We start from the raw sequence: 227,952 nt of genomic DNA on the forward strand, positions 1-227,952 counted from the left end.
TATCAACGGGTCGATGGTTGAAAGGGTCAAGAGCTTCAAATTCCTGGGCGTGCACATCTCTGAAGATCTTTCCTGGTCCGAGAACACTAATGCAATTATCAAGAAAGCTCATCAGCGCCTCTACTTCCTGAGAAGATTACGGAGAGTCGGTTTGTCAAGGAAGACTCTCTCTAACTTCTACAGGTGCACAGTAGAGAGCATGCTGACCGGTTGCATCGTGGCTTGGTTCGGCAATTTGAGCGCCCTGGAGAGGAAAAGACTACAAAAAGTAGTAAACACTGCCCAGTCTATCATCGGCTCTGACCTTCCTTCCATCGAGGGGATTTATCGCAGTCGCTGCCTCAAAAAGGCTGGCACTATCATCAAAGACCCACACCACCCTGGCCACACTCTCATCTCCCTGCTACCTTCAGGTAGAAGGTACAGGAGCCTGAAGACTGCAACAACCAGGTTCAGGAATAGCTACTTCCCCACAGCCATCAGGCTATTAAACCTGGCTCGGACAAAACTCTGATTATTAATAACCCATTTTCTGTTATTTGCACTTTATCCGTTTATTTATTCATGTGTGTATATATTTATATTATGGTATATGGACACACTTATCTGTTTTGTAATAAATGCCTACTATGTTCTGTGTGCTGTAGCAAAGCAAGAATTTCATTGTCCTATACAGGGACACATGACAATAAATTAACTTGAACTTGAACTTGAAGCCCGCGGTCTCTGGTAAGAAGAGGCCAACTCAGGTGCTCAAAGCCGCGGAGAGTTTCAACCGCTCTGACGCGGGGGTTTCGATCACCCCAACGGGGGCTTAGGGTCGCCGGCTGCGGGGGCTTTGATGGCCCCGACTGCGGACGGTTTGACTGCCCCGACCGTGGGAGAAAAAGAGGAAGAAGTTTGAACTTTATTGCCTTCCATCACAGTGAGGAATGTGGAATCCACTGTGATGTATGTTTATGTTAACTTTTATGTGGTTGTGTGTCGTGTTGCTTTTCACTTTGTATGGCTGTAGGGTAACTCAAATTTTACTGTACCTTAATTGGTACATGTGACAGTAAACTGACCTTGAAACCTTGTATTTAAAAGAGAAAGTGAATTGCCTTAAGGCCATCAATTACATTAGTGAAGTTTCAACTACAGACGCCACTGGTGTTACCATCTTTTGAATGGCAAAGTGTAATGACAAACGTCCACTCTAACCAGACAGTATTCCAAAGTCATCTGACAAATGACAGATCAATACCAAGCCCGTATTCTAACAAACCCCATTTGAAAGTAGGTCCATTGAGATCTTTAACTGCATTCATTCAAGTAGGGGCACCTATGCTGCTAGGTCTCCATGATTCAACCATTGGTCCTTCATCACCCACCACCACAACTTTCCCATTCTTCATTCGAGCTCAGCGATTCACTTGGTTCTCCTCATTCTCAGTCTTTATGCCTCCACCCAGTGGTGTTTGTGTGTTGCTGACTGCTTCATCTGGGATTGTTTATAATTGATATTTGTTGCTCTTCCCCGGACAGAAAATGCAATTCATTGTGATCTCTTTATACTTAGAAGAAAGAAGATGATGCATTATGACTACTGGAATGCTACACCACCACTTATAATAAATCTGGCTGCACACAATGGAAAAAGTTATGTTAAATTAAGATTCTATACAATGTTTTTTAATTGCTAATGTTTCTTGAAATTGTACCATTGTCCACAGGTTGATGATCTTCACGACTCTTTTCCCAACATAACTATTATATCATTTTCAAATTATCTCAATATTTTGACAACTGGGGATCACTATCTGTTCTCTGGTAAGCAAGTTTTCCTGTAAAAAAAATATTAATCTAAGACAATAATATTATCTAGGCAACTGCAATGCTTTGGTACATTAATAATACAGGAAGAACTGGCAATTGACCCCATGTGTGTGTTCTGACATTCAATGAAGACTGAAAAAGTCAAAAAAGTCACCTGTCAAAAGACTAAAGGTCAATGATTAGTGTGATTCAGTAGCTACCTTTCATACAAAGGAAATTAAAGCATGCAAATACACTCTCAGGCTGGATGCTCTGTTTTAAATGTGTGATTTTAGTCAATTTACAAATGAATTCCAATTATTAATAATGGGATTTTTTTTAAATAAACATTCAATTCAATTCAATTCAACTTTAATGTCATTGCACAAATACTGAGTATGGGTACAACGAAATGCAGTTTTGCGTCAGTCCGTAGTAGTGCAATATAGAAATTTAAAAAAAAAGAGGATACAGAATAATAAAAAATACAGAATAATTAAACAATGGGGACGGAGGGACCGGAGGAATCTATCGGCGGGACTCCGAGTTCAGCAATGCGACGGTATGATTGTAGAAGCTGTTCCTCATCCTACTGGTACGAGACCTGAGGCTCTTGTACCGCCTCCCTGATGGGAGGAGGGCAAACAGTCCATGGTTGGGGTGGGAGGGGTCTTTAATGATCTTCCCAGCTCGTTTCAGACACCGTTTTCGGTGGAGGGCATCCATGGCAGGGAGCGGGGCGCCGATGATGTGCTGCGCGGTTTTCACCACCCAACATAGGAGTACACAGCAACTTTGGGCAAAATAAATGTGCATTATGCCAAGCCTACACATATTGAAAAGGTAATCAAATTGCCCCATTTACTTTTCAGCTTCCTAGGGAATACATCATCTTATTCTTGTGGCACCCTCCACATATTGTCAGAGGAAACTCTCCAGAATAAATTTCATAAAATCCACCCCATCTATGACATTCCCAGTCAATATTGGGAGAGTTAAAATATTCTATTACTACAACCTTCCAATTCATGTTGTAGTACACCACCAACAAGGTGATAATTCCCTTTCTTCTTCCTCAGCTCCACCCATGTAGCCTCACTAGGTGAACCTTCTATTATGTCACCTCTGACCACTGTCGGTCTCTGGGCGTTGTAGCCAATGCTCCAACCTGCCAAGCTATAGGGGGGTACACAAAAATGCTGGAGAAACTCAGCGGGTGCAGCAGCATCTATAGAGCGAAGGAAATAGGTAACGTTTCGGGCCGAAACCCTTCTTCAGACTGATAGGGGGTGGCGGGGAAAAGGAAGGAAAAAAGAGGAGGAGGAGCCCGAGGGCTGGGGGATGGGAGGAGACAGCCCGAGGGCTGAGGAAGGGGAGGAGACAAGGGCTAACAAAATTGGGAGAATTCAATGTTCATGCCCGCAGGATGCAGATTCCCCAAGCCGCTCAATTCATCTGGAAGACATCCGTCAATTCCGGTATAGGGGGGTTGCACTGAAGGTCACTGGGTCATAGAGCTCGACGCACGGAGCCGCTAAATCCAACTGGAAGACATCCGTCACTTCCGGTATATGTTATTAATGCTAGAAACGCGTACATTCCTACCTGTTAAAAACCGCCAAAATGTTGAATTTTTGTGCTGAAAAAAATTGTGGGAGTCGGGGTAAGTGTGAGAGACATGTACCCAACTTTAGAATTCCAAAAGTGAAGTGAAAAGAAGGTATAGAGAAGCGAGAACTGAAGGGACTACAGAAGCTAAAGTGCTTGGTAAACATTGAAAATATTGGGAGTTATCGCGTTTGCTCACTGCATTTCATCAAGTAAGGCATTATTTGTGTTTTTTCTTGATTCCTTTGGTATCTAAAAATTCTCAGAAGTGATAAATCTGGCTGTAAAGTTTTCTTCAGATGCGTTTTCATTTTGTATGTAAAAACCCACGAGAACCATGGGCGATTAAAAAAAATTACAGCCAGATTTATCACTTCTGAAACTTTTTAGATGCCAAAGGAATCAAGAAGAAACACAAATAATGCCTTACTTGATGAAATGCAGTGATCAAACGGCCAATGTTCGCCAAGCACTCTGGCTGTTGTTGTCCCTTCAGCTCTCGTTTCTATCTACCGTCATTTCTCCTCACTTTTGGAATTCTGAAGTATGCTAAATGTCTCTCACGCTTATCCCGATTTCCATAATTATTTACAGCGCAAAAAATGACAATTTCAGCGGCTTTTAACGGGCCCGCTACGCTGGAAACACTGGTAAGTGCCTACCTGCAGTACATCGCGTGTAATCCATTTGGAGTAGCGTAGCAACAGTACGGGTCATGGGTCGTGACCCGACTGCCGTGAAACCTCCCTATATGTTATTAATGCTAGAAACGCGTACATTCCTACCTGTTAAAAACCGCCAAAATGTTGAATTTTTACGCTGAAAAAAATTGTGGAAGTCGGGGTAAGTGTGAGAGACATGTACCCAACTTTAGAATTCCAAACGTGAAGCGAATTGAAGGTAAAGAGAAGCGAGAGCTGAAGGGACTACAGCAGCTAAAGTGCTTGGTAAACATTGGCCGTGCAGATATCGTAATTGAAAATATTGGGAATTATCGCGTTTGCTCACTGCATTTCAACAACAGTAATGCATTATTTGTGTTTTTTCTTGATTCCTTTGGTATCTAAAAAGTCTCAGAAGTGATAAATCTGGCTGTAAATTTTTCTTCAGATGCGTTTTCATTTTGTATAAAAACCCACTTGAGAACCATGGGCGATTTAAAAAATTTACAGCCAGATTTATCACTTCTGAAACTTTTTAGATGCCAAAGAAATCAAGAAAAAACACAAATAATGCCTTGGTTGATGAAATGCAGTTGGCAAACGGCCAATGTTCGCCAAGCACTGGCTGTTGTTGTCCCTTCAGCTCTCGTTTCTATCTACCGTCATTTCTCCTCACTTTTGGAATTCTGAAGTAGGCTAAATGTCTCACACGCTTATCCCGATTTCCATAATTATTTACAGGCAAAAATTGACATTTTCGGCGGGTTTTAACGGGCCCGCTACATTGGAAACAATAAAAGGTACACAAAATTGCTGGAGAAACTCAGCGGGTGCAGCAGCATCTATGGAGCGAAGGAAATAGGCGACGTTTCGGGCCGAAACCCTTCTTCAGACTGATGGGGGGTGGGGGGGAGAAGGAAGGAAAAAGGGGAGGAGGAGGAGCCCGAGGGCGGGCGGATGGGAGGGTGGGAGGAGACAGCTAGAGGGTTAAGGAAGGGGAGGAGACAGCAAGGGCTAGCAAAATTGGGAGAATTGAATGTTAATGCCCGCCGGACGCAAGGTCCCCAGGCGGAATATGAGGTGCTGTTCCTCCAATTTCCGCTGTTGCTCACTCTGGCAATGGAGGAGACCCAGGACAGAGAGGTCGGATTGGGAATGGGAGGGGGAGTTGAAGTGCTGAGCCACCGGGAGGTCAGGTTGGTTATTGCGGACTGAGCGGAGGTGTTCGGCGAAACGATCGCCCAACCTCCGCTTAGTCTCCCCGATGTAAATCAGCTGACATCTAGAGCAGCGGATGCAGTAGATGAGGTTGGAGGAGATACAGGTGAACCTTTGTCGCACCTGGAACGACTGCTTGGGTCCTTGAATGGAGTCGAGGGGGGAGGTGAAGGGACAGGTGTTGCATTTCTTGCGGTTGCAACGGAAAGTGCCCGGGGAGGGGGTGGTGCGGGAGGGAAGGGAAGAATTGACGAGGGAGTTGCGGAGGGAGCGGTCTTTGCGGAAGGCAGACATGGGGGGAGATGGGAAGATGTGGCGAGTGGTGGGGTCACGTTGGAGGTGGCGGAAATGGCGGAGGATTATGTGTTGTATTTGCCGGCTGGTGGGGTGAAAGGTGAGGACCAGAGGGACTCTGCCCTTGTTGCGTGTGCGGGGATGGGGAGAGAGAGCAGTGTTACGGGGTATGGATGAGACCCTGGTGTGAGCCTCATCTATGGTGGCGGAGGGGAATCCCCGTTCCCTGAAGAACGAGGACATTTCCGATGCCCTGGTATGAAATGTCTCATCCTGGGAACAGATGCAGCGTAGGTGGAGGAATTGGGAGTAGGGGATGGAGTCTTTACAGGGGGCAGGGTGGGAAGACGTGTAGTCCAGATAGCCATGTGAGTCAGTGGGTTTGTAATTCTACTCCAGTGCAGACCAGGTGTTGTCTTCCTGCCTCCATCCCACACCATTCCGAGCTGCACGATGGGCACTACATATTGCCGAAGGAAACTCATTAACCCATTTGACAAAATCTACCCCATCTAAACATTTTACACTTTAACATTCCTAGTCAATATTGGGTTGACTCTGAGCGAGCAGCAAAGTGTTGTAGCCCACACTCCACTGACCATTCTAAGCTGCTCGATGGACACTACAGTTGTGTAGGAAGGAACTGCAAATGCTGGATTACACTGAAAATAGACAGAAAATGCTGGAGTCAGCGGGACTGGCAGCATCAATGGAGAGAAGGAATAGGTGACGTTTAGGGTCGAGACCCTTCTTCAGGCAGTCAGGGGAGAGGGAAGCTAGAAATATGGGTGGGCTAAGCAGTGAAAATGACTGATACGATACGAAAAATTGAGAAAGCTTCATTGTTAGCTGAGGGGAAGGTGACAAGGGGGCATACAAACAGTCACATTCAGAACGACAGTGAAACTAGTCACAGAGTTAGGGTGGGGAGTGAGGGAAAGCAGTGGTTACTTGAAGTTAGAGAAATCAATATTGATACCGCTGGGGTTTAAGCTGCTCAAAGTGAAATATGAGGTGCTGTTTGGGTTGATTCGGAGCTGCCAGCGTGGTGCAGGCCTGGTGTTGTATTCCTGCCTCCACCCAGCAGCGTTCCAAGCTGCACGATGGGGACCACATATTGCCGAAGGACAATCTCCTGAACATATTTGACAGGATCCACCCCATCTTTAACTAGTCAATATTGTGTTGACTGTGAGCGGGCAGCGCGGTGTATGCCGGGTGTTGTAGTCCCACTTCCTATTGGCGCCGTTCTAAGTTGCACAAGCGACACAATAGCGCGTCACTCAGAGCGACCAGCGCGATGCAGGCCGGATATTGTAGTCCTACCACCATCCAGCACCATTCTAAGTGACATGATGCGCACTACAACCACCAGAATGCCTTTCGCCATTGGCCGACACTGGCGAAGCTCGGCGCGACGCTGCGCTGCCTGGAGACGGCTGTGTGGAGGCGGGCGGGCGTCAGGTAACTTACCTGAGGTAAACCCGGGTAAATGTACATTATCCTGATCACAAACACTCGCTGACAGCCCCCTCCCCCCCCCCCCCCCGAGACAAAAGCAACACAGGTCGCTGGCGAGTGAATTAATGCCCAGTGACGGGGGAGGCGATGGCACCCTGAAGCTGCCCATGGCACCCTGAAGCTGCCCGCATCGTGCTGTCTGCCGTCGCCGTGCGGCTCTTCAGAACCAGTGTGTGAGGGTAAAGTATACGTGCCGTGTGCGCCGGCCGGCCTCGGCTCTCCGGGCGCGGGCAAACTTGTTCTGGATACTCACAACATGCTGGTGAGCGGGTCAGGCAGCATCTCTGGAGAACATGGACAAGTGACTGAAGTCAGTCTGCAGAAGGGTTCCGACACGATACATCACCTATTCCTTTCGTCCAGAGATGTTGTCTGACCCCCCTGAGATACTCCAGCACTTTGTGCCCATCTTCAGTATAAACCAGCATTTGTAGTTCCTTCCTACAAACTTTTTCTGGATCTGGTTATTTGATGTATTTACTTACCTGGCTTTCTAAGTTGTTGGGTAGTTTTTTTATCAATGTGAAAATGGCTTTCTACCCAAAACGTCGCCCCACCACGTTCTCCATATATGCTGCCTGAACTTTATGTTGGTTTGGGGGTAGTTTTTAACCGTTAGCTGTTGTGTCTAGTCTGCTTGTGACAAGTAGATTTTGCGTTGATAGATCTTCCCTTTTCTCCCAACTGATGAAACAAACTCTGAACCATTTTCATCTGATGTGCTGGCGCTTCCAATCAAAGATCAAAATCAAAGCTCCGCTCTATGATCAATGTCCACGGGACGGCATTTCTTATTCTTATCATATATTAGTTTCCTCTTCATTATGCCGTGTGTTTGCCTTTGGATGTTTTTTTGGCGCCGGTAAGGCCGCTATTATCAGCACAAAAGCCACACAGTTTAACCCATTGAGTCCTGGTTCAATTCAACCTATACCACTAGATCCCGTGTACGAAAGAAACCGAATATTAAAAGTTTGTATTGTTTGGGTGGGATAGAGAGAGACTGGGGCGTATCCAGGAAAGGTTAAATATACTAAAGGGGTTAACAATTTCTATTTTGACGATTGAAGTAGCAATTGTCAGGCTGTTTTTTTGTGTGTCCTTAACTGGAGTAAACATTTCATCGTTTCATCGCCTCTGGTGCCTCCATACGTCCTATCCGCCGATCCGACCCTTTCCCAAGCAACGGAACTCGATTGCTAATACATTTGTTGTTACGTTTCATAAATAAATTAATTTTAGAGATCACATCCACAACATAACGAAGTGCACCTCTTCCAACATTTTGATCACTATTGTTACTATCAAACATCATAGAGCGGATCTTTGGTTACAATGCCAACGGATATGTTAGCTCCTGATTAAACAACGCCTTGATTTATACATTTTCAACCTAGTCTTGATGTTCTCGTGTGCTCTCTCTTCCTTTCACTGTATGCACTTCCTTTCTCTGTAATTTTCTCTAACCCGAGGATTATCTGTGTGATCCTCCAATTAAACACTCCTCCTGCAAAGCACCTTGGTATAATTTTAATACATGAAAGGTACTAGATAACACAGTGTATATGTTCAAAATATTCCTCACTAGGGCCAGTAACGTGTCTTTACAAGTAGATTGGCTTCCCAATTACTTGCTAAACCAATGAACTAAATGATTTATGTATAAGAACAGCCACATTTCTCTGACTGCTCACCCCTTTCAACCTCTGATCACTTAAAACTTATGGTGCCATTTTTTTCTAAAGTGGATAATCTGACAATTCTATGCACATTATATTCTACCCACCATGCCAGCCCCCATAGTAACCCATTAATAGTAACCCATTTATTTTGTTTCCTACATATTACCCAATCCCCAATCAACTCCACTTTATTACCTATAATTGTTTTTGTAATTTTGATTCATAAGATCATGTGGCACCTTATTTGAAGGCATCCTGGAAGTCCAAACATAACTATGCACTGTTTCCCTCCTGTGTTCTGCTTGTTACAACCTTAAACAAACTCTAACAGATTGATCAAAAATAATAAAATATTAAAAATAAAATGATTCTGCACATTCTTAATGCTTTGGAAGATCACCATCACTGCTTCCTATATAATACATTCTGGCATTGGTACCTAAAAAGTAAGAAGATGATTAAGGAAAAAGTACATATGTGGAGGCTTAGGATATCATGAAGATTATTAACATTTAGTGACAGTTTCCACAGAAGAAAAGGATGCTACCAGTACTGCCATTCCCTGCATAACGTTCCTGAGAATTCTCCAGAAACTTTTTTTCCATAAATCAGAAACAAACTATTTCAATCGTGTCAGACTAACATGAACATTTATTTATTGTATAGAACACGTGCTGGAGTAAGTCAGTGGGTCAGGCAGCATCTCTGGAGAACATGGATAGGTGGCATTTTGGTTCGGAGCACTTCTCCAGACCTGAGACGTTGCCTATTCATGTCCTGCAGAGACCTGCTGAGTTACTCCAGCGCTGTGTTCTACGCAAGATTCCAGCATCTGCAATTATTTGTGTCAACACTTATTTATTGTCTTCCCCTGTAGTTACAACAGTGCAGAATCAGAAATTCCCACATTCAGTGGGTAGTTTCAATAACCTTAAAGTATCAATGAATGTTAATTGATTGATAAAGTATTTTACAAGTCAAAGTAGAAGAAATTGCGTTGTCAGTTGACAAAGCAAATCTCTTAAGTGGCCTTCCAATGTGAACTAGATGCTGTGTTCTTAAAGGCAATGGTGTCTGTCTGATTACTGTGGGAAGGTTAACAGTTTTATTTTTAAAGACTGGTTGTTTTTTGAATTAACCAGCTGCTACCCCATTCCATAATTGCTGAAGATATTTGTATTTCTGTAACAAATTTTCCCATTTTGAAAAATTCTTTAAACATTTAGAGGGGAATTTGCGTAAGGAATATTGAAGAAGCTCTTCTGTGTGGAAGTTCTGTTACCAGCAGAGTTCCATAAGGTGTTATTTGATCTCTTGATTTATTTAAAATATGATTTAGACTAAAATGTAGGAATGTGATATAGAGGTTTTGAGGTGTTACAATGCATTGAAGAGGAAAGCCTTTGATTACAGGAGGCTGCAGAATGGTCACTTGGACGGAAAAAATGGCAATAAAATCTTAATTCAGAGAAATGAAGTAATGTACTTGGGAATGCAATAGAACAAGGCAATAAATGGATGAAGGTACACAAAATTGCTGGGGAAACTCAGCGGGTGCAGCAGCATCTATGGAGCGAAGGAAATAGGCGACGTTTCGGGCCGAAACCCTTCTTCAGACCATAGATGCTGCTGCACCCGCTGAGTTTCCCCAGCAATTTTGTGTACCTTCGATATTCCAGCATCTGCAGTTCCCTTTTGAACAATAAATGGATGAATGTTGATTGTGTTTAAAAATAAGAGAAGTCTTTCTGCATGTTGAATGCAGCTACACCTTGTTGAATGATCATTCTATCCATAAAGCCTATCAATAAAGTTTGTTCATTTGGATATTTTCTGCCTTTAATGAAATCCAGCAGTTATTTATAAACCAGTTTGTCTACAAATTTTGAACAATTGCACATGCATGATCTGACCCATGAGGCAAATGGTCAGATTCTACAGCACAAGTAGTTGGACAGAAATATGTGGTGGCATTTTTGCTATTCCAAAGACCTACAGGTCTGTAGGTTAATTGGTTTGGTTAACTTGTCCCTAGTGTCTGTAGGGTAGTGTTGATGTGCGGGGATTGCTGGTTGGTTCGGACTCAGTGTGCCGAAGGGCCTGTTTCCGACGCTGTATATGTAAACTAAGCTAAACTATAACACAGCAATGTGCAAGGCATGTGATTATTATTTTACCCAGACTATTTAGAATTTTTGGTTCTATCCTCTTGTGCTAAGAATTGTTTAATTTTCCCCTTAACTTGCATTGATGAAAAATCTGCATGAGATGGAACTAATTCTAGTCATCTCAATCTATCCTACTGATAACATTCTTGTATTGTTTGTCTTTGTTTACAGAAGAATGTTATATTGAAGAAGCAATTTCCACTGACAGATTTCCATGATGGAAGATTTCAAGAAAACTTATCTTCGCCTCTGTAAAGAGTATTGTATTGAACCCCTGGACTGCATTTTGAATCAGTTGACCGAAACCTGTGATGGAAACCTAAAAAAAAGGCTGGATCTTTCGACACAGTCTCTCTCTGTTGACACATGTGCAGTACTGGGAAAGGTTTTAATGAATGACATTGTGTTTGCAGAAATAATGCTTTGTGACTGCATGCTGAATGAAGAAGGTATGACGTATAACTAACCAAATTGGGTAGGGCAGAGCAAGATTATATATATTTTCTAATGTGAAAATTCATTCAAAATATAGTAATATTGAAATCTAGTTTATCAATAACAAATTTGTTTCATTAAAGTTAAGGTGTTACAATATTTGGGTTATTTCTTTAATCTCGTATGTTATTAATTTGTCCAGAAGTGACTTGCATTCTTCTTGTGTGCCTGATTTATTTGGCACATTCTTTCTACCAAAAAGGTACAGGAATTCAAATAGTTCCTTATCAAACCTATGAATAACACCGCGGTGCTTCAAACCATTTCCTGGGAGCAGTGAGTTGACTATGTAAGATGTGCATTTGCCTGAGGAGGACCCTCTTGCAGCAACTTCCAGAGTGAATGTGGTTGACAGGCCCTTTTACATGACATGGCGTCCCTGTCATTAATTGTGTGGCGGAGATATACTTGCACATCACAAATGTCTTTGACAACTGGCAAGCCGGATTTTACCTCTCACAGCCATTCGTCCTTGTAGAAATGAATGGAATCTGAACCTACATCAAATACAGCAGACAGATTCAACTAAACTTTTTAAAAATGTAAATAATTACTATGTAGAAATGCAATAACCTTATGCATAGAACAAATTTACAAATAATAAAATGTGTAGAGACATAAACAGAGTTAACTTGTCGGATCAAGTTCTAATGAAAAGACTTAGACTCGAAATGTTCATTTTGTTTCGGTCACCAACAGATGCTGCCTGAAATTCCAGTATTTAATATTGAAATGCAGATCTGTTATAATCTGAAGGGATGATGGAACAAACTGTGTACTCTGGTTGCTTATTTGCTATATGGTAGGACTATTAGCCTGAGAGCCCTTTCCCAGCAACTATATGCAATCAAGGCTACCATTAACATTGTATGGTGGTATCCTGCCCCTTGCTGCTTTTAACATTAATTCTGCACTGATGTTATAGAGCAGTGTTTCCTAAAGTAGGGTACGCGTACCCCCAGGGATATGCGAAAGGTCTTCAGGGGGTACGCGGCAATTTTCAGCTATGTACTACTGAAACATAGATTCATTATTAGAAAAAAATACTGTGGTTACGAATTATTTTATTCATACGTATTTGCAAATAAATTATATTTCATATGAATTCTCCTACTCCAGTTGTGATAGCTGCTGTTTTTGAGTAGTTTTCAGACTCCCGCACGATAACTCAGGAATGCAGTGCTACCGGAGCTCACCGGAGCACCACTCCGGCACCTCTGGGAAAAAAAGCCAAAAAAAACCCCGGGAATTTTAATTAGCGGGTGTGTGGTCGGGGTAACCTGGTGGAAAGAGGGGTAAGGGGAAGACCCATCACTACTGAGGTTCCCTGTAAGGGGTGGGTGGTGGGGGTAGGAGCAATAGGACCCAGCAGAGTCGGACCACGTGCTGTCTGCATCGTGGAGGTTGTGGGCTTGGTGCTGAGTCTGGAACTCTGGTGAGGTGACGGCTCTGGCCCGCTGGTGGCCGGTGGAGAGGCGGGGGTCGGTGGAATCGCTGGTGGAGGCCCATGGGGGGGCTGGAGTGGAGTTGTGGGTCGGTGGCCCCGGGAAGACAGTGAGGGTCGTCGACAGCGCTGGTGGCCCCAGGGAGGCGGTGAGAGTCGGCAGACGCGGCAGTTTCGGTGGTCCGGGCCTGGGTTTGGCTGGGAAGGCGGTGAGGGTCGGAGAGGCGGTGGATGTTGTTGCTGCTCCTCGTGGTGGCCATCTCGGCCTCATGGTGGTCGGGCAGGCACCGCTGCAGTCCAGTGGTCGAGTCGAGGAGTGCCGGTGGAGGGACCGGTCTGAAGGCAGGCAAGCTTGTGATCCTGGTATGATCCAGATAGGCGAGGAAGCGTTTGTTGAGGATGTGGATCTGGCTTCGAATGAAGTAGAGTTGTGGTCCATTGCAGGTGTGAGTGAGTGGGTGGGTGAGTGAGTGGGTGGGTATTCCAAGCTCATACCTGTGTGAAGTTGGATTTTTGGCCCTTGCGGACATTAAGACGAAGAAGAGGAACTGCATATTAGATGTCGAACCGCAACTGAGGTTGAAATTAACAACTACAGACCCAAATGTTGCCGAAATATTTTTCCAACATAAGCAATTTCATCCATCACATTGATGATATTTTAATTAAAAATGTATTTAATGGATACTTTATTAATTGTATTCTAGTAATTATACATTATATAATAGAAAGATTTTGTTTACATGCATACCTTAATCTAAGATAAAAATGTATGCAATTTTTGTCGACTTTTACAATGAAATACGATTGTTTTTAACGAGGGGTACAAGATGCTTATGAAAATTTCCAAAGGGGCACACGGGTATCAAAACTTTGGGAATCACTGTATAGAGGATTGATGGTTATGTATATGGTCATTCAATAAAGATGACCATCAAAAACTATTTTAATATTTAGTATGCTGTATAAGTGGAATAATAATTAAAAAAGTAAATATTGGAAAATTATTTGATGAACCGTAAAACCATCTCAACTTTTCATTATTTGCAAAGAGTGAAATCACTGTTAATTAACTTTTTGGAATCTGACTTTTTATGCTTGGATATTGTACTCCCAGCTTTCTGATTCACAGAAGTGGCTAAATGCATTAAAATAATTATCTTTTTCCCTTACTTGGTAATATTTTCCATCTGCATGTGAAATACCTAGTGGAATGTCATAACTGAAGGGAAGCAGAAGAAAGTTTTCCTCCCGATGTATTTAAGTATTGTACTAGCAGTGACTTTGTCTACTTGCTCCCATTAGTTACAGGAGGTACATTACCTATGAAAGTATGAGGAGGAATGGCACATTTTCTTATTTTGAAAAGTTGCAACTTTCCACAATCATTAGAGACGTATGGTAAATGGGCAATTTATATGAATAGATATATTCACCAAGAGAACGGTCACATGTTTTTCTTTTGTAGACATGTAATAGTGATACTCAGCATCTCGAGAGAGATTTTTAATAATCTTTGTTTTCTCAGGTGCCAGGTATCTGTTGTGTGGACTATCTACGAACACCGTAATTCAAACCTTAGACCTTAAGGTAGAATAATAGACATTGAAGTTCACGCTTAGTCAATTCAAAAGTGAAATATAGATACTTTTTGAACAAAAATACATTTAATTCATTGTGTTTAATGATGCATTCATCGTATTATCTTTTTCTTAATCCCCAGAATAGTAAATGTTCAGTGATAAATTTCAACAAATTTCATTGCCCTATTTCACCTTCTGATTTTGTTTAATTATTTCTTTGTAACAAAAAAGATGATTATTATGATACAGTTTTGATGTGAGCAGCTAAATGGAACAAAATGAAGAAGGATTTAATAAAGCAATAAACTTTTAAATTCTGTAAATTTGGTGAATTCTTTAAGTATTTGTAGAGGCAAGACTAGCTTCTCCTCTAGGTTATTGTTAACTGCATGCTTGGTTATATCCATTTTCCAAGATTCAGTTCTGCTGAAATTTATATTCCTTTTGTCATGTCATTCATGAAATTTAAATCTCAGTTATTCTAATTAACAACAGTTTATTTAAAAACGAAAAAGTAGTCATATAGTCTATCAGATTTCTATTAGTTCAAAGAACATTGTTAACCTGAATCAGTCTTTCGGCCCGAAACGTTGCCTATTTCCTTCGCTCCATAGATGCTGCTGCACCCGCTGAGTTTCTCCAGCATTTTTGTGTAACTTCGATTTTCCAGCAGCTGCAGTTCCTTCTTAAAAACATTGTTAACCTGCTCTGAACGCAAGTTGTAAAATTTCAATTTCTATCAAATACATTATATGTACTTTGATGTTGAACTCTTCAAAATATGTCCCAGAATTTGGATCAAAGTAGAATTTTTAATATAAAGCAGTGCCTGCAATTTTGCACATGTTCATTCTTAAAATTCATTGCTGTAACACTACAACACATGTCTGCATGCCATGCCTGTTGTGTCTTGGTTTGCTTGGTTCTTGTTGCCTATAATTCAGTTGAGAGCTTTATTCTACATTTTATCTCCAAGGGTAATAATCTGCGAGCAGCTGCAGCTGAAGCACTGGGAAAGCTGCTGCGACAAAACAAGTCTCTCAAGAGGTAAGAATGGCTCTTCAGATCAGCAGCAAACAGGTGGTTTCCAAATCAAATGCTTGTATGAAAGCCTTGGGTATTAATCAGTGTTCTGTAGTTATTGCAAGTCCAATCTAGTCTTAATGAAGAATTTCCCCTCCCCCACTGCAAGTACTGAGTGCGCATCCTAATCAACCAAGGCCAGGTTTTGTTTCATCAAAATGAGGTACAGGACCAGATGAATAATACGATACGATATGACAGAACTTTATTCACCTCCGGAGGGAAATTGGTCTGCCAACAGTCACAACACACAACTAGGTACACGAAAACTTGAAATTAAATGTGAAAACAAAAAGAAAAAGACAAGCGACTGTTGGCCGGCAGCCGTGTGCACAGCGCCTTAACCCGAACAAACAAACAACAAATGCAGGCTTATCCCCAGGGCTGAGGATTCCAAAACTAGAGTGCCCCTCCCCCTCACCGGGTCCCCCGTTGTTTTCCCACCGTCCCGCACGGCGGTCCCCCCACGCCAGGTGCTCCACTGTTCTTCACGGCGGTCCTCCCACACCAGGTCCCCATTGATGCTTTTTCTTTCAACTCTCATTTCTTGACACGTGCAGATTATGCGGGGAAATTGTGGTACGGCCTGTTTTCTAGGAACGTGAACCCTTCCCCCCATCCCACGTGTTTTCTAATAGAATATGGTTGCACAAGTGTTAACAAAAGCAATTGTTTGTTATTTGCAACAGCCACCCACTGTGAAACTGACAACTATTGTCTAATGGGACAGTGGTGGCTGATCATCGCAGGAAGGTTACACAGAAACAATATTTTTTTCCCTAGACTTTTTTACATCACAGATTTTTTTTATGCATGACAATTTCTACAGTAGCCATGAAGTGATTTTCCAATCAAAATCCCATTATAACCAATTTGGCCACGTAATAAAAATGGTGTTCCTTAATTCACCAATTGTATTATATTGCGGTATGAAAACACGTATATGCGGTATGAAAACATATATATATATATATAGCAGAACTACCATACTTGGGGCGGGGGATATAATTACCTCCATGTGTCAGGTGTAAGGTCTTTTCAAGTCCAATTGCTATTTTAAAGACTTCTTTCATATATATGGTATTCCTGTTAGGTTGATATTGGAATGGAATGCTATTGGAATGTGGGAAGAAGGATTTGGCATCTTCTGTGAAGGAGTGAAAGCCAGCAAGCACCTTAAACATCTAGACTTACGCAATAATCAGATCAACCACCAGGGTGTGGGAGAGTTGGCACTGGCCTTAAGACACAATGATACATTGGAGGAGCTGGGTGAGTAAGGGAATACTTGACAAAATAATGTTAACTAGTTAAAACATTTAGATTAAATATGATGTGTTGAAAAACATTAACCTACATGTTTACCAATTCATAACTTAGTTCTCCAATACTTGGACTACTTTCTCTGGGGTGTTGAAGGCTGAGGGGAGACTAGATAGAAGTTTATAACATTATGAGAGGCATAGATAGGGTAGACAACCTGTTTCGCAGAATAGAAATGTCAAATACTAGAGATCGCTACATGGTCAGAGGGAGAAGGTTTAAAGGAGTTGTGCGGGCTGTACACAGACAGTGGTGGGTGCAGGGAAAGCTTTGCCTGGGGTGGTGGTGGAAGCCTACTAGATAGTGGCATTTTCAAACCTTTTAGATTGACATTTGGATTTGCAGGGAATGGAAGGTTAGGGAGCACATACAGGCAGAATGGATTCATTTAAATCTAACATGTTCATCTTTGACATTGTGGGCGGTAGGGTGTGTTCCTGTGCTGCACTGTTGCGTATTCTTTGTTCTGCTAGCCCCCTTCCCAGAAACATGAATAAACTCAACAAGCTGCAGGTAGCCCTCACACTGATGTCATTATCCGATTAAATGTTGGGGCCTCTAAAGTTTACCAATTATTTATGTATTACTTCTCTGCAGATCTTCGGTGGAATAATGTTGGCCTAATAGGTGGGCGAGCATTACTCAATGCATTACAACAAAACAAGTCCTTGGTGCGGCTAGAGCTCGCTGGAAACAATATTCCCAGTGACATCTTGAAAGCCATAGGTAAAATGAAATTATATTTTACTGCTGAAATATATGAATCCTGGAGAGTTGTAAATCACTTGAGGTCGAAATAAGTGATTTAACGCATTAATCATTAGGTGGTCAGCTCATTAGTGTGGTAAATTGGCATGTGCTTGATACCAAGCATAAAGTGAAGAAATAATTAAAATTCAGCAAGAGCTTTAGATCATTTTAACCTCATTCTCTCTTGCACGAAATTGAAGATGCTGTGTTCAATTTTAAAACTTCAATTTTAATGCTTCATTTGTAAAATTGTCAGGCTTTTTCAAGCTAAAGCATTGTGTGCCCAGGAAATAGGTTATCTTTGGAATCATCTTGTTCTATTTGTGTAAATTAGCCATGCATTAGTACAGTTACTTTTGAGCTTGTCAAAAAATGACACATGATGTATATCAGAACATTATTTAGAGCAGGAGTAAGGTTGGGCTCTTGAGCTTGTTTTGTTATTCAGTATTTCTTCACATTTGCTAATCATGGTGGATGTGAGATACTCTGCAGCATCTGCCATTCCTTTCTGACTACTTTTTAATATGTTTCGTATATATTGATCAGGGATAAATACATGAGCACATGCGTAATCCTTTCTAATTGTGTATTCACATAGAGATCAATGAGAAGGAAAATTGGACACTGCGTATATTGGGTTGATCCATTGTAAGCTGATTCACACCTCCAGTTAACTTCTAAATATCCTACACAATATTACATTTGTATTGCAAAAGGAAAAATTGATATTCCTTTGTGTCGTGCATTTCATAACTTTGGAATATCCCAAATGTAGTGTAGTTTAGTTAAGTTGTCACATGTACCAGGTACAGTGAAAAGCTTTTTTTATTTGTGCTATCCAATTAGCGAAAAAACTCTACATGATTACAGACTATACAAGATTACATTCGAGCCATTCACAGTGTACAGATGCAATAATTCTGAAATGTTAAACTATACCTGATGTGGTCTGTTTGAATTTGCTGCCTAATGATGTTTGTGTGAACTTACAGAGCAAGCAATAGATCACACCTCGGAATGCAAAACAACTAAGAAGGAAAACAGAGTTCGGTCAAAAGTCCTCAGCAATGAGATCCAGTGCCTGAAATCAGAAAAAAATAAACAGGTATATCTATCAAACTGCACTACTTTATCTATATTAATGGCACAATATGAATTTAAATGCAGGTGGACGTCTAATTTTAGATTTGCCATATGCCAGAGCTTCCTGCACTTCAAACAACTGTAAATTGGAGTGAAAGTGAGAGATACAGTTGGATGTTATGGTTGAACAGAACAAGTAGCCTTTGTTGCATCCTTAAGCATCAACAACTAGCGTTCTGTGACTAATGAATTTTACTTATTGCAACAAAAGTAATTTGTGATTGTTAGGTTTTAAATATTTAATAGCTGTTATGTATGTGTGTATCATTGGCCTTGTTCCTTGAAACTTAAATGTTCTCAGGGGTTGAATGAAGTACCCGTATAATCTAATTTATTTTGTGAGTTTGACATAGCTCTTGTACATTAATATTTGAATAGCAGAAAGTTAGCATTTTATGATTTCATGCTTTTTAAAACAAATAATGTGACTTATTTTGGTAAGAGAAAGTCCATGTAACAGCCTCAACTAGCTACAAATCATTTAAATACATTTTGGGTATAAAAGTAATCCAAATTGGAACATTAATGTCTATAAAATAGAATGTTTTCATCAGACAATTGGCAAGCTACCCAAAGCACATGTACCTGTGGGCTTCAGCGTTGTAAGGCGAAGAATTGTTTGTCTTTGAAAATCAAACTGATATGTCAGTCTTTCACATTTGAGCAAATCTTGTTGGGGTGGCACAGTAGCACTGTAAGTGGTACAGCTGTCACACAGCTCCAGTGATCCAGGTTTGATTCTGATCTCCGGTGCTGTCAGTATGAAGTTTGCGTATTCTCCCTGTGAGCCTGGTTCCCGATACTAACCAAGCTCCTGCCAGAAAGTCAGGCTCACATTTCCCACCAGATGTCAAATGGTTCTGAAATGGATTCAACTTATTTTTAATTCCAAAGATTTTTCTTTTTCAGCATTGTTCTTGATCAAGGTTATGTCTTATCTTTTGTGTTTTAGTTTGAATCTTTGAGTAAATCTATCCAAAACCTTTATGTAAGATTTACTGTTTCTTTCATTGAACTGAGAATTTCATTGAAATTTCCACGTTTATTTGAATTATAGAATGTGAAAATGTTCCTTCAGCCAATTAAAATACATTTGTTCAAAGACTATATGAACAAATGTGCGCTGTGTTTGAAGGATTGTTGGAAGCTTCTGATAAGTTTTGCTTGATTGGAAATTAATCTTGATGACTCGACCGTGAATTCAAGATGTCAAGTGCATTCTTATTAGTTTGTGAGTAATAAATGTAATCAAAGTGAAATTCGCTTTCCATTGACCCAGATCCTCTGTTATTAACATGTTATTGGTTGGATCCTACCGTGTTAATAAAGATGTATTTCTATTTTGGGGCTTTCAAAGCACTGGGTTGAACTTTCTTTTTATAATGTTGGCATGTATTTATGTTGGTATACAAGAATTGGCAGTTATACAAATTAAGCTGCCCTAATAATCTTGTGACATTGGGATTTCTGAATAGCTGTATTTAAATTTACAGATGATTTTACATTTAACAGTGACAGATAAGTAAATAACATAGTATCTAATTAATTATTCGCAATATCCCTCTGAAAATTTCGGAAAATAAAGGAAATGTTATAGACTTATAATACACAACTTAACATATAAAGAAAATCACATTGATTGTATTTGGAATGTGTTTCGAGTAATTTTCTGCTTCCAGCAGCTTTTCAGAACCAGCCACTGTTGAAAAATAAAACTATCAAGTCAGTCTATCAAAACAGCTCTAGAAATATTAGTAGTAATTTTAATACTCGCTGGTAACAGCTTGTGGGGGTCTGTGGTCTTATTTATAGAGTTAAAGCAAAACTTGGAAACCTATGATTTCATTTGGTATTTGTATTTTTGAAGAATTGGGGTTGACTGTCATTGTTTAATTATTGCTGCTGGTCAATTAAATTAATTGTGCAATTTAGAGGATTAAATTCATCAATCTTATGATTTTATTTTGTGCATACCTGACAGTGCATACGGATATATAATCAATCAGCTCTGGCTAATCATTATTCAATATATTTTGGCAGAACCATGGAGAAGGACTCGCAATAACAGTATCCACCTGTCTTATATGATTCCAATGTTTTTTCTGTCACCAAAATACCCAGCAGTCTATTTCAGTTCATTAAGAAGATTATGAACCTTGTTATCTCTAACATAAATTTGTCCTTTTACTAGTCCGCCTGAATCATTGGAGCTGTGTGACTGCTACCTTGTGGACTTGTCCTTCTAAGATTTATTTTCTTTTGTAATTCCAATCTACCTTCTCAGCACGGCACCACCATATTTATCTCTGTAAAGTTGCCTTTTTTCCAAGTATTTCTTCAAAATGCATTGTATTGATGCTTGCAAGGCTTGACATATTTCTGAACTGTGTAAAGAGCTTTGTGCGTGAAAGAGTTTTTAAAGCTGCAAAGTTGCTTTGTTAAGATTTGTATGCGTCAGGGTTTACAAAATTTAGTTTTTAAATGTTTGTTGATCTTCATTTTGTTCTCTAATTTGTTTGTAGTATCTCAACCTGATGGGTGTAATTGATCAACAAAAGGATGAATTGTGCCAAACCAACAGGTTAGTGAGATCTTCTTGGTGTCAAATATTATTAAAGTATTCTTCATATTTGGGTTTTCACTTGTTGTCTTTCCATATGGGCATAATTATATCAGAGAATTCTCATTTCGTGCAGTAGTGGGGAGAAAATGAAGTACAAAAAAAGGTTGTCTTTTGTGTTAGTTAGCTTTAATAAAAACTCAAAAGATTTAACATTTCTTTCGATGTGCAACTTTCTGTACTCACCAATGCTTTTTAAAAAAGATAATTAAAGTTGATACGGGAATATGGGTTAATACTAAGCACATACCTATTAATAAAATAGAAAGCAATGATTTGTTATTATTTTGACGAGAAAGGCATGGCAATTATCATTTTTTTGCATAGTATATGTTTTTTTTAAATAATAGCTTTGCATTCCTTATCACATTCTGAAATTCCACAGGGTAGGGGAAAAATGATCAGGCATGGTTTTAAGGTGAGAGGGGAAAGATTTAATAAAAATCTGAGGGGCAACTTTTTGACACAGAAGGTGGTGGGTATATGAAACAGGCTGCCAGAGGTAGTTGAGTCAGGTACAATAACAACATTTAAAATACATTGGAACAGGTACGTGGATTGGGAAGGTTTAGAGGGATATGAGCTAAACGTGGGAAAATAGAACTAGCTTAAATGGGCCACCTTGATTGGCATGGATAGGTTGGGCCTTTTCCATGCTGCATGGCTCCATGTCTCTGAAATAACATCTAAACTACACAGGCTTTTATAAATATTCATTAGGGGATGAAGTGATGTTCACTAAATCTCAATTAATATATTTCAGTAATCTTACTATAAAGTTTGGTCACCGCTTAAATCTGCAGCTGATGTTTAGATTCAGAATTTTTTGGGTGTTCATTTTGTAATTTTTTTAAATAACTTTCTCTTCAGGACTTCCACTGTACAAGTTGGACATTTACAAGAAGCATTAAACGAGAGGAGTTCTATCGTCAATTCTTTGCGGGCAAAGTAAAAATTGCTTTTTATTTATTTCTGGAAGCCCATGCAGTTGAGATTTTAAGTTTTCCAAATTTACATTGTAACCCATCAGTGTAAAATGCAATTGCATTTTATGAATTTATTCATTATTGGACATGTTGTTCCTGATCAGCCTTTCCCTGGAACTCGGTGTGTTGCCTTTGATGTAAAAAGGACCAAATATAGATACGGGCCTTCTCCATTCTGTCTAAAAGTGTATGTTTGGGTTATCCCGCTCCATTTGCACAACCTGTTTAACAAGTAGTTGGTTTCAATCATTGCAATAGAATTCCTTTATTAAATTTAAGTTTTAATATTTTTGTAATTAAAAAATAATATTCTCTCTCTTTACTTCCCTTTTTGGATTAGTTCACTATGTCGTTGCATATGTCTTTCAGACTTCTACATTAGCCATTCAGTTAGGTTAATGACATTTTCAGTTATCCAATCTAATTTTTGTTTTGACTAATAATTAGCAAACTCTGAAAGGAAAATCAAATATTGCTTTAAAATACAAAGACCGAGAATGAGAAAGGCCATTCTAGCATGGAATATATTTCCGTACATTACTTTTCACACCACAACACTTGAGGAGAATTTGAGTAACGTAACTGTTTTGTTTTGGCTGTCTTACTTGGGTGATTGCATTCCTCCAATAAGATATTTTCAGATTTATTCCCTACATTTATTTGCCATTGATTTTCTCTCTTACTTTCAATTCCTAATTTGTTAAACATTCATGATAGAAACTGGAATTCACTTTTACATAATTTTGTAACTTTGAGGCCACTTCCTTCCCCATCTCCATTACTTAGTCAGTCTTGCTTGTAAAACTTAAGCTGTGAATCTTTTAAAATCTTATTTTATTACCCTTGGGATTAGTTCTGTTGCGACTTTATTTACCCTTTGTCGTGCATGTGATGAAATCTGAACATGTTTTTGTGCAGAGTGATAGCTGCGATGTGCTGAATCTACATCAGCGATGTTGCTGTCCTGGCTACAAGCTCCCATATAAAATTCCCATTGTGTTTATAGTGTATCACATTTCCACCATGATGTCCCAAGGTGCATTTGAAGTATTATTGATGTAATGTATGTGTTCATTTACTCATAACATCTACCACAATGGCCGATTAATCTGCTTTTGTGACTTGGTGAAGGATGAATATTGTAAAATACTTGATATGGTGACATGAGATGTTTTATGTCTAAATTGCCAATGAGGTCTTGATTTAAAATTCAATCCAAAAGAATTTTAATTTGGATCGTATTTTAAACTGTGATCCCACGTACCCTAAGAGTATCCAAAATATACAATGCCACCATATAAAGTTTCCAAAAGAAACTCTTGAAGTACATCAGTCCTCCTATACTGTATTTTTATGCACCTGTTTCGTGACTAGATAGAGAACCCGTAAACTTCTGATTCCAAGATTGCACAACGCCAATTGAGCGACATCTATCAATTATCTGTAGCATTCCCACAGCTTTTGCAATTGATATGCTCCATTGTTGGGACATGGAAAGGAATTTGTCTACAATTGCTGCTAGAATATTTTTTACATAACAAGTTGTGTTCCAAACATATTCTTCAATTATCATTTGCCTTGTGCCTGTCGGCTGCTAACTAATTGCATTAATTTTACCATCCCCTCTTTTGTTTCTGTTTCCATAAGGATTTTGTTTTTTTCTGTTTTAGAGTACAAATGTCAGAAGCTGCCTTAACATTGTCAGAACAAAAGACAAATAACCTGAAAGAACTCTTGGAGAAGGCAAGATTGGAAAATTTTGAGTTGAAAGAAAAGCATACAAAGGAGCTTAAAAATGAGCAAGAGGTAAAAATGGATTTTGTTATCACAAAAATCATTCAATGATGCGCATTGCCTCACTGGACACCTCCCAAATGCAGGGGTAGTCAGCCCAATGGGTCCTCTGCATCAAGGGTGGGTCAATGCATGCCGCCAGGGGCCCTGGGGAATGTTCTCTGTGGGGTTTTGTGATTTAACTAATATCTGCAGTTCCTTGTTTCTGCAGTCTAAGTATAGGGACGGGCTCCTCGGTGTAATGCTGATGTATCATACAATCCAGTTCTCAGCATCTGTCACTTGGATCCATACAATTCTGGGACTGTTACCTGCGAGCTTCTGAGTGCAAAGATCTCCTTCCTATCTTATGTAGGAAGGAACTGCAGATGCTGGCTTACACAGCCTGAAGAAAAGTCTCGACCTGAAACGTCACCCATTCCTTTTCTCCAGAGATGCTGCCTGTCCCGCTGAGTTACTCCAGTATTTTGTGTCTGTCTTCTTTACATCTTGCATCCTTAATTTAAGATTTGATATTTTGGGTGTCCATTAATGTCATAGTGGTTCTGTCTTGTTGATCTTGTCAAAACTGCTGCATCACTGCAGACATGTTGGTGGAATACTTAACCACCTTGTAGCTGCTACTGTTTAGTTTGGCTTACTTTAGTTTATTATTGTCACGTGTACCAAGGTACAGTGGAAAGCTTTTTCTTGCGTACTGTTCTAGTCTTCTGCATTTTAAATTGCATTGTACTTAGGCAGCTTGAACAAAGCTGAAGACTGCAGCTTGAAAACTACTTTGCATTTGTTGATTAGGAATGTACACTACTTCATTTATCATTGGGCTGTGCGTGTTCTACATGTTCTGTCAATGACACCAGGTGTTGAGTATCCTGACGGTTGCAATGATGACAACTTTTTTTTTAAACTGAATGTATTTGTTTGTGCTTACAGAATTATTCATGTACTGAACAAAAAAATGTTTTTCTCTCATCAGGGATCGAGTAATCGAGAGACAAAGTTAACCAGAGAATTAAATACAACAAACCTTAAAACCATGGAGCTCAAAAACAAGGTAGTTCTGGCATCTTCATTAATTAGGTGCCATCTCCAGGCACGGGCAGTGATTCCACTCACACATTGTCTCCAACTGAAATGTTTAGTTTTTAGAAAAACAGCGTCTTCGGCCCAACAAATCCTCTCTGATCAACGATCACCCATACACGTTCTGTTCTACATACTGGGGGTAATTTGCAGAGAACAATTAACTTGCAAACCTACGCGTCTTTGGAATGCGGGAGGAAACCGAAGCACCTGTTTTAAATTACTTAAACCATTGTAAAATGATGTCCTCATTTGCCTCTAAGTACAGAGCTGTAAGTTCTAACAACAGCATTTGGTAACACTTAATCACTAAAATGCAGATGTATTACCTGCTACACTGCTCAACAAAATGTCCTCTTCAGGATGTAAACTGTGCTATCAATTTGGCCTTGTTGGATTTGTTTAATTTGCCACATATACCGAAGTACAGTGAAAAGCTTTATTTTTGTGCTATCCAGTCAAAGAAATTACTTTACATGATTACAATCAAGCTGTCCGCCATGTACAGATAAAGGGTATATGCGATAAGGTCAATTCAAAGGTCTCCAATGAGGTAGATCGGAGGTCAGGACTGCACTCTAGCTGATGAGAGGACGGTTTAGTTGCATGATAACAGCTGGGAAGAAACTCCCTGAATCTGGAGGTATATATTTACAAACATCTGTACTTCATGCCTGATGGAGAGGGGGGGACTGGGATGAGACTGGTTCTTGATTATGCTGGTAACCATGCCGCGGCAGCATGAATTGTAGATGGAGTCAATGGAAGGGAGGTTGGTTTGCGTGATGGTCTGGGATACATCCACAACTCTGTGCAATTTCTACCGGTCTCAGATGGAGCTATTCCCAAACCAGGCTGTTATGTATCCCAATACTGTATATGTTGGTGAAGGTTGTTGGGGTGGTATGCCGAACCTCTTAAGCCTTCCAAGGAAGTAGAGTTGGTTCTGCTTTCTTTTCTATAGCTACAATGTGGCTGGTCCAGAACAAATTACTGGTGTTAGTTATTCCTGGGAAAGAAGCTTTCGACCATCTCTACTTCGGCACTATCAATGTAGACTGGGGTGTGTGTACTGCATCTCAAGCGTTCCAATGGCTTTCTGCTCTTTGACCTAGCCCTCACAGGTGCTTTGAGTTATTGACCATAATGTTCAACTTTATAAAATCTGGTAACATGGACACTAATTCATGCTTTGCATTTAGTTGCATTTTAATCTTGTCTAATATGAACGTGTGCATGTCATATGAATTGAATGTTGTGTGTAGCATTATAAAATGCTTCCCAGAAATCCAGATTGGTAATATCTACTGCCTCAATCCGTTGCTACAAATTTGTAACCTTCTCAAAGAAGCATGAAGTAGGTTGCTTGTCATGTGGGTAATATTGTGATTAAGAAGGTAATTTGCTAAAACTATATACAGTGGCTTGCAAAAGTTTTCATACCCCTTGAACTTTTCCACATTTTGTCACATAGACCAACACAAAGTGGTGCATAATTGTGAAGTGGAAGGAAAATGATACATGGTTTTCAAATTTTTTTACAAATAAAAAACTGAAAAGTGTGGCGTGCAAAAGTATTCAGCCCCCCTGAGTCAATACTTTGTAGAACCACCTTTCGCTACAATTACAGCTGCAAGTCTTTTGGGGTATGTCTCTACCAGCTTTGCACATCTAGAGACTGAAATTTTTGCCCATTCTTCTATGAAAAATAGCTCAAGCTCAGTCAGATTGGATGGAGAGCGTCTGTGAACAGCAATTTCAAGTCTTGCCAGAGATTCTCAATAGGATTTAGGTCTGGACTTTGACTGGGCCATTCTAACACATGAATATGCTTTGATCTAAACCATTCCATTGTAGCTCTGGCTGTATTTTTAGGGTCGTTGTCCTGCTGGAAGGTGAACCTCCGCCCCAGTCTCAAGTCTTTTGCAGACTCTAACAGGTTTTCTTCCAAGTTTGCCCTGTATTGGCTCCATCCATCTTCCCATCAACTCTGACCAGCTTCCCTGTCCCTGCTGAAGAAAGGCATCCCCACAGCATGATGCTGCCACCACCATGTTTCACAGTGGGGATGGTGTGTTCAGGGTGATGTGCAGTGCACATAGCGTTTTGCATTTAGGCCAAAAACTTCAATTTTGGTCTCATCTGACCAGAGCACCTTCCTCCACATGTTTACTGTGTCCCCCACATGGCTTGTGGCAAACTGCAAACGGGACTTCTTATGGCTTTTTTTCAACAATGGCTTTCTTCTTACCACTCTTCCATAAAGGCCCGATTTGTGGAGTGCACGACGAGTGGACAGATTCTCCCACCTGAGCTGTGGATCTCTGCAGCTCCTCCAGAGTTACCATGGGCCTCTTGGCTGCTTCTCTGATCAATGCTCTCCTTGCCTGGCCTGTCAATTTAGGTGGACGGCCATGTCTTGGTAGGTTTGCAGTTGTGCCATACTCTTTCCATTTTCGGATGATGGATTGAACAGTGCTCCGTGAGATGTTCAAAGCTTGGGATATTTTTTTATAACCTAGCCCTGCTTTAAACTTCTCCACAACTTTATCCCTGACCTGTCTGGTGTGTTCCTTGGGCTTCATGATGCTTTGTTCACTAATGTTCTCTAACAAACCTCTGAGTTCTTCTTCTTCTTCTTCTATGTGGTGTTTTTTGGCGGTTGGCAAACAACTTTTTTGGTGCATTACCGCCACCAACTGGCATGGAGTGTGGATCAAACAACACCATTACATATACTAATAACCTATATCCTTCCGAACAAATTGGTTACCCTAAGAAAATGCAACAGGATTTGATAGCACTTATATGAACTTCCTTGCAAAATATCTACCAAATCAAATTGTATTCTTTCTTTTCTGAACTGCTCACTCATCCGTTCTCTCTCCTCCTCATACCTCTCACAATGTACAATGACATGCTCTATTGTCTCTTCTTGCCCACAGTATTCACATCTACCTGTATTATGCTTGCCTATTATAAAAAGTGTACTGTTCAGACCAGTGTGTCCAAATCTAATTCTTGAGATTACTGTCTCCTCTTTTCTGTTTTTTCCTGCACGTCTCATTTCTCCCACTTTCCTCTGGACTCTGTAGAACCACCGTCCTTTCCGCTCTTCATCCCATTGCTTTTGCCATCTTTCCTTCAGTCTTTGCTTAATAATGTCTTTGATTTCAGTTTTACCTATGTTAATACTTAAATCAATTTTACTTCTTTTTGCTACCTCTTTTGCTACCTTATCTGCCATTTCGTTTCCTCTAATGCCAATGTGTGCTGGTACCCATAAAAATATGACTGTAAGCCCCATCATTTGAATTCTGAATAGTGTTTGTTGTATTTCAATCAAAATGTCTGGTCTACTGTCTGAATGGCTGTGCTGTAAACTCTTTATTGCTAAACCTGAATCTGAGCAAATAACTGTCCTTAAAGGCCTAGTATCCTCGACCCACTGTACCGCTAACAATATTGCAATCATTTCACCTGTGTATACTGAGACCTCATTATTGATCCTCTTCCCTACTTTGATGTGAAATTCTGGTACAATAAATGCTACTCCTACTTTATCTACTGAATCTTTTGATGCATCTGTATAAATTTGGACAAAACTGTAGTATCTGTCAATGTATTCCTGTATGATGACTGAATTATACCTATGTTGTTTATCCTTGTTTTCCTGTTCTAATGTTGTAAAGTCTACTGTTGCATCTGGAAGTATCCAAGGTGGAATTGAAGGTAATGGAACTGTTGGAACCACATTTAATTGTGCTATGCCGATTTGTACTGCTCTCTGGGTCACTGTCCATCCAAAACTTTTTGTTTCCCTTCTCTCCTTTTCCCAGCATGGTTTGACAGTAACTTGTGCTGGGTGTTCTTGACTGTGGCCCTGTAGGTTAATCCAGTAATTTAATGAAAGCTGTATCCTTCTCATCTCTAGAGGCATCTCCCCCATTTCAACCTGTAATGCTGCTGTTGGAGTTGTTTTTATTGCACCTGTACATATTCTCAATGCCTGATATTGAATGTTGTCTATTTTCCCCCTCTGAGGCCTTCGCAGAACAGCTGTATTTATACTGAGATTAGATTACACACAAGTGGACTCTATTTACTAATTAGTTGACTTCTGAAGGCAATTGGTTGCACTGGATTTTATTTAGGGGTATCAGAGTAAAGGGGGCTGAATACCTTTGCACGCCACACTTTTCAGTTTTTTATTTGTAAAAAAATTTGAAAACCATGTATCATTTTCCTTCCACTTCACAATTATGCGCCACTTTGTGTTGGTCTATCACATAAAATCCCAATAAAATACATTTAAATTTGTGGTTGTAACGTGACAAAATGTGGAAAAGTTCAAGGGGTATGAAAACTTTTGCAAGCCACTGTAACTTTCTCGGTTTATAGTTTAGTTTTGGTTATCTAATTTAAGACTAGGTTTTTAATTAAATTTATGAACAATTACAGTATGCAGTGATGGTATGTCAATTGTCTATTTCCTAAACATGTACCAGATGCTATTTTTTGCATGTGTCACATAGGTAGATGAATTGGAACGACGGAGTAAAAGCCAGCACGATCAGATCTGCCATCTGAAGCAAGAATTGATCAGCATGACTGCAGACATGAAACGGAAAGTAGCGCAAACTGAAGGTACTATAATAGTCACTTTTCTTATGAAATAAATAAGAGCAGGTTCTGATGGACCTGATAGGTCATTCGCAGACGGTATTTTGGGATTCCTTCCCTTTCCTCCCATAATGGGGAAGAAGCAGTCAGGGTGCTATTGAGAGCTCGAGCACGTGTCAGGAGCACACCCAGGCAGAAGGGGTGCACACCTCATACACTATCCACATACCCTCCCAATCAGTCACCTGCTCCAATTGAGAAAGAGTGTTTAGTTCTTATATTGACTTCCACTACCATCTCAACCACAAAACCAACATGGAGAAAAGTTATCCTGAATGTCTAAAGAAGAGCATAAGATTGTCAGATGTGATCTGTATTCAGTCCTTGATTTAGTACCCGAATTCTCCACTGCTGGATTGAATGGTGAATCCAGAGGAGATCAGTTCTGCCAGCATCTGACCTCCAGCTTGTGTGACGTGCAGTTCAAAGTGTAGGGCAGAAAGTGTGCACAATTTGGCCCCATATTCACCAATTGCATTTTATTTTATGTAATCTTTACTTGAACAATAACATTAAATTGAATAGCATGGATGGGGGAAATCGTCTCAATGTTTTAGTGATCCCTTGCAGGTTTTGTTGAAGGTTTTGTTGCTCAGTGGTTGCACTTCAATGCAATTACTTATTTGTGGTTTTACAGTGGCATCAATAAATGTAAACTGCTGAACTATGTGCAAGTATTGCAAAACTGGTTCAAGGTAAATAAGTGGTTGAAATCTATGAATAATGCCTTCACAAAAGCCAATTAAATTTGAGTTCTTGAAATCTGCCTGAATATGATTTGAAAGCTAACACTGTGTTTATGAGTATTGGACCATTGTTTTAAGTCCAAGATGAAAATGTAATAATGGAAAAGTAGGATATTTTTACACACATATATTTCTGGAATCTGCTTGAGTTTATTTCTACAACTTTGCTCTCAATCCTTAAAAGTTAGTTACTGATTGCATTTTCAATTCCATTTTGAACTGTCAGAGCGCCTAGAAGCTGAGAAGAAGAGATATAAACAAGTGCTGGATGATACAGATGCAGTACGGCAGAAAGAGGTAATGTGGCTCTGAGCCCTTTAACAAAAAAAAATCCATCGTATCCTCCTTGTATCTTTAGTCCAAACTTTTTGCACTGCTCTCCCAGAACTTGAACATTCATTAATGAAAATGGTTGCTTTGTGTTCTCACATCTAATCCGGTGACAATCTTACCTCTAAAATCCTACATTCAACCTTTGTTGTCTTTTGGAAACAAACTTAATTTCTACAGAAAAGACAATATAATTAATATATTAATTAAATTAGGTTGTTTCTCCATTGACTTTTCTGGCTTAAATCCCTCATCCCCTGTAGAATATATTTTCTGCTCCTTCTCCTGTCTATGATATGATAAACAGAGCAAGTTGGGGCCAAATGAGTATTTTGGATAGTATAGCTTACTCTACATCTTTGGATAGTGTACCTCACTCTACATCTTCTGGAAGCCGAGGGTCACATAACATAACTTACCACTTGCACGGATTTATACACCCCTTCCCCCACCCCCGTTCCAGCACTTGCATCAGAAATGTATATTTAAGGGCCAGTCCCACTGACGCGACCTTTCAGCGACTGTCTTCGACCATCAAGCTCGAGGGCACTCGCCTGGAAAACCTCGAGCTGGATAGACCGTCAGCAATGAAACCGCGAGCTGGATCAACCGACCACACACACACACGCGCGCGCACACACACACACGCACACAGACACACACGCACACACGCACACAGACACACACACAGACAGCGGGGGAGCGCTGTCTGAAACGGCTGCACAGTACGGTAAGTCCTTTAGAGTGGGTGGGGGGAGAAGAAGTGGAGACACTTTTAAGAAGCCAGACAACTTATATTAAAGTTTAGCGGGCATTTTACATTACCGGTCGGTTTTCCTTAGACCTGAAAACTCTAATGAGCCAATTTAAAATGCCCGGTCAGCGAAGGAGATTGCTTACGGCTGCCCTCGACTGCCTATAACTACATAGCGACCCCACTGCACTGCATTACGAGTTTAAAAGAACCATGCCGACCAATTTTCTCGCGGAAAATATTTCAATATGCTGAAAAGTTTTCCTCGACCAAACTGGGGCCGTGAGTAGGCGGGAACTTCCCTCTAGCATGAAGGAGAGTTCCAGTGACTTCATAGGACCTCCTATGACCATGTGTCGACCATGCTGCGAGTTTGAGTCGAGGACAAACTCTTCTAAACTCGCAGATTAGGCCGCCGCAGTGGGACAGCCCCTTTATTGTTTTTTCTTTACCCTTCAGCTAAAGTGTATCACATCACACTGCTCTGTGTATTGCATTTCATGTGTCACTTACCTGCCCATTCTGCCAAACTTATCGATTTTATACTTTCACATTTTTAATATGACATTATTACATATGATTAAAGTAAAAAAATAAAATATATGAATTAAATTAGGTGGTCAGGCCCTTAAACAGCTTACAGGATGGCAATCTGCCATGAACACCAACAGCAAGGAATGATGTGCCTCATGGCACCTTTCTGTTTACAAAAATGCACTGTCTTCCCATATCTAAAAAAATCTCTGGTGTTTGTCTTGACCTTTGGGGGAACATCACTGTATGCTTCCTGCCTTCAGTCCAGTTTGGTCCATGATGTTACTGATCCTTGAATTCCATGGGCTGCAATTTTGCTAATCAGCCTTTAGTCTGGGATTATACCAAAGCCACACAACCTCCTTGAGTACAGCGGAGAGGGGGTGGAAAGTGGAGCAGAATGAGAATTTAGATGATTATCATTTGCATTCAGTTTGGGATAATACGCACTTTATAGAAAAACAAACTTTGCTCCAAATTTAAATGACTCCATTTTATTTCAATTCAATGTGACTAGATTGTTGCATTGTACTAGTCACTTCTGTCAAGGACCAAGCAGTCGAGCATGGTCTCCAATCATATTAGACATTCTTGTCATTGAACTTGGACCATAAGTCCACGTCATGTTGAAATAATTTGTTCAGGTGATCTTGCATTCCTTAGAACGGCATGAAAGAAGAATCATCTTCAATGCTGAAGGACTACCTAAGCGTTTTGTGCGTCAAGTGCTGAGATTGAGTATGGCTTCCAGCAGATGGCAGCAGAAAGCAATTACAAGCTAACTTGTCAATGGATTAAAAATGAAAAGGGAATCGTAAATGTTAAAATTCTAAAACTTCTTATGCACATGAAGAGAAATTAAGAAAGCTTGGGAACATTCTGGGAAATCCAGGTGAAAAATAAGAGTTAGGTAGACAATTATTGACGTATGATGAAAGAATGGGTCAACTGGGCTTCTATTTGCTGGAATTTAGAAGGATGAGAGAGGATCTTATAGAAACATAAAATTCTTAGAGGATTGGACAGGGTAGATGCAGGAAAAATGTTTCCGATGTCGGGAGAGTCCAGAACCAGGGGTCACAGTTTAAGAATAAGGGGTCGGCCATTTAGGACTGAGATGAGGAAAAAATATTTCGACCAGAGAGTTGTGATTCTGTGGAATTCTCTGCCACCGAAGGCAGTGGAAGCCAATTCACTGGATATTTTCAAGAGAGTTAGATTTAGCTCTTGGGGCTGCGGGAATCAACGGATATGGGGTAAAGGTAGGAACCGGATAATTTTGGATGGTCAGCCAAGATCATACTGAATGGCAGTGCTGGCTCGAAGGACCGAATTGCCTACTCCTGAACCTATTTTCTGTGTTTCTATGTAAATCTTGCTCAGAAATCCTTAAAATAGCTAAAAACTCAAGGTAGCCTCTGAAAGTGAACATTCTGGGTCTTTAATTTTCCATGTTATTCTGCCAAAAATTAGCTGCAGTTCATTAATTCCCTGTGTTTGATGTAGTTGTATAACTTTAGACAATATATACATTTGTTATATTAGACATTATTAACAAGGAAATGAAAAATATGCCATTGTGTACACTCTAAATGTTTGAATACTGCAATACTTGAAATATGGAGCAGGGCAGTGGTTTTTGTAGACAATAAAGTACAGGTACACACGATCAATATGTCATGTTGCCAGAAAACAGCATAATGACGTTTAATGTTTTTAAGGTGCCAGTACGCACAGAAAATGGGTTTAAAATTCGTCATTGGTCAGCAGTACGAAACAAATGCTAGATTAGCAACCACCTCTTGCATCCCAATTCTGAGAGGCAGGAACAATGGAAGGAATTGAATGGAATATTGGTAGAGGAGTACAAAGAGCGGCAGATACTGTAGAACCTGTTAAAGATTAGCAACCAAAGACAAATGATGACCCTAAGGTATCTGATCAGGGAACATTTAATTGTGTTTATTTTAATCTGACCAGATGAACCACATGAAACATAACCTGGATGAGACACAGCGGTCACTGCAGGAAAGGATTCACAAACTTGAAGACGTTAAACTTCAGCTGGAAGAAGTGAGTGAGCACACTGGTTGAGTATTAGAGTTGGTACAATTATAACATAGCAATACCTCACCTCATCAACTTTAGACTTTAGGAATACAGTGCGGAAACTGTCCCTTCAACCCACCGAGTCCACACCGACCAGCGATTACCCTGTACACTAGCACTATCCTTTGCTCTAAGGACATTTTAGATTTTTTTTTACTGAAGCCAATTAACCTACAAACCTGTAGGTCTTTGGAGTGTGGGAGGAAATCGGCACATCCGGAAAAAAACCACGCGGTCACAGGGAGAACGTGTGAACTCCGTACTGATAGCACCTGTAGTCACGATCAAATCCAGGTCTGTGGCAGCAACTCCACTGCTGCACCACTGTACCGCCCCAAATAACGGAAATTGTGACGCCATGAAATTTATTATATGGTTGCAAATAATTCACTGGGGTGCAACAGATGTGGCTATCCATAATTATAAGCCTTTCATTCCTTCAGCTTTGTAACTCTGTAAGACATATGTTAGATCTTGTCTGGAAGTTAAACCTAATGTAAAAACTATAGTAGGAACATTTTGGTTGGCATTTTCAAATAAAAAAGATACAAAGTGCTGGTATTTGTATCAAAGCGAAGGAAATAGGCAGCGTTTCAGTCTGAAGAAGGGTTTCGGCCCGAAATGTTGCCTATTTCCTTCACTCCATAGATGCTGCTGCACCCGCTGAGTTTCTCCAGCATTTTTGTGTACCTTCGAATTTTACAGCATCTGCAGTTCCTTCTTAAATACAAAGAGCTGGAGTAACTCAGCGGGTCAGGCAGCATCACTGGAGATCATAGATAGGTGACATTTTGGGTCGGGTCCCTTCTTCAAACTGGTCAGCTACGATCATTAAAAATCACTTCAAAAATAATAATTCTTGAATGCCTAACGTTTTGTATTCTTTGTGGCGACAGGACTTAAGCCGGGCAAAGGCAGCTGCGATAACTGACCGGGCACAAGCTGAAGAGGAGCAGATCAAAATAAGGAATCACGCACGATTGGAAGAGGTAATGAATATGGAAAAAAACTCTTTATTGAAAACTCTGTCGGCAAATAACTTAATTTCAAGTGTTTGTTTCATACTAGGTGTACGACTATAAATGCATTCTATTTGTTCAAAACCAAATCTCTAGGTCTCGGGGCATGTATGTGGGGTTGAATAAGTAACTAGTTAAGAATCAAGAATCTTTAACTCATCTGTACTGCTAACAGAACAATGACATATTTGTTTGCTGAAGCGTAACAGGCCCGTTAATGTAATAACAGACAAAGACATATACAATAATTAGTCGTTAATTCAGCATACCCTAAGTTCCACATTATTGGATTAAGCTTGTTATTTAACTGGCACAGTACATGTAAGACAAGCCATGAAAGTGCCCTGCATCTGGATTTAAACTCCAATACGTCATCCTACAGTAGTATAATTTAGTGCAATGAAACCCAAAGGAAGAAAACAAGGGCACTAGTTCAGAAAAATCAATTTCTGCAGTTAATGCCTTTATTAAGTTATAGGAAAGTGACTAATATTATCTGTCGGTAAAAAAAACCAATTAATTTCTGTGAGGCAACAACAAAGCCCAAGGGCAACAATGGCTATTATTAATTAATATCTAAAAGAAAGATGTATAATGCTATAAGTGTATGTGGATTGGAATTTTTTTTTTATTGCTCATCAATTTTATTTCATTTATTCAGCAACAGAGATTAGTTCACTTGGAAGAGAAGGTACATCACCTTAATCAGTCGCGTGATGAAATCCAGAATCGTTGCACAGTCCAGACACAAACCATCACTGAGCTACAAGGAAAGAACAATAAGCATACATTTGAAAATGAAAGTTTAAAGCGCCGAATCGAAGATCTAAATCAGGTACTTAGGATCCTGATTCAATGGCACATACTGATTCCTTCCGGCAGGTGCCACTGAGGTGTTAATTTAAGGTTATCGTTTCATTTTCACGTAATGATAACTAAACCACGTTTACTCAAGGGGATTATTTAAAGCTGAAGAAATGTCCGTTTCTCATTTAACTTCCTAATATTTTGATGTTAATTTTGTGACTTAATTGCAATCCCACTTCATACACTATGATTTTGTTTTAAATTATGATAAAATATTTCTGATTAAGCTTGCGATGAATGGAAGTGGAAAGGATGTTTCGCCTGGTGGGAGAGTCTAGGACCAGAGGTCATAGCCTCTGAATTAAAGGCGCTCTTTTAGAAAGGAGGTGAGGAGGAACTTATTTAGTCAGAGGGTAGTTAATCAGAGGGTTGTGGAGGCCAAGCCACTGGATATTTTTAAGGCAGAGATAGACAAATTCTTGATTAGACCGGGTGCCAAGGATTAAGGTGGGACGGCTGGAAAATTGGATTAGGAGGCAGAGATCAGCCATAATTGAATGGCGGAGTGGACTTGATGGGCCGAATGGCCTAATTCTACTATAACTTGTGAACTTGTGAAATGCATTTGTCCAGTAACAAATTTCCATTTTCAAGAAATCGATTTAAGCTTTTTTAGCTATTGAAGGATATTGAAGGATTGATGACAACTGCCAAATCTGTAATTACCATATGAATTTCTGTGTCAAGGATAAATTACACAACATTTTGGAGAAAATTAAGTTTACCAATCCAGAAAGAAACAATTGAGGATAATTTGATTCAAATTAAATTAAATTATACTAGAAAAGTTGAAGTTAATTATTATTTCATGCGACAAGGGAAGCAGCAAAATGAAACTGAAATGTGAAAGAACAAAATGATCAAGGTGTTATTGTTGAAGAAAGCTGATTTTTTTGTACTCAAAAGCTATGAGTATGGACCAGTTAGTGGCTAATTGGAGTGCTATTTTTAGCTACTGTGTTTTTTAGCTGAGGGGTCCTCAAAAGATACATTAACACATAAATAATGAAAATTACGGGGTCAAATATTTTGACTAGATAACTGAAACAGGAAACGATTAAAGATTGAAAAAGACCAGAATACGAAATGACAATTCTAGGCCAAATGTTGTTTTTGATGTAAAGACTTAAAATACATAACAAGGTATCATAACTCTCTAGAAGGTGCAGAAAGTGTCAGAGCGGTAGAAGCTGCTGCTATCCAGCTCCATTAATCAGGTTTAATCCTGACCTTGGTTGCTGTCTGTGTAGCATTTACATGTTCTCCTAATGACCTGTTGGATCTCCTCCTATATTCCAAAGAAATTGCCCCTAGTGTAGGTTGGTGGCAGGAAATTCAGGAGGAGTTATAATGTCATACAGCACGGAAACAGCCCTTTTGCCAACATGTTCATGCCAAAATGTCTCATTTACGTTAGTCCCATTTGGCCCATATCCCTCTAAACCTATCATAGAAACATAGAAAATAGGTGCAGGAGTAGGCCATTCGGCCCTTCGAGCCTGCACCGCCATTCAATATGATCATGGCTGATCATCCAACTCAGTATCCTGTACCTGCCTTCTCTCCATACCCCCTGATCTCTTTAGCCACAAGGGCCACATCTAACTCCCTCTTAAATATAGCCAATGAACTGGCCTCAACTACCTTCTGTGGCAGAGAATTCCAGAGATTCACCACTCTCTGTGTAAAAAATGTTTTTCTCATCTCGGTCCTAAAAGATTTCCCCCTTATCCTTAAACTGTGACCCCTTGTTCTGGACTTCCCCAACATCGGGAACAATCTTCCTGCATCTAGCCTGTCCAACCCCTTAAGAATTTTGTAAGTTTCTATAAGATCCCCCCTCAATCTTCTAAATTCTAGCGAGTACAAGCCGAGTCTATCCAGTCTTTCTTCATATGAAAATCCTGACATCCCAGGAATCAGTCTGGTGAACCTTCTCTGTACTCCCTCTATGGCAAGAATGTCTTTCCTCAGATTAGGAGACCAAAACTGTACGCAATACTCCAGGCGTGGTCTCACCAAGACCTTGTACAACTGCAATAGAACCTTTCCTATTCATCTACCTGTCCAAATGCCTTTTACATGTTGTTATTGTACCTGCCTCAACTACTTTATCTGACAATCCATTCCATATACCCACCACCTGTGCAAAATTATTATTTGAAGTGGTGGTGCTGAATTGTTTTAAGTTCTATCTATACATATCTTTGTATGAGATTGAGATGAATGGAGACAACTGTAGGCATTCAGTATGTCTCAAGCTCATCCACCCATCAGTCCATTTGCTGTCTATTTTAATATTATTTTAGTATAGCCTATGAATAACTAACTCTCTGCAGAGAAAGCATATTATGTGTCCAGTATGTGAAAGCTCCTTTCTTTAACTTTATAAAATAGAACTTGAATGTTAAACTTTTAACACTCAAACCCCAATATTCAGGAGCTATCTGGCAAGGATCAAGAGAAGGTTGCAGAGGTAAATAATGTACGAGTGGAGCTCCAAGAACAAATTGGCCATCTACAGGCAGAGAGAGCAGCACAGGAAGGACTCAAGGAGAAAATTTCTGCCTTAGAGAGGCAATTGAAAGGTACGTGAATAGGTATTAACTGAGCAACGTGTCAAACTACTTCCTATTCTTGTAAATTGTCTCCCTAGTAAACAGTTAAGAATGTCTCTTAACATAGAAAAGTACAGGCCAGGAAGAGGCCCTTTGGCCCACGATATCTGTGAACATGATGCCAAGGTAAACTAATCTCATCTATACACAATCCATTTCCTGCATATCCATGTGCCTTTCCAAAAGCATATCTTAATTTAAATCCTAGAATCACTTTTTTGATTAAAGTAGATTATTTTCAGCTACTTGAATGGATTGAGTTTATTTTAGGGTGATAAAATAATTCGTCAACCGTCTGAACACAATGAAGATAAAATAGACTCTGACAATATGCAATAATGGCAACCCTGTACCTTGATCATCGGGTTTCAGCTAAAGGGAGAGGTAGGATAGACTTGGATTGTTTTCTCTGGAATGTCGGAGGTTGAGGAGAGACTTAATAGAATTATATAAAATTATGAGAGGTATAGATAGGGTAGACCAGGGGTCGGCAACCTACGACCGCCAGGCCGAATGTGGCCCGTAACCCGAAATCATCCGGCCCGCAGGTGTATTTTTTTTCCCCCGTAATTATCCGTCCCACAAACTTCCATCATCTCCGGTACCTCCTGGGCCCAAGGCCGCGGCGCCCAGGTGTGGTAACGCAAGGACTCGAGGCCTGTGCTGGCGACGAGCTGCTGAGCTGCGCCGAGCTCTGGCTGTACCGCATCCTGCGCAACTTCTGTGTCTGGGCTTCACTGTCGGGATCGGGGTTGTCTATAGGCCGTCGATGTGGTTCGCCATCCGCTCACAGACATGCGTCCTGGCCCCTATGCAGAACAAGGTTGCCGACCCCTGCGGTAGACAGTCAGAATCTTTTTCCCCAGGCTGGAAATGTCCAACACCAGAGGGCATAGCTATAAGGTGAGAGGGGGAAAGTTTAATAGAGATGTGTGGATCAAGTTTTTTCACTGAGAGTGGTGAGTGTCTGGAATGCAATGCTAAGGGTGGTGGTGGTGGTGGAGGCAGATACAGGAGTGGCATTTAAGTGGCTTTTAGATGGAAGTGCATGGAGAGATAGGGATCATGTGAAGACAGATGAGATCAGTTTAACTATGCATCATGTTTTGCACAAACATTGTGGGCTGATGGGCCTGCTCCTGTACTGTTCTAAATTGATCAACTATTTCAACAGTTGATCTTTTATCTTTTTAAGATGACCGAGTAAATCTCAGAATAGAAACAAAATATGTTAACCTACTATCAATACCAAAACAGGAATGTCTAATACAGGGATGAATATTTTAGTAAATAGCAACCATTATTTTAAACTAGCCCCATAGTATGGCCTTACTTGATGAGTCCAACCCCAGTTTAATTAAACACAGAATTCTCCTGTTTCATTACAGTACAGTCATGTAACCATCGAGAAACCTTGCTGGATAAAGATGGTGAAATTTCCTGCCTATTAGAAAAAATCCGTCTGAAAGACAACGAGATAATTCGGATGAAGGAAGATGAAGCACAACGAGCCAGCTTCCTACACAATGCCATCATCTCCTACGTGCAAGGTTCTCCTCTCGGCAGCCAGTGTACAAAGAAATGAAATGTTACAGCAGGAAAAACAGAAATGTGGGCAACTAGTACAGAGAGACAGATTTTTTTCCTTCAAATTTTGGATTGTAAATTGATGCATAATTGCAAATCCTTTGGAGAAATATTTATATTTTTGGTACAGACTAACTCAATCCACATGTAGAGAGATGGCGGATGATGTTTGCAATGCTGTGTGTCAACAGAAGAAAGGTTCTAAATGAGATGATTTATGATGTAAAACAAATTTTGATGGTAGACAATCAAGTCTGAGAAAAGGTACAAGACTGAAAAATTATAGCCTTTATTTGATTATTGTAATTGTAAATATGTTTGTGGTGATTCATGTACAGATTATCAGAGATTAGTTTGCTTCATGGGAGATTTAAGTAATTGGCTTGGTAAAAATGATGTGCAATTTCTGTTTTGGGGTTCTTTAATGTTTCCGTGGGGAAATCCTGCAGTTTGCTTCTTTCACTAAAATTTTATATTTTATACTTTGACATCTCGAAATCAGAATGTGCAATTCACAGTTCTTAACACTATCTATTAATGTTCAGTGAATCTCTGGTGGATGATGAAATATTCTGTCCAAACATATGGGACTGCACAGAAGCTGTTGAACTTTACAATTTCTGTGCCTTCATCCATAAAAATCTCCTACGGAGATTATTTGCACGGTGGTGTTGAAAACTGGTATATGTACGTGACTGTGAATGTACAAGAGAGTGGATTGGCACCTCACCTTTGAAGTCTCTTGCATCAACTGTTACTCCATAATAATGTAGAACCAGGACATCCCAAATGGTAAAATTAATTTATCCTGTTGAGAGGGGTGGTGAGGTGGAAAACGTTACTGGTGTACTACAACGTATGGACATTTGGGCAAGTGAGAAAGTGGGTACACATTTTGATGAGATATTTTCCAAAGAAAATTATGTAAGATGTTACATCAACATCTGATAACATTGAGTTGTATAGTTTCTCAATGTCTGGACCTTAATCTACATGAGGAAATGCATATAGTCTGTTTTGCTTAGTATCATATGGAAGAGAACAGGGCTCTGGCTAGATGCTTGAAGGTTCCCTCAAGTAATAACAAGGAGTTGGAAAGAAAACCCAAAAGGGAGATGTTCTGAGTGAGTACATCTGGAGAGATAAATAAGAATGGACCCAAGTGAGAGTTTAAAAAATTCAGCAGGTCAAGCAACGTTTGTGAAGGTAAAAGATGCAAGTCAATGTTTTGGGTCAAGTCCCTGCATCAAGGCCAAGACAGAAGAAGAAAGGTCAGCAGACGACACCAACACAAAAGGGGATCGGACAAGGCTGGTAGGTGATTGGTGGAAACTGATGGGGAAAGGATGATGGGTGGAGGGAACGAGATGGAGTGGGACAGAGTCTGGTTGGTAATGGGTAGAATCATAGGGAGGGATGATGGCCAGGTGGAACCAGGTGAGGGGATGGGGGTAGCAAAGGTGAATAAATGGACAGGAAAACTAGATGGACAAGTGAGTGTGTGAGTGGAGGGCACAGGGAGTAACTTGTTGGCTCTGGAGCAATCCATATTCCAAAACTATTCAAGCAACCCCCCACCCCCCCAACATCGGTAGTTACATAAGTAATGCTTCCTGTACTTGTCCCAAACTTGTCGAGTTCATCACGTTTGTCACCAATTTCTACACTCTCAAATTCACCTGGATCATTTCTGATACTTTTTCTATATCTCTCACTCTCCATCTCAAGAGATAGACCTGCCACCAACACGTCCATGAACCCACCGACTCCCAAACCTACTCCAACTATACCTCCTTTCACCCTGCCTCCTGTAAGGATGCTGCCCATATTTTCCTTCAGAGTCTCTATCTCCAGCAATATCTGTCCTCAAGACGAGCCTTCTGCTCAAGAGCTTCTTGAGTGTCTTCCATTCCTCTGTAAGTTTGGCCTCTTCTTGTGTTCCTTGCTTGATAGAGCCCTCAATGCATTACCTCCATTTCTCGTGTCTGCTCACCATTCCCCCCCCCCCCACTTCTCTCCATAGAGAACAGCCATAGTTCCTTCGTTCCTCAGTTTTACCATACCAGCCCATGCATACAGTACATTTTCCTCCACCATAGCTCTAATGTGACCCAACCCCCAGTCACATCTTTCCCTCTTCCTTCCCACCCCACACTATTCTGATTTCCACAGAAACCACTCTCCTCGTGACTCCTCAGTTTCTTAATTCCTCCCTATCTATGCCTCCCCAAGTCCTACCAACCTGTCCTTGTATGCACCACCTGTCCCTTCACCTGCTCCTTCGTTGCCATCCAAACATCCCTTCAAAGTAAGGCAAAGATTCACCTGCACCTCTTGCAACCTGGTCTACTGCATTTGGTGCTCACTATGTAGTCTCCGTAACATTGGTGTAACCAAGCATAGACGGGTTGACATGCACACTGTCTGTAATAGCGATTTTGAGCATTATGTCATTTTAACTCCTTCCCACTCCCACACCAACCTCTCCCTTCTCCATTGAAACAGAGTGACAAAATGCATATTTTAACAACACTATCTCGTATTCCACTTGGGTAACAAGCTGCCAATGATATGAACTTTGAAAAATCTTGAGGGGCAGAGAGAAAATGATTGCTCGCCATCTTTGTTTAACAGGGCAAGGATATCTAAAGCTAAAGGGCATCATTTTAAGGTGAGAGGGGAAAGATTTAAAGGGGACCCAGGGGCAGATTTTTCTTCATATGGTGGTGGGTATATGGAACGAGCTACTAGAAGAAGTGGTAGAGGTGGTTAAAATGACAACGTTTCAAAGGCAATTAAATTTTTTGTGCACCTTTCAAGTTTTTGTGCGTCTCGTGCACGGTCTATACGCTACTTTGCCAATGTTCGGGCTGGCTTTGGGGTTACTGTAAAGAGTGTCAAATCGGTTAGGTGCAACTCTGCATCATCAGGTTTTATTGTTGGAGATGTATTGCGGATACATGTCTATGTCGTAGTGACCCTGATTAACGGTATAAAGTGTACCACGGAAGCTTAATGTTCTCATATGGGTCGAATGCGTCATTGTTCTTAACGCTGCTTGGGTTGTCGACCTGCTCGTGAAAACAGGATACATTTTTTCATATCCATGTTAGACCTTTTGATGGTTTCAGTTGCGGTCCCAACTGACACAAGGTGTTTTTCTGCCAATGGTGTACGGTGCCAAACCTTTGTGCCGCGTCCGATCCCAGGAGGCTGCTACTTGTTTACCCGGTAGCCCCTTCTGCATTACAGCCTATGCCCAGGTTTTTTGAGCCGTTTTACCTTATTGGTCCAGAAAGAGAATATCGATAGTGAGTTCAACCTATTACCTACCCGTCCCATCCCCAACCCACCCCCCCCCCACTGGTTCCATCTATCACTGAATAGCCTCTATTCCACCCTGCTTTATCCTGCTATATTCTGGCACTCGCTCCTCTCTCTTGGTCCTGCAGGATCTCAACCCAAACCGTTCACTTGCACCTTTTGCCTTCACAGCTGCAGCTTGACCTGCTGAGTCCTCCCAGTGTGCTGTCTGTTCCAGATTCCAGCATCTGCAATCTCTTTTGCCTTCAAACCACTGATCGAGCCAGTGATTGAGATGGAAGGCACTGGTATACTCAAGAACATTCAAAGTTGCCTTTAGGTCAAGGAGCATGAGGAAGGATAGTGTATCTTTAATACAATTGCACAGGATTACTTTTTCCCTATATTCGTTCCTCTGGTCTCACACTTCATGCCTCGTCTACCCTTATTTCATGGCTTTGTCCCACCCCACCTCTCTTCCAGCTTTCTCCTACAATCAGTCTGAAGAAGGGTCCCGACCCGAAACATCATCCATCCATGTTCTCCCGAGATGCTGAGCTACTCCAGCATTATATGTCCTGTTTGTAATACCAGACATCGGCAGTTCCTTGTGTCCATAACATTTGTATTTACTGTTCAATCTCTCTTGTGCCAGTGTATGAAAACCGACTGGGAATATTTTTAAATGGCAGAAATGCCGAAAAGGTGCCTATTTCAATCCATTTTAATTTTTGAACAATATTTTGATATTTTAGAAAAACCATAAACGTGTATTCATAGTAAATATATGAGGACATCGAATGAAATCTATCAAATGTCGAACTTCAATTTCGCTGCTGAGGTTCACAGCATCGTTTATTTCCAATTGCTGATTCTGCAGAATTAACAGCTTGCTTAGCAAAATAATTGCACTCTTTCTGTTTGGTTGTGTGTGTGTGTCCATCTGAAGAGAATATAAGTTTATCCTTTCAAGAGCAACTCCAAAAATGAGAAGTATCCAGCCACGTGGACAGTTACATGCTTCCCCATACTCTGACATTTTCCCCTTTCTATCGAAAGGACCAATTGCTGGGTTACGGTCCCACAGATACACAAGACCTTTTGGATAAACCTACCTTTTGAATGCCAATGGATAATTTAACTATGGAAGCAATTACAGTTCTGAATTTTGGGATTTAATCAGAGAAAATCACTTGAGTTGGTCTGGGCTATAAAGTGGCAAATGTGGTTCAAAAGGACTCTGATATTTATAAATATTCCAAAAAAATTAAATCAATTATAATATTATTATCATTAAAGATATTTATGTGAACTTGTAAAAACAAAGAAAACTTGGATTAAACTTGGTTGGGTCAAAAAACCTTTACTTTGTTCTAAACTTGTTCTCTCTCTGCCACTCCCTCTCAGCCTGTTCTCTCCATTCAAATGAATTATATCAACTATTCTATCAACAAAATCACCAAAATAAATTCCCAATAAAAAAAGATGGAGAATTTGTTTTAAATTCACCATGCTGTCGGTCCCTTTTTGAGTCCAATGTCAAAACACAGTCCGTAAATCAGTGGAAAGCTGCAATTAAGTTCATGATCTTTGTATTTGCACGGAAATCTTAAACACAATAGAAAATTGCTGGTGTTTCCATCAGCCCATTGAATTCCTCTTTTTTTTGCCCTGTAAAAACTCATTATGTTTTGAGTTCAGTTTTTAATATTTTAAAGCATAGAAATTATTAATTTAAAAGTCAACAATTCCTTCCCAAGCTGAAATAAGATTCACTCTCGGAAAATACAAGGTACAGCATTTATTTTAATTTAAATGATTCTAATATTCAATAGTTTTTTTCTGCTTGTGTGTTGTAAGCTGTTTAAAACATCTTTGCCCATGGCAGTCAATGACATCTAATGTATGATTATTAATTTCTAATTATACATATTAGCATAAATATAGGTTGTAATGTTATCCTCACTTTTCAAATATCCTTGTATTCAATACAGGATAGAAAATTGTATTTTTAATCGATCCTTTTCATGTCCCCGGACCAACTGGTTTTGCTGTGCATTTTGGTTTTGTTGACCTTTGCAGTTTGAGTACTTGTGTGTTGCAGTTAGTAGTTTATTTCCGCTCGTGGTTGCTCATTTATTACCATCTGAGAAGTACTAATATAAAACTGGCGGATGTGGTATAAAACAAATGAAATAAAGGATGCAATCACCACATTGATGTAAGCCGGCAGTAATGGCATGTGATGGAAAAATGTATTTGTTTTAAATCCCTTTGTTGTTGCAATTTTTATTCGCCTGTAGATTTTGCTGGTAGATGCGTTTGTGAATATTAGGAAATCTCTTCACTATCAATGCTCGTAGAGAGATTTTGAGGCTACTAATGACATTATTTCGATGTGCAGGAATCCATATAACCTGAAAGTGAAGCATGTAACTGATAATTAAGCATTTGCACTAATCTTGATGCATCTCCAGTTTACATCCATAGTCAAACCTCTCCAGATGATGCATCATGGCAAGCAAGGAGAAGCGACAGAGGAGTTACAATTAGCTTTATAGGTGCATACATTTCCTCTATCTTTAATAGGCAGCCTGTGACCGACTTTATGTCCATTTTTCATTTATTTTTAGAACATTTATAGTCTCGCATATATATGTTTTATCACCATGGGACAGAAGCTTTATGTGAAATACAATCAACTCTCCTTGAAAAGATATTAATGCTGAAAGGACTGCTTTGAACTGAATAATCTTTAAGCCAAAAGATAGCTGAACAGAGTAAGATTTTGCTGGAAGTAAATGCTGATTTATTTGACTGGTTGTCTAAAACATTGGACATTTGTTACCCAGTGATCCAGCTGAATCTTGTGTTCACTATTTATTACTCACATCTTTATATACTTCAGACCACAATGGGAACAAATGTTTTCTAAACCAAAGTTTAATCTTATTATTGATTCAGACTTATTGAAATCAAAACTATTGTGATTAGAAAAGTTTTGGATTAGAACTATTGGGTTAGAATAAAGTCGGGCTTAATGACTTTTTCAATTCATCGCCTAATTTCATTTTTAATTAAAGGAATATTAGTAAAAATAAATAAGGCAAGGTTTACAGCATCAAACTAAGTTTTCTATCTACAACCTGGGCCTGAAACATTGGGTGACTTACTCATACCCCTCTGTGAGATTATTTGTGTTCAGCACCATGTACTAAGGCATATTCAGGGTGTAAACTTATTTCAGACCCCAAGTCAATAGTCACTTGTCATTCCAATATTTCATGATGGTAATGAAGCTGTTTTTATATATGAAACTAAATTTACATTGATTTTGTGGTTTTAGTATTTATTTTATGCAATATATTTACTGTGTTTTGTAATTTATTTTGAGGAATAATAAAGTATATTTTTGTTTTGCTTAAAGCAATATGTCTTTTTTTTTAAATGGGACATTTAGCTAAACTTGAAAGTGACCCTTGCTGCTTTACAAAAATCCTAATTCTCTGCTGATGTAAATGGTGAAAAAAATCTCATCACTTTCAAAAGGTTAAGATTAAAGCTGTTTACACAATAGTTTCCTCTTTTAATTAGATAAACTCTTTATCCAGTCCAAAATCTGAACTGGTAGACAGTGTGTCTCCCAATGGAACACACACATATATTTTAATAGAATAAACTATTAGAGGTTTTAGCAGAGCAATCAGCTCTGCATATACTTTATCAAATCTCCACATTTTGTGCAGTGATTTCCCCTTGCAGCATGCTGAATTTGCACATGATTCTAGCAATGTGGCTTTCTGCAAAGTTTTTGCTTAGAACTGCACAAGGCTGAAGACAAAACTGAAGACAAATATACTCTCCATAGTTGAGTTCACAATGACTGGACAGGTAAGGTTTAGAGAGATGTGGGCAAATGGGACTGGCCTAGATGGGGCATCTTGGCTAGCAGGGACCAGTTGGGCCGTTTCTGTGCTCTATGACTCTTTAACTTTTTTTCTGAGTAAACCATTATCACATTTTGGATTATATGAAGGTGGAGTGTCTGAAGAAGGGTCTCGACCCGAAATGTGCACCCATTCCTTCTCTCCAGCGATGCTGCCTGTTCCGCTGAGTTACTCCAGCATTTTGTGTCTATACGGAGGTGGAGGAGAGGTTTTCCTCTTGTTTATTACTTAAACCTATAATGCTATAATCTGAATTATTAGTTGAATCAAAGTGAAAGTTTGTCTGTGAGTGATGGAACAACTGACTTTAATGAACAAAAACACATTGAGTTTAATGTACACATTTCAATTAAATATTCTTTTCCCAAATAGATTCTGCACAAAAACTTGAATCGGTTGGCTGAAATTTTATGTAAGACTGCTGCCAAATTTTCCATATTGAGTGTAACTATTGTTTGCAATGTTGGGCAGCTGCACATTTTTATTATGTTCAAATATTCTGTGTTGATATAAATCAGATCAGTAGTGTGTGTTACAAAGAATTGCAAGTAAATCAAGACTCAAAGATTCTATGTGGAGAAAGCAAAAGCAATAAGGTTGGTGTCTTGTTAAACTCTTGCAAATGTTGTGTATTGTTAAATACATTCCAAAACATGTTTATACAGTAAGAAAATTTGCTACGAGTCACAGTGACAGAGAGTTGGTGACTAAAACCTTGTCACAATGAGATTTTAAAGAGGGCTGGAGGATTCACTACCTCTGCCGAAGGAATCAATAGGTAGACAAACTGAGATTTATGGACTGAATTACAGGATTAAAACTGGTGTTTGGAGTGTAATTATCTAGATTGGGAAGGGGATGGAGATGACAACATTCATTGAATACAAGGATGAGAATTTTGAAATGGTGATGTTACTAAACTGGGAGGAGAGTTGTCATCCTGACTGAAAATGTCATCTATTCATTTCCCTCCACAGTTGCTGCCCGACCCGCTGAGCTACTCCTACACTTGATCTTGTGTCCACAAACACAGGAAATGGATACAAGGGACTTGATGTTAGTTCAAATACAAGCAGCAGAGTTTTGAGTAGCTTCAGTCTATAAAGAACAAAGCTAACTATATTGGAATAGCCAAATCTGGAGGTATCTGGGCATCGATTGGGTTTTCAGCAAAAGATGAGTGAAGTGTAAATGGACAGCCCAGGTGATGGCAGAGATAGGTGATCAGAAGGGGCTGAAATGCAACACAATGCTTACAAACTTGCTCATCCTTGCAGTTGCTGGGGAGAATAATTTGTGTTGTTGATTAAAGACTGAGTTTAATCCTTCCAATGTTCAGTTGGAAGAAATTTCTGCTCATTACTGCCTATAAGACAAGTGGTTTCTGGATGATCAGCGGGTCAAGTATAGAGAGCTGGTTTGGGCATCAGTTTGGTTTGGAAGTAACTCTGGTCTCAGTTATCCAGGTCTGCATGGGCAGGGACATTTTGCAACAATGCAGAGCGTGAACATTCAGATTTGAGTTGAGAAAGGAAAGAAATCTGCAAATATTTCATTGTTTAAGATTTCTTTAAACATTTAAAATGTAGTGAAGTGGAAGTTTGACATAATAGATAAATATTTTAATGAATTGAGAAAAGGAACACCTTTCTATCCAGTTTATAAAACCTGGACACTGAGACGTCGGTACCATAAGATAATATCGACATTGGTGGAAACCCTTCATTAGAAATTCATCATCCCTGTTGTAATAAAAGATATGAAACCTGATATATTCAACAATGACGGAGCAAGAGTTGGCAAACCGCCACCTAGATAACTTCTCAAACCCTGTACTAGTTCAAAAGGAAAATCTGGCAGGTGTTTCCCAGAAGTAGTAAAGTTTAGAGGCAACAAGGTTTAACGTGTAATACCAAACTTGAGTGGTACTTTGATAAGCCCCGCCTGTACCATGAAGTCGTTAATATATTTGCAATGCTGAACATGGGAACATTCCAAGGCACACACAGTGTCTTTGACACCAGGCCATCAGCTGCAATGTTATGGCTCCATCAGCAACACTCACAATCATACTTAACTATACTGCAATACAACTCCTTTGGAATGCTTTTTTTCACCAAAGGAAGGAATAATTTGATATGTTGTAAATATGTTACTTATCCAGTCCCTTTGGTCTGTTGAGCTATTTAATTAGATTGTTGTTGATCAGTGTTTCAACTTCATTTACCTTCAAAGCTTTCTTTAACAAAAGGTTCTTGATAATTTCCATAACCTTTCAGTGCAGAAAACTCCAAACTTTACTCTCCTTTGAGGAAAAAAATGTTTTCCGATTTTATTCCTGAGAGTCCCGCAATTTGTCTTTCTTGGTCTTGTTTACCCAACCAGAGGAAATAACATCACTGTATCTACCCTGCTGAATCTTGCCATGGACAATTAAGTCACTTGCAATTTTCTAGCCGACTCCACCCATTTGCCAATTACCCCTCGTTCCCCCTCATCTGTATCCACCTATCACTTGCCAGACTTTGTCCCACCCCACCTTTCTTTTATAGCTTTTTCTCCCCCCCACTCCATCAGTCTGAAGGGTCCTGACCTGAAACATCGTCTGTCCATTCCCTCCACAGGTGCTGCCTGAACCACTGAGATCCTTCAGTACTTTTTGCTTTCCTCCCGATTCCAACATTTGTAGCCTCTTGCGGTCAATCTGTGCAGTTGGCTCTCTCAGGGACAGTACAACCATTCTTGAGTCACAGTGCCCTTGGATTGTGTTTTAATGTTAAAATGGATTAAAAATTAATTGCATCCGTTCACTACTATCCTCACTCTTCTTTCTCTTTTTTCTTTTCTCTTTTTCTATTATAGGTTAAAGTTTAAAAAAATGTTGTACAAGAAATGTAATATGTTGCATATTATCATTAAGATGTATGTACATTGCTTCTAATAAAATTTAAAAAAATAATAATAATTGCATCCCACCATGCAAGGAATTACAGTATGATCATTGGTTGTGAAATTACAGAAAACCAAGATCCAGCTAACATCCATTAGTGGTCAATGTTGGGGTATTTTCATCTTCATTACTGACCAACAGTTTGTTAATTCAAGGGTTGTGAGCCAGCATTTAATTGCCTCTCAGCTAATGCCTTTGGGAAGGTGATTGTGAGCTGCCTTCTTGAATCACTGCAGTCCTTGTGGTGTGGGTATTACCAACTATGCTGTTAGGGAGGGACTTCCAGGATTTTGACCCAGTGACTGAAGGAATGGTGACATTTCCAAGTCAGGGTGGTGCGTTGCTTGGAGGGCAACATGTTGGTGGTAGTATTCCACACTAGAATGCTGAGAACTATATTCTGCACTCTGTATCTTCCCCTTTGCTCTACCTATTGTACTTGAGTTTGAATTGATTGTATTTATTTATGGTATATCGGCTCAGTTTAGATAGCATGCAAGACAAAGCTTTTCACTGTACCTCGGTGCATGTGACAATAATAAACCTCAACCTTTTGCCTCCCAGTCTAATAGCCAGTAGATATCTACTCTAACCTGAAGACTGTACTCCCCAAATTCCACCAACATGTCTCCTTCCCCACTAGAGTAGACAAGACACTGGACAAAGTCTACACCAACATGGCTGAAGCTTACAAAGCCATCCCCCTCCCCCACCTTGGTCAGTCTGATCACGTCTCATTGTTCCTGCTCCCTAAGTACTCCCCACTCATCAGACGGGTTAAACCAACTGTGAGGACAGTTAAAGTCTGGTCAGAGGAAGCGGACTTCACACTTCAGCAGTGTTTTGGAAACACTGACTGGAAGGCGTTTGCAGCCCAGGCCACCCTTGACCCACACGGACATTGATTCCTACACATCCTCTATTCTGGACTTTATAAACTCCACCATCAATAGTGTCACCTCCCTCAAACAGGTGACCATATTCCCGAATCAGAAGCCATGGATGAACAGCGAGGTCAGGCTACTGCTGAAAGCACGGGACACCGCTTTCAGGTCAGGCGATGCTCGAGCCTACAGCTCATCCAGGGCTAACCTGAAGAGGGGCATCAAGAAGGCCAAGCACTGCCATAAGCTCAGGATTGAGGAGCACTTCAACAACAACTCCGACCCCCGACGCATGTGGCAAGGTATCCAGGCCATCATGGACTATAGACCCTCCAACACCACCCCCACATCCAGCGACGCCTCCTTCCTTGAGGAGCTTAATCACTTCTATGGCCGCTTCGACAGGGACAATCTAGAGACAGCCATCAAGGCTGTGCTCCCTGCCGATCACCAACCCCTCACACTCACCCCCTACGACGTATACGTGGCACTGAGTAGGACTAATGCACGTAAGGCTACTGGCCCTGACGGCATCCCCGGGCGCGTGCTCAGGGCCTGTGCTGCGCAGCTGACAGACGTCTGGACTGACATCTTCAACCTGTTACTTGCCCAAGCAGTTGTCCCCATGTGCCTTAAAACAACCTCCATCGTGCCAGTGCCAAAACACTCCACTGCGGCAAACCTCAACGACTTCCGCCCAGTTGCACTTACCCCCATCATCACCAAGTGCTTTGAGAGGCTGGTCCTGGCACACCTCAAAAGCTGCCTACCCCCCACATTGGATCCCTATCAGTTTGCCTACCGCAAGAACAGGAGTACGGAGGATGCCATCTCAACGGCACTTCACTCCGCCCTCTCCCACCTCGACAACAGAGACACTTACGTAAGAATGCTGTTCATCGATTGCAGCTCAGCATTCAACACCATTATACCCTCTAAACTGATCACCAAACTCGGTAACCTGGGCATCGATCCCTCCCTCTGCAACTGGATACTGGACTTTCTAACCAACAGACCACAGTCTGTTAGGTTAGACAAGCACACCTCTTCAACCCTCACCCTGAACACCGGCGTTCCACAGGGCTGTGTGCTGAGCCCCCTCCTCTACTCCCTCTTCACCTATGACTGCACACCTGTACATGGTACTAACACCATCATCAAGTATGCAGATGATACAACGGTGATTGGCCTCGTCAGCAACAACGATGAGTCGGCCTACAGGGAGGAGGTCCAGCACTTAGCAGCATGGTGCGCTGACAACAACCTGGCCCTTAACTCCAAGAAGACCAAAGAGTTCATTGTAGACTTCAGGAAGTCCAGGGGCGGCACGCACACCCCCATCCACATTAACGGGACGGAGGTGGAACGTGTTTCTAGCTTCAGGTTCCTGGGTGTTAACATCTCCGATGACCTCTCTTGGACCCACAATACCTCAACTCTGATCAAGAAGGCTCACCAGCGTCTCTTCTTCCTGAGGAGACTGAAGAAGGTCCATCTGTCTCCTCAGATCCTGGTGAACTTCTATCGCTGCACCATCGAGAGCATCCTTACCAACTGTATCACAGTATGGTATGGCAACTGCTCTGTCTCCGACCGGAAGGCATTGCAGAGGGTGGTGAAAATTGCCCAACGCATCACTGGTTCCTCGCTCCATTGAGTCTGTCCAAAGCAAGCGTTGTCTGCGGAGGGCGCTCAGCATCGCCAAGGACTGCTCTCACCCCAACCATGGACTGTTTACCCTCCTACCCTCCTACCATCCGGGAGGCGCTACAGGTCTCTCCGTTGCCGGACCAGCAGGTCCAGGAACAGCTTCTTCCCGGCGGCTGTCACTCTACTCAACAACGTACCTCGGTGACTGCCAATCACCCCCCCACCCCCCCCCCCCCCCGGACACTCCTCCCACAGGAAAAACACTATGTCTGTATATATGCTAATGTAAATATTTATTCAAATCATATGCTATGTCGCTCTTCCAGGGAGATGCTAAATGCATTTCGTTGTCTCTGTACTGTACACGGACAATGACAATTAAAGTTGAATCTGAATCTGAATCTAGAGGGTGTACATTTGGATGGTGCTAGCTGAGGAGTCTTGATGAGTTGTTGCAGTAATCCTGTGGAAGGTACAGACTGCAGCATTGTTGGAGATGAGGTGCAGGATTGATGGCTTATCGGGCCGGGACCCTTCTTCAGATTAAATGGGGTAGGGGAAAGAGCTGGGGGGAAAAAAAGGTAGGTCAGGACAAGGCTTGGCAAGTGATAGGTGGATATGGGTGAGGACATGGAGGGACACGGGCCAAACGCAGGCAAAGGGGACCAGCTTTCATAGAGTCATACAGAGTGAAAACACCAGGTCATTCGGCCCAACTTGCCCACAGCATTTTTGGTCAGCAGGGAGTTGAGCCGAAGGGCCTGTTTCTGTGCTGTAGGAACCCGCCCATGGAAGACGTGACCCGGGTCGGCCAATCAAGACGATGCTGAAGACGTTGATGGAAGACACATGTGTAGAGACAAAAGAGGAGCTTGCCAGTTGCATGGAGGACAGATATGTGTGGTGCGTCTGACACCGTGCCCGCTGGAAACCAGCACCACTAATGGTTTTAACGATAATAAAATAAAAAATAAAATAATAGGACTCTGCCCTGGCCCTTGCATCTGTCTCCACATGTGTCCAGGAACCTTGAGACCTCAGACAGTCTGTAAAGCTGCAGCATTCCATGAGTTGCCATTGTTTCTACACAGACGCTGCCTGACCCGCTGAATAATCCCAGCATCTCACTCTTCATCACTTTGTATTTGCAGCGCCTCGGTTTTGCAATTGCAAAGGTCACGATGTAGCCTGGTTTCAGGGAACTCCCTCCGGGGGGGGGGGGGGCGGGTTTGTCCCCGTTCCGCATCTCGGGGGGAGGCGCCGGCCCGCCCACCCGCTCGGTGATTTTCGTAGCTCCGCCGGAGATTGCCGAAGCGGCGCTCGGCAACCTCGCTACATCTCTCTGCAGCAGATACAGTGTAGCCTCGGAGCCTGGTGCAGGGAAAGCTCGCCACCCGCGGCCGTAGACTCCCCATCCCTCGTTTCCTTTCCCCTGAAAAAAAACCTCTCAACTTGATCTACAGGAGAGGCATTCGCTGCAAATCTCTCCCAATGCAAGCCATCAAGTGCGTGGTGGTGGGGGACGGGTAAGTGAAGCCGCCCCGATGGGGCTCAAGTGTCTGAATCAATGCACCGGGAGAATCAGCCCAGCGCCGCGTTTTGTTGTGTAAAAATATTTATTGCAGGGATGGAGGTTCGCTGCATTTGGCTGGAGAGGTGTGATTGAGAAGCGACTGGGTGTATGTTTATTTAATTTCTGCATGAGGTCGTGTATCTCTCAACAGAGAGGGAGTTTCCCTCCGTCCCTCGGGGCGATGGGGGGCTCTCGCCCGGACATCTAACCTCGCTCACTCCTACTCCCTTCCCACTCCCCTCTCCCTCCCCACACACCGCGGTTTATTCATCAGCTCATATAAATGGGGCAAACCTCCCACTGACGACAGCCGAGATATATATATATATATAATATATATGTTAAAGAAGGGAGAGAGGGGGTTAAAATGGGAAAATGGATAAACAGAACGAAAGTTTTATTGTGGAACAGAAAAATGCATTCCTCTCGGCCGCATAATGAACAAGTGAGTGATTGCTGGTGGGTGTAATGGATGCACAATGGGCAGAGCTGGCTGCTGGGAGGCTGGGTACACAAGGCACAGGCAGCAGAGAGCTCTACTGACAAGATGGCTGGTGATATGATACTGGCATACCTCTCTGTGCCGGACCAGCTTATCTGAGAACTCGGGGAGCACCCACTGCCCAGTCGGCCGATGCCAGTGTGATCAAGGTGTTGTGTGTTTCACACTGGATGCTGCACCAGGTTACTCTGCACTGATGAGATGCTGTGGTCATGGGCAGGTCTCTGGGCAGAGTCCTCAATTGTATCCTTGCCTCGTACCGCTGGATGGCAGTTAGAGTATTGTTGGTACATTAAGCACAGCTTGGCTGGTAGATAGTTCAGGAAATTATGGTCAACACGGAGTGAGTGTTCATTATGCAAACAACATCGACAATGATTTTTATTTTTTAAAAGAAGCGAATCATCGGCATAAAATGTACAAAACATTGAAAAATTTCAAAGTTCTTAAGATTTCTGAATATAAATCTTCAGATTTAATTTTCATTTGCTGGGTGGAATGACTGCCATGCTAATCTCATTTCACCAGGCCGTCAACTGGAACGGTTTACGTGGAGACAAGGATACAGGAATTTATTATGCCTTATTTCATTTAAAGTGAATGAACGATGTGTTCATTAAAAAAAATTCAGCAACTTTTGTTCTGTAGCTGAATGTAGCTGGCTGGCATTTGTGCCGGGCAAGGTGTTGTGAACAGCAATGGGAACAAGGGCATCTGATTAGATGGATAAGAAGGAACTAGATGCTGGTTTACACTGAAGATGACAAAAAATGCTGGAGTAACTCAGTGAGCCTGGCAGCATCTCTGGATGCCTCTATTTTCCCTCTCCACTTACTCTCCGTATGAAGAGGAGTCTCAATCCGAAACGTCGCCTATTCCATTTTTACAGACATGCTGCCCGACCCGCTGAGTTACTCCAGCGTTATCTGTCCATCATGCGTTTGATTAGATTGTTCTGTCAGTGTTTGAATACAGCCACTGCCCGCTTCAAACCAAAGCAGTACGATCTCCAACATTAGTCTGGAAAGCCAAAACAGGGATACCTTCCACCAACCAAACCAGACAACAGATGGGGGGAAAAAAAAAACATACAAAGAATTGGGTTTGTGGATGTTGCAGGGAGCCATGGAAATTTCAGGATTCGCCTAGAACAGAGGTGGATGACGAAACCTATGATTATGGGTGATCACTTGCTTGTTCCCGCAGCCTTCAGTCGTTGAGCTTCTGGCAGGGTAATTGTAGCCTGTCGAACCTTGGAGACCAGAGGGCTGGTAAAGACTTCTTGTATTCCGCAAATTATTTGCTGCTAAATGTATGCTGTTGGGTTTTGCTTTGAAAGGAGAATACACAGTGAACAATGACTGGATTTTCAGAAAGTAGGTCATTTTCTTTTATAATATCGCATCATAATGTACAAATGATTCATTTTATGCATTTGGACATCTGCGTTTGTGGTATGAGATCGGACTGAATTCCGGCTTAAGTTGTGTTTGGTTGGAGGCATGTCTTAAGTCTTGGAAAGGATTGTAAAATATCCACACAAAGCACAGTAGTAATTTTTCAGAAACTTCTTGTGTTGAGATCAGTGGTGGTGGCGTAGATGGCTTTCAACGGTATTGGAAGAAAAAGAGACAAAGTGCTGGAGTAACTCAGCAGGTTAGGCAGCATCTCCGGAGAACATGGATAGGTAATGTTTCGGGTGGGGAACCTTTTTCAAACTGTTTATTGAAATTGTGTGCATCTCCCAACAAGTTGTCGCCAAACAAGTTGCCAACACGTGTAATCTGTTGGTCTGGGCAGTACAGGGAAGGACTGACAAACTTGAGTTAAGGTATTGTTTTATTTTATGCACGTTCTGACAGATGTCAGTCCATTTGGTGTTTCAGAAACCGCAAGTTTTATTTTAAGCGTACCTTGCACTATCCAGCAAGGTTGTGCATTTGTTATTATTCCTGTTGCGATACAGTTTGTGAACTAATGTTTTATTGGCCACCAGTTTCTATCACTTCATGTTAGACATTGACTTCAGCTTGCTTGCCCTCTTTCTTGCAATGGGTCAAATATTACTCCTGACATCTCACTCTCGCAACAACCCTCTGCAAGAATGAATAATATTTTAAAAAGTCCAACTTCCTGCAATCCCACTCCTTGTGGAGAGTTTTAGCAACCAATACTTGAAACATGACTGCCATCACTGATGTACATCATGCCCCTCACTTAGTTTAGTTTAGAGATAAAGAGCGGAAACGGGCACTTCGGCCCACCGAGTCCATGCCGACCTGTATACCAGCTCTATCCTACACACTGGGGACAAATTACAGAAGCCAATTAAACTACAAATCGGCACGTTTGTGGAAACCCGTGTCTCTGACACTGTAAAGCATCAACTCTATTGCTGCGCCATTGTGCTGCCCAAACATAGAGAAGTTTGCCGATGTTGGTCGGTACAGCAAGAAATGGATGAATGAGTCATAAGAATGCTTATTGCTGTGGCTGCTGGTTGTAAAACTGTAGCAAAGGAGCAGGTCCTGTAGGGGCCAATGCACGTGCATCTTGGACTTGTTCCAGAAATAGCGTCCAGCTGTGATGACAACTTTGCACTCTCATTGCACAGTTGAGTATTACATATTAGACATCACGACATTGGATATGGTACAAAGAAACAATTTTTTCTAATTTAATTTAGTTTAGAGATACAGGTCCTTCGGCACACCGAGTCTGTGTCGACAAAGAAATCACCCTTTATATTAACACTATTGTACACACTAGGGACAATTTACAATTTTTACCAAAGCCAATTAACCTACAAACCTGCATGTTTTTGGAGTGTGGAAGCAAACTGGAGCACCTGGAGAAACCCCACATAGTCACAGGGAGAACGTACAAACTCCATACAGACACTACCCGTAGCCTATACATTCAAAATAAATTTAAAATATTCTGTTCGATGATATGTCGTTCGTACTCCACATGGTGAAAGTTTGAGGAAGCATTTAATCCAGTGTTGTAAAATGATAAGACTTGTAATCCATTTCAGATCCTTATTTCCTAGTATTGTACATGGTAAGTACATGTGTTCTGTCATGTATAGAATATAATCTCTAATGAGTGTGTTGTACATATTTTCTGCCATGCACTGGAATGCTGTGTTAGTCCAGTGATTCTGATTTAAGCTGCACCCGTGTCATTTTGAGTATCTGACGGGAGGTGACTCCTGTAATGTAACGTGGCATTCTATGTCGACTCCACCCAGAAGCACCACACTGCATTAAACAATATTGCAAACCGACGAGTAATATGTAAATTTTACAAGACAGAAATTGTAAATATCTTGTAAGCATCTTTATGTCGAGATACAAACAGGACATGTTCCACAGTCAGTGAACATTTCCAAATTCCACGGCTCATTGCCCTGTCAGTTAGTAGATCTTTGGGAAGTACACCATGATGGTACAACAACAACCAGCCACTGTACTGAGGCTAGGGCATCACTGGAAGTGCGGGGAGTGTGAAATAGAAGCTGTAATGTGAGCAGTGGGTCTGCCAAATATTGAAGGGAAGTAGGCAAAGGGATGTTTAAGTTAGAAAAGTCATTGGAATTTATCAACTGTATGCATCTCATACATTATTATCAAATACACATCTGCATAAGTGCTGGAGTAACTCAGCAGGTCAGGCAACATCTCTGGGGAATATGGATAGGTGACAATTCGAGTCAGGACCCTTCTTCAGACTGATGGTCACAACTCGAAACGTCACCTATCCATGTTCTCCTGAGATGCTGAGGGACCTGCTAAGTTACCTTTGTACCTTGAGTCTTCTTTTGTAAATAAGCGCTTGCAGTTACTTGTTTCTGCGCAAGTAGGTATTGTGGAAAAATTCTCCTGTTGATGTCAGTAGGATTTCTATGTTCATCGTGCTGAGTGTGTAACCTGCACACCCTGAACGTTTGTGGACGCTTGTTTGATTTGCCAGATTACACAACTGAACTTTGAACTTGGTCAGTCTGAGGCTTTCGCTGTTGGCTGGATGAATGGTCCAACGGGTATGAACAGTTTTGGACAGAAGGTGCTGGCTGTGATTTTGTGGCACTATCAATATTATACCTGCAGGTTCGCTGAAGTCAATGGAAGACACCCACCTTGCTGGAGAATTTATAAACATGTAGAGAATAAGAAGAATTTCCAATCAAATAGCCCGTCATGTTGTAAATACTATTCGACTCAATGAGGTCAGACTGGTTCTTAGAGAAACACCATGGAAACAGACCCTTTGGCCCACCAAGTTCACGCCAACCATTGCTCACCCGTCCACACTAATTTTACGTTCTCCCACTTTCTCATCCACTCCCTACACATTACGGGCAATTTACAGAGGCTAATTAACCTACAAACCCCGCACGGCTTTGGGATGTGGGAGGAAACTAACGAGTATGCCTCTGCCTCTCTCGAAGACTACAGGTGTCTGATATTGCTGCTCATTTCAGGTTCCTATCTGAAGAAGGGTCCCAAACTGAAACATCGCATATCCATGTTCTCCAGGGATGCTGCCCTACCCACTGAGTTTTTTTATTGTAAACCAGCATCTGCAGTTCCGTGTGTCTGGTTTCCAGTAATCACTGCTCATTGCCTTTCTCCCCACAACGCAACCATTACCATTTGGCTATAGCCTTGTATTTTTGTATCATCGGCTAAAGGGAACACTTTCTCTATGCACATTTTATCTAAACCTGCCATACATCTGACCACCTTTATTATTTCTCCCCACAACCTTTTTGAAAACCAAGACAAATCCAGCTTCCTTAATCTAAACCTTTGGTTCCAATCCCTCATTCTGCTGCCTCTGGAACCTCTCGAGAACCATCTTAATGCGTGTTAACGCAAAATGGATGCAGTACTCTCGATGAGACCCAGTGAGAGATTTATATGATGCCTATATCTTCCTTATTATTGTACGCACTTCCTCTAACAAAGAAGCACATGGTCCAAGTGTTTTCCCAATAACATCAAGTCAAGTCAAGTCAATTTTATTTGTCACATACACATACAAGATGTACAGTGAAATGAATGTGGCAATGCTTGCGGGATAGTGCAAAACAACAGAACAGAACGGAGCCAATATTTACATTAAAAAAAGAAGACACAGTATTTATGCCCTGGTGAGATCAGAGTTTTCAGTCTTGATGGCCTGTGGAAAGAAACTCCGCCTCATCCTCTCTGTTTTCGCAGCGTGACAGCGGAGGCGCTTGCCTGACCGTATGTTGTGCCTCTTTCAAAGTGCACTGCACATGAATGCATTTGTGTTCTTCAGAACTGTCATTAAATCCATCCTCCAGCCTTCTATGCCCTTTGTCAAAATACATCACCGTGCACTTCTCAGTACCAAGTTTCATCCGTTACTTGTATGCAGAGTTGTCAGTCTATCTTTTGTCCTTGTTGGTTGGTTTCATCTCATTATTTGCCACCTTTCCACATTTGATGCCACAGTGGTTTCAAAACTTTCCTCTATATTCCAACATAAGTTATTTGCATCAATAAAAGCACATACTAGTTAACCTAACCTTTGGGACCAATCTCCTTCCAGTCTGATGGAACATTTAGAGATACAAGGAACTGCAGTTGCTAGAATCTTGAACAGAACGCCAAGTACTGGAGTAGCTCTCAGCAGGTCAGGCAGCATCTGTGCAGGACATAGAAACATAGAAAATAGGTGCAGGAGTAGGCCATTCGGCCCTTTGAGCCTGCACCGCCATTCAATATGATCATGGCTGATCATCCAACTCAGTATCCTGTACCTGCCTTCTCTCCATACCCCATGATCCCTTTAACCACATCTAACTCCCTCTTAAATATAGCCAATGAACTGGCCTCAACTACCTTCTATGGCAGAGAGTTCCAGAGATTCACCACTCTCTGTGTGACATGGATAGGCAACATTTTGGATCGGAACCCTTCTTCAGACTGATTATAGGGGGGGGAGAAGAAACGAACTGGTTGCAGTCGGGATAGAGATTTCTCTTCACCCCGCTATTACAATCAGTGCAGATAGGTTCTAACCCGAAACGTCGCCTATCCAAGTCCTCCGCCAATGCTGCCTGACCTGTTGAGTTACTCCAGCACTTGATGTTCTACTCTGATGGATCACTGGCCTCTGCTCACTGCCTTGTACCCTAAAGTCTTCCTGTGGCGTTTGTGGAATGTCCGGGCAAGCCTTGTACTGACTCGCAACAAAGGGACGGCATGTGTTGGACCCTGTGTGATGGGGTCTGTCTCCCGCAGATGTCAACATGTCATGTACGTGATTCAAAAATTGAATTTCTATCCAATTTAATTAGTGGCTGCCTTATCTCTGCAGTTCGCTGGCCTGCCATCTGAGTAATCTGAGATCGGAATCACGGTTTCTGCCTTACTGCAATCAGCTCTGTGCTAAATGGAGCTATATTGTACAGTTTGCCTCCTATATCCTTGGCCGGGCCAGGAGGGGTTGTTGTAAACTAAATCCGGCATGGATACAAGCAAACTGGGTTCCTCCACAACCTTAGATAGCAATATTACCCGTGGGTTGCCATGATTTATAGCCGACTTGTTCGTCTAAATCTGCATGTGTGCTTCACCACCCTTCCAGCTATTGCTTGCTTGGTTTATTCCTCATCAAACCATCTGTGCTGTATTCACTGTTGCCACATTTCCTGCAGCAATCGAGAATCGAGCTGAAAAAATGATCTGTTGATTCGCAGCCACCTCACCAATCAGTCGTGCCGACACTACTGGGCAACACACAACTGACCATACCTCTGGGCGGGGAATTGTCCTCGATGTAACTACTGTGTGGGGTTACTCTTCATTGTGTCAGTGTAAACCAGCAATTATATCGGCCACCACTTCACATTGAAGAGAAAAGGATTATGTGGAGACTAAATGACACACAATTTGCATTCCATTTCAATTCATTGAGAGGGTCAATGGTGTAAATAATAGGCGTCCTGAGATATTATGTTTCATGTGCTTAGCAAGGTGAATGGGTAGCTGTTTAAATGATAAACGTGCCTGGGAAGACACGAGGTTAGATGCTGGCAACAAGGGTGGTATAGAATTCAGAGAGAGATTCAGTCAGGATCTGTGCTTCTGATCATCAACTGGTGATGTTGTTTGTGGAGAATTGGTGTCTGAGATGTGATGGCCATTTGATTCAATGCCTTGCTAACGTCAAGTGCCTGGGCTGATGCAGAGAGAATTTCTATGTATGCCTCATACAAAGCCCAGCGTTAGTAAAATAAGAATGTCTCTATAAAATGTTCGAGTTCAAATTGAGAATTATCTGTGCATAATAGCTCGTGAAATATATTTGTGTCACATTAGCTCGATGGAGGAAAATGTCTTGCTTGGGATGTACAGTTTAAAATGATGCCTTGCTAGGAGAACAAATTCAAAGGGAATTTTTATTGCCTACTGCAGTGGGCTTGGCGATGAAGCTGGGAAATGTGTTTTAGTTTTGTCTGCAGGTTTCCTGCTTTGTCATGACATCATCGACAGCCAATGAGCGGTGTGGAGAGATAGCCCCACAGCCGGAGATGTGTCGTCCACACAAACCAGGGCAGCATGCAGCTTCCCGACAAAGAATCAGGGCTTGTGGTTACTAGGCAACGTTTAAGTGGCTGATGTTTCACATTGTTGGGGGTTTGGGTTGTTAAATTCCTATATGACGGGCAGGTTATTTAAGATGTTGTAATTGAGGTCTTTGTAGAATTTTTCTGTGAAATGAATAGAACTGCAGAATGAATTTACAGGACATATCGAAATGTATTGTCTTTCTTACTGGGATATAAAGATGACAGGATCTCTTTGGCAACAATTTTTGTTTAGGAATTTGATGTGAAGATTTGGCCATCTTTACAAAATTACCTGACCACTCAACAACAATAATGAAGCCTGCTTCTTATGTCCACTGTGCCTCCATGCCAAATTCTTAAATTTTATGTTACAGTTATGGGATAGAGCTGTCATTTAAGCAATTCCATCTAGTATGGATTTCTTGCAACATTTAGAAGTAGTAGAGGGGCGATTCCTTTTAAAAATTGCATTTTTATTGTTATTTCCTTTAAATTGCTTGATTTTAATAACAGCAATATACGATCACATTCTGATGGTGTATTACCCATTGATCATTAAAGCAATGATCTGTTTTATGCTTCAAAAGCTATCAACAAATCCCCCATCTCTGGTGACCCGCATGCTGCATTTACCCAGTAATATTCTGAAAGACAAAAGAATATGCAGGAGTTTATTTTTATTCCATCTATTTATGTATATATTTGCGAGCCAATTATCTCACAGAAACAGGAATGATGCAGTGACATTTCATGATACTCTGGTGCTGGAGGGGAGGAAGATCTGTGTGCAGTGGATTCTTGCAGAAATATAAAATCATGGGGCTGGATTGTGGGTGGGGGGGGGAGATCCAATTTGCATTGTTAATTCTGCTGCCAGTTTGCTGGAATTTATGTTCTGTTCCGGACTGAGCTGTACACCTTCCTCCTAACTTGACCAGACCCTACATGAGCTGGTAGCTGTTGTCTACCGTTTATTTTTGCAATAGCATCCTTAGAATGGTAAGAATGCTAATAAACCAGTGGTTGCTGTGTTATCGATATCGGGTGAATATTATTTAATTGCAGGCAGTGTTAGAGGAGTTGCCATTTTACAGAATCTACAACATAGCACCTGCTTCTTAATCAGTCTTTAGTTCTTTTCTTCGAATTGGAATTGAAGTAGAGGAATGGATTGGAATATTGCCCTTTAACCCTGATGATGTGGTGTGAAACCTAGCCAATAGGGTGAGATGAAAGTGTTCTGCATTTATTGATCCATGGGTGGTGTGAGTTTGCAGCAATTCATGCAGTTCCCTTGGTTATTAATCTTGAACATTGTCAGAAATTGAGCACTAATTGATTGTGATCCTCACTGGGCATGAGGGGGATAAGGGCTCGAGTCTCCATGGCTGCTGATTCAGCAGAGGATGGGAACTTGGTGTTGTTCAGTCTCCCTTGAATACAGAGAGGGTGTACATTTGAGCATTGTCCACCAACAGCGGTCGACACCCCAGTCACGTTCCCAACTCGCTGCTACCATCAGGAAGAAGGTACAAGGAGCCTGACCTGCAGGTTCAACACCAGCTTCTTCCCAGCAACCACTGCACAACACTAACCTCAGCAAATATGATCTTCTGTGGTCTGTGGTTGCAGTACAGGCTTCAGTTTTCATTATTATGGTCTGGTTATCTAGTATTACCGATGATTAATCCATAAATGTTTGTATATTTGTTTGTTATTGCATTTATAGGACTATTAAGTTGCTTCAAGTATGAATTTAATTGTTCCATTGCCACCACATATGACAATTGAATACGCTTGACTCTTGATCTCAGTCCTACTTAGCTTCCGTGTACTGACCTAGAGAAATGCACGTGTTGGTCGGGGTGTGTGTGCGTGTGTGTGCGTAGAGCAAGAAGATAGTTTGTGTCTAGATGACACTGATGCTGATGCTCACTGACCAATATTGAGTTTGCCATAACCCTCTTTGGGGGAGAGGGATGAGTGATCAACTCCCATGACCATAACACGTAAATAAAACCTGCCCCTCTGCTGCCCGGCACAAACTAAAGGAACTGAGGCGCTACAATACTGAGAATTTTTTTTCTGCACTCTGTATCTTCCCCTTGGCTCTACCTATTGCACTTGAGTTTAACATGATTGGACTGACCGGTTTGGATAGCATGCAAAACAAAGCTTTTCACTGTACCTCAGTACACGTGACAATTGTAATAAACTTAAAGCTTATGTTAAAGAAGGAACTGCAGATGCTGGAAAATCAAAGGTAGACAAAAATGCTGGAGAAACCCAGCGGGTGAGGCAGCATCTATGGAGCGAAGGAAATAGGCAACGTTTCGGGTCGAAACCCTTCTTCAGAAACCTAATCAAGAAACCTAAACCTTAAACGGGTGCCGTCATGTTTGACAGTTTGGTCATTCCATTCAAGATGTCCCACCAATAGTATTAACTGTTTATGCCAATGAAGATATGGTCAGCATTTTCTGCTTTGATTTCAGATATACAACATCTGCATAGTTTTTATTTTGGTCACCATTTCTAGACCTTCATGTCTGAATGTCCCAAACAATATTTATGAATTCATGGATTCATGGGGCCTTTTATCTTTAGAGTTTGAGCAGGACTAGAATGTAATCTGCTACTGTGGACTGCTCTGGGTCTTGTAAAAACGATCATACAAAGCTTCAACATTGAGAGTCATAGAGCTGTACAGCATGGAAACAAGCCCTTCGGCCCACTTTGTCCATGCCATCCAGATTACTGGGCTAGTCCCTTTTGCATACATTTGGCTCATAGCCCTCTGCTCTTCCTTTCCATATATCTGTCCAAATTTCTTTCAAAAGTCATAATTATAGTGGCTATTTAGCCTTCACTGGTAGCTCATTCCAGAAATCGACTACTCCAAAGGTAGTCCCAGAGGTCTCTCTTACACCTCTCTCCTCTCACCTTTGTTTGCTAGTTTTAGAATCCTCTACACTGGGGGAAAAAACTGTGAGTGTTCACTTTATCCATGTCACTCATGATCTTGTGCACCTCAATAAGGTCACCCCTCAGCCTTCCGCGCTCCAAAGAAATTAGTCCCAATCCATCCAACATCTCCCTATAACTTAGAAATAGAAATAAGGAACTGCAGATGCTGGTTTAGAAAAAAAAGGTGCTGGAGTAACTCAGGCAGCATCTCTGGAGAATGTGGACAGGTGATGTTTCAGGTTGAAACCCTTCTCCAGACTGATCCATATAACTCAAGCCCAGGCAACATCCCAATAAGTCTCTTCTGCATCCATTCCAATATAATGACATCCTTCCTGTAGCTGGGTGACCAGAACTGCATTTAGTACTCCCAAGTGTGGCCTTGTACAGCTGCATCCTGATATCCCACCTTTTGTACTCCACACCCTTCCCAATGAAGGCCAGCGTGCCAAACGCCTTCTTCACCGCCCTGCCATTTCATGCAGTTGATTTGACTGATTACTAATTTCCAAAATGCGTTGACTTGCTTAGGCTTGGAATGCAGTTGATCGTAAATTACATTCAGCTTGATTTTCAATGATCAGACATACTTTTACGGAATTCACAGGTGTTGGAAATCTGAACTCTCAGTGCAACTAATCCTTGCGTCATTGGGATAGTGCAGGGGAAATTCAGGTTGCATATTAATAATAAAGTAAATGATCAACAGAATTATCTGTAGTTTATGTACAAAATGCAAACTGGAAATGTAGCTTTTAAATTTGAGCAGTCAAGCACACAGAACAGGGACAGATGTTCATTTGTACAGGTACATGGATAGGAAAGGTTTAGAGAGCTATGGGCAGGTGGGACATGACTTGAGAATTAAGGGACTGAAATTTAGGGGTAACATGAGGGGGAACTTCTTTACTCAGAGAGTGGTAGCTGTGTGGAATGAGCTTCCAGTGAAGGTGGTGGAGGCAGGTTCGTTTTTATCATTTAAAAATAAATTGGATAGTTATATGGATGGGAAAGGAATGGAGGGTTATGGTCTGAGCGCAGGTATATGGGACTAGGGGAGATTATGTGTTCGGCACGGACTAGAAGGGTCGAGATGGCCTGTTTCCGTGCTGTAATTGTTATATGGTTATATGGGACACTGTTTCCGTGTTATATGACTCTCTAAGCAGCTATCAGAGAGCAGTCTCTGAAGAAACAGAATGAGTTGATGTTGGTCATAGATGTGATGGGTTACTATATGTGGAAGATGACTTATCAGAAGGGTCTCCACCCGAAACATCACCTAATGTTCACCAGAAATACTGCCTGACTCGCTGAGTTACTGCAGCACGTTGTCCTTGTGTAAACCAGCATCTGCAGTTCCTTCTTTCTGAATTATCAGCCTGTATGTTTGATTAGTTGAGTTTATTATCGTCCTGTGTGCCAAGGCACAATGAAAAGCTTTTGTTTGTGTACTATCCAAAGAAGACTATACATGAATACAATCAAGCCGTCCACAGTGTAGAGATAAAGAATAAAGAGTATAGCATATATCGTGCAGGTTAAAGGCCGATTAAAGATAGTTCGAATGAATTTTTAACTGTTTGCAATTATTGGTCCCGGACCAGAGGGATGTTCCTACTATTGGGAGAGTCTAGGACCAGAGGTCAGCCTCCAAATAAAAGGACGTACCTTTAGAAAGGAGATGGGGAATTTCTTTAGTCAGAGAGTGGTGAATCTGTGGAATTCATTGCCACAGAAGGCTGTGGATGCTATCTATGGATATTTTTAAGACAGAGATTGAGAGATTCTTGATTAATACGGGTGTCAGGGGTTATGGGGAGGAGGCAAGGGAATGAGGTTGAGAGGGAAAGATAGATCAGCCAAGATTGAATGGTAGAGTAGACTTTATGGGCTGAATGGCCTAATTCTGCTCCTATAACTTAAGTCTTGAAATGTTGTATCTTTGCTGTTTTGCAGGGCTGTAGGTAAGACATGTCTCCTCATCAGCTACACCACCAATGCATTCCCTGGCGAGTACATCCCAACAGTGTAAGTATCCAGTCCAGTGCTCTGTCTCCGTGGTGCCTACACTGTCCCTGCTTTCAATTCTAATGCTTTAATTTTGTAGATTTGACAACTATTCGGCGAATGTAATGGTCGATGGGAAACCGGTGAATCTGGGACTGTGGGACACAGCAGGTCAGGAGGACTATGATCGACTGCGACCTCTCTCTTATCCACAAACGGTATGCTGGCTTTGTTTGTAACGCACTTTACATTCTATTGCTGAGATTCATTCCTTACGTTGGACTTTATAAATTGCTAATCCTCCTTTACTATCCAAATGAGGGGAAGTGATAGGTTGAACGCACAGCCATTTACCCAGGGTGGGGGAACCAAGAAGCAGTGGACAAGGGTTTAAGGTGAGAGGGTACAAGATGTAATAGGAAGCTGAGGGGCAACTTTTTCACACAGAGAGTGATGGGTATATGGAACGAGCTGTCAGAGGAAGGCACAAAGTGCTGGGTCAGGCAGCATCTCTCTGGAGAAAGTGACGTTATGGGCCAGGGCCCTTCTTCAAACTGATTGTGGGGGGGGGGGGGGAGAGAAAGCTTGAAGAGAGATGGGGCAGGACAAAGCCTGGCAGGTAACAGGTAGCTACAGGTGAGGGGAGTTTTTTTTGATGGTCGGACAAAGGCCAGAGATGAAACGGTGAAGAAGTTGTGAGACAAAACGGTGAGGAGTTGTGAATTGTGAGGCTAGTGGATAGAATGTAGGTGGAATGGGAGGGGGAGGGAGAGACAGGTGTGTCTTGTTGGGGCATACCGGGGAGAGGGGGGGGGGGGGGAGAGAGGGGGGGGGGGGGAGAGAGGGGGGGGGGGGGAGAAAGGGGGGGGGGGGGGGGGGGAGAAAGGGTGGTGGGGAACTGTCAGAGGAGGTAGTTGAGGCATGTACAATAATATATCTTTTAAGACACTTGGGACAGGCATGTGGATAGGAAAAGTTTAGAGGGATATGAGCCACTAGTGGGCAAATGCTTAGATGGAGCATAGGGGCCAGCATAAATGAGTTGGGCCAAAGGGCCTGTTTCCATGCTGTATGATCCAGGGATTCTAAATGACACTGTCTGCTGTCTTTACAAAATGTAGTTTATGAACCCTAATTAGCCATCTCCCTGAAGGAGACGTCAACATCCGCACTTCTCAAATTCTTAAAGACCACTATAAAATGCACTCATTTACAGAATAAAGGACACTCCAGGCCCTTCTTCCCTTCCCTCCCCCCCCCCCCCCCCCGCCCGCAGTAATTCTACACACACATGTAAGCATTTATTGATTTATCACAAATCTTTTGCAGATCCATATATTGTGTGTACGTCATTTCTGTCATTCCAAGAATTTGTGTGTGTGTGTGTGTGTGTGTGTGTCTGTCTGTCTGTCTCTGCATTCGATGGTTCCACAGTCTCTTCTCTTAACTTTAATGTATCTTGCAGTTACCCAATCACATCCTGGGATGGCATAGATGTAATTAGTTTCACACCTGCTTCCGCACCCCTGTCCTTATTTAAAAGAATGTCTTTAATCTGTGATAACCATGTCACCTTGTGTCAATTTCATTAATAACAAGTTGTGTAAACGTCTGGGTCATGGTGACAGGGCCGCAAGTAACCAGTTCCTTCTCTACATTTACACAGGATGTATTTTTGATCTGCTTTTCACTCGTGAGTCCAGCGTCCTTTGAAAACGTCAGAGCAAAGGTAATATTCGCTTTTGGAATTGTTAGGTCTGCACAGTGGTGCAGCGGGTAGAGCTGCTGCCTCACAGCGCCAGAGACCCGGGTTTGATCCAGACCTCGGGTGCTGTCCTTGTGGAGTTTGCACATTCTCCCTGTGTGCACGTGGGTTTCCTCCGGGTGCTCCGGATTCCTTCCACATCCCAAACACGTGTAGGTTTGTAGCTTAGTTGGCTGTTGAAAATTGTCCCGAATGTTTAGGCAGTGGATGCAAAAGTGGGATAACATCAGACTAGTGTGAACGGATGGTAAACGTGGATGGAAGGACCAAAGGTCCTGTTTCCATGCTGTATCTCTAAACTAAACTCAGACAAAGCTAGCACAAGAGATATCTCGTTGTTTTTAAGAAGGAACTGCAGGTGCTGGAAAATCGAAGGTAGACAAAAATGCTGGAGAAACTCAGCGGGTGCAGCAGCATCTATGGAGCGAAGGAAATAGGCAACGTTTCGGCCCGAAACTTTACCTATTTCCTTCGCTCCATAGATGCTGAGTTTCTCCAGCATTTTTGTGTACCCACAAGAGATATCTCTGCTGGTACACGGTCTATTCAGGCTGGCCTGGACTCCAGGGATGTTGCGGGTGGCGGTGGTAGGGAGCTACACAAACCTTGTTCTCTTCACTAATTCTCAACTACACTCTTTGCGGCAGTTTATGGCTGGCAGTGCAGGGTTAATATTTTTAGGTTTTCAACACTTGCGGAGGGAAACTGTTCATGGAGCAAATGGTGTCCGTTTATTGTCGATTGTCCACGATCACCGATAAGGGATTATCATTGTATAAGGGCGGCATGGTGGTGCAGCGGTAGAGTTGCTGCCTTGCAGAGCAGGAGACCTGGGTCTGATCAGGACTGCGGGTGCTGTTTGCACGGAGTTTGTACGTTCTCCCCGTGACCTGTGTGGGTTTTCTCTGAGATCTTCGGTTTCCTCCCACACTCCAAAGACCTACAGGTTTGTAGGTTAATTGGCTTGGTGTATGTTTAAATTGTCCCTAGTGTCTAGGATAGTGTTAATATGCGGGGATCACTGGTCGGCGCGGACTCGGTGGGCCGAAGGGCCTATTTCCGCGCTGCATCTCTAAACTAAACTAAAAGTAGTGGAAACAAACAACTGGAGTTGCTGGTTAATACACAAAAGGACACAAAGAGCTGGAGCAACTCAGCAGGTCAGCCAGCATCTCTCTCTCGAATACGGATAGGTGACGTTTCGGATCACGCATACTTTGGACTCTCAGTCCGATACTGGTCCTTGTTAGTAGACGGCCCAAGCCTGCTGGTGGCCGGGAGAGAGGTGGAGGATTGGCGGCATCAACGGTTGTGGGCCGCGGGCAACCGGAGTGCAGGGAAGTGTCGGTGGTAGCGGCAGCAGGCGTGACCTGGAAGCAGTGTGGGCTGGGTCTGGTGTCAGCAGATGTCGGTAAGTCTGTCCGCTACAACCAAAATCCATTAAAAAAGACTGTTAAAACAAGGGTTCACTGCATCCTCCCAGTGCTTATCCATGATGTCTTGACCAAGATGGTGCTCAGTTGATTGGTAGCACAGATTTCCTCCTCCTTCGGGAAGGGAAAACCTTTTATCCCTACCATTGTAATGTTGGTTGAAGTCTGGAACCGAGATGTTGCCGGTTGAGGGATTGGTCAACCGGTAACCGGTAAAGACCAACTGTCTTGACCTTGACATCTGGCAAAGCACACAGACAGCAGCCGAGGTCAGGGTCGAACCTGGATATCTGGCGCTATGATGCAGCGGCTCTTCCAACGTGCCACCCTGTCAGATCTTGGTGTATTCTCCATGAGTGACTCCATAAAGCACAACGTTGATATTTGCAACAAAATAGTAATTAGATTGAGTTGCTTATGTGAAAGCCCAGAATTGGAAATGTGTTTGAAATGTCTGTCCTTCAAATAATTGGTTTCTGTGAACTTGCCCGCAGTGGTACCCAGAGGTCCGACATCACTGTCCCAACACGCCGATAATCCTGGTGGGAACAAAGCTGGATCTGCGAGATGACAAGGACACCATTGAGCGGCTGCGGGATAAAAAGCTGGCCCCCATTACGTACCCACAGGGGCTGGCCATGGCCAGGGAGATTGGTAAGTGGTGCTGGGGGCCCCAAGAGTTGTGGGTTGCCAGTTCAACACACACCTTGGGATAATGTAGTAACCTCATTATGTCAATACACTGGTCACATTGTGACACTACACTGGCCACACTGACACAATCTAGTGGCCACATTGTGTCAATACACTGGTCACATTGTGACACTACACTGGCCACACTGACACAATCTAGTGGCCACATTGGGTCAATACACTGGTCACATTGTGACACCACACTGGCCACACTGACACAATCTAGTGGCCACATTGTGTCAATACACTGGTCACATTGTGACACTACACTGGCCACACTGACACAATCTAGTGGCCACATTGGGTCAATACACTGGTCACATTGTGACACTACACTGGCCACACTGACACAATCTAGTGGCCACATTGACACAATCTACTGGCCACATTGGGTCAATGCACTGGTCACATTGTGACAATACACTGACCACATTGACACAATCTACTGGCCACATTGGGTCAATGCACTGGCCACATTGTGACAATACACTGGCCACACTGACACAATCTACTGGCCACATTGGGTCAATGCACTGGCCACATTGAAATGGTAATTCTGTTCCCCTGTCAAACAAAATATCTTGAAAGCCTTGACAGGTGGGTGGTATTTGTAATAAACACACCGTTCTTCCACTCAACTGGATCAAAAGATTTGATTAAAAGAAACCCTCTACTCTTCCAGACCTTGGCCAGCTCATGAAGAACAGTGTGTGACCTGCAGTCTCCTGCATCAAAAATTCCAGTTTAATAACAATTTTTAATATTTAGAAATGTAGCCATAATAAAATAATTCAAATTTTTAAAAAATGTTGATAATCTTGAACCCATTTAGTGTTTATTATTGAGGCGAGACCCAGAGGGAATGGTTTGTTGCTGAAGTGTTTCTGTACATTAACGTTCCACTGAGCTGCTGTGCCAATTGCTGTTTTCTCAGCTTGCACATGGGGTTTTGTTTTCCTGCAACGCACTTGGATGCAAGACTGCGGTTCTTTTGTTGCGCGACTGTCCTGCAGCTTAGGCGATCGGATGCAACGCTCTAACTTCCAGCTAAGCAAGAATTAACAAAAGTCAGGAGCTGTACCACTACTGTGGGAGCCACAGTGAAATGGCCTTACGTGTCACAGCTCACAGTAAATGATCTCAATGCAAACGGCAGCATTAAGATGGCCAGATTCTGCCCCATTTACCAAGTAGATGCAGGTGGCAGCCACACAATGGGTGGCACAGTGGTGCAGCGGGTAGAGTTTCTGCCTCACAGCGCCAGAGACCAGGTTCGATCCAGACTCAGTGATGGGAAGGAAATGTATGTGCTGTTCCACCAGGTTCAGATTCAGATTCAACTTTAATTGTCATTGTCCGTGTATAGTACAGAGACAACTAAATGCATTTAGCATCTCCCTGGAAGAGCGACATAGCATATGATTTGAATAAATATTTACATTAGCATATATACAGACATATTGTTTTTCCTGTGGGAGGAGTGTCCGGGGGGGGGGGGTGATTGGCAGTCACCGAGGTACGTTGTTGAGTAGAGTGACAGCCGCCGGGAAGAAGCTGTTCCTGGACCTGCTGGTCCGGCAACGGAGAGACCTGTAGCGCCTCCCGGATGGTAGGAGGGTAAACAGTCCATGGTTGGGGTGAGAGCAGTCCTTGGCGATGCTGAGCGCCCTCCGCAGACAACGCTTGCTTTGGACAGACTCAATGGAGGGGAGCGAGGAACCGGTGATGCATTGGGCAATTTTCACCACCCTCTGCAATGCCTTCCGGTCGGAGACAGAGCAGTTGCCATACCATACTGTGATACAGTTGGTAAGGATGCTCTCGATGGTGCAGCGGTAGAAGTTCACCAGGATCTGAGGAGACAGATGGACCTTCTTCAGTCTCTTCAGGAAGAAGAGACGCTGGTGAGCCTTCTTGATCAGAGTTGAGGTATTGTGGGTCCAAGAGAGGTCATCGGAGATGTTAACACCCAGGAACCTGAAGCTAGAAACACGTTCCACCTCCGTCCCGTTAATGTGGATGGGGGTGTGCGTGCCGCCCCTGGACTTCCTGAAGTCTACAATGAGCTCCTTGGTCTACTTGGAGTTAAGGGCCAGGTTGTTGTCAGCGCACCATGCTGCTAAGTGCTGGACCTCCTCCCTGTAGGCCGACTCATCGTTGTTGCTGATGAGGCCAATCACCGTTTAATCATCTGCATACTTGATGATGGTGTTAGTACCATGTACAGGTGTGCAGTCATCGGTGAAGAGGGAGTAGAGGAGGGGGCTCAGCACACAGCCCTGTGGAACGCCGGTGTTCAGGGTGAGGGTTGAAGAGGTGTGCTTGTCTAACCTAACAGACTGTGGTCTGTTGGTTAGAAAGTCCAGTATCCAGTTGCAGAGGGAGGGATCGATGCCCAGGTTACCGAGTTTGGTGATCAGTTTAGAGGGTATAATGGTGTTGAATGCTGAGCTGTAATCGATGAACAGCATTCTTACGTAAGTGTCTCTGTTGTCGAGGTGGGAGAGGGCGGAGTGAAGTGGCGTTGAGATGGCATCCTCCGTACTCCTGTTCTTGCGGTAGGCAAACTGATAGGGATCCAGTGTGGGGGGTAGGCAGCTTTTGAGGTGTGTCAGGACCAGCCTCTCGAAGCACTTGGTGATGATGGGGGTAAGTGCAACTGGGCGGAAGTCGTTGAGGCTTGCCGCAGTGGAGTGTTTTGGCACTGGCACGATGGAGGTGGCTTTAAGGCACGTGGGGACAACTGCTTGGGCAAGTGACAGGTTGAAGATGTCAGTCCAGACGTCTGTCAGCTGCGCAGCACAGGCCCTGAGCACGCGCCCGGGATGCCGTCAGTGCCAGCAGCCTTACGTGCATTAGTCCTACTCAGTGCCACGTATACGTCGTAGGGTGTGAGTGTGAGGGGTTGGTGATCGGCAGGGAGCACCAGGCTGGCAAGCTGTTGATTTTACCAACAGGGCTGCAATATTGACTGCTGACAGTAATCTGTGACCACATGGTCACAGCAGGATATCCTTGCCCAGTCTAGCACTAAATATTAGTGTTGGCACATTGTACTCTGGCTCAGTCCATTGATTGCAAAGACGATAGTTAAGATTGTCTTGAGTTGGTGCAAAGCCACCTAGCTCCAATATGTACGTCAGATGTCAATACGCAAGTCTGAAGAAGGATCCCGACCTGAAACGTCACCCAGCTTTTTCTCCAGAGATGCTGCCTGAGCCACTGAGTTACTCCAGCACTTTGTGTCTACCTTTGGTATAAAGCAGCTTCTGCAGTTCTTTGTTTGTCCAATACATATGTGACAGACAAAGGTAAGTCAGTAAGGGACTAGAATACCTGGCCACGTGACTGTTGAGTCGAGAAAGAAAAGGTGAGGCAGTGAAATAACCCGCATTCTTATTTGTGTAAACGATCTTTTGCAATTAATTATCAGGGATGTATCGTTGCCTATAATGACTAGTATTGGGTTCCTGCCGTGCGTATAAGGACTGTGCTTTCTGCTGGAGGAGGTCTGTCAGGCTGAAAGAAGCCTTTGTTGCAGCGGCTGGGAGAATGCCGTGCGCCCTCCATTCTGCTCCGTGCAGTGTTGGCTTTTATTGTCAGTTCGTGAGAAAGTGAAGAAATCTTCCACATCCAAACCCCCTGGGAGAGGCTGCCAGAACCCAGCGACTTTGTGTTTCTTGTTAGTGTCAGCTACTGCCCTCATTAAATTCACCCTCCCCCACCTAAACCAAATAATACTCTCACCACCGCCTTTTGAGCATCAGCCTCTGTGTGTGAAAGGCCTTTAGATGAAATGAATCGTTTGACATCACCTGTAAAGACCCAAGCAGTGACGCTACCAGCCGAATCACTTCACCATTGTAGTTTAGTTTATTGTTACGTGTACCGAGGTACAGTAAAAAGCTTTTGTTGTGCACTAACAAATCTGCGGAAAGATTATACATGATTACAATCAAGCCATCCATTGTGTACAGATATATGATAAAGGGAATAAAGTTTACTGCAAGATAAAGTGCAATTAAAAATAGTCTGAGGATCTCCAATGAAGTAGCTAGTAGCTTGGGACTGCTCTCTCGTTGTTGATAGAATAGTGCAGTTGCCTGATAACGGCTGGGAAGAAACTGTCCCTGAATATGGGGCTCTGTGTGTTCACATTTCTGTACATCTTGCCTGATAGGAGAAGGGAGGTTAGAGATTGACCTGGGTGAGACTCGTCATTGATTATGCTGGTGGCCTTGCCAAGGCAGTGTGAAGTGTAGATCAGAGTCAATGGAAAGGGAGGTTGGTCTGTGTGATGGTCTGGGCTGCGTCCACAATTGTCTGCAATTTCCTGCGGTCTTGGACGGAGCTGTTCCTAAACCAAGCTGTGATGCATCCTGATAAAATGCTTTCTGCGGAGCATCTGTGGAAGTTGATGCTGTTGTTTGGGGAGTTATGCTGAACTTCCTAAACCATCTCTGGAAGTAGAGGCGTTGATGTGCTTTATTGGTCATTGCTTCAATAATAAATTCAGCATTTACTCCTGGTGATTTTTGCTCGCACCCCATCTACCGTGTGTCCAAACTTGTTCAGAATTTAAAGTAAACACTTGGCAGAAGTTATCATTTTGGCATTTCAAACATTTATTTATTTATTTATACTCCGTTGAAAAAAGCTTGCAACACTATGAGCATTGAGTTTTCCAACTATAACCCCCCCCCCCCCCCCCGCTCTTCCCTGTGCCCTACCCAGATACATACCTACTTCACCCACTAACCCACACCTCTCCCACCTATATCCCTCCACCCGGCTTCACATTTCCCTTCTCTCCTTATTTGTCTCCTAAGGTGGGTTTCCTCCCAAGTCCCAAAGATGTGCGGGTTTGTAGGTTAATTGACCTCTAAATTGCTGGGAGTGGATGCAAAAGTGGTAAAACAGAACTAATGTCAACTGGTGATCAATGGTCAGCATGAATTCAGTCGGCCGAAGGGCCGATTGCCCTACTGTATTTTTCAATCAATCAAAAGCAAACAAAAAAACAAAACTTTAATAAAATCACTAGTATCTGCTCTGAGGGTTGGAAGGACTGTAATGTATTGTGACTTGTTTGTACATGACCTTCCCACCTGGAAACTGATCAATAGGACTGGTTAACGAATAACTGGCACAGTGAGTTTGGACAGCTGCTAGAGGGCAGCCCGGTGGTGCAGCGGTAGAGTTACTGCCATACAGCGCCAGAGACTCTGGTTCGATCCTGACTACGGCAGCTGTCTGTACGGAGTTTGTATGATCTCCCTGTGACCACGTGGGTTTTCTCCGGGTGCTCTAGTTTCCTCCCTCCCTCATTCCAATGATGTACAGATTTGTAGGTTAATTGGCTTTGGTAACATTGTAAATTGTCCAGGATAGTGCAAGTGTGGGGGGGGGGGGGGGGGGTGATCGCTGGTTGGTATGTTCAGCCGTGTTTCTCGCCTGTAGGTGCTGTGAAGTACCTGGAATGCTCCGCTCTCACGCAGCGGGGTCTAAAGACGGTCTTCGATGAAGCGATTCGTGCCGTGCTGTGTCCACCACCCGTGAAAAAGCGTCGAAAGAAGTGCACCGTCTTCTAGAGAGAGGCTGTTCAAGAACCATACCTTCATGGCAACGCAATCTGCTGGTACTTTATCCAAATCGTGGTCCTGTGTGGAATGAGACTGCAGGAAAGAGTTTTCTTGTCGCCTCTTGTCGGAACAGCTAGCCTTGAGCGTCAAGTCCTGAAGTCAGTAATTACTCTCTTAGCAATGTGTTGGATTTTTATGTGAGGCAATGTGACTGTCTTCATGAGTGGACTCCATTTTGTTTTCAGCTGCAGTATCCCCACTTTTGGTAGTTTTATCCAACTCAGTGCAGTGGTTGCCAAATTTCTTCTTCCATTGTGGAAACAGTATTAATGGGTCATTTCATCTTTGTGAACTTAACTTTCTGATTTGTAATGTGAAGCTGTGGATTGTTTGCAGGGATTTGCTTCAGACTCTGTCTACTCCTTCACTGACAGGCAGTGCGATCCCTCATCAGTTGCTCCTTACATGTTAACTGCCAATGTTGGGACTGTCCAGTACTGTGGGACAGTGATTCTGAGCATTGTTCTCTGCCCCCTCACATCACACTGACAATTATCTATCGATGTCTGCATTGCCATTTATCATGCTGACATTTTAAACAATTTGTTTTGGATAAATATTTAATATTTGAGCCCCTCTGAACACACAGAAGTTCATGAATATTTCAGTGTAAGTGAACATTTTTGCACATATGCTTTGGCTTTTGTTTGTAACTACCCTCTCATTACAGGAAATCAAAACGAGGGATACTGCGGTGTTAATTATTGTGGACATATTTTTGACCTTCCTGTAAGCAGCTCTGGTTAATATGGGATCACTGAATGCAGCATGGGTAAAAAGGGTGGTGGGGGGGGGGGGGTGGGGTAAAAGCTTGTGTATGTGAAAGACTTGTGTGATAAAGGCTTTCTGCTGGTTATGTAAAGTCGGTGTTTAACTGTTGTATTCATTAACTTTATGGCCATGCGAGCAGACTGTGTTATGACCGATACCGAGAAGGGTTTCTCCATTGTACATGGAAAGTGCAGATGCTGTTTCCAGCCACACACGTGGCCACCACTAACAAACCTGTTCTGCCAACATGCATCTTCTCTTCATTTGTGTATTACTGGCCTGCATGATTTCAGCCCCAATATTTTATTCTAATATAACATCCTAGCCTTAACCGCGGGAGAGATCTGAGTCTCCTTGCAATGTCTGTTTTTATTTTTGTCTTGTTTTCTGTGATTTCTTAAATGCATTCATACCAGTCTGAGAATTTCTAATGATACATTCTCAAGGTGCAACCTCTTGAACTAAAATTGTGTTTTAAAATGAATTTCATTAAATATTGTAGTATCCTCATTACCTTGATTGTTTTATTTATGACAAGTGTAACAATTGTGTTTCAATGTTTTAAGAATCACCTAAGCCATCCCTTGATACTTTTGTCTTGGTTCTAAAGGACGCACAATAGATGAACACAGCACAAGACCTAGCTTTGATCCTGGCTACGGGTGCTGTCAGTATGAAGTTTGTGTGTTCTCCCTGTGACTGCATGGGTTTTCTCCAGGTGCTCGAATTTCTCCCACACTCAAAAGAGGTACAGGTTAATTGGCTTCGGTAAAAAAAGTTGTAAATTATCGCTAGTGTGTAGAATAGTGCTAGTGTACAGGGTGATCGCGGGTCGGTGGGCCTGTTTCTGCGCAGTCTGTCTAAACACGGCACAGAATGAATGCCCTTTGCCCCATGTGTATCCTGACTATCAAGTACAGGTTTAAAAAAGGACACAAAGTGCTGGAGTAGATCAGCAGGTCAGGCAGCATCTCTGCAGAACTTGGATAGGAGATGTTTTGGGTGGGAGAGGTCAGGACAAAGCGTAGGAGGTAATAGGTGGATACTGGCGATGGGTTTCTTTTGATAGGCAGGTGGATGGATGAGGGCTAAAGATGATTGAAGTAGTGTGAGACAAAATCATAGAAGAGTTGCACATTTTGAAGCTTTTTAAAAAAAAACTAAGCTAACTAGACCCTGTAGAATTGCCTTTAGTTAGCCAAAGATAAACGCACCAAAGTGCCTTGTATTCTGGTTTGTCCTTCAGTCTCCACTTCTCACTTCTCGCCACACGTATCAATTTCACTAAAATTGGAGAATTAAATGTTCCATCATGACTTTGCCCTGGAGACACAAGGAACTGCAGATGCTGGGTTCTTGAGCAAAACACTAAAGTGCTAGAGTAACCCAGCGGGTCAGTCAGCACCTGCGGAGGGAATGGACATGTGACATTTTGGTTTGGGACCCTTCAGACTTTGACTTTACCATAATGGTGTCGGATAGTACAGTGTGGAACAATGAAAAAAGTCTACCAATCCTTCCTAACATCCCTTGAGGCAGATCACATTGCTTCATAATTTGTGCTTGTACCAGCAATGGAGATTTTTGAAAATATCAATGAATTAAAAAGAAAAAGACAATACTACTTGTCCCGATTAGTGAAAGAAATAGATAACCCAAAAGTCTGGGAAGATTTAGGAAAATAACATTATTATAAATGTAACACTTTCTACTTTCACGTTTTCTGATAACAGCGAGGAAAACTCACATAATAAAGTGATTGGGGCTAGAAGTTTATGAGTCGGGGAAATTAATGAAGACCATTTTGGTGGCCAGAAATGCAAGTCCAGGCAATAAAAATGCAAAGATGAGCTCAGCATTGATAGATGAAAGGGGCGTTAAGTGGATGCAAGGACTGGATTTATGAGAAGTGTGCAGAGAGCAGGGGTTAGTAATCAATGTAAAATGATAGCACAGCAATGAATCAAAGTGTGTGGATGGAAGACTCGGCTAAATTGAAACAAGTGAGAAATGGAGACTGAAGAGCAAACCAGAATACAAGGCATTAATTTAAAAAAGGGATTCATTTGACTCTTGGAACCAATTAGTGTGCTGGAGATGAGGCTTCTACATTAAGGATTTTTAAAAACAAGTGAATCTCATGTAAAACAAAAAACAAAAAGTGCGGGAGTAACATAGCGGGTCAAGCAGCATCGCGGGAGAACATCAGTCCCTAAACGTCACCCATCCATCTTCTCCAGAGATGCTGCCTGGCCAGCTGACTTACTCCAGCACTGTGTGTTTTATTGTAAACCATCTGCAGTTCCTTGTTTCTGAATCTTCTGGAAACTCTTTGTTCCTTACCCTTTAACTGGTGCCTCTGATGTGACACATTTCTGCCACTGCGATAGTTTCTTACCGTTCAGAATTTGTATACCTCTGCTTCAAACTAAAGGGAAGCTGATTCAATCCCCTACATGAAAGATTTTTAACAATGAGTGTACAGCAAAGGTAAGGACAATTGAGATAAATGTAAAATGCAGCAATTCAAGGGCAGAAAGCTACAATTTAAAAAATCTGCTGTGTTCTGGTATAAGTCTGTTCATCATACACGTAGAACATGGAACAGCACAGAAACAGGCCCTTCTGCCCACAATGTCAGTGCCAAACATGATGCCAAGACCACTTATCTACCTGCCATAACCCATACTGCTCCATTCTCTGCATATCCATGAGCCTGTCCAAAAGCCTTTCAAATGCCACAACATATCTGTCTCAACCAGCAGCACATTCCAGGCACCCACCCGCCACCATGTAATAAACATGCCCCATACCTTTAAACTTTGTCCCCTTCACCTTAAAGCCACACCCTCTAGTATTTCATTTTCCATCCTCATAGATTCCTCAGGAAAAATCAGTTGATTGCAGACTCAACTTCATATAACCATATAACCATATAACAATTACAGCACGGAAACAGGCCATCTCAGCCCTACAAGTCCGTGCCGAACAACTTTTTTCCATTAGTCCCACCTGCCTGCACTCATACCATAACCCTCCATTCCCTTCTCACCCATATGCCTATCCAATTTATTTTTAAATGATACCAACGAACCTGCCGCCACCACTTCCACTGGAAGCTCATTCCACACTGCTACCACTCTCTGAGTAAAGAAGTTCCCCCTCATGTCACCCCTAAACTTCTGTCCCTTAATTCTGAAGTCATGTCCTCTTGTTTGAATCTTCCCTATTCTCAAAGGGAAAAGCTTGATCACATCAACTCTGTCTATCCCTCTCATCATTTTAAAGACCTCTATCAAGTCCCCCCTTAACCTTCTGCGCTCCAGAGAATAAAGACCTAACTTATTCAACCTATCTCTGTAACTTAGTTGTTGAAACCCAGGCAACATTCTAGTAAATCTCCTCTGTACTCTCTCTATTTTGTTGACATCCTTCCTATAATTGGGCGACCAAAATTGTACACCATACTCCAGATTTGGTCTCACTAATGCCTTGTACAATTTTAACATTACATCCCAGCTTCTATACTCAATGCTCTGATTTATAAAGGCTAGCATACCAAAAGCTTTCTTTACCACCCTATCTATATGAGATTCCACCTTCAAGGAACTATGCACGGTTATTCCCAGATCCCTCTGTTCAACTGTATTCTTCAATTCCCTACCATTTATCATGTACGTCCTATTTTGATATGTCCTGCCAAGGTGTAACCTCACATTTATCAGCATTAAACTCCATCTGCCATCTTTCAGCCCATTTTTCCAAATGGCCCAAATCACTCTGTAGACTTTGGAAATCCTCTTCATTATCCACTATCTTGGTATCATCTTGGTATCATCTGCATACTTACTAATCCAATTTACCACCCCTTCATCCAGATCATTGATGTACATGACAAACAACAAAGGACCCAACACAGATCCCTGAGGCACCCCACTAGTCACCTGCCTCCAACCCGACAAACAGCCATCCACCATTACCCTCTGGCTTCTCCCATTCAGCCACTGCTGAATCCATCTTGCTATTCCTGCATTTATACCCAACAGTTTAACCTTCTTAACCAACCTTCCATGAGGAACCTTGTCAAAGTCCTTACTAAAGTCCATATAGACAACATCCACTGCTTTACCCTCGTCAATTTCCCTAGTAACCTCTTCAAAAAATTCAAGAAGATTAGTCAAATATGACCTTCCAGGCACAAATCCATGTTGACTGTTCCTAATCAGACCCTGTTTATCCAGATGCTTATATATATTATCTCTAAGTATCTTTTCCATTAATTTTCCCACCACTGAAGTCAAACTAACAGGTCTATAATTGCTAGGTTTAAACAATGGATTGTTTAATAAAGAATATAATTCAAGACTAAATTACAAGCGGCTTTTACAAACCCCTCATTTACTCACAGATGGCCTCAGGAGGCAAGAAACCCGCCATCCACAGGCAGAGCGGTTCCTGTGATCATAGCGCTCTTGTCACTGAGGAGGAAGATGATTGTGTTCACCACATCTTCAACTTCTGCAAATGAGGAGACAACTGAGTGTCAGTCTAGAATCTATGTAGAGCAGCACATATACACTCAACGTGTGCCCATCCAGTGGAGATGGGCTGGGGCAGAGTCTACCGTCTACCTCATTGGAGACCCTGGGACTATATTTAATCAGACTTTATTTTGCACTAAACATTATTCCCTTTATTCTGTATCTAGTGTGGTCCACTCAATTGTAATCATGTATGGTCTTTCCACTGACTGGATAACATGCAACAAAAGAGCTTGTCACTGTATCTCGGTACATGTGCCAATAGACTAAACATTAAAAAAAAGATTCTGCAGGGAAGAACTAAACAATTCAGTGCCATGCCAGTGTAACTGTGCAAAGGGAATGGAGCCATTGTCTGACTCCCCACAGCAGTGAGGATGTTGTGCCCCAAACACAAGGTGGAGATCTCTACCTCACCTCCCAACAAGTTGCATGTTGGTCATAACCAGTGTCTGCACTTTTCCTGCTCATTTCTTTTTGTTGCAAAGTCATTGCAATGTTTCTCCTCATCCTGCTGTCTGTCCTGAGTAGGTTTAGGTTTAGTATTGTCCTGTGTACTGAGGTACAGTGAAGAGCTTTGTTTTACATGCAGTCCAATCAGATCAGATAATACTATACATAAATACAATAGGTAGAGCAGAGGTCTCTGGAATCGGTGCACTAGTGCTGAGCATAATAATTCTCAGCTGTGTAATGGACCAGTTCCAGAGACAAAGTCCAATATCTGCAATGGGATTGAGGTGAATCGGACAGTACAATAGCTTATGGAAGGACCATTCAAAAGCCTGATAACAGAAGGGAAGAAGCTGTTCCTGAGTCTGGTGGTGCACACGCTCACGCTTCTGTATCTACTGCCTGATGGGAGTGGGGTGGGGTGGGGGAATTGGTTTATTATTGTCACATGTACTGATACAGTGAAAAATTGTAGGTTGATTGCCTGCGGTAAAAATATTATAAATAGTCCCTAGTGTATAGGATAGGGTTAGTGCACGGGGTGATCGTTGGTTGGCGCGGACCAAAGGGCGTGTTTCACGCTGTATTTCTAAAGTGTAAAGGTGGGCGGAAGGACCAAGTTCCACGCTCCGCGACTCACCTGCAAACCTGCCAAGTGGGATACGGGACAACATTCCTGACGCCTTTGCCGGGTCACTCCATCCGATCCGGCCCATGGCCGTCATCACCACAGTGGGGTTCACTGTATTCACTCGTATCTGGGCCAAGTACAAACATGCCGCTCCGTTACTACAAACAGCGGGTATTTAGGCAACATCCTCAATGTTAACACTCCGCAAACCTATTTACACCAAGTCAGCACAGACACTAATTGTACTGTCCGAACAAAGCAGAGTCTGAAGTCACAGCTGCGTGGTTCAATAACATTGCTACATCACCCGTTTAGCAGTGCAGCCAATTATTATAAGTAGGCCATGCAAAGTTGTTGTCGTTACTATTAATCCTCCTCATCACTTCAAAGAAAAATCCATTCTAAGACAGATGTAGTCCCACACGCCATCTGGTGGCGAACGCTCGCTGAAGTACATCCCAAACTGGTGCACTAATGCAGCCCAGCGGCACCAACAAGAATGGTGCAATATTTATACTATTGCCTTCATCGCATTTTCATCAGGATCCCAACATAGTACGAAACGCTTTAAAAGTAATTTCGGTGAAACTTAAAATAATAAAGAATTAGATAAAAGGAAGCATTAGATACAAGATACAAAGGTCCCGACCTGAAACGTCGGCTGTCCATTCCCTCCACAGGTGCTTCCTGACCTGCTGAGTTCCTCCAGCATTTGGAGACATAAGGAACTGAAGATGCTGGTTTACAAAAAAAGATACAAAGTGCTGGAGCAATTCAGATGGTCAGGCAGCATCTCTGGAGCACATGGTTTGGTGATGCTTCAGGTCAGACGAAGGTTCCCGACCCCAACTTCGCCTATCCATGTTCTCCAGAGATGCTGCCTGACCCACTGAGTTACTTCAGCACTTGGTGTCTTTTTGTTGTAAGCCAGGGTCTGCAGTTCCTCATGTCTCCAAATGCTGGTCAGGAAGCACTTGTGGAGGGAATGGACGGACCATGTTTCAGGTCGGGACCCTTCTTCTGAAGAAGAATCTCATTCAAACGTTGTCTGTTCATACTGTTAATCAATTCTGGTTAGATTTTACTACATCTTTTGAAGAACTATTGATGGTATCAAAGGGTTCAGTGTGTGTGTGGACATGCAGTGCTTACCTTGTGTGGTCCCAGTTCAAGTGCCATCACTTTAGTCAGCATGTCCACAGCACCTTTTGTGGCACCTGATAAAGCCAAGACAAACAAGAAACATGAGAGGTGACGAGTCTGCAATCAACCCACCAATGAGGAACTGCATTCAGTTTCTGAAAGTTTGGCATTGTTTTATTTTAGTTTAGAGATACACTGTCGAAATAAGGCCTTCGGCCCACCAAGTCCGTGCCAACCAGTGATCACCCATACACTAGTCCTATCCTGCACACTAGGGACAATTTACAGAGGCCATTTAACCTGCAAACCTGCACATCTTTGGAATGCGAGAGAAAACTGGAGAAAATTGGAAGAAACCCACATGGTCACAGGGAGAGCATACAAACAAGCAGCGTAGAGACAGCACCTGTAGTCAGGATCGAACCCAGGTCTCTGGCGGCGAGAGTCAGCAACTCTACTGCTGCCCACTGTGTCACCCTTGAGGGTACCACAACGGACAAACACTATGGCCAAAGTCTGTGGCCAATTGTGTATTGTATGCGACTACGGTCAAGCTTGGAAATATTGAAAGGCCGTTTAATGGAAAAGACTTATCAAAATTCTCATCTGGGTTCACCCATGGAATGTCCACTGGGTCTGAAAGCTGCCTCTATCAAACTGTATTAGGAGATGGCAACACTTCATTGGAAGGTCAAAAACTGATAGAAAGCTTAAGTAATGATTGCTAGCAATAGTTAAATAGATCACTGTAGGTTCCTGAACTGCACTTCGGAAACACTTGGATTTGCGTTAAGTTCACGAGCTAGGTGGAGGTTACAGAAGAATGTTTCTCCTGCACCCAGGGGAAAAAAGGAGCCGATCATATTGTTTAGTTTAATTTACTAACACAGGATGGAAACGGCCCACTAAGTCCATGCCGACCATCGATCACCCATTTACACTAGTTCTGTTATCCTACTTTATCATCCACTCCCAACACACTAGGGGCAATTAACCTACAAGCCTGCACGTCTTTGGAAGGTGGGAGAAAACCAGAGCACACAGAGAAAACCCACGCGGTCACCGTGAGAACGTGCAAACTCTGCACAGACAGCACCCGAGGTCAGGATCGAACCTGGGGTCTCTGGCACTGTAAGGCAGCAGCTGTGCCACAGTGCTGCCCACTTAGTTATTGGGCACATCAGCATAATCATTGAAGGCCAGGGGTCTGTCGTGAAGATGCTCTTCAAATCATTTTAAGAAGCAAAGTGAGAAATCTATTTCCACCCAAGCAAGGTTTATTGACTGGGACACAGATCTCATTGTCATGCTTTGTTACTTATCCTGCCTCATTGCACACTATTTCACATCAACTGACCAACATCTGAGCTACCACATATTACTAATTTCAACAGTTTTTAGAATGCTCATTGTCAACAATGGTGGAGACAAGAAACTGCAGGTACTGGAATTGCACAAAACTCACAGTGCTGGAGGAACTCAGCGGGTCAGGCAGCATCTGTGGAGGAAATTAGACAGATGATGTTTTGTGTTGGGACCCTTCATACTAATGGAGTGGAATGGGAGGGGAAGGAAGCGCCTCTCTCATCCAGCATTCTTCCCCATGTCCATCAGTATGAAGAAGGGTCCCGACCCGAAGTGTTGTCTGCCCGTTCCCTCCACAGATGCTGCCTGACCCACTGAGTTCCTCCAGGAATACCCAAAATAAAAAAATACAGAGAGTGTGAATGTAGAATGGGCAAGAACACAAGGTACTTCACATTGGACTTGTACATCAAACAATCACCCAGAACAAGACCATGAGTAAAAGGTGAACTCACAGTACACGGCGTGGTCTTTCAGCGCACACTGGGAGGCCTGACTGGAGAGATTCACAATGGCCCCGCCGGCCCCACGGCACTTCATCCCTTTTGCAATAATCTTAAAGCATTACAAAATGATTACTAACAAGTAACAAGTAGCCTTTATTAAGAAAAAAAAGGAAATAAACAGAGAAGAAGAGACGGGGGGTTTCTTAAATGTGCATATTTTAATGCTAGGAGCATTGTAAGAAAGGTGGATGAGCTTAGAGTCTGGATAGACACCTGGAAGTATGATGTTCTGGCGATCAGTGAAACATGGTTGCAGGAGGGCTGTGATTGGAAACTAAATATTCCAGGATTTCGTTGCTTCAGGTGTGATAGAATTGGAGGGGCAAGAGGTGGAGGTGTTGCATTGCTAGTCAGGGAAGATATTACAGCAGCTTTGGCAGGATAGATTGGAGGGCTCATCTAGGGAGGCTATTTGGGTGGAACTGAGAAGTGGGAAAGGTGTAGCAACACTTATAGGGGTGTATTATAGACCGCCAAATGGGGAACGAGAATTGGAAGAGCAAATATGTAAGGAGATAGCAGATATTAGTAGTAAGCACAAGGTAGTGATTGTGGGAGATTTCAACTTTCCACACATAGACTGGGAAACACATTCTGTAAATGGGCTGGATGGTTTGGAGTTTGTAAAATGTGTGCAGGATAGTTTTTGCAGCAATACATAGAGGTGCCTACTAGAGGAGGGGCAGTGCTGGACCTCCTGTTAGGAAATGAGACGGGACAGGTGGCGGAGGTATGCGTTGGGGAGCACTTCGGGTCCAGTGATCACAATACCATTAGTTTCAATATAATTATGGAGAAGGTCAGAACTGGACCTAGGGTTGAGATTTTTGATTGGAGAAAGGCTAACTTTGATGAGATGCGAGATGATTTAAAAGGAGTGGACTGGGACATTTTGTTTTATGGGAAAGATGTAGAAGAGAAATGGTGGACATTTAAAGGGGAAATTTTAAGAGTACAGAATCTTTATGTTCCTGTTCAGTTGAAAGGAAACAGTAAAAATTGGAAAGAGCCCTGGTTTTCAAGGGAAATTGGACATCTTGTTCGGAAAAAGAGGGAGATCTACAATAATTATAGGAAGCATGAAGTAAATGAGGTGCTTGTGGAGTATAAGGAATGTAAAAAGAATCTTAAGAAAGAAATTAGAAAAGCTAAAAGAAGATATTAGGTTGCTTTGGCAAGTAAGGTGAAAGTAAATCCAAAGGGTTTCTACAGCTATATTAATAGCAAAAGGATAACGAGGGATCAAATTGGTCCATTGGAGAAACAGAGTGGGCAGCTATCTGCAGAGCCAAAAGTGATGGGGGAGATATTGAACAATTTATTTTCTTCGGTATTCACCAAGGAGAAGGATATTGAATTATGTGAGGTAAGGGAAACGAGTAGAGTAGTTATGGATACTATGAGTTTCAAAGTAAAAGAAGTACTGACACTTTTGAAAAATATAAAAGTGGATAAGTCTCCAGGTCCTGACAGGATATTCCCTAGGACATTGAGGGAAGTTAGTGTAGAAATAGCAGGGGCTATGACAGAAATATTTCAAATGTCATTAGAAACGGGAATAGTCCCCGAGGATTGGTGTACTGCGCATGTTGTTCCATTGTTTAAAAAGGGTTCTAAGAGTAAACCTAGCAATTATAGACCTGTTAGTTTGACTTCAGTGGTGGGCAAATTAATGGAAAAGATACTTAGAGATAATATATATAAGCATCTGGATAAACAGGGTCTGATTAGGAACAGTCAACATGGATTTGTGCCTGGAAGGTCATGTTTGACTAATCTTCTTGAATTTTTGAAGAGGTTACTAGGGAAATTGACGAGGGTAAAGCAGTGGATGTTGTCTATATGGACTTTAGTAAGGCCTTTGACAAGGTTCCTCATGGAAGGTTGGTTAAGAAGGTTAAACTGTTAGGTATAAATGCAGGAATAGCAAGATGGATTCAGCAGTGGCTGAATGGGAGAAGCCAGAGGGTAATGGTGGATGGCTGTTTGTCGGGTTGGACGCAGGTGACTAGTGGGGTGCCTCAGGGATCTGTGTTGGGTCCTTTGTTGTTTGTCATGTACATCAATGATCTGGATGAAGGGGTGGTAAATTGGATTAGTAAGTATGCAGATGATACCAAGATAGGGGGTGTTGTGGATAATGAAGAGGATTTCCAAAGTCTACAGAGTGATTTAGGCCATTTGGAAAAATGGGCTGAAAGATGGCAGATGGAGTTTAATGCTGATAAATGTGAGGTGTTACACCTTGGCAGGACAAATCAAAATAGGACGTACATGATAAATGGTAGGGAATTGAAGAATACAGTTGAACAGAGGGATCTGGGAATAACCGTGCATAGTTCCTTGAAGGTGGAATCTCATATAGATAGGGTGGTAAAAAAAGCTTTTGGTATGCTAGCCTTTATAAATCAGAGCATTGAGTATAGAAGCTGGGATGTAATGTTAAAATTGTACAAGGCATTGGTGAGACCAAATCTGGAGTATGGTGTACAATTTTGGTCGCCCAATTATAGGAAGGATGTCAACAAAATAGAGAGATTACAGAGGAGATTTACTAGAATGTTGCCTGGGTTTCAACAACTAAGTTACAGGGATAGGTTGAATAAGTTAGGTCTTTATTCTCTGGAGCGCAGAAGGTTAAGGGGGGACTTGATAGGTCTTTAAAATGATGAGAGGGATAGACAGAGTTGATGTGATCAAGCTTTTCCCTTTGAGAATAGGGAAGATTCAAACAAGAGGACATGACTTCAGAATTAAGGGACAGAAGTTTAGGGGTAACATGAGGGGGAACTTCTTTACTCAGAGAGTGGTAGCAGTGTGGAATGAGCTTCCAGTGGAAGTGGTGGCGGCAGGTTCGTTGGTATCATTTAAAAATAAATTGGATAGGCATATGGATGAGAAGGGAATGGAGGGTTATGGTATGAGTGCAGGCAGGTGGGACTAAGGGAAAAAAGTTGTTCGGCACGGACTTGTAGGGCCGAGATGGCCTGTTTCCGTGCTGTAATTGTTATATGGTTATATGGTTATTGTCATTCAGACCTTGCGGTCTGAACGAAATGTTGTTGCCTTGCAGTCCTACATATAGTAAAAATGACAAAACACACAATCACTGAACTTATCACTATCACTAAACCTTTGCTTCAATGTAGCAAAGGCTAGCCTGAAGGCAACTTGCTAATAACAATCAGTGATCTGCTAAAACTAAGTGCCCTGACAATACCAATGGTATCAACAGCACAGGATGTAAATGGGATTGGTGTTGGTTTATTATCGGCACGTGTACCAAGACACAGGGAAAAGCTTTTGTTGGTGCGTTATCCAGTCAAATCAGATCATATTGTACCCAAGTACAGTCAAACAAAGAACAGGTACAAGGTGGTGAAAAGACAAAGATACCAGAGTGCAGAATACAGTGTCAACCAACATGCCAACCTGCTGCTGACTCAGACCCACAGGCCGCAAGTCCCTCATGCATCAGAGATAGGTCACTGGCTTTGCAGACAACACTTTAAGATGGCACAGATTATGCATTTAAGCAGTTATCCATGGTGGTAAAACAATTTTCACTTCAAATTAGGCAAAACCAATCATTCAAGATCCAACTTTTACTGGTTCTCAGCTATTCAGTTCCATATCAAATTGCAAATGCCTTTCTTTCATCATTCCCAAACTCCTGCAGGTCTCTGACCATCCCCCAAGGCCAAACCTATAGGGAGAGGGAGGTTGGGCAGAATAGGCGTTTATTCCTTGGAGCACAGGAGGATTAGGGGTGATCTTATAGAGTGACCTTTTTTTTTTTTAACAGAATGGGGAAAATCAAGAACAAGATTGCATAGATTTAAGGTGAGAGGGAAAAGATTTAACTGGAAACTAGATAAACATTTCTCACATGGAGTGTGTTGTGCGTATGGAATGAGCTGCCATAGGAGGTAATTGAGGCAGATACTATAACATTGAAAAGACATTTAAACAGGTACACAGAGAGCTTGAAGGGTTCGAGGGATACGGACCAGGTGTGGGCAAGTAGTGGACCTAGCTTAGATGGGATATCTTGGTTGGTATGGACGAATTGGGCCCAAGGGCCAATGCTGTATAATTCCATGCTGTATCCAAGCTCTATGATTCTAAATTAATGCATGTCCAGTGATATTCTTACCTGTGAAACATGCATCATAGCTTTCACATTAATGTCAAATGATCCGCAAAGTCAATGCAAAACAAAGTCACTAACGAGATAATGAAGCAATCAGCCTGATATTTCACACCGCCTGTGGGCTCCACAGAGCTGCAGGGCCCCTGTTCTACTCTCTCCATGACTATGTCAGTTGTTGCCATATTTGGAAAGAGTTTGTTGTTGAAACGGAGCTCCCAGGAGGGACAGCACTCACGCTAACGACTGCTGCTCGATACTCATCCCGTTTGCAACCCTCGAGCTGGCGGTGAGTGGCCCTGGAGGCTCATGTCCTGCCCCCTGGTGTACGAAGGCTGAACGGGTGGCCGTGTGAGGCAAAGCGTGATGCATTCACAGGCCAAAGTCTCGGAGGCATGGGAGTGGGTTGGAGTTGGTGGGAGTGGGCCGCTGGAGGCCCTGCAGCAGCCTGGAACTCCATTAGGTCGAGCGGCGCTCCAAGTCCGAGCGTGTGCATCGGACGCGGCCTGCAGCGGCACGGAGCAGCACAGCAGCGGTGGAGAACATCAATAACATCACCTGGCCAGGCCGACCACCGCCACTCAGACCCAGTGTCGCCGCCAGGACAATGGGCCTTAAGGCCAAGATAAGTTTCTAATATTTTATTGTTTAGGAAGGAACTGCGGATGCTGGTTTACACCAGATACACACAAAATGCTGGAGTAACTCAGCAGGACAGGCAGCATCTCTGGAGAGAAGTCTGAAGAAGTGTCTTGACCCACAACGTCATCCATTCCTTCTCTCCAGAGATGCTGCCTGTCCTGCTGAGTTACTTCAGCATCTTGTGTCTAACATTTTATTACTCACTTATCAATTGCGCCCTGGGTCATCTCCAGGAACGGCTCCAATAGGGCAACGGCTGCATTGTTCACCAGGAGATCCACACGACCAATGTCCTTCAGTGCCCTCTCTGTGGCCTCCCAGTTACTCAGGTCAGCACAGATTGTCAGTATCTTGGGACACTAAAAGACAAACACCTTTGCTTTATATAAACTGTGATAACATTCTTGATCACAGAACACAGAACAGTACAGCACAGGAACAGGCCCTTCGGCCCACAGCGTCCATGCCGGACACGATGCTAAGATAAACTAATCTCCTCTGTGTTCACATGATCTATACCCCTCCATACCTTGCCTATCTAAAAGCCTCTTAAACGCCACTATTGGATTTACCAGTACTTAAACTCCACTATTTAGTTTAGCTCAACAACAGAAAATGCAGGAATGTTCATGGAAGTTAGGTCAGGTGGAAAGTCAGGGTATAAAGCGAGAAAGATAAAAGGAGTAAGGAGAAAACTAAAATTGCAAGTTAATCACGTGGACCCAAATCTAAACTATGGTTATTAATTGTTCAAGAAGGAACTGCAGATGCTGAAGAAGGGTTTCGGCCCGAAACGTCGCCTATTTCCTTCGCTCCATAGATGCTGCTGCACCCGCTGAGTTTCTCCAGCAATTTTGTGTACCTATGGTTATTAATTTATTGTATTATTGCTTATTCTATGTTATCTATGTATTATTGCATTTACAGGCCTGTAAAGTTGCAGCAATTAAGAATTTCATTGTTCCATTGCTGGTACATATGACAATTAAACTCCATATGTAACAAGGAACAACAGATGTTGGTTTAAACTGAAGATAGTCACAAAAAGCTGGAGCAACACAGCGGGACAGGCAGAATCTCTGGAGAGAAGGAATGGGTGATGTTTCAGGTCAAGACCCTTCTTAAGATCGTTTGAAGAAGAGTCTCAACCCGAAATGTCGCCAATTCCTTCCCTCCAGAGATGTGCCTGTTCCGCTGAGTTACTCCAGCTTTTTGCGTCTATCTTCTGCCAGTTAAACTCTCTCTAATTGAGCTGGCTTTCTGGCTGTGCTGATGTCTCGTGGTTTCCATCAGTGGCCCAGGTGGGCAAACACTTCATGCATGCAGAGGAGGTGGTTAAAAAGTCACTGATAGAGCTGCTGCCTCACTGCCCCAGAGACCTGGGTTCAATCCTGACCTTGGGTGTTGGCCATGTGCAGTTTGCACGTTCTCCCAGGTGCTCCGTTTTCCTCATTTAACCCAAAGACGTGCGGGTTTGTAGATTAATAGTACTTTATATTTCTCCTACTATTCAAGGAATGGATGCAGAAGTGGGATAACATAGTGTGAAAGGGTGATCAATGGTTGACATCAATGGCAAAGGCCCTGTTTCCACCCTGTACTTTTTAATCAATCAAGCATCTTGCCTGTAGTTAAATTCTGTTTTATTCACGCTAATTCACAGCACTATTTTAATAAACAATGAACTGCAAATGCTGGTTTATACCAAAGATAAACACAAAATGCTGTGGTAACTCAGCGGGTCAAGCAGCATCTCTGGAGAAAATGGATAGGTGACATTTTGGTGTGGGACCCTTCTGAAGAAGAAGTGAGATTTTGACCTGCATGACCCGCTGAGTTACTCCAGCACTTTGAGTCCATAATTCACAGCACTATTCAGTTCATCAGGATTCAGAAACTGTTCATAGCAGAAGGCCGGGAGAAACACAGTTTAGGAAGGAACTGCAGATGCTGATTTACACTGAAGATAAACACAGAATGTTGGAGTAACTCAGCGCAGGCCGCATCTCTGGAGAAAAGGAATAGGTGACATTTGAGGTCGAGACCGTTCTTCTGACTGACGTTCTGTAGAAGGGTCTCGACCCGAAATTTCACTCATCCATGTTTTTCTGAGATGCTGCCTGTACTCCAGCATTTTGTGTCTATGTAAGAAGAAACACTGTTGGAATTGACCAACCTCTTGCACAAGGCTGTCCAGGTCAGACTGTGTCCTGGTCACTGCAATCACTTCAGCTCCACACGCCAGCAGGGCTTTGACAGTTGCTCTCCCGATCCCTGTAACAGAAAGATGGACTTTAGCCTCTGTTCCCCACTTCAGGACCCAAAGTCCAGGTGTTCCATCAACCTTACCCACAGAACGAGTTCAATGCAGTCCCTGCTCCACATTCCCAACAGCAGCCCCCCCCCTCCCCCCCCCCTCCCCTCTCGAGGCAACTACCCCCCCTCCCCACAGACCACTAGGTTACCTCCCACCCTCCATTCACCACCCTCTCCCGGCTCCCACTCCTTCCAATTGACACGCTAACCACCCCCCCCCCCCCACCACCCAAAGCACACACTTTCTCCCTCTTCCCCCCCCCCCCCCAAGACTCTTCCTACCCAATGAACCAACCCCTCCCGCACCCTTAGAGCACCCTCTTACCCCTCCAGCACCCAAAAGGCACCCTGTTCCCCTCCCTCACCCAAAACCCACCGTTCTCTCCTCCCCCACATAAAGGATCCTCTCTCCCCACCCAAAAGAACACCTCCACAGACACCAGCCTCTCCCCAACCCCCGGGACTCCGCACCTTTGCCGGCGCCCGTCACCAGGGCCCGTTTGCCGGCCAGACAGATCTCCATCGGGGCCGCCGCTCGCAGCTCCCGGCCCGGAGTCCCGTCCCGTCCCGTCCCCTTGTGGGCGGCGCCACTCACGGCCAACTCCCTCCTCCCCACTAAACTCCCAGACTTCGCATTCAACTGCTTACAAACAAACCTCGGTGTTTACAACATCGAAGTTGTTTTTAAGATTATAAATAAACTTCTTCCAAACTTATCCAACTTTGAGGAGTTGCACGTGATGCCCTGACGTGTTGATTTAATTCATTGTTTATGCCCTCTGACCCGTTGCAAGTAAACTGCCTGGACTGAACTAATTCATGTATTAAATGTACAGAATACATAGATTAGACAGACAATGTCCTTAAGGATGACCAATGGTAAAACAAATACTCTAAACTTTTCTTTCAACGCTGCAGTTCTTTGTATCTACCATGTGTGTATGTGTATATGTTGAAGACAGACACAAAAAGCTGGAGTAACTCAGCTGGTCAGGCAGCATCTCTGGAGAGAAGGAATAGGTGCCGTTTCGGGTCGAGACCCTTCTTCATATGTGTATATATACACACACACACAGAACTTTTTTTTCTCGTTTCTCATACTGAGTACTATGTTTACATATTATTTTGTGCTGCTGCAAGATAGAATGCCGTTGTTTTATCTGAGACATATGACAATGAAACACTCTTGACTTGAGAAGGGTCGCTGTCCTCGCCCACAAACAAACGGTGCAAGACTCAAAATAGTAAGATTAAACAAGAACTTACCAGTTTGAAGTTTGATCTTTATTTTATGAGGAGCTACGATGAGGGATTACGTGAAGAGCCCGTCAGCCCGCATGCGCATCAACCTTCAAAGTAGCGGTGTGGAGTCACAGACCGGAACCGATTGACTGGAGAATAGTAAGGTTCAAGAAACTAGAAATACCAGTTAGCTTTATGAGGAAAGGTTTGGGAGTGGAGGGCACTCGTAACTCCTCATAAAATAAAGATCAAACTTCAAACTGGTAAGCTCGTTTAATCTTACTATTTTACTTCGGAGTCACATGAGTGACTACGTGAAGATTTTAAAGCTCTGTGACTCCATGCCGTGGAAACGAGTCCATGCCTCACACACTGTATAGTTGACAATTGAAGAAATGGAAACTGTTCAGTCATGGTATTCAAACAATAACAATTTAATATAGAAACAAAACAACACAACGGTGGTCACCTCTCTACCCGAGAGGGACTATACAACTGAACTCAAAACTGAACTAGCAAACACGCTCCTTTTCACTAAACGTTTATTATAAAACTCCTGAAACGTGCGTGCTGAGGACCAACCTGCAGCCGACAGAATCTGGTCTAATGGAACATCCATGCTTCTTGCTGCGGACGTCGCTGCAGCCCTGGTGGAATGAGATTTGAATATTTTAGTATCCACACCCGCATGAAGTAAAACTAACTTAAGCCACCTGGAGATAGTCTGAGTAGAAAACCCTTTATGTGGCTTCTTATGGCTAATCAACAACGATAAGTCCGAACCTCTAAGCCCCTTACTAACTTTCATATACTGTCGGAGGTAATGCACTACACACAACTCTGGGTCCACAGGTTATGCCATAAATTGTAATTTCTGTCCCGAGGACCCTGGTCTACTCTGTTTTATGTTGTCATAAATAAAAAAGGTGAACCTAGTATCAGAGGTGAGCATCCTATCCACCCGCAACTTTTGCAAGGACTGGACCCTCTGGGCTGACACTAAAGCCATCAGCATGACCACCTTGTGTGTAAGCCTCAATAGAGACAGGGAAAACGGTGGGGACCACGAGCGAAGTGAATTAAGAACCACCCCTACATCCCAAATTTCAGTGTATCTGGGCCGATGAGGGTTAGAATTGAAAACCCCTTTCATGAATTTACACACTAAAGGATGAGATCCCACCGACTGGTAAATGGAGCTTGGTTGCAAGTATGACAATGCACTCCTGGCACTATTCAGAGCACTGTAACTCAATTTCTCATCATAAAATAATTTAGAAAGAAACTACAGGACATCTGTGATGTGCACTTCGTCATACAATATCTCGGACTGTGCACAGAACAATTCCCACTTCCTGATATACAATGCATATTGTTTCTGTGTACTGCTTCTCCATGCCGCAGTTAACAAATCCACCGTGCGGTCAGCTAGTCCCAGCCCGATGAAAGGTCTTCTCAAAACCTGCAAATTAACAAATTTAGCCGATCATGTGGAGGATGTGCTTTCCCCGAACTGGGGTTAGTCAATAAAGACCTGTGTTTTGGCACCTTCCATACAGGTTGTACCATCATGCCCAGAACGAGAGGGTACCATGGCTGAGTGGGCCAGTCAGGGACTACCAGAATGCCAGAGGCAGAGTCCTGCTGAATCTTTTCCAGACAGCGAGTGACGAGGCAGAATGGGGGGAATGCATAGAAAAACATTCCTCCCCAGTGTAGCGAGAACCCGTCTACAGCTACAGCCCCTGGGTCTGATTCCCACGCAACATACTTTGGTAACTGATGTTTAATCTTGAAGCGAACAAATCCATATCCGGTGTACTATACCTAGAAACAATGTCATTAAATACTCTATGATTCAACACCCATTCTGTGTTGTCATTGAATTTACGTGACCTGGTGTCCACCACCGTGTTGAATCTACCTGGTAGGTAGATAGCTGAAACCCAAATGTTACGAATAATACACCATTGCCAAATGAGGTTAGCCAATTTATCACAGGATACTGCAAATATTCAAATTTGAAGAAGGGTTTCGGCCCGAAACGTCGCCATCAGTCTGAAGAAGGGTTTCGGCCCGAAACGTCGCCTATTTCCTTCACTCCATAGATGCTGCTGCACCCGCTGAGTTTCCCCAGCAATTTTGTGTACCCTATCGCAGGATACTGACTTGATACCACCCATGTGATTTATATATGCAACTGCAGTAGTATTATCTATCTGTAACTGAACATGCAGATGATGCTTGTGTATACAATAAGCTTTCAGCCCATGAAAGGCTGCGAGCAACTCCAAATAGTTAACCCCATGCACCTGTAAAGAAGACAGTTCATGCAAATTCCATCTGCCACCGCAGCTGTCAAAGGTGTCAGTAGCTCCCCACCCCAAAGCACTTGCATCAGATTGTATTACCAATGAAGGGCTTTCAATTGAAATATTGCCCGAACAATGGCCAAGATTGGCTATCCACCACTGGAGCTCATCAAGAGCTTCAACCGACAATTGCATAGCCCTGTCAAAGTGGCCCAAATTGTTTTTAAAAGTGCTTGCACCTTGTCTCTTTGCAATTGTTGATAATAAAGGGGTACATATTTAGATACTGGAAATGCAGCAATCAATTTACCAATTAAACTTGCCACTTGACGAATTGAAGGCAGCTGCTGTGCAATCATATTGCTGCAGGACTCTATTAACTTCAATCTCTTGCCCTCGGGCAAAGTCACAACCAGGTGATTGGAGTTAATAGTAAATCCCAAGTAATCCATGATAGTGGAGGGAGTCAACCTGGATTTTACTGGATGAATGAGAAATCCCAACTTTTGAAACACAAGTTTAGTGGCAGAAACTGCCGAAATTGCTAATTCCATAGTATTGCCTATGATGAGAATGTCATCTAGGTAAGCCATCACAATATGTTTCTGTGCTCGTAAAAGAGCCAGTGCCGGTTTTAATATTTTAGTGAACAGCCTAGGAGCTGAGGACAATCCATTAGGCAGTGCTTTCAATTGTCATAACTGCCCCATCCAGTTAAACTTCAGGTACTTCCTGTGTTCTTTGTGAATAGGGACCGAATAATAAGCATCCTTAAGGTCAATACATGCCATATAACATCCCTTGGAAATTAACTGTTTGGCTGTGACAAAACTTTCCATTTTGAAATGTTTGTACTGCACAAAAGTGTTTAATTGGGTTAAATCCAATTTAATACGGCACCCCCCATCCTTCTTTTCTCTGGTGAAAATATTGGACACAAACCGGTGTGCCTCATGTCTAGTTTTCTCAATTACCTTTTTTTCACACACAGCATCAATTTCAGCCTGAACTTCCAAATCATCCCTTTTTGAACGGAGAAAGGAACGACTTGGAGCATGCTGTGTGGGTGGCAGCGCGCCAGCAAACTCTATTTTAAACCCTTCAACACTGTGCAGTATGAACAAATCAGAAGTTATCCAACGCCACTCATGCAAAAAAAACCGTAACCTACCACCAACATGCAATAAATCTACACCCGGTATGTTACTATGTGAACCAGACCCACCTACCTCCATGTTAGATGGATTTTCCCCAGTTACTTCCTTCCCCGCTGTTTGGGGTTTTGGGGTGCTTGTGGTAGGTATGTTGCAAAGCCTACCTGAAGCGTCGTTGAAGATCTGCCGCTGAGGTTGTGCGCGATTTTGGCGCCGTTTAGAGGGGGCGGGTTTAAAACGCGATTTTCTCTAAGCTGTTCCAATCGAAAATGTTCAGCCTAGTTAATTATTAACGAAAAATCGCTGGAAGACTCCGTCGCAAAAGCTATTATTAGGTTTAAAGGCCTTGAATAATAGTTATAGTAGTTTAAAAATCAATCTTTAAACCCGCGACCGTCAGCAACCGCAGGGTCTCATAAAGAAAATAGCAGAAGGTAGGCTGTATATTTTTACATTCAAAAGGGCTTCTAAAGATCCTTTTATACAAAATTTAATATTGCGAGTAGCTCAATTTGGGCCCATTATATCGCGCAGTATTTTTCTCGGCATTTGAGGCACAAATCTACCGCAATGTGAACGTTCTAAACCAGCGCGTTCCACAGGGACCCACTGGAAAGCTGATTTAAATGGGCATTTATTTACAGCAATTGAACACTGAATTCCTTCCATTTGGCCTATAAATTAATGTAAATGAGATTTAAAAATCATGTTTTATTGTGAATTATTTGTGAATATTATTTGGACATTTAGGCTATTTAAAAATGTTAATCATTTATTAAGAAATGGATAGATGTTTAGATCTAGTAATTGAAGTCTGAAATTAGCTACAATTAGGTAACTAACTAATTATATGCTTTAATTTCAGGTCATCCAAGTAAGATTATTTTATATTTGTTTCAGAATGCTTCAATCTATGATAACTGAAAATTTCATTCAGTTCTCTTAATTTTTAAGAATGTTATGGGCTTTTGACTGTTCACGATCACAACTTTTTTGTTATGTCCATAGAAAATCAATAGGGAACAAGATGCTCATTTCCGAGTATGAAAATGGCCATAACTTTTTAAATACTTGAGATATGAAAGTGAATTAGATGTCAAATTAAACTTATTTTTATGCTTTATCTGATGGGATAAATTACAGACTTGATTTTTAAACTCTCAAAATTTTGTAACATTGCTACTTGTGGTCAATAACTGCCAATCTTCGATGTTGGTCGGGTCGGACCTTGTCCTAAAAAAAACTTCCTTGGAATCGTTCCCGACCTCATTGATTTCAAAATGTGCATTGCACAACAATGCCATTGCGTCCCGCTGCCCATCCGACAATGTGCCGCCGTCCACTGACCTGGCGAAAGCTGTCAGTCCCGACCCCAGCAGGTTCAGAATCCTCTGCAGCTTTAATCTTTGGGTTTTTATCCCCCCCCCCCCACCGATATGGTTCCATATAGAACTGTTTACCACCGGTACCTTCAGGGACGCACAGTTGCTGGGTGCATGGTACCGCATGGTAGTTTCTAATATAACCTGCTCCTGCAGCTGGTGGGAGACCAGGTAATTAATGCTAGCCGCCAACTCCTCATTCAGCGGCTCTCCAACAAGCAACGGCACCGCTAACTTGGATATTAGATTCGGCACCTCCACTTCCCGCGGGTCCCGCATCGAGCGTTCTTCAGCACCGGAGTCGTCTACACTACCATCTTCGGATGGGGAGATGTAATGCAGCCCTGCAACAGGTGCTGCTGCGGGTCCCCGAGACCCACTGTGGTACGGCTCCCGACCACGGAGCGTACTCTGTTGGAGCATCTTCTCGGGACAGGCGTCCAGCCATCCTTCCCGCTCTGGGAGGCGAATCCTCACTGCCAGACTCATCCGAGTCTACTCTTGTGTTGGACTTACACTTTGCTTTCCCCCGCGGGGTATGCAAAGTGTTGTCCATGGGCACCGAGGCCGAAGTCGCTGGCTGAGCTGACAGCGACCGCGCTGGTGAAATCGACTGCCGACCGCTGACCGTATTCCCACGGTTCTCTGAAGCGGTTCTCCCTGCAGTCTTCCACGATTTCACCCTTGCTTTTTCCATAGCTGTAACGACAGAACAAAATATCACCCGCAGACTAAGCTCTCGGACTTACCTTGGGTCTTTTTAAAAGGACCGCCGCTGGAGCTGCGCGCCAGCCAGCCAGTCAGCTCGACATGCGTTTGACGTAATGAAGCGCATGTGGGCTGACGGGCTCTTCACGTAGTCACTCGCGTGACTCCGAAGTAAAATCTGTTCTTCAGATGGATTCGCTCATACTGTGGGATCTCCCTCTGGTGGTAGCTGCCAGAATGGTCTTCAGTATCCAAATGAGAAATTCACAACACAAAACAGAAAAAAAAGACAGAGTAACGGGTCAGGCAGCATCTCTGGAGAGCACGGGTAAGCGATGTTTCACGTCAGGGCCCTTCTTCAGACCAATAGAAGCAAAAAGAGGCACAGGCAACTCTATCATGTCCTGTACATCTGAATCCCACAGTGCTCGTGTATGTAGGTTGACTGGACTCAAGTAGTAGGATTTCACTTGATTGGATAACGTGCAAACAAAGGCACAAGAACACATGTATAAGATCATGTGGGAAATTGATAGGGTAAATGTATAGTCTTTTACCCAGAGTAAGGGGGTGGGGGGGGGGTCATTTAATAGGAACCTGAGAGACAAAATTGTTTTTACACTAAGGATGGTGGGTGTACAGAACTAGCAGGTAGAGAGGTAATTGAAGCAGGTACTATCACAACGTTTAAAATACATTTGGACAGGTACATTGATAAGACAGGGTGAGAGGGATGTGGGCCAAATGCAGGCAGATGGGACTAGTGAAAATGGGACATGTTGGTTGGCATGGGCAAGTTGAGCCAAAGGGCCCATTTCCACTTTGTATGGCTCTGAACACAAAACTGCAGACTAACATCCAATTTTAATCAATCAGTCAGACCCCACAGAAATAAAAGAGATAATGATCAGATATTTTAAGTGATATTTGTTGCCCCCAAGAGAACTTTGCTGCTGTTCTTCAATACAGCCATGGAATCGCACACGTCCAACTGAGAGATCGGCAGCTGTAGTTTAACATTGTTTCTTAAAGTCAGTTCAGTTGTTTTATTTGTCATATGTAGGTTAACACAGGGTCAACGGTACAATGAAATGTTTTTGACAAGACAACGGGTCACCTCAGCAATGATATTACAAGGATAAAATTAAGGTAAAAAAAAAGATAAGATAAAAGTGACATTGGTCGGCAAAAGACAATAATAGAGACAATAATAGAGACAGGAATACCTGTTCACTGCAGCAAACCCAGACTCTAGCATTTGATTATCAGAATAACGTCATCTGAAAGACAGTAATACATCATAGCCCTGGTGATAAATAGATCCAGAGAAGGAGATGGCTGGAGGCCCACACCAGCCTGGGACTTGCCTGGAATAGACACAGCTCATAAGAACTAGAGCATGGACTTTGAAAATGGCACCTAAACAGATGTGGGCTCAGTAGACTTTGTTTACACTTGCTAATCGGAGATATGACAATACTCTACTGGTCTGTTTGTAAGGTAAAGAATTCACTGTTAGCACTTTGCACATGACAATAAAAGCATCACTGAACCACCAGTGAACCTTTGAGTATTATGGGGGCGATTATGCAACCGTAACCCGGGAGTTGTTTAGAGTCATCGCACTATACAGCACTGAATCTGGCCCTTCGGCCCAACTCGTTCATGCCAACTCAGTTGCTAAACAGAGTGACCTCAGCTCCAAGAGGATGATCTCTGATCTTGAAACCCATGTCCTCAGGGTTCTCTAGCTAAGCGAAGGTCACTTTGCAAATATCCTGCCAATCCCTTGTACAAAAGTCAATCAGATGATTTGAACCAAGCGGCCTCAACTCCCGAAGTTGAAAATAACGTTAAAGTTTCAGTAATCTTGGTTTTGTATTGGGTAAATGTCGTCTGTCGGAGTCATTCCTAACATTCATGCTAAAGTATGAAATTATACTAGGCCAATGGAAATAACAGGAGTATAACTAATTATGACAGAAATACCAAAAATGGTTTAATTAAATCATGTATTTATTTTTTTCCTTTAACAAACGGTGTGCATCTTAGACAGCAAGATACCTGGACAAAGTGGAAAAGATATCTGTACATTAAATGGAGACAGAAGAAGGGTCCCGACCCGAAACATCGTTTGTCCATTCCCTCCACAGATGCTGCCTGACCCGCTGAGTTCCTCCAGTATTTCATGTTATGCCCACATTTTCATTAAAGTATGCATTACTGTGAATTTATAAAGTTTAAAAATCTCCAGTTTTTTAATTATTATGATAGTTAAAAATAATTTTGGCCTTTGCAGCTGTAAACATGCACGGTTACATTTAGACAGTAACACTGAGTGTTGGCAAGTATTTCTGAAATCTCACTAAACATTTCCACTTTATACAAAGGGAGTCAAAATGATCAACGGCAATAGACTCCTCAATCCAACGGCCAGAGACATCTTCACCTGTGGGAGCTGTGGGAGGATGTCAAGTGTAGGCCTAGTCTAGGGAATGCACAGATTAAACATTTCCCTCTCCGACAGGACAACATCAAAGTCGCACCATCATCTCTCGCAGATGCATGAATGCTAACCACCTGTACTTCATAAAGGAACAGCACATGTCGAGGTGAACCTTTGCTGAACCTATCTAAGTCAGTGCTTTTCTCCAAAATTGTTTGGTTTACCAGGTTCACCATCTTGGTGAATAAATGTGGATCCAGTTTCACTGTTAATTCTTGTGGTGAGATTGTATCACATTGCTGGCCATCATTAATTACTCCATAACACCTTGCGTATCCCAGTGATTCATTCTGGAGACAGTCCATTGAAATACGCCGATCAATAGACCCGGAGTTTCTCTCGGGCTGGTTCCAGTTAAAGGTTTTCAAACATTGAAAAGTGATGACACTTTTTTTTGTTTTGTTTTTATTCAACTCTGGGGAGACACGGCATTGTGGAAAACTCCCAAACTATTATTTTTCTAATTTATAAACTACAATGATACTTTGATTTGAATAGCTGAACCCAGATCAACATTAAAAATTGCAATCCTAAAAGCAAGCTGCTGATTAAGAAAAGCATGTAGTGTACTTTATATGGATGGGAAAGGAATGGAGGGTTATGGTCTGAGCGCAGGTATATGGGACTAGGGGAGATTATGTGTTCGGCACGGACTAGAAGGGTCGAGATGGCCTGTTTCCGTGCTGTAATTGTTATATGGTTATTATATGATTACTTTGCATTGCAAAATGCACTTTCATTTCTCAAAGCATCTGATTTCTTCACAGTCATTTTAATATTACAAGTATTTATTTACAAAACCAAAGCACTCGGAACTCCTGGGGACCCAATCCTGGTGGCTACGTTGGAGTTATGTTGGTACACAAAAATGTTGGAGAAACTCAGCGGGTGCAGCAGCATCTATGGAGCGAAGGAGATAGGCAACGTTTCGGGCCGAAACCCTTCTTCAGACTTCTTCTTCAACCAAGTTGGAGTTATGTTCCCTGGAGTTATCCAAACCTTCTATGCAGGGAATTGAGAGATGTGAATCAAGTACAGACAGATGAGAAGAATTTAATTTTACATTATATTCAACAAGGATATTATGGGCTGAATGGCCTGTTCCTGTGCTGTACCATTTTATGTTTTGTAAGCTTCAATATTCCTGCCAAGAAGCTCCATCGCTTCACTGTATGTCTCTGTTCCTTAAGAACATCCACCATGGAACATCAGCACCTTTTATTGGCATTTGTCCCATAAGGGGATTTTGATCATTAAACTCAATTCTTTGCAAACGGCACAGAACATCTGGAACAAGATCGCCATCATTTCCTTGGAAAGTCCACCAGGAGACTGAGATTCAGGCCTCCTCCTCAATCCTCCCTTTTATAATTTTCCCCTTTTAATTGAATGTAAACACAGTGCACATTCATTACATCCTCAGCCCTCAAAACTGGAACTGGATATTAGAATCCCTAGTGTCAATCAGACTTTTCAGAATGTACTGCTGTTGGAATTAAACATTAATGTCATAATTGTATGTTAATGACAATCTTTAGTAATTGACAAGTCCACCACATAAATATTTTGGTAGAAGAATCGTGAGGTTGGGAAGACGTAGTGTTTAGGACAGCTCGGAGAGTAAAGTATACGGACTGTTCATTTTTCTCTAATTAACTTCCTGACCGGTAGACCTTGATCGGTCAGAATTGGTCAGAACATTTCCTCTACCCTGACCCATTGGTGTTTCTCAGGCTTGTATGCTCAGTTCCTGCTCTGCTCCCTGTACACCCACAGCTGTGCAGCCAAGTACAACACCAACTCTATCTTTACGCCTGCCGATGACACCACTGTTGTCAACAAGGCTTACAACAGTGGTGTGACAAAGTACAGGAAAGAGATCGAGAACTTAGTGTCATGGTGTCATGAGGATAACCTAGCCCTTAATGTTAGCAAGACGAAAGAGTTGGTTGTTGACCTCAGAAAGCAAAAGTGGTGAACACACCCCTACCCTGAGCAACAGAAGCTGCTGTGGAGATGGTCACAGCTGCATGTTCCTGGGCAACCACGTCACCAGCAAACAAACCTGATCCCTGAGAAGATTTGGCATGTCCAGAAGGATTCTCTCGAAAATCTCCAGCTGCACTTTAGAAAGTATTCTAACGAGAATAAAGAGTACTTTGGATGCTTTAGTGTATCTAAAGCAAAATATACTTTAGAAAGTGTTCTGACAAGATGCATCTCAGCGCTGGTTTGGCAACTGCCCATCTCTTGACCGCCTGAACCTGCAGAGAGTGGTAAACACAGCCCAGCCCATCACAGGCTCGTCGCTTCCTTCCATCCTGTCCATCTTCATGGTGCGGCTCATCAGGAAGGCCAGAAGTATCGTCAATGATGCTGCCATCCCAGCCATTCTCTCTTCTCAGGTCTACCGCCTGGGAGAAGATACAGGAGCTAGGAAACTTGGCCATCCAGGCGCAAGAACAGTCTCTTCCCCACTGCTATCAGACTCCTGAAGCAATCACCTCTTTCACACCCTCTTCCCCGAGGTTCTGCCACATACTCTTACTCTCAACTCCACCTCATTCAGTTATCCATTTATTCCACTTTAATATTCTTTTAAACCACAGATTTTGCACTACAATCTTGCATCATTCTGCTGTTTTGCACTTGTCATAGTATTTATTGTGATATTTATCACTACGGTTTGCTTTGTGTGGTTCATGTGAATGCGGAATTTGATTGCCCCCGAGTGTACATGAGAATAAACTAATGTAACCATGTTTTTTTTGAATCAGTGATATCAATAAAATAACACTGTAATTAACGTACAAAAGATTAAATTGTTTCAAGACACAGTGACCTGTTAAGAGCACAAGTAAACGTGAGATTCAGATGCACAGACACTGAAGGGATTGCACCAGCCTCCAGCTACGTGTGGCATCAGCTTCTCATTTGTGTATTCAATGCAACAATTTCTAGTGCTTCCAGCTGCACTATAATCACATGTATAGGATTACGTAATGCAGGCAAATGCCAGAATATGAAATGTTCCCTTTATTCAAAATGAAGCTGTTTACCACAGCGGCAGCTTTCTCGCCCGAGCTGTGAACTTCAGCCCAGTATTTTACCGAAACAGAGTAGACATTGCAACCCCCAAGGCGTGAAGTCCGTATATTTGTGGGTTACAGCTGGTACTTACCGAAGTTACAGTCTCGCTGCAGGGGTGTAGCATTCAAGGAGAGTCACTGTCAGAGTCACACATAAGTGGACCTACTTGTGGTTGGAAACTGGAAGGTCAATTTTGCTCCATCAAGATGATCTTCGACCCAGAGTTGGAAGTTCTGGTTCGATGATAGTGGACTGATACCAGGAGTGGTGGGATTAATCTACCCACATCGTGAAGGAACAAGGGTGGTCAGATGACAAAACAACTGTGATTGAAGACACAAAAGACTGCATACATCTGGAGCAAAAAAAAATGCTGGAGCAACTTAGTGGATCAGGCAACATCTATGGGAGCAAAGGAGCAAGGGCCCAAATCCAAAATATCACCAATCCATGTTCTCCAGAGATGCTGCCTGACCTGCTGAGTTACTCCATCACTTTACATTTTTCTGATTAACTGAGATGAGAATTTAAAAACTAGAGAACCTCGGGAATATTTAGATAGCTCTGTGCATCATTCCGCATACACAGTCCTTTCTCTTCATCATTTCAAGGTGGAAAGTAAGTACCGGTAATTATTTTACTTGCAATTTCAGAAATCATAGTATATCCAAAAAATAAATTCAGTTTAAACGATTCCACCCTCACTGAGCTGAAGTAATTCCAGAGGGAAATGATTGTTCAGTGTGGATTAGTCATACTTTGTTTTAAACAAATAATTAAAAACAAGGTTTTGTCTTTGGCTCGATAGGCGAAACAGAGAACTAAACAAGTTATTTAGAATTGCAGTGGTACCGTAATACTGTGCTGGTAGTGTCAACACATTTAATTAAGAAGCAAGACTATTTTTTTTCCGGAGTAATCAAATCGCTTTACCTGACCATTCAGTAACTAAAATTGTGTTTGGCTCAGTACAAATTTAGGTCCACATTTGAACTGAATGCTACCTTGTCAGTCTGCTCATTTCAGCGAATCAGTGGCAAATATCCCTCAAATTATGACATTGTTTGGCACCGTGAAGCCACAGTGATATGCACCACTAGGAAACCACCATCTCATGGAGATGTAACTGCTACAACAATGCATCCCTGCAAATGCAGAGTTTGACTGCAAACTGCAGAGTAATGCATAACCGACACAGCAGAGAACTGCATGACCAACACAGCCAACATGAAATCCTTGAACATATTGCACACAGCAAACACACAGAGCGAACAGAGTCTACATTTCCAATGTGACCAGGTTGGCAAAAGTCTTCAACATTTTGCAGCAGATATTTGTGTACCCAGCAAACAGAAATGTGAGGAGTGGTGATCTTCAGTGACTCAAAGTCATTGCATTGAGATCAAATTTCAAGTCATCATCACACACAGAAGAGTAGGTTCGGTTTTGATGCTATATCTCGCACTTTGGCACTCAGCTTTCTCACGGTTCGTTTTAGTCCACAAATCCAATGGACAGAAATGACATTTTGTCTCTGGCGGATCAAGATTTGTTTTGTTGTTTTTAGTTATTTTACAGAACATGTGCAGCTCATCCAGGAATAATCTCTGGTCCAATTCCTGCATCACACCTCCCGCAGCGTCACACTTTTCCTTCCCATTAAAAGGAGGCCCTTCGATTCCCCCTCCCCGGAAGTTTCTCCAAAAGTAAATCAGCTGGTGGAAAAAAAAGAGGCACAACTCGTTCTGCCGATCACTCTCCATCTTCTGGGGGACACCAGACATCGTGATACAGGAGACAATGTATAGATTTGAACCTGGAGCAAAACAAAGTAAATAGTAAAGTGTATTTTACTGTCATATCTACCTAAACGGAACAATGAAATTCTTACTTGCAGGTCCCACTTATAACTGAATTCTAATTTGAGACACACTAAGCAGAAAGACAGTAAAGTTGTGGAGCAGAACACAGTCAGATGGCTTCATATACTGACTGTAATTGGAAAGTTCCCTAATAGAAAGCACACTATTATAATTCTATGATATTAATAGAAAGCAAAGCTGGGTGGCATCACAGCTTGGTTTGGGAACAGCTCTGCCCAAGACCATAAGGAATTGCAGGGAGTTGTAGATGTAGCTCAGTCCATCACACAGACCAGACTCCCCACCACTAACTCCATCCACACCACCCAAAGAAAGCAGCCAACATAATCAAAGACTTGTCCCACCCCAGTCATCCCTTCTTCTCCCTGCTCCTATCAGGCAAAAGCTCACACCACCCGTCTCAGGATATAAGAGGGGTCACGGTACCTTGAAGGGTCCTCGACCTGGCTGAAGGGGCCCTGGACTCTCAGCACGTTCCGCTTCATGTCTGAATTCCCGTAACTCAAGGTAACCTGAAACAGTTATGATTAACAAGTTAGGTATCACGTATAGAAACCTGGGAAAAGGGGATCAAGATTATCTTTGGTCATAAGAAATTATCTTTGGTCATCAGCAACACATACCAGATACCTGGGTTCAATCATATCTCGGGTGCTGTCTGTGTGGAGTCTGCACGTGCTCAGTGACCTTGTGGGTTTCCTCCGTGCTCCGGTGTACTCCCACATCCCAAAGACATGAGGGTTTGTAGGTCAATTGGCCTCTGACTCGAAACGTCACCTATCCATGTTCACCAGGGATGCTGTCTGGTCTGCTGAGTTACTCCAGCAGTTTGTGTCTTTCCATGGTATGATTAGACTTGCTTCTGATTAATTAGTCATTAGTCAAATCATCTGTTGTCATTCACTGCTTGACCTCGTGAGGACTGCCCACGTGGGTGAAATACTGGTGCCACATACATAACCCACTGCATTTTTTGATAAAAGCATCTTTAAGGCTTTGCAGTGCACATATCCTTCCTTGCTGTTGGTGTCCATGCAAATGCTCGTTCAATAAACTGCTTCAGCTGTTTGGGGGCCTGATTGCCCAATTTAATTAACACCTTATTTTTTAAACTTTATTACTCTTTTTGTAACATTAAAAATTTGAAAATCTATTTTTTTACTTTCCAGAGGTGTCAAGTCGGTATGTTATATCGTCACGTGTACTCGGCTATAGTGAAAAGCGTTTGGTTTAGTTTAGAGAAAGGCCCTTTGGCCCACTGAGTCCACGCCGACCAGCAATCCCCGCACACTAACACTATCCTACACACACACACTAGGGACAATTTGCATTTATACCAAGCCAATGAACCTACAAACCTGTAAGTCTTTGGAGTGTGGGAGGAAACCGTAGCACCCGGAGAAAACCCACACAGGTTACGGGGAGAACGTATAAACTCCGTACAGACAGCACCCATTAGTCAGGATCGAAGCCGGCTCTCTAGCACCAAGTCAGCAACTCGACCGCTGCGCCACCGTGCCGCTCTGTCGCGTGCTAACCAGTCACCAGTGGAAAGACAATACATGATTATAAGCTTGGAGGAAAGAGGAAGGTAGGGTGAAGTTCAGGGAACCGACCTGTTTGAGGATGGTGGGAGCAGGGAGCTGCTGCAGGTTTTCCAGGTGGGAGTGGAACAGGTCACTGTGGATCATCTTCACCTCCAGCAGGCCCTCGATGATGTAGCCGATCGTACAGTCGTCTGGCAGACGGATCTTCTCCGCCGTGCTGATAAAGTTCCCAAAACTGTTAAACAAAACGGAAATGTGGTACTTATACCGATTGGGACTCATCCACATTTACAATCGAAACACATTGATTTTTAGAACCAAGAGAATCAGCTCAAATTTAGCTTTGAAGAGTGTATCTCTAATCAGATGACAGTACAGTTATATCTATTATCGTTTCTTATTTCAAAACTCATTATTGGTAATTTGCTTAGACGTTATCCATTTTGAGCAGATCTAATCAGAGTAATGATGGAAGGAGAAAAGATGATAGAACATAGAACAGTACAGCATTGGAATAGGTCCTTCGGCCCACAATGTCTGTGCTGAACGTGATGCCAAGACAAATTTTTATCAGCCAGCACTTAATCCATAACCCTCCACTCCCTTTAAATCCACGTGCCTATCCAAATGCCTCTTAAACGCCACTATATCTTCTCTGAATATGTTAGACGCATAGGCTTTTGAGTTGTACACATTCCCTGTTATGTGGCTTCCTGGATTTGATGTTAATTGCTAATAATGAACGTCCCAATAGTAAATGGTTTGGGTTGGATGTCATGGTGGACCAATCAGCTTCTGATAGTTAAAAAATAACACCATGACTGGCCTGCAGGAAAGAGATGTGAATCAGTCAGCTGCAGAATTCAAGAAGCAGCGTGGTCTAGCAAAATTGAACAAACCAGAGAAAATGCTTGGATATGGTTAACTGGATAGCAAATAATGTGGAAGTGACTGCAGTCAGCAGAAACAAAAATATGTCAGTTTGTTTTTCGGGCTCTAAAGGCCAACAGAAAAAAAGAGAGTGAGCGAGAGTGAGCATGTCATGTTTTTGAGCTGATTTTGAATCAGCATGGAGCCAAGCAATATACAATCAAACTCTGCACCTCAAGACCAAATAGTAAACAGCTTTCATACCTTTCAGTCTGACTGAAATGTATCAATCCATTTATCCAGATGATTTTTTTTTAAATTTAATGTCAATCAGATATAGAAAACATTTAGTGATCATCAACATGCAATTTTCACACAAATGTTCAAGGAGCTGCAGATACAGGAATCCTGAGTAAAACGCAAAGTACTGGAGGAACTTAGCGGGTCAGGCAGCATCTGTGCTGGGAATGGACAGACAACGTTTTGGATCAGTCTGAACAAGATCCTGGCCCAAAATGTTATCTGTATATTCCCTCCACAGATGCTTCCTGACCTGCTGACTTCCTCCAGCATGTTACCACTTTGTTTATGCATTTGCTGAGCTCCCTGAGATAATGATGTATAAATGTTGAAAATCATGGTTATGTGATGAATCTTTGATGTGCTACAAGTAGTTATTTAGTTCAGTTTCAGCTTTGTTTCCTGAGAAAATCTACACTTGAAGCGTGTGTGCAGAATGCACATATGGTGCAATGGAATTAACGGAGTGTGTACTTGAGGGATTCAACATAGTCCATGTTGATATCAGTGAATTTCACTTCCCAGCAAGTTTGCAAATGGTTCAGTAACAAGAGGAATTAACGTTTAATATATAAACTCAACTTACCAATGCCATAAGAAAATACAGTACCAGGTCATTCAGCCTTTTACTCATTCTATCCTGGAGAGATGGTGCAAGCAGTGGGGAATCTGTGGAATTCATTGCCACAGAAGGCTGTGAAGGCCAAGACACTTTTAAGGCAAAATTTGATAGATTCTTGATTCGTAATTTCTTGATTTCGGCACGGACTAGAGGGGTCAAGATGGCCTGTTTCCGTGCTGTAATTGTTATATGTAAGAGTGTCCTACGGGTTATGGGGGAGAAGGCAGGAGAATGGGGTTGAGAGCGAAAGATAGATCAGTCATGATTGAATGGTGGAGTAGACTTGATGGGCTGAATGGCTTAATTTTGCTCCCGTCACACGAGCTTAAGTAGCAGGGTCTTGAGATTTTACATTCCATCTGAAGGATATAACATTAAGCAACAGGACAGCTGTTTTTTTAGCACAGCACAGGAACAGGTGCTTAGAATCTGAAGTCAGCTGGAACCAGGGCATTTAGAAACAGAGCCAGGACCAATATCAATGAGCTTATCTGGCACAGTCACAATTGAGTGTTTCTTCAGCTGCAATCAGATTGACCCAATTAATTATATGAAGATTTACATTTTACATTGTGCGTTTGAGTATCCAGAGTAATTACCAGTGGCATTACGACCATAGAAGTACTTTTGAAGTCAACTAAACAGATAGACACTGGTCTTAAAATTATGATTTTAAACACAAGTAAAGGAAATGGCTACTGGGAATCGAAGGAAAACTTGGCAGATCAAGTAGAATGACTGATGCATGCACCAAACTAAATAGTCAATGGATAAACAGTTAAACACAGTACCTGGCCCAGGGACTCATTTTCAATGCCAGCCCACGGCTGATGCAGAAGCCAGCACCGCCTGTAGCAAACCAAAACTTCACAGAGGTCTAAAGGACACAAAGAGCACAACTCGTCCATACCATTCATAAAAATAACCAAAGAAATGAGCACATTATGTCATATTCTCATGAAAACATCCAGTTACACATGAGGGGATTAGACATGATGGACACAGTTTTTTTTTTTGCCCTGAGTTGGGAAATCAAGAAGCTGAGGGCAAAGGAACCTGAGGGGCAACTTGTTTCACACAGTAAATGCTCGACATGGAATGAGCTGTCAGAGGAAGTGGTTGAAGCAACATTTAGAAGCAATAGCGACATTTAGCAGACATAGGAAAGGATTAGAGAGATATGGGCTAAATGCATATGGGTGAGACTAGTGCAGATGGAGCATCTTGGTCAGCATGTGAAAGTTAGGTCGATGGGCCTGTTTCCATGCTGTACGACCCTATTAGCATTGCCAACTGTCCCGTATTAGCCGGGACATCCCGTATATTGGGCTAAATTAGTTTATCCCATACGGGACCGCTCTTGTCCCGTATTTGACTGCTACTACTCGGGTCGAGGGGACTGTTGGGTCGGAGTGCTGCGTCTGCCCCCATCTCACCCATCCTGACGTAGTGCATCCCATGGAGTGCAGCAGCAGCGCCTCGCCGTGGCCTCATCGGTCGGCAGCCCGGCCAGCTGTCCGACCTTCGCTTACCGCCGACATCACCACCCCCCCTTCTCATGGCTGATCATCGGTTCATGAGTTGGATGGGGTGCCGGATTTTGCGCGCAAAGTCGCGGGCAAAGTCCGGTGCCCAGGCCAAAACTCCTCAGCTGGCCCACCGGCAGGGGTTTGTGTGCAGTCCACCAGCTGGGCCAACTCATCATTCACCCAGCCACAGCCGACTCGGTCAATGTATTGACGTCGGGAATTTGTCCCTTTTTTTGACCTTTTTTCCCTTATTTGGGAATGAGAAAGTTGGCAACCATAGACGTTATGACTCTAAATGGAACCGGCTTACACGAGGCATCTTAGTTGGCATGGGCACGCTGGGCTGAAGTTGTTTCCTTGCTGCATAACTATGACTCGAAATGTGGTTATCACCCGTGCCAGAATCATCAGGACATCCCTGACAATCCAACTTTTCAAAACTTGGAGAAAAAAAATGATAAGATAAGCAGTACTGCTTGAAAACAAAGATATCTGGGCACTGCCCATCCTGGGCAGTGCCCAGATATCTTTGTTTACAAGCAGTACTGCTTATCTTATCATTTTTCCATGAAACATCTTGGGTGTGTGAGCATGTTGGAATGAGAAAAAAGATGCTGGAGGAAATAAATGCCGGTAAATAATGTAGCACTGGAGATATTGGTGAGCAGGACAAGAGATAAATTCCAATGACGGGCCACAATGGCACAGCGGTAGCATTACCACCTTGCAGTGCCAGAGACACAAGTTTGATCCTGACCACGAGTGCTGTATGTACCAAGTTTGCATGTTCTCACTGTAACCGCCTGGGTTTTCTCCGAATGCTTCCGTTTCCTCCCTCATTCCCAAGACCTGCAGGTTTGTAAGTTAATTAGCTTCTGTAAATTGTCCCTAGTGTGTGTCTTCACCCTACCGAGTTCATGCTGACCATTGACCACCCAGACACAGGGGGAAGGGGCAAACTCCGGAGACAGCACCCGAGGTCAGGATCGAACCCTGGTCTCTGGTGTAGCGATGGAGCAGCTCTCCCAGTTGTGCCCCTGTGTCGCCCTTATTTCTTCTGCTGTTTCATTCATTCTTCACGTTGGTGTAAATTAGGAACACTTACCGACCCACCACTCCTTACCCTCTCCAAAGCTTCAACAGGGTGATCAAGGCTTGGTCTGCCAATATAAACATCTTGGGTGTGCGAATATGTGGACAACAGGTGGACCAGACTTCGAATATTTACATAATTATCATCATCAAAGTGGCAAAACCATCTAGAAAACAAATCATATAACAGGAGAAAATTAATATTTTAGTCAACCCCAAACTAAATGGAAATGTTTCGCAGGACCGCATGATGGTGCTGTGTCCAACAACTCCAGTGACCTGGGTTTATCCTGATGTCTGCTGTTGTCTGCGTGGAGTTTGCATGTTCACCCTGTGGCCGCGTGCGTTGCTCATATTCCAAACTTCTCCCACATCCCAAAATGTACTAGTTGGTCGTACACCAGGCATTCCTCATTCATTCCCTACACCCAGGAGCAATTTACAGAGTCCAATTAAACGACAAACCCGTTTGGACCTCAAGGGGTCCAAATGACAATAAATTGAATTGTATTGTATTGTATTGTATTGTGTTGTATGTCACTGGGACGTGGGAGGAAACCCAGCGGTCACAGGGAGAACGTGCAAACTCCACATAGACAGCACCCAAGGTCAGGATCGAACCCATGGTTTCTGGTGCTGTGATGCAGCAACTCTACCTGCTGTGCCACCCTAATGTCTCAATTTAAGAAACACTACAGTAATGCTGTAAGAAGGGTTTCGGCCTGAGTCTGAAGAAGGGTTTCAGCCCGAAACGTCGCCTATTTCCTTCGCTCCATAGATGCTGCTGCACCCGCTGAGTTTCTCCAGCATTTTTGTGTACCATGCAATCTACCACGCAGATAGATCTTTGGAATAAAGACATTCATTGTTTTCTTTTGGATAGGAAATAGCCTATCCACCCAAAACATCGCAGATAATTGAAATTGTCATACAACAATCCTGAGATAAAAAGCAAGTTAAAAATTACAGGTAAAAATGTAAATATAGAAGAGAAGTTATGGAATCTGGGACCGCAGACTCAAAACTAGTAAATGACCAATTAGATATAAAAAGCATATAAAAATCAGAACATAATGATGCAACTGTACAAGTTGTTGGTGAGTCCATACTGGGAGTGCAGTTGTGGTCATCCACGTGTAGATAGGATGTCATTAATTGGAAAGAGTGGAGATGAGAATCACTGTGATGTTACCTGGGTTGCAAGCTTGTTATAGGGAAAGGTTGGATAGGCTGGGACTTCTTTCTTTGGAGCATAAGAAGCTGAGGGGTGACCTTATTGAGGTGTATAGGATCGTGAGGGGCATGGATAAAGTGAATGCTCACAGTACTTTTCTGAGGATAGAACTAGAAGGGTTAAGGTGTGAGGGGAGAGATTCAACAGTAAGCCATAAAGGCATATTTTTCAACCAGAGGGTAGTCTATTTCTAGAATAAGCTGTCAGAAGCAGAAGAACTGAATACAATTAGGAGTCATTTGGACAGATATGTGGATGGGAAGGGGTTAGAGGGCTTTGGGCCAAACACTGCAAAATGGGATGTCCAATATGCCAACATGGTCGGCATGGACGATATGGGCCGAAAGGCCTATATCCGTACTGTATGACTCTATGACTATCAATACACAATTATATATTAATAATAACTTACTCAGCACGCTTACTTTTTTTTAGATTCAATGAATTTGTCATACTCCACAGACATCTTACAGCAAAGTGCTTGGCGTGTATATGCAGCAGAGCAGTTAGTATTGATCATGTTGCCTCCTAAACAAAGAGAAAGAAGAGCAGAGTTGGTTTGCCATTTGAAAAACATCCATAACATCTATTTACTTGTAGACACAAGAAACTGCAGATGCTGGAATCCTGAGCAAAAAGAGTGCTGGAGAAACTCAGTAGGTTAGGCAGCATCTGTGAAGGAATGGAGAGATGATAGCCTTTCTTCAGACCCTTCAATTGCCTATGCAGTGAGTCTGAAGAGAAGCCCCAACCAGAAACGTTGTATGTTCATTTGCTCCTCAGATGCTGCCTGACCTGCTGAGTTCCTCTAGCATTTTGCTCAAGAGAGTCTGAAGAAGGGTCCTGACCAGAAACATTGCCCTGTCCATTCCCTCCACAGCAAAATATTGGCATACCCAACCACATCCTCGATTAGCAAAGTGTACAGAAATAGTCTACTGCGCCCGCAAGGAAAGAGGCACTATGTTTTGGCGCCAATTTCAAAGTCCAGTCCACACTCTAGGTCTTTCAGTGATGCCTGATCCAGGCAAGCCCCAGGCTGTTGTGGGCCTCCAGCTATTGCCGCCCTTAGACGTGACATCCCTCTTCTCACCCGTCCACTTTTGTGCCCCAGGAGGGCCTCCGGCAGCTGATCTTGAGGCCAGACTCTGGTCTCCTCTCCTACCAGCCTCGCTCCTTGCATCCGCCGTCATTACTGGTTCCATCCTCCCGCCTTTGGTCTTCGGGGGAACTAGCACGGGCCGCTCAGCGGGCTCCCCCCTGCAGGCTGCGGCCCACCGGGTCCTCCTCACACTAGTAGTATGTTATCCCACCTTCTCATCCACTCTCTACACACTAGAGGAAATTTACAGAAGCCAATTAACCTGCAAACCTGCACGTCTTTGGGATGTTGGGGAAAACCGGAGCACCCGGAGGAAACACGCGCGGTTGCAGTGGGAACATACAAACCCTGTACAGAGTTTGGTCAGACTCAGGATCAAACCTGCCTCTTGCATGCGGGCGCAGTAGACTATTTATGTACACTAAGCTAATCGTGGATGCGCTTAGGTATGCCAATACTTTACTGGACTGTATGTAAGAAAAGGATTTCACTGTGCGTTTACACACGTGACAATAAAAATATTGAATCATTGAACGGGTGATCGATGATCGGCATGGACTTGGTGGACCGATGAGCCCGTTTCCATGCTGTATCTTTCGATCAAATATCATAATTTCATGTTACAAGGCATGACACAAATTAAATGCACAAATCCAGATCCATCACAAAATAATTTGCTTAATGTATTTTGCCAGTGGCAGTCATGGGGTACAAACTATAATGGTGCATGAAGAGTTTCTGAAGATTTCTAACTAATTTGTTGATAAACTCAATGAATGGGTTTATTGAAACGCTCAGTGCAACCGAGCAAGAGGCTGGGGGGCATCAACTCTCCTTCCATGTGGAGCAAGTTACATCTGGGCCTCCAGCACTTGGTCAATGTCCACACTACAATACTTTTACTGCTGTACTCACCAGCCTTTGCCCGCAATTCTTTATCCTCGCCATCCGTGAATATAAATGTCTTGTGGAAAGAAAGAAGAGCATTAAGGGGCTGTCTGGTATATTTAATTCATCGCTGGTTAATTAGTTTGCACGCCCAAATTCAACTGTTTCATGGTATGGATAAGTTTATATTTTAAATATAAAACTTACTGAAATGTGCAATTTGTCTGGCAGAACATCGATTAGCAAAACTACAAGCAAAATACATTTGGAGACACAAGAAACTGCAGATGCTGGAAACTAGAGCAAAACACAATGTACAAAACAGACTGTCCACCGCAACAAGGGATTCCCAAGAGGCTGAGGGAAAGCTATGGAACTGGTGCGCTGCAATGCTGACACTATATTCTGCACTCTGTTTCTTCCCCTTTGCTCTGTCAATTGTACTTGAGTTTGACGATGGTATTTCTGTATAGTATATTTTACTTTGGAGTCACGTGAAGAACCCGTCCAGCACCATCAGGTAAGTTTATTCTGAGGTAGTTTTTTCCGAAAAAGAGGTGTTTTGTTTTGTCTCACCAGGGAGAACATGAGCAAAACATGACAAAAAAAGAAATCCTCCCCCCGTTCGACTCCAACGGAGGAGCGTTCCATCAGTGGGGGGCAAGAGGCGGTAGGACCGCTAACCCAGCAATCCACCATCCCCGACACCGTGCCGAGCCCAGCCCCGCTAGCGCAGCCTGAGCAGCGGACTGGATGTAAAGCAGCACGGAAGACCAACCGGCCGGTGGTATCCGATTCTTCAGACGGGGACGTCTCACCGCCCGCGCGGGGCAGAGACAGCCGCCTGAGCCGCATGGAGCGGCTCGTGGAGCAAATGCTCCAGCGAGACTTGCTTCGAGAGGAGCAGTCTCACAAAGGGAGTTCAGGCACTCCCACCACAGTGCCTCACAACGCACTGGCCATCGCTTCCCCCTCATCCGAGGGCAGCTTTGGCGACCAGGGCTGGGCTGGTCAAGTAGAGGGGTCACTGGCCGAAGATGTCGGGAGTACGCTTGGGGTACAGGACCAGGAAGAGCTGCTGGGTGTGGTAGACCGCTACGTGGCAGCTCCACATGCAGGACGGCCATTAGAGCCAAAACTGGCGGCCAGCATTAACTACCTGTCCTTCAAACCCCTACAGGAGCAGGTAGTTAATGAGGCCCTAGAGCTGTATTCGGCCCCTGAGAATTGCGCCTCGCTCAACGTGCCGGCTGTCAATAGCCAAATCTGGGGGCACGTTGGGCCAAACATCCGCAATCAAGAGCTCAAACTACAGCGGATCCTCAGGCTCCTGACGTCAGCCATCACTTAGAAACATAGAAACATAGAAATTATGTGGAGGAGTAGGCCATTCGGCCCTTCGAGCCTGCACCGCCATTCAATATGATCATGGCTGATCATCCAACTCAGTATCCCGTACCTGCCTTCTCTCCATACCCTCTGATCCCCTTAGCCATAAGGGCCACATCTAACTCCCTCTTAAATATAGCCAATGGACTGGCCTCGACTACCCTCTGTGGCAGGGAGTTCCAGAGATTCACCACTCTCTGTGTGAAAAAAGTTCTTCTCATCTCGGTTTTAAAGGATTTCCCCCTTATCCTTAAGCTGTGACCCCTTGTCCTGGACTTCCCCAACATCGGGAGCAATCTTCCTGCATCTAGCCTGTCCAACCCCTTAAGAATTTTGTAAGTTTCTATAAGATCTCCTCTCAATCTCCTAAATTCTAGAGTATAAACCAAGTCTATCCAGTCTTTCTTCATAAGACAGTCCTGACATCCCAGGAATCAGTCTGGTGAACCTTCTCTGCACTCCCTCTATGGCAATAATGTCCTTCCTCAGATTTGGAGACCAAAACTGTACGCAATACTCCAGGTGTGGTCTCACCAAGACCCTGTACAACTGCAGTAGAACCTCCCTGCTCCTATACTCAAATCCTTTTGCTATGAAAGCTAACATACCATTCGCTTTCTTCACTGCCTGCTGCACCTGCATGCCCACTTTCAATGACTGGTGTACCATGACATCCAGGTCTCGCTGCATCTCCCCTTTTCCTAGTCGGCCACCATTTAGATAATAGTCTGCTTTCCTGTTTTTGCCACCAAAATGGATAACCTCACATTTATCCACATTATACTGCATCTGCCAAACATTTGCCCACTCACCCAGCCTATCCAAGTCACCTTGCAGTCTCCTAGCATCCTCCTCACAGCTAACACTGCCCCCCAGCTTAGTGTCATCCGCAAACTTGGAGATATTGCCTTCAATTCCGTCATCCAGATCATTAATATATATTGTAAATAGCTGGAGTCCCAGCACTGAGCCTTGCGGTACCCCACTAGTCACTGCCTGCCATTGTGAAAAGGACCCGTTTACTCCTACTCTTTGCTTCCTGTTTACCAGCCAGTTCTCTATCCACATCAATACTGAACCCCCAATGCCATGTGCTTTAAGTTTGTAAACTAATCTCTTATGTGGGACCTTGTCGAAAGCCTTCTGGAAGTCCAGATACACCACATCCACTGGTTCTCCCCTATCCACGCTACTAGTTACATCCTCGAAAAATTCTATAAGATTCGTCAGACATGATTTACCTTTTGTAAATCCATGCTGACTTTGTCCAATGATTTCACCACTTTCCAAATGTGCTGCTATCCCATCTTTAATAACTGACTCTAGCAGTTTCCCCACTACCGATGTTAGACTAACTGGTCTGTAATTCCCCGTTTTCTCTCTCCCTCCCTTCTTAAAAAGTGGGGTTACGTTTGCTACCCGCCAATCCTCAGGAACTACTCCAGTCTGAAGAAGGGTTTCGGCCCGAAACGTCGCCTATTTCCTTCGCTCCATAGATGCTGCTGCACCCGCTGAGTTTCCCCAGCAATTTTGTGTACCTTCGATACTCCAGAATCTAAAGAGTTTTGAAAGATTATTACTAATGCATCCACTATTTCTGGAGCTACTTCCTTAAGTACTCTGGGATGCAGCCTATCTGGCCCTGGGGATTTATCGGCCTTTAATCCATTTAATTTACCCAACACCACTTCCCGGCTAACCTGGATTTCACTCAATTCCTCCAACTCCTTTGACCCGCGGTCCCCTGCTATTTCCGGCAGATTATTTATGTCTTCCTTAGTGAAGACGGAACCAAAGTAGTTATTCAATTGGTCCGCCATATCCTTGTTCCCCATGATCAACTCACCTGTTTCTGACTGCAAGGGACCTACATTTGTTTTAATTAATCTCTTTCTTTTCACATATCTATAAAAACCTTTGCAGTCAGTTTTTATGTTCCCTGCCAGTTTTCTTTCATAATCTATTTTTCCTTTCCTAATTAAGCCCTTTGTCCTCCTCTGCTGGTCTCTGAATTTCTCCCAGTCCTCCGGTATGCTGCTTTTTCTGGCTAATTTGTACGCATCATCCTTCGCTTTGATACTATCCCTGATTTCCCTTGTTATCCACGGATGCACTACCTTCCCTGATTTATTCTTTTGCCAAACTGGGATGAACAATTTTTGTAGTTCATCCATGCAGTCTTTAAATGTCTTCCATTGCATATCCACCGTCAACCCTTTTAGAATTAATTGCCAGTCAATCTTGGCCAATTCACGTCTCATACCCTCAAAGTTACCTTTCTTTAAGTTCAGAACCATTGTTTCTGAATTAACAATGTCACTCTCCATCCTAATGAAGAACTCAACCATATTATGGTCACTCTTGCCCAAGGGGGCACGTACAACAAGACTGCTAACTAACCCTTCCTCATTACTCAATACCCAGTCTAAAATAGCCTGCTCTCTCGTTGGTTCCTCTACATGTTGATTTAGATAACTATCCCGCATACATTCCAAGAATGCTCTTATGCTCGTTCCGTGGATGGGGTGGAAATGACCACGAATCAGCAGGATACACTCGCACTGCTGTGCAATACCCAGTTCGAAATTAACAACCTCCGTAAGGGGATCATAAGACCTGCCCTCAACCCGAAATTCGCGGGTTTGTGCAAACGCCGACCACAGAGCCAGAAATCCTGCTCTTCGGCAAGGACCTCTCCAAGAAAATAAAAGACATGGAGGAGGAGTCCAAAACATTTGGCCTCATGAGGGCAGGCCCCGGGACAAGCAAACCCACTAAACCCAAGCGGCAGTACCCCACCGCGTCCACCAGTCGACGTCAACCCTATGGGACTGGTGAAAGCTCGGGGTCCGCACATCACCACCGGAAGCCTTTTTTAGGCCAAGGCCCAGAGCGGACCCCATGGAAAATGCGCCACCCCCAACCAGCAACACATCAGACAACACATCAGAAGACTCATCGCCCGACAAAGAAACAGAAGAAACACCCGTAACCATTGAGGTAGGTGGGTCTGGTTCCTACCAGCATATAAAAAGTGGGGGTTCTATACTAACAGGGGGGAGATTACATCTGTTGTGCAAGCATGGAAGTCTATCACGAATGACAAGTATATACTCAACAGCATTCGTGGATACAAAATAGAGTTTACTCTAGAAAACTTGCCACCAGTTCAGCAGTCACCCCAAAGGGTCTTTTCCCTCTCAGTTAAAGAAAAACGAAAGGGACAAGCTGAACTGGTGAGGCTAATCACTAAGGATATCATTGAAAAAAACAAACATGAACCCTAGGAATTTGTCTCTAATATATTCACTAAAACCAAAAAAGATGGTGGATGTCGCATCATCATTGACTTGACTTCACTAAATATGTTTGTTAAGTATATACATTTCAAAATGGAAACGTTTGTAACTGCTAAACAGCTGATTTCCAAAGGATACTTCATGGCAAGCATCGACCTTAAAGACGCTTACTATTCAGTACCCATTCATAAGGATCATCGCAGATACCTGAAATTTACCTGGATGGGGCAACAAAGGCAGTTTAAAGCGTTGCCTAACGCGTTAACATCAGCCCCAAGATTATTCACCAAGATACTAAAACCAGCCTTGGCAATATTAAGAAGACAAAAACATATTGTCATGGCATATCTTGATGATATATTAATAGTAGGCAAAACCATGGAATTGGCTATATCAGCTGTGTCAGCTACCAAACAATTGTTTGAAACCTTGGGATTTGTCTTACATCCAGATAAATCTAAGTTGAAGCCATCCACAACCATGGACTATCTGGGCTTCACAATTAACTCAGTCCACATGTCTGTAACTTTGCCAAAAGACAAAACAGAACTAATTCCATATCCAGCACAGGTGGTAGATGGACTAACCTAGAGTCATCGTTACTACTTACACTGGGCATAAATTATCTAGAAATGTTGGGTGCATTTTATGGATTAAAAGCATATTCAACAAATATGCATCACTTGCATGTTCGGTTACAAATAGACAATACTACGTTGGTGGCCTATATTAACCATATGGGCCGCATAAAATCGATATCATGTGACAAATTGGTCAACACAATCTGGCAATGGTGTGTCGACAGACATATTTGGCTATCAGCAACTTACCTGCCAGGTAAGCTAAATACAGTGGCAGACACCAGGTCACGCAAATTCAATGATAACACCGAATGGATGTTAAATCTCAAAGTATTTGCTAAAATTACCAAGCAATATGGCACGCCAGATATCGATCTATTTGCATCCAGACTAAATCACCAGGTTCCTATGTATGACGCTTGGGAACCAGACCCTGAGGCAGCAGCGGTAGATGCGTTCGCGCTGGACTGGGGACATTTTTTCTTTTATGCATTTCCTCCCTTCTGCCTCATCAGTCGGGTATTACGCAAAATACAAATGGACTCTGCTTCAGGTATTTTGATAGTACCTGACTGGCCCATGGTTCCCAGTGCTCTTCGACATGATCGTCGAGACCCCAATGACTTTTCCCAGTAGCCCAGAATTGCTAACCCACCCAGTATCTGGCATAAGCCACCCATGCCACGATATAATTAAACTCCTGGGTTGCAGATTTTGAAAAGGCCTCTGCTGGGCCTGGGATTGTCAGAAAACACCATCAACACCATGACAGCATCCCACCGTGTATCCACAAGGAAACAATACTTGTCAAGTATCAAGAAGTGGGAGAAATACTGTTCGGATACAGGAACCACTTATTCAACCACAACAGTAACCAATGTACTGGAGTTCCTGGCAGGCCTTCACCACAATGAAGGACTAAGCTACAGCGCCATTAACACAGCTAGAAGTGCTCTGTCTGCCTATTTAATACAGGCACCAGGACAACAGGCCATGGGATCCCACCCGCTGGTGGTCAAACTGATGGGGGATATTCAACTCCAACCCCCCTAGACCAAGGTACACCCATATCAGGGATGTCAGTGTGGTCCTGACATACCTCAGGGGATGGTCACCAGCCAGGTCCCTCACCCTGGAACAATTAACTATGAAGACGGTCATGCTGATGGCATTTGTGTCAGCACAAAGAGTCCAGTCACTTCACTTATTACGACTGGACAACATGATCATAACTCCAGACCATGTCTCATTTACTATCCAGGGGCTGGTCAAACAGAGCAGGCCAGGAACATCAAATCCAGTCATGGAATTCCGGGCCTACCCACCAGAACCACGGTTATGTGCCATGACCCACCTACTGAACTATATTGACACAACTAAAATCCATCGAGGGAGTGAAAAAGCCTTATGGGTCAGCCACAAGAAACCTTATGGTCGGGTGACGAGCCAAACCATTTCAAGATGGCTCAAGCAGGTGCTGAAAGCCGCTGGTATAAATACTAACATGTATAAATCTCACTCCACCAGGGCAGCATCCACGTCGGCGGCTAAGAGAATGGACGTACCAATAGACCACATCCTGGCTACAGCGGGGTGGTCTGGGGAAAGAACGTTCCAAACTTTTTATAATAAGCCGTTGGCAGAACCTGCTTCATTTGCAGAGAAAATATTACAATCTGCAAATATATAATTTAGCCCGGGGGAACAATTTGTTTTTTGTTATTGTTAATAAACACCATTATTGATTTTTACAAACAGATTCATGGTCGATTACGATAACATACTTCCTCCCTCAAATGACTTCGGCAGTGAGTGAAGTATGAACTGTTACACGGTTTGAAATCACAGAGCTTTAAAATCTTCACGTGGTCACTCACGTGACTCCGAAGTAAAATAGTAAGATTAAACGAGAACTTACCAGTTTGAAGTTTGATCTGTATTTTATGAGGAGTTACGATGAGGGATTACGTGCCCTCCGCTCCCACCCTCAATAATAGAGATCAAACTGGTATCTAAGCTCTCCTTTTTCTTTACTATATTTATTTCAATTACTGTGTCTTTCTGTGATTCCACACCGCTGCTTTGAAGTATGTCTCGCATGCCTGCTGGACGGGTTCTTCACATAATCCCTCATCGTAACTCCTCATAAAATACAGATCAAACTTCAAACTGGTAAGTTCTCGTTTAATCTTACTATTTTATCTGTTTGGATAGCATGTAAAACAAAGCTTTTCACTGCATCTTGTGGCACATGGTAACTATTAACCGGAACCTAAATGTTTGAAGGATGCCTTCTTGAAGAAGCACAGCGCACTAACTAACAGGAATCCTTGGCCCACGACTGTTTAAAGTTGAGAAGGAGTGATAAGGATGGATTGGGAATAGTATATCCATTAATCAATCCACACAGAAACCCAGTGTAGATAGCAGACAGTTTGCAACCCCCCCCCCCACCCCCGAACGCCATCCTGTGCCTGTCCCATCAGGACACCCCCTCTGGCATAGTCTGTGGATCCCATATTGCCCCCATCCGACTCAAAGGGACACATAAGGGACGAGAACAAAGATATCACAATTTCCTGGAGTCATAAAAACGTGACTGTTTTATGTGTAGGAAAGAGCAGCTGCTGTTCAAAAAAAAAATGTAGAAAACGTAATTACAGATGAATTTTGCACATTGCCCTTCAGTCAATGATTTTCGGGGAGTTTTATATAAAACATCGCTGGGGAAAATTAAAATCCTGCCCATATACAAGAAGAATTTCCCATCAGGATGGCACAGTGGTGCAGCGGTAGAGTTGCTGCCTTACAGCAACAGAGATCTAGGTTCCATCCAGACTATGGGTGCTGTCTGTACGGAGTTTGTACATTCTCCCTGTGACCATGTGGGGTTTTGCCGGGTGTTCTGGTTTCCTCCCACAGGTTTGTAGGTTAATTGGCTTTAGTAAAAAAAAGAAGAATTGTCCCTAGTGTTAGTGTACGGGGTGATTGCTCGTCGGTGCAGACTCGGTGGGCCGAAAGGCCTGGTTCCGTGCTATATCTCCAAAGTCCAAAGCCAAAACATCTGGAGATCTGTACGTTCAAACATGGTATACCCTAAATTATTCCAATGTTCAGCAGCACATTTACAGTGTGACTGTGCAGATTCCTAGCCCTTCATTCCCACAGCATGTGTAACCGAAGAATAGCTCCAAAGATTAACGGGTGGCACAGCAGATGTATGAGTGTATACACTAGATCAAACAGATGCTAGACTCATTCCTTTCCAGGAGATAAAACACAGCCTCTAAATTCTAATTTATACAAATTCAAACCAGGTCAACACACCAAGCAAACCACCAGTCTCTACTGACCCGTTTCAAACAATTTGTTAAACTCACTGCAGAAAAAAAACATGTCTTCGAACATAATTAAAATCTTGATGTGCTGAAACATGAGATTCTGAGGGGGTTAGACAAGAAAAATACTAAGAGGATGTAAGTGAATCTAAAATTGAGGGCATTGTCTTCAAATAAGGAGTAGGTCCTTTAAGACTGAGACAAGAAGGAATTTCTTCTCTCAGAAGGTCCTGAATCTTTGGAATTTTCTACTCAAGAGACCTGTGAAAACACAAACAAGTTGTGAATATACTCAAGGTTTAAGTGTTTGCACTGTGGGATTATGGAAAACAGGAGGGAAAGTGGCACTGAAGCCAAGATCAGACAAGCATGTTCTTATTGAATGGCAGAGAAGGAAGGAGGGACCAAATGGCTTACTTCTATTTCTTATGTGCAAGATATCAACATGAACGACACCCATGAGACAATTGCAGAGTGAACTGGATAACTGAGAAACACAAAGAAAAACATTTGTTCAAAAAAGAATAATTACTCAGAGCTAATATTAAATTGGAATATTATGAATTGTGAAGTATAATTAAACAGGATTAACCAAATCTATCCACTCCCATAACAAAAGGGTTTACCACACAGTGGTGCAGCGGTAGAGTTGCTACCTCAGTGCCAGAGAGGGGTGGGAGATTGCAACCTTCACGTGGTCCGCCCTGTTTCGACAAATGCAATCAACCCGGTGTGCACAATCAAATAAGATCAAATAGAACAAGTTGTCCTACAACTTTAGGCTGTGCACGCCATACGCAAGAAGAAGAAATGCCCGAGACATGGGTTCGATGCAGAGTACGGGTGCGGCCTGCACGGAGGTTATACGTTCTCCCCGTGACCTGCGTGGGTTTTCTCCATTTTCCTTCCATATTCCCAAAACGTTCAGGTTTATAGGTTAACTGGCTTCTGTAAATTGTCCCTTGTATGTAGGATAGAACTATTGTGAACGGGTGAACATGGACGCCACAGACTCAATGGGCCTGTTTCCAGGCTGTATCTCAAAAATAAAATAGACTAAAACCCAAGAGTCAATCTACCACTACCATTTTAGAATTAAACAAAGCTTTTGTGGGAACATGCATGAATGTATTTATCTTCTGTGGTGGCGTGGTGGCTTTGACTATATATTGCTTAGACATGACTTGTATCCTATTTATTCAGCACAGAAACAGGCCCTTTGGTCCAACTTGCCCATGCCAACCAAGGTGCCCCATCTAAGCTAGTCCCATTCGCCTGTATTTGGCCCATATCCTTCTAAACCTTTCCTATCCATCATCCTATCCTCTTTAGTAATTTCTGACCAGTGTATTACAGACTGTGACGATTCAAAAATGCAGCGTGAGCCAATTCCCTTCAAGGCAGCGAAAAGCTGGCAAGGAACATGAACTATTCCCTGTAGCCATTCACAAAAGTCTGTTTGCAGCTAGGACTGCCCATTCACTGATCAGAAAGAAGCCTCCTTCAGCAGTGCAAATCTAGAGACAGTTTGTTGCTTTTTAATTTTTGGTGCAGTTTGAAGGCATCTAGTTTATTTCCTTTCAGCTGAAGCTGGATATTTTGGGGTTTGAAGATTATTTACAGGCTACAAAAGCACAATTAATTGAAATGAGTAATCTCTCTCCCTATCCTCTCTCCATCCCTCACTCTCTCAATCTCCCTCTCTCACACAATCCTCTCTCTCTCTCTCTCTCACACACACACACAATCTCCCTCTTTTGCTTTCATTTGGCTTTCTTAAACAGCTAAAATGTTATGGAAATCAAAGAAAAGCTGAAGATGCTAGAATTCCGAAATAAAAGCAGATAATGGTGGAAATACATGGAAGATCAGGCGATATTTGTGGAATGAGAAACTGGTCTTAGCCCCGTTGCAGGTGTAAGACCCTTCGTCAGCGATGTTACTGAAATGGCAGAAAGTTATGCCCCTGTCCCACTTAGGAAACCTGAACGGAAACCCCTGGAGACTTTGCGCCCCACCCAAGGTTCCCGAAGGTTTTTGTCAGTCTCCCTACCTGCTTCCACTACCTGCAACCTCCGGCAACCATCTGCAACCTCCAGGAACTGCACGGAAACCTTGGGTGGGGCGCAAAGTCTCCAGAAGTTTCCGTTCAGGTTTCCTAAGTGGGATAGGGGCTTAAGTCAGTGATATCTCTAATTTACAGATCACACATTGGGATAAAAGTGCCTTGCTTGCTGATCGAGTGTGTGATCCACTGGAATTCACATGGCATCAAATCTGGCAGGGGACAAATGTGTTGTTTATTTTCCTCAGTTCCTTGAACTTTGTCAAGAGTTTCAGTGTCATGTCAATTAATGAAGGGGCAGTATTTGCCATTCCCATGGCCAATCTACAGTGAAGATTTCTGCCAGATTGCGTTAACACCCAAGTTACATTAATATTAACAGTTTATGAAGGAGATACAAGAAACTGTGGATGCTGGAATCTTCAGCAACACACAGAGTGCTGGAGCAACACCCTGTGGAGGGAGAGGACAGACAACGTTTCAGGTCAGGACGCTTCTTCAGACTGATTTCAGGTTGAGTCTCCTTCAGACTGACAAACATTGCCCGTCAATTCCCTCCACAGATGCTGTCTGACTCACTGAGTTCCTCCAGCATTTTGTGTTTTCACATAATGTGTTAATGTGTTTTGTGTTCTCTCAACTATTTATGATGATTGGTTTTGAGTCATAATGTTGCTGCAGTTTCCCTCACACGCTTCGTCTTCTTATTTTGCTTCATCTCTCAATCTTTTATAACTCTTACTGTTTACTTCCATTGTAGGTTTGATCTGCCTCTACTAATAACCCATTAGCTTTCATCCCTTTGGAATTACCCAATTTTCAACGATATTTTCATTATTGATTCAATTAGATTATGATTTCAGGCAGCGTGCCTTCCTCAAACTGACAAACGTTGCCTATCCATTCCCTGCACAGATGCTGCCTCTACTCGCTGAATTCCTCACCAAAATGCTCCCATTTATTTATAGGTAGATAGACACAAAAAGCTGGAATAACTCGGCGGGACAGGTAGCATCTCTGGAGAGAAGGATTGGGTGACGTTTCGGGGAGATGGATAGGAAAGGTTTAAAGAGATATGGCCAAATGTGGGCAAGGGTAGATGGGACATCTCGGTAGGCATTGGCAAATTGAGCCGAAGCGCCTGTTTCCATGATGCATGACTCCATCTCTCATCCAATTCATCAATTGTGGTATTGCATCCAGTGGATACAATTGTGGTGGCACAGTTTATGAATAAGGGGCAAGCTATTTAGAATGGAGATGAGGAAAAAGTTTTCACACAGAGGGTTGTGAATCTGTGGAATTCTCTGCCTCAGAAGGCAGTGGAGGCCAATTCTCTGGATGCTTTCAAGAGGGAGTTAGAAAGAGCTCTTAAAGATAGCGGAGTCAGGGGATATAGGGAGAAGGCAGGAACGGGGTACTGAGTGTGGATGATCAGCCATGATCACAGTGAATGGCGGTGCTGGCTCAAAGGGCCGAATGGCCTACTCCGGCACCTATTGTCTATTGTGTTATTGGAAACTGCATCTACAAATCTTCACAGAATTGAACACTCTGTGTCAATTGCTAAATCCAAACTCAAGCCCACTTATCCTTCAAGCTAGTCATGTTCTCTTTATAGATGAGTAAAACAAAGGAGCCACAACTATTTCTTCTCTGATTAAAACAATACTTAACCATTGAACCACATCTTAAACCTATCTGCCCTTTTGAATGATTTTCTAGAATGCGATTAAATTAGGACTGAGTTCACCTTCTCCACTGTGCTACTTTACAGTGGTATTGGTGTCAATCCTGTTCACAGAACCTTTAATCTGCCTGTTTATTCTCCAGTCTTCAGCAAACTAACATCTGGTATTCATTTAAAAAAGAAACCAGAGGGGGTAGCGTGGAGGTTGGAGGGAGGACAAAGTAATGAGCAGAGAAAAACTTAGAACAATGAGGCATTTTAAAAATCACTGCACAAACCACTTTACAGGCCCTGGATCCAATTTAACAACAGTGAGTGTTTCATAATGCAGATCTGGGGCTGTGAAGGCTTCATAATTAAAAAAATAAAACCGGTGTTGAGTTTGGAAATCCTTTACTTGTGCTGAACTTATTTACAAAGAGGCTCACACAGCTTTCAATTCTATTCTTCATTTGGGTACAATATTCTGAGACTAGTGCTTCAATGCACTGCAAAACCTCATGTTGCCCAAAGCTTAAAATGTTAATTTGGTTGCTCCACAGAAAGGCTCCTCTACATAAAGCAACTAAAGTAAAAGGGTTGGAAATCTCCAGGAAAGAAGTGGTGTCAGTAACATAATCTTCAATTACAGAGAGACGGCACAGGTGGTGCAGCGGTAGAGTTGCTGCCTTAAGGGCCTGTCCCACTGTACGAGCTAATTCAAGAGTTCTCCCGAGTTTGCCCTGATTCGAACTCGGAGAATTACGGTAATAGCCATTTGTAGGTACTCGGGGCTCTCGTGGACATTTTTCAACATGTTGAAAAAACTTCACAAGCTTACCACGTTTCCTGAGTACCTGCCGTTAGCGTTACGAGCCGCTAAGAGACGTCCCGAGCTCCGACGTACCCACTACGTGTATTCCACATACTCACCACGAGTTTGATTTTTTTTAAACTCGGGAGAGCTCTTGAATTACCTCGTACAGTAGGACAGGCTCTTTACAGCGCCAGAGACCCGGTTTCAATCCTGACTATGGGTGCTGTCTGTACAGAGTTTGTACGTTCTTCCTGTGACCGCGTGGGTTTTCCCTGGGTGCTCTGGTTTCATCCCACACTCCAAAGACCTACAGGGACTTAGTAGGTTAATTGGCTTCTGTAAATTATAAATTGTCCCTAGTGTGCATGACAATGCTAGTGTTCGGGGGTGGTCGCTGGTCGGCACGGACTTGGTGGACCGAATTGATAACCTTGACTAGAAATGTTGTTTCTACTGAAGCATTTCTGCGTAACTTCTCAATGAAAGTTATCCCTACATAAAGTTAAACTATTGAATATTTTAAAGAAGGCTTCTTCTCACTTGAAAATATTTTTGTAACCTTTGACAGGTTCAAAAACTCACACGTTAAGTATAGCCTCAGCCATATCCAGCTCATGTTTCGTTTAGTTTAGAGATACAGCATGGAAACAGGACCTTCGGTCCACCAAGTCCACGCCAACCAGCGATCCCTGCATACTAACGCTATACTACACACACTAGGGATAATTTACAATTAAACCAAGCCAATTAGCTGACAAACCTGTATGTCTTTGGAGTGTAGAGGAAAATCGGAGATCCTGGAGAAAACCCACACGATCACGGGGAGAACGTACAAACTCCGTATAGACAGCACCCGTTGTCAGGATCGATCCCGGGTCTCTGGCGCCATGAGCCAGTACCTCTACCACTGAGCCACCCTCATAGGTTTCTGGTGAGGAATTGCAATATTTAAAGCTGTTGGAAAAGCAGTTATTGTGAAGATTACAGAAATATACAGCATCTGAAAAATAGTCATACTGATGACAATGTTCATTAATAATGATTTCTTGAAGAAGGATTTCACACTTGAGGTTTCACCCCAGTAAAACAAATAAATGCAATGGAAATGGACAAATGTCATTATAAAAGCAAGGGATCAATTGTCTGGTCAAATACGCATCAGACTCAGAAAAGCAATTTTGTTCATTGTTAAAGTGGTTAGCATGTTTTGAAAACCTGTATCATATGAAAGGTATTAAAAGGAAACGCGTGCTTCCAATCAGAAAATCTAAACATCATGAAACAATTCTGAGCGACTATTGTAAATAAGCAACAATAGAAGCAGTGACACGGAGTTTGTTTGTTCCAACATATTAACACATTCTTGTACAATGAAAATGCGCTTTCAAAATAATAAGAATTTTACATATTGGAGATCACATTTGGAGGAAACAAACCATATGGCAGATGAAATTTCAGGTGATGCATCTTGCAAAATTAAACCAAGGCAGGACTTCCACAGTAAATGACAGGGCCCTGGTGAGCGTTGTAAATTAGAGTCCTGGGGGTACAAGTACATAATTCCCTGAAATGGCGGTAGACATGGTGATGAAAAAGGCATTTAGCATGTTTGCCTTCATCGAACAAGAGTACAAGAGATGGGACATTCATGTTATTGTAGTATAGGACATTGAGGACACTGTCTCTGGAATACTATGTACAGTTCTAGTCGCTATGCTACAAGAAGGATGTGATTAAATGTAGCTTCTAGTTTGGTTTAGAGAAACAGCGTGGAAACAAGACCTTCAGCCCACTGAGTCCACACCGACCAGTGATCGCCCTTGTACACTAACACAAGGGTCTCCACCCGAAACATCACCCATTCCTTCTATCCAAAGATGCTGCCTGTCCCGTTGACTTACTCCAGCACTTTGTGTCTATCTTCGGTGTAAACCAGCACCTGAAGTTCCTTCCTACACACTAACGCTATCCGACACACAAGAGACAATTTACAGAAGCCAATTAACCTACAAACCGACATGTCTTTGGAATGTGGGAAGAAACCGGAGCACCCAGAGAAACTCCACAGGGAAAGCATTCAAACTTCGTATCGACAACACCCGTGGTCAGGATCGACCCTGGGTATCTGGCGCTGTAAGGCAGCAACTCTACCGAGGTGGAAGATTGCAACCTTCACGTGGTCCACCCCGTTTCGATGAATGCAATCAACCCAGCGTGCACAATTAAATAAGATCAATAAGATCACGTGAATGATAAGTAGGATAACATAGAGCTAGTGTAAACGGGTGATCGATGGTCGGCGCAGGTTCAGTGGGCTGAAAGTTTAGTTTAGAGATACAGCACGGAAACAGGCCCTTCGGCCCACTGTCCACGCCAACCAGCAATCCCCGCACACTAACACTATCCTACACACACAAGGGCCCATTTACAATTTTTACCAAAGCCAATTAACCTACAAACCTGCACATCTTTAGAGTGTGGGAGGAAACCAGAGCTCCCGGAGAAAACCCACGCAGGTCACGGGGAGAACATACAAACTCCCTACAGACAGCATCTGTAGTCATGATTGAACCCAGGTCTCTGGAGCTATAAGGCAGCAGCTCTATAGCTGCGCCACATTGTCATTGAAAGGCCTGTTTCTATGCTTTATCTTTCAACAATCAATCAAACAATATTGATGATAGACACAAAGTGCTGGCGTAACTCAGTGTAGCCAGGCAGCATCTCTGGAGAAAATAGATGCCCAATATTGATCGCTATGAAATGATCCCTGTTCGGAGAGGGATGCAAGAGAGGTGAGATGACAGAAGGCTCAAGGTCTGAGATTAAAGACATAAAGTCCCATAGCATGAAAACAGGCCCTTCGGCCCAACTCGCCCACGCCAATTAAGATGCCCCATTTCCACTAGTCCCATTTGCCCGCGATTGGCCCACACCTTTCCTATCCATGTACCTGTCCAAGTGTCCTTAAAATGCAGTTATAGTATCAACATTACATTATTAAGCATCATCAGGGGGGAGATTTTGAACTTCATTTGAAATCCCGGGCAAGTCCTCACCTGGTTCTGGACCAGAGATATCCAGGTCTGAAAGAGCAGATCCAATCTGGCCTTGTGATACTTCCGTGTGGTTTTCACCGCAATAAAGATGTCACTGAGTTTCACGTTGTGTTTGCCGGAGCCGGGGCGGTGAAGGGGGGTGTCCCATAGCAGCAGAGCTGCCTCCTCCTCTGGTGTAACCCCAGCCCTCTCTCTCCATGGAGGCTCCTTCTCCTCGAGGCTGTTCTGGGAACCTCTGGGTGCCTCGGCCACTTGGTGCCAGGGGAGTCCCCTTGTTGGGGTAGGGCTGGGACGAGTGCTGGAGCTCCCGGCGGAGGTCGCAGCCAGTCCTTGCCCGTGCAAGGAGCTCCTGAGCCGGGTGGCATTGCCGGACCTCCAGGGGATGGAGACTAGCAGGTCCTGGCGTGCCCATTGCTGGAGCCCCACCAACAGCAGCAGCGAGGTGCAGAGAGTGAGGGCGAGCAGGAAACAGAGCCGGACGTTGGCAGAGCCGTGGAAACGCATGGTCCGAACTTAGCCCGAGCCCCCGCGGGCGAAGGAGCCGCAGCCCGGACCCATCGCCGAGCCCCGGCTGTCACCACTGCCCGCTGCCAGCGCTGGGCTGCTCCCCTTGCAGACGAACCCAGCCAGCGAACAAGAGTCCACAAGCTGCGGGCGTGTTCAGCCCTTGCGTTACATTGGATCGCCACCTCGGGTGGAGGACTAGCTTGTTCCAAATCTGTTTCACACAGAGAAACACACAATGTGCTGCAGTCATTCAGCAGGACAAGCAGCATCTCTGGAGAACATGCACAGGCAACATTTGGGATCGGGACCCTTTTTCAGACCCTTTATTCCGAGTTTGTTTTAACACAGAAAAACATACAAAGTGCTGGAAAACATGGATAGGAGACGTTTCTTCACCCCCTTCTGTCTACATCTCTCTAAAGACTACAACATCCACATAGGCTCAGAACAGTATAGATTTGGGGGCATTACTTTTAATTTAGCAGTATTATTGTCTATGTTTTTTATTGAAATTGTCTTGTGGACATATGACAATAAAACACTCTTGACTCTCGGTTTAACACAAAGAAACACACAAAGTGCTGAAGTAATTCAGTGGGTCAGCCAACATCTCAGACCCATCGTCTGCAGTTTCGAGCCTCTCCGTTTTACACAGTGCAGTCTGATTTTCACTTTCTACTGCACTGTTTGCATTTATGGCCAAGCAATCAACAATTCTGCATTATAACCTGTTGTTTAACTTTACAAATTTTCTCCCCCAAATTAACTTAGAAAGCAATTTGAATTTGTCTGAATTGCCCTGGGTAAAAGATTCTGAGCATTTACCCAATCTATTCTCGTCATGATGTTATACACCTCCATGATATCAGCCCTCAACCTGCTGCATTCCAAAAAATAAAGTCTTAGCCTGCCTAACCTCTCCCTATAGCTCAGGTCCTGTTATTTTTTATTTGATTCATTTACAAGAAGGCCCCAGATTCTTTAAATACCATCATTTTGCTACATTTCATCTTTTTTTTTAATTCAGCATTTTAATCTTCCTATTAAAGTGGATCCGTTCTATTCCATCTCTCATAACCAGCCATAGCAATGTCCACTAATCCTATACAAGTTTATTGAAAATGTCAGGTTTTAATTTTGGTCAGATTTCATACAATATGGTAGAAAACAAAATAATCTAAATCACTGAACTTTATCTATCAATTTGCAGTTGCTGGGTGTCCCACTCATTTTCTTACCTGGCTTTGTATCATTATTCATGTACATCGTGGCATAAGCAATACATTTATAAATATTACATAGAACATCCAATGTGAAAACCTAGCCATTCAGGACAAATGGTCCTTGCAGATAAGCACACAACGGATCAATAAAGCTATGCTGGAAGTATTAGACACAGAGAGGGAATGTATTCATGATCTAGCAAAATAATTATTTCATCTTGGCTCATATTCATTTTGAACAAAATAATGCAAAATATTATATAATAAAAATAAACTGCAGATGCTGTTTTGTACCAAAGAAAGACACAAAGTGTTGGAGAAACTCAGCGGGTCTGTCAGAAAAAGTCCCAACTCGAACATCAAACATCCATTTTCTCCAGAGGTGTTGTCTGACCTGCTGAGTTACTCCAGCATCTTGTGTCTATTAATCCAAAATATTATTCTGGTATACTCTTCTTCAACACATTATTTTACTTTACAAAGAATAAGGAAAACATATCTAGCTGGACTGTTTTCATTTTGGTTTCCCCTGTCATCACAATATTCTTTGTAAGTTTAGTGATTTACATTTTTTCCCCCTACTGATTTGTATAAAATCTGACCAAAATTCAAACCTGACATTTTATTTATATATATGGAACGCACAATAACTTGGAATAGGATGAATGGATATTCTATCATGGAACCAGAAGGAAATAATTAAGCTTTCAAACTGTTAAGACTTACAAAGATATCTCAAGGACTTAATAAATAGAGTGTGATGCTGCCCTTTGCCAAGTGACTAATATAATTTTACAAATGTTCGTTCCATGTCCACCAGAGCAAGAAGAATACAAGAGGATGCAAGAAGTATCCTCTCCACATCTGCATTCCTAGACTATAGATGGTTCATTATCCAGGTCTACAGTTAAACTGTAGAGCTATATTTGAGATAATTCCACTTGAGTACAACTATTTCCAGGAACGTAGGAGGCTACAGAGAGGGGTAGAAACGGCTCGGTCCATCATGGGTACTGACCTCCCCACCCTCGAGAACCCTAAAAAAGGCAGCCAATATCATCAAAGACCCACACCACGCTGGCTATGCTCTCAACTCACTGCTACCATTGTGAAAATGGTACAGGAGCCAGAAAAACATTACCACGAGATTCACAAACAGCTTCTTCCCAGCAACCATCAGGCTTGAACACAGCAGAACACTAATTTCAGTAACTGTGATCTTTGAAAGACTGTCTTTGGTTGCACTACGGTTTGCACTATTGTGGTTACCTAATGTTATGGCTATTAATTTATTGTCCTTTTATCTATGTTATTTCATTAATGGGCTTTTAAGCTGCAATCTAAGAATGTAGTTGTTCCATATGTTGATGCAGCACTGCACAACTGCAGTAACAGGTGAGACTGTGATATTTGTATTCAGAATTCACAAACACTTTTTCCACCACGGATTAATTCCTCCTTCTCTTCGTCTGTGTATAAATCCTTTACTTTATCACAACTAGCTTGTGCATAAAACGTCAAATGATGTAAGTTAACTAACCTCCACCCCTACACAAGCACTATGTGACCACCCACCATCTTTGTGCGGGGCAGAAACTTGCCCCGTCCATCCCGCGCTTCACCATTCACGCAGACGTCACTAAGCTCCATCCTCTGCCCGCCATCTTTGTGCGGGGCAGAAACTTGCCCCCCTCCTTTGCTTCACCGTTCGCGCAGACGTCATGACGCACTATCCCCGCCGCCATCTTTGTGCGGGGCAGAAACTTGCCCCGTCCATCCCGCGCTTCACCGTTCGCGTAGACGTCATGACGCACTATCCCCCGCCGCCATCTTTGTGCGTGGCAGAGTGCTCTTTCCCCGCCGCACGCTTCAACACTTGCGCAGACTCTGCGGGGCATCGTCCACCGCTGGTACGTCACGACGCTGCAGCGTGCCCGCCTGTGGAGGTTGACCTGTCACCCCCCCAGTGATGAGAGTGCCCGGATGCGGAGCTGCTCTGTGGCCGCTTCGAGTCGCTGAATGAGGGAGAAAATGCCCCTTCCCGTTCAAGTGTTAAATTTTCAGGTAAAGTGGCGACCGCTGCCTCATCAGAAGGCGGATTACAGCGCGATGGGGGAGGGAGGGTGACCCGGCCGTGGGCGCGGGGGAGCAGAGCCGCGATGCGGCGCTAGACGGGCCAACATGACAGTTGGTGGCTGGCAGAGTGAACCTGTTACCAAGGCTGCCGCTCCCGCCCGGGGAGCCCGGTCCACCCCGGCCCTGTGCCCTCACCGTCCGCCAACCCCCGCCTGCCCCGGACCGCCCTCTCCCCACCTCCCCTCCCCCTCCTCCTTTCGCTCTTCCCGCAGCCTGAGCACAGTGATGCCGCTGATGGGCCTAACCGCTCAGGCTTCCTGCTACCCGCCCAGCAACACACTCCTATCCCCCACTGCTTTACAGCAAATGCGTCTGCAGTTCAGTAATCTACTTGTGGTTTATAATTAGATATAATTAATATATATTTATTTAATGTGTTTATGATAATACACTGTTATCCAGGAGTCCACTCTCAATGTTCCCTACTGCATGTGTCTTCAGATCAGTAATCTAATTGTTTTATAACTTGTTTGATTTAATTTCTGCAAACATACATATATTTCAGTGTTTTTAATCATAAACTAAACAAATTTTCTGGTATTAAACAATTTGAAATGTGGGAAGTTTAGATAGGCATGTAAGGACTGGAGGGACATGGATCAGATGGAGCCTGAGCACAGTGATGCCAACTGATGGGCCGAACAACTCGGGCTAGCTGGCTGGGCTCATGTCACCCTCCCAACAACACACTCTTAATACTGCTATTCTATACTGCTTTATTGCAAATGTCTCTGATAACATTACTGCTAATATACCATATTCAGGTATTTTGGATCATAAACCAAGCTGAATATCTGCTATTTATTAAATACTTTGAAATTTGAGAAGTTTAGATGTGCAGATGGATATAAAAGGGATGGAGGAATTTGGAACAGATGGAGCCTCAGCAGACTGATGCCTGTTGATGGGCCTAACAGCTCAGGCTTCCTGATGCTTGACCAGTCACCCATTCTTAAAGCTTCTATTTTCCAACTGCTTCGTAAGGTCTGTGTTTAATCTAGTAATGTTTTATTTCATTTCTCTGATTAATCTTGTTTTGGGTGCATTGGATCATAAACCAAGCAGCATTTCTGGTATTTATTAAATACTTTGAAATGTAGGAAGTTTACATAGGCACGTGGATTTGAGGGGAATGGATGGATATACATCATGTGCAGGCAAAGGGGATTAGTTTATCTTGACATCCTATTTGGTCAGACATTATGTGCTGAAGAGCCTGTACCTGTGCTGCACTGATTTATGTTAGGTGGTGATAGGCTCAGCTGGCTAGTGGCTAAGTTACAAGAATCCTTTATAGAGGGCAATAACATTGATTTGGATGTAGCAGCCAGGGGGATTAAAATTTAAAGAGGTTTTTAAATACTGGAAAGGAAAGAATCATCGGTGATCGTGTAGCTACTGATTGGCATTAAGAGAAGGAAATTTTCCATGCTGGTCAGACCTCTGTCCCTCCAGGTTCGGCAATGTGAGTGACTCTTGCCTGCCTCCTGACTTTGGTGCACATGGGATAGACTATAAATGCTGATATTACAAGTGATTCAATACAATAACAAATATGTTTTTGAAAAAATATGTTTGCATTCCTGACATGAGAGCAACTGACTCTTTGTTATGACGTTTGTGTATACAATTTTAGGTTAAGAATTTGATCAACACAGATTTAAAAACCTTAATTTTTATATTGTACACATCACACATGTTGGTCAACGTGGAATGAAACTATCCAGTTTGAAATTGAATATTTATATAGTTAATGACTTTATAATTTTTGTGTGTTCCTTATTTAACAAAGAAAGGAAGATGTTCTAAGCCCATCAGAAGTTCAATATATATTTTTTGCTGGACTTTATTTTTGGAATTTAATGCTTCTAGCCTTTAATAATAGTGAAGAGAAAACTTTGCTTTTCTGCCCTGAACAATTTTAAAATTTCTTCCTCGATAAGCCTTCTGATTAGTTTGTTTGAAGAGGGATGGAAGTCTTTGCTGTATTATTAAATACAACTCCTTCCCATTTTTTGGAAATAAAAACAGCGCTAAAGCATTTTCCTGGGCATCATTGACCATTTCTCTTCCCATTACTTCTAACCTTTCTGTTAATTTGGAGTGCCCTTCCACTGTCATCTCCCTCTCAAATTTGTAATCTCAGGGTTGGCTCCTACTTTTGCCACAGTACCAGAATAGCCTTCACCAAAATTCCAAACAACATCCCCATTTATGAATGTTTACTCTCCTTGACTTTTCACTGTTCAATATGGTTGACATTCTCATATCTCTCCCGTCATCCAGCTACATAAAGCTGTCCTGCATGGTTCCTTATTAATGTTATTGCTCTTAATAATAATAATAATAAATTTTATTTATGGGCGCCTTTCAAGAGTCTCAAGGACACCTTACAAAAATTGAGCATGTAGAGGAAAAACATGTAAGGGGAATGAAATAAATAGTAGAGACATGACTAGTACACAAAGTAAAGACAGAATTCAATACAAAACACAGTATGAGGTAATTAATGCACAAAAGGGAGGGGGACGTGGGGCTAAGGATAGGCAGAGGTGAAGAGATGGGTCTTGAGGCGGGACTGGAAGATGGTGAGGGACACGGAATTGCGGATCAGTTGGGGGAGGGAGTTCCAGAGCCTGGGAGCTGCCCTGGAGAAGGCTCTGTCCCCAAAACTGCGGAGGTTGGACTTGTGGATGGAGAGGAGACCGGCTGATGTGGATCTGAGGGACCGGGAGGGTTGGTAGGGGGAGAGGAGGTCAATGAGATATGGGGGGGCCAGATGGTGGAGGGCTTTGTAGGTGAGGATCAGGATTTTGTAGGTGATCCGGTGGGAGATGGGAAGCCAGTGAAGTTGTTTGAGGACTGGAGTGATGTGATGCCAGGATTTGGTATGGGTGATGAGTCGGGCGGCTGCGTTCTGGACCAGTTGGAGTCGGTTGATGTAGGTGGAGCTGATGCCAAGGAGAAGTGAGTTGCAATAGTCCAGTCGGGAGGAGATGAAGGCATGGATGAGTCTTTCAGCAGCGGGCGGTGTGAGAGAGGGTCTGAGTTTGGCGATGTTGCGGAGATGAAAGAAGGAGGTTTTAATGACATGGCGGATGTGAGGCTCAAGGGAGAGGGTGGAATCAAAGATCACGCCAAGGTTGCGGGCCTGGGGAGATGGGGAGACAGTGGTGCCGTCGATGGTGAGAGTGGGGTTATTGATTTTGCTGAGTGTGGCTTTGGAGCCTATGAGGAGGAATTCTGTCTTATCGCTGTTGAGTTTGAGGAAATTATGTTGCATCCAGGTTTTTATAGCTGACAAACAGGAGTTGATATGGGAGAGGGGGGGGTTGTGGGGGGATTTGGTGCCAAGGTAAATCTGGGTGTCATCATCTTAACAGTGGAAGTCCAGATTGAAGTGGCGGAGTATCTGACCAAGGGGGAGGATGTAGATGATGAAGAGGAGGGGGCCGAGTACGGGGCTCTTCCAGCATCGTCATCCCTGAGGTCTTCAAGTATCATTCTTAGTTTTCTCTTATCAGATAGATGGGGAGCAGCTTTTATAGGGACATTAGCATAGAAATTTAAGGGAAGATTGGCACAGATAATGCTCAAAGCTGGTTACGGTAGCAGTTTTGACCATTTTCCTGCTGTTTGACTGCTTGTCTGACAGGCTGGAAGAATTAAAACTTAATTTAGGTCAGCTTTGACAATACGTCAGCCATTGCCTTGGCACCCTCACCATTGACCCCATCTTCAACTGTGGTCACTGTATCATAGTCTGAATCACTTTCAACAATATCCCTGTTTGCAGTCCTGACCTTGCAGTTTGCAGTTCTGACCTGTTCGGCTTGAAAGCCAAAATGTATCCATCACCAAAACAATGTAAATTTCATTCTGCAACCTTTGTAATATTCACCATACCTCAATTGCCCTGTGACTTAGATCCTTGCATGTGGCTTGTCACTTCTAAAGCTGACTGCCCTTCCTGCTGCCCTCAGAGCTTCCAAGCTCCTAATGGTCAGATTGACCATGTGAAGAAGACCCTCATGTCCTATCAACCTGATCTCCAATGATTTCATTTATAATAATTATTGTCTGCCCACCCCACCCCCCCATTTCTTCCCTCTTCATGGAGACACAAGGAACTATAGATGCAATGTAAAAAAAAAACAATTTCTGGAGAAACTCGCCTCTGGAGAACATGTATTGGCGATAGGATCTACCAGATGGCAAATGGGAAAATGTGGGCTTTAAAATTTTTGAGTGTGTGTTTAGTTTATTGTCACGTGTATCAAGGCACAGTAAAAAGCTTTTGTATGCAAACCAGTCAGCAAAAAGACGATACAAATTACTATCAAGCCATCCACAGTGTATAAATACATGATCAAGGGTATAACTTGAATAACATTTAGTACAAGATAAAGTCCAGTAAAGTCTGTTCAAAGATAGTCCAAGGGTCTCCAAAGAGGTAGATAATAGCTCAGGTCTGCTCCCTAGTTGTTGGTGGGATGGTTCAATTGCCTGAAAGTGACAATTGTACTCTTCATACAATGTGAAGAATTATGCTTTTACAAAATTCTCATTAATATATGTTTCTTAATTATTTCTTTATTATATGTACTACAATGAATTTTTTCCCCAGTCTTTGTAGTTGAATATTTTGGTCACCGAAAAGGCATAAAATAAGCAAGTCGAGTGCGTTTAGCCGAGAAAGCAGCCTGGGTTTGTATTTCCCAGTTTCAAACGCCATTCACTTTAAGTTACTAGGGCTTGTGTTCAAAATGCAGCAGCCAGATATGTGGTGAATGTTCAGGGATTGAAATTAACACCGGCCCATCTGACCAAGATCTAAAAAATTGTGTTGCAATAGGTTTGTGAGCTTCCACAAAATCACTGAAAACTCAACAATGAATCACATTGTACAAGAATCATAGAAATACTGTTTTACATTTAATATGTTATCAAAATGCACATATATTTAACAAGCAATGTGCTTCCAGTGATCTTGACTTTTTAATTCTTGACTTTTTCAGGAGTTTGATATTTAATCAATTGCTTTACATTTTGTACGTTGTCAGGCTAAGGAGTAATCAGTACTGTTAAATGCAAGACAATTATAGTGTAAATACAATTGTTCAAAATCAGTACATGTTTAATAATCAAGCATTTTTGTTCAGCTGGTTTAAATAATATTATTTATGATGGTGCCACAACCATTATACTGTGATGCTGTACTGAATCACGGCCATTTTAATACCTAATATTTTAGTTGTATGTGCATTTGGTTTAGACTTGAGATTTTGAGAAAACAATTCATAAATTTATCAAAAGGCTTAAGTTTATTTTGATGGTAGACAAAAATGCTGAAGAAACTCAGCGGGTGAGGCAGCATCTTTGGAGCGAAGGAAATGGGCAAAGTTTTGGGCCGAGACCCTTCTCGACCCGAAATGTTGCCTATTTCCTTCCCTCCATAGATGCTGCCTCACCCGCTGAGTTTCTCCAGCATTTCTGTCTACCTTCGATTTTTCAGCATATGCAGTCCCTTCTTAAAACAGGTTTATTTTGATAGTATGTTCTGTTATCAAAAGAGCCAGTGCTGCATTTTGTATTCATGCCATTGACGTTTTCTCTTGCGTTCTGGCGAAGTAATTGGCATTGCATTGAATTTGTTTCATTCAAATTTAAGAATGTATATACCAATCATGCTTTCTCTGCTGCTATCTATAGTACATTATATGGAACAAAGGTTTTAATGATTATGATGAATTAAAAGGTATGTTGTTTTGTAGTGAAAGGAATGTGATGTAAAAGTTTTACAATAAGCAAATATGAAATTTGCAAGAGGTCGATAATCCATACTTTAAATTAATGGATAATTATGTAATAAATAATATAATTATAACTTTAGAACTGTTAGGAGGCTTGCATCTGAATTAGTATAGCTAGAACTTTTAAATTCTAAGCACGTATAGAACTGCAATAAGTAACCAGAATTTCGTTCCTCTTTCCCAGGCAAGCACTGTGTCAGGGGCAGGGAATGCAGATAGTCAGGAAGGGTGTCGAGATAGCTCCACTCCCAGCTCAGCCACCTCTTCGCTCTCAGACCTTTACCTGACACCACACAGCAGTAGATCAGACTTGTTTCTACATAGCACGGCAGGAGATTTCAGCCTTAGCGCCAGCTTGTCAGCCTGCACTCTGCTCTATGAGGTACCTCAATCACCAGGAAATCTGATGAAGGAAGCATACTGCTCGACAATGGGCGTTAATCTGGTTTGAGATAGGGAAGCATACTGTTTATATGAAGATATTTTAGTCTACATTTTATCCAAGTGCAAAGTACCACGGTGCTGGAAATCTGAAATAAAAATTGAAAATGCTAGAAGCAATCACGTCAGATAAAATCTGCGGAGAGGGAAACAACTAAAATGTTAACTGTTTCTCTTAACAAAGGTGCTGCCTGATATGATGAGCATGCCCAACATTTTTGATGTTCATATTTTGGTGTTAGTACTGGGAATGCATTTGATAACACCATTATCATCTTTGTGATTGATGAAACTTTGAGCTCCTCCTTGGACCTTTTGGATACCAGGAATTCCTGCACCTGAGCTAAGGAACTGGGATAATGTCCTGGAAAAAGTTTGAGGATCGTCTGAAGATGATGATGGTGAAATACCAAATCTATTCTAAACTTTAGTGTTCGAAATCCAAATTAATAGTTATTTCATTAAGTATTCTATTGGAGCCAATAATTCTATGATATACTATACATTTTAATCCAGCACCGTTGGAATAATTAGTGGCGTACTTCTGAAGCAGGGCTTCCTTTGGTTAATTCGTATGCACATTGAATAGGTTAAAAAAATGTTGTTTTCCTTTTACTTATTCTGTACATTTATTTGTAAAGCAGTAACAAAGTTCCATTGGTTTTGCATTGATACTGTTGAACTTTGGGTTAGTAATTAGTGGAACAGAGCTAAGAATCTGTTCATCCTTAGCATTCATATGATTAGCCTGATTTAATTAACAAAGTGGGAACATAAACTTATTAAAGTGACCAAATTTAGACATAAATATTTTGAAATTATGTGGGGATGTTATTAAAGTTATCCGGGAAAAGCATTTGAAATGCAGACAAAAATAACTTTAAAATCCTTTACCACGCAGCAAATCAAAAGGCCTATTTTATCATTAGGTAATGATTCTTTGCACCCTTGGCATACACAGTAATATCCCACTGAAAGCATTCTGTGGATCCATTCCAGAAGGGTTAATGAACTGCACAGAGATCACTTTTGTAAACCAGTTATAATATTTTCCAGTGTTCCCAGGAACAATTATCAGCAATTTATACTGTGCCTATTCATGCATGCCCATGAGGTTCTAGTTTTAAGGTTGCTACCCAATTAAATTTCTCTCATCAATGCTGCTTTTGAATTTTGATAGTGCATATGCTACAGTCATAATGGTTGAAGATGTTGTAAAGTCACCCAAGATTTAAAAACAGCATTGTCGATCTCTTAAATGCATCTATAGGCGGATTTAGATTTGTTTCGCTGTTTTAAAACATGCAACTTTTATAATTCTAGGTGTTGCCTGCATCGCAGCCACACAAGTCGTTTGCAGCAATTAAAATAAAATCAATAGAACTGAGACCTACAAAATGCTGGAGTTACTCAGCGGATCAGGTAGCATCTCTGGAAAAAAGGAATAGGTGACGTTTCAGGTCGGAACCCTTCATCAGACTGACGGAGGGTTCTGACCTGAAACGTCACCTATTCCTTTTCTCCAGAGATGCTGCCTAACCCGCTGAGTTACTCCAGCATTTTGTGGGTATCCGGTATAAACCAGCATCTGTAGTTCCTTTCTTCACCTCATTATGACAATTATGTTTCCAGAACATAATCAGTTATTTTTGAAAGTTATTAACCTTGTATTCTAATGGGTGAATTAGATTAACTGATAATGGAAAGAACAGGGCATTTTGTTTAAATGTGACCTTTTCAATAACTCGGTTTTCATCAAAGTATATTTAGTTTCAAAGGTTATTTTAATCAACTTGTGTAACATTTCATATATAGAGCAAACTTTGGAATATCAATACATTTTTGAGCAATAGTGATTTCAATAGATTTGAATAGAAATCATATTTCAGTGAGGGATGTCATTTAAAAATAAATGATAGTTTGCTAACACCTTAAGGAATGGGATGTTGTTTGCATAATTGGGTGGGTAGCATTTCTGATTTTTTTTAAAAGATTTCCATTCAAGGTGAAATAAAACATAAACCTTTGCTTTCTTGGTTAATTGCTCTACTTTGGAACAGCAATTTATGTTGGAAATTCTGGAACCCACAAATACTTATTTTAATTTAGTTTAGAGATAAAGCGCCGAAACACGCCCTTCGGCCCACCGAGTCCGCACCGACCAGTGATACACTAATACTATCCTGCACACACTAGGGACAATTTACGTTTATACCAAGCCAATTAACCTACAAACCTGTACGCCTTTGGAGTGTGGGAGGAAACCAAAGATCCCGGAGAAAACCCATGCAGGTCACGGAGAAGATACTAACTCCATACAGACAAGTACCCGTAGTCGGGATCGAACCTGGGTCTCTGGCACTGTATGGCAATAGCTCTGTGTCACCATGCCGCCCCATTTTGTTAATGAGTTATTGGACAGTGCTGAATGGACTGCAATCGTTGAATTTTACAGGTAGTATTAATTAAAATCGCTAATTTAACAACCATATTTAGCTTGCATTAATTTTTAATTCTGACCTTTTGCATACTTCTTGCTGTCTTTAGCATATTCATCAGTATTATTTCATGAATCAATGCATGTTAACATGAATCAATTCATGTTATTAATGTAAACTACTTAAGGTATAAACATTATCTATTTTTCTCTTTTTCCCCATTGATAGTGTTCGTTCTTTCGTAACTGATGAGAAATTCTGATAAATTCTCAACATCTCTATCCCATCTCCAGTCTTTAATGTTGTTGCTCACAAATCATGTCTGTCTTTCTCAGAACTCTGCATCTAAATTTCTCAAAATGGGATTTCTTCCCCTGCTGAAATATTGGAAAAGTCATAATCTAAAATGCAAGTGACTCTCCTTGTACATTGGAGGCATGATACAGTTCCATCCTGTACCATTTCATGTTCTATTCCATCTTCAGTCCTTCATTGTTCTCATTTCATTGTCTCATGCAGTGCAGTGTTGGTTTCACTAGCAGTTTCCCAATGACAGCAAGGGCAAGGCAACTACCTCCACAAACACTGTAGGCCCCCAATTATCTTACTTTCATCCATCCTCACTTTCATATGTATGCTCCCCCTTAATTCAATTACCTGAAAATGGGGGCACACTTTGAGGAGAACTCCCTCCGGTAGCCATACTTTGTGGCATCACATGAGATGACAATATTCATAGCTCCATTGTTGCTCTACAGTTTTGTTAGGGTTACAGCACTGAATGATTAACATTGAAATTAGGGAGCTCTCTATACTAACTCTTCCCAAGCAAAAACAAACTTCACTGGAAGGTAGACAAAAAATTTGGAGAAACTCAGCGGGTGCAGCAGCATCTAATGAGCGAAGGAAATGGGCAACGTTTCAGGCCAAAATCCTTCTTCACTTTTGACAGAGGAAGAAGGATTTTGGCCCGAAATGTTGCCTATTTCCTTCGCTCCATAGATGCTGCTGCACCCGCTGAGTTTCTCCAGCATTTTTGTCTACCTTCGATTTTCCAGCATCTGCAGTTCCTTCTTGAACAACAAACTTCACTGGAATATTTAGCTGGGCCACAAGTGACTAGAGAGTGGAAAAACAATTCTTTAGATTGCTTTAAACAAGTTCAGCAGTTATGCTCTAATAATATTTGGCCTGAAGATGTTTCACTAGCAGTAGATGGTTCTTCAGGTTAATGAAAGACGAGCATGGTTGAAAAAGCATATTTTTTTCGGGCCAAAATATTTTAATGTTGATGTATGTTACAGCATTAAGTAATATTATATAACATTTTCCGAATTAATATTTTCTTTCAAGTAGCATTTTATTTTATAATTAAAAATGCACCTTTGTTCATTTTCTATATGCTTTTATTTTAATTCAAGGTATTAATTAGTGACAAGGATTAGCGTGACCAATATCACCACTAACTGTTCACTTTGTCCCCACCTTTCTCTGTGCCTCTGTAGGGAGCAGTGGAACCAATGCAAATAGATGCTGACCCTCAGGATGATCAGCAGAATGCACCCGACTCAAACTATGTTGTGGAGAATCCCACACTGGTACGTCAGAATTTGGAGGTTCACTGATAGAAGCACAGGTTTTTTTTTGGGGGGGGGGGGGGGGAGAAAGGTTTTTGTTGACCTAGCAAATTGCAGTGATATTGGATGTTCTAGCTAAGTGAATGATGGAAGTTATTTAAAGAAAGAAAATATAGTTGCAAAGAGTTAAATTGAGGGGGGGGTTCAAGGATGAGCGGAAGCAGTTTCATAACTCTTTCAACATCAGCAGTGATTTTTGTTTTTGGTGAGATAGGAATGTCACTGGTAATCTATTTCTCCCCCCACCCACCCTGCTTGCCCCTGAACTAAGAAGGCAGTTAAGGGTCAACCACATTGGTGAGTCTGGAGTCCTGTTTTGTCTTGACTGGGTAAGGATGGCAGATTTCCTTCATTGAAGAATGTTAGTGAACCGGGTGAATTTTTGAGACAATCTGATAGTTTTATGGTTATAATTACTGTGACTGGCTTTTTTTAAATTTGCAAATCCTACTTCATTGCTTAAATTGAAATTCCCCCAAATATCTTGGTCAAACTCAAACAAATCTCTCGATCAATTGGCCAGATCTCTTGGCTGCTGGTCCAGAAATTTAACTATTCTACTATGTTTCATGTTCCAAGTGATTCTTCTGACTGGTTAACTCTCAGTTGGTATCCCTGAAAGTATTATGGTCTCTTGACTATTTTAATTACTACCCCCTTGAAAACAAATATTGCCTATTTACTGCATATGTATGGAATAGTGCTGAAGAAAGATAGCCACCAAATGTGTAGGAAGGAACTGCAGATGCTGATTTAAGCCGAAGATAGACATAAAATGATGGAGTCCCTGGAGAGAAGGAAGAAGGGTCTCGACCCGAAACGTTACCCATTCCTTCTCTCCAGAGATGCTGCCTGTCCTGCTGAGTTACTCCAGCATTTTGTGTCCATCTAAGGATAGCTACTATGATGGAACCTATATCACCAGCATTTAATTTTTTTTGTTAATTAATTATTATTATTAACAACCATTATTGCTTGGCACATCAAAAATAATATAACACACCATATTATCTATATTACTAAAAGTCTGATCTTGACCACTTCCTGTTCTGTATATTGATTTTAGAAAAAACGCTGCCACTTACGGCTGTAATTTTTGGCCATCTTACTCAGAGTCCCCCTCCACTGCGCAGGACAAGAGGATTTTTCCCATCGATGAAAAATAAAAGAGTTATTAGTGTTTAAAAAATGTTGAGATTCTCTCTCCTGTTAATCACGTCATGAAGGCCACGGCCCTTCTGCTGGGAGGGACTATAAAACCTAGAAGTGTGGGCGTGGCTCAGTCTCTGCAAGATGGAGGAGGGAGAGGTCACGACTCGCTGTCTTTAGCGACCTTGCACCCTGCTTGAAATGGTATGAAACTGCACTTGAATTTGGTGGCCTTGCACCCTGCTTGAAGTGTTAAGAAACTGCACTTGAATTTGGTGGCCTTGCACCCTGCTTGAAATGGAATTTCAAGGAATAGCCGTGAGTCAACTGCCAGCCCACCAGCCGTGAGTGAGTGAGCTGCCAGCACAATAGGCTTGAGTGACTGAGCCGCCAGCCCAAGAATCCATTCAGCCCACAATGTCCATACTAGCCCTCTGGACACCAGTCCCTTCAGCCCACAACACCCATACTAGCGCTCCAGAAAGCTCCCCCCCCCCCCCCCACTGGCCACCAATATTGGAATTGCGTTGGGGGACCAGCCCTCCCATGTGATGCTTAGTCTAGTTTATAATATGGGTGTGTTATAAATGTCCCGATTTCAACATGGCAAACCTGAGACATTCAATGTCTTCCTTCAGAAATCCTGCATGTTCAGTTTGTTTCCACTTATTCAACTGTTCTGTAGAACTGTGATAATTCAGTCACTTATTGCATTTCAAAAACAAGAACTGATTTCTGGATGTTGGATGAATTAAAAACTCTATGAACGGAGCAGAGGAATGGTTGAGATGGAGGATCTGCCTTTCAGTAAGGTCATGGTCGATGAGGCTCAAAGAACAATGTTTCGCTCCTTTTCTGATTTTGTTTGTCGTTGTTTCTACATACAGTGCCCTCCATAATGTTTGGGACATAGACCCGTCATTTATTTATTTGCCTCTGTACTCCACAATTTGAGATTTGTGATAGAAAAAAAATCACATGTGGTTAAAGTGCACATTGTCAGATTTTATTAAAGGGTATTTTTATACATTTTGGTTTCACCATGTAGAAATTACAGCTGTGTTTATACATAGTCCCCCCATTTCAGGGCACCGTAATGTATGGAATGCAGCAATGTCATGTAAATGAAAAAAGTCACTATATTGAAGCTATTCTGCATATTTCAGGTACAATAGTGCTCATCTGTATGTATTGTGTGGTTTGCAGGATCTGGAGCAATATGCAGCAAGTTACAGTGGTTTGATGCGAATTGAGAGGCTTCTGTTTATAGCAGAACACTGTCCGCAGCTACGCATTGAAGCCCTGAAGATGGCACTGTCCTTTGTTCAAAGAACATTTAATGTAGATATGTATGAGGAAATCCACCGCAAGTTGACAGAAGCCACAAGGTATGGCTTTAACCAAAAGTGGTTGCATAATTCAAAAGCACAGCACATAAGGATCACAAAACAGTTACACTTAAACGTAATCCAGCCAGTGCCACTTTCCTACTCTTTCTGAAGGTGGTTTTAACCTTCAGGTATTAATACATATATTTTTAGTCTTGTTAAAAAAACAAAAACAAATGTTAGTTGGAGGTCTTTTATGTGGGGGGTGGGGGAGGGGAAGGGGGAAACTTTATTTCCTAGTCCCTACCTGGTCGGAGAGGCGGCTTCCCTCCGAGCTGCTTCTTCGCCCTTCCTCGCGGTCTACCATTGAAACTGGAGCGGCGTTTCCTGTCGGGACCGGCCGGGATTACAGCTTCGGCGGCGGCACAGCGCTGGGACACCATCAGGGAGTGGGCGATGCCTTACCGGGTCGCCGTGCGGTAAGCTCCGGAGTGCTGTGATCGCCGACTGCCAACATAGCGGAGCTGTGGCTGCGGGCGTCCAGCGCGGGCCGTGCTGGATTTGGAGCATGGGATCTCCGGGGAGGAAGCGGCCGCTCCAATCATTTTCCAAGCTGCTGAGGAGTGTTCACCCGACGCCGGAGTTCCAGCTTTCCGGCAAAGAGGGCCTGAAAACATCGGACTGGCTGTGGAGGCCACAAATAGGCCCCGACCTCGGGTGTTTCACAGAGGAAGAGGACTAAACTTTTTGATGCCTTTCCCCACAGTGAAATTTTTTTTATTCTGTTGTGGGGGGACATTCATGTTGAATTCTATAATGTGTTGTGTCATTTTCTTATTTTTAATTTTTCTATGGATGTACGGAAAATTTATTATTTCTTTTATGTAAAGCACTTTGGTTTCAACGCGAGTTGATTCAAACGTGCTATATAAATTTACAATTCCTTTTTACAAGGCCACAATTATTAAGGTAATGTCCTATCCTGGTCATTCCTCCTCCTCACTCTCACTGGGTAGACGATGCAGAAGTTTGGAGGCATGCTCCACTCGTCTTGGGAACAGCTTCTTCTCTGTTATCAGGCTTCTGAACAGTCCTTTCATAAGCTAGAGTACTGTCATATTCACCTCTACCCCATTGCGGACATTGGAATTGATACGTTACAATGCTGAGAACTCTGCACTCTGAACAAAGCTGCACTCTGTAGCTTCCCCTTTGCTCTCTGTTGTAGTTGAGTTTGACTTGACTGTATTGATGTAGCGTATTATATGACATGATTAGACAGCATGCGAAACAATGCTTTTCACTGTACTTCGTTACATGTGACAACAATAAACCTAAATCCTTATCCAACAAGTAACCTTGAACAGGAACCATTTGTTAAACAAGATTTTCCTTCAATTACCATCTTAGAGGTTTGTCCTGAAGTGATTTGAAAATGTGACTTCAGGTCTTTATTCGGAGTCTAGATTAATAGTCCAGTTATCTAACAATAGGCAATAGACTATAGACAATAGGTGCAGGAGTAGGCCATTCGGCCCTTTGAGCCAATGTGATCATTTTTCTCCAATATCATTAACAACAACACTAATAAGGCAAAAATCCTATTTGCAACTGTTGACAGACTGACCAACCCCCCCCAACACAAATACCACCTGAACTCCATTCCACGCAGAAATGCAATGAGTTTGCATTATTTTATACAGATAAAATTGAAGGCATCAGACGTGCCATCAATATCACCGCTTCAAACAAAAATGTTGGATCACCACCCTGTTTAGGCAAAGGTAACGTGGCAATGATGACATGCTTTAATGTCATAGACTCTAAAACTCTTGTGGAAACGGTGACACAACTAAGGTCACCCACCTGCTGCCTTGATGCTTTACCTACCAACTTCTTTAAGAATGTTTTTGACTGCCTAGCAATAGACATACTCTAAATAGTTAACAGCTCTCTTCAATCAGGCAATTTCCCAAAAGCCTTGAAAACTGCAGTTATTAAACCTCTTTTAAAAAAGCGGAGCATAGATGCCTCTATTATTAACAACTATAGACCAATATCAAACCTATCTTTCATAAGTAAAATCATTGAGAAAGTTGTCCTCCAGCAACTTAATCACTTCCTGGCTTCAACTGGCTGCTACGACAACTTCCAGTCAGGATTTCGACCTCTTCATAGCACCGAGACCGCCCTTATTAAAGTTGTAAACGACATCCGTCTTAACACAGACTCTGGCAAAGTTTCAATATTAATGCTATTAGACCTCAGTGCTGCATTCGACACTGTTGATCACTCAATACTTTTGGACAGGTTGGAAAAATGGGTGGGGCTCTCAGGCACAGTCTTAAGTTGGTTCAGGTCATATCTACAAGATAGGAACTATTTTGTTTCCATTGGCGACTTTGTATCAGAACCAACCAACGTGACGTGTGGAGTCCCGCAAGGTTCGATCTTAGGGCCCTCTTTATTCAACATCTACATGCTCCCACTAGGGCAAATCATGCGAAATAATAATATTGACCACCACTGCTATGCCGATGACACTCAAATCTATGTAGCGCTATCACCAAATGACTATCGCCCCATAGATCTGCTGTGCCAGTGCATTGAGCAAGTCAAAGACTGGATGTGCCAAAATTTTCTCCCTAAATAAGGACAAAACGGAGATAATTGTTTTTGGTGCTAAAAAGAAAGGCTTAAAGTAACCCAACACCTTCACTCTCTGTCCCTGAAAACTTCAAACAAAGCCAGAAATCTTGGGGTCATTATGGATTCAGATTTAAATTTCGACAGTCACATCAAATCAGTAACAAAATCGGCCTACTATCACCTCAAAAACGTAGCAAGATTAAGAGGACTCGTGTCAGCTCAAGACTTAGAAAAACTTGTACATGCCTTTATTACTAGTAGGCTAGATTATTGTAACGGTCTCCTTGCAGGTCTTCCGAAAAAAACTGTCAGGCAGCTACAGCTACAAAGACCAAAAAATTTGAGCACATTACACCAATTCTTAAATCCTTACATTACAATTCCCTGTATGTCAGAGAATTGATTTTAAAATCCTGCTGCTCACCTATAAATCACTACATGGTTTAGGACCAAAGTATATCACTGACATGCTTCCACTATATAAGCCTTCTAGACCGCTAAGATCTTCTGAAACCAATCTGTTAGTGATTCCCAGAGTAAATACAAAACATGGGAAAGCAGGATTTAGTTACTATGCAACAAATAGCTGGAATAAACTTCCTGAAGATTTAAGACTTGCCTCAACTTTGACCACTTTTAAAACAAGACTGAAAACTTTTATGTTTACTTTAGCTTTCAGCTAAATCTTAACTACATTGCACTTTTAACTTTTGCACTTTTTATAATGCATTTTTAATTTTGCTTTTCTTTTCTTTTAGTTCTATTTTATTTCATTTTATGATTTCATTTTATTGTATGACATGTTTTTATGTGAAGCACTTTGAGCCTGCCTCGTGTATGAAATGTGCTATATAAATAAAGTTGCCTTGCCTTGCCCATGATTGATCATCCCCAATCAGTACCCCGTTGCTGCCTTCTCCCCATATCCCCTGACTCCGCTATTTTTAAGAGCACAATCTAGCTCTCCCTTGAAAGCATCCAGAGAACTCGCCTCCACTGCCCTCTGAGGCAGAGAATTCCACAGACTCACCACTCTCTGTGAGAAAAAGTGTTTCCTCGTCTCTGTTCTAAATGGCTTACTCCTTATTCTTAAACTGTGGCCCCTGGTTCTGGACTCCCCCAACATCGGGAACATGTTTCCTTCCTCTAGCGTGTACAAACCCGTAACAATCTTATACGTTTCAATGAGATTCCCTCTCATCCTTCTAAACTCCAGAGTGTACAAGCCCAGCTGCTCCATTCTCTCAGCATATGACAGTCCCGCCATCCCGGGAATAAATCTGGTAAACCTCCCTCAATAGCAAGAATGTCCTTTCTCAAATTAGGGGACCAAAACTGTACACAATACTCCAGGTGGTCTCACTAGGGCTCTGTACAACTGCAGAAGGACCTCTGCTCCTATATTCGATTCCTCTTGTTATAAAGGCCAACATGCTATTCGCTTTCTTCACTGCCTGCTGTACCTGCATGCTTACTTTCATAGACTGATGTACAAGGACCCCCAGATCCCATTGTCCTTCCCCTTTTCCCAACTTGATGCCATTTAGTTAGTAATCTGCCTTCCTGTTTTTGCTACCAAAGTGGATAACCTCACATTTATCCACATTGAACTTCATCTGCCATGCATCTGCCCACTCCCCCAACCTGTCCAAGTCACCCTGCGCTCTCATAGCATCCTCCTCACAGTTCACAGTGCCACCCAGCTTTGTGTCATCTGCAAATTTGCTAATGTTACTTTGAATCCCTTCATTCAAATCATTGATGTATATTGTAAATAGCTGCGTCCCAGCACCGAGCCTTGCGGTACCCCACTAGTCACTGCCTGCCATTCTGAAAGGGACATGTTAATCCCTATTCTTTGTCTCCTGTCTGCCAACCACTTCTCTACCTATGTCAGCACTTTACCCCCAATACCATGTGCCCTAATTTTGCCCACTTATCTCCTATGTGAGACCTTATCAAATGCTTTCTGAAAGTTCAGGTACACTACATCCACTGGCTCTCCCTTGTCCATTTTCCTAGTTACATCTTCAAAAAATTCCAGAAGATTAGTCGAGCATGATTTCCCCTTCGTAAATCCATGCTGACTCGGACCGATCCTGTTACTGCTATCCAAATGTTCGGCTATCTCATCTTTTATAATTGACTCCAGCATCTTCCCCACCACCGATGTCAGGCTAGCTGGTTCCCTGTTTTCTCTCTCCCACCTTTCTTAAAAAGTGGGATAACATTAGCTACCCTCCAATCCACAGGAACTGATCCTGAGTCAATAGAACATTGGAAAATTATCACCAATGCTTACACGATTTCTAGAGCCACTTCCTTAAGGGCCTTGGGGATTTATCAGCCTTTAGTCCCATCAGTCTATCCAGCACCATTTCCTGCCTAATGTGGATTTCCTTCAGTTCCCCCGTCACCCCAGATCCTCTGGCCACTACTATATCAGGAAGATTGTTTGTGTCCTCCTTAATGTAGACAGATCCAAAGTACCTGTTCAACTCATCTGTCATTTCCTTGTTCCCCATAATAAATTCACCTTTTTCGGTCTTCAAGGGTCCAACTTTGGTCTTAACTAATTTTTTCCTCTTCACATACCTAAAGAAGCTTTTACTGTCCTGCTTTATATTCTTGCCTCTTTGCCTCTGTCTCAACCTTCGTGCTAATGCATAATTTTTTAATTGGAGCGAACAAATGTGGGCTAAAATGAATGTCCTTTGCGGGATATTTTCGCAGCAGAAGGCAGACATCTAGGTGGCAATTCGTGTCTTTCATTGTTTGAGCTAAATGCTTTAAAAATGCCTAAGTATTCAATATGCTTAAGTTTCTTTGGCAGAATTGTAAAGTTTTTTTTTAAAAGCTCTTGTAATCTCTTGGGAGAATGAGAAATTGTTGTATTGATTGTTCGTGATTGCTGCTAGTTGAATCGGATAGTGTAGGTTACAAATAGATCACATCAGGCGAATGGGAAATGAATGTGAGACATAATGGGTTAGAGAGATTCTATTCAATGCTTCCAGAATGTTAATGGACAAAAAGAAGCTGATCATGCAGGGCATTGTACTTCTTTACTTTTTTATATTTTAATTTCTTCTTGATTGTGTTCTTTGATATTATGTTGACTATGTACAGTATGTTGCCCGTCATGGTTTAAGTGCTGTAACTCTGAATTTACTTATGAGTTAAATAATTTATAAATTGAGCTGTTACTTCTGCAGGGAAACTCAGGGTGTTCCAGATGCAGTGCCAGAGTCAGGTCTGGAGCCCCCTACACTGGACACAGCTTGGGCAGAGTCTACACGGAAGAAAGCTTTGCTGAAACTGGAGAAATTAGACACAGATCTGAAGAATTACAAGGGAAATTCCATCAAAGAAAGCATCAGGTACAATACTTACAAAAAGATATGGAATATATCTTCCATACCCAATGGCAAATGTCTTCCATTCTCAATTTGTAATGCTGCTGCAAGCAAGTTCTTCTTCGAACCCATACATTCGTTTTTGTGCAGATGATAACAAACAATTTGAAAATTGTTTATTAAAGGTTGTTTGTGTCCGAGCCAGGCCAGACTACAGATCTAATACATGGCATATCATTATCACCTGTTGGGCCAAGCAACATGCTTCTGCACTATAAATTCTATCTACTTGGCCTAGCTAGAAATTGTCCAGGGTAATACATCAGGAAGGAATACACTGAAGGAAGTTTAAAATGCCAGGGCTGCTGTTTTTTTCATTTGATCTATAATCAAATTCAATGCAGTTTCCTAGACTCCAGATTAACTGGGGATTTAGCTCCTTGCAAATTAGAAATTTCTTTGTGCCATTGCAGTCACTGAAACAAAAAAAAAGTGAATGGTTGATAAACAGGTACTTATTATTTTTATTGTCTGTTTTACATAAACATTGGGATTTCACAGGAAGTTTGATTTATGAATTGCTCTGAATGTAGAATCTCACAGAGATTATATTTTGTATTCTTGTGGCTCTCCTCGGATGTAAAAGAGCAAGAATTGACTGGCAGAGGTATTGGATACAACCAAAGTTATACTGCTTTAATAGACTGTGATGCTACATTTTGAGTCAATATCCCAAGGCATCAGAAGGGGTTTACCAAAAGTCAGGTTTCAGCATCCCAAAATAATCTCTGCACAGTGCACTGAGAGCAATTTCTATGTATGTGGAAATGAGGGCTGGCAATAATGTGTGTGCTTGTGTTATCATTCACTACTTGAAGTCATACTGTTGGATGTAAATTTTCTAAACTTTAGAGGCTTAAAATTATAAATGAAATACAAACTATGCTGTGAATTAAAATGTTTGGCCTTTTCGACCACTTTTCATCTTTCCCCCCCAAATACATATTAATATAATTCGCCATGAGCTCAGGCAGAAGCAAACACATGCCTTTAAGATACTGGACTTTGTTTTAACTGCTGACATGTTTAAAGATGTGAATTTTGAAGTGATTGGAATTTTTAAAATTTTATCTCAGGAGAGGGCATGATGACCTGGGTGATCACTACCTAGACTGCGGGGATCTTAGTAATGCACTGAAATGTTACTCACGAGCCAGAGACTATTGCACAAGTGCAAAGCACGTCATCAACATGTGTCTGAATGTCATTAAGGTAAGTGGCAAAAGTCAATTATATAACATTCTTACATTAGTATTGACGTTGCCATTCCACAACAAGTGGAACAGGAACTATTCGTATAGTATATTCAAATTAGACAATTCATTATTTTGTGAACTGAAAAACATAAAGAATACGTACCATATTGAGTAATCTTGCAGAATTCCAACTAAATCAGCCAGAATTTCTAATTATCAGAATTATTTTTGCTCTTTGTGTGAATATTGACATTAAATTGCTTTGCTGGTATAAACTCTCCACTGCTTTGTGGTCGTCAGTGTATCAACTCGAGCTCCATTTTCTTTTTTCCTCTCCTTTGATGTGAGAAACATATTTCCCCTATAAGATACACTGACTCGTTCTCAAGGTAAGGACTGAGATTTTTGTCCAAATTGAGAAAATGAATTTTAAGTATTAAATATTTGTATAATTGAAAATGGGAACTGTCAGAGGCAAATGTTCAACCCCATGGGCAGATGAAATGGGTGAAAATGTTATTTTAATATGTTGTTGCTTTTTTAATATCCTTATATTAATGTTTCTCACCTTAGTTTTAAATGTTTTTATTGCCATCAATTTGTTTGTCGAACTTTCTGATCATATTTTCAAAATAAATTAAAGACTTCATTTATTTATGCACCAAGAATTTTTTGAAATTACTTTCCGTCCTTGCTAGAACTATTTAGACCAGATATAATTTCATTCTGAAGGGAATTTGGTTAAAAAGATGTGTCTTACTGGTTACTTTTTTTTTATCCCCGTTTGTCAATTATTTATCTTCCCAATCAAGGACCATCATCTTGTGAAAAATAGTTTAAAGTTGTTTTATTTTTCAAAACTACTTGTTTAAGGGCCTGTCCCACTTTCCCGAGTTATTCACGAATTCTCCTGAGTTATTCACGAATTCTCCCGAGTTTTCAAACTCGCAGAATGTTTGTAACGAGTCCGTAGGAGTCCGTGGATATATCGTAGCGGCTCGTTATGCCAGCCGTAGGTACTTGGGGCTATTTTTTTACTCGTGGACATTTTTCATCATGCTGAAAAAACGTCCCGACTTACCTAATGCCCCGAGTACCTACGGCTGGCATAACGAGCCACTATGATATATCCACGGACTCCTACGGACTCGTTACGAACATTCTGCAAGTTTGAAAACTTGGGAGAATTCGTGAATAACTCAGGAGAATTTGTGAATAACTCGGGAAAGTGGGACAGGCCCTTTACTCTGCTTCATTCAATATTTTCCTTTAGGTCAATCCTGGAAATAGAAATAGAAAACAAAGATCAGCAATGATTGTAATTGACCTGTGTAGAACTGCTACATCCTATCCACACATCCCTTTATTTAACAGAGTTATTGTTATTTATATTTTGTACTTAACACCAATATCATGTTATCATGTTTAATATGCAAATAGTAAATTAGCCTGTTATATTTAATTGTCACGAATGCACCCTGCATATTCAATAATACAGTGCCCTTCATAATGTTTGGGACAAAGACCCATCATTTATTTATTTGCCTCTGTACTCCACAATTTGAGATTTATAATATGGTGCCCTGAAATGGGGGGAACTATGTATAAACACTGCTGTAATTTCTACATGATGAAACCAACATGTATAAAAATGGCCTTTATTAAAATCTGACAATGTGCACAATAACCACATGTGTTTTTGTTTGTTTTTTTTCTATTACAAATCTCAAATTGCGGACTATAGAAGCAAATAAATAAATGATGGGTCTTTGTACCAAACATTATGGAGGGCAGTTTATGTTGAATAAATCATGAGGAATGTTATTTTTTAAGCGGCAAAGTCAACTCGTGGGAAATCAATAGTGTTGATCCTGCTGCTTAGCCCACAACTATGCCAGCTAAAAACTTCCATCATTTTGCAGCACGTCCCACGTGATTCAAATGCCCTAAACACAATAATGACAGAACAGTACAGAAGCAGGCCCTTCAGCCCACGATGAGTGTGCTAACAGTATTGCTTACTTCAACTCATCAGCCTGTTCATCTATATCCCTCCATTCCTCCATGCTTGTTCATGAGCCTCTTTTTAAGATGCTTTTAGCATCTTAAAAAGCCAGCATAGAAGTCCAAAATGCTTTTAAATGGCAGATTTAATGGCTTGCTTTGAACATGATGCCCAGTCATTAAAACCAGTGGCCATTAACTAATTTCAATCATGAACCTAATCTCATGCTAACTAATAGCCTTGGTTTGGTGCCTCTGTGTAAATATTGAATTTTGCCAGCTGCAAGCCACAGTATCCCTGCACTCATTCCCCATGTGGATTAATGTTCTGTCTGATCCGATGATAACATCAGTCTGACCTAAACCTGATCTACACTTTCCATCCATATCAGTATAGTCAAAATCACGAACAAAATGCCTCGGTTTAAACTTGTTTCATGAGGAATGCTGGAGTGGAAACACTAATATAGCTACAAATTATTTGGTTGTGTTGCATTTCTTCCTGTCCGGTACCCATGAAACTGTAGGTAAAGTTGTCATTTTGAAACATTAATTGAAGTTTGGAAGATCACTGAATGGGGCATTTGAGTTAAAGACTGATATCTGTGTTGAATATTTAAATGATATATAATTTGCTTGTTGCAGGTCAGTATCTACCTCCAAAATTGGTCTCATGTTCTCAGTTATGTAAGCAAAGCAGAGTCTACTCCAGAGATTGCAGAGGTCAGTAAATTCATCCGAGCAATGTATTCATATTTGCCTTATTTGCCACTGAATTATGCAAATAAAGCATTAGATTCTCATAATAATGCACTTAGTATTACCCATTTCAAATTTTGGAATTGCAGCATTTTGTTTTGAGCAAATAGCAGATATGAGTTATTCGTATACAGTGGCTTGCAAAACTATTAATTCCCCTTGAACTTTTCCACATTTTGTCACGTTACAACCACAAACGTAAATGTATTTTATTGTGATTTTATGTGATAGACCAACACAGAGTGGTGCATAATTGTGAAGTGGAAGGAAAATGATACATGGTTTTCAAATTTTTTTACAAATAAAAAACTGAAAAGTGTGGTGTGCAAAAGTATTCAGCCCCCCTGAGTCAATACTTTGTAGAACCACCTTTCGCTGTAATTACAGCTGCAAGTCTTTTGGGGTATGTCTCTACCAGCTTTGCACATCTAGAGACTGACATTTTTGTCCATACTTCTTTGCAAAATAGCTCAAGCTCAGGCAGATTGGATGGAGATCGTCTGTGAACAGCAATTTTCAAGTCTTGACAGAGATTCTCAATTGGATTTTGGTCTGGGCTTTGACTGGGCCATTCTAACACATGAATATGCTTTGATCTAAACTATTCCATTGTAGCTCTGGCTGAATGTTTAGGGTCGTTGTCTTGCTGAAAGGTGAACCTCCGCCCCAGTCTCAAGTCTTTTGCAGACTCTAACAGGTTTTCTTCCAAGATTGCCCTGTATTTGGCTCCATCCATCTTCCCATCAACTCTGACCAGCTTCCCTGTCCCTGCTGAAGAAAAGCATCCCCACAGCATGATGCTGCCACCACCATGTTTCACAGTGGGGATGGTGTGTTCAGGGTGATGTGCAGTGTTAGTTTTCCGCCACACATAGAGTTTTGCATTTAGGCCAAAAACTTCAATTTTGGTCTCATCTGACCAGAGCACCTTCCTCCACATGTTTGCTGTGTCCCCCACATGGCTTGTGGCAAACTGCAAACGGGACTTCTAATGGCTTTTTTTCAACAATGGCTTTCTTCTTGCCACTCTTCCATAAAGGCCCGATTTGTGGCGTGCACGACTAATAGTTGTCCTGTGGACAGATTCTCCCACCTGAGCTGTGGATCTCTGCAGCTCCTCCAGAGTTACCATGGGCCTCTTGGCTGCTTCTCTGATCAATGCTCTCCTTGCCCGGCCTGTCAGTTTAGGTGGACGGCCATGCCTTGGTAGGTTTGCAGTTGTGCCATACTCTTTCCATTTTCGGATGATGGATTGAACAGTGCTCCGTGAGATGTTCAAAGCTTGGGATATTTTTTTATAACCTAACCCTGCTTTAAACTTCTCCACAACTTTATCCCTGACCTGTCTGGTGTGTTCCTTGGGCTTCATGATGCTGTTTGTTCACTAATGTTCTTTAACAAACCTCTGAGGCCTTCACAGAACAGCTGTATTTATACTGAGATTATAACCACCGACCTTGGTTGTGTGGTAATTAAATTATATCAAAAATTATATCAAATATCAAATTAGATTACACACAAGTGGACTCTATTTACTAATTAGGTGACTTCTGAAGGCAATTGGTTGCACTGGATTTGATTTAGGGGTATCAGAGTAAAGGGGGCTGAATACTTTTGCACAGCACACTTTTCAGTTTTCTATTTGTAAAAAAATTTGAAAACCATGTATCATTTTCCTTCCACTTCACAATTATGCACCACTTTGTGTTGGTCTATCACATAAAATCCCAATAAAATACGTTTACGTTTGTGGTTGTAACGTGACAAAATGTGGAAAAGTTCAAGGGGTATGAATACTTTTGCAAGCCACTGTATATACTTGGACAGTTCTGGATTTTGCACAGAAACTCTTGTTGTATTAAAACTTCCAAGGATTTTTAAAAAAAACGTACAAAAGTTGTTCTCTGCTAGGCAAAGCATCGGGGATTTTAATCACTAGATTTGTTTTAGTAGTAATTAATTGTAATGCAATAACCAATTACATTTTAAAAGAAATGCTAAATCTCTGTTAATTATTAAATTAAGGTTTTACAATATGTTCCAATAGTCAGTCCCATTGTTACTGACAATTTTAGAAACCCATTAAACAAGCGATATTACTTTCAAGGTCAAGTTCACATTTATTGCCACATGCACCAATTAAGGTACAGTTTGAACATTTGCAGTTTTATGCATTAAAATTGCTAAGGAAATATAAAATTGCACTAGCAAAACCCTAATCTATCACCAGAATAAGTTAGAGGAAGAATTTGCAGAGCGATTAGATTGCTTTGTGAATCGGCATAGACTTGATGGGCCAACATGGCCGCATAGTCTACCTTAATAAAATATAGAGATATGGATCGTCTGAGTTTTCTAATCATACTGTTGACTACAGTCATTTATTTTCTTCCATGGTATGTGGGAGCTACCTTGAACAATCCATGTTTTGAAAGAACCCCCAAATATCTTAGGCATTTCTAGGATTTTGAAGCAGTGAAGATAAAGCATTGGAAACATATTTCCAGGCATGGATTGTGTTTGACTTGGAGGCAAACCTGGGATACATGATGTTCCTGCGCCCTTGTTGCCCTTTTCATCCTAGATTATATGTGTCACGGGTTTGGAAGGATTTTTGCCATGCTTAGTGACTTGCTGCAGTGCATCATGCAGAAGCTATAAACACCAGCTACCATGTGCCATGGTGGTAGAAGTGAATGTTAAAGGCAGTGAGTGGAATTTTAATGAAGTTGACTGTCTTGTCCTTCTTATGTAGCATTTCTCGAATCTCACTTATCACAGCAGAGAGATTCCGCCAGACTTGCAGATAGTTGGCGAGGCTTTGTGGTACTGGGAAGTAAGCAATATATTGCATCATACTTAGTTCCTTACTGCTGTACTATTTATATAACTAAACTGTTTGCTGTCAATCGTGAGTTGAAACCGGAGCACCCAGAGGAAACCCACACACTCACAGGAAGAACATGCAAACTCCACACAGTCAGGATCAAACCTGGGTCTCAAAGCATTGTGAGGCAGCAACTCCACTTGCTGCCTCACAATGCTTTGTGATTTATTGTTCACAGTTAAATGCAGTCCACACAATTTTACAAACGCATATAATCATAAGAATGTGATCTAACCTTATTTGATGAAGTCAGACTCGAGACTAGTTGTGCTTTAAGGGCCTGTCCCACTTTCACAACCTAATTCACGACCTTTTTTACTCGTGGACATTTTTCATCAGGCTAGAAAAACGCCTCGACCTACTTGATGCCACGAGTACCTATGACTAGCATCATGACCTACCTACGATCTCCTACGACCTCGTGGCGAGTATTAGTCCAGGGCAAACTCGGCAGAGGTCGTGAATTGGGTCGTGAAAGTGGGACAGGCCCTTTAAAGATTTGATTATGGTTGCTTCAATTTCCTTTTTACTCAAACAATATATTTTTTACAGCAAAGAGGCGAGAGGGATAGTCAGAATCAGGCCGTGCTGACCAAGTTGAAATGTGCAGCAGGTTAGTGAGAATATTGTTTTCTATCCTCTCATTCCTATAAAACATGCATTTATGTAGCACTTTTCACATTCTTGGGATATTTTAAAACATAAAACTTTTGAAACATAGAAACCATCGTTTTCTGTAATATATTTTATTGTTTTTTTTCGATTTTGTTATGCATGGTGAGATAAATGACATGTGTTGATATTATTGAAGATTGAATGTTGTAAGGTGAACAGGAGAATTACCTATGAGAAAAATTGCTGTGAGATATTTTGGGTCCATCTGAATAGGAACAGATATTGTCTCATTTGAGAGAATCCCAGACAATGCAGTATTTTTTGATGTTGTGGTGAAATGTGCTATTTGAACTTCTGCTTCTGACATGGAAGCAAGAGTACCACCATTGTTTTAACTGACATTCTCAATAAAATACTTGCATACTTGTATAAAAATGAGCTAGGTATCAAATGTCTTAATTCTGAATTTTACACTATGTTAAATCCATAGGCCTAGCAGAGTTAGCCACACGAAAATACAAGCAAGCAGCCAAATGCTTCTTACTGGCTTCTTTTGATCACTGTGACTTTCCTGAGGTAAGGTTCAGTTCAGTGTAACTTTAACATGTGAATTGTATAAACTGGTTAAAAGCTACAAGGTGACGACCAAGCCTATGATTTTGCGTGAAACTGCAGCTCAATGTTTCATGATGCCTTTCCATTTAATACAAATTTCCCTTTGTTTTACCATTTATAATCAGTTTGTCATACTGCCATATCCTACCTGAAAGTGAGTAGGTAACTCACTCCCACATTGCAGCTTATTTTCTTCATTGTTTTTACTACAATTATCAGAGGATTATTAGTATGGACAATACTCAAATAAGTCTTTAACAAAAAGAGAGTTATGCAGCATGGTAAACGGCGGCTTGCCAACCAATGTGTCAATCTGGGCTGGTCCTATTTGGCTCCATTTGGCCCATATCCCTCTAAACCTTTCCTATTCATGCACCTGTCTAAATGTCTTTTAAATGTTCTAATTGTAGCTTCTGATGTAGATCCATTTATGCATCACCCACTGTGCAGATAAAATTGACCCTCATGTATCTTGTAACTGTCTCTGTTTTAAATGGGGTGGGGGGGGGGGATTGACCATCCACCTTATCCACACCACTGCAGAGAACACTGTTTAGTGTGGGTACTAACTTAGAAGAATATAGAAACCTTGGAAGTGATTTGAAGAATGAAAATTTAAATTAGGTTTCAATTTCAGGTGTTAAAGACAAAAGCTTAAAGTTCTTGCCACACTCGGCTGCCAGGAAAGAAATTAGTGTCTGTAAAGTCACCAAGAGTATTAACATAAAGTACTGCTAAGTTTTCAGCTGAGTAGATTGGTGTAATGTTAAATGAGACGATTCATTTTGAGCAACTACCGCAAAGAATATAGAGATCCAAGTGAGGCAACATTTACTTAAAATGAACTTTCCTCTTTAAACAGATGATACTACTTTCAGATTATTAAGATATGTTTGGGTTGGTGCTGTAAATCAGGAGGGAGTTGTGGTACAGTTAGTAGGTAGAATAGAAGTATAAATTATATTAATTGGCACTGTTTTAAGCCTCAAATAATATATATTTGTAGAGACCCACGAAGCAAAGCTGACGCTGCATTATATTACCAGATTAATAGAACACAATTCAGAATGTTACTTGGTTCCATGCTCCCTTGAGAATTACTGAGATCACTGGAAAAATTATACCGCGGTGCAAGTTGCTATGCAACTTGATTAAAAGTATTCATTGGAATACATCTGATAGTCCATAACATCTGCCGGTCTGGCACCTCTGAGGTCCCAAGCTAGTTAGACTAACAGGCCCACATATCAAACTTCAGCAGGTATTGCACTTTACATCTACCTAATGGCCTGTGGTCGCATTTACTTTCATGAAGTCTGAATATAATATTTCTGCTAATTTTCAGAAAGTAAAGGGAGAAATCTTTATCTCATATTTCGCTTGAGCAGCTTAGAGCCCAGTGGTATGAATATTGATTTCTCTAACTTCAGGTAATATCGGCATTCCCTCTGTCTCTATCCCTCCCCATCCAAGTCGCACAAGCTTCTCGTTTTCACCCAACAAACAGCTAACAATCACCTGTTTCCTTATCATTGTTAATATTTTCGCATATCTTTCATTCATTGTTCTTTATCTCTCTACATCATCGGCTATACCTCTCATTTCCCTTACCCCTAACTAGTCTGAAGAAGGGTCTTGACCCAAAATGTCACACATTCCTTTTCTCCAGAGATGCTGCCTACCCCACTGAGTTACTCCAGCTTTTTGAGTCTATTTTGGGAGAAATCTAATATGTATTGCAAATGTTTTAAATTTAAACTTACTTTCTAAATTTAAACATTTTTCTTTGAAGTTTTGTTTATCGTCCTGCTTATTAAAAAGTTGATCTAATCTTATTAAAATAGTGAAACAAATCACGGCACAGGTTTAAAATAACACCCATTGGATGTAATTTAATTGCTATTTTTCAGCTGCTGTCTCCCAGCAACGTAGCAGTTTACGGTGGACTTTGTGCACTGGCCACTTTTGATAGGCAAGAACTTCAAAAGAATGTCATCTCCAGCAGGTGAAGATAATCTAATATGTTCTCCAAGTGTGCGCACTAGGCATTAGTTTAAAACCATAAGCTAGTATAGGAAAGAGGTATGATCACCTTCAGTTACATTCACTGACTTTGGGAAAGCTGGAAGAACTACATTAAATTCTTTGCAATTTAATGATTGAATAGAAACCCCTTGAGTAAGCAGTTTGGGATTTTATGATTGCCAAGAATGTGATTTATTTATGGAAATGGGGAAAAAACAGCTAATCATTCATGATTATGCCAAATATGTCTGCATTAGCTCATGATCTATTTACCTACGATAAGTATCCTAGCTCCTCGCAATGCACCAGAATGTAATTTTATTAACATTCTAAATGCTTTATGATGGACTGAATTCAGTCCTTCAGTATTTGAACACAACGATGACTACCAGTAGTCTACTAATCTCTCCTGCTCCAATCCTTCATGATTATTAAAACTTGGGTAAAATAACAATTAAAATGTGATAAGTTTGATCTTTTTACATACGTATTCTTTGGCAGTTCAACTAATGGAGAAATGTGAAGAATCATGGGGAATGGATATGCCTGCTAATTAAAATAATCCTTAACACAAATCAGTTGCACATGCTTGATTGAATGTTGCATGACTGAGTATTGGGTATTGGTATTTTCTTGTATTTTGCTAGGCAATTTTACACCTGATGTATGCTACATTTTAATATTTGGTCTATTATTAATGTAAATGATAAGCTGTGTGTTGTTAGATATTCTCTAGATCAGGCCCCATGACTGCTATAACGGTCAGTTCCATGTTTGTTTTGGGTAACATCAGCATATTGTTGATCCGTATAAATGGCGTATGCTGTAAGCAGCACAACAGTGGACAAAATACAATGAGAGAATGTGTTGCTGCTGATCTGATGTGGCCAAAACAAATTGGAATAAATGAAATGGAAATTGGTCAAGAGAGACCAAAACTCTGTCAAATATTTTCTTGGAATGGAAAATTAAACTTGTCGCTGAAATGTGTTGTTTGTAAACTGATGAACCTTAAGACCAACCTCTGATCTGAGCATTCATTTCTTTCACCACAAGCTCTTTTAAGTTATTTCTTGAATTGGAGCCACAAGTGCGGGATATCATCTTCAAGTTTTATGAGTCAAAATATGCTTCCTGTTTGAAAATGCTAGACGAAATGAAGGTGAGTCAGAATTTGAATAAAACACAAAGCAAACTGCATGATCCAGGGTGGGTGGCTTCTGTCAGTCGATCATGCTGGATCTTCCCTTCCTTGTTGGAATACGATTTGACAGTTTCTTACTCGAAACTATTCAGCAGGTCTACATACGTTTTTATAAATTTATTGTATATTTTTATGGATTGATGCACTAAAAGAAATAGGCTACAAATCATGTTTGGACATTGAAATGTTGTGTTATGTATGAATGTGCTCTCAAGATGTTAACTGCACCTCTGGAGATTGGTGCAGGTCTCTCTTGCAGAATGTTCCAACAATGCCAAGCAATCCACCATCAATCCAAATATATCATATCATAAATATATATAACCATATAATAACCATATAACAATTACAGCACGGAAACAGGCCATCTCGACCCTTCTAGTCCGTGCCGAACACATAATCTCCCCTAGTCCCATATACCTGCGCTCAGACCATAACCCTCCATTCCTTTCCCATCCATATAACTATCCAATTTATTTTTAAATGATAAAAACGAACCTGCCTCCACCACCTTCACTGGAAGCTCATTCCACACAGCTACCACTCTCTGAGTAAAGAAGTTCCCCCTCATGTTACCCCTAAACTTCAGTCCCTTAATTCTCAAGTCATGTCCCCTTGTTTGAATCTTCCCTACTCTCAGTGGGAAAAGCTTTTCCACGTCAACTCTGTCTATCCCTCTCATCATTTTAAAAACCTCTATCAAGTCCCCCCTTAACTTTCTGCGCTCCAAAGAATAAAGCCCTAACTTGTTCAACCTTTCTCTGTAACTTAGTTGCTGAAACCCAGGCAACATTCTAGTAAATCTCCTCTGTACTCTCTCTATTTTGTTGACATCCTTCCTATAATTAGGAGACCAAAATTGTACACCATACTCCAGAATTGGCCTCACCAATGCCTTGTACAATTTTAACATTACATCCCAACTTCTATACTCAATGCTCTGATTTATAAAGGCCAGCACACCAAAAGCTTTCTTTACCACCCTATCGACATGAGATTCCACTTTCAGGGAACTGTGCACAGTTATTCCCAGATCCCTCTGTTCACCTACATTCTTCAATTCCCTACCATTTACCATGTACGTCCTATTTTGATTTGTCCTGCCAAGATGTAGCACCTCACACTTATCAGCATTAAACTCCATCTGCCATCTTTCAGCCCACTCTTCCAACTGGCATAAATCTCTCTGTAGACTTTGAAACTCTACTTCATTACCCGCAACCCCACCTGTCTTAGTATCATCTGCATACTTACTAATCCACTTTACCACACCATCGTCCAGATCATTGATGTACATGACAAACAACAGTGGACCCAACACAGATCCCTGTGTCACCCCACTCGTCACTGGCCTCCAACCTGACAAACAACCATCCACCATTACTCTCTGGCATCTCCCATTCAGCCACTGTTGAATCCATCTTGCTACTCCACCATTAATACCCAACCATTGAACCTTCTTAACCAACCTTCCATGAGGAACCTTGTCAAAGGCCTTACTGAAGTCCATATACACAACATCCACTGCTTTACCCTCATCAATTTCCCGGGTAACATCTTCAAAAAATTCAAGAAGATTAGTTAAACATGACCTTCCAGGCACAAATCCATGTTGACTGTTCCTAATCAGACCCTGTTTATCCAGATGCTTATATACATTATCTCTAAGTATTCTTTCCATTAATTTGCCCACCACTGACGTCAAACTAACAGGTCTATAATTGCTAGGTTTACTCTTAGACCCCTTTTTAAACAATGGAACAACATGCGCAGTACATGCAATTTTACTTTTACATTCCCTCATTAAATTTAGTCCTTTTCCTGTACACATTTTAAATAAAATCCTCCCCCCCACTCACTCATGTTTTCGCCTCCCGCTGGCCACCTTCTCATCTCATGCCCCGTGCGACCATAACGGCTGCTGCCGCCCGGCTCTCCTCCACTCCCCCCCCCCCCCCGCCCCCCCGGCCAGCTCTGTCACGCTGGCGGACGGCTGGTCCCTCCCACTACTTTTTGCTGTCCTCGCTGGCGGCCCGCAGGCTCACTCAGCATCCCACCCGCCCGCCCACTCCACTCCACCCCCCCCCCCCCCGTACTCGGGGTCTGAAGCGCCGAGGATGCGAGACCATGGAGCTGAGGCTCACTCTGAGGCCGACGGCTGCCGGGCGGCCCTACCACTCTTGGTGGTTAGTGTGTGTGTGAGGGGTGGTTAGTGTGTGTGAGAGGTTGGTTAGTGTGTGTGACGCCTCAGGCCGCCCCCTCCCCTCACAACCGCGCGTTGCGAGAACAGACCCAACGAGTCTGCACTTGTATCTATTAAAACTCTGTCGGGGTGTGGGTGTGTGTGTGTCATTTTGCATGTGAAAAGTATCTCCTCGAAAACCAGACGCCGAAACGGGAAAATGTTTATGTATTTCAGTTGAGATTTTCCTTGCGAATTTAGAAATCCACTCCTCATCCACTCCTCTGTACCTTTGGCACATTATTTTCCTGACTTTTTAATTAAAATTGTTGACCAATCTGACTTTTTTTTTAAATCTGACCACTGCCCAGCTGCTGACATTACAATAACAGTGAATTTTTTACATCTTCTGGTAGAAAATTTCATTATTATTTCAAAAATCCAATCCTCTATAAATTTGGTCGATTATTTCCCGAGATATTAACTAAAATTTATCACCAAACTGACATTTAAAAAAATATTAAGGTTGCCCAACTGCTGATCTCACAATGCCTTTGCACCTGGCCCAACTGCCTCCTGGCCCTGCCCGGCCCGGCCCTGCCCCCCCCCCCCCCTCCACCCCCCACCTGCCTCGTGGCACCCCCCCAGCCTGTTAATTCCATTGTTTTTCATTGAATTGAATTGAATTATTTCTCACTTAACATCACTAATTCTTAACATGAACTTTTATTTCAGACAATTAAAAAAAAAAAATTGCTATCTTCATTGACAACCTCTCCCTCTCCCTCCCCCCCCTCTCAAATCCAATCCTCTAAGTTTGGTCGATTATCTCCCGAGATATTTACTAAAATTTATCACCAAACTGACATTTAAAAAAAATATTGAGGTTGCCCAGCTGCTGACCTCACAATGCCTTTGCACCCGGCCCAACTGCCTCCAGGCCCCGCCCCCCCAGCCTGCCTGCTCGCCCAGCCCGCTGACCTCACAATGCCTTTGCACCTGGCCCATCTGCCTCCAGGCCCCCCACCCCCCCCCCCCCAGCCTGCCAGGTTGTTGATTCCATTGTTTTTCATCGAATTTAATTTAATTATTTCTCACTTAACATCACTAATTCTTAACATTAACTTATAATTTCAAAGACAGTTTAAAAAAAAAAAAAAAATTGCTTGCTTCATTGACAGCTTAGATCTGATCCCGGTGTGTGTGTGTGTGTCTCTCTCTCCCCCTTCTCTCTCTCTCTCCCCTTCTCTCTCCCTCCCTCCCCCCCCTCTCTCTCCCTCCCTCTCTCTCCCGCACCCCCCCTCTCTCTCCCTCCCTCTCTCCCCCCCTCTCTCTCTATCCCTCTCTCTCTCTCCCTCTCTCTCCCTCCCCCCCCTCTCTCTCTCCCCCCCTCTCTCTCTCTCCCCCCCTCTCCCTCTCTCCCCCCCCCCTCCCCCTCCCCCCTCTCTCTCTCTCCCCCTCCCCCTCTCCCTCTCTCTCCCCTTCTCTCCCTCTCCCCTTCTCTCTCTCTCCCCTTCTCTCTCTCCCCCCTTCTCTCTCTCTCCCCTTTTCTCCCTCTCCCCTTCTCTCTCTCCCCCCTTCTCTCTCTCCCCCTCTCTCTCTCTCCCCCCTCTCTCTCCCCCCGTCTCTCTCTCCCCCCTCCCCTCTCTCTCCCCTCTCTCTCTCTCTCCCCCTCTCTCTCTCCCCCCCTCTCTCTCTCTCTCTCCTCCTCCTTCTCTCTCTCTCTCTCTCCTCTCCCCCCTTACTCTCCCCCACCACCCCTGCCCTACCCTCCCTCCCCTATACCCCCTTCCCTCCACCCCATCCCCTCCCCACCCTCCCCCTCTCCCTCCCTTCCCCCCCCCCCCTCTCCCCCTCCCTTCCCCCGCTCTTCCCCTTCCCTTCCCCCGCTCTTCCCCTTCCCTTCCCCCCTCTCAGCCCCACTCTCTCCCCTCTCTCTCTCCTCCCCTCTCTCTCTCCTCCCCTCTCTCTCTCCTCCCCTCTCTCTCTCCTCCCCTCTCTCTCTCCTCCCATCTCTCCACCCTCCCTCTCCTCCTCCCCTCCACCCCCTCTCCCCCTGTCTCTTGCCCTTCTGTCTGCCCCTTTCTCTCTGTCTCTCCCCATTCTCTCTCTGCCCTCTCTACCCCCCCTCCCCCCACCCCCCCCCCCTCTCAAGACGCGCCAGCGAGTTGGGGGCTATGCATCAGTGGATGGGGCGGTTATGGGGTAAAAGGAGCAAATTAATAATATTAATATAATATCAAGGGGAGTAGTTAGTGTGTGTGTGACGCCGCATGCCCCCCCCCCTCCCCCGCAACCACACGTTGGGGGAACAGACCCAACGGGTCTGCACTTGGTCTAGTTAACTTTAAATTTGCTGAGATACCAGTAAACCAGAGTCGCCAACAGAGGAACCCAGTGTGCTAACTACAAATATGACCAATGGATATTTGCCAATGTTGAAAAGGTTGCAGTACAGATGGGAAGGAAGTTAATTGATTGGTTAGGTTAGATATGGTCATCATACCTCAAGAAAAAGGCAGAATAGGTGGCATAAATGTTTTTTTTTTCTTTTGAAAATTCAGTGGTATCAATTTGAAGAATTTAAAACACGTTTCAGTGCATAATTTACTGAGAGGGCATTTACCAGCGTTAATTTAAAGCATGGCAAGATTTTAGGCCCCAGGCATTCAGGAGCTGCTACACAAAGGATGCTGTTATTGGATTTATTTGAAATTTTCAAAGCTCAAATTGCTGGAATGTCATTTATTTATTTACCTCTTTCAAGTGTTTTATCATCTCTCCTACCAAATATTCTCTTGCCCTCCCCTGTCCCTCCATTTCCACAGGACAACCTTCTGCTGGATATGTACCTAGCTCCACATGTTAAGACACTCTATACACAAATCAGGAACAGAGCCCTCATTCAGGTATGTGGAGAAGATATCACCCGGTATTGCATGCTATCTATGACTTTTAATTATTCCTAAGTTTTAAATTACTCAACATTTTGTAATAAATTATTTATTTTAGTGGCAGTTGTACTGTTTGTGTTTGGAATGGGCCAATCCTTCCTGACTGCACTAAACTTAATTTGAGACTGTGAAATGTAATTTTTAAACCTGTACAATCTTCAGACTGTCACATAGATGTGGCCACAGATAGTAATTCTGACTTGCATATCCCATGCAGAATGATCTTCCTGAAGCATCCAACTTTTTTAACCTCTAAACCTGCTTATTCTCACAAACCTCTGAGCTCCCTTGCTCTATCCTCCATGAACCTGATGTGACCTAAACTCTGCCCTGACTTGGACCATGTCCAGTACATCGGCAATCCTGTGCCTCAAATTCATTCCCTCCACCACCGGTGACATATCTTATGCTACCAAGGCTGCAGGTTTTGTAATACCTTCCCACATTTTCTTAGTTTTTCTATCTTTCTTTCCTCCTTTCATATACCCCTTAAAACCTGTCTTTGGTCGAGCCTTTGGTCTTCTATATTTTAATCTTCACTTATGTCTTGGAGTCCGTTTTTGTTTGCTAGTTCTCATGTGCAGTTCCTTCAGATATTTTTAGTAAAGTTAAAAATGCAACATCATTTGTAGTTGTCATTGTTGATAAATCTTCTTTCTCTATTGACCAAGGCAATACATCTTGATCTTTGAAACTAAAATCATTATTTTGCTGACATGTATTTACAAGAAAGCAGCATGTGGAGTGCTTTCAGATGACACCATTGTGTGTTATAGTTGCTCTATTTCAGATTTTTATTTAAACATTTATTTTATGTAGACTTCAAATACAATCAATTGTGAAATTCATCAAATTGTCTGCAGTCAGGCTGTGTCTCAAAGTAATAAACATAGACATGAAAACTAAGCCCAAGTATTATGTTTTGGTAGAACAGATCTGAATGTCACATTTTGCCTCAAAGCCCCTGTATATTTTTAGTATTTCAGCCCATATGTTTCTGCTGACATGAACAAGATGGCTATTTCTTTCAACACCACAGTTGGTGCACTGGAGGATGAGCTGACGCACCTTATCCTGGAAGGATTAATCAATGGTAGAATTGATTCGCATAGCAAGGTGAGTGTGAGCTGTTATTTTCATCCGTTGTGGGCCCAACAATCAGTACAGTGAAACAAAGTAGGCCGAGAATAGCAGAACCTCCTCTGCACAGTCGGTAGCTGGGCTGAAATGCAGCAGGTGACATCTACTGTGCTCAAAAGGGAAACTAGATGACACTTGATAAATAAGTAAAAGATAAACCGTTAAGTTGCAAGAGTAGGACGGAGACTGGGATTTTTTTTAGTAATCAGTTTGCTCAATAAACGTTTGCATATTTACTGAATATTCTTGTTGGGATTTGTTATTCAAAACTACTATCTTTGGTCACATCCGCATTCACCTTTGTGGTTCATGGAATGGGCATCTAAATAGAGCAGTGGAAGGAAACAAAAACATTGTCAAAGAAACAGTGACTTGCTGTACAGAAAAACTGCAAGATCTTTCTGGTGGAAGAAGTTCAATTGTTTGCACAATCATTACTCATCTGTAATTATCGTTTAATATTGTCCTATTTTACAGCCCCTTGTGTAGGCATAAAATAAATCTACAGCCATTACATTACCACGGAAATGAAATGCTCCAGGAGCAGCTTGAAGATTCAGCATTGGGTTCTTGTGGCAGATCTGTAGAAAATATGATCTTGGAACACAAGTAAATATAAATGCTAGAGCACCATACACCCAGTGCTTGAATATAATAGATTGGATCATTCAGCATGGGATATGCTAGTCAGAATTACTATCTGTGGCCACATCTGCATTCACCTCGGTAGTTCATGGAATGGGGTTCTAAATAGAAAAAGAAAAAGGGACTTCTCTTGTATATGGTACCTATCATGATGTCATAGTCCAAAATGATTTTATCGTAAATTAGATTTCTTTTCTGGGAATTAATTCTTTGTTTTAATGAAGAAAATATAACATTTTCACACAGCTGGGCTTCAATGAGGAATAAATACTGACCAGAATGCAGGCAAAATAGACTAGATACTTCTAAAACACGGGCAAAGGTTTTCATTTCTCATAATAGAATCATGCTTTGTAAAATAGTTTGATTACAGGGCAGTCGACTTCATTACACAAGTGGCATTAAGATTTAAGAGACAACATTAAATAATTTCCTTTAATATTAAATATTTTTATTTTCTTTATTGCAAATCTAACACAGCAAAAATAATTGAGTTTTGAGTCAGAGAGGCAAATTATTGATTTTAGTTAATCTACTTTGTCAGCCAATTGATGTTTAAATTGTGGAATAATTTATTTGCTTCACAGTTCTGTGTCTGAAACAAACATGGGCAAGAGGAAATGTAAACCAGTTTATTTATTTCTTGATTCCAGATTCTGTATGCCCGGGATGTAGATCAACGCAGCACAACATTTGAAAAGTCTTTGCAGATGGGCAAAGAGTTCCAAAGAAGAGCAAAAGCCATGATACTCCGAGCTGCTATTCTGCGCAATCAAATCCACGTTAAGGTACTTGGGCATTAAATGATAACTCTTTCAAGGTATTGTTCTGCCTTCAATGTCAGCCTAATTGTTAAATACAGATATCAGTTATAAATGTTATTTATTTGAACAGGTGATCACAATGTCCATTTTGTTTTTGCACTAATTTAAAGCTTGGATCTAGTTCCTCTATTAGAAAAATCATGATTTGTTTCTAAAAAGAATATTGTTATATTGGAGAGATGCAAATTTTTTATTCCCATGGAGTTGGTGAGATAGTATGTAATCTAGTCCATTTTAAATGTTCAAATTTAATTTACCTATATTTCCTTATTTTCAACAGTATTCATTTTGGTGGCTAGTTGTGAGGTTAAAATATTGTTTGATAAACAAAAACAAAACCAAAAAATTTCAAGTACATTTGTGTTCAATGGCACACGTACCAACCTCCCTTCCATTGACTCCATCTACACTTCACGCTGCCTCGGCAAGGCCACCAGCATAATGAAGGACCAGCCTCACCGTGGTCTCTCCCTCTTCTCCCCTCTCCCATCAGGCAAGAAGTGCAGGTGTGCAAATGCATAATCAGGAACAGTTTCTTCCCAGTTGTCATCAGGCAACTGAACCATCCTCTCATCAACTAGCGAGTGGTCCTGATGTACCATCTACCTCATTGGAGACCCTCGGACTATCTTTAATCGGACGTTGCTGGACTTTATCTTGCACGATACGTTATTTTGTCCTGTGTCTGTACACTATGGACAGCTTGATTGTAATCTTGTAGTCTCTCCGCTGACTGGATAGCATGCAACAAAAAGCTTTTCACTGTACCACTGTACACGTGATGATAAACTAAACTAAACTTTTGCTCATTTACTGAATGCTTAGAGTGAATCACTGTGGATGGTCCCCCCCTGCCACTGGCCACCAATATTGGAATTGGTGGAGAGGTGGAATATTGCGTTGGGGGACCAGCCCTCCCGTGTGATGCTGGGACCCAACAGGTCCCACTTAGTCTAGTACTTATTGTATTTCTCTGACATGGAGCCAATAAAACTATTATAATTTAAGTGAATTTAAATTATATATAAACAGAAAAGAAATAAAGATACTCAGGAGCAATATAAAAAATATCTCGAACTTATTAAAAACTAAACTAAAGCCAAATTAATTTATAAGTAAAAACATAAACATTGATTTCACTTTGACTTACAGACCTAGACTCCCTGTTAAAATGAATGGGTTTTGAACCTGCATCAAATCTGACTGTGATCTTCCCATTGTAATTGGGCTGCATCGCTGAGCTCAGTGTAAAGTCTCTTGAATCTGTCCTAATGGCCTGGGTTCATTCCTCGTAACCCCAGGTCCTGCTTAAATTTGAATGGTGGCATGTGCCACAGTTGGCCATTGTCATTTTTCTGCCTGCTAACCCTACTTGCTCCATTGTAGATCCTACAGTTTAAAACTTTACATCAGTAGCTTTTTAAATCATTTAATAATGTTAGTGCTCCATGTTTTTAATAGCACTAAGGAGAACACATTCTCTCCCACTTTATGAAATATTTCAATGGCATTAGTGCATAGACCATGCAACATCGAACATATAAAAGCACAGCACAGGAACAGGCCCTTCAGCCCACAATATCTTTACCGAACAAGATCTCATATCCCCTCCATTCCCTCCTCATCCATATGCCTATCCAATTTATTTTTAAATGATACCAACGAACCTGCCTCCACCACTTCCACTGGAAGCTCATTCCACACCGCTACCACTCTCTGAGTAAAGAAGTTCCCCCTCATGTTACCCCTAAACTTCTGTCCCTTAATTCTGAAGTCATGTCCTCTTGTTTGAATCTTCCCTATTCTCAAAGGGAAAAGCTGATCCACATCAACTCTGTCTATCCCTCTCATCATTTTAAAGACCTCTATCAAGTCCCCCCCTTAACCTTCTGCGCTCCAGAGAATAAAGACCTAACTTATTCAAACTTTCTCTGTAACTTAGTTGTTGAATGCCAAGTTAATGTCACACTGAATGTGAAATGCTTTTTAAAGTGACCAGGCTCTGTAGGATTAAACCTTCAGAAATGTAGTGCTCTTCTGAGAAGCATGCTATACACCAGTCATTTTTCACAAAGGCAGATGCCATTCAGCTCAATGTGCCTAATTCAGTACTAATTATTCAGCTGGCCCCCAAGTCTCTTAACGCTGTCCTTTTCTTTTAACCTTTTAGTGTTTGCTTCATTTATCTCTAATTCCTTTTCTAATTAATTATTGACTAGCTTAATTAAGTCAAGCAGTAAAGCAATATTTTTACAGCCTCTAGTGCACTGATGACCTTCCTGATTCACAGTAATACATGTCCACTATTGACCCTCTCAAAATCTGCCACGATCTTGAATAACGTTTCATCTCCCTATATTCCTTATCACAGTGTGGAAAACAGGTACAAAGAAGCATAAACTAGATCCATTGTAATGGTGCTATAATTTAACTCTTCCACAATCAAAACAAGGATTCTGCTCCTTGACCAGATTTTTTTTTAAAACAGTATTTAAGTTACCTTTATTTATTTCAGCCTTAATGAGCAGATTTGTGTATCTGTTTTATATAGCGTTGTCTCATTTTCTTTGTACAATGGCACATCCTATGCCACAGAGAAGTTGCATTTTATGCATTTTATATAATCTGTACATCTACAAGCCATTTGAATAAGGATATTTGAAGAATTCATGTTGTGCTGCAATTTAAATATAGAAAATGAGATTAACTTGCAACTATATGGACAGGAAATGTATCATTGATCAAGTAACAAGCACACATTTTAAACTCATTATGAAGTTTAAGAATTGTCATTTTCAGTTTGAATCTTTAAGTCAGATCATTTAACTTGAAAATATTTTTAATCTATTCTCCATAACTGAACAATGTGCAAGGTAATAAAAACAAAACAAAATAATCATCTGAATGGGTTTGGTCTAAAATTGTGCTTATGAAAATATTTTCTTATGAGACTGAACTGAGTTTTTGACTGCATGGCACATATACTTGGTCACTGAAGGACAGCAACATTTCAGAGTATTGCAGTCTGAATTTTCAAACACGGAAAAGTTATTGGCATGCATCAGTATGATATCATTCCGCATTTCAATTCGATGTCTGCCATTTTTTTAATGGCATTAATTAGGTAAATAGCTTTTCCTTACTTGAAAGCATTTTTATGAACTTGAGAACATTTTGAAGGTTAGTTTTACATAATCACTCCAATTAATGTGTGTTATTTTTAAACTACACGACAAAAACAATGAAGAAAGTCAGCTATTTTGTGGGAAATAGGGGCAGATAAAGTGGAAAGCAAATATTGTTCGTCCCTCTAAATGATCCATTGTGAAGATGAATAGAGGGAGAAAGATGATTGAACAGAGAACTATACAGCACATACGTTACTGTGCCAACATTTGAGTGCAGCTTTCAGGGCCTCAAGTCTGAAAAAAATCAGCAATCCATAGTTGGATGAGGCCTAAAATTTACCCCCACACCCCAGAAAAAACCAAGCCAAAATAAATCAAAGCTCAAATAATGTTTACAACACATAATTGTTGTGATCTGGCAGTTTTGAGTTGGAGCAAGTCACCTTAAAAGTTGTACTATGCTTACTGTAGTTTATGGTCTGTGATACCTTGCGTTCAATTAATCTGTCATTTATTTAAAGTTCTTTTAGTTTTATTGCAGTTTAATGTGTTTTGGGCACAGAGTAACAGGCATTCCTGGTGATGAAAGCATAACTTCATGGTCAATTTTTTTTATTTCTTTACAGTCTCCTCCAAGAGAAGGAAGCCAAGGTGAACTTAATTCTGCAAACAGTCAAACTCGAATGAGCACCAACATGTAAAGAAATAAAGACCCTGTTGAAGAAGAACCGGTGCTGTGTGCTTTGCCTTCCACAGTTCTTCAACAAAGAACTGCTTCTTTGGCTTTAAAGAAATTGAAACAATTGTAGAAGTGAACCTCTATCCTGCTGTTTTTGGGGGCACGAAGAAAGTTTTGTTGTTTAAGTTAAACAAAAAATCCTTTGGATTAAAGAAGATGATGAACTGTGTGCTACAGGATCTGAATCTTTACTTAAAAAACATTTTTTAAATTCTTTTCAGGATCCTAATTGTGATATGTGGGAGAGGGCTCTGAACAGCCAAGTGGCAAGGTTTTAGTTTCTACAAAGCTGTGAAAAGAGTGTTGGAATAATAAATGGAGGATATTGTACCAGGGAATATGTTACTGTCAGTCCCAGAGAGGTAAAAGCCCATGTCTATGGAATGGGACAAATAAGAAAGTTATGGAAGCTCTCGTGCAAGTAAAAGCAGTGACGATCATTGGTGCAATATTCTATTCATTCTAAAGGCATTGTTGAAAAGTACTTTTAAAGATTTGTCATAATGGTGTAAAATAGTAATTTGCACTGTTTTATTAAATAAAAAGTCCATAGTTTGGTTTCTATATTATTCTTTGCCACTGCCACATCTTTCGTTCAGCCAAGGCTGTGCCAGACATTTGTACATTGCAACATTTTCTGATGCTTTAAAATTGGTTGATGATTTATGTCCTTGCATAGTCAGACCTGGAAACACATTCCTTTTTCCACTGCTATTCCTCTCTCATCTCTCCATTGCATCCCCATCCCCGTCTCTCCTCTCCCCACCACCACCCTGACACACCACAGTTAGCTGGTAGTGTTTCTTAGCTTGGCAAGAACAAGGTTCAACCATCATCAGGGGACAGAATTCAAATATATTCCGGCAATTAACTGCTGTAGCACCAGATCTGTCCTGAATTATCAGTTTGAATTTTGTTGACTTTCAGATTATAATACTTTCCAACAATGCCTATAGATATGTCATTATCCTAAATGTTACTGACTGGTGTCTAATTTTCCCATGAAAATGTATGATGTCATAGTTGATGATCCATAATTGGTTGTTAGATTGCTGCAGTAATTGTTGGCTCAATCTTACGAGTATTAAACAACGAATAGTATGAATTCATCCTTAGTTTAAACCTTAATGCTCTGTATGTATGATACAAATCCTTCAACTCTGGCATCACTCCCAAGCAACATTCAAAATAAAAGTATGGTTTATTTTATTTAATAAAAGAAAATTTAAATACAATTCTTCAGTAGTAGTAAAACACAAAAATAGAAATATACAGATTATATGGAGTGACTGTCTTGCTGTTAGCAGTGAGCTACAGGTTTGTTTTACAATTGTGACAGATGGTAACATGAGAGTTCTGGTGGGATTTGAGTTGCTTTAATGTGAGTAAACTCTTGGACTTCATTGTTACATATGAGAAATGTAGTTTCTTCTTTGGATGTGCTTAGCTTTGTGGAGACTCACGCTCCTCAAACTCTTCTTGAAGCACTACAATAGCAAATAATTGTTTTGGTTTTGACAGATGTAAATTGTCTTTGGAACACAGAATAAGCACATCACCAGCAAGAAGGAAAACTCTGTTCCCTGATCTTTTAACTGTTTTGTTTATGGGCAATATGGTGACAAGTTTCACTTTTTTTGTTCCTGTACCTTTTTAATTGTGATGAGGACAGACTCATTGTCATGTCAGAATAAAAGAAATGGTATTTCTTGTTAATCTGTAATACATTACACATCAACAATGCAATCTTTTCCACACTAATTTAATCATATTTTATAATTACACGTACAATATTCAACAGTTATCGAGGCCTGGTTACCACTTTTAAAAACTGAAAGAGTTATCTGAAGTCACTTTCATTGACCCCAAAAATGGTCATTAGGGCAAATATATATCCTTCAACAATATCTTGATGTTTGCAACTGCAGTTGCTAGGACGGAGTTATGGACAGTGTACTGTTTTGCTTTTCCTCCCATTGTGCTGGAAAATAAATAGACCTCATCCCTTGCATGCAGGTGTCGAACTGTGCCAATCTGGACTCAATCTTGTTCAACATATCGCAGATAGGAAATAGAAGTAGCTCTTTTTCTTTCAGCCAAAGTTACGTCAGCTTCCCCGTGCATAGAGCGTAAATCGACAGACAGTCACGTTTGAGCTGTGCTGCCTAAATTTTCAACACGATTCCAGCTATTTGAGTCGATCATTGGCAGTGTAAGTTCTTCACAACACAGTGATCAATTTAATTCCAATGTATTTTGGGCTGAGTAATGTACAGGGAAATGACATATTGATAAGTCAAAAAATTGTTCGAAAGATGAGCAAAACATGATTATTTTCTTGAGGCTTTCTATTTAACAGATAATTTGTTGACAACATAAAACATCAGCTAATCTGCAATTAGTTGGGTGCGTGTACCTCCAAAAAATTAGCCCCACCTCTTTATGAAAGTTAACACAGGACTTTCAAGTATTTGGTATGATTTAGGTTATACTTATCAGTGCACGATATTTAAAATGTATGAGTGTTTACATTGGAAGTATTTTGACTTTGTCTTTAAACAGATCAAACACACATACAGTGTCCTCCATAATGTTTGGGACAAAGGCCCGTTATTTATATATTTGTCTCTGTACTCCACAATTTGAGATTTGTAATAGAAAAAATCACATGTAGTTAAAATGCACATTGTCAGAGTTTAATAAAGGCCATTTTTATACATTTTGGTTTCACCATGTAGAAATTGCAGCAGTGTTTATACATAGTCCCCCCATTTCAGGGCACCATAACGTTTGGGACAACAATGTCATGTAAATGAAAGTAGTATTTTTGTTGCATATCCTTTGCATGCAATGACTGCTTCAAACTGCTTGAAGTCTGCGATTCATTAACATCACCAGTTACTGGGTGTCTTTGGTGATGTTCTGCCAGGCCTGTATTGTAGCCATCTTTAGCTTATGCTTGTTTTGGGGGCTAGTCCCCTTCAGTTTGCTCTTCAGCATATAAAATACATGCTCCATTGGGTTCAGATCAAGTGATAGACTTGGTCACTCAAGAATTGATAATTTTTTAGCTTTGAAAAACTCCTTTGTTGCTTTAGCAGTATGTTTGGGATCATTATAGAAGCTGTAGAATGAACTACCAGCCAATGTGTTTTGAGGCATTTGTTTGAACTTGAGCAGATAGGATGTGTCTATACACTTCAGAATTCATTACATTGTATCATCAATGAAGTGAGGCAGTACCTTCAGCAGCCATACATGCCCAAGCCATAACACCCCCGCCACCATGTTTCACAGATGAGGTGGTATGCTTTGGATCTTGGGCAGTTCCTTCTCTCCATACTTTGTTCTTGCCATCACTCTGATATAAGTTCATCTTAATCTTGTCTATCCACAAGACCTTTTTCCAGAACTCAAGTTCAAGTGAGTTTATTGTCATGTGTCCCTGTATAGGACAATGAAATTCTTGCTTTGCTTCAGCACACAGAACATAGTAGGCATTTACTACAAAACAGATCAGTGTGTCCATATACCATAATATAAATATATACACACATGAACAAATAAACTGATAAAGTGCAAATAACAGATAATGGGTTATTAATAATCAGTTTTGTCCGAGCCAAGTTTAATAGCCTGATGGCTGTCGGGAAGTAGCTATTCCTGAACCTGGTTGTTGCAGTCTTCAGGCTCCTGTACCTTCTACCTGAAGGTAGCAGGGAGATGAGTGTGTAGCCAGGATGGTGTGGGTCTTTGATGATACTGCCAGCCTTTTTGAGGCAGCGACTGCGATAAATCCCCTCTGAAGGTCAGAGCCGATGATGGACTGGGCAGTGTTTACTACTTTTTGTAGTCTTTTCCTCTCCAGGGCGCTCAAATTGCCGAACCAAGCCACGATGCAACCGGTCAGCATGCTCTCTACTGTGCACCTGTAGAAGTTAGAGAACTGATTGCTCTTTTAAGTACTTCTTGGCAAACTGTAACCTGGCCATCCTATTTTTGCGGCTAACCAGTGGCTTGCATCTTGCAGTGTAGCCTCTGTATTTCTGTTCATGAAGTCTTCTGCGGACAGTGGTCATTGACAAATCCACACCTGACTCCTGAAGAGTGTTTCTGATCTGTTGGACAGGTGTTTGGGGATTTTTCTTTATTTTAGAGAGAATTCTTCTGTCATCAGCTGTGGAGGTCTTCCTTGGCCTGCCAGTCCCTTTGCGATTAGTAAGATCACCAGTGCTCTCTTTCTTCTTAATGATGTTCCAAACAGTTGATTTTGATAAGCCTAAGGTTTGGCTTATGTCTCTAACAGTTCTATTCTTGTTTCGCAGTCTCATAATGGCTACTTTGACTTTCATTAGCACAACTTTGGTCCTCATGTTGATAAACAGCAATAAAAGTTTCCAAAGGTGATGGAAAGATTGGAGGAAAGACTAGGTGCTGAGAGCTCTCTTATACCTGCATTAAGGAGGCATTTAAACAAACCTGAGCAATTACAAACACCTGTGTCCAAACATTATGTTGCCCTTAAATGGGGGGGGGGGGGGATCTATGTATTAACACAGCTGTAATTTTTACATGGTGAAACCAAATTGTATAAAAATGCCCTTTAATAAAATCTGACAGGTGATTTAACCAGGTGATTTTTTTTTTTTCTATTACAAATTTCAAATTGTGGAGTACAGAGGCAAATAAATAAATGAAGGATCTTTGTCCCAAACATTATGGAGGGCACTGTGAAGCCAGGTTTATCTCACTATCACGTGTTTATCCTTTGTTCCAGTTTATCAATGACTCGCCCTGTAGGTGTAATGGTGTCCTCTCCCAAATCACACCACCCCTGCTGAGGCGCACATTGTGCAAGTTTTAGTGACTCATTCACATAGACTATTCACGATTTTGAATGTTCCAATAGAGCTATTGTCAACGTTTGTGTAAATTCTAAGACATTATCTTTCTGGCCATACATGCCTGTTAATTTGTAAAAACAAGGAACTGTAGATGCTGGTTTACACAAAAGGACACGAAGTGCTGGGGTAACTCAACAGGTCAGGCAGCATCTCTGAAGAACATGGATAAGTGACGGTTTGGGTTGGGACCCTTCTATAGACTGGCCTGAAATGTCACGTAACCATGTTCTCCAGAGGCGCTGCCTGACCCACAGTGTTACTTCAGCACTATTCTTCCCTATTAATTTACTGGTTGAGGGCTATAAGCGACATGATTATGGCAGAAAGTTGGTTTTAAATATTTAAATTCTAGCGTACAAAGAATTATGCATCAGAAAATCTTTCTAATATTTGCCTCATAAATACTGAAATATGAATAAAAGTGTTAAAAAATGCGATTTAACAAACTGACCCAATAAACATGGCCAGGAACTAATTGGCCCAGCTTTTAAAACAAAATATGTACTTATCTCGTATTAAATAAACTTGCTTATTGGAAGGATAATATTCTATTTGGTTATTCCACATGTTTGCAAAAACATATCGCTGGATTTGGTGTAACAGCATCTTGAAAAGATGAAATCATAGATTGCATTGTATAGAACAAAATTAACTCCTTAGCTCCGCTTTATTTCAGTTGAAACTTTTGAATTTTGTCGTCCTACATTCTGGAATAGGTTTTATTTAGTCTTGTATATCACACTTTAGCCTTGTATGTCACAATTTAAAGAGGTGAAGTGGAAAGCTGCGGGAATAGAAGTATCGGTAATGGGGACTATCAGAAGTAAAGAAACAAGGAACTGCAGATGCTGGTTTATAACGAAGATAGATGCAAAGTGCTGGAGTAGCTCAGCGGGACAGGCAGCATCTCTGGAGCACACGGATAGGTGATGTTTCAGATTGGGACCCTTCAGGCTGAAAGTAGGGAGGCAGGGTGAAGAGCTGGAGGCGAGAAAAGACCAGGACCTATCAAGGCCAGCCACAAATGACTACAGATAGGGTGGTGCCTAATAATGGTGCCCATTGTTGGCTAGGGATGGTGTGATCTCAGGAGGAAAACAACATGGGGAACTGGTAAAATAATTAGACTGGAGGGAGGGGAAAGTGAAGGGGAATGTAAGTAAAAGTTACTAATAATTAGAGAATTCAATGTTCATTGAATTCTCTAATTTTAAGTAACTTACACTTACACACACCCCTCCCCCCTTCCTCCACCCTACTCGTTTTACCAGTTCCACAGTAATGTGAAAACGTTGAAAGTAATTTGTAATTATACATAAATGAAGCAAATGAGAAGCACATTGGGTCTCTTGGTTTCGACACAAAATGTTAATAATGTGATCTGGTCTTCTGGAATTAGAATTTGTGAATGATTATTTCCCTGGAAATAAAACATACAAGCATAAGTCATATATTGATGTGATACTTAACTGAGGAAGGTCCTTTTGACTATCGTGAACCATTCATTCAATCTTGGTCTGGCCCCTTGTTCTACACTTCTTAAATGATTTGAATATGTTGCCAGGACTTGAGAGCCTGAGCTATTGGGAGAGGTTGGGCAGGCGAGGACTTTATTCCTTCCAGCACAGGAGACCGAGGAGTGATATTGTTGAGGTGAATAGAACCATGAGGGAAATAGAGAGGGTGAATGCCATTACCACTTCCACTATCAAAGAACTTATTAAAAATATATTTGGCTGAGCTATTCGTTGAATCTTCTCAAAGGAAAGGTTTCAGATACACGGTCAAATCAAATTATACCATACACATGTACAACAGGTTGTGCAAAGACAAAGGCCACAGAGTGCATAATATAGTGTAGTGTAATAGCATTACAGTTACAAAGAAACTTTCAACATCTGCAGTGAGATAGGTTAGAAGATTGGAGCTCCGCCCTCGCTTATGGGAGGAACATTCAGGAATCTGATAACAATGGGGAAGAAGTTGTTCCTGAAATTAGTGGTATGTGTTGGTGGTCGCAAGAACGACAACTGAACTTTGAAACAAATTTTAATTGGGAAATTCACTCTTCAATTTACAGGCTCTCTCGACACGTCTGGCCACAACGGTGAACAAGCCGGGTTCGATACCTGTGTGCGCCAGCAGGCGCCTCTACAATGTGCGCTTAAGTATCTGCATATTCTGCCCATCAGGAGACGGGTTGACGGGTGTGAGTGGTCTTTGATTATGTTGGCAGCGTGAAGTGTAGATGGAATCGATGGTGGGAAGTCTGGTATGGGCTACTGGGATGGACTGGGCTACATCCACAACTCTGCAATTTCTTGCAGTGCTTTTCACCGCACCTCGGTACACGTGACAATGAACTGAATAATAATAATAATAATATCTTTTATTGTCATTGCACGTCAGTGCAACGAGATTTAGTGTGCAGCTCCACTGATGTACAAGAAAGGTAAATAAATACAATACATAAATAAGCAAGCTGAATTGATTGACGTGACCATCTGAGGGAGACTGTCCAAAGGGGGTGGGTGGGGGGGCACTCATTAGGGCCGGTTCAGAGCCGCTATAGCTCTTGGGATAAAACTGTTCCTGAGTCTGGAGGTTCGGGCGTAGAAGGCCTTGTAGCGTCTGCCAGAGGGAAGTAGTTGAAACAGACCGTGGCAGGGGTGTGATGAGTCCTTATGGATGCTGAGGGCCTTCCTGAGGCACCGCGTGTGGTAGATGCCCTCCAAGGCTGGTAGCTCTGTCCCGATGATCCGCTGCGCTCTGTTGACGACGCGCTGAAGAGCTCTCCTCTCCGCCTCTGTGCAGCTGAGATACCACATAGAGATGCCATACGTTAGTATGCTCTCTGTGGTGCAGCGGTAGAACGTTGTCAGCAACTGTTGGGGCAGACCAGTCTTTTTTAACGTCCTCAGGAAGAACAGTCGTTGCTGTGCCTTCTTGACCAGCGCAGCGGTGTTTGTGGACCATGTGAGGTCTTCTGAAATGTGAGTGCCCAGAAACTTAAAGCTGGACACTCTCTCCACACTTTCCCCGTAAATGGAGATTGGGGCGTATTCTCCAGAATGGGACCTCCTGAAGTCAATAATCAGCTCCTTGGTCTTGGAGGTGTTTAGTGCCAAGTTGTTATTGGCGCACCAGTCCGCCAGGTTCTGCACCTCCGCTCTGTATTTTGTTTCATCACCGTTGGTGATCAGCCCAATCACTGTTGTGTCGTCTGCAAACTTCACGATGGTGTTGGTGTCGAATGCAGGGACACAGTCGTGAGTGAAGAGGGAGTAGAGCATGGGGCTTAGTACACAGCCCTGTGGTGTGCCGGTGCTCAGGGTGATGGTGGAGGACAGGTGCGGGCCCAGTCTCACTGCCTGCGGTTGCTCCGTGAGAAAGTTCAGGATCCAAGCGCATATCGGTGAGCTAAGGCCTAGCTGGTGGAGTTTGGTGGTGAACCGTTCCTATATCAATCTGTGATAATATATCAGAATGTTAAAAAAACAAGTACATGATTTCTGGATAATGTAGATGGGTCGATCAAGGTACACACTTTCCTGAATTGTTTATCCGATGTAGTTAAACCAAACAAAAGTTTGTTTCAGTAATGGTTGGATACTGACAGGCACATTGTGGTGTATAATTGAATATCTACACCAAGTAATGTGCTTCAGTTTATGTCTTATCAAGAATTGTTTATACAGTATTTGTCACTCTTGTAATTCTAATGTTTTTTGATGAATAGCTTGATGCTAAATTATAGGAAGTTTTACACTGAAGATAGACACATTTTTACATATCTCTCATCCATTTGTTCTATATATCTCTCTATATCACTGTCTAGTTACTATATCGTTTCCCTTTCACCTGACAGTCTGAAGAAAGGTCTCCACCCGAAACATCGCCTATTCCTTTTCTCGAGATGCTGTCTGACCCGCTGAGTTACTCCAGCTATTTGTGTCCATCTTCGGTTTAAACCAGCATTTGCAGTTCCTTCCTACACATCTGTCTGTGTTTGTCAGTTTACACATCACTCTGTTGAATTATGTGCTGTCCCAATTCTCTACATAACGCACCGTAGCTTTAAGGTTTTTAAGAAGGAACTGCAGATGCTGGAAAATCGAAGGTAGACAAAAATGCTGGAGAAACTCAGCGGGTGCAGCAGCATCTATGGAGCGAGGGAAATAGGCAACGTTTTGGGCCGAAACGTTGCCTATTTCCCTCGCTCCATAGATGCTGCTGCACCCGCTGAGTTTCTCCAGCATTTATGTCTACCTATGGCTTTAAGGTTTAATGGAGCATTCATTTTTTTGACTCAGATTGTCCACTGTAGCTCCACCTCACACTAATATCGATACATCATTGCCCTCACTCCACTGGAGGGGGGAGGGGGACATTCCCTCCACCGAAGTATTATGCAGTCAGACCCCCACAGACCCCACCGTACCTTCAGCCAGGAAATTGTCCATCAAATTGTCCGGCACTCCAAGGATTGATTCCCAGCAGATCAAAACCGAGAGAGGAGCAAGAGTTGGTAAGAGAAGTTTGACCCTGTGCCAACCTTGACAAGAAATCTCTGCACATAATTTGTCATTGAGTATTGCTGCACTCCCACACACACCTCATCCAATTTCCATTTATTGAAATATAGTCACATTTTTAAATGGCCAGAAGTAGTATATAAATAAGGAATCATTTGAGCAAATGCAGTGAAGGGAATTCAGCTTGTTTGCAGCAGACCAGATTCTGGACCTATGCTGGATACCCCATTCCTGGCAGGGTATTCCTGGATAATCCTGGTGTCATGGGCATGGCATTCCTGGAGAAAGGTGGCACCCAGCCAGCACTGTAGGCTGAAAGCTTAACTTACAAATAATACACAAGAAGAATGACAGCCGTGGTGTGAGATTGAATAGAAAGTCCTGACTTTGATGGAACTGTCCACGACTAGTGGTTCTGAACCTATGCCCAGAAAATGTACAGTTAAGATATTGTAGTTGCTGGAAAATGTATGAAAACAGTATGTAATCCTCATTTAAGTATTTTCATGTTCCCTTGAGATTCTAATAGTCTTCATAAATAGACAAATACACCAGGGAAAAGGTGCTTTATTTTGACTGCTTTTTCTGCTATGGTCTTTATGCTTGTGATTTTTTACCTGAAATTAAGTTGCCTTTTCTTGATCTCGAAAAGTGACAACGGCTCAACTTGCCCAAGCCAAAAAAACATGCCCCATCTACACTAGTCCCATCTCCCTCTAAACCTATCCGCTCCATGTACCTGTCCAGATGCTTCTTAAACGAATGATTCAGACGTTGAACTCTACCTATATATCAAAATCAAATTCTCAATTATTATATAACAATTTCATAATGAGGCACTCTCATTATTCTGTTGCTCGGGAAATGCTGTGTTCTACTTTCAGACTTCATGAGATACTTCAGAGCTCACTGATGCGATGGACTTCCACAACAGGGGCACGCACTTTAAATTCATTGCATAGACTCCAGGTCAGAAATAAATTCCAAATTTTCCCAATGTGACAAAAATTAATCTCTCCAGAGCTCTAGCCATTCTGTATTATATGACAATTTCTGATCAGCTCTCTGAGTGTATATTAAAAATGTTCACTTACTATATATTAATCCTATGCTTGTGAGCATGGTATGCTTTACTGAAATTCTCTGGGACAATGCAGTGAGCCTTGAATTTGAGCTGGAATCACATGGAGTCAACTGGCTCACTGGACCATGACACGATTAGAATCAGGTTATTTGGCCATTTGATCATAACTGATCTATTTTTTTCCTCTCAACCCCATTATCTTGCTCCTGAATACCATTATTGTCTCTTAATTTTACCCAGGTCAGGGCTGACACTGAGGAAGTGCTGCACAGTTGAGATGTTGCTTCTCAGCTGAGACACTAGACTGATACTAGTTTTGGTATTTCGATTGCACATAGAAGCAGCCGGTGCAATTATGTTTAGTTGTTTATTGTCACGTGTACTGAGAAACAGTGAAAAAACCTGTTGCGTGCTATCCAGTCAGCGAAAAGATTACACGTGATTATGATCAGGACGATCAGTAGTGTCTTGTCCACGTCTTCTCCCCGATCACCATGTCCAAACCACATTGCCACTTGTAGGCATGCATAGTTATGCCCCTGTCCCACTTAGGAAACCTGAACGGAAACTTCTGGAGATGTTGCGCCCCACCCAAGGTTTCCGTGAGGTTCCCGGAGGTTTTTGTCAGTCTCCCTAATGGTCGAAAATGGTTTTCGCTTCTTCTATGGTCCGGCGATTATTTCAAAAAATTCAAAACCGGCCACGACTAAAAATAGGTTGCCATTTTAAAAATCGGTAATTTTTTAGTCGAAGACGGTTGCGATGCTAGTTGAAGGTGGTTGCCGGAGGTTGCAGGTAGTGGAAGGTAAGAGCTTCCACTACCTGCAACCTCCGGCAACCACCTGCAACCACCTTCAACTAGCATCGCCGGGGCTTTACTGGTTTGCCTTATTCCTTACACTGTCAGAAAAGGTGATGCCTGATGATGTGTCAGAGCTGAAGATGCAAGTTCCTCTGTGATCCATCTCCTTCCATTCCCTGCAGTGTCTGCAACTGCCGAAAGGCATGGGCTGACTCAAAGGTTTCATTTAATCAAACGTGTTCATTCATTTCGCTCCCAAACTTAATACAGGTGCAAAATTCCACAGCTGGCTGCAGGAAACCATCAGTTGCCATGGAAAACTAATGTAGAATTCACTGTTCTACAGGGCAGCTTTCATTCCCTCCATTCTTCTTCACCGTTGCTTTCCCAGTTATATTCCATACACAAAGTGGAAAACAAGAGGAACAACGGACAAGGTAGAAAATGGGAATGTAAAAAGCACTACGTTTTATGGCAAAATGGGAAGCTTGGATCTTACGTCCTTTGAGATGATCATTCCAACTGCATGACCTACCTGGACTTTGCTGATAACCATATAACAATTACAGCACGGAAACAGGCCATCTCGGCCCTACAAGTCTGCGCCGAACAATTTTTTTCCCTTAGTCCCACCTGCCTGCACTCATACCATAACCCTCCATTCCCTTCTCATCCATATGCCTATCCAATTTATTCTTAAATGATACCAACGAACCTGCCGCCACCACTTCCCCTGGAAGCTCATTCCACACCGCTACCACTCTCTGAGTAAAGAAGTTCCCCCTCATGTTACCCCTAAACTTCTGTCCCTTAATTCTGAAGTCATGTCCTCTTGTTTGAATCTTCCCTATTCTCAAAGGGAACAGCTTGATCACATCAACTCTGTCTATCCCTCTCATCATTTTAAAGACCTCTATCAAGTCCCCCCTTAACCTTCTGCGCTCCAGAGAATAAAGACCTAACTTATTCAACCTATCTCTGTAACTTAGTTGTTGAAACCCAGGCAACATTCTAGTAAATCTCCTCTGTACTCTCTCTATTTTGTTGACATCCTTCCTATAATTGGGCGACCAAAATTGTACACCATACTCCAGATTTGGTCTCACCAATGCCTTGTACAATTTTAACATTACATCCCAGCTTCTATACTCAATGCTCTGATTTATAAAGGCTAGCATACCAAAAGCTTTCTTTACCACCCTATCTATATGAGATTCCACCTTCAAGGAACTATGCACGGTTATTCCCAGATCCCTCTGTTCAACTGTATTCTTCAATTCCCTACCATTTATCATGTACGCCCTATTTTGATTTGTCCTGCCAAGGTGTAACACCTCACATTTATCAGCATTAAACTCCATCTGCCATCTTTCAGCCCATTTTTCCAAATGGCCTAAATCACTCTGTAGACTTTGGAAATCCTCTTCATTATCCACAACACCCCCTATCTTGGTATCATCTGCATACTTACTAATCCAATTTACCACCCCTTCATCCAGATCATTGATGTACATGACAAACAACAAAGGACCCAACACAGATCCCTGAGGCACCCCACTAGTCACCTGCCTCCAACCCGACAAACAGCCATCCACCATTACCCTCTGGCTTCTCCCATTCAGCCACTGCTGAATCCATCTTGCTATTCCTGCATTTATACCCAACAGTTTAACCTTCTTAACCAACCTTCCATGAGGAACCTTGTCAAAGGCCTTACTAAAGTCCATATAGACAACATCCACTGCTTTACCCTCGTCAATTTCCCTAGTAACCTCTTCAAAAAATTCAAGAAGATTAGTCAAACATGACCTTCCAGGCACAAATCCATGTTGACTGTTCCTAATCAGACCCTGTTTATCCAGATGCTTATATATATTATCTTTAAGTATCTTTTCCATTAATTTGCCCACCACTGAAGTCAAACTAATCAAGGACAATTTTTATTTGATACATGACATTTATATTTGGACTGAAGTATTTAAAGTTGTGAAAGAACAGTTTTTCACAATGGTGCTTTAATGAAGCCCTTTGTGACAGGAAACATAGGATGGGAGATTATCTAAATGGTGGGAGCCAGGTACCTCATTCAATGATTCGCAACAAATTGTGGAAGAAACAATGATACATAAAATCGAAATTTTATGAAATAATTCAAAGGAAAATATTAGCAGTCACCAATATTACAAATTTATCATTAAACATTTCTGCCAATCTAACAACTTGTTTCCTTTAAAGTCTGCACAGAAAATATTGTTTAAAACTTACTTTTAGAAATTCCTTAATTCAGCAAATTAAGCTTTCCTTATGGCGGCTGTAACTGAAAGCCTGCGTAAAAATCAAATCAAACCTCAGACCCAGTCTTAGTATAGTCTCTTGAGCTTCCTCAAAGGCTTCATGCTCAGTTGCATTTGCCCAGATTCAAAGTGTAAGGAACAGTAAAGACCTATTGCACGTTATGGGCACGCAAGGCACAATGGGTTAGAAGCAAACGAGGAATTAGGTGGAGATCAGAAATGATTATTTGGCATTACTGTTGATCAAAACCACCCTCTCAAGGACTGTGAGGACATGCTTACATCTGGAAATACTAACGTTGCTCGTTATTTTAATGGCAAGAAACAAACTAGTGTAGAACCTGGTGAGAACTACAGCGTGTGATCAGAGAACCTCTAATAACATGAATTCAATTAAGCTACATGATTGCTGTATTCTGTACTGGTGGTGATTCACTCCAACTTCAGGGTCAAATGGATTAAAAACAAGCTTAGGCGAGAAGCGTTGACCTGCATGCATTAAATTACATTACAAAGAAGTCACTTCCAGTACAGAGAACTTCCCAGTGAATCCTATAACCGGCCATACAATACAGTCATTAATCAAACAATGTTATACAATGAAAATAAGTCAGAATAAAGACGAGTCTTTAAAGGTAAACTGCTCCATCCTTTTCCATCATAAAGATTATTTGAGAGTTACATATGCACACAGCTGCCATCTAGCAAATATATTGCAGTTGTTTTGCAGGAATTAATTGCATTCCATTTTGTAAAATATTCCAATCACTGTAATAGCAATAATTTAACTATGTACTCATTTTAAGAAGGCATATCAATTTATTTGATGCCACTCAATTTTGAGGAAATGAATTTCATTTTTTAAGCTCAGTCCTAAAAGATTTGCTCAATTATTGCAACTGGCAATGTCAGGCAGTCATCTCCATAGCGCTCTCCCCAACAGCAAAAGACAGAATCAGAGTACCTTCGAGCATTGCCTTCCAGCAGACGGTGCTGTGCGTTCCTGGCAGTGTTCGTTGAATTAGCAAGTCTTGCGCAGCGAGGCTCAAGTGAACAGTACAGCAGTGGTCACCACAGTTTCCATCACCAGCGTTTAATGTTGATCAACTCCGAGGAGATGGCAGCGGCCTCCGTCAGAATCAAGATGTCTAACTTGCTCCAAATGTCATGGGTGCATATTTAGCAGATTATCATGGATAACATTTACACACTGGAAACTTCCTTCTTGAAACCGTCTTTACGCTTTAAGGATGATGAAATGAAAATAAGCAGATGTTGGGGTTTTAGGGGTAATTTGTGACATTTGGAAACCCTTCCATCTGTTATAAACCGATTATTTTACCATTCTTTTGGATTTTATTCTCCAAAGACTACAGCAAGATAAGTACTTATTGGAAGTATATTTTTGCTGGTGGCTTCAATAGTTACTGATAAATGATCACTTTCATTTGCTTATCAGACAAGTGAGACCAAGTTTAAATGAATCAATGATAGACACAAAATGCAGGAGTAACTCTACGAGTCAGGCAGCATCTCTGCAGCAAATGGATAGGTGATGTTTTGGGTCGAGGCCCTTCTTCAGATTAGTCAACTGGGACATGGGAGTACCGTGCAAATATTGCAGCAGGATAAGTGCAGAGAGTTGACAAAAATGTTTCTCAGCATAGTTCAAAAATAATCAACACTTGAATGGTGAAAGAATTAACCTTGAGCCCTGTCTATAAAAACATGTAGGTGTGTGTACGGCAAATCAAATTCCCATGAGAAGTCAACGGGACGGACAAACTATTCACGAATCCAAACACTCATGTTTTCTGTCTCCATTCTCTCGTATTCCCTCTTCCATTAATTTCCATTTCAACCGCTTCTCGAGTTTGGTTTTGAAGAGTAACCCGTGACCTGATAAACCAAACACAAATGTATTAAAAACCATACTCTGGTAATGGAACGATCACTATCTCAGACTGTGTCACTGGAATTGGTGTATCTGTCTCTAATATAATCAAAAGTCTCGCATTTACTTTGTGTCCGTCACATAAGCAAATATTTTTAGGGAGTGATCAGAAACAAAATGGATGACAAGACCAAAGCCATACAAGGAGATGCAAATGATCAGTGAAAAGTGGACTTTGAGAAGGGTTGAAGAGGAAGAAGGCAGATTTATTGCCGGTGATGGGCTAATAGATCTATTTAAAACTATTAAACACTAGACCAAATGGCTGAAGCATACAGACCAGGTGGCTGCTATCACCAGGGCCTCACTTTCTGTGGGTTAATTACCTCCTGTTTCCTAGCTACAAAGTCTTTGTCACTTACTCCATCCATCAGCCACTCACACTCGTATCACTGGCCAGGCTTTGTCCCACAACCACCTCTCATTTCCGGCCTATTCCATCAGACTGAAAATGGGTCCTGACCTGAAATATCATCTATCCATTCCCTCCACAGATGCTGCCTGACCTGCTGAGTTCCTTCTACACTTTGTTTTAGAATATCGAACAGCACAGCACAGGAACAGGCCCTTTGGCCCACAATGTCTGTGCTGAATGATACCAAGTTAAATTGATCTCATCTGGCTGTACATGATCCATGTCCCTCTGTTCCCTTCACACACATGCCAGTGCAAAAGCCCCTTAAACGCCACTATAGTATCTGTCTCCACCACCACCCCTGGCCATGCGTTCCTGGCCTCCACCAGAAATCTTGCCATGCACATCTCCATTAAAGTTTCCCACTCTCACCTTATAGCTATGCCCTCTAGTGCTGGGACATTTCCACATTGGGGAAAAAAGGAAACTGTCTACCCTATCTATGACTTTGATAATTGTACATACAACTTACTCTGTGGTCTCTGAAAAGAGCTTTCAAATTCAAAATGCAGAAGAAGATGTGAAAAGTGGATGATTGTAACTTTGATGAATTTTTATAGAGGGAGGTGGGGGCGACCAGACATCTCTACCTTGACGTGGAATGTTAACTCTGTCTGCCTTCACAGGCGCTGCTTAATTTGATGTATTTTCACTTTGTGAATTCTATACCAGGTTGTACAGTCCTCAGCGTTTACTCACCTACACAGTCAGCCAACTCTTTGAAAGCTTTCTTCTTACAGCATCCACGACACAAGTTGAAAATACATTTTGTTCCCTAGATTTAGAAAATACACATTGAAATGTCAATGGTTGATTTCACTTATTAAATTAAAAGTTCTGCAAACACCAAAATAACTAGCCCTGATTTCCACTTGAAGGCTCACCATCACCATCATCGTAAATACAACGCAACTATTACACATGTTCATCCCCAACTGTCCTACTGTTAGAACGCAGAAACACGGTCCTGCAGGTGCTGGTTTATACCAAAGGAAGACAGTAGGGGTGCAGTGACAGGAGTGACTTAGGCATTCAGTGACAGCCGACATAATATATAGGTGATGTTTCGGGTTGGGACCCTCCTTCAAATTGAGGAAGAGTCCTGACCCAAAATGTCACCCATCCTTTTTCTCCAGAGCTGAGTTACTTCAGCACTTTGTGTCTATTTTTTGCTCTGTTATGTTCTTTGACCATAAGCCAAACTAGGAATTTAAATGAGATGTAAAGTACACTAGACTGGAGTGATATATTTTTTAAGAAGTGTATAAACCCAAATACTCAGTCAGTCACCCACAAAGTAGATTTTGTTCAGTTACAATTAAATGTAAGTGGTACATCCGATCAAGGGGATGTACAGTCCCAAGGATTAGAAATGAATCCCGTAAACCACTGCCTAAGGTTTTTCCCCGGAACTCTACATATTGGCCGTTCCTTTCAGAAATTGTTAAGTGAAGCCCAAACAAAAAATAATAGTGCACAAAGACAAAACCAATGCCCCCAAGAAGGGAAGACACTTCCTGAACCTGGATGTTACATTAAAAAAAACTGTAAAATGGAAGGGACACTGGGCCAAAATAAAAGCCAAAGTCAATGTTTGAAGCTGTCAGAGATGACTGACTTTGTTGCTTGTGGATATAATACAGACTTTAACATGATTTATCTACTGCACAGACACAGCAGTAAACTTCACACATCTGCTATCGGGTAATTCCGTGTGCTTAGTTTTAAGAGTAGGGTTTCAACCAGAATCACTGACCTTTCTTTTCTCATCACTCGCTATTATGACACAACCATTAAGGATGGGAATAATGATGATGATACTGAGAAGTGATTTAAAAGAGCCTGCAGTGCTGGCAAGGAATACTCTTAAAACCGAGACCAATCAGGACTCTCAATGTGCAACGCTTCCAACCAGCAGTGATTGGAGAATTGTAGCAGCGTGCAGCTTTACAGTCAGCGGTCGTTTGTCAGCTTTAAAGCTGTCTCTAGATTCATCAGTGTTCAGATGTAATGATGCCACAAACATCATCATGCAGTCTATAAAGTTCAGCAAAATCAAAAAATACAACATAGTATTCCTGAAAAGTGACCCACGCCCCAACCGGCCCGTTTTTCACACTGTTCATGCTGCAGAATTGTTAAGCCTTTTCAACCTTCAAGAAAATTGATTTTTATTTCAGTGTATTACGTGAAATTGGAGAATTCAATGTTTATACTGTTGCACCGAGTAGAATGTGAGGTGCTGTTCCTCCAGTTTGCGAGTGGCCTCATTCTGGCAATGGAGGAGGAGGCCCAGGACAGAAAGGCCAGTATGGGAAAGCAAATGAGAGTTGAAATGGTTAGCAGCCGTGGTAGACCGATGCTAGTGTTTGGCAAAACGGTCGCGAGTCTACACTTGGTGGGTCAATAGGCGTATAGCTGGACCCTTGGGCACGTTTACCTTTTATTTATCCTTATCGGGAAGCAAGAGATGAACGGCAGCCATCCACAAGTCACCTGCTGTGATCAGCCAGATTAGGGAGGTACACATCAGAATCCACACCTCGTTCATTATCTCACAAAATTAACTATTAAGCCCAAGAGGTTGTTATCAAAGCATTGATATCAAATTAAACTAATCATTCAATTCAACCTGTTTTGTTGTTGGAAGTATCCCGCTCCACTAACCAGTATTTGATTTAGATTTTCCTCAAGTTCACTTTATTAAATGGTGTGTGCCATAACATTTTGAAAGGGGATGGAAGAACAAGGTAACATATAAAAGTGCAATTAATGTGACAGACAACAAGTTAACATTTTGAAAACTAAATTTAGGAAAAACATATCTAAATCTGTTTATTTTAGAAAGCCCAGAAGAAATATGGGTTTGCAAATTAATGAGTTTATGACCATTCATTCTATATGTGAAGCAAATGGAACATTTTTTTTCATATTCATTTTCTTTAAAAAATTTAAAACAGCTGCACAAGCATCAAATCATAATAAGTTTCAAAAAGGGAGAAACACCCAGGTTTGAACATTGTAAATGAGCAACAATTTGGTTAGGCTCTGGCTATAATCCTTTAGGGCACAGAATCAAACACATAGCTCTCCAACAGCAGCCTAAATCAACAAAGACCCACACCACCCTGGCCACACTCCCATCGCGCTGCTACCACTGGGAAGAAGGAACAGGAATCTGAAAAATGTGACCTCCAGATTCAGGAACCGCTTCTTCCCCACAACCATCAGGCTGTTGAACACTGCACAATACTAATCTCAGCAACCGTGATCTTCTCTGGACTGGGTCTTCTATGCACTACTGACTTTGGTTTTGCACTATTATGGTTACCTGGTATTATGGTTTATTGTATTATTGATTATTACATAATTATCTGTACGTTATTGTGTCCAGGACCTCGTAAAGCTGCAGCAAGTAAGAATGTTATTGTTCTGTTGCCGGTATATATGGCAATTAAACTTTCTTGACTCAAACTTGTGATCTATCACCATGCGGATAAGAGCAGTCGGTATTTGGGGACATTACCACTTGCAGGTTCACTAGCAGATCAGACACATCCGAGCATGAAGAAATACAAGGTAGACAAAAATGCTGGAGAAACTCAGCAGGTGAGGCAGCATGTATGGAGCAAAGGAATAGGTGACATTTTGGGTTGAGACCCTTCTTCAGACTGTCACCTATTCCTTCGCTCCATAGATACTGCCTCACCCGCTGAGTTTCTCCAGCATTTTTGTCTACCTTCGATTTTTTCAGCATCTGCAGTTATTTCTTAAACATGAAGAAATACAAGTTCCTTCTTCATCAGTCCCATCACCTGTCCCAACAGTTTCATGGAAGCACCATCACTAGAAGCAGTGCAGTGGCCCACAGCCAATTTCATGAAGGTAACTAGAGACACCCAACAACAGATGAACTCACCAGGAATACACACACCTTGAAAAATGGACAAGAGAACATCTTACCTTTGGATTCCCACACTGTTCACATTTCACATATTTAGCTGAAAGTTAAGAAAAATAAAGTTAAAAGGAGCTGTATTCCATCAGACATTTAGCTAATTCAGCAGAACTCTTGACAATATGGTTGCCCAATGTTAAAACAGATGCATTTTTAGGGCAGTTCCAATAACATTTATAGTTCCGATTCTATGGTGTAAATAAAATCTCCATTACATTTCACCTCCCCAATAATGATCCAGTGTCAGCTTGAAAAGAAGCAATCTATTCTGGATCTGCAGATCCATAATTAATATTCCAAATATTAATCACGTTAGATCCCTCCTCTTCCAGCACACAATACATCCTGTGGTACAGTGAAACATATTTGGTTTGTCCAAATGATGGCAAGGCTAATTGCATTCACTGTTATTAATGAGCAAATAAATACTGGGTAGATCAAATTCATTATCTTTTGTCTTCTCTCCTTCTTCTTCTTGCGTATGGCGTGCACAGCCTAAAGTTGTACGACAACTTGTTCTATTTGATCTTATTTGATTGTGCACGCCGGGTTGATTACATTCGTCGAAACAGGGCGGACCACGTGAAGGTTGCAATCTCCCACCCCTTCTCTCCTTCTTCTTCTAGTCAGACACTCAACCAACCATTTTGAAACTGACTCAAGAAACTGCAGATGCTGGAATTTTGAACTTTGAGGTGGAACAGTACCGACCTGTCGTAGTCTGAGGGAAAATCTAAGTCCAGTTCAAACGACTCTTCTCACTTTGTGTATGGATATATTTTTGATCACTCCTTTGATATCCCACTTTATGGTCATTCAAATTGACACACCGGCTAGCACTCATTCTGACAGGCAGGACTCATGAGGACTATGTGGAGCTTTTGAAATGAGTTTACTGCTGAATGTTATCACAATGCCAGTGGCTGTAAAATCAGGCCGTGGGGACCATTGAAACAAGGCTCAAAACAAGAGATTAATTTGGCTTTTATAACATCTGGAGGAAAGTACAAAATAAAATCAGGTAGTTAGTTAAGAATCTGTCCAGGATATCAGAGGCTGTATTTGCAGTTTTGCAAACCCCATTAGAAATAGGATAAAGCATGGCAAGATGCAGTGCAGGGAGAGTGGGGTGGGAAAGGAGTGAGCATAGGTAGGAGTAATAGCAGTTCATTGGCCTCTCAAGCCCGCTTCACAATTCAGTAAGATAATGGTTAATCACCTCAACAAACCGTTTCTTGTCCTATCCTTCGATTCTTCTAATATCCAGAAATGTATCAATCTCAGTTTTGAATGCAATCAATGACTAAGGCACCTCAAGTTTCTTGTGCAAAGTTCCAAAGATTCACCACCCTCAGTGAGGAGATTTCTCTTGATTTCAATTGTACATCACCAACTGCATTCTTTGGTACTATATGCCCCAGTTGTTAACATACTTTTTTGTGTGGGGGGTGGGGGGGGGGGGGGGAAGGGGGAAACTGCCTTTCAGGGTCCCTACCTGGTCGGAGAGGCAGCTTTTCTCCGGGCTGCAGCTTCGACCCGTTCTCGCGGCCTACCAGCGGGCCTGGAGCGGCGTTTCCTGTCGCGGACCGCCAGAACCTCGGCTTCGGCGGCGGCACAGCGCTGGAGCGCTATCGTGGAGCGGGCGATGCCTTGCCTGGGTCGCCGCGCTGGAGCTGAGACCGCCGGGAACAACATCGCGGAGCTACGGGACTGTGGAGCGGCCAGCTGCGGGCGGCGGCGCCGAACTTTACACCGGGAGCCTGGGATCTCGAGACGAGATCGCCAGTTGTGGACCTCCATCCGGTGCGGCCTTGTCGGCTTTGGAAGCCGCGGCCTCCAGTACGGAGACGGCCGTTCCAGGGTTCCCATGCCGCTGGGAGGACACTCCCGACGCCGGAGCAACATCACCCGGCGAGAACGGCCAGGAACATCGGGCCTCCGTAGAGGCAACTGTGGAGGCCTCAATAGGCCCGACTATGGGTGAACTGGGGTTGGGGACTGGACTTTGTGCTTTCCCTCATGGTGGGAGCCATTGTGGGGGGATGTTCTTTGTGTTTAAGACTCTCATTGGTGTTATATCTGTATTCTTTTGTGTGCTGCAAAATGGCAAAAAGCATTTCACTTCATTACACCTCGGTGTATGTGAATGTGACTAATAAAAACCTTTGAATACTTTGAAGTGGAAATATCTATGCTGTTGAACCCTCTACATTACTAAGAAGTCTCCAAGATCCTCTCTGTAACACTAGTGTATAGTAACCTAGCCTACCCAATACCTCCTCATATCAGGGAGGCACAAGTTATCCACTTTGGCGGCAAAAACAAGGGGGCAGATTATTATCTCAATGGGGTTAGGTTAGGTAAGGGGGAGGTACAGCGAGACCTGGGTGTCCTTGTACACCGGTCATTGAAAGCTGGCGTGCAGGTACAGCAGGCAGTGAAGAAAGCTAATGGAATGTTGGCCTTCATAACAAGAGGATTTCAGTATAGGAGTAAAGAGGTTCTTCTGCAGTTGTATAGGGCTCTGGTGAGTATTGTGTACAGTTTTGGTCTCCTAATTTGAGGAAGAACATCCTTGTGATTGAGGCAGTGCAGCGTAAGTTCACGAGATTGATCCCTGGGATGGCGGGACTGTCATATGAGGAAAGATTGAAAAGACTAGGCTTGTATTCACTGGAGTTTAGAAGGATGAGGGGGCTCTTATAGAAACATATAAAATTATAAAAGGATTGGACAAGCTAGATGCAGGAAAAATGTTCCGAATGTTGGGCGAGTCCAGAACCAGGGGCCACAGTCTTAGAATAAAGGGGAGGTCATTTAAGACTGAGGTGAGAAAAAACTTTTTCACCCAGAGAGTTGTGAATTTTTGGAATTCCCTGCCACAGAGGGCAGTGGAGGCCAAATCACTGGATGGATTTAAGAGAGTTAGATGGAGCTAGTGGAGTCAAGGGATATGGGGAGAAGGCAGGCTCGGGTTATAGATAGGGGACGATCAGCCATGATCACAATGAATGGCGGTGCTGGCTCAAAGGGCCGAATGGCCTCCTCCTGCACCTATTTTCTATGTTTCTAAGACTACAGACATTGGAATCTGTAGTAATGGCCCTTAAAAGCAGACTGATAGACATGCTGCCATGTTACTGTGCCATGATCTTTAATCGTGTGGCATGAGAAAGGACTGAGATACATAATGAGGCTAGAACAGCGTAATGAACTACATAATCTTCCTTTAAGGCTGATATCTTATATTTTGTGCAATTAAAATGCTTTAGCAGGATGTATTGGGATATGGGGAGAAGGCAGGCATGGGTTATTGATAGGGACGATCAGCCATGATCACAATGAATGGCGGTGCTGGCTCGAAGGGCCGAATGGCCTCCTCCTGCACCTAGTTTCTATGTTTCTATGTATTACGTGTGGAAATACAGTCAAATCCTTTATAGATTCAATGGACAACAACCTGCCGGGCCAAGCAAGGATCACAACACTGGGAAACAACAACCATTTGCTTTTTTGCTCCAACTCATGATATTATTTAGTTTAGACACCAAATGCTGGAATAACTCAACAGGTTAGGCAGCATCTCTGGAGAAAAGGAATAGGTGACATTTTGGCTCGAGACCCTTCCTCAGACTCCTCTTCTCGACCCGAAACGCCACCTATTCCTTTTCTCCAGAGATGCTGCCTGACCCGCTGAGTTACTCCACCATTTTGTGTCTATATTCGGTATAAACCAGCATCTGCAGTTCCTTTCTACGCATATTATTTAGTTTAGTTTATTGTAATGTGTACCGAGGTACAGTGAAAAGCTTTTGTTGTATGCTAACCAGTCAGCGGAAAGACTAGTTAGCATGATTCCAATTGAGCCATACACAGTGTACAGATACATGATAAAGGGAATAACATTTAATGCAAGATTAGGTCCAGTAAAGTCTGATTAACACTAGACCGAAGGTCTCCAGTGAGGTAAATGGCAGCTCAGGACTGCTCTCTTGTTGTTGATAGGATATTTATGGAGTTTTGTGCTGTAACTGCAGACTATGAATAAGCCAATTTGAAGTGTGTTCTGATCAATGGGCTGGTGGCAATAGCCGGTGTGATCATTCACCGCATTTATCTATAAAATTGAGCACATTTTCCCACAATTGCCAAATTAGTAAACTTACGTTTCACTGAGGTATCAAAGTTTTTTTTGGGATTCCGAGCTTTCTTTTTTTGTTTATTCTTTGAAAGGAATTCAAGGTTTCCATCCTCCTCTTCCAGAGCTCTTTTCCCAGTGGATTTCCCACCAGTTGGGTGTTCTCCATTCTGAGAGTTAATATCCTTGGGTCTGTCAAGCAAAACAAAAATAATACTTATTTTAAGTTATTAAGTCATATGTTAAAGAGATTGTCCCTTAAATATAACCAAGAACATCAGTGTACAACATAGATTCAAGGAACCTGCTTCAAACTTGAAACGTCACATATTCATTTTCTCCAGAAATACTGCCTGACCCGCTGAGTTACTCTAGCATTTGGTATCTATTTTGGTATAGAAACATAGAAAATAGGTACAGGAGTAGGCCATTCCGCCCTCCAACCCTTCAATCATGGCTGATCATCCAAAATCAATACCCCATTCCTGCTTTTCCCCCCATAGCTCTTGATTCCATTAGCCCCAAGAGATATATCTGACTCTCTCTTGAATACATCTATAAACCAGCATCTGCAGTTCCTTTAAGAAACCAACATTTGGCTCATAACCCCCAAAGCCCTTCCTGCCATATTCTGTCCAAATATCTTTTAAAAGTAGTAATTGAATCCATTTCTGTAACTTCCCATGACAGCTCATTCCAGATACGGACTACCCTCTAATCGGGTAGTCTCTCACCTTAAACTTATCTATATTACTAAAAGTCTGATCTTGACCACTTTTGGCTCACTGTGCTGCGATTTCTGAGAGAACGCCGCCACCTACGGCCATCATTTTTGGCCACCTCACTCAGAGCCCTCCGGCGCCTTCTGGGCCCATCGATGAAAAATCAGAGAGATATTAATGTTTTTTAAAAATTAACCATTCTCTCTGCTGCCCCTGCTGGAGGGAGGGGGAGGGACTATAAAACCAGGAAGTGGTGTGCCTCACTCAGTCTCTGCAAGATGGAGGAAGCCAGAGGGTCATGTCTCTCTGAGCTCTGAATAACACTGAACACATGTCTACTCAACTGTGAGTGTCCTTAATGTGGTTTGAAAATGAAAATATGGTTGGTCTGAAGTAAAAATGCACTGCAAATGGTTGTTTGGGTTGAAGTAAAAATGCACTGCAAATGGTTGTTTGGGTTGAAGTAATTGGTGGAGAGGTGGAATTGGTGGAGAGGTGGGATATTGCGTCGGGGGACCAGCCCTCCCGTGTGAACATGGGACCCAACGGGTCCCACTTAGTCTAGTAACCTTTAGTTTTGTAATCCTCTACCCTGGGAAAAAGACTGTGAGTGTGCACTTTATCAATGCCCATCATGATCTTGTAGACCTCAGCAAGGTGACCCACACTTCACTCAGCTGCTTGTAGGTATAAGACACAAATAGAAAACCATCACGAGTACAAAACCTACGCACTCAGAGGCCACAAAGGTGACCGTGTTAGGAGTTACAAACTGATAGCTCTTTGCTGAAAACTTTCATGTTAAAGACCAATATTTTAATTTAAATAACAAACATTTTCTACTCAGCAAATTCCATTAACTACATTCCTAAATCTTTATGAAATATGTTCAAAATATTGTCTAAAATAAATATATTGCAGGGAGAATATTGAGAAGAAAGCAGTTTAAAAAAAACGCAGAATTTATGGGTATTCAGCACGCTGTTGATTTCACTGGATCCCATTTCCATAAAACACCTCAATTGTCCACCTCATGACAAAGGCAAGTAAACATTTAAGGTTGAGGTTTATTACTGTCACGTGTACCGAGCTACAGTGAAATGCTTTGTTTTGCATGCGATCCAATCAGATAATGCCATATATAAATACAATCAAGTCAAACTCAAGTACTCTCAGCATCGTAGTGCACCAGTTCCAGAGACAAAGTCCAATGTCTGCAATGGGGTAGAGGTGAATCAGACAGTACCCTAGCTAATGGAAGGACCATTCTGAAGACTGATAGCAGAGAGGAAGATTATGTTCCTGAGTCTGGTGGTGCCCCTTTTCAAGCTTCTGTACCATCTACCCGATGTGAGAGGGGAGAACAAGTATTTGATTAGTGAAGATATACACAAAACACTGGAGTACCTCAGTGGGTCAGGTAACATCTCTGGACATCAGGGATAGGTGACTTTTCAGGTCACCCACACCCTGTATTCCATTCTCCCTCCTTCTAATCCACCAAGTTTCTCTCAACATCCTTTCTCTAACAAGATCTCGTTACCTAGTTTTGTAACCATCTGGCCATCACCCCCATAGTTAACCCACCTATCCTCACCTACAACAGATTCCATCTGCCTATCAATTAATTTTTTACCGTGAAGATCGGAGAGAAGCAGCTGCCAGAAGCAGCGTGAGTGAGTATAGGCTGAAAGAAGATGTCAGAGTGAATGAAGATGTCAGAGGGAACGAAGATTTAAAAAGAGCGTCAAAGGCCCAGGTTCGAGTAATTTACAAATTACTCCAAAAGTAGTTGATTAGGTAGCAGATACAAATAGGTGCAGCTGTAGCGGAGCGGTCTTGTTGAGGTGAAGTGCCTTGGTGAGTAAAGTGCCAGTCTTTGGCTCGAGAATCTTTAGTGAGGAGGCTGAGGCGAGGGGACTACACTCAAAGGTGGAGAAGGTGAGAGGCACAACCATTAGTCTACTTCAAAGATGCTGTCTGACCCACTGAGTTCCTCCAACACTTTGTGTTTTGCTCAAGATTCCAGCATCTGCAGTTCCTTGTGTCTATAAACATGCCTGGCAGTGTAATCGCTAAACATGTAGCAAAGCTATTCAACTTGTTGTTGATAGGTTTCCTTGGATACAGACACTCACAGATAATCCTCAAATGTGTAAGTAATTTAAGTACAATTTCTTGCTCACCCTGGTCGAACATATGGTTGACAAATCCAATGAGGAAGAGGCAAATGATTTTCTCTGGCTTCTGATTCCTTTAAATTAGATATTTCATCCTACAGAAATCAGGAAATAACTATAAACAATAATATTTACTTGCGTACATTTTTCCATAGAACAAATGCAAGAAAAAAAACCTTAAATTCTGCAAGTGTTTATTCCTAAACAAGCTAATATAATCCTAATAGTAGACTATTTATAATGGGCAAATCACATCAGCGCCTCTACTACTGAGAAGATTATGGGCAGTCGGTTTGTCAAGGAGGACTCTCTCTAACTTCTACAGGTGCACGGTGCATGCTGACCGGTTGCATCGTGGCTTGGTTCGGCAACTTGAGCGCCCTGGAGAGGAAAAGACTACAAAAAGTAGTAAACGCTGCCCGACCAGGTTCAGGAATAGCTACTTCCCCACAGCCATCAGGCTATTAAACCTGGCTTGGACAAAACTCTGAACATTAATAGCCCAATATCTGTTATTTGCACTTTATCAGTTTATTTATTCATGTGTGTATATATTTATATAATGGTATATGGACACACTGATCTGTTTTGTAGCCAATGCCTACTATGTTCTGTTGTGCTGAAGCAAAGCAAGAATGTCATTGTCCTATCAGGGACACATGACAATAAACTCTCTTGAATCTTGAAATCTTAAAATCTGTCTCTTGATTGAGTGACGTTCACTCAACTTACAAACAGGTAAATACCTTCACAATAACCCCTCTATATTCGGGCAGCAACTCCCCATCAATACTAACATAAATGACTCTTCCCTCCCCCTAAGATGTTACATTCCCAAATTGGACTCAAAATTGTTTGGGTTTTTTTCCTGATCCTAATGTCAGAATTCCCTGAGTAGAGGATTTAAAAACTAGAGGAAATGGGGACAAGGTGTGAAAGGAGAGATTTAAGGGCAACTCAGGGGTAATATTTTTAATCTGAAGGTGGTCAGTATCTGGAATGAACTGCCAAAGCAGTGGATATAATTACGACTTTCAAAATCCATTTGGACAGAAGGGTCTCAACCCGAAACGCCGTCCATTCCTTCTCTCCAGAGATGCTGCCTCACCCGCTGAGTTACTCCAGCATTTTGTGTCTATCTTCGATTTAAAACAGCATCTGCATTTCTTTCTTTAACATTTGGACAGATATGTGGATAGGAAAGATTTTGAAAAATATTGGCCAAATGAGACTGACCCAGTATACCAACTGGGTCAGAACGGGGAAGATGGGGCTAAAGGGCCTGTTTCAATTCTGTACAGTTGAGTGACTCGAACACAGTGTGTTGTTCTTAACGTTCCTGTATCAATCAGCAATACTTAATCTAGACAATCAGGTTAATTGTTACGTCTTCCTTTCATGACCATATAAACAAACTCCAGAACCTATGCACATGCCACTTGAACTATTTTCTCTCTGGCCTAACATACTTCTGAAATAATTTCTTTTCTGGTGACAAAGCGACCCACCAGAAAGGTCAAAGTGATAGTGTAACTGAGTTTGCATACCTGGCACCTCCGTTTAAGTTCTCTGTTGACTTCTACAATGGCATCTACAGTTTTCACTTTTGCTAATTCCTCTCTCAATTCATGGTAAACCTGTAGCCTGTGAAAAACAAAGACCTCTGTTGAGTAAAATTACATTAGGGTGCCTGATAACAAACAGGACATTCCAACAAAAATGTTTCAATTTAAAAATGTATTCGCTAGTCCAACTGTAAAGCTTTTAAAGACAATGAAAACAGATAAAAAATACTGCACAGCCTCAAAATCTCTCCTTGTTGTGAATGGTACAATCGGTACAATGGTACTGTACGTTCTTATTATAAAAAGCAGCAGCTCCCTGGGATACTGCTAATACTTGGAGCTCCACATGTAATCATGCGGGCCATTGTAAGGCACAGTGAACGGCAAGTACACCTCCAGGTGGGAGAGTAGTTTATTTGGTTTTGGGTTTCTAAAATTAGTTTGAATAATAAGCGTGAAGTGATTTGCCTCAGATTAGTGTAGTTTAGAGGTATAGCATGGAAACAGGCCATTCAGCCGTCTGAGTCCACGCCAACCAGCAATTATCCTTCATTCATCAAGGATTCCTGGCATCTTGGCCATGCCCTCTTCTTGCTGCAACCATCGGGCAGGAAGTACAGAAGCCTGCAGGTTCAGGAACAGCTGCTTTCCTACGACCATCAGGTTCTTGACCCAACCTGCACAACCCTAATCCTATCTTGACAACAGAACACCACAGACCACCTCTTGCACCACCATGGACTTGTGTTCTAATTGTTTTCTAATTTCTCGTTTTATGCGCAGTCTTTTTCTGATGTGTCATTTATATATAAGTTTTGTTTTTGTGTGTTGTCTGGGTCTATGTGTCTGTGATGCTGCTGCAAGATTTTCATTGTAGCTGTACCTCACCGTACTTGCATATATGACAGTAAACTCAACTTGATTTGCCCTCTCCATCCATCCCCAAACCCTTTAATCTCCTGACCCACACTCCACCATCCTCAAACCTGCCAATAGTAAATTGCTTCTTATTGTAAGAATTGCTTCTTCCATGCAGATTTTCTCTAAGCCATTATATTGAAGGAGAGGCACAAATTAGGAGAGTTAGACAGCATTAAAGTAGGATCATATCACTTAATGTTCTGACCATGACCCTAAATAATATTTTGACAACTTAGATTATCAGAGGACCCAAGGAAATAATCATCATGGTGTATCTTGTTAATCTTCATCCATACTCGTATTGCTGTCTGGCTACAGAGGTGTACACGACTTTCAACTTTATAGCACAGGCTTATTTCAACCAAATACAGGGAATCAACAAGACTGATGTATTCCACAAACACATAAAATTGCAGATGCTGGAATTTTGAGCACAGCACAAGTGCTGGAGGAATTCACTGGGTCAGGCAGCATCTGTGGGGGGAATGCACCACCATATTTCCTCCCCAGATGTTGCCTGGCCCGCAGGGTTCCTCCAGCATTTTGACATATTCTATAGGCAATCTATGAAATTCACTTCTTCCTGATCTGCCTACACGAATGGTCAATCTTAAGGGCCTGTCCCACTTGGACGACCTAATCCACAAGTTTAGAAGACCCTAGACGATAAAAATGTCAAGGTTGTGTTGACTCGCCGAAATAAAAGACCTCCTACGACTATGTCTACGACCTTCTACGATCTCCCACGACCCCCCTCGACCTCAGTCTTTCACAACTAAGACCAACTACGACTAGCTACGAGTGGAAAATGATCACGTGAAAAAATGATGTCATGTTTGCATTTTTTTTTCTCGGGCCAGTTACCGACCTACGACCACCTACGACCACCTACGACTACCATCACGACCTACCTACAACCTACCTACGAGTAAAAAGTATCAATTTTTTCCATGCCGACCTTTTTTTTAACTCGTGGACATTTTTATCAGGCTGGAAAAAACGCCGCGACCTGCTTGAGGCCACGAGTACGCGGAGACCACACACGAGCATGAGGAAGAGTTACGAAGACCTCCTACGACCTCGTGGCGACCATGCTGCGAGTATGAGTCAAGGGCAAACTCGGCAGAGGTCACCAATTAGGTCGTGGAAGTGGGACAGGGGCTTTATAATAACATGTACATAACACTCTCTACAGTTTTATGATGTACCACTGGAATTATTGTTTACCTGAAGTAGTTCTACCTGACTGTGCAAAAATGCAGAGGATCCAGTCACCACTGCTCATTGCAACATGATCATTTAGTCTGACAGCAACAAGCCAACATGGAAGATTATTCATTTGTGAACTCACGTGTGATGCCAGAGTTTGAAGAGGTGAGCCCTGACAAATGAAAGTGGGCAAGGGTACTGGCTAACGATGTCCAAGTACTCTTCTGCCATCTCCCACACGGGTGGCTTTCGACCTTCAAACAGGGCCGGGTTGTGTAGACTACCCTCTGTCGGAAAAAGACACAGAAACCAGTGACTCTAAAGTTATAGCTTTCAATGCCGCATTACATGCATTAAGGTTACATGATAGGCAAATGTGTCAAGAGTGTTTAATTATCAACTGTCCCGACCAAAGAACAATGAGATTTTTACAAGCCCAATACTGCAATAACACATGAATGAAACAATAATCAATTATAACACCGGGTGGCGCCAGCAATGGCTGCCTCGCCAACAGTCTGCCTGTCCTTTCCTTCTTTGTGTTTTAATAGTATGTGTTAAATGTATGTTTTTAGGATGCTTTAGCTTGTTTTATGTCATGGGTATGAGGGGGGGGGGGGGGGGGGGGGGGGGGGGGTTGGGGAAACGTTTTCTTATTCTTATTATTATTAATTATTATTATTATTATTCTTCTAATCTCTTACCTCAACGGAGATTTTTTCCGTATCGTTTCTCCGTCTGCACTGCGGCCTAACATCGAGGAGTTGGCGGCCTTTGCTGGAGACCGATTTTTGAGAGCTCCACCGCGGGGAGCCTATGGGACTTTAACATTGCGGAGCCCGCAATCCCTTTGCCAGGGGTCGATCTTGGAACTCCAACCGTGGGTGCACACAGACTTTAACATCACGGAGGCCGCATTCTCGGGCCTGAGACAGACTTCGGGAACTCCAAGCCGCGGGAGTTTCAACCGCCCCGACGCGGGAGTTTCGATCGCTCCAACAAGGGAGCTTTGATCACCCCGACGGATAGTTAAACTGCCCCAACCGCAGGAGAATAACGAGGAAGGAGGTTGGACTTTTTTGCCTTCCATCACAGTGAGGAATGTGGGGAATCCGCTGTGGTGGATGTTTATGTTAACTTTTATGTAGTTGTGTGTCTTGTTGCTTTTTTTCCTGTATGGCAATTCGCATATAACTGTACCTTAATTAGTACATGTGACAATAAAAGACCTTTGAAACTTCTGAACCTTAATTGTAAACTGAGGTCCGTAGTGCAACCAAAGACACAGTCCATAGAAGATCACAGTTGCTGACGTTAGTGTTGTGCAGTGTTCAAGTGCCTAATGATTGCTGGAATGCAGCTCTTCTCGAACCTGGTGGTCATATCTTCAGGCTCCTGTACCTTCTTCCCGATTACCTTCCATGTTACTTTCACCAGGAGGGGGTATTCAATGAATGTACCAGACTGTGGTAAGCGAGAACAATGGAGGTCTGTGGCCAAATGCAAGCATGGGACCAACCCAATATGCCAACTTGGTCGGCATGGACAAGGTGGAAGCTGTTCTTAAATCATCAACTTCCATTAGAAACATGGGGAAAGCAATTTAGAATTGTAAATCTTTACAAGGGGAGTTAGGTTTTGTCAACTAACTGGATGTACAAACAGGGTACACAGAGAGATGTATTATGATAAGAAATGGGGCCTTAAGAGCAAAAATAAATAAGGCCAATTAGAAATAAGGCTAAGGAAATCTTCTGTGACCATATACCTGCACTCATTACACCTTGTACATCAGTCTCCCGAAAGCATCGGTCCACATCGGTTAGATATTGGATATTGCCGTTGGCAAAAACTGGAATGTTCACTTCGTTCCTGTGTCAAAACAGAATTTCATTTATTTAAAAAAAAAATGTTAACAAGCTGATATCCATTAATATCAACTATTTGAAGGCTTACATTTAAGTTGAAGCTGTTAATTTGAATAAGTATTCTGCCATTATTCTTATTGAAAGACAACCAAGCATTACTTAAGAGTAAGGGTTTGTCCCCCATTGACATCACTGCCCTGGCACCAGGCCAGACTACTGGAGCCCCGTCACTGAGAGCCCAGTGGGACCTCTATTACCACTGATGATGCATTTGTCACCTGCATCGTGTTCAGTCTTCCTGGCTTCTTACCTCACAGCTTTTATGTGTTCCCAATCAGCGACTCCAGTCAGGGGCCCTTTCTGCTCCTTTGTACGGCCATGAACAGTCAACAGCTGCAATGGATTAGATTTATTTTGCATTGTATTTGCATAATAAAACCACAACATTTGGAAAGGATATAACAAACAATAGAACTCTTTTGCTTAACTACTAAATATAACATGTTTGTTGAAACTAAAAACAAGCCATTCTCTTTATTCCGTTAAAAGTTTTGTATTTAAGTTGACTACAGTGAATATTCGGGATAATGAATGCAAAAGGAATAATCCTCACCTTCCATATTTTCAAAAGGCGCTACTTTTCTAAAGAGAGTTTAAACAAATTCAGGAATCCACCAAATTTTAATAGGTTTAAAATAGTTATTTTGTGCTTGGAATCCATAACTGTACAAAATGAGCAGAATGAATACAAATTTATCATCGGGCGCCTAATACATAGAAACCTGAATTTAATCATGTCGGTTTAATCTTGATTTTAATATCTGCCCCAAAGAAGGTGTATCAATCTTTTCCTTAAACAGTTAATATAATAAACCATGCAATAATGTCACAGCTTTTACACCAGGGGAAAATATTTAAAATTCAGTGTAGGGCACAAGGCTTTTGAGTTAATTTTGCGTGAATCAGAATTCAAAATGACTAGTCGTTAATAAAAATAATAAAATTTGTTTTTCAGTAATGTTTTATAATATCTAAAATAAAACATATTTGTTTTGCAGTGTGCGTGGTTAGGTCATTTATAAAATCACCCATTGCTTAAATGAACCATCTGAACCTTTAGTTGAAATGAATAATGGGGCATATCGGTATCATTTAATAGCAGTAAACTGCTACACTGAGTATGGATAAGTCATTAATTGCGCAAAGGACAAATGCTTAAATTTTTCCTCTTGCAAACTGTAAAAATTAATTATATGTTTAAATATACACCCTACATTTAAGCAGTTACGTATGGACTTCCAATTTGCATTATTGTTGATTGTATTATTGACTAATACGTGGCTCCAAAGATTATGTAGTAAAGGAATAAGCAATGTATATTCTGTTGAATTGTTCATAAAGTACTCTACAGGACTGGAACTCTGACGCATTCATCATAATGTGTTTGAAAGCAATGTTCTCGAGTGGGTGTGGCACTGATGACTGAACTAAACTAACAACTTTAGTTTTTAGTTTAGAGACACAGCATGGAAACAGGCCCTTCAGCCCACCGAGTCCGGCACGGACTAGAGGGGTCGAGATGGCCTGTTTCCATGCTGTAATTGTTATATGGTTATATGGTTATATGAGTCCGTGCTGACCAGTGATCACCCGTACACTATATCTAGCCTACATGCTAGGGGAAATTTACAGAAGTCAATTGACCTATAACCTCTAGGTCTTTGGATACCAGGTCACACAGAGAAAACCCACGCGGTCACAGGGAGAATGTACAAACTCCATACAGACAACATCCATAACCAGAATCGAACCTGTGTCTCTGGCGCTGTGAGGCAGCAACACTACCGCTTACTCAAAAACCTCTCACCTCTCAATAGATGCTAAACATTTGTCACATATTTGCCACACTGCAACATTCAGATTATTAGAAAGCAAACTATAAATATTTAATTACCTGGCAGCCTGCCTTCTCCAGCATCTTTGCATATTGCACAGTTTTACTGACTTCGGGGAAGACACGGATTTTGCATGTGATGGGAACTGATATTCTCTTATGTGCCTCAGAAACTAAGAGAACAGAATACATTCAATGTAACACATTTACTGTTCTTATTTGGCTTTCCCTTTAATCTAATTCCATGACGAATGATAAGTACACCAGGGAGTCACCCAGCTGCATTTATCTAAGTTTTCTCTTAAAATCAGGAATTGTCAGATGGATACAAGTAGCTTTAGAAGCTCTCTATTGGTCTGTGAAATGTTAGTACATCAACGTATAATTATTGTGGCCCAGACAAAGTTCCACCTTCTAGTTATCCACATCAGAGAGATCATTGTTCCTCACTTCCCCTTTCCATGTCAGCGACTGGCTGTACCTCCTGAGCTGACATGTGGCTTGTGAATTGGACAGTTCATTTTAGTTGCTGGCAACAGACTGATTTTATTAAACAGATTTAAACTGCAGAGTACTTACAGAGTAAGAATGCAGATTTACAAGAATGTTGCCATGACTCGAGGGCCTGAGTTGTAGGGAGAGATTGGGCAGCCTAGGACCTTATTCCTTGGAGTACAGGAGGCTGAGGGGTGATCTTATGGAGGTGTACAAAATCTTAGGGGGATAGATAGGGTGACTGCCAAGAGGCTTTATTCCCCCAGTATAGGGGTATCAAGAACCAGTGGGCATAGGCTTAAAGTGAGAGCGGAAAGATTTAATAGGAGACTGAAGGGCAACCTTTTCACACAGAGGGTGGTGGGTATATGGATCAAGCTGCTAGACGTGTTTTGGCAGGTACAGGAATAGTTAAAAGACATTTGGACAGGTACATGGATAGGAAAGGTTTCGAGGGATATGGGCCAAACCCAGGCAATAGGATTAGCTTAAATGTGACATCTTGGTCAGCATGGATGAGTTGTGTGAAAGGCCCGTTTCCATGGCGTATGATTCTACGTGTTATACGGACCATCAGAGGATGGTATCACTTCGTCCAGTGTTTTTTTCAAATAAACATTCTTCATCCGATATCATTTTTCATTTCCCTCACTATAGGTGGGGACAAATGCTAAAACAGGAAAAATTGTTCTTTGTGTAGCATCCACTCAAACTAAGCATATCCCAGAATGTGTTTCTGAAGCTTGAAGCACATAATACACAATAACTAAAACATAAATGATAAATCATCCCCAAGAAATTGCAGGGATCCTGCAAAGAATGTTTTGATTCTAAAACTCACGCATTTTATGCAGCAAGTCCCATTTTTCCTGTAGAAATGCTCCATAATGCCCTGTGAACAAGAGGAAGCACAGGTTCATCGCTAGATTGTATATTCTCATACAAAAAGGTATCTGCCCAATTAAAAGAGGATTGTTATTTTCAAGTATTACTGTTTCAGATTATGTTTTTTTGGCAACCTCAGTAAAGAGCGTGTCTCTCAGCATCAGCAGGAACTCAAGCAGACAGGTGAATATTTCTCCACCCATTAATATATGTTTATCAAAGGTTGTGCAAGTCTCACCTCCAGATTCCTCATCACCTCACTGATATTGAGGCTTTATATTTCCATTCATTATAGTAATTAATTAGTGGTGTTTTTTTAAAGTCAAAAATATATTGATCGATTGCATCAGAAAAGATGTTTACTGCTGATAAAAAAATATTTAAAATACTATTATTATTAAAGGTATTGGCTTTTTGAAAACATGTGGAGAATAGAAAATGATACTCATATCATCACAGTCAAATGTTTGAGAGATTAGCTCTGTAAACAAGTGAACGTTATGTCAGCATTGCAGAAATTCCTGAATTTAATTATTTTCTTTGTACACACTCATGTAAGTAGATAAGTGATTAGAATAGGAAAATGGAGAGTGATCAATTAGCTTATAAGATATTTTAAGGTGATTGCAAACAAAACAATTAAGATCAATTAATGGTGATTAATAACTCCATGACGTCTCTCTAATTGTATTCACGTTTACTTACATCCCACCAAAAAATGCCACTAATTTTCAAATAGAAAAGGATTAGCCTTCCAAGGAAAGATTCAGCCACTCAAACATGAACTGTTTGGTAGCTAATTCATTCATAAGAATATGTGAAACTGTAGCTCAGAAGTAGCTTCGTCTTATACCAGTGAAACTTATTTTTCTTCGATTAAATGAGATTTGTCTCTGCAATTAAAACATTTAGTTCAATATGATTTCTTATGATTTTATATCACTTCGTTGATTCTATTATTTAGAAATATGTAGCAGCATCATCTGCATTCCCACTATCACTCACTGGATGGAGCTCCATCCCAGGAATATAGATGCCTAGTAAAGAATCTGTTATTTGCACTTTATCAGTTTATTTATTCATGTGTGTATATATTTATATAATGGTATATGGACACACTGATCTGTTTTGTAGTCAATGCCTACTATGTTCTGTTGTGCTGAAGCAAAGCAAGAATTTCATTGTCCTATCAGGGACACATGACAATAAACTCACTTGAACTTGATCATCTTAATCAAACTATTCCACCCTCTGTAATTGTTATGTTAAAACGAAACAAGACAAGCTACTAATGCTACCAAATGAACACAATCCGTGAGAATCTTGCATTTGACAAACTGCAAATGTTTAGAATACCTTAGACCAAATGGTGCGACACATAACAGGACATCACAACTCAACCACGAATATTCACCAGCTTCTTGCCTAGTGACCAACCCGAAGCATTATATTCAGGTTCATGGATTTTGCTGATTGATACTGTGACCAAAGATCTTATAGCAGAGCAAGATGGCCTACTCCTACGCAAAACACGTAGTACGGTCATGGGCAGATTCATGGGTGATTTATAGGACCCATTTTAGCAACCAGCCTCCGCCATCTTGTTCCGCCATCTTGCTTCGCCATCTTGCTTCCAGCCAAAGATCGGATCTTTGCTTCCGCCTCCGCTCCCGTATCTTCGCTTTGGTCTTTGACTTGGGCGGGGAATGGGGGTGCGCGGCCCGGGGCAGAGGGGAGAAGGGGTCCGGGGCAGCGGGGAGAAGGGGTGCGCGGCCCGGAGCAGAGGGGAGAAGGGGTCCGGGGCAGCGGGAAGAAGGGGTGCGCGGCCCGGGGCAGCGGGGAGAGGGGATGCGCAGCCCGGGGCAGAGGGGAGAGAGGAGGGGAGTAGTGCAAGTGGGGTAGTGGTGGCGCAGGAGTGTTGGGGAGGGAGAGAGCAAAGATCTTAGAGCGGAGCTCCGCTATAAGATCTTTGGGAGAGAGAGGTGGATCTTTGACTGTGACCACACAGATAGCTGTGGAGGCCAAGTCAATTGATATTTTTAAGGCGGAGATTGACAGATTCTTGATTTGTAAGGGTGTCAGCAGTTATGTGGGAGAAGGCAGGAGTATGGTGTTGAGAGGGAAAGATAGATCAACCATGATTGAATGGTGGAGTAGACTTGATGGGCAGAATGGCCAAATTGTACTCCTATACCATGAATTTATTAGATTTCAGTATTACACACCCACAAATCCATTGTTTCAAAACTAAATGCGAGAAATAAGGCAACATTCATAAACTTTGCATGGTCTATAAAAGCACTAACAACCCTCAGTTCCATTGTTCTGATAGTTAACAAATAAATGCAACACTTAAATATAGAAAATATTCCAAGTACAATTTTGATTAAAACTACTTCATATATTACCAGTACCTCAAAATAAATCACATTTTACATTTATCACAGCCTTTTACCATTAGGTTTTAACTCTTCAAAATTTTGTTTTGCATTGAGTTTCAGATCCTCGAATAAATTTTGTAAAATATCAAGATATTTAATGTCTCTTTGCGAACATTTTAAGCATCTTATAAAAAAAACTGCTGACAATTCAACCAGCAATTTCTGATGCATTGCTTTAACCCCTATAATAACCAAATGTAATGGTATAATTGACTTTAAAAAAACTGTGGATTATTATCTTTTACGTCAGCATCCATGCAATTTAATACATCAGGAAAATAATAAAAGCCTCGGGTACCTCGTTTTGCAATCATCTGTGGACAGCCCAGGTTGAGATCAATAGCATTGCAGTAATCCTGAGCAAGTAGACAGGCCTGGACAAATACTTCTGGGTCATTTGCACAGAACTTAAACAGAAAGACAAGGCATCAAAACACATTAAAAATGTTATAAAACCAGCCTGATCTCTCATAGTTTCTGTAACTTGGAGTATTAATGGTCCGGTTACAATGTACAGTGGATTAACATAAACCAGGGTCAATAACAGATCAGGACGGCACAGTGGTGGAGCCACTGCCTCACAATGCCAGTCTGTGATCCTGACCTGGGGTGCTGTCTGCGTGGAGTTTGCACGTTCTCCCCGTGACCGCGTAGGTTTCTTCTGAGTGTTCCGGTTTCCTCCCACATCCCAAAGATGTGCGGGTCTGTAGGTTAATAGGCCTCTGTAAATTGCCTCTAGTGTGTAAGGAGTGGATGTGAAAGTGGGATAACATAGAACTAGTGTGAACGGTTGATCAATGGTCAGCGTGGACTCACTGGGTCGAAGGTCCTGTTTTCAAGCTGTGTCTCTAAACTAAATTTGCGATCCAGCTGCCCAATCGCTTCTGTACACAGGTGATACTACTGCATACCAGCGAAACACAAGGAAGTCTTCCTGTTATTGTAACTAGGACACGAGGCAACAATTACTGGGTTACTAACATTATACTAATTGTGAATACTTTAGTTCTGAATTTTCTACTAACATACTCAATCTATTTTTAATCAAACGATAATATAATTGAAGGGTTTAAATGTGAGAAGGCCAAGTTTGGATGGTAACGAGGTGTTGTTTTGCTCTATTCCTGCTATGCTCCATACCTGAACAACCAGTGGTCGGTCCTCTGCATTCGTCTCGTTGTAGAGGTTCTCCTTCCTGTAGTTGGCATCTCGCACAAACACCTGGGCGTGAAGCATGGGCGTGTAGCAGAGGTGGGCACCGTGTCGGCGGCTCAGCAACCTCCATGCCAGCTCACTCTGATCCACCATGGGGGCAACTACGTAACGGGCACCGTTGAGCGTTGTCCTCCAGAAATCAAACCCTTCAGGTTTGGGCATTGTGAGCTGTCTGCAAGGGTAGCACCACGGAACTTTTAAACATCCCAACAACAGCCTGCAAAAGGTCAACGAGAGGTGATGGTCAACAGAATCTGTGTCAAATTAAATCATAGAGTCACAGAGTGAAACTGCGTGAAAATGGGGGAGGCTCCCATTATCCTGGCACCTTTTCCCCTCCCCCTGTCCCCTTCTACCTGTATCCCATCCTCTTCTATCCTCACCTTGCAGCCTTCTTGACATCTCTGGCCTTCCTCATGCCATCTGCCAATCAAAACCTCCCATAGCTGTACCCACCTATCACTTGCCAGGCCTTGTATTACCTCTCATCCAGCTCCCCCTCCCCGCCCTCCCACTTCACCCTTAAAGAAGGGTCCCAACCTAGAATGTCACATTTTCGCACATTTCACAGTTCCTGAAAATTCATTTGTTTTCCCTCTAAATGCCTTCCTCCATTATTCCCAGATTTGCAAATATTGAATATGCAATATGAAACTTTGGTTATGGCTTGTGACATTTTTCCTCAAACCGAACGCTGCTTGAATCAACAGTTCAGAGGCAGGATCCCTGCACACGCCAACACTCAGCTTTTACCCGTCCAGTTCCACATTGAGGATTGGCATTCTATTAGTGGCAACTTGAGATCAAACTTTGCAGTGCTTTTTATAAGTTTATAGCAAAACGTGGGATCAGAGCCTACAACGCTCTCACCAATTCATTATGGACAGCGACACCAGCACAACATAGCGTGGCACTTGCAGGGAAAGAGATGTGGGATCATCTGGTCTAGTACTCTGTCTGCAAACCTCCAAGTTCAGCGGCATCTGCAATTTACCGAGCTGAGTGGCTGGACAAATTCCAGTAATGATAATCTTACATCACAGTCTCTTTAATTATCCATCGACTAATGGTGGCTGTGTATTTATTCTGCCTAAATGTTCCAAATTTAGAAAACACCCTTCAAGTCTGCTCAGGGACAAAAATCGTTCACATCATAGACAGCCCATGCAGACAAGTAGTTTGGGCATAGAGCTTTGTGTTGTATTTTTGATATAACTCCAACTAGTACCTACAATACAATACAATACGGTTTTATTCGTCACATTGCACATAAAGTGCAAGTGAAATGAATTTGCCAGCAGCAGTACCTGCAATCATTGCGGTGTAAAGATGTGCTGGATTTGAAAATTCTCATCAGTATATTTCCACTTAGCTCCCCTTACTCCTTAGTCTTTCTCAATGTTATTTCACTCTCTCCTACTTTTCCTGCCTTTTGTTCTGTTGGTACATGATGTTCTCATTGATGAGGCAAAGATTGTGTTTGAAGCCTCTCCAGCCACTGAAATATGAAATCCAGCAATCCAGTATTATACTGAGGGGGTGATACAGTGTCCGATATTCTGTTCGTTATGAATGGCTCAATGGTACTTCATTGTCACATAAACTTAAAATGAATGGGACATTAATCCAAAGCTCTCAATTTAAAAGGTCCCATGGCATCAGGAGAATAGGAGCAAGACTGTAGGACTTCGTCTTTTGAATCTGTTCTACCTTTCAGTGTGATCTTGATGAATATAATAATAATAATAATAATAAATTTTATTTATGGGCGCCTTTCAAGAGTCTCAAGGACACCTTACAAAAATTTAGCAGGTAGAGGAAAAACATGTAAGGGGAATGAAATAAATAGTAGAGGCATGACTAGTACACAAATTAAAGACAGAATTCAATTCAAAACACAATATGAGGCAATTCAAGCACAGATGAAAAGGGAGGGGGACGTGGGGCTAAGGATAGGCAGAGGTGAAGAGATGGGTCTTGAGGTGGGACTGGAAGATGGTGAGGGACACGGAATTGCGGATCAGTTGGGGGAGGGAGTTCCAGAGCCTGGGAGCTGCCCTGGAGAAGGCTCTGCGGAGGTTGAACTTGTGGATGGAGAGGAGACCGGCTGATGTGGATCTGAGGGACCGTGAGGGTTGGTAGGGGGAGAGGAGATCAGTGAGATATGGGGGGGCCAGATGGTGGAGGGCTTTGTAGGTGAGGACCAGGATTTTGTAGGTGATCCGGTGGGAGATGGGAAGCCAGTGAAGTTGTTTGAGGACTGGAGTGATGTGATGCCAGGATTTGGAGTGGGTGATGAGTCGGGCGGCTGCGTTCTGGACCAGTTGGAGTCGGTTGATGTAGGTGGAGCTGATGCCAAGGAGAAGTGAGTTGCAGTAGTCCAGTCGGGAGGAGATGAAGGCATGGATGAGTCTTTCAGCAGCGGGAGGTGTGAGAGAGGGTCTGAGTTTGGCGATGTTGCGGAGGTGAAAGAAGGAGGTTTTAATGACATGGCGGATGTGAGGCTCAAGGGAGAGGGTGGAATCAAAGATCATGGCAAGGTTGCGGGCCTGGGGAGATGGGGAGACAGTGGTGCCGTCGATGGTGAGAGTGGGGTTATTGATTTTGCTGAGTGTGGATTTGGAGCCTATGCGGAGGAATTCTGTTTTATCGCTGTTGAGTTTGAGGAAGTTATGTTGCATCCAGGTTTTTATAGCTGACAAACAGGAGTTGATATGGGAGAGGGGGGAGTTGTGGGGGGATTTGGTGCCGAGGTAGATCTGGGTGTCATCGGCGTAACAGTGGAAGTCCAGGTTGAAGTGGCGGAGTATCTGACCAAGGGGGAGGATGTAGATGATGAAGAGGAGGGGGCCGAGTACGGAGCCTTGGGGAACGCCTTGAGTGACTGTGGCTGTAGCAGAGGTGTGGTTATGGAGAGAGATGAAGTGGGATCTGTTGGAAAGGTAGGAACGGAGCCAGCTGAGTGCAGAACCTTCAATGCCGAGGTCTTTGAGTCTGGTGAGCAGGATGTTAAGGTTCACTGTATCAAAGGCTGAGCTCAGGTCGAGGAGGATGAGGATGTTGAGGGAACCAGTGTCAGCAGAGGTGAGGAGGTCGTTGAGGACTTTGAGGAGAGCAGTTTCTGTGCTATGGAGGGGGCGAAAGCCAGAGGGGTTCAAGTAGGTTATACGCAAGGAGGTGGGAATGAAGTTGTGATGCAACGATACACTCCAGGGTTTTTGAAAGAAAGGGGAGGTTTGAGATTGGGCGGTAGTTAATGAGAGAGGAGGGATCAAGACCAGGTTTCTTTAAGATTGGTGTGACAGCAGCAGTTTTGAAAGCGGAGGGGACAATTCCTTAAGACAATGAGGAGTTGAAGAGATTAGTGAGGTAGGGGCAGAGAACGGGGAGGCAGGACTTCAGCAGGGGAGTGGGGAGAGGGTCGAGGGAGCAGGTAGTGGGTTTGGAAGAGCTGATGAGTTTGGAGATTTCAGTAGGGGTGACCAGGTCAAACTGGGAGAGGAAGCAGTGTGGAGGAGGGGTAAGGAGGTCAGTGGAGATGTTGAAAGGATGCGATCTAACTCCATGTACGTGCCTCTTGCCCCAATCCCTCGATAAATATGGTTATCAAAAAACTATTTAAAATATTGACCTATTATTAACTGTCATTTGCAGAGATAGGATCAAATTTGTCTACACACAGAATTTTTCCTAATTTCACTCCTCAAAGCCTTTTTATTCATTTTTGGACAAGACACCCAGTCTGGCGCTAGCAGGAGTAGGCCCCCAGGCCACTCAACCTGCCTGCCACTGAATGTAATGATGGCTGGTCTCACTGCTTCCTCTGTGCTTATGCGACAATAAAGTTGGGAGAAAGGTCTGACTGTCTGCCCTATCTATGCTTCTCATAATTTTATAAACTGCTATCAGGTCTCTCCTCAACCTCCGGCACTCCAGAAAAAACAATGCAAGTTTATCCAACTTCTTATAGCAAATACATTCTAATCCAGGCAGCATTCTGGTAGAGTATTAGTTCCTCTCTCTCTCTCTCTCTCTCTCAACCTTTGTCATATTAGTTTGCTTAAAGAGATCAGTCAAAGCATCCTTTCGCTAAAACTCCACATAATACACCTTTAGTTTCTGCCATCCTTCCTCACTTTAACTCTTGGAATCCAGATATCATATCAGGAAATCTCTGCAGTCTACCCTCCAATCGCCCAGAATAGCACACCCCACTTGATCTCTCATTAGGGACAGTAAATATTTTATCTGCTTCTACTCTGGTCCTTTGATAAAAAGCCAGACTTCCATTAGATTTAATTTTTCCACATCATGATATTTTAATAATTAATGAACATTGAGCAAATTATGTTTGGACCAAGACTGATGGTTTCTTCGTTTCTGTTCCATAGGTTGCAAATCCAAACTGCAGAATCTCCTATTTTCCTGCAATAAGACTTTTAATGTTTATTTGTTGTGTAATGCTTCCATCTAGACTGCATAAAAATGTATTTTCTCTTTGGAGAACTTAGATGTAGTGTTTTCTATAAATCATCCATGTCTCCTGATTACTGTTTGTAAACTTTGTTGTCATCTTCCCCCTAGTTAACAATGAACCATTCTACATCTCCATGAACATTGTCTGCTTTGAGCTGGTGTTTTCACACCTTACCCTTCCATATCTCTAGTTTCCCTCTCCCCTGACTCTGACCGAAAACATCACCTATTCCTTCTCTCCAGAGATGCTGTCTGTCTCACTGAGTTACTCCAGCATTTATGCCTATCTTCCATGTCATTTCTAAGTTTGCTGAGAGAAACTGTACAAAGCACCTCCACAATGTAAGGCAAAACACAAAGTGCTGGAGGAACTCAACAGGTCAGCCACCGTCTGTGGAGGGAACGGACAGGGCCGGGCCCGACGGATGCTGCCTGACTTGCTGTATTCCTCCAGCACTTTGTGTTTTGCTCACGATTCCAACATCTGCAGTTCCTTGTATCTCCATCATTAGAATTAAAAGTGTTATCCTCATGACAGGTTTCATACTTTAAAAACGATTTAACTGGTGGCGGGTTGCTCTGAAAGAAGCCAAGTAAAAGCAATTTAAATAAAAAAAGCTTTCGTTTCTAACACAGCCCAGCCCTTTCTCTTTCCGACTGCCCCAGCTCCTCTGCCTCCCTACCACTTCCCTGATCTCTTCCTGTTCACTGTCCTCTCTCACTCCTCACTCTCCCATACCTTTACTCCCTCCTTCACTTCCCTCCCACTCCCTCCTTCCTTGCTTTCCTCCTCTCCCACACTCTCCCTCTCCTTCCTTCCCTCCTCCCTCCTTCCTTCCCTCCCTCATTCCTCCTTCCCTCCTTCCTTCCCTCCCTCCTTCCCTCCCTCCTTCCCTCATTCCTCCCTCCTCCCTTCCCTCCTTCCTTCCTTCCCTCCTTCCTTCCCTCCTTCCTTCCCTCCTCCCTCCTTCCTTCCCTCCTCCCTCCTTCCTTGCTTTCCTCCTCTCCCACACTCTCCCTCTCCTTCCTTCCTTCCTTCCCTCCTTCCTTCCCTCCCTCCTTCCCTCCTTCCTTCCCTCCCTCCTTCCTTCCCTCCTCCCTCCTTCCTTCCTTCCCTCCTCTCCCACACTCCCTACCCTATACTTCCTCCCTCTCCGCATGTGTTCTCCACACCACTTACCCGCTGCTGTCTTCGTGTCCGCCGCTCAAACCCGTTCGCCCGCCGCCGCCGCCGCCCGGTCCGTCCGCTCTCCACTCCGGGAGGAACGCGGGGGTCCGCCAGCTGCAGCGCCGCCCGTGGCCGCGCCCGGCATCGGCGAGGGAGGCAGCGCCTGCAGATGTGAACCTCACCCTTCCATGTCTCCTCCACAGATGCTGCCTGACCAGCCTCCTGCACCGCTAAACCAGCATCTGCACTTCCTTAACCCCCCTCCCCCCTGGAGAATGGAGGATGTTTCTTGTGAAAGCAGATGTCAATGAAGTATTTAAGAAGGAACTGTTTAAGAAGTTTATTTATTCATGTGTGTATATATTTATATCATGGTATATGGACACACTTATCTGTTTTGTAGTAAATGCCTACTATGTTCTGTGTGCTGAAGCAAAGCAAGAATGTCATTGTCCTATGACAATAAACTCACTTGAACTTGAACTGCAGATGTTGGAAAATCGAAGGTAGACAAAAATGCCGGAGAAACTCAGCGGGTGCAGCAGCATCTATGGAGCGAAGGAAATAGGCTCCACAATATGTCTCGGGCCCGAAACGTTGCCTATTTCCTTCGCTCTACAGATGCTGCTGCACACGCTGAGTTTCTCCAACAATTTTTATCAATGAAGTACATAGACTGCCAGCCATCACTGACGAAGGGGTGGAAGATTGCAACCTTCACGTGGTCCGCCCTGTTTCGACTAATGCAATCAACTCGATGTGCACAAACGGATGATCAAATAGAACAAGTTGTCCAACAACTTTAGGCTGTGCCCGCCACACGAAAGAAGATCACTGATGAACATGGGACAGTACAGACAGGACAGGCCTTTCGGCCCACAATGTCTGTGCCGACTATGATGCCAAGACCAACTCTGATCTGCCTGCACACAATCCATATCCCTCCATATCCAAGTGCCTATCCAAAGATCAATTAAGTATGGTTCCACCACCACCCCTCTCCTTTTCTCCCCCACAGTCCCTCCTTCTTTGCTCTCGTGCTCACCCCCTTCCCTGCCTCCCTCCTCTCCCACATTCCCTCCTTCCCCCACACTCCCACTTTCCCTGCCTCCCTCCTCTCCCAGACTCCCCTGGGCACAGCAGGCACCTCTCATGATGAACAGGTCCGTTTCCAAGAGATTGTGATGCAGAATGCAGCATTTACTGTCTTACAACACTGTTTTGCACTTTAAAAATGGGTCATTTTTTGTGTCAATTCCCTTCACACTACAAATTTATAACCCTAATCCCAGATAGTTCCCATTACACTACTTTCCCAGTTAATCCAATTTCCCCAGAATAACACTGCAGCACCAATGGAAGGAATGGACAGTTTTCATTCCGAGTCAGAACCCTTCTTCACTCGGAATTGGCAATCAGTCTGAAGAAGGGTCCCGAACCGAAACGTTTGTCCATTCCATCCACAGATGCTGTCTGACCCATTGAGTTCCTCCAGCACTTTGTGTTTAGTTGTTCTTTGGTTGTTTCCAGAGCTTACTGTTCCCAGATGCCATCCTGTGAGAACTTTGAATTTGTCAGGTTTGCTACTGCTACACGGGTGGTTTTCTACTGCTACACGGGTGGTTTTAAACTAAATAAGGGGGGTGGGGTGTCGAATGGGCTAGTGGAGGATGGAGTTAAAGGGAAAGGGTTTCTTAAATGTGTGAGCGTAGAGACAGAGGGGTGTAAAATGAGGGTAGAAGCAATAGGTAGCAAGGTGAAAAGTAAAAGTAGCAGGCCGGAAAATCCAGGGCAAAAATCAAAAAGGGCCACTTTTCAACAAAATTGTATAAGGGGTAAGAGTGTTGTAAAAATAAGCCTGAAGGCTTTGTGTCTCAATGCAAGGAGCATTCGTAATAAGGTGGATGAGTTGAATGTGCAGATAGCTATTAATGACTATGATATAGTTGGGATCACGGAGACATGGCTCCAGGGTGACCAAGGCTGGGAGCTGAACATCCAGGGATATTCAATATTCAGGAGGGATAGAGAGAAAGGAAAAGGAGGTGGGGTAGCGTTGCTGATTAGAGAGGAGATTAACGCAATGGAAAGGAAGGACATTAGTTTGCAGGATGTGGAATCGGTATGGGTAGAGCTACGAAACACTAAGGGGCAGAAAACGCTGGTGGGTGTTGTGTACAGGCCACCTAACAGTAGTAGTGAAGTTGGAGATGGTATCAAACAGGAAATTAGAAATGCGTGCGACAAAGGCAAAACCGTTATAATGGGTGACTTCAATCTACATATAGATTGGGTGAATCAAATTGGCAGGGGTGCTGAGGAAGAGGATTTTTTGGAATGTATGCGGGATAGTTATCTAAATCAACATGTAGAGGAACCAACAAGAGAGCAGGCTATTTTAGACTGGGTATTGAGTAATGAGGAAGGGTTAGTTAGCAGTCTTGTTGTACATGCCCCCTTGGGCAAGAGTGACCATAATATGGTTGAGTTCTTCATTAGGATGGAGAGTGACATTGTTAATTCAGAAACAATGGTTCTGAACTTAAAGAAAGGTAACTTTGAGGGTATGAGACGTGAATTGGCCAAGATTGACTGGCAATTAATTTTAAAAGGGTTGACGGTGGATATGCAATGGAAGACATTTAAAGACTGCATGGATGAACTACAAAAATTGTTCATCACAGTTTGGCAAAAGAATAAATCAGGGAAGGTAGTGCATCCGTGGATAACAAGGGAAATCAGGGATAGTATCAAAGCGAAGGATGATGCGTACAAATTAGCCAGAAAAAGCAGCATACCGGAGGACTGGGAGAAATTCAGAGACCAGCAGAGGAGGACAAAGGGCTTAATTAGGAAAGGAAAAATAGATTATGAAAGAAAACTGGCAGGGAACATAAAAACTGACTGCAAAAGTTTTTATAGATATGTGAAAAGAAAGAGATTAGTTAAAACAAATGTAGGTCCCTTGCAGTCAGAAACGGGTGAGTTGATCATGGGGAACAAGGATATGGCGGACCAATTGAATAACTACTTTGGTTCCGTCTTCACTAAGGAAGACATAAATAATCTGCCGGAAATAGCAGGGGACCGCGGGTCAAAGGAGTTGGAGGAATTGAGTGAAATCCAGGTTAGCCGGGAAGTGGTGTTGGGTAAATTAAATGGATTAAAGGCTGATAAATCCCCAGGGCCAGATAGGCTGCATCCCAGAGTACTTAAGGAAGTAGCTCCAGAAATAGTGGATGCATTAGTAATAATCTTTCAAAACTCTTTAGATTCTGGAGTAGTTCCTGAGGATTGGCGGGTAGCAAACGTAACCCCACTTTTTAAGAAGGGAGGGAGAGAGAAAACGGGGAATTACAGACCAGTTAGTCTAACATCGGTAGTGGGGAAACTGCTAGAGTCAGTTATTAAAGATGGGATAGCAGCACATTTGGAAAGTGGTGAAATCATTGGACAAAGTCAGCATGGATTTACAAAAGGTAAATCATGTCTGACGAATCTTATAGAATTTTTCGAGGATGTAACTAGTAGCGTGGATAGGGGAGAA

The 227,952-nt window shown here is 42.2% G+C and overlaps 6 protein-coding genes and 1 long non-coding RNA gene across 11 annotated transcripts; 4 read left to right on the top strand and 3 right to left on the bottom strand.

Moving 5' to 3' along the window:
• Window positions 1-6,979: 6,979 nt before the first annotated feature.
• Window positions 6,980-43,290, top strand: lrrc45 (leucine rich repeat containing 45). Of its 3 annotated transcripts, none has more exons than XM_033044564.1 (18): window positions 6,980-7,057; window positions 11,122-11,399; window positions 14,418-14,479; window positions 15,449-15,519; window positions 16,649-16,827; window positions 17,476-17,604; window positions 18,624-18,736; window positions 21,297-21,355; window positions 22,265-22,342; window positions 24,051-24,186; window positions 25,151-25,228; window positions 29,793-29,904; window positions 30,913-30,983; window positions 34,285-34,377; window positions 35,310-35,402; window positions 36,094-36,267; window positions 38,740-38,887; window positions 40,306-43,290. In XM_033044564.1, exons 2-18 carry the CDS (start codon window positions 11,165-11,167, stop codon window positions 40,500-40,502), a joined length of 2,028 nt encoding a protein of 675 aa, XP_032900455.1. In that variant the 5' UTR covers window positions 6,980-7,057; window positions 11,122-11,164; the 3' UTR covers window positions 40,503-43,290. The 3 variants fall into 3 exon arrangements, with proteins under 3 accessions (XP_032900455.1, XP_032900456.1, XP_032900457.1); XM_033044565.1 differs by having other exon boundaries at window positions 6,994-7,043; XM_033044566.1 differs by lacking the exon at window positions 6,980-7,057 and adding an exon at window positions 7,083-7,279.
• A 472-nt stretch (window positions 43,291-43,762) lies between these two features.
• Window positions 43,763-49,111, top strand: LOC116988095. Its single transcript, XR_004415857.1, has 3 exons — window positions 43,763-45,986; window positions 48,085-48,090; window positions 49,101-49,111. It is a non-coding gene; the product is annotated as an uncharacterized LOC116988095 (long non-coding RNA).
• A 5,410-nt stretch (window positions 49,112-54,521) lies between these two features.
• rac3 (Rac family small GTPase 3) lies at window positions 54,522-78,713 on the top strand. The gene is made up of 6 exons (XM_033044569.1): window positions 54,522-54,764; window positions 67,849-67,920; window positions 68,000-68,117; window positions 69,566-69,628; window positions 71,592-71,751; window positions 77,251-78,713. The coding sequence occupies exons 1-6, from the start codon at window positions 54,730-54,732 to the stop codon at window positions 77,379-77,381; spliced, it is 579 nt and encodes a 192-aa protein (XP_032900460.1). The 5' UTR covers window positions 54,522-54,729; the 3' UTR covers window positions 77,382-78,713.
• Window positions 62,262-94,558, bottom strand: dcxr (dicarbonyl and L-xylulose reductase). 2 transcript variants are annotated; one of them, XM_033044567.1, is made up of 9 exons: window positions 94,422-94,558; window positions 93,811-93,908; window positions 91,839-91,993; window positions 90,999-91,041; window positions 86,792-86,891; window positions 84,981-85,045; window positions 83,838-83,955; window positions 82,606-82,721; window positions 62,262-63,566 (listed from the first exon to the last, which is right to left on the bottom strand). In XM_033044567.1, the coding sequence occupies exons 1-8, from the start codon at window positions 94,471-94,473 to the stop codon at window positions 82,618-82,620; spliced, it is 735 nt and encodes a 244-aa protein (XP_032900458.1). In that variant the 5' UTR covers window positions 94,474-94,558; the 3' UTR covers window positions 62,262-63,566; window positions 82,606-82,617. The 2 variants fall into 2 exon arrangements, 1 of the variants encoding a protein (XP_032900458.1); XR_004415858.1 differs by lacking the exon at window positions 62,262-63,566 and adding an exon at window positions 79,358-81,126 and having other exon boundaries at window positions 82,562-82,721.
• Window positions 94,559-105,384: 10,826 nt separating this feature from the next.
• rfng (RFNG O-fucosylpeptide 3-beta-N-acetylglucosaminyltransferase) lies at window positions 105,385-134,318 on the bottom strand. Of its 2 annotated transcripts, none has more exons than XM_033044571.1 (8): window positions 133,629-134,318; window positions 117,439-117,487; window positions 115,847-115,949; window positions 114,219-114,354; window positions 112,358-112,443; window positions 109,844-110,009; window positions 108,654-108,739; window positions 105,385-108,160 (listed from the first exon to the last, which is right to left on the bottom strand). In XM_033044571.1, exons 1-8 carry the CDS (start codon window positions 134,130-134,132, stop codon window positions 108,097-108,099), a joined length of 1,194 nt encoding a protein of 397 aa, XP_032900462.1. In that variant the 5' UTR covers window positions 134,133-134,318; the 3' UTR covers window positions 105,385-108,096. The 2 variants fall into 2 exon arrangements, with proteins under 2 accessions (XP_032900462.1, XP_032900461.1); XM_033044570.1 differs by having other exon boundaries at window positions 114,201-114,354; window positions 133,629-134,316.
• A 2,959-nt stretch (window positions 134,319-137,277) lies between these two features.
• Window positions 137,278-180,998, top strand: gps1 (G protein pathway suppressor 1). Its single transcript, XM_033044572.1, has 14 exons — window positions 137,278-137,422; window positions 147,692-147,784; window positions 150,179-150,360; window positions 156,165-156,329; window positions 157,442-157,577; window positions 160,211-160,288; window positions 163,764-163,824; window positions 164,317-164,402; window positions 166,352-166,446; window positions 167,523-167,628; window positions 172,681-172,761; window positions 173,785-173,922; window positions 175,245-175,379; window positions 179,170-180,998. The coding sequence occupies exons 1-14, from the start codon at window positions 137,378-137,380 to the stop codon at window positions 179,242-179,244; spliced, it is 1,476 nt and encodes a 491-aa protein (XP_032900463.1). The 5' UTR covers window positions 137,278-137,377; the 3' UTR covers window positions 179,245-180,998.
• Window positions 180,999-192,612: 11,614 nt separating this feature from the next.
• On the bottom strand, window positions 192,613-224,492 carry dus1l (dihydrouridine synthase 1 like). Its single transcript, XM_033044573.1, has 14 exons — window positions 224,418-224,492; window positions 218,687-218,978; window positions 217,845-217,953; window positions 215,062-215,112; window positions 213,786-213,898; window positions 212,142-212,224; window positions 211,732-211,835; window positions 210,106-210,250; window positions 207,816-207,912; window positions 206,275-206,363; window positions 203,395-203,558; window positions 199,234-199,271; window positions 195,970-196,045; window positions 192,613-194,800 (listed from the first exon to the last, which is right to left on the bottom strand). The coding sequence occupies exons 2-14, from the start codon at window positions 218,921-218,923 to the stop codon at window positions 194,691-194,693; spliced, it is 1,416 nt and encodes a 471-aa protein (XP_032900464.1). The 5' UTR covers window positions 218,924-218,978; window positions 224,418-224,492; the 3' UTR covers window positions 192,613-194,690.
• Window positions 224,493-227,952: the final 3,460 nt, after the last annotated feature.

Source organism: Amblyraja radiata, chromosome 26 (assembly GCF_010909765.2).
Source record: "Amblyraja radiata isolate CabotCenter1 chromosome 26, sAmbRad1.1.pri, whole genome shotgun sequence".
NCBI lineage: Eukaryota > Metazoa > Chordata > Chondrichthyes > Rajiformes > Rajidae > Amblyraja > Amblyraja radiata.

What these genes read in the sequence shown, in the direction of transcription:
- lrrc45 (XM_033044564.1), top strand. Translation starts at nt 11,165, where the DNA reads ATGATGGAAGATTTCAAGAAAACTTATCTTCGCCTCTGTAAAGAGTAT. An exon ending in ATGCAGTACGGCAGAAAGAG is followed by an intron (nt 30,984 to 34,284) that starts GTAATGTGGCTC and finishes TAATCTGACCAG; the next exon opens with ATGAACCACATGAAACATAA. An exon ending in TTAAACTTCAGCTGGAAGAA is followed by an intron (nt 34,378 to 35,309) that starts GTGAGTGAGCAC and finishes TTGTGGCGACAG; the next exon opens with GACTTAAGCCGGGCAAAGGC.
- rac3 (XM_033044569.1), top strand. Translation starts at nt 54,730, where the DNA reads ATGCAAGCCATCAAGTGCGTGGTGGTGGGGGACGG. An exon ending in GGCGAGTACATCCCAACAGT is followed by an intron (nt 67,921 to 67,999) that starts GTAAGTATCCAG and finishes TTAATTTTGTAG; the next exon opens with ATTTGACAACTATTCGGCGA. An exon ending in GGCCATGGCCAGGGAGATTG is followed by an intron (nt 71,752 to 77,250) that starts GTAAGTGGTGCT and finishes TCTCGCCTGTAG; the next exon opens with GTGCTGTGAAGTACCTGGAA.
- dcxr (XM_033044567.1), bottom strand. Translation starts at nt 94,473, where the DNA reads ATGGAGATCTGTCTGGCCGGCAAACGGGCCCTGGTGACGGGCGCCGGC. An exon ending in GGTGACGGGCGCCGGCAAAG is followed by an intron (nt 93,909 to 94,421) that starts GTGCGGAGTCCC and finishes TTTCTGTTACAG; the next exon opens with GGATCGGGAGAGCAACTGTC. An exon ending in ACCCAGGGCGCAATTGATAA is followed by an intron (nt 91,042 to 91,838) that starts GTGAGTAATAAA and finishes TTGACTTTGCGG; the next exon opens with ATCATTTGACATTAATGTGA.
- rfng (XM_033044570.1), bottom strand. Translation starts at nt 134,132, where the DNA reads ATGCGTTTCCACGGCTCTGCCAACGTCCGGCTCTGTTTCCTGCTCGCC. An exon ending in TATCTCTGGTCCAGAACCAG is followed by an intron (nt 117,488 to 133,628) that starts GTGAGGACTTGC and finishes TCTTTCCACAAG; the next exon opens with ACATTTATATTCACGGATGG. An exon ending in TTCATTGAATCTAAAAAAAA is followed by an intron (nt 114,355 to 115,846) that starts GTAAGCGTGCTG and finishes TTTGTTTTCTAG; the next exon opens with ATGGTTTTGCCACTTTGATG.
- gps1 (XM_033044572.1), top strand. Translation starts at nt 137,378, where the DNA reads ATGAGGGAGAAAATGCCCCTTCCCGTTCAAGTGTTAAATTTTCAG. An exon ending in AAGTTGACAGAAGCCACAAG is followed by an intron (nt 150,361 to 156,164) that starts GTATGGCTTTAA and finishes TTACTTCTGCAG; the next exon opens with GGAAACTCAGGGTGTTCCAG. An exon ending in CAAGTTGAAATGTGCAGCAG is followed by an intron (nt 163,825 to 164,316) that starts GTTAGTGAGAAT and finishes TTAAATCCATAG; the next exon opens with GCCTAGCAGAGTTAGCCACA.
- dus1l (XM_033044573.1), bottom strand. Translation starts at nt 218,923, where the DNA reads ATGCCCAAACCTGAAGGGTTTGATTTCTGGAGGACAACGCTCAACGGT. An exon ending in GGACTTGCTGCATAAAATGC is followed by an intron (nt 213,899 to 215,061) that starts GTGAGTTTTAGA and finishes CTGTTCTCTTAG; the next exon opens with TTTCTGAGGCACATAAGAGA. An exon ending in TTCAAACTCTGGCATCACAC is followed by an intron (nt 207,913 to 210,105) that starts GTGAGTTCACAA and finishes TGTTTTTCACAG; the next exon opens with GCTACAGGTTTACCATGAAT.